At 41.7% G+C, this 283,008-nt stretch overlaps 1 protein-coding gene across 1 annotated transcript; it reads right to left on the bottom strand.

Annotated features, from left to right (window-relative positions):
• Positions 1–55,490: 55,490 nt before the first annotated feature.
• On the bottom strand, positions 55,491–255,158 carry LOC126278315 (uncharacterized). The gene is made up of 9 exons (XM_049978334.1): positions 254,784–255,158; positions 191,360–191,560; positions 152,668–152,879; positions 137,909–138,340; positions 137,355–137,784; positions 114,152–114,370; positions 85,352–85,496; positions 64,460–67,037; positions 55,491–56,746 (listed from the first exon to the last, which is right to left on the bottom strand). The coding sequence occupies exons 1-9, from the start codon at positions 254,937–254,939 to the stop codon at positions 55,741–55,743; spliced, it is 5,379 nt and encodes a 1,792-aa protein (XP_049834291.1). The 5' UTR covers positions 254,940–255,158; the 3' UTR covers positions 55,491–55,740.
• Between the last annotated feature and the right edge of the window lie 27,850 nt (positions 255,159–283,008).

Genomic DNA, 283,008 nt, shown 5'->3' with positions numbered 1-283,008 from the left:
AAACAAGTTACCGTTTTTGCGTTACTGTACCAAAAGTTAGTGGTGAAGGTATTTGCCAGATGCTACAGTAAAACAAGTTATTCTTTTTGCTTTACTTTACCAGAAATTGTTTCAAGGGTGTGGTGAAGATACGGCCCATACACAACAATATAAGTGCATACACTTTTTTAACATTTCAGATTGGATTATATTACTCTTATTGTTTCATTGAAAAGACATTTTTACTGAATAATTTTTGTAAGAGGATATGGAATATGGTAAATGAGGAATGAAAATGAACATTCACTTTAAAAAGATGTTTTTATTAATAAAATTCGTTATGTAAATAAGACACTACACAATGTTTTATTGTTTATCTTCTTCGCGCATCAGTTGCTGCTGCTTTCGTTTGAGTATGTCCAATTGATACAATAGCACCAGCCTTTGCAGCTCTGGAGTAGAGAAATACGTGTCTCATTAGTTTCCATGCTTAAACTCCGACGTTTAAGCACACTCTCATCCCCCGAAGCAGGCGATTGTGAAGGTATGACGACTTCGGGGCCCACGAGATCCATATGGTCAGGTGGAACAATTAGTGGTAGCTGCAAAACTGACTCTTGTTCTGTGTCAGCTACCTCCAAATTCCTTGGTGAAGTGATGACAGAGTTGGAACCACCACCACCCACTGCACAAGCTCGTAATGAAAATTTAAAAAAAGTAATAGTAGTGTGTCAGGATTCAGTTTATAGTTAGTAAATATACCAAACAGGTTTACGCAGAAATGTGGGAGAGGTTCGTCCAATTTCATGCATAGCACACTTTTACTGAAAAGTAGTGATATAGTAGACGAAATTTACCAAACATTGTTTCATTTTCACATGTCAAAAATACGTATTTGTCTGAATCACAATTTCAAAGCATAAAGCGCGTAATTAAAAAATCGAAAAGGATGGGACTTACCAGGAACTCTGTGGATAGTTGGGTTGCAGTCATCCCCGTCCAAAAACTTTAAAAATATCTGCTCCCAATTTTTCAAGGAAATCTTAATGTTTCCCGTCTTATTCACATCCGTTTTCGCCTTGATACGGGATTTCATGTTGTGTAGTTTCTTCATTATCTGCCCGTCCGTTATTTCTTTCCCGAAATTAACCATATAACGATGTTGGATTTCTTTAAGACAACCCGCTTTCTGTCTTCTTGTGGCCGGAGTTTGTGATTTACTAATAACTGCGGGGTAATCTTTAATAATGTTAGCAAAGCCTTATTCTGAGTGTTCCATTTCGGCACAGAAATAACTTCAGAAAACTTTCGCTAACTCAAAACACACGCAAACGAAACAAACTGAGAACCAAAGATGTTGGATTTTAATCTCTTTGCTGAGAACTTACTCAGTAAGGTGGGGAGGTAGAGAGAAAGTACTCCAGGGTCAGAGATTATGCTTCCTACTTTTTATTCATACGAAACTGAGAACTTTCTTTGAGGATGTTCTTTTGCTCTGAGTATCAACTCTGGAGAATGTTATCATTTTTATTCATACAACCCTATAGGCTATGATGTATTTTTCGAAATGTGAGTGTTTTTCAAAACTGCTACGTAACAACAATCTATACAATATTTTCAACTTAATAAAGTAAGCAATGTCATATCGAATAATTCGTTAATTATAACTGACATATACAATGATTAGAATTGCATATTGCTATTAAAATTCTGGGTCAATTCTAGTGTCCGATTCCAGTCATCGGCTTTGAGCAATGGCGTCATACTTACAGCAGAGACGATACATAGGGGTAATCTTTGAAACCTGAGTCTACAGAGCTTCGACACTAGTATTTATGGTCGAAGATACAGAGTGACAAGTAACTACAGAAGCGTCTCACGGGCCCCGAGGAATCATAACGTCATATCATGCTAGGCACTATCGCTGAGACTACTCGAATTGTAGATATTCTTTCAAATAGCGCATTCTTAGTTGATACGTTGTTTAAAATGGCGGATTTGAATACGCGTTTTGTTTGCAATAAAACATTTCAGTTACGAAAAACTTTATATGCATAAATTACATTGTTTGGTAATACATATACATATTTTGCAAAGCTATTCTTTGTAATGGGTGTTTCAGACAAAAGCAACTCGCGGGCCCCGAGGAGTCATGACGTCACATCATGATATGAGGTCGTCTCTCACGTTAGCCAATATAACTGGTAGTTCTCGAAACGCGGATATTCTTTAAACATGACATGCTAATGCCTTATGGGTGTGTGTGTTTAATGTGTATAATGGCGGGTTTTGTGATTTGTGTGTGTTAAAGCTTTTCAGTTACGGAAAAAATTGATAATACTTGCTGCAAAAGCAGATGTTTGCAGAAGAGAAAGGATAGTTTATATTCCAGGTAATGGACAGTAAGTAACTTCCGTTAATAACCTTATAATGCTCAAGAAAAGTAAAGTGTGTGCTAAATCTACAGAAATTTCATTCTTTGTGCCTTTAGTATTCTGACGCATTATGTTACCTAGTAAGGTTTCTTTCAATGCATCTATGTGGATTCATAAAAACATGGAACTCAACTTACTTCTTATTCAATGACCAGTATTTTGAACAAGTGGACGGTGTTGCCATGGGAAGTCCTCTATCTCCCATGGTGGCCAACTATTTTATGGAAGACTTTGAGGAAAAAGCACTGCAGTCGGCAAGTCTCAAACCTTCTTGTTTCTGGCGGTATGTAGACGATACCTTTGTGGTGTGGCCCCACGGAATGGAGACATTACCTGTGTTTCTCCGGCATCTGAATTCGCTCCATCCCAACATTCAGTTCACCATGGAAGTGGAAAGGGATGGCACCTTACCATTCCTCGATGTTTTAGTCAGGAGAAAAGCGGATGGTACACTGGGACACAGCGTCTACCGCAAATCAACTCATACGGAGCTATATTTGCAGGCGACAAGTTGCCATCACCCTGCGCAACGCGGTAGTGTCCTACGCTCTTTGGTGCATAGAGCACATGTAGTCTCAGATGCCGACAGTCTACCCGGTGAGCTACAACACCTGAGAACGGTATTCCAACAGAATGGCTATTCCAATAGGCAGGTGCGCCATGCATTCCGTTCCAAGCAAATTCGAAGCAGGGATGGAAACGAAGATGAGGAGGCACCCACTGCAACAGCGTTCTTGCCCTATTTTGGCGGCATGTCTTCGAGAATAGAAAGAATCCTCAAAAAGCACGATATCAAGTGTGTATTTCGGCCACCAGTAAAATTGAGGAATTTATTGTGCTCGGTCAAAGACGATCTTGGCCTTAGGAAACGTGGTGTGTATAAAATCCCATGCCAATGTGGAAAATCTTACATTGGACAGACATGCCGAACCGTGCAAGAACGTTGCGTCGAACACCATCGTCACACACGCCTGGGGCAACCTGATAAATCAGCGGTAGCAGAGCATTGCCTGGACACGGGACGTCGTATGCTGTACGAACAGACGGAAATTTTATCCCCAGCGTCATCTTTCTGGGACTGTGTTGTTAAGGAGGCCATACATATCCGTACAGCTGACAATCTTATCAACAGGGATGCAGGGTTCCAGCTAAGCGCCGCCTGGAATCCAGCACTGGCTGCCATTAAACCGAAAAAAAAGGGTAACAAGAACTTCCGATCCGTCAAGTGACGAAACGCGCAACTGAGGTTTAGTTCGGACTTTAACCACAGGAGCGTCCGGCAGCACAGTCATTGCCCACAGCGCACGCGCGGATGGCCTTTCTGCGGCGGCCAGCAGGGGGGAACCAGGAGCGCCGCTTTCCTCCAACTACGATCGTCTTCCCGCGCACGCGTATTGCCTGCCCCCGGCATGATAAATTCCGTCGCCGCCGTGCGATTATCATCAGTAGCACCTTGCAGCAGTGATAACAGCAGCTACCACCACCTGATGATGTCGAGCAGTTGCATCGACGAAATATTGTGCGAGTTACACAATACAATCCGGCGGCAAACCCGAGAAGAGTATTTGCAGCAGATCCGTCGGGAAAGTATGAAAAGTCACAACTATGAAACTGCATTACAAATGAAATAATTCAGTATTTCTATGAAAGTCATCTCATTGTCAGCACAAGATAGCAGCAGTAACGGATTTTCAACCCACAAGACAGATTTTGAAATTCAGTTGTGCACAGGAACTGATATTGTCATCAACAAAAACTACTGCTTGGTTACAGGTAAACTTTCTATATTTAACATGTTATAACATGGAAACTAATTACCGTACAAGAAAATAACTTGGTTGCATTAATGTCAAGGACATGGGGAAGAGAAATAATGCAGAAGCAATTCAATTGAAACACTTTTAATGTGCTGCTACAGAACACCATACCATTACATATGAGTACCATTACTGGTGATGGTTAAGGAGGCTGTTATGAAAAGCTTTCAATATTATTCAAATCTGATATGGCAAGTTAACAGAACTTTTGATCTATGTGAGTAAGATTATTGCGTAAAATCGATAGTGCAGCTTCTTACAGAAGTCTCTTCGGAGCCTTTCACTTACAAGTCAACATATTTACTCCCTAATAATATTTGTTGTTCATAATAGGGGTATTTTACTCTGTTTAGTGAAATGAACTTGCAAAATACTGGAAGGAATAACAATGTCCATGTAGACTATACAACCCTGCCTACGATTCAGAATGGAATTTCACATTCTGACCGAAAGTCTTTAACAGGTTGCTGCTAGACATCAGGCAGAAAACTGAAAATCCTAAGATATTAAAAAAATACAAAGTAAAAAAATTATTTTATTAGCCTCTCCTTCTATAATTATCATTAAACGTAATGTTTCGACTCAAGGATGCATATGATAGTTAACACTAAGGTTCAATTTGACAGGGTTTTAATGTTACCATTCTATGTAGGGCTGACAGTACTCATTGTAAAATTCTGAAATTGTTTGTACGAAGTATGAGAGAAAAACAGCACTTGAATAAAAAAACCATTTCTAGCTTTCAGGGTCATTACGTTTTGTGACTGGAAATGAGGGGAAGATCACTTAGACCACTCGTATAGAACACTTTTGTGACATTCTTGAGTACTGCTCCAAAGTTTGATATCCAGGTCAGTTTTAAGCAACACACTGAAGCAACTCAAAGGCTGGAGGCTAGATAGGTTACCAGTAATTTCAAACTATGTGTGTATATTATTTTGTATAACACTATTGAGAAAATTTAGAAGGTGTGAGAAATCAGGGCTCGGATGATAGACAGCCTTTCTTCCCTCTCTCTATTTGCAAGTGGAACGGGAAAGAAAATGATTTGTAGTGGTAGAAGGTACTCTCCACCAGGTACCATTTGGTTGCTTGTGTAGTACGTATATACATAAAAACACGAAAGAAAATTGTGACTGCCTACTACATTAGAAGTAATAGTTGAATTAACCTAAAGCTTCGTGATTTACTTCAAATGTTTAGTCCCACTGACACACTCTGACAATCACTGACTTGCATCTATAGCAGCCTTACAATTTGGAGGTGTCAGTATTGCTTCTATCTATTAATATTCCCTCATTGAGCTCTTTTTATCGTAAGATCACATAAACTTGGTTTATGAGAAACTACATACAGGAAGATGTGATTGGCATATAGCTGTTTGTTTACAGAAAAACAACGATCAAAATTTAAGTTTATCGGTAACACACACAGTGCAAGAGCACATATCTGGGCTAGAGCACTATACTGGATTTCGCCCCCCTCCCCCCCTTTTCCCTAGAAACCTTGACTGGAATAATAACTCTATTTGTAGCATAGTCTGAGGTCTACATTAGGTTGAAAAGCGATAATTTCGTTGACAGTTGTGGAACACAGCGAATGGGAAATAAAGGTTGTGGTATAGACAGACGTGTGTCTTTGCCTGATATTTGTTTGCGGCATATTTAAATGCATTTTCCCACATTTAGCGCATTTCTCAAAATAAAAAAAATAAAACTACTAGGTCATCTCCAAAGAACATATATTAGAAAATGAACAAGCATCCGATGTGTTTTGATGCATATTACGTACAGATATCGTACACAAACTGGAAAAATGATATGGGCGTTCCACTACGCATCCTTTACCATATTTGATTCGTTTTTCCGCATTTACTACTGCGTTAAAAACATTTTGACACATTGTCCGCAATGCATTATATGTGTTATGCTATAAATCACTCTGCCTTTCGACCAATAATTTGTAATCAGTTGGCTTCAATCAATCACGTACGACTCTAATATGTAACTCTGACCACGCTGCTGATTTATCATGTCACCATAATCCAGATTATGCGCATTTAAGCCTTCTTTCTAGATTTTATTCTGTTAACGGAAGCTTCATTCAAACAATCTGGACTGATTTGACATTCCAAAACAACGGTTGAAGGTACTCTGTAGCCAACGTGTGCCGTCACTTACGTCAACAGATTTGTTTACAGGTCTAGTCACCAGGCAGCGCTGTAACGCTTTCAGCCTTTTTGATGAGTCATGAAGCGATTCCTCGGGGCCCGCGTGACTCACGTGTTTCAGACTTCCTGAAGTGGAAGTCCAGAGAAGAGAAGGAAGCAAGAATTAGCTTTGTAACACGCGGTGGTGCTAAGCCTATGAGAGGTACCACTAAGACCATTTACATGTGTCATAGATCTGGGATATTCAAATCTCAATCAAAAGGCCAGAGGCAGCTGAAGTCGCAAGGCAGTAAGAAAATGGGAGGTCATTGCACTTCTGCCACAGAGGTTAGCCAAGATACAAATGGAATTTGTAGTGTTGTTTATTTCAAAACACATTTTGGGCATGAAAAGAATATTGGGTTTCTAAACCTCCCTAGTTCTGAAAGGAAGTCATTCCTTGTGAGTGTCACCTTAACCGTAGAATAGATGCGACAGTATTAAATAGTGCTTTTATACAGTTATATTTAATAATAGTTACAAAATTTTATATAATCTAAGGCTATTCAAGCAAGTTGACTTGCTGTATGGAATCTGCTTTAAGTCAGGACAATATGTTGTATTACTTACAGAAAGGGTATTTGTATCAGGTTGTGTGTGCGTAGTTGGACCAGAAATTGTGCATAACATATGCAGTGAATTTGCTGGTGGAAACTCGTAGCAGACTGATGTGTATCACATTGTTTGACATTCCTGGTTATGATCTTGCATTGGGGAATGTAGATAGTGACTCTTAAAGAATAAATTAACGAAAGTGTGTTCATAATGTCATGTTGTTGGGGCTGTGGGTAGTTATAGTTCGGTGTAATTATAATCATGTTTATTTTTATTGAGAGGTCCTCTCTGCACGCCATATGTAATGCTTTCCAAAGTACGTTCCTTGGAATAGTATCATAAGTGTTATCTAAATCTATGAAAACTTATCCAATTTTCTTTTAGCTGGTGCCCATTTTTGTACAATGTTACAGTGTGAAAATGTGGCAAAGTCCTAAAATTAGGTTCAGCCCTGTCTTTTCTTTTTTACCTTTAAATTCTTGTTAATGATATGTAACACAAATTTCTATATAATTCAAACAAATTCAGTGATCTCCATTTGGTAGTAATGTAACTGACATTCCTTCACATATTAAATTTCCACGTATCATTTTGTTGTATGACTGTTAAAGATTTTACTATCTTGGTACAATGTTTCAAAATCTCCAGATTGATATTCCCTGGTTCACTATGTGTCCTTTCTCATATTTCATTCTTTGCTATCCTTGTTATTCCTTTATCTGTTTCTTCTGACCACCATTTTGCAGTTTGCTTGTGGTTTACCTGTATGTCTAGCACATTGGTATCCTCATCATTCTATAGCAAGTAATGGTCCTACTCTTTCATCTGAAAAGTTGTTGATATTTTTCATCCTTCTCAGTATAGTTTATCATGACATTTTTCATTTGGCTACCATGTAGTAATTAAGGTGTTACTGCTACCTCAGTTTTGCTCTGCGTGTTGTGCCACTCTTCCGTGCTCTACTATAGCAAACTACATATACAAAGGCTTTTTTATCACAGTCTGAAAATGATTTGTTTTGATCTTTCATAAAAGTGTTAGTCACAGGAGAAACACTAACAAAGGTCAAAATTAAATATGCTGCTAAAGTCTGATACATTCTCAGTATATGTGTTGTTTTTCCAGTGTATGGCCTCAAATACATGTGGCAGGTAATACGTACTATACCCAAACATATTGGTGCTACCTGGATCCCTTACAAATGTAAAGTGAAGATACAAATACAGTTTACATCAATGGAAAGATGAAATTCCTGTATATTTGAATTGAAATGACTGTTTCTATGATCCTTTATGAATTATAGGAAGCTTTATAAATTATGGCAATTGTGCACTGTGTCAACTGTTGAGGGCATTTATTACCCCTCCCCACAGATTTGTCCTGGTAGAATTAAGTAAAAAGTGAAACATTAGGTATTGCTAGTAGTATGTGGTTAATGATGTGTTTCTAGCTTTATTAATTGTAGAAATGTTACAGGTAAATAAACAAAGACATGACCTTCCAAAGAATTTTGGATGATGTGAGAGAGCCTATCAATTCTGAAGTGGTAGAAATACTCCTCCTTTTAATTCGAAAGGATCTCCATAACATAAAGAAGGACTTTGGAATTAATACTCACCAGTTCCATGCCAATGATACAAGTGTGAGCATCTTTTTAGAATGAATAAAAGACTGTGTTCTAATGAACAAAAATGTCGTTGGTAATATGGACTATTCATTCAGACAAAGATGTGATGATTGTGCTAATGGCAGATCTACAGTGTCAATTGCTTCAAAAGTTTGGCTCAAAAATTGGGTGTGTAGATTCAACGCATTCTACAAATGTGTACAAGTTACTGGTAACAACACTATTAGTTATTGATGAATTTGGAAGCGATTCCAGTTGCGTTGTGTGTTTCGAATAAAGAGAACACTGCTGTAATGACACAATTTTTTACGTGTGTCAATGAGAAAGTAGGTCTAATAAACCAGCTGTTTTCATGTCAGATGATACACAAATTTTCCAATGTGCATGGGAGCATGTAATGGGCCTAGCAGATAATAATGTGCTATGTACGTGGCATGTTGACCATAGCTGGAGAAACAACTTAAGGAAAGTGTGTGGTAGCCCACAGAGACAAATCCAGGTTTACAATGCCTTATGCACGCTGCTGAAAGAACCCGATGTAGACAAGTGCGGTGAACTGTTAGAATTGTTTTAGAGGGAACTTCAAGAAGATGCAAGCACGAAAGACTTTGGAATGTATTTCTCAAATACTTATGGATTCAGGCCCAACATTGGGCTTACTGTCATTGCTGCAGGTTAAATATCAGCACTAATATGCACCTTGAAGCCATGCGTAGATTATTGAAGTATTGTTACCTGGACGGAAAGACTAATAACAGACAGGACACCTCACTCATCTCCTTTCTGAACAGCTTAATTCCCATCACTCTGCAGTCTTCCTCTCCCTGGACCTCGAACGTACTTATTACCGCGTATGGCATTCCGGTCTCCTCTTCAAGCTCCAAACCTTCGCCCTTCCCATTAATTACGTCCGTCTGATCGGCTCCTTTCTCTCACGCCGTCCTTCCTACGTCACCATCCATAACACAGATTCCTACACCTTTTTTCGCTCCGCCGGTGTGCCCCAAGGCTCCGTCCTCTCCCCCTTCTGTACCTTTTGTATACGGCGGACATGCCGCCGCCGTCACCCCCCGTCCACCTTCTCCAGTTTGCTGATGACACCGCCTTCCTTGCCCATGCCCCCACCCTGCAGCGCTCCCAACACCTTCTACAATCCCATCTTGACCGGTTCACCGCTTGATGCAACCAGTGCTTGCTCAAGGTCAATCCCTTCAAAACCCAGGCGATCACTGTAGGCAAAACCACCCCTTCCTTCCACCTCCTTGATTTCTATCTCACCATCTATGGCCGTCCTATCGCCCTCACTCCCACCCTCAAGTACCTTGGCGTCACCCTCGACCGTCGCCTCTCCTGGACCCCCCCATCTCCGGACAATCCAAGCCAAGGCACACTCCCGACTCCGCCTCCTCATTCTCCTTTCGGGCCATACATGGGGTCTGGACCCCTCCACCCTCCTCCACACCTATAAATCCCTCATCTGCCCTATCCTCTGCTACACCCATCCGGCCTGGATCTCCGCCCCCCCTTCCTTTTATAAATCCCTTCAAATCCTTGAACGCCATGCTCTCCGCCTCGCCTATCGCATCCATCTCCCCTCCCCCACATGGATCCTGTACAATCTCATTCCTTTCCCCCACCTCCTCCTTTTCCTTGAAAGGATACAGATCCTGTACACCTCCCGCAAACTCGACCCTCCTCAGCCGCTTGTCTCGACCATCCTCTCCCAACCCCGCCTGCTGCCGCGCCTGTGTTCCCACGTCCCACCCGGTCTCCATCTCTCCACCCTCCTTACCCTCTCTGAAGGTGGCTTCCGGCAGCTCCCCCTCCCTGATGATGTCCTCCACCCCTCCATCTACCCTTCCTATCAACTTTGATCCTCCCTCCCTCTTCCTCTGTCTGTTTCTTTGGGCACCCTCCCTCCCTCCTCCCTTTCTCCCCACCCCTCCCCCGGGCTTCCCCTCCCCTGTCCCTCTCCCCCTCCTCCCATCTCCTCAGCCATTGGCATCTTTGTTCTCCCCTCCCCACCCTCTCCCCCATCACCTTTCTTCCCCTCTTGGCAGGTCCCCGGACTCGCACACGCTACGTGGACTTTCGCGCGCCGGAGATCATCGCCATCAGTGTTTCGTGTGTGCCGTCGTGTTTAGTGCTCAGTGCTCACCGTCGCACTCCATCGTTCACCTGTGCCATCGCCGTCTTCCGTGTTTGTGCGTCGTGTCAACAGTTTCAAGTGTGGACTATCGTCAAGTGTGAACGGCTCCGTGTTTGCCTTTCTGTGTCGACTGTTTTCTTGCCCACCGTTCTGTAACCTTTGTGTAATCTTTCTGTTTTTTCTCATTTTGTATGCTATGGCTGAAGAGCAGCATAGAACGCTGCTGACAGTCTGCCTGTTGTACAGGTTTTAAAATTGCAATAAAGAAGAAAAAAACACATATACGTAGATTTAGTGTACCTGTACCATTCATATCACAGTTCGTATTCACTTGTGCTTAGTCACTTTGTAAAAAATCGTTGGGTATGAAGTCCATTGTTCTCTTTTGCTTCAAAATGTTATTACACATGTTCATTCAATAAATAAAATTAATGTTTTTGTGCATATTCAGAGATATATGAATCTATTCTCTTTTGAAAGTCACTTGTTATAAAAGGTTTATACTGTGCTAAAGTCTTTGCAATTCAAAATAAATATCGTCACATGTTTTGTTTACATTGAGACGAAAGTTCTTGATGAAATAAATTGGAGTTCGACAATCCTGCAATGAAGCGTGCTTTGGAAGACGTAGTTAAAATGTGGTTTCGTCTTAGTAGGAATACATGGTGTTAGTGGTTTCATACTGACCAGCCCGTGTTACATCTATTCAATAACATCCATATTTCGTCTTCCGAAAGGCGTATGTCGTTTCCTGGATATTGTGTCGTCGTTTCGTCGAAAAATGTGCCGTGGTTTTACGACTGACGTCACCTATAGTGTCCCATCATGAGCGCAGTGAACCGTTTTTTAAAAATTTACACACAGTTTGTTCATACGTTGTTCGTTGCAAAACAAAATGTTCGTTCACAACAGAGAGCACAAAACATAACAAATATCACTTCACATTGAGTACAAGTGTTCTACTACACATTTACATAGATATAAAAATTTTCTGTGAAATATGTTCCTATAGATTGACATTACATTGTTTGGTAATATATAGGGTGAAGTGGGGTAAGTGTAACCACGTTTCGCCATAGTAAGTGTAACCACGTTTCGCCATAGTTCAGCATTGACACCAAATTGCCAACCTGTTATAGAAAATATGATTTTGAAATTTCTCATGCTTAAAGTTTGACTTGTTGACTTTTAAACAATATACTTTTTGTTTTGGGGAAAAAAGAAATTATATGGTCAAATAATCGTATTCAAAATTTTGTGTTGTGAGGTTACACTTGCCCCGAACCACTTGCCCCATACAGAGCATTGTAAAAGAGACTTGGGGTTAGTGACCTGATTACCCAATTTTTACTGAATTTGAGGATTTTTAAATTATTAAAATATCTTAAATTTTACTCAAGATATGAACTTTTTTGCACACGGAAAATGTTAGCTAAACTAAAAAATAAGTGTTAGCTTAAACCATAAAACAGAATGCATCATAGATGATTTATTGTTGTTTTAGGCCAGTAATTTATTAGTTTAAATTCTACGAAAGTAATATTTTCTTCTTTAGTAGGCAATTTAACAAAAATAATAAAATATCTAGTCTCAAGAGAAAAGAAAAATACACTTTATAAATTAACTTTCTATTATTTTTCATGGTAATTGAACTAAAGTTGTTGGCAATTTGTGTTTAATGCTAAACTGCCCTAATTCAACTTATTATATTCACACTTAGGCCCTAACTATTATTTAGTCACTGAATGTTATATGAATCAAATGTAACACCAAATGTTAGGTCTCCCTTGTGACCCATAGTAGGCTCTGGCAGCTCTGAAATGACATCAGAGGATGGAACGTCCGTCTCATCTCTTGTGGTGCCATGCTTTGTCTTATTTTTGCATCTGAAGAAAATCATTTCTGGATCTCCTAAATCACTAATTTTGGCAACTTGGCCAATAAAATGAATTTTCTTACGTTTTGTTTGCAAAAGCTACCAGAACATAGTTTCCAACTGTAATTTTATCTTTGGCTTCAAAGGAGTTTGCCTCTTTTTCTTCTTCACAGTTTATCATTTCTTTCCTGATATTGTCCAGTGTTGTTATGGTCCCATTCTCTTCATCACTACTTACTATAGATAGGCCTCCTCAAGTTTCACTTTCTTCACTGGTTGATTCAACTTCCAGTCTTTTTTTCTTGTTAGCCACAAGAGCAATCAGGGATTTTTTTCCCACAACATTCTGGGATATCATTTTGGATAAAGTAACAGCACTTTGTTTGGAAGATTTACTTTCCATTACCAAGCCCTTTTTTATGCCGATAATACTTTTTGTTTTGATTTCTCCGTTATTATTCGTGTTTCCTTTAGAATCTTTTTCTTTATAGATGGCATCTTGAAAAGTGATAACTTCAGCTCCTGGTGCAATCCTTTCCTTTTTTGTTTTACCAGTGGGGCTACACTGTCAGACTGTTTCCAATAATAAGCTTTCAAATGGCAAATCAGAACATAATGAAACATTGGTTAGTTCGGGAATGGTTGAGAAAGAACTCTGATACTGGGAGAACTGCAGGGCTCAGTATATGTAGGCCTATAAAATTCCGGAGGTTGTTCAGCTGGAAGCTTCCCAAAAACCTAAGTACTTTCTGTTAGAGACGTAGCTTCTGCACAGCCTATGGCTGCATTATCATGAGCTGGCAATGGACTTCTTTCTGTCAAAGATTTGGTATGAGCTACATATCTTTTATATGCCTCTGGATCATATTTCATTTTATCAATTACTTCTCTACTGTAAGGGAATATTCCTTCTTTTTGAAAACCACTTTTCAACAGTTCAGGTGGTGGTTCATTCCATACAACAGTGAAGAGATTGGAAAAGTCACATTTGCTAATTTTTACCCCTTGATGATGTCTCAGGTGACAAGTTAACTTTTGGTCCCAAGTAGATTTCACACTCTTAAACACTGCTACATCCATTGGCAGCAAGATGAATTATCATGCTCAACACTGTTGTCAGTCAAACAATGCTTCACATACTGTCCTGTAATCGAAATGGTGGCATTCTTTACAGTTCTGTGTCATATTTTATAAAAGGAAACGTGGTTTAAAAATATAGTAGACTTAAATGGAAAAATAAAATATATCTCACACAAACTCAGTAGACCTACAAATCCAGCACATCAGGTATTCCAGTATCCATATGTACAGGAAGGCCAGTTTATTTGATCTAGTGTGATGGCAAAAACAAGGTTACGGCTTAAATAAATAAATATGTTTCGGTAAGTTTGTTTGGGGCAAGTGTTTTTGGTTACACTTGCCCCACATGGGAAAAAGTTGGGGTAAGTGTAACCATGCTTGGCATATCAGGAGCTTTATCAGTAGAGTAAAACGAATCTCATATTTGAAATTACCATGCAAAAGTTAGTTTGTAACCAAAAAATTGTGCAGTTATCTTTAAAACTGCAAAATTGTCAGACCACCAAATTCTGAGCATGTCACTTTCTTGCAGAGTGAAAATGTAGGCATCAATTCAAGTCCAAAAATTCATTACCAATTTATGTCAGATTTGACAATTTATGGTTAAATATAACAAAGAAAGGAGTAAATTAACATGTGTGATAAGTCAAAGGTAAAAATACAGCTTCTTTAAGGCACCATAAGCCGTGGTTACACTAACCCATGGTAACACTTACCCCAATCACCCGCCTATAAATATTTTGCATTTTCAATTGCATTAAACTAGATATTTACAAATACATTTGGGTCAGGCATAGAAAAAATTGTTATAGGTTCAGTGTTTTTCTTTCAGTAAAGTTTTCCCTTTAAGTATATTTTCCCTTACATCAGTACTACACAATAAGTGTTCTTCCTCATTAAATGTTTCCTGCAACATAAACTTTCATAGTAGATTAGAAAACATCTTGGAGATGATCTGTCCTGAAAATCATGATTACAATAAGACACAGCACGTCTCATCCACAATTAATTCCAAATTAGCACATGCACAAAGTATCATTTACAATTAAAATAAAGTAAATAGCCTTGCTGTTGCTGTAAAATGTAGATACTTAAGTTTATAGCTTATATCTTCTTCCAGGGTGTGGTATATCAATGATTGTGTAAGGACCTTCACATAATGGACGCCACTTAACATTACGTTTTAGAGGTGATGACGATTTGTAGTGGGTCTTAAGTAAAACTTGCATGCCAAGTGTACAGTTTTGCCTTCTTTTAAGATTAGCACCATAGTTCTTATTTCTGATGTCAGCTTGTTCAGTAATTGCAATGAGTACGTCCCTTACCTTTTCCTCGTGTGAAAGTTTGGTGTCAGAACATTTTGGAAGTGGGTTGCTCCATTTATTAGTTTCCTTTGTGTCAAACATGATGTCTCTGGGAGTGTAGGATGTGTTGTATATATTTAAATTGTTGTGTATTTCCTCAAAAAGTGCTAGGTAATGTATCCAGTTTGTGTGCTGTGTTGAGGTATAAGTTCTCATGAATCTATTTAATTCTCTAAAAATTCTCTCACAAGGGTTGGCTGATGCATGAAACTTTGAAATAAAGATGCTCTTAATGTTATTGTCCTTTAGAAATTTTCTCCATCTGAATCCTGCATAATACGTCGCATTATCTGATAGAATGGCTTTAGGTTTTCCACAGTATGGCATGTAATCATTTGTGAATCTTCTGATAATGGTGTTTGCTGTGGGTGACTTAATGGCAAAAAGTTTGATGTGCTTAGGAAAATGTCATAAAATGATAAAATGTATTTACAACCACCGATGCTAGTTGGATGAGGTCCACTAACATCTGTAAAAAGTATCTCTCTAGGTCCAGTGGGTAAGATAGAGTGCAAATCTGTTTTGGTGGATTGATTTTGTGGCTTGGATTTTTTGACATAAGAGACATTTGCTGATAACATCATGTATTTTTCTTCTCATATTTGGAAAATAGCAATATGTATGTAACTTGTTTAGACATTTCTTTATCCCTTAGTGTCCCAAACTGTGTGAGTGTGTGCAATGAGATTGTGCACAGAATCTTGTGGTATGCAAACACACCAGTTAGTAGCATTTGTGTGTCTTTTGTAGAAAAGTATGTTGTTGTGTAACATGTATCTGTCTTTTAAAGTGTTGTTGTGTTCTTGTACTATGATTTGTTTTATTTTGTACCAGTGTGGATCTGAATCTTGTAGTGTTGCCATGTTCATGCATAGGTCTTTGTAGTATTGTGTAAACTGTTTGTCTTGCCTGAGTAGTATTCTGTAATCATGTGTGTTCTCCAAGTCTGTATTATGGTGTAATCCTTGTGGTAGTCTTGAAAGTGTGTCAGCTATTATGTTGTCTTTTCCCTTGATGTGCTTGATTTCAAAAGAGTAATTCTGTAATGCAAGTGCCCATCGTGTAAGTCTAGGATGAATGAGTTTATATGACAAAAGGAAGGTAAGTGCTTGGTGGTCAGTGTATATAATGGTGTGTCTTCCATACAGATAATAATTAAACTTTTTAAATGCCCACGCAATAGATAATGTTTCCAATTCTGTGGTGGAGTAAAATCTTTCACATTCCGTTAAAGTCCTACTGGCAAAACCAATATTCTTAATATGTTCTGAGGTTTCTGTTTTAACAAGATGAAATAAAAAACATCCCAAACCAATGTTTGATGCATCACAAGCAATACAAAAGTTCAAATTGAAGTCTGGATGTTCCAGCATGTTAGAATTTACTAAGGCTATTTTGATTTTAGTAAAGTCATTTTCACAGTCTTTGTTCCAAAACCATATCTGGTTCTTCTTTAATAAGTTTAATAAGTATCTGCTATTGAGTAACTGTTTAGGTATGAATTGTCTGAAAAATGAGCATAGACTGAGAAATGATTTTAACTGTTTCTTTGTAGTGGGACTGGGGAAATGTCTGATAGCATCTAATTTTGAAGGATCAGGTTTAATGCCTTGTGTGTTGATGATGTGTCCTAGGTATTTGATCTCAGAGCAAGCAAATCTAGATTTACAAAGATTGGCAGTGATACGAGCTTGTGTGAATCTGCATAGTAAAGTGTTCCGGGTATCAGTGTGTTCCTTCCATGTTTTTGAGGCAATCAGTATGTCATCTACATAGTGTGTAACAGTTTCTAGTAAATCACCGAGTACAGAGTTTAGTGCAGTAATGAATACTCCTGAACTTACATTTAGGCCAAATGGTAATACACAAAATTGATAAGTTCTGCCTCCAAACATAAAGGCTGTATATTTTCTGGATTCTTTGCTTATTGGCACTTGCCAAAACGGATTTTTAAGGTCTATTGTAGAGAAATATTTTGCATCCAAGAATTTCTGAAGTTGTTTGTCAAGATTTTCTGGTTGTGTCCTCACAGGTAAAATAATTTGGTTGATAGCTCTTGCATCTCATACTAACCTGATACTTCCATTGTGTCTTTTCACTACATGCAAAGGGCTACAATACGGAGATGTTGATGGTTCTATAATAGTCCATGTAATCATTTTCTTTAGTTCTTCCCAAACTGCAGGTCGCAGAGCTAGTGATACATTGTATGACTTGTGGTAATAGATTTGGTGAGGCTTGACTTCAATCGTATACATATATGTGTTGATCCTACCTGGCTTACCAGTGAAAACATCCTTATTTGTAAGTAAAATATGTTTAAGCTGGGATCTCTCCTCTTGATTAATAGCATCACATTCTGATAACTTAGAATTAATTTGTGTAAGTACATCATTCACTACCTCACTGTGTGATACAGGTTGTTGTGTGGAATCTGTGTCAGTCTCGACTATAATCTGTATCTTGTAGCCAGAACAGTGCTTGTTATAGTCTACTAGGGTAGTGTCCAAGTTCAAAACTATGTCTCTGCCTTCATACTTAAAATAACAAGTGCCTTTGGAGAAGTCTATAGTGCAGTCCTTCTCGCAAAGAAAATCTGTGGCCAATATACAATTGGCAGCAAGGTTTTGGACAACTAGGAAAGGCCATTGTACGATTCCATTTCCCGTCTTAACAGTCACAAATACCTGCTTATTAACCCTACTTGACTTATTACCTAATGCAGTTAATATTAAACAGTTTTGAACTGGGGACTCTGCTATCTTTAGAAGTTTCCTTCATCATAGTATAAAAATTGTGAGAAATCACACTGACCGCAGCTCCTGTATCAATAATTATGTTATCCATATACCTCCTACCTACAATGCCTGAGGTGGAAGACAGTACACATCTTTTCTTTATATTGTGACATTGTGTGTTGTCATTTATCAGATCATCAGCTAAGTTTCCACTTTCATTATATCTTAAGAATAGTATAGGCAACTCTTGTTGTGTAAATGTTAATTTTTCTTGTTTCACTAGCAAGTGCGTATTCAAACATAGTGTCTAAGTTGAAGTTGCGCCCCCCCCCCCCCCCCCCCCCCAAATGTTCCTCATTCACAACCTGGGCTCAGTAATGACTGATTCTAGTTTACCTGGTTGGTCTGGTCATTGGCAAGTGTAGTTGTAGTTTCATTAGCTACCTCAATAATATTTACATTAGGATATTGTCTTTGCCAATCGCCTGTCTGTTTTCGGTTGGCTGAAGTCACTTGTTGGTTTGTGTTGCTTGTTTGCGCAAAATTCCCCTGTGGCATCTGAATATGATCTTGTACTGGCGGTTGCTGTGTTTGCCACTGTCTTGCATAATACTGGTTGTTGTTCCGGTTCAAGTGCGGTGTAGGTGTTCCATTTCTTGTGTAATCTGTGTTGTTGTTTCTTTGCCAGTGTTTCTGTTTGGCTTTTTGCCCATTATTCCTTCTTGAATTAAATTTGTCGTTTCTTCGTTTTTTGTACTGGTTATCTCCCTGTGTATAGTTGTCGTTTGTGTACAGATGTGAGTTTTGGTGATTGTTTTGCATGTTTACTGTGTGCTGTGAATTTTGCTGCGTGTTTGGTAATGTAGCAATGTAGACATGTTGATTCATACTGCGTGAGTTACGTGTTCGTCCTTGTTCTTCATACAGTAAATCAACAGCATCTAACTTTTCCAAAAAAAATATTCAGGATCGTCGTCCGGTAAGTACAGTAATTTATCTTTAATATTAAAAGGAAGTCTTGCTTTCAGTGATCGGATCACATCTTTTGGTTTCACTGGTTCATTAAGAAAGTGTATCATGTTTAGGTACTTCTCGAAATATCGGCGCAGATTGCCGTTTTTTGGATTGAAGTGTTCGGGTTCAGTGACTTGTTTGCGGATACGTTCCTGCACAGTGGGTGACCAAACAGCTCGTATGTTACACATCTGTCGCTTTCATGGTAAGCCCAGACAGCAGCGTCCCCTTGAATGTAATCCACAACGTGTGCAATGCGTTTGTGGTCACTCCACGAACGTGGGAATGCGTTCCTAAAAGCTTTTAAGAAGATGACAGGGTGTACAGTGTTTTTGCCTGGTATAAAAGGTTGGAATTTACGGTGCTTGAATAGACTTTCTTCTTCTTTGTTACGTGTTCGTCTCTCTCTTTCCGTGTAATCATAGAATTCTTCCCTGTGTGTACAAGGTTCTTCATCAAAATAATTGTATTGTATTTCAGATGATGGGTATCTGTTGCTATGCGTGTCAGCGTATTGTGTATTTGAGTGTTGAAATTCGTGTGTGTACCTGTGTTCATTTCCGAATCGAGATTTTCTTCTGTGTGTGTTAAAATGTGTAGTGGGTGTACTATTCTGTTGTGCTTGGTATTGAGTTGTCTTTGTTTGCATGTCTTCATCGATTACTTGCCTATTGTTCATGTATTCCACTACAGAATCGTGCACAATATGTGGCAATTTGTTTTGTAAATATTCTTCAAAAATTTGGTTTTTGTGTGCTGTCCATTCTTTAAATTGTGAATTAATACGAGAGAAATGGGGTTTAGCCTCTCTCTGTATTGTTGTGTGAATGTGTTTATGAATGTCAGCTACGTTTGTTTCTATTGTATTCACCTTTAAAATAATGTCGTCACATTCGTGCGTTTTTTATTCTAACTTGCAATTAATAGTTTCACAGGTTTTTGTCACTTCATGGATGTGATTGGCATTGTCGCTTTGTCGTAACTCTAAATTTTCAATTTTTTCCGTAAGATCGTCGACCTGTTTGGAAAGTCGTGTATTTATTTCATCTACCTTTTGAGTTAGTGTGGCGAAGTCTGATTTTATCTCATTTCTGAAAGCTACATTGTCTGTCATTAATTGTGTGAATTTTTCGTCATTATCTTGCGTAATATTGGAAACGCCTTCCAAAATTGAATTCAGTATAGTGGCAAAATTTTGATTGCACAATGAACTTAATGAACTTGCCCCGGCCGCGTCATTAGACGTGACGTGGTCTCTCAGGTTTGGCTCTGAATTGCTCCTTTCGGTGTGTGTGTGTGTGTGTGTGTGTGTGTGTGTGTGTATGTAGCGGGTTATTGGGTTATTTCGATGTGTTAGCGTGTCTGTGTTAATTTCTGTGTCTGAATGTGTTTCTGTATCCATGTTTGCATCACTTGATTGTTGTTCCATTGTGTACTGGTGTCTAGATTTTACCATATCGTGAATAAATTGTGTGCAAGAAAAAAAAAGTGTAAAGGCGTTGTGTGACAATGTACTGCCTATGTGTGTGTTTAAATGACTGAGAATGATTGAGAGATAACTTTAAAGATCGAAATTAGCATACGTGCTAATGGTGACTAGCCATGTTGCTTGAATCTCGTACAATATCGGCCATATTGTGCAATGTTAACTTGGGTATTGTTGGATCGGAATGTAATCGTCTGAATAATGAGATTTCGCGAAATTTGAAAAAAATTACTGAATGGAAACTGAATATTGAATTTAATCCTGAGAAAAATAATTTTGAATGAAAAATGTGCTTGGAATCAATTGTGGATGCGCGAGCGCTGCCTCTTACCGTACATGTCGTCTTGATGTGAAGATTGCATTTCCAGTCCAAATTGTCTCCAGATTTTATTCGTTTTCTTCAATATTCTCGTCACATAGGTTGTTGCTGGTCAGGATGTACATGAAAAAGAGCAATTAGTTGTAGTACAGATACAATAATGAGTCCTGGCACATAGTCGCCAGTTTAACAAATAAAAATAAAATAATAATATATATAATAATAAATTGTAATAATAATAATCATAATTGTTTGTTTGGTTGAGTAATTGAGAGATTAAAGTTTACGCCGTGAATTTATCGAGCTTTGCATGTCCGAAGATGTACTGAAGGTAGCCAGGGCTCATTATATATTTTTTTGTAGACAAAGTCTGACATCTGACCTCAGCTTCAATCATGAGAATGGAGTGACTAAAACTATGTGGAGCCACACAAAATATTATGTCCTAGGACAACGAATGACATAAGAGTGAAGATGCCTACTGGCTGTGACAAGAGAGCGGTGTTAATACCTCAATTTTGCTTTCTCTTGTCTTAAAAATTGAGATATGTGTGCACAGTTTTTCTTGCTGTTGCCCAGACAATTTAATCAATTTGAATATATGTATTTATATTTAAAAAATACTGTGACTTACCAAGCGAGAAACTGCTGGTAGATAGGCACAATAAAAAAAACACACACAAATTTAAAGCTTTTGCAGCCCACGGTTGCTTCCTCAGGGAAGGAGAGGGAAAACGAAAGGATGTGGGTTTTAAGGGAGAGGGTAAGGAGTCATTCCAATCCCGGGAGCGGAAAGACTTACCATAGTGGGGAAAAGGGATACGTACACACACAACAGGCAAGCAGATGGAAACTACTTCGATCAAAGAAGCTTCTGCCATTTTTTCCTTGATGAAAAAACAAAGTGATAATGAGGAAATTTCTTCTCGTGGAACACAGTTAAAAGCCAAATTGAAAGTTCTGTTAAGCCAAGTAGATCAACTGGATACAGAAATAGTAGGTACTGTGGAAAAAGAAATTGACAGTTTGCTACCACTCGTTTAACTCTCGCTGCAATAGGGAAGGTCGACATTGTGCCAACAATGAAAAGGTGAAAGTACAATGAATACCTAATAAGCATGACATCTGTCCAAAGATCACATTCGCCTAATCAACCACTGAGAAGAAGTTGAACATTGCTAGTACACTGAAACAACCTGAATCTGAAGTGTTGACTGTACATATTGGTTTCGATCACACGTACTGTAAGTTCTAACTCGATCTTCCCTTGATTTGTGAGTGTTCCATGGTTTTTAGGCCTACTGGGGAAACTCGCCATGTACAATATTGAGTATCGCATCAAGCTTGGTACCTCTATGGCGATGTGGAAACCCAAGCATTGTTAATAAAGAAATTAATACTGTGTTTGTCTGTTATTTTTTTTATGTTACGTATAGTTCCTAAATTTAATTGAAATACCCAGGTAATAATTTCAACATAAATTGGACTATGTGCATAGTTGTTTCTAATGGCTTTGCTTATTTATCACAGGTAAAGTATGAATATTCATCAGTCCTCGAGTATGCATGTTTACTAGTCAGCCGTGATTAAAAAAAAAAAAAAAAACCTGACAAAGCAAAATTTAGTTGGTTGACACAATTGTAAATTGCCTTTTCAGTTGTAATTTTACTTTTTTTAGATTATAGTAATTTCTGGACTTAATGTTCTATATCTAACATGTTGACTGACTTGGTTAGTGACAGATGTTACACTGACAGGCTGGACACACAAAGTTAGGTGGTGGTTCTGCCATTGCCGGTGGCAGGATGGCAGTTAGTGTGTTCTCCAGGCTCCTAGTAATCTGGAATAAGAAGTTTAAGCATCTATAATACTGTCTGAGGGATTACCCTTTACACAGTCAGGTATCCTGTGTTGAAATATGTATCTAAAACTGAATTTGTAGACACCTTTCTAATCGTTTAATCATTTGATTTTGTAAGATACTGAAATAAAAATACTGCAGACCCAAAAGTCTTGTTGAAATGATAAGGAATGTCAGATACAAATATTTTTGCTCAATACAATTAAAGCGCAAAAATGCTGATAACTGATACTACCAGTAACAGCAGAGCTATCCACTGTGACAACCAGCACCTTGTGCCAACCAACCAGGTATTACACAGAACTTGGTCCCTAGTTCTCTGTGGTTGAAGAAAATAAAATTACTGAGGTATGTTTGAACCATGTTATTGGTATATTCCCCAGCATGATCTAAAGTGTTAACACTGAAGTAACATTGACAAGTGTATAATATATTTTGCAACTGAGAATAGATACTTAAAAACTGATGTGGGAATACATTTTATGAAACCCTCCAGAATCAAACATGACAATCGTATTGATATCCAAGCAAATCTGAGTGGCGCACTAGGCTATGCACACATTGACTATACGTACAGAATATTCAGAGAACTCTTCGTATAAATTTTATTGCAAAGTATACCATAGTTAAGCAAAAGATGCAGTGCATAGATGAGAAACTTGGGCATGCCAGTACAGGTTTTGCTTAAATACTTGTGTTCCCAACACGTCTGTGGTGCGAATTTCTGGGAGAGGAGAGCTCACATTGAACCTGTCATGCGTATGGTGTACTTTTTGTCCCACTGCTGGCATGGTGAGGAGGTCCAGATTTCAAAATTAGGGGCCTAGGAATGAAACTAAAAAAGTTTTAATATTTGCCTTGAAGACACAAAACTAACAGCATTCTTAGATATTACTTAATATCTTCTAAAACAAATAAGTTTTACGTTCAGCTGTCAGGAACTGCTTTGAAATCTCATCATCATCCAAATCATCAATCAATCTTTTTACATGTGTGGCCTCTTACCAGTTTGACAAGTACAACTGCTTTGCTTAATGAGGATACTTATGGTGGTGACAATGCAGCCTGTAAACTTAGTTAATACATCGTTTGGAGTTAAATCTGCAGATATGATCCACAAATCCAAATACAGTTGGAAGATTATCAACCCAGCCATGGGATTAAGCACAATGATTAGGACATAATAACATATGTTAATAAATGAGATGTTTCAGTTATTACTGAGCACTGGTAAAGCAAAGAAGAATCATATTATGCATCCATTAACAAAGCATCTCTCCTCATCTTTCAGTAGGAAGCTCAGATGTTATGATGATGTTCCAAAGGTTGCAAAAAGCTGCAAGAATTACTGCCCCATATTGTAAGTTCTTTACCTGTTGAATATGTCATTGGACTTTCTGTGATGAACTGTAGATGGAAAAGGAAAAACATAATTGTGTGCATGGACAGCCCTCCATCTGCAAGTATAGGTATTTTTCTAGTTAATCTCCATTACATGCTTGTAGAGACAGATGGTAAATACTCTGAGAAAATGTCTGGGTAAATAGGCTGATAATTTTTCATGGTCTTACACAATCTTATCTAACAGGAATCAATTTTTACTGTTACCAATGGTGAGTGACACACACAGATCTAACATTACTGATACGTAATACAGGGCTCTGTAATAGGATGCCTTCTTTTCTTGTTTTAGGTAAATAACGTAAAATACTGCTCCCAAAATTCAAAGATAGCTCTGTATGCAAGTGCTACATCTATTGTGCACAAGCATAGAGATCATGAGCAGCTACAAATACTGTGAAACTGTATTACAAACGAAATAATTCATAACTTCAGCAAACGAAGATAACAGCATTGATGGATTTTAACCCCATAAGACAGATTTTGAGATTCAGTTGTGCACTGGAACTGATATTGTCATCAAAGAAAACTACCAGTTGGTTATAATTAAACTTTCTGCATTTAAAATGTTATAACACAGAAACTAATTACCATTCAGGAACATAACTTGTCAGCATTAATGCCAAGGACATGGAAGAAGAAATAATGCAGAACCAATTCAATTGAAACACTTTTAATGTGCTGGTACAGTAGATCATACTATTACATACTGGTACCATTACTGGTGATGGTGATGTTAGTACTGGAGAACTTGACGATCTTGTTACTGATGTTTGTAGCATGAATTACAGAAAGAATGGCACGCTTCTTAGCAGGAAGAATTTAAGTGTGCTTCCACCCATTACAGAACCGTCTTGTGACGACATTATGTTGTTAAAATCTGTGATCAAATGGACTGACAGGACAATTAGAGAAGAAGCGCTCTGTAATGTTACAGAAGGAGATGCGTGGATCATTGAACTTTTATCTGCGTAGTAAATTCTCCTAGTACGTCGCTGTGAGACATGGTGTCAAGGCGAAGCTCTCTCTCCTCGTACGCGGGAACGACAGTGTGACAGCGAGTGGAATACCGGAAAAATCACCAAGGAAGCACTGGAAACCATTTCGAGGAAATATAAACATCCTGTGGCATACCACATGAAGTGGAATTAGCCGACGTTAAACTGGATGTTCAAACGCAAGAGCGGCCTGGAATATTGCAGCAGTATTGTGTGGACAATTGTAACCTTTAGCATTTGGACATGGCGCAAGATTTTGCAAGCATTTTTAATAAAATAGAGATGTTTGACTATCAAATATCAAACCACGACTTCATGCGAGACTTCCACGGAAACAGCAATATGATTGTGGGAGTTGTAAAGATATATAATAAATTTACATGCCAAATACCAAGCCCAGGTGGGACAAAACTGGTCAGTAACCATGTTACAAATTTTATAATGTGTTGAAACAAGCGACTGCGAGAAACCTTTGCGTCCACCTTGGCTATAGTATTATCACGCAGTATTACCAGACTGGAGGCTACACTACGCAACTGCAGAATGTATGGTGTTTTTGACCCTGTGCGGAAGTGTTTGGTATAAACTTCAAAGTATTTACAATGTGGCTCACTATACTCTGTGCCAATCACATCTACGTTGCGTCACTTAACGAATGATTTGCAGAACAGCTGCTGTGTGGTGTTTAACAACGTTCTGCAGTATGTCAACTAGGGTAATAAGAAAACAAAAAACTGGCTGTGTGCAAATAACCGTTCCTGACACTCAGCACAGGGAAGCTTTTATAAATTATATTCTGTCTGTATAGTTTTAATTATCTACACATTAACTATGTAGAATATCAAATATCTGTATTTAGTGCTAATAGTAGCGGTAAGTGGTTGTTAGTCTTAATAATGTAACTTCAGACTGCACCAAACCAGAATCTAAAACTGTGATTACTAGACCAGTGAGGAGAGAGAGCATGGATAGGTTTAGACATGCCCTCACTTATTTCAGTTGGGACACATGTTTTATTAGGCTTCAACACTGTTCAGCTGATATTGTATTCACAAAGTTTTTCTCTGTCTTCTTAAATGTATTTGAAAATAGCATCCCTCTGAAGAAATGCACAGTGAATATTAGTATTATGGACAGGTGCTTTGAAAAGCTTCCCCCAAGCACCTTCACTTTCACAGAAGTGAGCCCAAATAATATCCTAAAAATAGTGAAAAATTTCAAACCTTCAGTTAGTGTTGATTACTATGATATGTCATGTAATTTGTTGAAAGATGTTGTTGATTGTGTGATTTATCCTTTAACCTTTTTGTGTTAACAAATGCCTAGTTGAAATTAAGTTCCCCGACATACTAAAAATTTCTAGAGTTGTACCCATATACAAAAAAGGGGAAAAGAACTGTCCCGCTAGTTACAGACCTACATCCATATCCCCAGTTATTTCTAAAAAAAAATAGAAACGATTATGTATGAGCCTACTTGGGTAAACTAAATATAATTAGTGATAAACAGTTTGGATTTAGGAAAGGTAAATCCACAACAGATGCAATGGACTCCCTCGTAAAATTAGTCCTAGTGTGGTCGAGGCAAGTGACTATGCCCAGGCTACATTTTGTGACCTGGGCAGAGCCTTTGACTGTGTAGAGCATGACACTGTGCTGAATAAGCTAGTTTACTATGCTTTTGATGTCAACAGTATAAATATGTTCAGGTCTTTTCTAGAGAACCGTCAACACGTTGTGTGCATTGGTAGGGAGAAATCAAATTTGGTTAATGTTGGGTACGGAGTGTCTCAAGGGTCGGTGCTTGGACCTTTACTATTTATACTAATGATTAATGACCTGCCCTTAGTCATAAATTCTCATACAATATTGTATGCTGATGACACAACTTTTCTACATAAAAGCTCTGGTCCAGGTACACTGAAAACACTGACCGAAAATACCCTTGCTCAGTCCTCATTATGCTTCAAAGCTAATGGCTTCTTGCTAAATGAAAACAAAACCCAGACACTTTACTTTAGCCTCAACGAGATTCCTACAGGGAGTTTCAAAAATGATCGGTATATTTGAAACAGCAATACAAACCAAACGAGCAGCGATAGAAATACACCGTTTGTTGCAATATGCTTGGGGCAACAGTACATTTTCAGGTAGACAAACTTTCGAAATTACAGTAGTTACAATTGTCAACAACAGATGGCGCTGCGGTCTTGGAAACTCTATAGTACGATATTTTCCACATATCCACCATGCGTAGCAATAATATGGCGTAGTCTCTGAATGAAATTACTCGAAACCTTTGACAACGTGTCTGGCAGAATGGCTTCACATGCAGATGAGATGTACTGCTTCAGTTGTTCAATTGTTTCTGGATTCTGGCGGTACATCTGGTCTTTCAACTGTCCCCACAGAAAGAAGTCACAGGGGTTCATGTCTGGCGAATAGGGAGGCCAATCCATGGCGCCTCCTATATGTTCGGATAGCCCAAAGCAATCACACGATCATCGAAACATTCATTCAAGAAATTAAAGACGTCGGCCGTGCGATGTGGCCGGGCACCATCTTGCATAAACCACGAGGTGTTCGCAGTGTCGTCTAAGGCAGTTTGTACCGTCACAAATTCACGAAGAATGTCCAGATAGCGTGATGCAGTAATCGTTTCAGATCTGAAAAATGGGCCAATGATTCCTTTGGAAGAAATGGCGGCCCAGACCAGTACTTTTTGAGGATGCAGGGACGATGGGACTGCAACATGGGGCTTTTCGGTTCCCCATATGCGCCAGTTCTGTTTATTGACGAAGCCGTCCAGATAAAAATAAGCTTCGTCAGTAAACCAAATGCTGCCCACATGCATATCGCCGTCATCAATCCTGTGCACTATATCGTTAGCGAATGTCTCTCGTGCAGCAATGGTAGTGGCGCTGAGGGGTTGCCGCATTTGAATTTTGTATGAATAGAGGTGTAAACTCTGGCGCATGAGACGATACGTGGACGTTGGCGTCATTTAGACCGCAGCTGCTACACAGCGAACGGAAACCCGAGGCCGCTGTTGGATCACCTGCTGCACTAGCTGCGCATTGCCCTCTGTGGTTGCCGTACGCGGTCGCCCTACCTTTCCAGCACGTTCATCCATCACGTTCCCAGTCCGTTGAAATTTTTCAAACAGATCCTTTATTGTATCGCTTTTCAGTCCTTTGGTTACATTAAACCTCCGTTGAAAACTTCGTCTTGTTGCAACAACACTGTGTTCTAGGCGGTGGAATTCCAACACCAGAAAAATCCTCTGTTCTAAGGAATAAACCATGTTGTCCACAGCACACTTGCACGTTGTGAACAGCACACGCTTACAGCAGAAAGACGACGTACAGAATGACGCACCCACAGACTGCGTTGTCTTCTATATCTTTCACATCACTTGCAGCGCCATCTGTTGTTGAAAATTGTAACTACTGTAATTTCGAAAGTTTGTCCCCCTGAAAATGTACTGTTGCCCCAAGCATATTGCAACAAAAGGTGTATTTCTATTGCTGCTCGTTTAGTTTTTATTGCCATTTAAAATATACCAGTCATTTTTGAAACACCCTGTAACTACCAGGAATTAGAAACTGTTAAATTTTTAGGTGTTACTATTGACAATAAATTGATGTGGGAACCACACATTAAAAATATATCGGTTAGGCTTTCAAGAGTTATTTATGTGAGATCAGCATATTTTGCCATCTTCCAAAGCATCATCTCTTATGGAATTTTACTGTGGGGTAGTAGCTTTCATGTAAATGACATTTTACTTTTACAGAAGAAAGTAATACGAATAATAACGGATTCTGATAAAATAGAACATTGTAAACCTCTGTTTATTAAATTGCAGTGTCTTACAGTAGTAAACTTATTCATCTACAATGTTTTAATGTACATTAGAAACAATGTGTCTAATTTTGTGTTGAGAAGTGATATTCATAGCCATAATACTAGGAACACAACATCTGTAGACGTAGCATATCGTAGATTATTAAAATCGCATAACTCTTACCTAGTTCTTGGACTAAGGATATTTAATAGACTAAGTGCTGACTTTAAAGAACTGCCTGTAAATATCTTTAAACCTAAATTATACAAGCTACTAGTGAACAATCCGTTTTACACATTTGATGAATTCTTTGAAGATGAAAATACTGTATTCTAATGTGTACCTATTTTATGTAAACCAATTTACATCGATGTAGTAGTTTATGTAGAAATATATGCTCTTTACTTTGTCTATTGCTGTAATCAGTTGAACGACAATAAAATTATTATTATTATTATTATTATTATTACTGGATATGCTTACAAACTATCGTTACATAGTAATGAAATGTGCTGGAATAAATGTTGTGCATCTAGGAACAGCTTAAAACCGAAGAAAAAACAACATTTAATCGTCAGTCGTTTGCAAAAGTTGTAAATATAAAATTGTGTAAAGGAATTCCACAAGAATGTGAAGCAGAAGAGCTGGTAGTTTACACCTGTAAAGATGTGGACTGTTACAACAATAGTATTATGCAAGAAATAAGACATTAAAATTAAAATTCCCGAATGTTCTCGCCTACGAGAACTGCAAGGGGACATAGAGATAGTTGTCAAAGGCATAAAAGGCACAATTTAAGGAAAACAATTTACATATATGTATTGGAACTCGAGAACATACCTTCTTTGTACCTTTACAATTAGTGGCTAGAGAAAGAATTAGGAGATTCCAATGTAGATTTAAATTATAAGTTAAATGTAGTTTCAATAGCATCCAGCTTAAATCTTAAGCTGGATGCTATTGAAACTACACCACATGAACGAAAAGAGAGAGTTTTCTTCGATATGTGAATGTACATGCAAGAGTTGATAAAGTTTGAGAATTTATTATGCTTTCTTATTTGACGCCCTGGCAAAAACGTAAAAATTCTACCAGTTATGAAGATCTACATGTGTGAGTACTTATATGACCTTCAAAAGTAGCTGAAACTAGACAGTTTAAAATGAACATCACATGTAGACTGACTTTTTTTCTCTATGCACAGAGTGTCACCAACAGAACATGACACCAGGCTGCTATGGAGCACTTCCAAATTAACATTGCAAGTATCAATCGAGGCATATGACTACAGGAAACTTTTTGCGTATTCCTTGGCTAAAGAACATGGTATTTTTAGAACGAAATTTTCACTCTGCAGCGGAGTGTGCACTGATCTGAAAGTTCCTGTAGATTAAAATTGTGTGCCAGACCGAGACTCGAACTCTGGACCGCCTGCGCTATCCAAACACGACTCACGACCCGTACTCACAACTTCACGTCCGTCAGTACCTCGCCTCCTGAGTTCCAAGCTTCACAGAACCTCTCCTGCGGTAGAGCACTTGTCCGCGGAAGGCAAGGTCCCAAGCTCGAGTTTCGGTTCAGCAGACAGTTCTAATCTGCCAGGACGTATCAACATGGTATTACTCGGCTGGCGGTCACAGCAGAATGGATCGTGTGTGATGCCTGTGCAAGACTATTTACGTATGTACGTGGTGATTTGTATCTTTCTTTTCAATACTCTCTTACGGAATATAAATACGTCACTTCAGCAATTACCGGTAACTTAGTATCTCTATTGTTGCTGTAATCACTTTATTTCATCTCTGTTTTTCGGGTATTACGACGTCGATATCTTCGCCTCAGCAAACTGACGCTGTCATGCTGTTAAGCTGCAATGTTGACGCACCATACCTCGTAATATTTACAGCCATTTTGTTTGGGCTTTGCTTACTGGTAGTCCCAATATCGACGATGTGCTAGTGGCTTGATATTAAAGCTAGCGCAGCATTGTGAGCTGTTAAGAGTCGCTAAAGTCACTTCCGGTTGTGATCAACGAAATTTTAGAACATAACGACTTCCACTTCCGTACGTCGATACCTTTCAGACAATAACATCACTTTAATTTGTGTCGCAGCATTTGTTTAGCATTTAAGGCAATGGAGGGTGATGATACAAAGTCTTGCATTCTCGTAGCACTTAGCTTCAATGAGTACATGCAAGATTGCACAACATAGTTAATGTTTAGTGCCTTGTAGGATTCGATAGTAGTTTCCTCGTCCTTTTCCTACCGCGTTTCCTAATCTGGAAATATTCCAGCTTGTTTGCTCAGGCGCCAGGTCTACGAGTTGGAGGAGCCTCTTCACAACTGGAGACTGTACCAGCTTCCATCCTGATTCGCTGGCAGGGCACTGCAGATGCAAAAAAGTTACTCTTAGTCCTAGTGTGGGGTTGGCTAAAATAGGCACCCCTATTCTGTGCTGGTAACTCACATTGGGCATCCCTTCTGTCAGGTTTTGGTTACATTTAGTCACAGCCTTAGTGTGTTTCTGCACAGTACTGGGGACAATCAGGCCACATATTTGAGAAATAGCTGTAGGACGTTGTAACTTCTCACAGTACTCGGCCCAACGTCAGGAAAATACTATTGGCTTTAGAAGTAAAACTGAGACGAAGTGTAGTAGGTATCATTAAGAGGAGAAAGAAAGAAAGAGAGGAGAAAGAAGAATGCGATTCTGACGGCCCAGGGAGGGCTGTTACAGCGCAGGTCAGACTATAAGAAGAGGTGGGTTGACGACGAGGCGTGCCAGAACGCCGATCCGGAGAGGTCTTCGGACGGGCCAGAGAGGTCCGCCAGCAGAAAGAAAGGAGGCATGTGGCAGCCGGGTGTGGGCCGACAGCGATAACAGAGTTGCTGGAAGGCGACGCGACAAGAGAGGCGGTGCAGGAGGCAGCACGGATTCCAGAAAAAAAGTCAAAGAAGGCAAGAAAAATTGTTGGAACAGCATGCAGCCACATGAGCAGGCAGAAGTAAGCGGTAGTAATGTTGCACAATTGCCACCAGTTAGGCAGTACATTAGTTTAAGTGATGCTCTTAAGACATTGCCATAATATTTTTACGGTACTAAAGCACAGTTAAACGAATTTCTATATAATTGTGAGAATGCACTTGAGTTAGTGGCCCCTGATCAGCATGATGTGTTGCTCTAGTTCGTTAAGGCACGAATAATTGGAGCTGCAAGGAATAAATAATCGGTCAGGGGTATGACAACCACTCGTCCAGCTGTACGTGCTATTTTGGTGGAAAACTATGGTTGCAAACGGACTTTACAGTACTATACTTGCTGGTAGACAAGAACTAGGTGAAAGAATTGCATAGTGGGGTTCGCACATTAATGTTTTGCAGCATCATTTTAGAGAGGCAACTAGAGTTGTGATGGCTGAAGCTGAGTTAGCTGGCGATATTGTTCTGGTTCTGAAATTGGGCAGCGCAGTATTCAATGCAGGGAGTTCATGACGACATAATTAAAACAATAGTAAGGGCTAGAGAAGAGACAGTAACACTCTCCGAGACCATCAATATTGCCTCTACAAAGGAGAGTGCTATCGCATAGGCAAAGGGAAAGCTGACAGGGAAAACTGTTGTTCGAATACCGAGGACAGAAAAACCCAAAAATCTGACTTCATTTAACTGTGGTAAGGTAGTTCACGTGGCGAAATATTGTCGTCGGCAAGAACGAGTGAGAGTAATTGAGACGGAAGCAGAAAGAAAACACAATGAGGAAACAGAAAAGGCTTGCCAAATTAGAGCGAGAATTAAAATGGCACTGTAGGGAAACGGACAGTCTAAAGTCAGTAAAGCATTCCCAGTACAAATTATCAGGACACAGCGCTCCATGTGCAGAATCAAGTAACGTATTATGCTTTGAGTGTAACAAGAGACGCCATTATGCCAAACTGTGCAATGAATGCGAGTGGTTGGTAAAAAGAAACAATAAGAGAGCGGAAAACTAAAAAGAGGCGTAATGAGGCAGCCGCACTGCGCCTTATGAGGCAAGAACTTTGCTGTGAAGTGGACAAATAAGAATTGTTTTGTAGAATTGTGGTGTATAAAACGATAACGGTATCTGACGATATTTTTAATATGAATTGCTGCACGAATCAGTTTCGTCAAAAAGGAACATGTAATCCCGAGACAGGTATTAGGATCAGTGGGATCGTTAATACAATTGATAAGACGGAAGGTACTATAGATATTGAATTAAAAGACGCAAGGGATCTGTTAGTAAGATACACAGTTTGTGTTGTAGGGTCAGAGGTAGAGTTTGCATTCTAGGGTCTATTAGGGAGGGCTTTCCTAATCAGACAGAATGTTGTGATAGATGATGGTACAAAAAGTATATGGAGATATGGTAAACGAATCGAGTTGCAATCTGCAAGGAAACGACATCCCCAAATAGAGAATTTTAGAGGAAAAACGTAAACTAGAGGGTGGTAGAAACAGTTACTCTAGCGAAGGCGCGTAGGATCCGTGAGACAGCAATATGTTTGTTCATTTGCGTTTGGAGCTGTGCAGAACGAGGAAAGGTGTGTCGAACATGTTAGGTGCCAGGTCGATGGCAGAAGGAGTGGCAGAGCAAGGAAAAGGTGTGTTGAACACAGTAGGTGTCGGTCCGATGGCAGTTGGAGCTGTAGAGCGAGGAAAAGGTATGGGGCCAGTCGATAGTGGTAAGTAGGAGCTGCAGAAAACTTTATGTAGAGGTGGTTGGAGCCACTAGAGTGCAATTTGTTGGTCAGACTGTGGTTGGAGCCACGAGACAGAAAATAGTGTTATCAAATACGGTTGGAGCCGGTTCGATGAAGACAGAAGCTGCGAAACAACGTGATGATTCAGTTGCGGTTGGAGGGAAATGTCAGTGCGAGAGAAAATCTGCAAGAGTAGAGATGAAAAAAGGCAAAGAATAATAATGCGTCCAAAAGAAGAGGTAAATCTTACGGTGAATGTAGACTTGAGGAATGTGTCAGAAGCGATAATTCCTAAGCAAGAAATTAGACCAGAAGTGTATGCACAACAAGCACTGGTATCAGTAAAAGATGGCACATGCAGAACTAGTGTGCTAAACATGACATAAGAGAGCCCATCAATGAAGTGTTGGTACTGTTGGCTGAGGAAATGCACTCTGAAGAGGCATTTAGAGTAATGCAGGTGGAAAGAGTAAGGCCATAGATAAGATCCAGGGCAAGTTAGTTAAAAGAGAATCTCAGAGTTGAGCACTTCATGGTGAAGAAAGAAATGCCACAATGGAAATATGTATAACTCATAATGACATATTTCACTTGCCAGGAGACCAGGTGATGCACGCACGTAAATGGGATGGATCTGATGCTAACAACTACCACCCAATCTCACTTGTGACAGCATTATCCAAAATTCTTGAAAAAGTAATGTATTAAAGAGTAACATGACATATTTGTAAAAATCAAGTATTAACAAAATGTAAATTTGGTTTTCAGAAAGGCTTTTCAACAAAAAATACTATATATGCTTTCACTGATCAAATATTAAATGCAATGAATAACCGAACATCACCCATTGGGATATTTTGTGATCTCTCAAAGGCTTTTGATTGTATGAATCATGAAATTCTTCTAGATAAGCTTAAGTATTGTGGTATGCGTGGGACAGTGCACAAATGGTTTCATTCATACTTAACTGTAAGAATGGAGATGGTTGAAATTAACAGTACAGATAGTCTACAAAAACTAGTAGAGTCCTCCAACTGGGGAGGTATCAATAATGGTGTCCCACAGGGTTCAGTCTTGGTTCCCTTATTGTTCTTAATATATATCAACGACTTGCCACTCTATATTCATGAAGACGCAAAGTACATTCTTTTTGCTGATGATCCAACTATAGTAATCACATCCAAGAAGCAAGAATCAGCTGAGGAAATTGCAAAGAATGTCTTTCAGAAAATTATTATGTGGTTCTGAGCGAATGGACTCTCACTAAATTTTGATAAAACACTGTTTATACTATTCTGTACAGTAAATGGCATAACACCATTGATAAATATAGACTATGAACAGAAGTCTGTTGCTAAGGTAGAATACTCAAATTTTCTGGGTGTGTGCATTGATGAGAAATTGAATTGGAAGAAACACATCGATGATCTGCTGAAATGGTTAGGTTCAGCTACTTATGCTATTAGGGTTATAGCATATTTTGGTGATAAACATATCAGTAAATTAGCCTATATGATTATTTTCATTCACTGCTTTCATATGGCATCATATTTTGGGGCAATTCGTCATTAAGAGAGAAAGTATTCATTGCACAAAAGCGTGTAATCAGAATAATAAGCCCACCCAAGATCACCTTGCAGGCATTTATTTAAGGAACTGGGGATATTTACAGTACCTCCACAATACATATATTCACTTATGAAATTTGTCATTAATAAAGCATCCCAATTCAAAAATAACAGCGAAGTGCATAGCTACAACACTAGAAGAAAGAATGATATTCACTATTCTGGATTAAATCTCACTTTGGCGCAGAAAGGGGTGAATTATGCTGCCACAAAAAGCTTTGGACATTTGCCAAACAGTATTAAAAGTCCGACAGATAGCCAACAAACATTTAAAAGCAAATTAAAAGAATTTCTGAATAACAACACCTTCTACTCTGTGGTATCGATAGCAACGATGCCACGGAATAGTTTCTCAAGTTGGCACTACGAGAGACACCAATGACGGCGCACTGTAGCCGGTGCTGTCGAGGTCTACGAGCTCCAGCTTGTGTTTTTCTTTGCCAACGCGTGTGTTGTGTTGTACCGTGTGCCCGTGAAATTGTTTCCCACCACCCGCCTAGAAACTAAAACGTACGACGAAGCGATTGATGCCTTGAACTCCCACTTCCGTGACAGGATAAACGTGGTAGCACAAATTCTTTTGTCTCCGGCGTGGCCCTGCTCAGTATAATAAATCTTGGTTAGCGGACCTTCAGGGACTAACTTCTGATTGTGATTTTAATTGCTCATGCAGACGCACATATGCTGATATAATGATTGGAGACGCTATTGCGCCAGGACACTTCGCTTCAGCATCGCACCTACATACAAAGTTATATAATCGTTTATCACCTAGTTTTAGCACCAGTAAACCATGTTCTTGCAATACGGACTTGTATTACCTTTTCCAATTCCTACCCACTCGCTGTCTCCCAGGCGGGTTACCAAATACCCAATAGATGAAATCTTAGATATGAAGTAGTAACTATTAAAAAACATAATAATTAAAAATTAATTAATTAATTATTTTGTCTAAAGAAAACTTATGTTAAAGTGACACGTTCCACATCATTAGGAAATGTCATATTCATGATCTATGGAACAAGGAGGTAAGCCAGTAACATGGATAAGTAGTGTTTCAGGTTTCTCGATTGTCAACATTTACATTAAAACTAGAAGAATATGGTTATCAATTTCTCTACAATAGTGGCAAGCGAAGTCAGATTGCAGATGCCCTCTAGAAACACAATCTAACAACGAAGGCAATAAAAGCAATGTGGGAAAGGCAATTAGGCAATTGAAACAGCTGCAGGGGATGTGAATACCAAGACCATCCCTGAGGTTGTAAGTGGCAACAGTAATAGGTCGCATGGAGAAAGGGAGATAAATGGGGTCAGCAACCCAGGCCACATGGATAATAAAGGTACACAGGCCGTGGCAGGGGTCACAGCTGTGAAGGAATCATTGCTCGACTGAATCCAGAGGTAAAGAAAGTGAGTCTAAAAGAGTTCCGCGGTTCACAAACTGGTGGCCATCAGGGAAGAGTTAGAACTTATGAAAGGATAAATAAATATTGTACTTGGGAAGGTCTGAAAGCAGATACAGAGTAGTACATTCACCAATGTGAAAGCAGCCAAAAGAATTAGATTATCATAAATAAAACCAAAATGCCTATAACGACAACTCCTGAGCGTGTTTTTGAAAGATGTGCCGTCGACCTTGTAGGTCCCCTCCCGTAAACAGCTAAAGGTAATAAGCACATCCTCACATTTCAGGATGCACTAGCAAAGTTCCTAGTTGTGGAACCTTTTGAAAAGCAAGATACCGAAATGATAGCAAGACCTCTAGTGGAAAGGCTTATTTAAAGTATGGCACACCATCCCTACTACTGAGTAATATGGGTAGCAACTTTATTAGTGAAGCAGTGCGAGGAGTACGTGAACTATGGCGTACAGAGAGGATTCAGGCGACTTGATACCATCCACAGATTAAATGGTGCGTTAGGAAGAACACGAGATGACTGACTTCGCTTGACATGGGTGCTGCACGACGTGCCAGCACCAAACAGTCGTTATTTTCACATAGGTAAAACAGAGAAAACATAAAGTGTAACTGGACAGTTAGAAGAATACAAAAACCTGGAGTGCTAAATTTTGTCAAGGAAATAAGCAAAAACAACTATTAATATTAACAAGAGAGCAGGTTACCACAGTAAAAGCAACGGTAACTTGTTTTAATCAAACAGGAAGCTCTATAGCAAAATATGAACAGGTTATCACACAGGGAATAAAAACACTTCAGTCAGCACGTAATACACGTAGAAAATCACATTGACTGAAGGTTGCACAGAGCTGTTATACTGATAACCATTAATGGGCAGCTAATCTGGCTAATTACTGCAGTTGTAAATACATAAGAAGGTACAAGAGTAGATATAAAGAAACAGTTGTTTACATATATAGCACCAGAGAAGGGAATACTGTTAATAGATGATGCAAAAAGACACCATGTGGAGTTAAATAATGATCAGCTGTTATATAAAAAGGCAGATCCGAGTCACAGAATTTGTAAGAAAACATTTCTTCTTTTGTCTACCTTTAACCGTGATGTGTGGAGCTAGGACGTTATAGCCCGTAACTGACATACCTGCATATTGTATCCAAAAGTACATAGTGTTAAATGAAAGTGGACACAAATAAGGGATAACAAATAGCTTCTTGTAGCACCAAAAGATGAAGACCCTACAGTGTTATGTAGTGATGATAAACCTATTGATGGAGTTATTCATGGTACGGGACACTCAAATATTAACAGGGACATAAGAATTTGCATTGTTAATCAGTTAAAGAAGAACATAACAGAACTTACATTGAACCTGCCTGATTAATATGTAGTGAGACAGTTTAATGATTTAAATGCAGCAGTGCATAAATTGGACGAATTGGAAAACAAAATGTTGTATCAACAAAGGAATGCTTTTAGTGGATTTTCATTATGCAGCATACCTGTTTGGAGTTATCTAGTGTCAAGCATTGCAATCATGATCATAGCATAGTGCATCTGTAATCATTGAAAATGCTGTAGAGAGCGTTTTCAGTTCACGTGCAGAGCATTGGGTGATGATTGTTGTAAGAAACTATGTGTAAGGAATAAGATTGTAAACCAGTATTAAGTAAAGAATTGGTAAGATATCAGCCTCTTAATTTTAACATCAAGAACAGATAAGAGAGAGACAGGAAAGTGAAAGAGGTAAATAAGAGAAATGTATAACTGTGTGGTAAGGGTTATGAGAGCATAGATAAAATGACATTTTGTGCGTCCTTGATAGGGAAGAATTCATGATGTCTTTGTACACTTGTTCGCCCACTGCTTGAATACTGCTCAGCAGTGTGGGATCCGTACCAGATGGAATTGATAGAAGGGATAGAGAAGATCCAACTGAGAGCAGCATGCTTCGTTACAGGATCATTTGGTAATCACAAAAGCATTACGGAGATGACAGATAAACTCCAGTGGAAGACTCTGCAGGAGAGACGCTCAGTAGCTCGGTACAGGCTTTTGTTGAAGTTTCGAGAACATACCTTCACCGAGGAGTCAATCATTACATTGCTCCCTCTTATGTATATCTTGCGAAGAGACCATGAGGATAAAATCAGAGAGATTAGAGCCCACACAGAGGCATATCGACAATCCTTCTTTTCAGGAACAATTCAAGACTGGAATAGAAGAGAGAACCAATACAGGTACTCAAGGTACCCTCCGCCACACACTGTCAGGTGACTTGCAGAGTATGGATATGGATGTAGATGTGTTCATAATAGAAAGATTTCGTGTCTACCCTTTTACAACAAAGAAAGTATGATGTATTTTAGATCATGATGTGCGGAGTGTATTGTGAACTATATATTCATAAAGCAGCTATAGAAAACTGTTATGTAGCTCTGGATAAATAGTAGTTTATGATCTGCTATTGGTAAAAATAATTGTTGTGTGTTAATGTAAGCCTTGTCAAGGAACTCAGGATAAGAGAATTTGTGGATCCAATAGAAAGGAAATGCTTTTTTCAACTGCACATATATTCAAAGAAATTATGGAAATTAAGGTGAAAACCTAATGGTGCAGTGTTTTGGTGTGAGTGCTAGTAACCAAGTGGATTTTGATGGAAGGAAGGATGGATGGATGAAAGATGAAAAATGAATAATTCTGTAGAGGAAAATGTAAATAAAGAATCAAATCCAAAATGCATAAACTAACACATCTGAGGGAGAGACTGCAAAAAGTTTCCTCTGGTAGGGAGTTATTGCATATGTGTATTGAATGAGTAGAATGAAGTACTGAGAGTATATAGCTAAGAGTATAATGTTGCACAAGGTGTGACAATAAAGGAGTAACATAACATCAGCAGGGATGCTAGGAAGCAGTCTTCTTTTTTTTTTTATCGTGCGGGATGCACGTTATGCAAGTGGTACCACAGGCGCTGCTGGGGGATTCAAATTCCGATCTCAGTCTGCCTCAGACCTGGACCACGTTAGTCTGCTCCCGGGAAGGTACTTAAGTTTCTTGTAGCACTTAGCTGCACAGAGTACATGCAAGATCACAAAAATAGTCAATGTGTTAGTGCCTTGAAGGATTCAACTGTATTCTCCAAACCCACTTTATTGCTCAGTCTCAGTTATTATTCAGAGTTCCTCATCCTTTTTCCCCATCAAGTTTCACACACACACACACACACACACACACACACACACACACACACACACACACAAACACACAGTCTCAGTTATTATTCAGAGTTCCTCATCCTTTTTCCCCATCAAGTTTCACACATTCACACATACACACAGACACACACACACACACACACACACACACACACACACACACACACACTCTGTTAAGAGTAACTGCAACTGTTTTTACTGCTGTAACTTTACATGATAAATTTTACTTCCCTTATAGAACTGTGTGAAAGGAATAAATGGAGACAACTCCACAGATCTTACCAATTTGTCTACGATAGCACATCATGAAAATAATCTGCTCTTGCCACGCAAATCTCAAAAACATTAAATGTATTCAGAGTTGCAAATGTGGACTGCCATCAGCTGTATAATGGAATGACGACAATAAAAATTTGTACCAGACTGGGACTTGTACCTGGATTTCTCGCATATCAAGAGCTGTCGCCTTACCATTAGACCTCCTAGCATGACCCCAGGCAAGTCACAAACTTCCACATGTCATCTAGCATGTGCCATATTCCCAACTGTGAATACATTTCATGTGCTTCACTAGGACTGTACTCCCTATAGTACTGTCCATTCACACATGCTCCCATATGTGAAGGAACATTGCATCATACTTTTGAACAACACAAGCACTGAAATATCATAAATGGAAAATATTACTAGATTCTGAATTGGACACAATATGCTGCTCTCCGTACATTTATTTTGTGTTAAGTAATCCGCACTAAGTAACAGATATGGGAATAGCACTTTGAGATCAACTTTTGGTTACAGGACTACAGGGTGGGTGAAAGTGGGAAATGAAAGGATGGATTGGTTCCAATAAACAAGTGGGGAGTGGGAGGACAGTACATTGTCATCTATCTTTCCGATTGTTGTCTATGATGAGATATGACTATGGTGCCAGAAAAAACTGGAGAGGACCAGTTTCAGAAACAGGTCAAAACTTGGGAAGATACTGTGAGAAGGTAAGGAAGAAATTTCATGCAAACAAACGCGAGAACAAGAGAGATAGATAGACCAACTACCAGAAAAAGGAATAGTGGTGCACAACTAAAGAAGGTAAAAAGTGTTAAGTACTTTGGGAAGTGTGATAGAAGAAAATGGAAGAAGTGAGAGAGAGATTAGTGAATGTAAATGACAGGCAGAAGCATTCTTACAAAACATTTGGAGCATCGTTTGGAACAAAGACATTTTCCACAAAATAGCAATGAAGTAAGTAGATTTTACAAAATCCCAATACAGACCTAATCATCTAAAACATGGGTAATGAAAATAAAAAATGTAAACATTACAGCCATGTGAAATGAAGTCCCTCAGAAGTCGAAGAGATACGATGAAGAATGAAAGGGTAAGGTAAATAGTAAAAGAGAAACATCAAGGCTAACATGGTATGGGCTCTGAAAGAGAATGGAAAACAGGATTTCCAAGATGATGCACGAAATGAAGAGTGGAGGAAATGACAAAGGGATAAATGGCTGCACGGTGTGGAGGAGTGTGTTGATAAAAAGAACCACACAGAAAGATGGTGAGGCTTATGTTCTAAAAGCACCCAGCCTGAGGCTAGAAACTGTTCAAAATGATGATGATTCTGTCTGAAGTATTTAAACAGTACTTGGAGATCACCTTTTTTCCTACTGAGGCATCTCATAATTGCCAAGTCTGACATACATGTAAACACACAGGCTCTACCTCCCCCACTCCTCTTTCTCATGCTCAGTCTCTCAGCAACTTCTACACTGTGCATATATTTGATCCTCAAAACACTATTTTTCTGATGATATATTTCTATTTTTCATATCAAACCATTTCACAATATTAGTTTTGAACCACAAAAATTAGTATTCACAATTATATGCAGGAACTACTTTACTGTAAAGATAATATTATGAGTCAGTTTTCATAGAAACAAAATTTCTGTTTTCATTTATAATTTTTCTAATTTTGTTATCTATAATAGTTAACTGTGTGCAATTAAAGGAAGTTGCTATTTTTCAGACTGTCAAAATTTGCAATCTTTGTTATTAACAACTAGGCACATTAATTTTCATGTAAATGATTATTTTCAGAAAACGTTATGTCACATCTGAACAGCAATTTCAATTAAGACACGCATGTTAAGACTTCCCTTAGGGGGAAAAAAAGGACACTACAAAAGAAACAGTTAGCTGAACACTCTGTTCACCTGTTAACATTTTGTACAAGGGATGACCTTTATATGTGGGGGCTCATCTGGGATTAAAACAGTATTAGCTGGAATATTAATAAGAGTGTGCCAAAAGACAATCCCAATTAACACATGAAGTACCAACATAAATTAAGAAACTGTAATGAAGCCTCAAGTAATTCATGGATTACGAGTAAATGAAAATGAAGAAACCTATGTAGAACATCACCATAGGCAATGGAAGAAAACACAAGATAAGTACAATCTATACACAAAACCCAAAGTGCTCTTCGGAAAGGTGTCTGCGTAAAATCAAAATATTACAATCAGCAAGCGGAATTACGGGACGGGACGGGTCAGGGGAGTGGGGGGGTTTGTAGATACCAGTCAGGATGTGTCTGACAATACAAGTGACATTGAAAATAGTCCTGAAAACTTAAAATGATCAATGCAAAGAGAAATAAAAAACAATACCCATCAATTAAATTTAGAGTTACAGAACATTTTCAAAGAAAGTTATGTACAGTTGATTTTTAATCTATAAATCAAATATCAGAACTTAGCGAAGGAATGGATGCACCTTTTAAAAATGTAAAAAATAGATTAGATACTTTCCAGAATGAGATTTTCACTCTGCAGTGGAGTGTGCACTGATATGAAACTTCCCGACAGATTAAAACTGTGTGCCAGACTGATACTCGAACTCGGGACCTTTGCCTTTCGCGGGCAAATGCTCTACCAACTAAGCTATCCAAATCACTACTCACAACCTGTCCTCACAGCTTCAGTTCTGCCAGTACCTCGTCTCCTACTTTCCAAACTTCACAGAAGCTCTTCTGCGAATGTTGCAGAACTAGCACTCCTGAAAGAAAGGAGGTTCGCAGAAGAGCTTCTGGTAAGTTTGGAAGGTAGGAGACGAGGTACTAGCAGAACTGAAGCTGTGAGGACAAGTTGTTAGTCGTGCTTGGGTAGCTCAGTTGGTAGAGCTCTTGCCCGCAAAAGGTCCCGAGTTCGAGTCTTGGTCCGGCACACATTTTTAATCTGTCAGGAAGTTTCAGATTAGATACTGTTGGAAATATAATTACGATTTTCACAAATAAAGGGTCTAGTTGTTAAACAACAACAATATGTTGCAGAAACTGATAACACTTTTGTGGTACCAGAAACTTGTGTAAACATAACTCCACAGAATTATGACTTATCTAGTGTTTGGTGCGAAACTAAAATTGCTTCTGTTGAAAAAGATGAACCAGTACAAGATCTGTTTAGGACTAAAGAAGAATCAACATTAACAGCCAGTAATCTTTCTAAACCAGCTACCTGCAAATCAGTGTGGATAAAAACATTTCCAATTTTCAAACACAAATATTTTCATCAAAAAGCTTTGCTATTCTCTAATCAATTTCAGTTTAACAGGTTGTCATTATATCAAGATATTTGTTATCAGTTTAAAAAACAGTAAGCTACATGTCTGGAATAATGTTACAACTAATGATTTGTTTACAACGGTAGCCAACTTACACATTTCATACAGACAGGTAGGTAACGCTGACAAAAAATTTGAAAACATTATTCTTTTCTCCAACACAAATGAAAGGGTGTCAGCCAGTAACAGTGAAAATATGTTTTGAGTCAAAAAGTGCACAGTTCTGGTTTGCTGGTAAGTTTGAAAGGATGTAAAATGTAGCAATGGTACTGCGCATAGCTATAGAAGTTGTTGAGGAAATTATTTTTCAATCTGAAATTGAGAAAGAAAAAGTTACAAAAATTACGCTGCACATGAGACCATGGAGACCTCCTGGCAGGTAGACTAATCATACACGTGTAAAACATTGCTGATGGGCTAAACATTTCTTTATGATTGAGGATCTAAAGACTTTTCTGTATTATTAGCTTATTGGACTTGAATTCTTTCTCTTTCTCTCTCTCTCTCTTTTTTCCCTGTTGTCTTCCATTACTAGAACTGATTAGTAAAGATGGTTAATTATTTGGAACCTCAAATATTTCATACGTGGAATTTTCACATGAATGCCTATAGGTAAGAGGCTGAAATTGTTCTGGAATAAAATACATAACTGTATTCAGCATTGGCAAGATACAGAATCAATAAATTTGTTTCTATTGATAAGCAATGGTAAGAATAATATACGAAGAGCATGTAAGTTATTAAATGTAATACGAGAAGCAGAGTTGTGTATAGAAATATTTATCATAAGTGTCAGCTATTTTGAGTCTTTCACATACATTTTGAAGTATTTATCACTCACAGTAGAACGAATGTGTGAGAAATGAATATGCTCTCATCCTGTTTTGTGTAAAGTAGGTAATGTTGAATGTCATAATGCTGAATTTGATATCCCCAACATAGCAATGAAGATATGAATGTTATACTACTGTTGTCATGTTTCTATAAGATGAGTTTATGCAGTTGACAATGTTTAATGTGAATTATAAGGTGAGTAGAATGTTTTGTGAAAGTGAGGATTAATGGAAATATGTTAGGTCTTTATGATTATTGTTATGATATAGCAATAATTTAATTGACCTATCGTGTAAAAATAAAAAATGGTAATTACTGACTATTCTAAGTAAAGAATGAGACTGAAGCAAGGTAGAAACCAAACAGTGTAAACAAATTGTGATGTAGAGTGAAAAGATAACTACAGATGAGGCCACTACTTGAGATGTAGACAATCTAATTAAAAAAAAAAATACAAATTGCTCTTATGAAAATAACTCTTTACTGAAAGTACATTTTATTTCTGACAAATGAAAACATTTTTTGCATGAAACAATTTTAGTGTACTATATACTTTCATTCTGTCTGTGTGATGTGAAAATTTTTTGATATTTGCCTATTCTACTTAACTTTGTCAATATGGACTATCTGATTTATAGTTTTTGCATATAAATATTTCTTCAGTTTAAATTTACATGCTGCACGGACTAGTAAGCAGAAGAATAAGGTTTATTTACTTTTTATAATGACAAGCCTCTGATATGTACAGCATTATTAATATTTTTGTATTTCTTTACTGTCCAGGTATCTCAAGTTGTTCATGTGAGCCACAGTTAGAAAGGGAATATTTTTTAAATGTATTACTTAAACCATGACATGTTATTTTGTATTATTGTCATTTGGATTTAATTGGAGATACACAGATCTGAAATTACTGTCATATCAGGTAACATATGTGCACTTTGAAAAAGAAATTTAAATTTTTATGTAAATGAAAGTCAGATTAAAGTAAAGTCATTACAATCAGCTAGCATTACCAGTACCAAAATATCTAGTGTCTTTGCGGTTGGAAAATATGTCTGAGAAAAATGAAAATGTAAGAATTTTGTAAGCTCTGTTATTTTAGCCATTATTGTAGTACCTTTATAAGAGGAATATATAATGGAGTGTGTCAATTTTCAGACCAACATGAAGTTAATGGTTACATGAAATATATAAAGGATGAAGCAAAGTATATTATTCTTAGTTTAAAACACATGTTGTACTATTATGAACGAATGTGATGTTTCTAATTCAGAGTAGTTTTCTATTTGAGGTATATAGGTGATGTTTTGAAGAAGTTTTGTAAGAGATTCTGTGATGTGGATGAGATTTATGTTGAGATGAAACATTATGTAATACTGAAGTTTTATGATACTGAGACAAGGTTTATTCTGCAACATATATAAGAATTCTGCAGTTATGATGAAGATGATCATGATGAGGATGTTACAGAAATGGAATATTAGCAACTTACTGGTGCTCTGGTTTATCATTCATTGTACTTCTTTTTAATGATCCGAAAACAAAGGAAGTAGGTTACAGTACACTTGTTCGGCCACTGCTTGAATACTGCTCAGCAGTGTGGGATCCGTACCAGATAGTTGATAGAAAAGATAGAGAAGATCCAACGGAGAGCAACGCGCTTCGTTACAGGATCATTTAGTAATCACGAAAGCGTTACGGAGATGATAGATAAACTCCAGTGGAAGACTCTGCAGGAGAGTCGCTCAGTATGGGCTTTTGTTACGGTTTCGAGAACATACCTTCACCAAAGAGTCAAGCAGTATATTGCTCCCTCCTACTTATATCTTGCGAAGAGACCATGAGGATAAAATCAGAGAGATTAGAGCCCACAAAGAAGCATACCAACAATCCTTTCCACAAACAATATGAGACTGGAATAAAAGGGAGAACCGATAGATGTAGACGTAAATATGATGGTACGCTATATGAAATACTGAAAAATGGTTAAAAGGAAGTTAGGTAAAATAATGGACATTGGTCTGTGATAAGTTACTGATGTTTATTGAGTTTGAGCTATCAGATGCGAAAATCTTCAAAGTTGTCTGACACTGGCAAGACATTGGTGATTTAAATAAAAATAGGGAGATTTTTCAGTGTAAAATTTAAAGGGGGATTATTTTTGTCAGAAAGAGTAATGATATGCCATACATGAGTGGTTTTTTTAAATATTAGATTATTTGGATCAGTTGCAACAGTTACAGAAAAAGAATATTCTTAGTGATTTTCTAAAATTATTGCTGTGTATAATTTTTTGTGAATTGTGTGCAGTAAAACTAGCAAATTTTAATTGAAATTTAAAAAGACTAATGACAGAAATGATTTAATGTTTACTACTGTATCCAATGTTATGTTTAACTCTGGATTACTGTTTTGAAGTTTTTATCCCTAAGGTTTCAGAGAACTGTTAGCTTTCAGTGCCTAGTATGTAGTACAAAACCTACCTAGGTTAAAGTAGTTTTCTGTTTACCCAAGAAATCTTTTCTTTTGCTGTTTCATCTGTAAATTATAAGAAAGCATATAACTGTCTACATTAAAATTATTGTAAATCCAGTTCAAAAATACTTTTATTGAATTTTAAATAGGATCCAGAACCTCTCCAGCATATTCCAACTTCATTTTGTTGTAATGTTATTGGAAATGTATTTACTTATTCCATGAAACTAGACTTGTGCCATTTGTCAGTAAGAGAAAATGCATTATTTCAGTTTCATTAATTGTCAGTTTGCTAGATATACATGTAATGAAAACACTTTTCAAAATCAAAGGCTTCCAGAACCTTCAACTTTTGATAAAATTGTTTATGAAACAATTAATTCCCATGTGTAAAGTCACAAAGTATTGCACTCATTCTCTGTCCAATGCCACGTGGAGAAATATTGTAATGGATCTTGCCTCCTTGGAACTTTCGTATGTCGATGGAAATTTTTAATTTCATATAAATTATAGCCTGAGCCGAGTTAATTTTCGTACTTAAATTGTATATACTCCACAGCTGAAGATATTTCTGCATATATTTGATCCTCAGAACAATATTTCTCCGATAAAGTATTTTTCATTTTTCACATCAAGCCATTTCCCAACATTGATTTTGAAGCGTGAAAATTAGTAATTGCAAATATCACCTTAAATGATTCAAGAACTACTTTTCAGTGAAGTTTATATCATTATGCTTCAGTTATCATATAAACAAAATTTCTGTTTTCATTTGTAATTTTTCTAATTTTATTTTTGATAACAGTCAACTGTCTATTTTTTAGATTGTCAAAATTTGCAACCTTTGTTATTCACTACTAGGTACATACATCTTAATGTAAATAATTATTTCCAGAAAGCATTTCATAGGTTATATCTGAAAAGCGGTTTCAATAAGACAGTCATGTTAATACTAGTCTGAATTACATCCTGTTCCAGAAGGTACTGGGTATAATAATACCTCATAAATAAATACAGATAATAAAAAGCAAGAATATTGCAGCAACTTATCACTGAAATGCCTTGGACGAATAATTTTGGCTTATACAGGAACAAAGAACACACCCTAGCCAATGAGACCACAACGACATTTGTCTACTAATACACACATCAAAAAAAGTTTTGCATCAACCCGGTTCCCAGAACAACCATACCAGAGCAGTGCTTACTAGACAGAGGGGGTCCGACAGCCGATCAGTATCAGTCGTTCCACCAGGAAAGAGGTACACGGCTTGTGTTGTCTGTAGTTCAACCATGCCTAGACAGTCAATACTGTGGTTCGATCGCATCTGCATTGTTACTCTATGCCAAGAAGGGCTCTCAACAAGGGAAGTGTACAGATGTCTCTGAGTGAACCAAAGAGATGTTGTTCAGACATGGGGGAGATACAGAGAGAGAGAGAGAGAGAGAGAGAGAGAGAGAGAGAGAGAGAGAGAGAGAGAGAGAGAGAGAGAGAGAGAAACTGACTATAACATACCTCACTCAGGCCACCCAAGGGCTACTACTGCAGTGGATGACTGCTACATATGGATTATGGCTCAGAGGAACCCTGACAGCAATGCCACCATGTTGAATAATGATTTTCGTAGGCATTCATCTTCATGGACAACAATTTGTGCCCCATCATGCACATCTCGTGAATGATTTCCTTCAGGATAACGACAACGCTCGACTAGAGTGGCCAGCATGTTCTCCAAACATTAACTATCGAACATACCTGGGATAGATTGAAAAGGGCTGTTTAAGGATGACGTGACCCACCAACCATTCTGAGGGATCTACACCCTATTGACATTGAGGAGAAGGACAACCTAGACCAACAGTGCCTTGATGAACTTGTGGATAGTAATGCCACAATGAGCACAGGCATGCATCAATGCAACAGGGCGTGATAATGGGTATCAGTGGTACTGGTGCGTACAGCAATCTGGACCACCACCTCCGAAAGTCTCTCTTTATGGTGGTACAACATGCAATGTGTGGTTTTCAGCAGCAATAAAAAGGGCGGAAATGATGTTTATGTTGATCTCTATTCCAATTTTCTGTACAGGTTCCGGAACTCTCGGAACAGAGGTGATGCAAAACTTTTTTTTTATGTGTGTATATTGTTCTAACATTCTGTCTTCCATAAACACTGACAACACTACAAAATATAGTCAGTTAAACACTCTGTAAGCCCATTAACATTTTATAGAAGGGAGGAACTTTACAACATGAAGCAATAGATATGGAAATAACACATCAAGATCGTCTGTTTGGATGCAGGGTCATCTCATAACTGCAGAGTCCGACACTCACAAAGACACGTACATGCAAACAGAAAGACCCTTCCTATCGCTTCACTGTCTTAACGGATATGTTTACTGTGCATCTCACACTGATTTCTGCAGTTACTTCATGCAGCGTACTTGTATGTTAGTGCTGACATCTATAAGCAAATGCTGCTGCTCTTGGTCATTAAGTGAGGGCTGCTGCCCAGTGTGTCGTCCATGGCAAGACGTAATGCCTGAAATTTGGTATTCTCAGCACACTAATGACAGTGTGGATCTCGGAATACTGAATTCTCTAACAATGGATGTCCCATAAGTCTAGCTCCAACTACCATCCCATGTTCAAATTCTGTTAATTCCTGACATGCAGCCATAATCATGTTGGACACCTTTTCACATCAATCACCTGAGTACATACAACAGCTGTATCAATGCACTGCCTTTTTTTTTTAAACACCTTGTGAACATGAAACTACTGCCATCTGTATATGTGCGTATCGCTAACCCACGAGTTTTCTCACTCCAGTGTACGTCTCTCCTTTTCTCACACTCTTACAACAACTTCACTTCAATTAACGTCTAACTGTTGCTACTGCTGTTACTTTCCAAGCTGAATTTAACTTCCCTATTGGAAGTGTGCAAAAGAAATAGATAGAGATGACTCCATAGAAACTACACTAAGTCATCTTGTCAATTTGACCATTAACACCACATGAATGGTTATTCACTCTTGCAAGACAAATGGAAAAGTTAATAAGACCCTTTATTTGAGACAACATGCTGCTCTCTGTTGACTTTTTTTACATTACGTATTACAAATGAAGTGACAGATACGGAAAAAGTACTTGGACATCACCTTTTTAAGTACTGGGTATCTCGTAACAGCAGCGAGTTACACTCACGAAGACACTGACATATAAACATACAGATTCTTCCCCCCCCGTCTCTCTCCCTTTTCCATACTGACTGCTTCACATTCTTACAGCAACTTCACTTCAATTAATAGCTCAGTTTCTACTGTTGTTACTTTACATGCTGAATTTAACTTCCCTACTAGAATTGTGTGAAAGAAGTAGATTCAGATGGAGACAGATGGCTCGATATGATGAGTACCACATGAAAAGTTGTTTGTTCTTATATGACAAATGGAAAAGATTACAAGACCCTTAATAGGAGATAACTAGCTGCTCTTTGCCCAGTATGTTAACACCCCACACAAAGTAACAGGTATGAAAATAGCACTTCGAAATCACTATTTTGGTTACTGCGTACTTTCTTAACTGCAGAGTCTGTTCACATGTATTTATCTTTGTGAATGACACACAAAATCTCCTCATTCTCACCACCCTCTCCCTTCTCACACATTTATTACAACTGTACTTCAGTTAATGTCTAACTGTTCATTCTGCTGATACTTTACCACAAACATGAGCTCACTTCCTTGAATTGTATGCAGAAATAGACAGAAAAGGTCCATAGAATCTACCTTAGTCACCTTGTCTACGGTGAGAAGCATGTGAGGAGCTATTTTTTCCTATGAAGGAACTAACGATTAGCCTTAACTGGAGATAACATGAAGCTCACTGGCCATTTATTTTACATTAAATACTACCCACTGCCACAATGTGCAGTTTGTCAGCAGTGGTATAAATTACAATACTAATGTAAAATCAAACAGTGGAGTAACCACGAGTTTTGCTGTCTAAAAATGTGCCTGTGGTATGGATTCGGAGGAAAAGCCTAAGGAAGTTCTGAAAAATGCCACAGAAGCCACTGTCTTAGTGCTTTCAGTATTTTGTATAGCTATTTTTAATTGGGCAAAAATTCACATTTAACATTGCTAATCTTTGAATTTAGCTGTTTTTCAGATACTCATATCAATAAAAAAAAATTTCTTTACACACACACACACACACACACACACACACACACCCTCAAAATGGACTTTTTAAGAAACTTGCAGAAGCTGGTGATTACAGTAAGTATAGTTTTACATTTCAGCGGTTCTAGCTCCTTTCGAAAGCCATCAGCACTCGTCAATGTACATCTAGTAATTTCTCAATGCTGCTAACATTTGTGATGTTGCAATAATAAGTGTCCTGCTGACTCAATTTAATTTCACATTCACTAGTAAAAGTATGTGCCCCATTTGAACACGAGTGTCCTTACAAATGCGCTTTTATGAAACCTCGTTTCTTCTGCGAGAGATTTCTACAATACCAGATCATCAATGTGAATCGTGTTACCTTCACTGCATGCAATGGGTGAAGCTTCTCCCCTGCACTGAGCCCCTCCCCCCCTTTTCCCACCCTCAACCCTAACTACATTTGTTTCTTCCACTGATTCCACAGGCCAATTGTTTGCAGATGGTACATTTGGATTTCATCCTTTGTTTAAGTCTACTTTTGTGAAGTGGCAGATTTTAGCCTACCACAATGAAGTGTGTTCTCTATACTGCAGAGCTGAAAAGAGAAATGATTTCTCTCATTGAGGAAACATCAAATCGTGTTGCAGGTCAGCGATTTGGGTTTGATGAGAATAATGTAAGACGGAGGAGATAGAAAACGAAAGAACTTTTAGCTTGTTCCAACAATCCTAAAGCATTTTCTGGGTGACAAACCAGTCACTAATATATGATGGAAGTTTTGCTGAATGATTTTGTTACGAGGCAATGATAGAAGCCTGTGAGTGCACAAATTATCCAAGATAAATAAAGCAAATTAAGTTGCTTGATAGCAGAAAATCACAATTTTCAAAGGAACCACAATTGGGTTGCCTATTTGATGAAACACTGGGTATTTTCTCCTCACAGGCACACTTCAGATGCACAGAGGCTGCTATAAAACCACGAGAAAAACTTGTTGAATTTCAGTTTCTCATAATCAGACAGTGCATCAAAAATGATGATCTTCATGGTCAGATATGTAATGTATCCCAAACGCTGGTGTATTTTGATATGTCAATAAATTATACAGTAGAAGTAAAACGGAAGAAAGATGTGAAGATACTGTCAAGGGGTGATGAAAAGCAGCTTGGAGAACTGCTGGCCATAAAGTGGCACCATTCACTATTTCTAAATGCAAGATGTTATCCAAGTTTGAGGTGCTTCCAAACAGCATTATTATATTTGCTATAAAAGTAGATGTTCCACAGAGGACATGGTATTAGACTGGATGAAACTTGTATAGGAATGTCATTCTGGCCCCTAGCTAGGTTTCCCACACATGCTTGTAGTTTTATATTCATGTACAAGTCATACCATCTAGGCTGTAAAGAGAAAAGTAGTAGAGAGAGAGAGAGTAGAATGGACTTGGCTGTTTGGATGACATCAATGCTATAGCCATTAGATGTTTGTTTAAATAAGCCATCATTTAAGGACAAACTTAAAAATATGTACACACAATAGCTAATGAAATAATCTAGTCAGTTAACACTTGGAGGATGTGTTAAGCATGCAAGTTTGTCTCAAGTGTAGGAGTTGATTGAGCAATCTTGGAAATGTATACCGAGTAAAACTGTTCATCATGCATTTAAAAAAGAAAGTTGTTTCTAATGCCCTTGATGGCACAGAGGACAATGCTATTTACAAATAAAGTAGCAACAAGAAATTGAGTGATGGTGACTTGTAATCACCTATGTAGTGATTAAAAACAGTATGTATGCATTTATGATAGTTGAGTAAAATTTCTGTTTTGTACTTTCACTTTTCATTTCTAAGTCATGTGACAGTATCCAGCCAGATGGAAAGCCCATGCCACTATGAATATGAACACATGTACATGTTTCTCACAATCAGGTTTATGTAATAGTTATTTACATCTTTTTGTTCTATTATCTGCTGTAAATTTGTATTCTTGTTTGACACATTACTGGGGATTACTCCATGGCAAAGATGTATTTGGTCTAACAAAAGCTTTGGTTTTTTTGCTGGGGGAAGCAGCTCACAAGTGATGCTGTCCCAGATTGTGAAAGAGGTTGATATCCTTATGAGACTTTATATTAGCATTTCACTGACCATACAAGAAAATATGAAAAATCCCGACTGTGTTCAGGTATGTGGTGCAGCAAGACTCGCCTGTGAAATCGCCACTCACAGCCTACCTGCATGTAAAAAATGGTTCAAATGGCTCTGAGCACTATGGGACTTAACATCTGAGGTCATCAGTCCCATAGACTTAGAACTATTTAAACCTAACTAACCTAAGGACATCACACACATCCATGCCCGAAGCAGGATTCGAACCTGCGATCGTAGTGGTCGCTCGGTTCCAGACTGAAGCGCCTAGAACTGCTCGGCCACACCGGCCGGCACCAGCATGTAATTTACTGTTGTGGCCCCCTGTATTATAGGCAGCTGAGCCCCAACTTGTTTGTCAGACAGTACTGACAGACACAGGAAACACTGCAGGAGAAATATTTTCTGCAGTGGTGACAAGACTTACGGTTCGCACTTGTGCTAGAAATGATTCTGTGTAGACTAATTTTATTGTTTAGAATGTTAAAAAAGTAATCTAATAAAGTACCCTGTCTAACCTCCCCCGGAGACAATACAAATCAATGTGTTGAATACACAGAATAATGTTCTTTGCTAACATTATAACCTTTAAATCAAGCGTGATACTCTGACAGGCCAAATTGTTACTTTCTTGGATGAAAACAATAGATTTCATTAAAAGAAAATATACAGTGGATGACATTCATGTGTTATAGAAAGACTGATGTACGACTCGAATGCAAAAGTCTTAGTGGTCCCTGATGCTGTAGTTCCGCTCGGAATATTTTAATAGGTATTATCGATTTTCACTGCTGTCAGTGTTTGCAAAGTAACAGTAATTTTACGTTTCTAACAGACAACATTTAATTCCAAGCAAATTACTATAAGTAAGTACTACTCCCCACAAATACCTGAAAGGTGGGGCCAGTTTATGCTTTATCCATCATACGCCGATGAGCAATATTTGTTTTGACTTTTTAAGTGCAACGTGAAATGAGGGTAAATTATGAAAAGTATAAGTCCTTTACAGATTACTTCATCTGCTTCCTTCATTTGTGACTGATGAGTGCTGTTTACAATGTGGCATTCTAGCAAAGACATTGTCATAGTACGTTCGTTGAACAACAAATTGTGAGAGTTTCTGGTTTTTTATCTCATATTCTGCAACTCCTGTTTTCGAAGTATTTTCTAAGATTTTGCTAAAATAATGGTGATTCATATAATGTCAATGTACACATCTACCATCATAGGAGGTGGTTTTTCAGGACAGAATTGTAATAATAAAAAATCAATCACATTGTGAACTGTCAAAAATAAAGTGCAGACAAGTGGAAAGGAGCATATTGATATGTAAAACAACTATTACCCAGGCAGTTTTTAATTGCATATATTTGTATAGGTTTCTTTACCAACCAAAAACACTATCATCTATTTAGTATGTAGCACTTCAAACAACTGTCTACCACTTGTACAGAAAGATATTACTATTATGATAGTGGATATTACCAAAATCAATCTCTCTCTCTCTCCCTCCAACCCCCCCCCCCCCCCCCCCCCCCCCTTGTTTGATGACAGTACATCTGCAAAAGCCTAGAATGCTCTTTATATTTAACAAGACTGCCAAAAATTAATTTTACCTCTACTGAGTATCTAATTTCTTCTTGTTTCTAACAATGTGCAAAACTGCTGCTAAAAGGGAACAGACAGTCATTTTTCCTTGCTTCGTTTTTTGAGTGGAACAGGAAAGGAAATGCTAGCAGTGATTTAAAGTACCCTGTGTCATGTTGAGGAATAGATATGCAGATGGAGTAGGAATGCTGGATTCCTGGGATACTTTGAAGACTTATTTTTATTTGTTAAAGCAAATTTAAAAAAACCAAGAGCTTCATTTAAAATATTAAATAGCCAAATCATTATTTGAGTGTACAACGCAGCACCAGTGGCAGATATTGCTTGTCTCTGTATCAATGACAAATACTTTATGATGTTCAACCCACCGTTAGTCTCACAGTACACAGATTGCCATGTATGTTGCTGCTGTTAAATGCTGTACACTCAAACGCTGGTATGGCTATAAACACCTTTTAAATGCAGCCCATACTGTTTTTCAAGGTGTCCTTTAAGACATATTTAAAAGCTATATAACACAAAGCACAAAAGATTTTTACTTTTATATTTTGTGGCACAATCACATGAGCATTTCACAATGCCATTATCAGTTTTGACTACTCATTGGTCATCTTTCATCAGTCAATAGATAAAAAGGACACAAAGACACATTATAAAACCTACCAAATTTTTATCTACATAATAAAAAAGAATCATTTTTATTATTACATATGTACTTGGTGGACTGTATACATCATATAGTTTATTGGTACCCTCTTCTTACATACTGAGAGTCTGGAAATGATCAACGGGTGGTCGAAATTGGTAATCACATTGTGAAATGTTTATGTAATTGTGTCAAAAATATAAGAATGAAAGACCTTAAGTCACTTACTTAGCTCTCTAAAACAGTATGTCATTTTTTCCAAAGCTTTACAGTGAAAGGTATAATTAATAGTTACCATAACAGTTTTTTATTTGTCAAATAAAAACGAAATTTTAATACAAGAACAGACACAACAATAAATTTAGTTTATACATATACAGACAAATACACAAGTATATCAATACACAGTAAAACTTTATCTATTAAACAAAACAAATTTTTAACCTTTAGGCTGACTAGTGGAACAGGCAGCAATAAATGTTACTGTCATGATGAGCTGTTAGAACCACTTACAGAAAGTTTTAATTTTGTAGTTAAAGAAATATTCGGAACTTTTATACTTAAACATTCATCAACACATAACTCATCCCTTGCAGTAGAAATGTCTGTTTCTCTGGTTTTAGGAATATTTGATTTTATAGAATTTTCAGGGTTAGTTGACTTCTGCTTTGGAACATCTTTTAAACTTAAGGTTGCAGATACAAAATGCTCTTTTTTGTACTGCAGTAAGTCTTGGATCACAGCTGACTTACTAGTTTCACATTTCAAAGCATGATGTTCCTCCATGGATGTTTTTACATCTTTTACAGAATTCTTTTTGCGTGATGCAGAAAAATCATGCGAGTTCTCTGAGCTGGAAGAACTGTAGGTCATTGCTTGTCGAGTTTTTTGTAGCATGCTGTTTGCCCATCCTATTCCCAGTTTCTCAAACACATTGTGCAAATCTGTTTGGTGAACACTAGTACTATGGGCAAATGGACATTCTTCTTCAATATTTAGGTTTCCAGACTTTGAAGATGTTTGGAACGACGTGTGTTCTGGAGTATCTGTGACGTTGTGTGAGCTACTTAAAATTTCTTTTGAAGTTTTTGCACCTAAATTTTCTCTCTCGCTATCCTCATTGGACAAGGCTGCTTCAGCCACTGAACTTTCATGTTCTGCAAGCTTCTTTTCATATTCATCTTTCAACCAGTGGTAAGGGCTTGTCAACAATTTTCGCTGTAAGAGTTCGGCCATTATATCTTTTACAACATCTCCACCACAATCTGATAAACTCTTATCTTCAGCAGATGAAGGCCCTTCCTCAACAGAACTATTGTTTTTCTCTTTAGTTGCAGATACTTCAGGGATAGAACTTTGCGTATTACTATCAATAATTTTATCTTCCATAATATTTGTGACTAATTCAGTAGCACTAGCTGCCTGTGCCTGAGGTACTTGTGGAGAATTCACTTCTATTATTGTTGACAGTTCATGGGGAGTACACATATCTCTGAAACAGAACAGTATAAGGTGTAACAGCAATGTAAAAGTTTTTGCAACAAAATACCATAGATTTCTTGTATATCAAACTGTTACATAACCTGATGTAGTAATCTGTTTAAAGAATAAGTAAAAAGTAAGTACTGATAATATTTTTGATGGAATCGGAGTACCTACTGACTCTTTTTTAGTTCCATAAACCAGAGACTGGACATTATTTTTAACACTGTCTCTGTCAGTCCTACTTGAACTATTCCTGCAACTTATGAAGTGGCACTCATCTTCTGTCTAATATCATCTTCATGGTGAATAATAACAGTCAAAAAGTTGCAAAATAAAGATTTATTGAAGTCCTTGACCACAATTTCGGTATATCTAAATTTACCTTCATCAGAAGCAAAATACACCTGAACAGGAAGGCACCGTCATAAGCAAAAAACTTTTCAACATAACTGACATAGAAGAAAAAAACACTTATAGCTTTAAGTAACCATGAAAATTACCAAAGTATTACATGCACAAAAACTTTTACTCACTCACTAAAATCACATCATGCAGTGAAGATGCATAAAACAATCGTGCCAAAGGCGTCATCAGTAGTTAAAATTAAAATATCACCTCCATCTGTACAGCGTAATTATAGAGAGAGAGTTGATGTGAACACGACATATTATCAATACTTAGCTTGTGAACTAGCCTAAAGAGGGTGTGGATGCACTAGGGCAGACAATTTCACTGACAGAGGGCACTTATAGTAACTGCAAGACACTTGCGAACATTAAACCACTGGGATACATACAATTTTGGAGGTTGTGCTAATTTAAACCCTCTGTCTTAATAAATAAAACATATGAGAACCATTCAAAACACCCTCATACAATAGAAAATATGAACACCAATTTGCCTGTGTCCTGGTGACAAACAGGTAAAGCTTGCGCTAAGGAACATATCCCACAAGAGAGGGCACTAGTCTTTTGCATGAGAACCTCGCGCAAATTAAGGGCTAGAATACATACTAGCAAAAATGAACAAAATATTGTAAATCAAAACAATCTATTGTCATGAACAAAAAACATAACAAAATCATTTAAACCACGCATTCACATCAAAAACCGCGAACAACAATCATCAAAAATAGTAAAATCCCAACGAGAGAGGAAAGGAGCATCTCACCATGATCAACAGACAAGAAAACTAGCTTCTAGTCAGTCATGGTGAGATACTCCTTTCCTGTCTCGTTGGGATTTTACTATTTTTGATGATTGTTATTCGCAGTTTTCGATGTGTATGCGTGGTTTAAATGATTTTCTTTGTTCATTTTTGATAGTATGTACTCTAGCCCTTAATTTGCACAAGATTCTCATGCATAACACTAGTGCCCTATCTTGTGGGATATGTTCCTTAGCGTAAGCTTCACCTGCTTGGCGCTAGAACACGGGCAAATTGGTGTTCATATTTTCTATTGTATGCAGATGTTTTAAATGGTTCTCATAAGTTTTATTTCTTTATTTATAATTATGATGTACAGATGGAGGTGATGTTTTAATTTTAACTACTGATGACACCTTTTGCACGATTGTTTTATGCATCTCCACTGCAGGATGTGATTTTAGTAAGTGACTGAAAGTTTTTGTGCTTGTAATACTTTGGTAATTTTCATGGTTACTTAAAGCTATAAGTGTTTTTTTCTTCTATGTCAGTTATGTTGCTAAGGTTTTTGCTAATGAAGGTGTCATCCTGTTCAGGTGTATTTTCTTCTGCTGAAGGTATAATGAGATGTATCAAAACCTTGGTCAACAAGGATTTCAATAAATCTTTATTCTGCAACTGTTTGGCTGTTATCATTTGCCGTGAAGATTATCAACAGTTGCTGCTTCAGCCATGTTTAAAATTTTTCTAATATTATCAATAGCTAAGTCCTTCCTTCATATGTATACTTTCAAACTGAATTTTTCACTCTGCAGCAGAGTGTGCAAGATGGCCTCAAAACAGGCACATTTGGCTTTCAGGGGCAAGTGCTCCATCTACTGAGCTATCGAAGAACTGCTCACGACTTCCCCAGAACCTCATCTCCTACCTTCCAAACTTCACAAAAGTTCTCCTGACTACATGCCCACTATCTCTGGCCAGCCTCACCAACTAGAGAATGCTGTCGTTATTTTTTCGTGGATTTTCTACTGTTCAAAATTATTATAAAAAGTAAACAATTAAAAATATAAAAAAGGTACAAGCTAAGAAGAACAATAAAATAACAATATACACAACATCTTGTTACAAAAATAACATGTCAAGTCATTATCCAACACTCACAGTGGTTACTTAAAGTCATTTACCACACCTGCTCATGCACCATATTTCAAAACTGGAAGAATTATGTTTACAGAGGGTACATGAGCATGCTTGGTTTCAAATGCAAGCAGTAAAGTGTAAAAAAAAAAGTTTAAAATGTTGTAACATCACAATTGTGAAATCAGAATTAAGAGTATAACAGGAAACTTAGACAAATGGGGAGTACACATCTAATAAAATGAAACAAATTATTATTTTATTACAGTAATTAGGAAGCATATAAAACTGGAAAAGCAAAGTAGCCAATTATAAGTAAAAGCTTCATTGAAACGAGAGAGTTTTGCCAGCAACGAACCACAGAATGAAGAAGTAGAATTAAATGGCAAATGTTTTACATTTCCAATAGGGATCTCAACCTGTTAGTGGGCTTTCCATTTCCTTCTTGTTCCTTTCAGTTAGAATTCTGAACCGCAGTGAGTAGATGGGATGGGGGGAATGGCTATGTCATGTCCTGTGTGACTGAGAAATGTACATGGGAGTGGGAACTGCTGCAACAAATATAGTGAACCATGGAAATCATATAACAACGAACAACTATCTTCTTATGGGGCACTACATCACACGAACTAGGGAAATCAACTGCCATAAAATATTTAAAATTTTAGTATTGGCTAAATGCAATTTGTTCATTTAAAATCCAGCCCAGACAAAGTTGTTTGTTTACTACCAGAAATTTCCATTTCCTTTAACAATTTAAGAAGTTTTCTGAAGATTGCAAACACTAATGGCTAAATTAAACATTTGTCATTTAACAGTACTTTTCCACATTATGCCCATCACAGGTAAACTTTGGCGACTGAAACAATGATATTTTTACTTTTACTTGGTTACTTTGCTTTTCTAATTTTATATGCTCTCTAATTTTTGTCATTGTCATCTCCAGATCAGAGACTCAATTGATGCAGCTCTCCATGATAATCTATCCTGTTCAAGCCTTAGTCTCCCTCTACAAAAATTACCACCAAAACTTCCCTTCATTACCAAAGTGACACCACCTTGATGCCTCATGGTATGTCCTATCAACCAATCCCTCCATCCACTCAAACTGAGCCATAAATTTCTCTTCCACCCCATTTTGATTCAATACCCCCTCTTTAGCTATTGAATTTCCCCGTCAAATCTTCAAGATAGTTCCATAGCACCACATTTCAAAAGCTTCTTTTCCCTTTTTGTGTGAGCTGTTTTACTGTCCACGTTAACCACCCACACAAATACCTTCAGAAATGATATCCTAATAATTAAATTTATATTTAATGCTAACAAATTGTTATTTTTCAGAAGTGCTTTGGCTTCTTAAGTTCGGCCATCATCAGTTACTTTGCTGCCAAAATAACAAAACTCACCTACTACTTTTAGTCTCTTATTTCCTAATCTAATTCCCTCAATAATACTTGATGTAATGTGACTACATCCCAGTACCATCATTTCACTTTTGTTGATGTTCACCTTAGAATCTCTTTTCAAGAGATCATTCACTCTACCCAACTGCTCTTCCAAGTCCTTTAACTTTTCTTTCAGAATTACAATGTCATCTACGAAGTCAAAGCTTTTATTTCTTCTCCCTGAACTTTAATATCCTTTCCAAATTTTTCTTTGGTTTCCTTTACTACTTGCACAATGTACAGATTGAACAACATTGGCTACAAAACTGTCTCACTCCAGTCTGTTTCCCTTTCTTGTCCTTCACTTCCCATAACTACAGTCTGGTTTACTAGGCCATGGGGAATTACCTGACCCATAATTGTCATTACAGATGTGCAAGTCTGTGAATGTCTATATATGTCCATTACTTTAATTTTGTTTTTCTTAAGTTATAATATCAAGACTTGTCCAATATCTAATCTACAAATCAAATGGTATGGTCTGTAATCTGATCAGTCGACATGTGGGGATGTAGGCGACTGCCAGTGAACAACAACACTTTCTTCACCATAAAAACATTGATATTCCTAAAGCAGTCGGTACACTTAGGCATACGAACATTGAGCGTTGAACATGCCAAGTTTCTGATGTCATAGCACGGAATAGTACTTTGTGGAGTCTTTCTGGATGTGTATAGTGATTTTTAGCATGTCAGATAGACCTGCCATTAATTGTATTATTCATTGTAATAAAATGATGAGAAATATCATATTTGGGGTAAAAGAATTATTCTAACTTGCATATTTTGAGAGTATGCCATTTGAAGGCAACAGCATGTTGATGATCCATTAAAAATACATTGTTCTTGGTAAAATTTGTTATAATTAAATTTCAGTTAGAAATATAGCTACAATCGAAGCTTTTGGGACATGGTAACAGACTAGATATGCTCGTTCAACATTTGTGGACACTTTAGCACAATGCATAGTGTCTCAGGTTCTTAAAGATGTGGTGAGGTGTTAGTAATTTGTGTCCTGCTACGTCCAATAATAATAATAATAATAATAATAATAATAATTTTAATGTTGTGTTGCAGCAGATGCCAGTCTCTCCATCTGTCATCCACAGGTTATGGATACACTACAAGGAGACAAGGTCAGTGCACAAGGTGAGTCAGACGAGGTTGCTGAAACATTAGAAGCTCACCTGGAGACCGATATCTCGCAATCCCTGCCTTCCAGTAGTTACAGCAGGAGCACAGCAAGATGATCCCAGAAGAGCCACTTGAGCCACTGTGTCTGATCATATTGTAAGGCACAGATTATGAGAAATAACCCTATGACCCACATGTCTTGTTTGGATACTCTCATTACTGGCGAAATATGTTTCTCACACACAAGTCCAGATTTATTTGGTGCAAGGCAATGGCTGTGATCGCATGTGGGGACAGCGTCATGAATGGTACATGCCGAATGTTGTCCAGGAAATCAAAAGATTCAGGTCAGGCTCTTAGATGGTGTGGAGAGGCATCAGCTTGACACATGTACAGATCTTGTCATAGTTCACAATCACCTTACCACTAGGCATTACATTGAACAGATGGTGCTGGACCACGAGGGAGCTGCTGCACACAGTGATGGACCTGAATTTGTTCTTATGCAGGATAATGCCTAGACCCAAATGGTATCTTGTGAAGCCTGGACACTGAAGTCATAGAATGGCCAGTGGTGAGTCCTGATCTAAACTCATTAGTGGAATGCACTTGACAGATGTGTTCATGGATGTCCTTTTCTACCACAGATTCTCCACCAACTCTCAAGAGCTCTCAAAGAGGAAGGAAATGGATACCAAAGGGTGACTTCCATAGACTCATACAGAATAATCCACATAGGTGCCAGGCAGCAGTAAACACTCATGGGGGACATACATGTTACTGAACCACTCAAAGTCCAGTGAAAAGCACCAAGGATGACAGCATGAATGATTGTTTGCACTTTGTTTTTGACACCTGTGAGGCATTTCAGATGATGTTACATAAATTACTGAAAATGCAATAATGTTTTACTCTGCACTTAATTTGCAAAAAATGAAAGTATGATTTGCCACACAGACAGTCTTCAATTATTTCTCAAAACAGTATCGCAGATGTCCAAGGTCGTACTCCTCTAATTCCTATCATCTCAATGACTCATTAATTCATAGTTTAATAAAACACATACAAAATATACATATTATCTTACACCATTTTAAAAATGAAAGTATTCAAAGAAATGTTTTTTTTTTCATTCTAAAGTTTAGTTTGGCACTAATTTGGGTGATGGTGGGAAGAGGGGAGGTACTTACCTAATATCTGATTGCATTTGGGGGTAATGGTCTCAGAAAGGTTGGGAGTGATTTGATTAGGCTATGTGAAGTTAACAATTTTTCTTTGGAATCTTGCTCTGATAGAAATACATAAGATGGAGATCTGCAGTGCAAGGGAATATCCCAAAAATAGTTATGCCAATACTGTCATAGAATGCATCTTTCAGGATAACAAAGAAGCCATGAAAAGTATGATGTGACAGCAGTTTTAATCAGTTTAGTTAACAAGTTAATCCTGTTTTTCAAAAAAGGAAAAAAGAAAATTGTCATTTAGAGTTTTTTTGGAATGCAAATGGGAGCTTCTTTTGAAGTGCATGCAAAATTCTTAACTTATTGGGCATTCATTGCAACAACGTTTTATGATATCATTAGCAGTGAGCTCTTGGTAAGAATATACAGTATTTAAATCCCAAAATGGAGTAGTCTTCCCCTTCTCTCAGGAAAGAAGTGAGATAGAAGCATTCCGTTCAGTGTCTCACTGAATTTGGCAAAACGGAACACAACTGAATGAAAATCTGTGTCCCTCCTGCACACACTCCTCTGCCTGCTGACCAAGTGTCTGTTGCTCCACCAGGTCTCTAATCACTACATAAAATAATGATCAAAAGCTGGAACTGCTAACACATTATAGTGATGAGTAGTCTGTTTACCCTCATCAAGTGTAGCAGCACATGTATTTTCACATGTAAAAAGATAAAAAGGAAAGTATTCAAACCATTACTAACAAAGAGATAGAGGGGCTGGCCAGTACTTACCTCAGCTCAGTACAGCCGATAGAAACACAAAAAACAACCGAAAATTTAAGCTCCTAGCTTTCGGAATAAATGTTCCTTCATCAGGGAGGAGAGAGGGGAAAGAAAGGGAAGAAGGGAAAGTGGATTTAGTTACTCACAACCCAGGTTATGAAGCAACAGGGAAAGGAAAACAGGGAAGGTAGCAAGGATGGAGGCATGGTTGTCAGAGGGAAGCCAAAGATATTCTACTGCAGGTACTGTGCCAGCTTCAAACCAAAGAGGATGCATACAGAAGTAAAGAGGTGTATAGTATAAAGATGTAGGATGGAAAGATGCATGAATGGCTAAAGAGGAAAGGGAAAGAGGAGAAGTACTGGCCAGCCCCTCTATCTCTTTGTTAGTAATTGTTTCACATCTTTATATGAGATTTTCCATTAATTAGTTAAAGTATTCAAACCATCTCTCTGTATCAGCTCTTAAATTTCTGGATGTTGGTTGAGTCACATCTTTCACTGTTAACCATTCATAGGAAATCCAGTGGAGGCAGTCAGTCACCATTAGTCAATATAAACCAGTTGAGAACCCCAGACGTCACTGGAGGATTATGATCTGGACAAGGCAGATGTCATTACCTGAAGCACAAGTGGGAATGGGCTAGTTCTGCAAACTGTGGCTGTGGTGCGCCTTACATTCAATCCACTGTGTTGTAACTGACTGTGTGTTCAAAGGAATGATAACAGACTTCCACCACATGATCAAATGGATCAGAGTACTTCACTAGGAGATGTAAGATTACACAAACTTGTGCATACTTGTCCACAAATGTTGTATATACATGTGAGATTTCATCATAGGATAAATAAATAAGTAGTATCATAACAGAGATAATGAATGGTAACAAGAATTTAACATACCTTATGAATTTCTGGTTGAGAGACACTGGTGGTTTCCCTCTAAAATTGTGAATTGCACCATTACATTCCTCATGTGATGTCGGAACAATAACACTGGCCAGTGGTGCTATTTGTGATTGCACATATTCAGGTTGGTAGAGGGAAATTACAGGGTGCTTAACATCTGGAACAATGCTCATTTTCAGGGGAGGACTTGAATACGCAGTTTCATCACACACTTCTCTATCACTACCACTACTGGACATCTCCATGATATGTTGCTTCTCAAGTCGAAGGCGTTCCAGTTTTTTGGACAAGTCAGAAACTCTTCGAGAGTATTTCTCTGCCAGGTCACTTAAATCCATTTTTGGTGATAGAATGTCAGTAGCTATTGTACTTTCAGCAACATTTTGCATACCCGTATTACTGACAGCCTTTTCCAGTCCCGTAACATTTGACTGCAAAGGAAGGGATGAGACTGTGCCATTCATTTCATTGATTGCACTAATAATCCTCTTGTTCATGGCTACTATTAAATCACTGTGGTTTACTTCATTGACAGCACCGGCACCACTTGGGGTCACTTTTTCACATTGTAATGCTCGTGCACCTACTTCAAAATTTTTATTTTCTTGTAATTCAACTGAGTTAGAATCTCTATTCTCCTGTCTATGAACATCAGGTAGCTGTGTGGCAGTAGGAGCAGTGAACTGCACATCATTGCAATTACTGGAGTTAGCACGATGTGACATTTTAACATCTGTATCACAAATGTCAATAGTTTGTTCGGTACCTTGTTTCATATCTAATGCCCTTTGCTGTAAAATTTCTAACTTATCTGCATGTCTACCAGACAATAGTGATACCCAAGCTCTACGGCAGTTTGAGTTCTCAAATTCGTTATTGTTTAATGGTTGATTTGTTGAACAGTTAACTATTTCTTCAGGTTGTATTGAGGTACTGCTAATGGAAACACTCAAATTTTCAATGCTCTCTCTACTCATTGTTAACAATCTACGGATGTAGCAACTCAGCTGTGGATTTACGCTTATCTGCGTATCTACAACAGTGATATCACTTTTCTGTGTATTCACTTCAAATGAGCTTATGGCATCCACTGCAGACTCAATTTCTTTTGCTCTAGCCATAGACATTTTTTCTGGTGGACTAAAATAAGATGTACTTGCAGATGTCGCATTCATTGTTTCATCTAATTCTTTGGAAACCATGTCTTGCTTCTCCTCATTATCATCTGAATCAGAAGTACCATCGCTTTCATCATGTAATTTATTTCCTTGCACTGTATCATCTCCATAGGTTTTTTCAACATTCAATTTGTTTCCCGTAAGCCTTGAGGTTTTACATGATTTAAGTCCTGTGGGATGAAGCTGCTCCTGTCCCGAGTCGAGCTGAGGGCATGTACCAATGCAGCTAAGATTTTCTCGTGTTTCACAAGACTTGTTTTTCCAAGGCTGTGTCTGCAGTTCTTTTGTGAAAACACCTCTGTAAGGCACCTTCTCCCAACAATGTTGTTTACAATGTTTCCTTTCCTCAGTTTCCCTATTCATTCGTTCACTGTCGACAGTATTGTACAGTTTATTTCCAATTAATTCTTGTGATGTGTCACAAACCTTAACAACAATTTTCACATCACCATAGGAACTGTGGGAATCAGTACTGGTAGCACTTATCTCTGGCTCTGCGTAACACCTCTCTCTGCTATCTAACACACTGTAGTCACTGACCAGACTTGATGAGGAGCCAGAAGCAGTTAACTTAACTTTATCAAAGTTATCTTTCATTTTTTTACCTTCAGTTCCTTTACTCCTTCGCAATTTAAGCCTTTTTGTCTCGCTATCCTTCCTCAAAACTTGTTCACTATGTGCAATGTTCTGTTGTTCTTTACAGTCTCCTTCGTCGTTTGACTCATAATGTTTGGATGGGCCACATTTTTGAGATTTCTTCTCCAAACTATTTTTTAGTGGCTCTCGCTTACGTTCAGCTTGGGAGACATCTGTGGTCACTGAAGTGTCTGAACATTCAGACAAAATTATTTTGTTCACGAGACAGTTATTGCCAGCAGTCTGCCTTGTACTCTTATTTCTCAATACATCTATTTCATGTTTAGAATTGAGAATTTTCGATTCAGTATTTGTTGGTGTTCCTCTATTAGATGACACATCACTCGACGAACTGCTACTTGTTGTTTGCAAGGAAAAAGCAGCACTTACAGGAATTGCCTCACTCATGGTAGCTACACTTTCTGGATGAGTACGTCCTATCCCAGATGGCTTTGAATCTAGTGGGCAAGTTTTTTCCAGATGAATGTTAGCTCCATCTGTAAGGTCCTCAGTGTGAGAAGCCTGGGAGTGACATGCTTTCTCTGATTCCTTAGAAGGTAAGGGTCCACCGAATGGTTGCTGTTCACTTGGCTCTGAAACAGCTGTACTGTGCGTAACCTGAGATGATGCGAATACCTTCCCAGATACAGGTACCCGCACTGCTGTTTGTGGCGGTACACAGTGTCCGACATTCAGCTTAACGTCAGATTCCACAGCTATGTTCTTCCCCTTGTTACACATGGTGTCTGATATTTTTTCTGAAAATAAAATTAATGAAACATATTGTAGTAGTAATAGTAATGGTGTTTCTGGAACTGATCATGATTAGCATGTGTAATACCACCACTAAAAGCAATGAAATGCAGCATATTTTGACACTAACTTTTACATCAATTATTATTATTATTATTATTATTATTATTATCATCATCATCATCACTAATACCTACATAGTGTGTAATTATAGTTCAGCTCAATAATATTATACCATATTTACCCAAATATAAGATGAGGTTTTTTCCCAAATTTGTCATTTGAAAAATTAATGCTGCTGAGCTCAACATTTTTACATTGTTTAATGGATGACTATAGGGGTCAGCTTACATTTACAGATCAAGCTTTGGCCACAGAGCCTTTGAAAAAAATTATTTTGTAGAATTCCGAGGGGGTAGAGTTTACCAAACAACATTTCATTCCAATAGCCTTGAGGTTGAAGCACTCGGTACAGTACTGACAACACCAGAACAATCACTTAACATTTGACTTGTGGCACTATTGTGACGGATAGTCGAGAAACTGAACTAGCGACTGTGATAATCTGATGCTTTGCTTCAAAATAGACAATTTTGCGAAACACAGGAGAAAATAAAATTAAAGTCTATCATCTCACAAACTTTTGTTGTATCTGAACAAATTTACACTAAAAGTTCTCCTATGTGTACTGAAATCATATACAACCATAGACAAAAAAGTATTAATCGTCTGCCGGATGCCACAGAGGCTAAGTCCGAGTCATTCACTTAAGGTGGCCATTAAAGTTGATTATCGAACAGAATTCTAAGTCTGGTGGTAAGCCATCTGGAAACATTGTAGAATGTGGAAGAGTCTGGAGGAAGTGTTGTCCTTTCTTCGAGAGGCTATAAGGCTCTAACTGTTGGGGTCTATTGTTAAACGTCACGCAAGTAAGCAATGAAGTCACGAGATCAAATCCACTCCATTCCATTTTCTTTTTACTCTCTTTTAATTGCCTTTCGGTTGTCTGCAAAAGTAGTCAGTCTGATGGAGCTAAAAAATAATTCCCTTCACTTTGGCTACCTGCCGCACACTACTTGCCAACTTCGTCAGGTGTCGTGCGGCCAGGTGAAGATGGTGCTGTGATCACATTTACCAATTATCATTTCGTGATTTGAGGTTCTTATCTTTAGTTACTTATTGGAGTTTGCATGCTTGAAACTTATTAATGCTGTTCAAGAGTTGTAAAATAGAGTCACAAATGGAAAAAAGTCTAAGATTTGGAACATGTTGTATACTCTGGGTTTAACAGAAGTGTGAAGGCAGCAAGGCAGATTGGAACTATGTACTGTGTGTGTGTGTGTGTGTGTGTGTGTGTGTGTGTGTGTGTGTGTCCATTCTGTCACGACTCACTTTCTACAATCAAGAAGTCTTGACAACTGACATATGTGATGAACTGCAACCATTTAACAATAGAACTCCACTTGCTTTTAATAGGCAAGGTTCAGAAATCGGGTGTAGCAGTAAAACAAGCTCTAAATGCTTGCAACAAAAACCAATGGGGTGACTATGACTGCATTTTAGCTTGAATGTCACAATTTCGCTCACTGAGAATGAGCTACTGTGAACAATGCAGTGAAGGGTTGTTCTGATCACAATTGACAGCAAACCCAACACCAACAAAGATAGTACAGGTATACATGCCGACATCACAAGCTGAATATGAAGAGACAGGGAAATAATGTGACCATATTGACAAGGCAATATTGTTGGTAAAAGAACATGAAAATCTAATAGTCATATCGGATTAGAACACAGTTGTAGGGGCAGGAACACAAGAAAAGGTTACAGGAGAATTTGGGCTTGGGACAAGGAATGAGAGAACCAAAAGATTAACTGAATTCTGTAATAAATTTCAGCTAGCAGTAGTGAATGCTCTGTTCAAGAAGCATTAGAGGAGGAGGTGTACACGGTAAAGGCTGGCTAATATGGGAAGGTTTCAGTTAGATTACCTAATGGTCAGGGAAAAATTTTGAAATCAGACTGGATTCTAAGGCTTAGCTTACTCATGAGCAGATATGGACACAGATCAAAATTTAGTCTTAATGAAGAGTAGGTTGAAGTTTAAGAGATTAGTCAGGAAGAATCAATATGTGAAGGAGTGAGATACAGAAGTACTAAGGAATGATAAGACGAGTTTGAAGTTCTCTAGGGCCTGTAGATACAATGAGGAATAGTACTGTACGCAGTCCAGTTGAAGAGGAATTGATGTCTCTAAAAAGGGCAATCACAGAAGTTGGAAAGAAAAACAAAGGTACAAAGAAGGTAATTGCGAATAAACCTCAAGTAACAGAAAAAATACATCAGTTGATCATTGAAAGAATGAAGTGCAAAAATGTTCAGAGAATGTCAGGAATACTGAAATACAAATCACTGGAAAATGAAGTAAATAGGAAGTGCAGGGAAGCTAAGATAAAATGGCTGCATGAAAAATGTGAAGAAATAAAAAAAGAAATTGTTGTCGGCTGGACTGACTCAGCATATAGGAAAGCCAAAATGACCTTTGGTGAAATAAAAGGCAAGGGTGGTAACATTAAGAACACAATGGGAATTCCACTATTAAATGCAGAGGAGAGAGAGGATAGGTGCAAAGATTACATTGAAGGCCTCTAAGAGGGAGAAGATTTATCTGATGTGACAGAAGAAGAAACAGGACTGGATTTAGAAGAGATAGGGGATCCAGTATTCCACTCAGAATTTAAGTGAACTTTGGAGGACCTAAGATCAAATAAGGCAGAAGGGATGGATAACATTCAATCAGAATTTCTAGAACCATTAGGAAAAGTGGAAACAAAGCGATTAGTCATCGTGGTGTGTAGAATATATGAGTCTGGCGACATACCATCTGACTTTCAGAAAAATATCATCCACACAATTCCAAAGACTGCAAAAGCTGACAAGTGAGAGAATTATTGCACAATCAGCTTAACAGTTCATGCATTCAGTTTGCTGACAAAAATAATATACAGAAGAATGGAAAAGAAAACTGATGTGTCAGATAATTATCAGTTTGGCCTCATGAAGGTAAACGCTTCAGAGAGGCAATTCTGACAGTGTGATTGACAAAAGACATGTTCACAAGCTTTGTCGACCTGGAAAAAGCATTCAACAATGTAATATGGTGCAAGATGCGCAAAGCCCTGAGAAAAATAAGGGAAAGCTACAAGGAGAGATGCATACTATACTATATGTACGAGAGCAAAGAGGGAATCATAAGAGTGGATGACCAAGAATGAAGTGCTTGGGTTTGATGGAAATAAAAGAGAGGTTTAGGAATGGAATTAAAATTGAAGGTGAGAAGATATCAATGATACAATTCGCTGATGACAGCTGTCCTGCACGAAACTGAAGAGGAATTAAATGATATGCTGAATGGAATGAACAGTCTAGTGAGTACAGAATATGGATTGAGAGTAAATCGAAGAAAGACTAAAGTAATGAAACAGCGAGAAACTTATCATCAGGATCGTTGGTCACGAAGTAGATGACTAGGCAGCAAAATAATCAATGACGGATGGAGCAAAGAGGATATCAAAAGCAGACTAGCACTACAAAAAGAGTGTTCCTGGACATGAGAAGACTACTAGTATCTAACATAGGCCTAAATTTGAGGAAGAAATTTCTGAGAATGTACGTTTGGAGCACAGTATTGTATGATAGTGAAATATGTACTGTGGGAAAACTGGATCAGAAGAGAATCAAAGCATTGGAGATGTGGAGCTACAGACAAATGTCGAAAATTAGGTGGATTGATAAGGTAAGGAATGAGGAGGTTCTGTGCAGAATCAGGGAGGAAAGGAATATGTGGAAAACATTGACAAGGAGAAGGGACAGGATCATAGGATGTGTGTTAAGGAATCAGGGAATGACTTCCATGCTGCTAGAGGGAGCTGTAGAGAGCAAACACAGAGAGCAAAGACAGAGACTGGAATACATCCAGCAAAAATTATGGATGTGGGTTGCAAATGCCGCTCTGAGATGAAGAGATTTGCACAAGAGAGGAATTCAGGGCAGGTTGCATCAAATCGGGAAGAAGACTGATGAGTCGAGAAAAGAGAATTCCTATGCAGTATTGTTACTGGTGTCTATTTATGACATTTATATCTTAACTTCTTCACAGGAAATTGGTGACTGAGCCATAAGAAAAGACATCTCTGAGAGCAAAGAGCAATGTGAACACACTATTTTGCAGCTGCTGGCTCAATAAGGATGTTATGCACTACAACTCCCCAGCCTCATGTCTATTGCAGTTGCTATTTGTTGCCAACAGCTAAGAACTGTAATTCAGCTCACCATAGTAACCTTACAGTGGAAGTCTATTTTAATAAAACAGAAAGTACTGTAACATTTGCATGCCTATAATAGCATGAATGAATAAGATATTATTCATTCTGGACTTTGAAACAATCTTTGTTTATTTGCTCTTCTATGTCAAACTGAAACAGTATGCAAATTTGACATTTCATAGTTATAACTTATTTAATAATTTTGGATCTGACTGTCTGCAGCTCTGTCATGAAATAGCTAAAAAATCTGGTCTTCAGTCAGACTGGAACTGTGACCCGTAGCAAGCCTCACTTCAGGACCAAACACACCACCTCTGTCCCACTTAAGTGCTGCTGTCACTTTGTCTTCCTCATTGTTCCAGTGGCGGGTGGAACTAATAAACTGCAATGTAAAAGGCGAGATTAGTTGCAGTTTCTACATGGAATGACCTCCCTGGACTCAAAAGCATGAAGTCCCACCTTTAAAGGAAGCATCTCGGGTTGTTCAATCAAACTGACAAGGAAATATCAAGTTAATTTGTCAGCAGATTCATACGCCACAGAGGAATTAACTCGGCAGTTACACTATTGCGAAACAGATTCTACATTGTTGTCAAGTTTCAGTTATACGGTAGGAAGAATTCGTTTCGACAGGCGATCCGAAGCCTGGAATGGAAGTGAGCACCTCTTGAATGAGGGCCTGAATACCAAAAGTATATGCCAGTGGATTTTATTTGCATTTACAAACTACAATGTAGTTACTAATAATACTCAGATGCTCCAACTACAGTTTAAGCATCGAACCTCAGTAACTGTAATTATCTCTGTTTTTCTGTTGTAAGCAAATTTAAAACTGAAAACCTTATTCACCAAAAGAGATCTACATGTCTGGACCATCTCAAGTGGTTATTATGCATATATTAGGAGAAAGTAACACGTCTTTTGATCTTCGAAAAAAACTTTTGAATAATTCTGTCACTGGCATCAACTCTGAAACAGAAGAACACAAAAGAAAGGACAATTCAGCTTCCATTGCAAAATGTGAACATCCAAGGAGAAGTTTCTTAAGCTATGAATAACGTTACATTCCAAATGAAGAATTAGCCACAAAGTGGGCTCAGAACACTGTAAAAATTGACACCAGCATACATGTAGAGTGTTAGTTCGCACCCACTAACTCTACCTCATCCAGTCCCATCTGCCATCCCTCTTCTTCACACTTATCCATCCTCAGACCCGCTACTCACAGTAATATATATAATATATAATCTTTATGTAAATAAAACAGAAAGAAACTTCCACATGGGAAAAATATATTAAAAACAAAGATTCCAAGACTCACCAAGCGGGAAAGTGCCGGCAGACAGGCACATGAACAAAACACACAAACACACACACAGAATTACGAGCTTTCGCAACTGGCAGTTGCTTCGTCAGGAAAGAGGGAAGGAGAGGGAAAAATGAAAGGATGTGGGTTTTAAGGGAGAGGGTAAGGAGTCATTCCACACATGTGTGTGTGTGTGTGTGTGTGTGTGTGTGTGTGTGTGTGCGCGCGAGTGTACACCTGTCCTTTTTTTCCCCTAAGGGAAGTCTTTCCGCTCCCGGGACTGGAATGACTCCTTACCCTCTCCCTTAAAACCCACATCCTTTCATTTTTCCCTCTCCTTCCCTCTTTCCTGACGAAGCAACTGCCAGTTGCGAAAGCTCGTAATTCTGTGTGTGTGTTTTGTTCATGTGCCTGTCTGCCGGCGCTTACCCGCTTGGTGAGTCTTGGAATCTTTGTTTTTAATATATATAATCTTTACTTTGATCCTTGTGATTTCAAGCCAATTTTAATGAGTTTTCACCTTTCGCTATCATTAACTCCCTCAGATTTCATCTCGTTTCCCTCCTTTGCATACATTTCATCCTTTTCATGACTTTTCACATGTATTTGGGTGTATTTTTGTGAAATTTTTAGAAAGTTAATCTTCATTATTTCAGTAATTTTTTGCATTTTTTCCACCACCATGGATCCTTGTCCTCTCATCTGTGTCAATACAGAAAAGTTTTCTTATCCCTAGCCAGAACCCAGTCCCACATAATATTAATACTTTGCTGCTTGGCTCATGGAATCCCCCCAAGCTGCCTTACCATCAAAATACCCATCTCCAGCTGCCAAACTTCCTTACACAATGACCTCTACCTGTTCACATTCCACCAATCCTTAGCCCTCACCAACATAGTCCTGCAAACCATCTCAACCAAGCCCGAACCTCCTTGCAGTACCTTCTCCCCATCCGCAAAATTCTTCTGCTATGCAATCCCAAATTCCTGGGACCCATAACGCACATTGAAACTCTTGCCCTGCAGGTACTTGAGCAACATGCACAATGCCACCTTACAAAGCTCTCCACCCTGCTCACTTCCTACTCCCACCTTTGAGTACCACTGTCCACCACATCTAAAACAACCACCAAACCTCCCAGAAGTCCCCTCATATCGACATACCCAGCCTCGCAGACCTACTACTTTTACCCCATCCTCCAGAACTCCCTCACATCACCACAAAGAATCCAGAAACCTAAACAGACCCATAACACAGTAATGAAACATTCATACGGAAGCCTTAGCCCCACAGAAACATCAGTCCTTTGCAAAGGCCTCATCTTTTGTCTCACTTCCAAATTCAATCATGCAGGACTTGTTATAGATCACCTCTCCTTCTCCCACTCCCTACAGTGGAAGCACTTTTTCACCACCAACCCTACCAGTCAGACTCATCCAAAGACCAATATTGAACCCCGCCTAACTCTGTTCACTCCTCCATCCAACCATGATCCATCCCTGCTGCCCTCAAATCACCCCGTTAACTTTCCAGAATTTCTTAACCTTGAACCTTGCCTCACCATCATTCTCCAAATCCCTCAATATGCTAACCAACCTTACATGTGCAGAAAAACAGCAGTCCACCATCTAGAAACTGATCCCAACCTTATAATCCTACCTACTCACAAAGGCTCCACCACTGTTATTTTGAATCACAAGGATTACCTGGCGGAAGGCCTCAGTCAGCTATCAGATACTTCCTCCCACAAACCTTGCCAAAGTGACCCGTTCCAGAAATCCAGAAGGATCTCCGGTCGCTCCTCAAATCCTTAGGCCCATCCCAGAACCTGTCCCGGAATCCATCTCTACTCACCCCTACCACTCCCCACAGTCCTAACTTCTACATGCTTCCTAAAGCCCATAAACCTAACCATCCAGTATGCCACATCGTGTTCGGTTACTGAGAGAATCTCTGGTCTTGCAGACCAACACCTTCAACCTATTACCCGGGATCTACCCTCCTATATAAAAGATACCAACCATTTCCTCCACTAACTTTCCGCAGTTCCTGTCCCTTTACCTAATGGTGCCCTGCTTGGCACTACTGATGCCACCTCCCCTTAAACTAACAATTCCAATGCCAAGGTCGTTACTACTATTGAACATTTCTTTTTCCAACATCCAATGGTAGGCATTATCTACACACAAATCCGGTGTACGACTATGGGCAACTGCATGGCACCATCCTATGCCAACCTTTTCATGGAACATCTAGAGAAATCCTTCCTAAACATCCAGAATCTTAAACTCCTAACCTGGTTCAGATTCATTAATGACATCTGTGCGATCTGGATCGAGGGTGAGGACACCCTATCCACATTCCTCCAGAATCTCAACAACTTCTCCCCCTTTTGCTTCACATGGTTCTCCTCAGCCCAACTAGCAACATTCCTAGATGTTGACGTCCACCTCAATAATGGCTACATCAGTACCTCTGCCCATAACAAACCTACTAGCCACCAGCAATACCTCCACTTCGACAGCTGCAACCCGTTCCATACCAAAAAGTCCCTTCCGTACAGCCTAGCCAGCTGTGGTCATTGCAACTGCAGTGATGAGCGGTCCCTCTCGAAATATACTCATGGTCTCACTGAAGCCTTCACAATCACCATAATTATCCTTGCAACCTTGTACAAAAACAAATCTCCCATGCTTTATCCTTCCAGTCTCCCAACACCTACCAAAACCCCTACTGTCTGGCCATAGAGGAGTGTTTGCCTTGTGACTAAGTATGACTCAAGACTGGAGAAACTGAATTACATTCTCCGCCAGGGTTTCGATTACCTCTCGTCATGCCCTGAAATGAGAAATGTCCTGCCCACTCTCCTTTCTACCCCTCCCACGGTGGTATTCCACCGTCCACCAAACCTACACAATATATTCATCCATCCTTATGCAACCCCTACTCCCAACCCTTTACCTGATGGCTCATACTACTGTAATAGACCTAGATTGAAGACTTGTCCCATACGTCCTCCCACCACCACCACCTACTCCAGTCGTGCCACAAACATCACCTATCCGATCAAAGCCAAGACTACCTATGAAACCAGTCATGTGATCTACAAGCTAAGCTGCAACTACTGTGCAGCATTCTATATGGGCACGACAACCGACAAGCTGTTTGCATCAATGGCCACTGACAAACTGTTGCCAGAAACAAGTGGACCATCCTGTTGCTGATTATGCTGCCAAACATGACGCCCTTCATTTTAATGACTGCTTCACAGCCTGTGCTTCATGGATCCTTCCCACCAACACCAGCTTCACTGACATGCACAAGTGGGAATTTCCTTTGAATACGTACTATGTTCTCGTAACCCTCCTGGCCTCAACCTTCGTTAGTCACTGTCCTCACCCATCCAGCCCCTTCGCTGTTCCCATTCTAGGACTACACAGCCATCATTCCACCATCACACCCATTCTTTTTACTTCTCTCATTTTCCACTACTTCCTCCCACCTCTCCCCTGCTCTCCATCTAACCTGCAATACTGCACTGTCCACCACCCCCACTAAACTATCCCTCTCCCTCCCCACCCCAGCCTCCTCCTTACCCCCACCCACTCTCCACTCCCATCATGCACTAGTGCTGCTGCTCGCATTGTGGTTTCAGTTGCCTGAGACTGCAGTTTGTGTGTGTGTGTGTGTGTGTGTGTGTGTGTGTGTGTGTGTGTGTGTGCGCGCGCGCGTGCGCTTTTGACAAAGGCCTTACTGGCTGAAAGCTTTATATGTGAAAGTCTTTCTTGTGTATCTGCGACTCAGCACTTCCCTATATGATGAGTGGCAACTTTCCTTCTATAATATTGTTATATTCCATCCTAGATTTTTCACTGTTTGAATATCAAATTCTGTCTAGTCAAGAGTCATATATAAGAAATGGTGAATTTCTCCCTACAGTACCATTGCTGCAAGTTATAGTGGAGGGACTTCTTCACATGGCAGCAACTGCAGTTCCAGTGAAAGGTGTAAACACAGGTATCTGATTATCGTGCAGAAGCATAAAAATACAGCACTGAGCAAGTAGAAATGTGGTCACAAATTGGTGTTTTATCTACATGTGTGGTATTCAACTGTACCTTAAAAGGTATGTACCGCCTTCATCAGGAAAACGTGGATACATACCTGCAACATATGTTAGATGCTTGGAATTAGAGACTACTACGCATGAACTGGGATGTGTATAAATCCAGCCGCCTTCTCTAATAAGGATTGAGGACACAATAACACCAGTAAAGAGCATGTCAATTTTAACCATCACTGACTGTGATTTGGGGGGGGGGGGGGGGGGGGTGGAGGGAGGGAGTTTCAACTTGGCAGGTCTGAGCATTTCTTTGTTAGTGCAGAGACATCAGACTCTTTCAGAATGAATCTCTTGTACAGACAGCCACAAGAGCCTCAATCATGTTCCGCATGTGTGATAGCACAGCTGTGTATTTGTAAAGATGTTTTTAAGTATTCCACCTCAAACGTTTTTTATCTGTATCCACTTTATTATATCTTGCATGACTGGCTAATTTCAGTTTTACAGGCCATTTTCAAGGTGTTGATATGTTGTACAATTATCCTATTAATAAACTGTGAATACAGCCAATCGGAAAGTGGGTATGTAACATGCGGGTTGCACAATAAAAACCAGAAAGTTTGCTATAAGCAGTAATAGTCTTCTTCATAACTAATGCCACATTATAGGACACAGTATATGAAGATGACTTAATAAATGCAATAAATAGGCTTTCTGGTTTTAATTCTAATGCTTATATATTATGTACTTGCTTTCTGATCGGTTACAGTCACAGTTTTGTAATAGGAAAATTGTACGGTCAAACTGTACTGTTTGAAATTGTGAAAGAAATGAGTTGGTATACCAAAAGAACAGCAATGCTCTAACAGACCTTGACTGACACCATCTCCAAAGTGAAATTCAGAGAAGAGATTTTAGATGCCTTCTAGATCTGGACTGGTATCTAGCAAGGAGACTGTCTCTTGGTTTCACATTTTGGTTTTATACTGAAGAAAATTATGCAAGAGTGCTACACAGTACTATGTAAATGCTGTTACAATGGGCTACAGGAGCCTAAATCTTGGCAGTTGACTGCTTAGCTTCCCTGCAATCTTTTCCGGTTCCCTACACAGAGCCACAAAATAAATCAATTGACCCAAAATCCAAGTGGCCATGTTAGACCTTCAGATGTTCTTAAAAAAAAAAAGTTTACAACTGATATCAATGAGCATCTACAGAGTTAGATGCAGATCAAAATTTGTATTATGTTGCTGTGTCTTGGACACTCATTCCACTGCACAAATTTATGTCTCTGACATTCTTCTGACAGTCACAAGTGCATCAAAGATGTAAATTTATGGAGTGAAACAAGTATCCAAGCCACAGCAACATAACACAATACAGAATTTACAAATGAACAGGACAAAATGCACAGCTCAACTACACAAAAACTTGTCTGATACACAAAACAAGCTTGTCACATCTAAGGAATAGGAAAATAGTACAGTGATGACAAGGTGTCCTAATTTAGACAGGTGGCTGATTTCGGTTGGTAGCCTTAGGACACATACAATGTAAAATAAAAGGAAAATAATAAAAATCCATCTGAAGATGCCACAACTGTGGTGAAACATGTATGGATGATAAAACAATAATTTGTGTACTTGCAAAACGGTAGATCTATCCTTAATTCATTATCATTTTTCTGCAAGCACAGGAACTGAGCTCAAAATTCCAACATTATACCCATGAGCAGTAGTTTGACTGCAATTTTTAAACATCAATGAATTATGTTTAGTAATATCCATATAATTAACACACTTTGAAATACTAAATATTTTAAAATTTGTGATTTATAAAACCCAATAAAATTAAAATTTCACTGTTGGTTTAAAAACACAGAATTCCCTGACATTTTATGGAATTCTCCGAGAATTACAGGTTTCCAGAAGACTCACTACCCTGTAATTTAACTAATTAATGGAAAATCTCATATAAAGACGTGAAACAATTACTAACAAAGAGATAGAGGGACTGGCCAGTACTTACCTCAGCTCAGTACAGCCGATAGAAACACAAAAAAACAACCGAAAATTTAAGTTCCTAGCTTTCGGAATAAATGTTCCTTCATCAGGGAGGAGAGATGGGAAAGAAAGGAATGAAGGGAAAGTGGATTTAGTCACTCACAACCCAGGTTATGAAGCAACAGGGAAAGGGAAACAGGGAAGGTAGCAAGGATGGAGGCATGGTTGTCAGAGGGAAGCCAAAGATATTCTACTGCAGGTACTGTGCCAGCTTCAAACCAAAGAGGATGCATACAGAAGTAAAGAGGTGTATAGTATAAAGATGTAGGATGAAAAGATGCACCTGGGTTGTGAGTAACTAAATCCACTTTCCCTTCATCCCTTTCTTTCCCCTCTCTCCTCCCTGATGAAGGAACATTTATTCCGAAAGCTAGGAACTTAAATTTTCGGTTGTTTTTTTTGTTTCTATCGGCTGTACTGAGCTGAGGTAAGTACTGGCCAGCCCCTCTATCTCTTTGTTAGTAATTTTTACCCTGTAATTTAATACTTCAGAAGTAATTGCACCTTGTCATGAATGTAAAACATTTCCAATGACAATGGTTTACCTGAATTCTCACAATGACTGATGTGTTTGCTTATGCTTGTTGCTGCTATGGTCTTCAACTGGAAAACTCGTCAATCTTGTACAAGCCTCTTTATCTCTGCAAAACTACAACTATCCACATCCATCTGATGTTTACTCACTCTCTACACATTTTAACTTCCCCATCCCCCTTAGCTCCATCACCAGATTATTGATTATTCCTTGATGGCTCTGGATGATTTATCAACCTACCCTTCTTTTACTCAAGTTTTACCATACATTTCTTTTTCTCCCCCGTTTGATACAGTATTTCCATCCTTTACATTCAACAGATCTTTGCAATCTCTAATAGAATCACAATGTCACAAATGAACCTGCAAGTGTTTGCTCGAACAGTCCATAGGTGTACTGCCATTCCATATAGTGTCCAACAGGCACAATATTACGGTGATCAGACATGTCGCCATCATCAGGTGTGCTGATGATTTGAGCTTCTGAGGGCAGGTGGCCATCTTAAATCCCCACCCCCTGTGAGGCATTCTCTCTGTGGTCTTCGGCTGCCTGTTGGCAGTCGCCGAGATGCTGGCATCGGCGTCTGTGGTAGTGTTGCGCACCTGAGGGTGGCAACACGTCTGATTGCTGAAATATTGTGCCTGTTGGACACTATGGACTGGTAGTACACCTGTGGACTGTTCGAGCAAGAAATATGCTGAGAGGAACTGAAGAGTCACCTCAAAGATTTTGTTTACTTTTCCCGAACTTTCCTTTCCTTTACATAGTTCTCTTTGATTCCCTTTGCTGCTTGCCTTATGCAGAGACTGAATAACATGAGAAAAAGGCAACAACTTTTTTCACATCCTTTTGAATACTGCCTCTTTCTCACATTCTTTGACTCTTAGAACTGCAGCCTGTTTTGCTGTACAATTTGTAGATAAACTTATGCTGTCGGTATTTTATCCCTACTACTTTCAAAATTCCAAAGAGCATTTTCTACTCTACGTTGTCAAAAGATTTCTGTAAATTTATGAGCCTGTAACACATTAGGAGTATGTTTATTTTAAGTAACTATGTATCTGAAATTTATGAAGTGTGCATTCTGTGTTGTTTGAACTCGTTGACGTATGGCAAGAAAATTAAAGTTTTTTAATGTGGATATAAAAAAAGCGAAAGAATATGTTGAAATTTTACATTATTGTAATATGAATATGTTTATGAAAGAAGTATGTTAAAAGCTGGTTCATGATTAGGGCACTTGTATTTGTAACAAACAAATGGTTTAGGGAAGCCCCTCCACAACGAAAGTGGCATGGTGCAATGCAAAAGGTGGGATTGGCGGTGGAACTGAGCAGATCCTTTGTGTGAACAGCATGCAGTGTGTGGCTAGCCTTAGCACAGTACACCTTGATGGTGCTATGAGATGCAATTGGAAGCAGGGATTTGCCTCGGATGTGGATCTGGCTATTATTTGGTATTCACGGAATAATGGAATGGCTCTAATGTGTTGAAAATCCGATGCCAGGAAGAGATTTGATAGAGTATTGACACATCAAGAATCGTGAGCACAGTTAGCCGCCATTTCGCCTGCCACTAATCTTCGCCACTGCCTCACAGACTTGGTTGGTTGGTTGCTTGAGGAAGGAGACCAGACAGCGTGGTCATCGGTCTCATCGGATTATGGAAGGCTGGGGAAGGAAGTTGGCCGTGCCCTTTCAGGGGAACCATCCGGGCATTTGCTTGGAGCGATTTAGGGAAATCACGGAAAACCTAAATCAGGATGGCCGGACGCGGGATTGAACCGCCGTCCTCCAAAATGCGAGTCCACTGTCTCACGGACTTCATGCATTCAATTATGTAATGTATATTGGCATGGACCAGTTAATTTGTGTATTGTTTCAGTAATAATCACAAAAACATCAATTTATGTTTGAAACCATAACTTCATCCTGATCAGGAACCTAAGCAGGGTCCTCACCTAAATGCTACTAAAACCGAGTATCCTGATTTAAATGAGCAATTCTGGCATTCATGCAATTAAAAGAGATTTTTTTGTCTAAGGTAAAAGAAGTAGCTAAAGTTGAAGTAAAATTTGGATGCTTTGTTTATGGACTACTCCAAGTGAAATTGTTAAGGTAGGAATTTTTAGTACAAAAATTTAAAGATCGATCAATAGGAAAGTTAAAACCTTAATTACTTAAAAACTAAAACCATAAAAAAGAAGTTGTATACTCTTTTGCTAAAGTATCATTAGTTTTTTATAAAATGTAGTTTTGTAAGATTACAGTGCAAGATTGTGTAAATATTACTGCCAAGAATACCTGCTTCACAGGTGATTAAATCTTTAATGAACTGATTTGTGGTAGTACTATTAGAAGTGAAGTTATGCACATTTTCAAAGATAGTGTAGTTTTGGTACACATCATGAATGTGTCCCTTTTGAAGTTAATTAAGCCCAGCGTTGCATTTTATTACCTTGAAAAGTAATTTAAGAGAATGATTAGATTTTAGAGATTTTACTTTTGCAACAATCAAAGAACCTCGGCTAGTGAAAATATACCAATTTATGGGTCTCCATCATATTGTTCTCCCATTAAGAAAAAAATCAACTATTACTGTTGCTAAGGAAAACTGCTATATGCAGAGGAGCTTAAACAGTGTATTTAAGATGTTATTCATCTTTATTTGTGTTATTCACGTCCATCAAGATAGGAGCCCCTCATGTCCAAAATTAGTTCTGCACTTCATGCAGTGATGTTTCAGTCTGAATGATTGTGGTAATCATTAGTAACTGCTGCTAAACACAGTACAGAGTGCACTGTGTCAGTTTGTATCCTCAAAGTAATTTCAATAGCTAATATCCAATTTTCTCAAATATATATTTCCAAATTAATGTGCTTAATTAGGCTGGTGACTGTTCATTTTTCCTTCATTCACTTATAATTTTACCACTTATGTTTACTCTCAAGGTTAAGGTCCATTTGGTTTTACTGTCAATTTCACAAAATTCGAAATTATAGTCTGATACCCTTTTCCATTAGACACATGCACAGTTGAACTTTGAAATCCTCTCAGAGAGTAACATCAGTTTATTTCACAGCACGTTAGTGTTATAAGTTCTATAAATGTGCAAATTCTTTCCTCAATACATCATCTACAGTAAAAGTATCAAGCCCATATTCTCCCATTACTCTGACTTCTTCTCATGCCATATTTCTCTAATCACACATGATTATAAGATCATCTGTCCCCTTTACACACTGAAATATCTGTTCAATAACCTCATATAGTTTCACCCTCTCTTCATCTTCTGCTTGTAATGTCAAGATATTTTCCTGAGCAATTGGAAAAGGGCACAGGTCATCCCCGTTTTCAAGAAGGGACGTCAAACAGATGTGCAGAACTATAGACCTATATCTCTAACGTCGATCAGTTGTAGAATTTTGGAACACGTATTATGTTCGAGTATAATGTCTTTTCTGGAGACTAGAAATCTACTCTGTAGGAATCAGCATGGGTTTCGAAAAAGACGGTCGTGTGAAACCCAGCTCCCGCTATTGGTCCACGAGACTCAGAGGGCCTTAGACACGGGTTCTCAGGTACATGCCGTGTTTCTTGACTTCCGCAAGGCGTTTGACACAGTTCCCCACATTCGTTTAATGAACAAAGTAAGAGCATACGGACTATCAGATCAATTGTGTGATTGGATTGAGGAGTTCCTAGATAACAGAACGCAGCATGTCATTCTCAATGGAGAGAAGTCTTCCGAAGTAAGAGTTATTTCAGGTGTGCAGCAGGGGAGTGTCATAGGACCGTTGCTATTCACAATATACATAAATGACCTGGTGGACAACATCGGAAGTTCACTGATGCTTTTTGCATATATAGGTGTTCATTCTTTCCACAAGATATATGACATTGGAATAATAGAAAATTTTGAAGGTGGTTCGATGAACCCTCTGCCAGGCATTTGAATGTGATTTGCAGAGTATCCACGTAGATGTAGATGCAGTTTCATCACCTTTCATTTCTCTTGCACAATTACACATGAAAGGTGACATGTAAGAGCTCAATTGTCAAAGAAACTGAAGAATTAATACACCACCCAATTTTTAAAGAATTATATTGATACAAATGACTATGTTTCCTTACAGATACCAAAATTAAGACTATGGAGCTGACACTCATAATAATGGCACGGCTGGCCTGCAAATACATTGCCAATAATTGTATGGGTGAGCTTTCTTGCTGTTTTCTTTCAATCGTGTGTGTTATGCTTCCCATGTAAATGGAATGCTCAGTGGAGGGCAATGTTCAAGTACTGGTTACTAGATGGTGCCGGTATATTTGAGCAAGATACAGCTTAACCAACAATGAAACTGTTCATTAGTTATCTGAAGACATTGAGAAAGTCAACTCTGAAGATGACAGACTATGTATAAGCAGGATTTCTGGCAGTTTAGGAAATAGCATTTGCAACCAAATTATTAGTACTTTTATTTATATTCCAGCTGAAAGTGTTTCAAGTATGAAATTCTACAGCAATTTTACTTACTAGGATGACTTTTTGTGACATACTCATGAGAGGAGTGGGGTCATCAAGAGACTTGAAGACAAGCAGTGGTATTATACGTTTGTATATCACATCTAAAGAGTGCATATGGCTAAGAGTGACGATGAGAATACTGTGCAGTGGAGATGACCTTGTGGAAGGCTAGGTGACTACAAGTGACAGGCACTGCAGTGTTTTTGGGGTAATCAGCTTCCAAAAATCACTGTCATAATCCAGAAACTCGTCAGGTAACTCAAGAGCAATTTTAAACAATGGAAAATCCAGGCTGGAATAATGACAGTATTATGAAAAGGATAGCTGTTAATTGCCATATAGCGGAGATGATGAGTCGCAGGTAGGCACAACAAAAAGACTGTCAAATGAAGCTTTCGGTCAAACAGGCCTTCATCAGCGCGTGCGCACACACACACACACACACACACACACACACACACACACACACACACACACACACACACACAAAACAGTTTCTGCAATTGCTATATATAAGACCAATGGTATGTTTCATCATTAAATATTTATTTGTAAAATAACCATGTTGGATTCTGAAAAATTCTTTGTATGTACCTTTGTCCATCTTTTCCAGCTTTCAAAAACAATGACACACAGAAACAGTGTTATGAAAGTACAAATTAATTCAAGATTAATGCTGTATGCTCCAATGTTATATAGTCTACACTTTTCATTAATGTAAATGTTATTACTATAAACTTTGTAGGTGTTACAATAGCTTATAATATGGCAAAAACAGACAGTTTGTTTTTGTGCATAAATTTGCAACTTACAGCTCAGTGCTTAAGTGTTTTCAAGCCTCAGATGTTATATGCTACCTGTCAGAACTTGATAAATGCAACATCAATCCAAACTGCAAGACAGTTACAGAAAATAAATAAAAATGTTACACAGAAATGACAGTATGTTTCCAAATAAAGGGAGACAGTCACACAAGGTAGTACAATAAAAACAACATTTAGTCTCTATGACACCTATTATAAAATTACAACTTACAAGTAAAGACCTACAGAATAAATATTGAGCAAGGTTTACCAAATATACTGTACATTTTTGAAAATTCTTTCCAGTTAAAGGTGGTACATTCAGCTTGACAGAACATTTAACATGGGTTATAAGGCAGTTCTCATTTGCTCAGATCATATCAAGTTAAACTTGTCCAAAAGCCTTCCTCCTCATCTGTGACTTCTTTTGCATTTAAGAAAACCAAACATTATTGGACAAGTTCTATATTATCAGAGACAAAAGGTACTTAATGTGGTTCGTACAGAACACCAGCAAATTTACCATTTCTAGCTTGACTACTTTATCATGTCATATATGTAAGTTTTTTCCTAAATGTATCTCAACATATAGAGGAAGGGTGGCAAATTACTTGTGGTTAAAAAGTTGGACTATCACAACAAAGCAAGAATAATTTGGAAAAGACTGACGATTGTCAAACACAAATATATTTTTACCTTGTAAACATGACACTGTGTTAGCCTCATCTTCAGTGTGTGGCTCCTTACTACAGTAGTATAGTCTTTCAAATACTGAATCCATGTTTCTTTGTCTGATATTTCCTCTCTCTTTCCATCTTGCTTCACTCATATGAACTGCTGGCTGAAAATCCACAAAACAAAAAGCTGATTATGAAAACTATGTGTAGTTTATGAATACAAAGTAATTAATGTAGAAGAAATTCTTGGAATCTACACTGGCAAGCTTTCGAAGCTGTGAAGGAAAAGGACAGGAGAGGTCTAGGAAAAAGGGGTAGATTTTGGGAAAGTCACCCAGAACCGCAGGCCAAGAGAGACTTACCATATGGGATGAGAAGGAAAGACTGATTGTTGGGGACTGCATAGGACTAGATGTGAAAACCTGAGCGCTTAAAAGTGGAAGACGAGGTAATATGCAGATGGAGATTACTGCTTAAACATCATGCACCAGTTAATAAGAGTGAAAAGCTAATTGCATTGTACATAACAAAGGTGGGAAGGGAATGGTGAAAAAACAGACATGTAAGACAATGAAAGATGTTGAACACTAAAATGAAGTGAATCAAAGAGTAGTTACAGTGAACAAAATACTGAGACGGAAGAAATTAACATAAATTAAGGCCAGGAGGGTGGCGAGAACCAAGGACATGTTGTAGTGCTAGTTCCCACCTGCGGACTTCTGAGAAACTGATGTCCGGGGGGAAGAGTCCAGATGGCGCCTGTGATGAAACAGGTGCTGAGATCATGAATGTCATCATGCAGAGAATTACTCTGCAACAGGATATTGCAAGTTGCCAGTATATACCCTCTGCGTATGCCCATTCATCCTAATTTATTATTTGGTGGTAGTCATGCCGGTGTAGAAGACCAAATAGTGTTTGCGTAACAGCTGGTATATGACATAGTTGTTTCACAGGTGGCTCTCCCCTTGATAGTATATGTTTTGCCAGTTATGTGGGTAGGAGCCATAGGATATGGCGACAGGTGCAGGAGCATAGGGTCTGACAAAAATATTGCGGAGATTGAGATGGTAACGGAAAGCTATTCTAAGTGTGGTGGGCAAAATTTCAGACAGAATGGATCTCATTTCAGGGCATGATTTTAGGAAGTCATGGCTCTGTCAAAATAGCAGATTAACACATTCCAGATCAGGATAATACTAAGTCCCCAATGGTGTGCTACAAAGTTCTTTTTTGGAGGGATCAGCAATACTGGGATTGGATATGATGGCCAGGGAAACATGCTTCTGAAGTAGGCAGGTGGGGTAATTACAAGCAGTGAAACCTAACGTGAGAATGGTGGTATATTGCTGTAAAGAGTTTGCATCCCAACAAATACGTCTGCTCACGTGCCAAGACTGTATGGGAGGGAACATGTGACATGGAAAGGATAGCAACTGCCAAATGTAGGTAGTGTTGTTTGTTGGTAGGTTTAATGTGGACGAAAGTGTGTAGCTGGCTTTCAGTGAGAACAAGATCAACATCAAGGAAAGTGGCAAGGGGTTATCATTATCAATAGGACCAGGTGAAATTTAATTGGGAGAAGGCATCCAGACATTTTAGGAATTTTAGCAGTTCAGCCTCACCATGAGTCCATTTGGTAAATATGTCATCAATGTATCTACACCAAATCAGCGGCTGAAGACTTACAGATCCCAGTAAAGCCCCCTCCAAGTGACCCATGAAAAGGTCGCATAGGAAGGAACCATGCTGGTTCCCATGGCTGTACCCCTTATCTGTTTGTATGTCTGCCCCTCAAAGGTGAGTAGTTGCTGGTAGGTATAAAGTTGATTAAGGTGAGTAGGAAGGATGTCATAGGTCTAGAATCAGGTGGGCGGTGACTGAGGAAATGTTCAGCAGCAGACAGACAATGTACGTGAGGGATGATGGTATAGCGGGAGGTGGCATCAATGGTGACAAGTAAGGTGTGTGGTGGGAGTGGGACGGGCATGGATTTCAGATGATCTAGGAAATGGTTGGTATCTTTGATGTAGGAGGGGCGTCTTTGTACTATGGGTTGCAGGTGTTAATCAACTAAGGCAGATACACACTTGGTGGGTGCTTTGAAGCCAGCAAACTATAGGACAGCCAGGAAGAATGTGTTTGTGGGTCTCAGGAAGAAGGTAAAAGGTGGAAGTGTGTGGTTTGGGTGGGGTGAGAAGTTCTGTGGATTGAGGTGACAGTCCTTGTGAGGGGCCTGAGGTTTTAAGGAGGGGCTGCAGGTCAGTTTGAATCACAGTGATGGGATCTTTATGGCAGATGCTGTATGTAGAGGCGTCAGACAGCTGGCATAAACCTTCACTAACATACTCCTTTCAGTCAAGTATTGCAGTGGTAGATCCTTCGTCTGCTGGGAGGATAATGATGGAGTCATCAGCTTTTTTTGGAACATACAGCCTGGAGTTCTGCAGTTAACATGTTAGGGTCATGTTGTAGAGACCCGAGGAAGATTGTGAAGCAATGCTAGATGTTAGGAGTTCTTGGAACACTAGTAAGGAATGACTTTGAGGTAGTCCTGGTACTGTTGAGCCCTCCAAAGAACAACTTCGGAGCACACCATTGACAGGGCCATGACTTATGCCCTGAAATGAGCTCCATTCCGTCTGAAATTTTGCCCACCACACCTAGAATAGCTTTCCGTTGCCCTCCCAATATCCGCAATATTCTTGTCAGACCCTATTCCCTTTCTGCACCCATCTCCCTACACTGTGGCTCCTGCCCCTGTGACCGTCCTCGCTGCAAGAATTACCGTATGCAACCTCCTACCACCACAACAGCCCTATAACTGGTGAAACATACACTATCAGAGGGAGAGCCACCTGCGAAACAACACCTCATATACCATCTGTTATGTAAACACTGTTTGGACTTCTACAATTGTGTGACTACCACCAAATCATCAATTAGGAAGAATGGGAACAGGAAGAGAATGTATATTGGCAACTCACAGTATCCTGTTACTATGACAGTAAGGTGAGAGGTGAGAAAACGTTGATTTCATGGTAGAGCGGCTGCTCATAAGCCACACCATGATGGTAAATGCCAAACGGTGCCTAGCTTGGTGTAAGAGGCGTAAACATTGGTTTGAGCAGTGGAAAAACATTGTGTGGAGTGACAAATCAAGGTACACAATATGGCGATCCGATGGCAGGGTGTGGGTATGGTGAATGCCCATTGAACGTCATCTACCAGCGTGTATAGTGCCAACATTAAAATTCAGAGGCGGTGGTGTTATGGTAGGGTCATGTTTTGCATAGAGGGGGTTTGTACCCCTTGTTGTTTAGCATGGCACTATCACAGCAGAGGCCTACATTGATATTTTAAGCACCTTCTTGCTTCTCACTGTTGAAGAGTGATTTGGGGATGGCGACTGCACTTTCAACATGATTGAGCACCTGTTCATAATGCACGGCCTATGGCGTAGCGATTCGATGACCATAACATCCCTGTACTGGACTGGCCAGCACAGAGTCCTGACCGATTCCTTTATAACACCTTTGGGATGTTTTGGAACACCAACTTTGTGCCAGGCCTCACCGACTGACATCAATACCTGTCCTCAATGAAGCACTCCTCGAAGAATGGGCTGCCATTCCCCAAGAAATCTTCCACCACCTTACTGAACGTATGCCTGTGAGAGTGGAAGCTATCATCACGGTTAGGGGTGGGCAAACACCATATTGAATTCCAGCATTACTGATGCAGGGCACCATGAACTTTTAAGACATTTTCAGCCAGGTGTCCAAGTACTTTTGATCACAGTGTATACTGCAGGACATTCAAAATTGCAGCAATGGGATGTCCTGCAATATATTTTAATGACAAACTCAGTATAAAAGGTTCAAACCTAGGTCACAATTAAACAAACAATCCAGTGAAATGGTGGTTTATCATTTAAATATTATACATACATATTCTGTACTGACATTTCACCACCTGAGAGTAAGTACCAGTCACTAGTTTCACAAGTTTCTGAAGCACCTTATTTGCAGGAATCCTCCATACTTCCTTTCTATGTCTGTGCAGAAAATTGCAGTTTGGAGGTTAAACAAAGGGGGCGGGGGTTGAGGAGGGGTGCACGTGTGGAACAAAATGCTGTGTAATGGTGGGGTGGGAACAGGGAAGGGGATATGTGGGTGAATGACAATGACTGACTAAGGTTGAGGCCAGAAGGGTTATAGAAACGTACGATGTGTTGGAGGGAGAATTCCCACCTGCACAATTCAGTAAATTGGCAGGAATGATCCAGATGGCACAGGCTGAGAAAGCAGTCATTAAAATGAAGAACATTGTGTTGGGCATTGTGCTCAGCAACTGTGTGGCCTAGCTGTTTCTTGGCCATAGTTTGTTGGTGGTCATTCATGGGAACAGACAGCTTGTTGATTGTCAGGGCCATGTAGAACAAAGCACAGTGTAGCTTATAGATCACAAGACAGGTTTCACAGGTAGCCCTGTCTTTGATGGGAAAGGTGATGCTTGCAACCAGACTGGAGAAGGTGGTGGTGGTGGTGGGAGGATGTATGGGACAGGTCTTGAATATAGGTCTGTTACAGAGATATGAGCCATGAGGCAAGGAGTTGGGAACAGCGGTTGAGTAGGGAAGGACGAGGATACTCAGTAGGTTCAGTGGGTGGCCGAATGCTGCTATGGGGTGGATGGGGAGGATAGTGTCAAGAGGGGAATGCTCCTCTGTGGCCAGAGAGTGGAACATTGGGAAGTGGATGGCAACTGGAGAGCTAAAGTGTACTGGCATAGACTGTCACCAGAACACCGGTCGGCAGAGGTGTTGTGCGAAGATCGGCAGTAGGCACTGGATCGAGCGGGTTTATCACGAGAGACGTCAGAGATGCACCAATGAGCAGCACACCACCAACACCCTCTTGATAGCAAGTATTTGAACAACCACTGCTTACCAGAGGTACTCACTGACTCACACTCATGTCATTTCAACTGCGAAGCGGGTATAGTTATCACAGGCTATGACTGTCCATAGTCACCAGAATTGTGACTATAGTGAGATTACTGATACTGTCTGCAAGAGGACTATTCCTGAAGAGCTTGTACCACAAAACATGGACACACTTTTAGTTCAGTATCCAGTGCAGGTAAATAAACAACCATATTAATTCATGTGTGTTATGGTACAAGCTGCCCATTACAGTTTCCTGGATTTGTTTGCAAGTGATGCCGTGAAAGGAGAAGCAATTGCGGGTGAGGATGTAGTAAGTCTTTGTGACCAGGAAGGAGGTTTTAGGATTGGAATCTGTTGGGCATTGGGAGAAGTAGAGTTCAACAGCAGGTACACCCTGGGCATTAGGCATTACAGTGCAAAGGGAGACGGCATGAATAGCTGTGAACAGACCATTGTTTGGTAAACGAACAGGAACTATGGAGATTCAGTGGTGGAAATGGTTGGTATCTTTTAAATAGGATGGTACATTGTGGGCGATAGGCGGAAGTTGCTGGTCTGTGATAGGAGAGGTTCCTTCAGTGGGGGCACAGTAACAGGCCACAATGGAGTGTTCTGTGTGGTTGGATGTATGGGCTTTAGGAAGCACGCAGAAGGTAGGTGTGCATGCAGATGGGGAGGGGGCTTGTGGTATGTGTGAGGAGAGACAGAGACACTGGAGAGAGGTTCTGGAATGGGCCTAACAATCTGGAGAGGGGCTGGAGATCCTGCTGGATTGCTGGAATGGGGTCAATGTGGCAGGATTTGTAGTGGATGGATCTGACAGCTGGCAGAATCCTTCTGCCAGGTAATGCTTGCAGTTCAAAACAACAGTGATGGAGTGGTGGAGCCTTTGTCAGCAGGTAGGATAATAAGGCTGCACTCAGTTTTTTTGTGGTGGATTTCCATTTGTTCTGTGGATGTAAGGTAGCTTGCATGTTGAGAAATTTGAGGAATGATGATGATGCAAGGTTCAGGGCTAAGAGACCTTGCCTCACCATCATCCCATAAATCCCTTGACATGCAAACTAACCTTACATCTGGTGAAAGAACCAAACACTACCTAAAATCTGATCCCAACCTTATTATCCTACCTGCTTACAACAGTTCCACCACTGTTGTTTTTAAGAGCAAGGACTCTGCCAGCTATCAGATTCATCCACCTATAAACCCTGCCACAGTGATCTCAGTCCAAAAATCCAGCAGGATCTCACACTTTACTCAAATGCTTAGGCCCACTCCAGAACCACTCTCTGGAGTCCATCTCTCGCTTCACCCCTACCATTACCTGCATGCCTACCTTCTAGATGCTTCTCACTTAAATCCATAGACCCAACCACCTCATTGTGGTCGGTTACTGTGCCCCCACTAAGAGAATCTCTGCTCTTGTAGATCAACACCTTCACCCTATAACCCACAACCTAACAGCCTATGTAGAAGACACCAGCCATTTTCTCCACCAACTTTCCAGTCCCTGTTCCTTTACCACATGGTGCCCTGGTTGTCACTAATGACGCCACCTACCTTTACACTAACATCCCTAATGCCCATAGCCTAACTGCTAATGAACACTACCTTTCCCAGAACCCGATGGATTCCAAACCTACAAACTCCTTCGTCACCAGGACCAACTACATCCTTAACAACAATTATTTTTCATTTGCAGGCATCAACTACAAACAAATCCAGGGTACTGCAATGGGCAGCTGGATGGCACCATCCTATGCCAACTTATTCATTGGCCATCATAACTCAGAATCCCAAATCCCTGATCTGGTTCAGATTCACTGATGACTTCTTCATGATCTGGACTCATGGTTAGGGCATCCGATCCACATTCCCCCAGAACCTCAACACCTTCTCTCCCGTTCCGTTTACCTGCTCAACCCAACAAGACACCCCCTCAGTGCTCAGTGTTGACGTTGATTTCAAAGATGGCTACAACAGTACCACTGCCTATATAAAAAGAACCCACCAAATACCAGCTATACCTCCACTTCGACAGCTGTCACACATTCCATACCAAGAAGTCCCTTCCATACAGCCTATCCCCCTGTGGGGAGAGCAGTCCCTCTTGAAATATACCAAGGGTCTCACTGAGGCCTTCACAGACTGTAATTACCCTTCCAACCAAGTAAAAAGACAGACCTCCCACGCCTCATCTCTTCAGTCACCACCCACCTCCCAAAGCATCACGTCCAGCCACAGAGGTGCATTCCCCTATTGACACAGTACCACCCCAGACTGGAGTAACTGCATGTTCTTTGTCAGGGTTTCAACTACCATTCATGGTGCCCTGAAATGAGGAATTTCCTATTCACTATCATCACCAACTGTCCCACAGTGGTATTCTGCTGCCTACCCAATATCCTAGTCCTTCCCTACGCAACCCCTGTTCCAACCACTTGCTTCATGACTCATGTCCCTGTAGCAGACCTAGATTCATGACCTGTCCCATACATCCTCCCACCAGCATCTTTTCCAGTCTGGTCACAAGCATCATCTACCCCATCAAAGACAGGGATACCTTGAAACCTGTCATATCATTGATAAGGTACGCTGCAATTACTGTGCTTCTTTCTACATGGTCACAATAACAGATAAGCTGTCTGTCAGCATGAATGGCCACTGACAAACTATGGTCACGAAACAGCTGGACTGCCCGGTTGCTGAGTACGCTGTCCAACACAATGTTCTAAATTTTAATGACTGCTTCACAGCCTTTGCCATCTAGTTCCTTCAGCCAACACCAGCTTTTCTGAACTCTCTCTCTGCAATATATCCTATGTTTCTATAACCCCCTGGCTTCAATCTTTGTTAGTCATTGTCCTTCACTTGCATATCCTCTTCCCAGTTGCCACCCCACTATTCCCCAAGCACACCCACAGGGTTTTTACTTATCTCATTCCCCACTCCACCCTCCATCTAACCTCCAAACTGCTCCTACTGGCCCCACCCTCTCTCCATCTCCCTCCTGTACACTCTCACAAGCAGTACTTTGCTATAAACCACTGTGACCCTGTTATTCCTGCCCACCCCAGCCTTGTCCTTACCTGCACCATCCAGACAGCTTCTCTCATCATGTGCGATTGCTTGCAGTCTGGCCTCGACAGCCCGAGACAGTGGTCATGTGTGAGCTGTTCTTGCATGAATGTGTGTGTGTGTGTGTGTGTGTGTGTGTGTGTGTGTGTGTGTGTGTGTTTTAACGTATCTGCTGTATAGTGAGTAGCAGTCTACCCTTTTCTAATATTATGTAAATAATACGTCGGAATGGACAGTGTCTTGAAAGGAGGGTATAAGATGAACATCAACAAAAGCAAAACGAGGATAATGGAATGTAGTTGAATTAAGTCGGGGGTTGCTGAGGGAATTAGATTAGGAAATGACACACTTGAAGTAGTAAAGGAGTTTTGCTATTTGGGGAGCAAAATAACTGATGATAGTCGAAGTAGAGAGGATATAAAATGTAGACTGGCAATGGCGAGGAAAGCGTTTTTGAAGAAGAGAAATTTGAAAACCTCGACTACAGATTTAAATGTCAGGAAGTCGTTTCTCAAAGTATTTGTATGGAGTGGACGATAAATAGTTTAGACAAGAAGAGAATAGAAGATTTTGAAATGTGGTGCTACAGAAGAATGCTGAAGATTAGATGGGTAGATCACATAACCAATGAGGAGTTGATGAATAGAATTGGGGAGAATAGGAGCTTGTGGCACAACTTGACTAGAAGAAGGGATCGGTTGGTAGGATGTGTTCTGAGACATCGAGTGATCACCAATTTAGTATTGGAGGGCAGCGTGGAAGGTAAAAATGGTAGAGGGAGACCAAGAGATGAATACAGTAAGCAGATTCCGATGGATGTAGGCTCCAATAGGTACTGGGAGATGAAGCAGCTTGCACAGGATAGAGTAGCATGGAGAGCTGCATCAAACCAGTCTCAGGACTGAAGACCACAACAACAACAACGTCTTGAATTTGTGGGAATAATTTCCAAAAAATTACAGAAATTTTAAAGTGTACAGAACGTGTTTCTATACAAATAACAAACATTTGTTGCAATTACTCTCCAAATCAAATCACTGTGATAATTCGGACAACCCTCAATGTCCAATAAACTCCTGAGAGAACTACATCTACTTTAACGTTGTTCAGACTATGAGGAAAAATTTTCACGAGATTCACAGACTAGGCACAGTGCCTGAGGGAAACCGAGAGAGTCTTGCAAACAAAATCATTTTATTGTATTTTTGAGACTCGGGTCACATAACCGGTACAGTAACTAGCTTCAACTCCTTGTTTAGTCATCACCAGACAATACAGATCCCATTAAAGTACTTTCAATTTCAATTTCAATGCAGTACTACTATGTCATCCTACAATGACACCTGTCTTAGTCAAAACTGGTTATGTTTTTAACTATATGACGTGAGACTCAAAAATAAATTAATGGGACAAGTATCTCTTAGCATCTATTGAAACCGCCAACAAAAACAAAATTGACTCGAAGTTGCCACCAACTGAAACTGAAGATTTCACACTAGACATTTTTAAACCACAAACTGTTCCAGTCTTGCAAATCCTACCATGTCAGAGGCACAATCAGATATGAAAACAGTTGAGTAATCTCTGATTTGGCTAGAGCTCCTGCACTCACTCTCTCATTCTCTCACACACTGCAGGGGTGTGGGTCATGTCATGGTATAAAATAATGCGAGACAAAGAGATTGCAGAAACTTAATCAATGTCTGCAGTAACAATAAACTATCACTGTAATGCTTAATGCTATTCACTCTTATGCCACCTAAATTGTTTCACATAGATTACTAAGGAAATTGCTACTTTGGATACAGGTACTGCTCCTAAGTTTTTCTATATAATGTACCTGTTTCTTCTACTAATAGCTAAATAATTACTTGATTACAGTAGTATATTTCAAAGGAAACACTTTTACCTCTATAAATACTAAGTTTCATCTACAATGCAAGGTGATCATAATTAATGGTTGGTTGGTTTAAAAGAGGGGGGAAGGCACCAAACAACGAGGACATTGATCTCTTATTCCTAATAAAACAATGCCACAAGTGTTACAATAAAACAGAAAAGACATATAACACAAAACAGAAAGAAAGAAAAAACCACTAGAATGAAGAAAAGACAAGGAGCACTAAAAGGAACAAAAGAGGACCAGAAAACATAGACACACTAGAAACAGAAGAGAGTAAACAAGAAAGCAGATTACAGTGGCTGGACAACCATGAGAATAAAAAGGAGAAGCCAGCCACTCTGCAACACATTAAAACCGCCATAAAAGAACTAGGGTGGAGGACACAGAGGGACAAAGGACATATGATAAAACCAACCCTTACAAATAAAACATAAGACTAAATCAGCCAATGAGGCATTGTCAGATAAAATGAGCGGCAACGAGTCCGATAACCCAAGATTTCATCGCTGGGCTGTCATAGTGTGACAATGCACCAAAATATGGGCTACTGTCAACTGGGCACCACACCGACACTGAGGCTGGTCTACACGGCCCAAGAGGTAACCATGGGTCACCCAAGCATGGCTAATGAGGAGCCGGCAGAGGACAACCGATTCCCTGCAAGAGGCCCGCATGGAAGACTCAAACACATTCATAGTATCCTTAATGACATGCAGTTTGTTGTGTGTACCGTTATGCCATTCAGTCTCCCAAAGCCAAAAAATCCTACAGCGTAAGTCAGGACGCAGGACAGGTTCAGAGATGCCCGTCTCCAGAAGTGGTTTGGCCAGCCAGTCGACAAGTTCGTTGCCTGGGATGCCAACGTATCCTGGGGTCCACACAAACACCAGTGAAAGACGGGACCGGTCCAGGGCATAGATGGACGCCACCAAAGGATGGCGAGGGTAGTACTGGTCGATGGCTTGTAGGCTGCTCAAGGAGTCAGTACACACAACAAACGATTCCTTGGGGCATGAACAGATGTGCTCAAGAGCATCAGATATAGCCACCAGCTCAGCAGTGAAAACACTGCAGCCATCGGGCAAGTAATGCTGTTCAATATGTCCTCCATGGACATATGTGAAACTTACTTGAGAATCGGCCATCGAGTCATAGGTGTAAACCACTTTGTGGCCTCGGTACTTGTCAAGAATCGAGAGGAAGTGGCAGCGGAGAGCCGCAGGGTCAACTGAGTCCTCAGGACCATGTGAAAAGTCCAGGTTGGTTGGTTGGTTGGTTGGTTGCAGAAGGGACCAAACTACATGGTCATCAGTACCTCTGACGTTAGATTAACTAAACCGATAAAATCCCACATTAAGAGGGGCAACTACAATGTCAATAAAATGAGAAACTAAGGGAAGGAAGGGAAAGGGTGGAAGAAGATGTGAGGGAAAGCAAGTGCCTAATGACAGGGGCGGGAAGGAAGCAGCACAGGAGACAAGAGAACTGCTTAAGATATAACAGACCCTGTAATGAAAGGAGTGGGAAGGCAGAGGCTGGGGTGAACCACCAAGCCCAGTTGAAGCCAATCCAGCGGGGCGAGGGGGGGGGGGGGGGCAAGAGGGCCTGCCATCCCCTACACTCACCAATAAGGTAGAAGGTCCCTCCCTTAAATAAAGTGATAAAAACCTCCATCACGAATAAAATGTAAAATGAGATCTGCCGCTAAGGCATTGTCAGCCAACAGCAGGAGTAGTGATTCTGGAAAGCTAATGTTCGTCGTAGGGTGGCTAAGTTGGGGCAGTCCAATAATATGTGAACCACAGTCAACATCAATCCACAATGACAGAGAGGGGGGGTTCTCAGGATGGAGAAGATAAACGTGAGTAAAAAAAGTAGGGTCAATGCGGAGCCGGCAGAGGACGTCTGAGACCTTATGAGAGGCCCGTACGGAGGACCGCCAAGGAGTTGCAGAATCCTTAATTGCCCTGAGCTTGTTCGGCGAAGAAAGAGTGCTTCATTCTGCATCCCAAAAGCCCAAAAACTGATGATGTAGTGCCGAGTGAAGCTCTGTTTTCGGAATAGCAATAGCTACTTTACCCAGTTGATCAGCAAGTTCATTGCCAGGAATCCCAACATGGCCTGGGGTCCAAATAAAAACTACCGAGTATCCACGTTGAGCGAGGAGAGAAATGGAGTCCTGGATAGCAATGACCAACAGGTGGCAAGGGAAGCAGTGGCCGATAGCATGCAAATCCCTCAATGAGTCACTACAGATAGTGAAGGATAGTCCTGAGCAGGAGAGGATATGGTCCAGTGTATGCGAGATGACTACCAATTCTGCAGTAAAAACACTACAGCCATCTGGCACAGAATGAAGTTCCGTGCATTGCGCATAGGTGTAAGCAAAACCAGTGCGGCCAGCAACCATGGAGCCATCAGTATAGATCACTTCTGAAACCTGACAAGAACTGAGGAGACAGGAGAACTGGTAGCGAAGAGCCATCGGAGGGACAGAATTCTTTGAATCGATTGAGAGATCAAGACAGAGCTGCGGCTGAGAGACACACCACAGAGGGGTATGTGTGTGAGTAGAGAAGAAAGGTGGTAAAGGCAATTGCTGGAGCTCAGAAAAGAGCACTGATTGCGGGCAGCCATGATAAGCCCACATCGTGGCCACTGCTGTGGAAGGGTGATCTCCATGTCTGGATAAAGGTGACCATAATTATGGTGCTTTGGGGTGCAGCGAATGGGGAGCATACAAGATATCAGCTGCTGCTGGCGCAAAATTCGCAGTGGTGGATCCCCGCCGCTGCAAGGAGGCTAAGTACGGGGCTAGTCCAGAAGGCACCAGTCGCAAGCCGGACCCCACAGTGGTGGAAGGGGTATAGTATCTGCAGTGTTGAAGGCGACGCAGAACCATAGACAGGACTTCCATAGTCTAAATGATACTGGACCAACACTTGATACAATCACAGGAGAACAGAGCAGTCTGCACCCAAGGTGGAATTGCACAGACACCTATCAACATTGAGATGGGACCAGCACATCCTCTTCAGCTCGCGAATGTGAGGACGCCATGTCAACTGGGCAGCTAAGTTCAAACCCAAGAAGCGATGGGTGTCCACCACCTCAAGGGGCTGGCCATCAAGGAACAGTTCTGGATGTGGATGTACAGTACATCAATGGCAGAAATGCATGACACGTCTTGGCCACTGAAAACTGAAAGCCACGGGAGAGCGCCCATGAGTGGGCATGACAGACTGCCCCCTGTAGATGGCGTTCTGCAGCACCCATTACGGAGGAGGGGAGGTAGATACAAAAATCGTCAGCATACAAAGAGGGGGACACTGTCGGCCCAACAGCTGTCACCAGACCATTAATGGCTATGAGAAAGAGGGGGTCGCTCAGCACAGAACCCCGTGGAACCCAATTTTCTTGCCAATGGGGAGAAGAGGAACCAACTTGGACCCGAAAACAGCAACAAGAAAGAAAGTTACGGATAAAAACGGGCAGAGCGCTACGAAGGTCCCATTTGTGAAGGGTGGTGACGATGTGGTGGTGCCAGGTGGTGTCATAGGCTAAGTATCCGATCCAGTCCAGGAGCAGTGTCAGGACAAAGGATGAAGGCGTTTTCCCACTTGCTGAATGGGGCATTGTATGGTTCTGAACAGCAAGAAACAAAACACAAAGGTAGTTGTTCTGAACGCTCTTTCAGGAGAAGGTATGTGGGCAGATACTGAGATGCTTGAGCAAAGTGTTGAGCGAAATTTTCTGCCACAAAGTCTGGATTGGTAAGGGCAACACCATGCACAGAAATTCCTGCAATCCCGGTGGGAGGACAGTGGCCAAAAATTCGCTGGAGTTTCACCCAGACTTGTGAAGAGGGGGTGTGGGGCCCTATGGCAACTACATATCGTTCCCAGCAAATCCGTTTCTGAAATTTGATTAGGTAGTGGGCCCGGGCATGGAGTCATTTGATGACCAGAAGAAGAGCAGTAGAATGGTACCGCTTGAAGTGTTTAAGGGCACGGAGGCGGTATTTCATGGCTGCAGCAATTTCCAGAGTCCACCAAGGGACCATCTTCCGGCGGGGGGAACCTGAAGAAGGGATTGCTGGAACAGCTGCTGAAAGGTTGGAGGCAGTCAACATCTGGGTAGATTCATCAACATTGTCGTGTGGCAACACAGGGGGAATGGGAGCAGAGGAGAAGGCACCCCAATCAGACTTAGATATGGCCCATCTGGGGGGGGGGGGGGGGGGGGGGGGGGGTGACTGAGCGAGAGACACTGAAGGAAGGTCAAACAATCTGGTAATGGTTGCTGTCACATAAGTCACCGTGGACACCCACATGAATGGAGGGAAGAGGGCCGGGACTGCAGACGAAGATGTCAATGGTTGAGAAAGCGCTGTGCACCACTCTAAAGTGTGTGGGAGCGCCTGTGTTTAGCAAACACAGGTTAAGCCCTGCCAGAATAGCTTCAAATGTCCTGCCGAGGGCAGTAGTCGTATGACAACCCTAAAGAGGGTTGTGGGCATTTAAGTCCTTTAATAGCAGGAAGGGAGAAGGGAGTTGTTGAAGAAGGGTGGTGAGTGCATGGGATGTGGGTGGCCTGTCAGGAGGGAGGTAGAAATTACAGGTTGTGATTGGAGTGGCCAGATGGACCCTGACAGCAATGGCTTCCAGAGTGGTATGGAGGGGAACCCATTTACTAACAATGTCCTTGCGGACCAAGGTGCAAACACCACCAGAAACCCGTAAGGGGCCAATTAGATTCTGACAGAAAGCGTGGAACCCACGAAGGGCGGGTGAGTAAGAATTGACAAAATGGGTCACCTGGGGTGCAATACAAGTGGCAAAGAAGAAGGAAAGAAGGGGCTGGAACTCTGGAGTGACACAAATATCAATTAAAATTCCACTGAAGGATTCTCCAGCTGGAGTCCAAAGTGGCAGCAAATGAACCAGAGTCGGATACACCACTGCGTTGCCACCCATCACTGATAAGGATTGGGTAATGTCCATATAGGTAGGGGTCAGACTGTTTGTTCACTGGCTGTAGGAGGGGAAGGCTGCACCTCAGAGGGTACCAGACGGGTCATGCCCTTGTTCCTGCGTTTCTGCTTCTTCTAATGGGAAGGAAGAGAAGGGCAGACTTCTAGGGCAGGCACGGAATTACACCGGGCAATCTTGGCGCCCACTGGCCACGGATCACACTGCCGATGTGGAGCAGTAGATCGCCTTTCAGGAGGTTGCCAGGAAGAGGAAGATGAATCCTAGGAGGGAGCTCCAGTAAGAGCGGCTGCCAAAGGAGGGGAGCACTTCTCCCCCGGGTGAGGGGAGCACTTTTCCCCCGGTTAGGGGAGCTCGAGGGCCAGGATAAAGCCGCCCGTAGCGATGCGATTGTTTGGAGGGCCTCGCTGTGCGGTGGCCCGGTGTAATGTTAAGCTCGCTCTACACAGCTTAAGCATTTTAGTGGACTTACTTGTGGAAGAATGCTGGTTCTACTTTCTTGCAGCACCGATGTCTTATGCTAGCACTGGATGCTTCTCACTGCTAGGAAGGAGAAATTTTCACTCTCTCTTCTTATTTAAAAAATATGCTACTGTTGGAATATCATTCAATGCACAAGAACATATTTAATTCCACTTTGTAAAAAACAACTAAACTTTATGATGTAAGCCCACACATTACTGGGCACCCAGATTCAGTTAATTACATATTTTTAACACAATTAATACATAAGCTTTTATTATGGGTGACTACCCATGTCCAGTCCACGTACTCTCAACAGCAGTTCGGCGTCTAATAAACAGTGACTATTTTGATCCTCTCCACTTGTTTTTTTAACAATACAATGCTACATAACTGTCTGCAGCTGGCCACTGAGCTTCTGGGACGTATTTGATTATTCTTGGCAGGTCGCACTGAACACTTGCCAGCACCGACGAATTATCTCCCTTCCAGTTTCACCTGCACAAACAATAAATGGGTGCAGTATCCCATGCTCATCCTTACGCCTTGCTTTAAAATAACGCATTTTCGAAATGGCTGAAACGCAAGTGTCTCCAGACTTTCGTAAAATTCTGGGGGCACTACAGCTGCACACGGCAGATATAACGAACCACTCGCCACTCGATGTTAGCACGGAGCTCCTTGTCAGTTTGCAGAAGAAGATCTTGCTGAAAATAATGCTATGTACCGAGTACAAAGATTGGTTGAGCAATACGGAGACTGGGACATCACCGAGACAGTCACAAGCACACTGGGCATCAGATTTTGAGCAGCAGAAGATGTCTTGATGAGTAAAGCACTGGACCGCATTTTAGTAATCGATTCAACTTTGCCATACTTATCTTCAATCGTCTCCAAGAAAAACAAAGGCTTGGTTGTGGCAAAACTACTGCCATCCATCCTGGTAAAAACCAGGTACCAAGGGAAAGGTTTCAACACAAGCCAGCTAGCTTGCCCCTCCTCCCAGGGCGTGGCCAACCAGGATGGTGAAGCTTTTTTCGCTTCATGCGCAAGGCGTCCAACCTAGTACCACCAACTCGGATCAGGGGCTTGCTGCGTGGGCGCCACCCAGCCACAGCAAGGGCCACCTGGCACGGGAGCCATTGTCAGGAGTTCTGGTGCCCCAAAACAATGAACATCGACTCCTGGGCATACATGAGGCGTTAACAGCTCAGTGACTAGTAGTGTGATCTCTGTGGTTTCAGGGGGCTCAGTCAAGTGGGTACTTAACAGCCCCACCACATGGACTGATGCCAACAGAAGTGCGTAACACATGACTTTGCGGCCGAAAACTGGAAACTGTGGGATAGAGACCATAACTGCACCTTTTGGATGGCTCCCCGTAGGCACCGCTCAGCAGCACCAGTACTGGTGGAGCAGGATGAAATGCAGAAGACGTCTGCATACAGAGAAGGTGAGACAGATGGCCCTAAAGCTTCTGCTACACCATTAATGGCCAGTAAAAATAGAGAAACACTCAATACAGAGCCCTGCGGGACCCCAATATGCTGGATATGGGGAGAACTATGGGAGTCACCAACTTGGACAAGGAAAGTACGAAGCGACAGGAAATTCTGGATAAAAATCAGGGGTGAGCCTCGGAGACCCAACTCTATTAATGTTGCAAGGATATGATGTCGCCAGGTCGTTCATACGGTTTCCATAAATCAAGAAAGATGGCAACCAGGTGTTGGCATCTGGGAAAGGCTGTTTGGTTGGCAGACTTTAGGGACACAAGATTATTAGTGGTAGAGTGATCCTGGCAGAATCCGCCTGACATGGAGCCATAGGCCACTTGACTCCAGGACCCAAACCAACTGCTGACACACCATACGTTCCAGCTGCTTACGTTGGTGAGGCTGACTGGCTGATAGCTATCCACATCAATTGGGTTTTTACTGGGTTTGAGCACTGGAATGATGATGCTGTCCCGCCATTGCTGTGGAAAAGCACCATCACACTATATCCAGTTGAAGATGATGAGAAGATGTCGCTTGTAGTCAGATGAGAGATGTTTAACCATCTGGCTGTGGATCTGATCTGGCCCAGGAGCTGTGTCGGGGCAATGTGCAAGGGCACCGAGGGGCATTATAGGATTCACTGTGGCATGTAGTAAGTGAAAGGACTTCTCCTTCCAGCCACCATTTGCGAGTGCGAAAGGCTGGAGGTAATTCTCCGACGCAGAGGCTCGAGCATAGAGATCAGCAATCGCATTTGAGTTGGAAGCTAACACGCCATTTAAATCAACACCGGGAACAACTGTTGGTGTCTGTACCCCAAAAACACGTTTGATCTTTGCCTAGACTTGGGAAGGTGACGTATGGCACCAAATGGACGAGACATATCTCTCTCAACACTCCTGCTTCTGTCGTTTGATAAGTTGGTGAACACGAGCTGGGAGCTGTTTGAAGGCTATGAGTTGCCGCTTATGACACCGCAGAGCTCGCTGACACTCCTTAATTGTTGCAGCGGCTTCCGGCAACCACCAAGGGACTGTCTTTCACTGAGGGCCACCCTAAAGAGTGAGGGATTACATTTTCTGCCACAGAAATGATAGTAGTAGTCACTAGATCAACCATCACATTGATGTTTCCGTGTGGGTTAGATACAATGGTGACAGCAGAGGTGAAAGTTTCCTGGCAGTGATAGGAAGATGGGGAAGTGGTTACTACCACACAGGTCATCATGTGCTCTCCAATGTATAGATGGGAGAAGTCCTGGGCTTCAAATTGATAAATCAATGGCTGAGTAACTACCTCAAGCCACACTGAAATGTGTGGCAGCCCCAATGTTTAAGAGTAGATGTCAAACTGAGACAGTAAAGTTTCGACATCTCTGCCTCTGCCAGTAAGCACGGTGCCACCCCACAAGGGGTTATGGGCATTAAAATCTCCCAGAAGTAGGAAAGGTTTAGGGAGTTGATCAATCAGTGCAGCTAATACATTCAGGGATGCTACACCATCTGGAGGGGTTTGAAGGGGCACATGTTCATTACAGACCAAGTTTAGGACATAAACGTGAACTCCACCTGAGAGACTCTTACAATTACTATGGTTCCTATAGTATCCCTTATAGCTACAAAGGGCAAGGTTATGCATTTCCAGGGACCAGGATTCCTGGAAGACAATGCAGAAACCAGGTGTAAAGCTTAACAGTTGCTGTAGCTCAGCCAGGCGGTGGAAAAACTGCCGCAATTCCACTGGAGGATGAAGTCATCGTGAGACTGGGAAGGCATGGAACATTCAATGAGGTAGTTTACATCTCAGGATCACTTACTGCCACCGACTTCTTGCCTGAGCAGTCTATACCCATTTTGTCAGAGTCTGGCAAGATCTAGGTCCTCAGTGGACACCAGAATCTCCACCTCATCCGCAGACGCAGAGCTTGGAGGTAGCAGTGGTGTAGGTGCCACCGCAATTCCCTTGGTCTTGGGGACCTTCTTTTTGGATTTCTCTCACTGTTTGTTGGGTTTCCCTGCCTGGGAGATCTTCACTGATTCAATCTCTGGGACTGAGGATGAGCGGAAGCCCTGCAACCGGCTGCTTTTGGGTTCTTCAGCCTCTGGCGGGTGTCATCTTTCCCACTAGCAGAAACCTGGGAAGAGAGTGACTCAAGGGACCCTTTCCTAGTGAGAACAGCAGATGTTTTATACTTCTCTGGCATAGATGGACATCCCTGATAGGGGGGGGGGGGGGTTTGCTCCTGAAATAGGTGGTGCAGAAGCTCTGATGCCACCCACTCCGACCAGTGGCCCTCCCCACAGGTGCCACCCAGCAGCAGCAAAGGCCACCTGGCAGGATGGCCACTGCCCGGACTCCCAATGCCCCAAGGGGACAGGCATCTACTCCTGGGCATACTTGGGGAGTTAATGGCACAGGCATCAGCAGAGCGATCCCCGTGTGGTCAAGGGGCTACAACCAACAGGGTACGTGGACTAGCTACCGTGCTGGATATCAGGTGCAACCAAGCAAACAAGTCCATTGTCATTGTCAGCATAGAAAGTGACGGTGCACAGTTGATGGAAAAATATGCACTTAGGAGAGTGACCTCGCCCAACAGTTGGAGAATGAGCAGAAGTGCAGATCCATGTCGACAAATGATGCAATAGGTGTCAGTGCATGATGGACACAATGCACCATGGAACGCTCCCTTCCCCAATTGGCTCGCTCTTTGGGAACATTTTGAAACATGGAAGTCAAACCCTACAGGGGACTATCAAAAAGGCCGAAACACATGAGACTCCTTTTAGTCGCCTCTTACTACAGGCAGGAATACCTCGGGCCTATTCTAACCACCGGACCCGCAGTGGGGTCACAATTAATGTTCCCATTTGAAACACTGTAAATAATGAACCACTGCTCAGAATAATATCAAATTTTGACGGGATATTATCAAAGAAGGGATAAATGCATTGCGGGGGGTTATAAAAATTTCACTACTAGATGGCACTGTAAGCAGCAGAATATGTAAAGGTAAATGACAAGGGTACACCGCTGTTGCTCAGATTGTGCCTGAGATGCTCATCCAGATGTCTTAATACAAGATCGTGAACTGATGGGAAAGCTCTTTCACATGAATAATGACTGTGTGCTAGTAGCTCCGCATACACTCCAGGTACTTGAGGGCATGAAAAAAAAAAAAAAAGGTGTTGGACTAATGTCCACCAAGGGACTGGATAAAAATTACTTAATTTGAAGAGAGAGAATGTGGCAGAGGGAGGAACACAGCTGATCCAATGTCGGTACAAAATGTGGCCACAGTATTTTAAGAGGAGTTGAGCAGTAGTGTGCAGACATACAGTGCACAGGGCACTGTTCTAACTTTAGACATGCCTGTGAGTGAGGTGTATACAGTTCTATAAAACATAATGCATTACTATCCATTGAAAATTATCCATGTTTGCTCTACAGTTTCTTGCTCACAGGGAGATGGACAATGAATGGCCATGGAACATTCTGTGAATGAAGTCCACTGTCATCTCCAAAGACTTGACAATATACAGAATTGCAGAAATGACTTAATTCTATAAACAGAACTATTTGGTGCAGGTTGACAAAATTTTTTATCATAGGGCCACGTTTTTTCATGGAGGTGGGTCATGCGGGTCCTGTAACATCACTGGTAAAAGCTATGAGTCTCTTGCATATCAAGGACATTGCAAACTTTCAATAGCATGAGTAGGATCTACATCTATATCAATACTCCGCAATCTTCCATATAGCATGTGGCGGAGGGTACACCATATCACAACTAGTCATTTCCTTTACTATTAGACTTGTAAACAAACTGAGGGAGAATGACTATCTACACTCCTGGAAATGGAAAAAAGAACACATTGACACCGGTGTGTCAGACCCACCATACTTGCTCCGGACACTGCGAGAGGGCTGTACAAGCAATGATCACACGCACAGCACAGCGGACACACCAGGAACCGCTGTGTTGGCTGTCGAATGGCGCAAGCTGTGCAGCATTTGTGCACTGCCGCCGTCAGTGTCAGCCAGTTTGCCGTGGCATACGGAGCTCCATCGCAGTCTTTAACACTGGTAGCATGCCGTGACAGCGTGGACGTGAACCGTATGTGCAGTTGATGGACTTTGAGCGAGGGAGTATAGTGGGCATGCGGGAGACCGGGTGGACGTACCGCCGAATTGCTCAACACGTGGGGCGTGAGGTCTCCACAGTACATCGATGTTGTCGCCAGTGGTCGGCGGAAGGTGCACGTGCCCGTCGACCTGGGACCGGACCGCAGCGACGCACGGATGCACGCCAAGACCGTAGGATCCTACGCAGTGCCGTAGAGGACCGCACCGCCACTTCCCAGCAAATTAGGGACACTGTTGCTCCTGGGGTATCGGCGAGGACCATTCGCAACCGTCTCCATGAAGCTGGGCTACGGTCCCGCACACCGTTAGGCCGTCTTCCGCTCACGCCCCAACATCGTGCAGCCCGCCTCCAGTGGTGTTGCCACAGGCGTGAATGGAGGGACGAATGGAGACGTGTCGTCTTCAGCGATGAGAGTCGCTTCTGCCTTGGTGCCAATGATGGTCATATGCGTGTTTGGCGCCGTGCAGGTGAGCGCCACAATCAGGACTGTATACGACCGAGGCACAGAGGGCCAAGACCCGGCATCATAGTGTGGGGAGCGATCTCTTACACCGGCCGTACACCCCTGGTGATCGTCGAGGGGACACTGAATAGTGCACGGTACATCCAAACCGTCATCGAACCCATCGTTCTACCATTCCTAGACCGGCAAGGGAACTTGCTGTTCCAACAGGACAATGCACGTCCGCATGTATCCCGTGCCACCCAACGTGCTCTAGAAGGTGTAAGTCAACTACCCTGGCCAGCAAGATCTCCGGATCTGTCCCCCATTGAGCATCGTCGTCTCACGCGGTCTGCACGTCCAGCACGAACGCTGGTCCAACTGAGGCGCCAGGTGGAAATGGCATGGCACGCCGTTCCACAGGACTATATCCAGCATCTCTACGATCGTCTCCATGGGTGAATAGCAGCCTGCATTGCTGCGAAAGGTGGATATACACTGTACTAGTGCCGACATTGTGCATGCTCTGTTGCCTGTGTCTATGTGCCTGTGGTTCTGTCAGTGTGATCATGTGATGTATCTGACCCCAGGAATGTGTCAATAAAGTTTCCCCTTCCTGGGACAATGAATTCACGGTGTTCTTATTTCAATTTCCAGGAGAGTATATGCTTCCATTTGAGCCCTAATTTGTTGTATCACATTTTCTTGGTCTTTACACGCAATTTATGTTGGAGGCAGTACAATCATTCTACATTCAGCTTCAAATATCAGTTCTCCTATTTTTCTCAATAGTGTTCCTCGAATAGAATGTTGCCTTTCCTCCAGGGATTCCCATTCGAGTTCCAAAAGCGTCACTGTAACACTTGCATGTTGTTTGAACCTACCATTAACAAATCTAGCAGCCTGCTTCAGAATTGCTTCAATGTCTTCCCAATCCAACCTGGTACATGTCCCAAATACTCTAGCAGTGTTCAAGAATAGGTTACACTACATCCTACTTGCAGTCTCTTTTACAGATGAACCACACTTTCCTAGAATTCTCCCAATAAACTGAAGTGAACCATTCATCTTCCCTACATCAATCCTCACATGCTCACTCGATTTAATATCGTTTTGCAGTGTTACACCCAGCTGTTTAAGTGACATGACTGTGGTAAGTGGGACTCTATGGATGCTGTATATGAACATGATGGGTTAGTTTTTCCTAGTCATCCAAATTAACTTATACTTTACTACATTTCAACCTAGCTGCTAATTTATTGCACCAACTACAAATTTTTTCCACGTCATGTTGTATCCTCCTACAGTCACCAAACTTCAGCACCTTACCACACACCACAGCATCATCAGCAAACAGCAAATTGCTGCCCATCTGGCCTTTATATAGAGAATAATGGCAGTCATATCACACTTCCCAGTAGCACTCCTGATGATAATACCCTTGCCTCTGATGAACACTTATTCTCACGCAAGATGGTGCTCCTCTGCACAATGCACAGCCAGTAAAGCAATTGCTACAGAGGTATCTTGGAAATGCCAGAATTATCAGCCGTCATTTGCCTGCAGCCTGGTGGTCCAGATCACCTGATCTTAATCCCTGTGACTTCTGGCTGCGGGGTTGTCTGAAATATGCCGTGTTCAGCATTCTGGTAATAAACATGGTTGCAACAAAGGCATAAACTGTGCAACACATTCTGAATGTGACCTCTGAAATCTATTGTGGAACCTTCTGTTTCTCGATTGCTGAGCATATCAGGCACCAGTCTAACAACAATTAAAAACCCATTTCATTGTTGCTGTTTATGTGGTTTTTGCCCTCAGGACAACTACAAACTAATGTCATCATTAATTATTGTGCAGTTTTGGCCATAGGACAATTAAAAACCAATGTCATTCTTGCTTTCTATTGAGTTTTTGGCTTCAGGGCAATTAAAATCCAATTTTTGCCATGTGCTGTGGTACAGCCTTGCTGTGATGGATGGCCTTACTTAACAGTACTGCAACTGTTGAATGCCAAACTGTACATTGCACAGTACTGTTAGTTTAATGTGCAATTCACACCATAACCATTGTATTCCGATTTGTAGCCCAACCCATTTATGATATGACACATCTAAAAGAAAATTCTTGTTAACTTTTTATTATTATTTGTTTCTGTAACATTTCCCTTTTCTTCAATTATATTTCTTTCAAATTTGGTGTCATTCCACGAGTGTTTTTTTTTTTTTTTTTACAGCTTTTTAAAACTGAGACTTTAATTATAATCACATCATACACTGTTACTTGTAATACAGCTTTATAACAAACATTGCTACTTGCCATGTGGCTAACACACGCTTTCAATGACTAAATCTATATATTCATTCAGATAACAATGAACAACTTCCCCATTTTTCTGTATAAAAATCATGGACCAATTTTATTTGATAATTAGAATAGTTAAATGGGCTTATGAAAGAAAATTCACAAAAACAACAAAAACTAAATTTATAATCAAAATTTTATCTTTGTGTGGCACATCTGAATGCAATGTTCTATACATAAGATCACGTTGCAATCTATACATCAGGTCCTTGTTTCTTTCCGCAGCATCAGAGACCACAGATACAGATATTCAGAAAGCATGTTCGTCAGGACTGGTTCCCGATCGCGATCCCAACACATTTTTTATCAATGTTTTGGGTCTCTTGAGACAGATGCAGCTGTCGCTAGACATCAGCATGGTGGTTTCCCAGATTAATGCTCAAGCATATTGAGATCTTATCTCTCTGCCACTGTTGCGTGTAAACAGTCACCTCCAAGGATACGGTAAACAGCAAATCCTCTTGTTTCACCAATTTATGGCCAACGTTACCTATAAATCCATGACGTGGCCTATTACATGTAATGTCATCCATGGTGGTAGTTTTGCAAATCTTTTCAGGTTCGATAGGCTTTGGCTTTTCAGTCACAGTTGGTATCTGCCGAGATCCCATATCGATCAATGGAATTTCTGTGCTTGTTCACAACTTCTGGATATCTTTGTGGAAATTCTAGGGTGTGCAACAATCTTTCAAACCCACATAACCTCCCAGTAGCTGGCTTGTCCAGTATTTTCTTCTAGTTAGGTAGATTCCCCTGGCCTTGCGCTCTCGAGCCAAGGCGGAGCTGGACTGGCCCACCTTGCTCTTGGTGGTGTTTCCCATTTCCTTGAGTGAAAGCGTGGAAGTGTGGTTATGAGTTGCTAAAAATATGCACCAAAATGTAAATTAAAAAATAGGATTCACAGCCATTCTGAGACTCTCTCACTGACACTGTAACAAAACAGTAAAAGATGGATGCTTCAGTGCAGTGTATGAGTAAAATTCATAGGTAAAAGGTTTTAATGTGTTTGTAGGATAGCTGTTGTGTGATTATAGTCTAAGACACTAGACATCACACAGATTCTTAAAACACAAACCACCTTCGATTTATCCACCAACTAAAACAGAGGGCAGGTCATCTAGTAAGTAGACCAGGCCCTCGTGGCTTTGTATAAAACACATTCAGTTATAATGTGGCGTAGAGAAACCTGTACACCACAAGCACTCTACACTGGTGGATCTTCCTGCTGAAGAAGGAATCCCATGTCAAACGACAGTGTCCCACCTGGAAGCACTTTAAAATTATTTGCTCCCATTGCAGCGGCCAGTAGGAGGTACACTGTGGTCATGTCGTCGGTTTTATGGGCCTCGACTTTTTCTCGAACCCTAACCATTCTTCCTGCTACAGACGCATGATGCTGTGTCTCAATAATGAGGTTACTGCATGGACAGGGGCAGCACATTCAGACATTGTAATTTCCAAATAGGCATCCTCAACTGCTGCATTTGCTGCTTCATTACCCAGAATGGCCATGTGCCGTGGTATCCAGCTGAATGACACATCCTTTCCCTGCCACTGTACTTGGAAGAGGGTGTCAAGAATCAGCTGAAGATATTTTATAGCCAGCTATAAAATATCTTCAGCTGATTCTTATATACTGGATACAAGTGATTGATAGCCTGAGCAGCACTTAGGGAGTCAGAGCACATGAAGGATTTGGTAGCAGGAAGGTACTGCATTTTCTCCAGTGCCCTCAAGATCACATATAATTCAGCATCATACATTGTAAATGGACCAGGTACGCAAATCTTGATGACATCCAAGTAGTGTCATGGGCCCTCTCAAGATCGAAGAAGACACTTATGAGGTGCTGAGTGTATAGGAAGGATTGCTGGATTTCCGCCTCAAGCAGGGTAAGGTTGTCAAGGGTTGAACGATACCTCTGAAACTCACACTGGGAGCGACTAAGTAGGTCCTGCGATTCTAGGACCCAATCAGATGGCAGTTGACCATGCGCTCTAGTGTCTTTTCTAAGCAGCTAGTGAGGACCATGCTACTGTAACTGATGGGCAAATATGGAGTCCTCGGTTTCAGAAAGGGTACTAAAACTACCTCCCCCCAAGAGTGTGTGAAGTCCACTGTCAACTAAATCACATTAAAAAGGGGAGAGTGTTTTTTCTTTGTGTCCTGGTGAAGACACTGCAACATGCCGTACTTGACCTGAGACAGAGCATACTCTAGCTCCCACATGGAAAAAGGGCAATTGTAGCCACCACTTTCCACCAATGCTTGATGGCAGTGGAAAGCTGGATCTTGGTTTGCAGCAGCAGTGATTGAACCAAAGTAATCCACCATTGCATTCACTATAGGTCATCTGGCATATTTGCCAGATATCCTCCCTCTAGCTTCCCATAGCTATGGTTGATCGAGTCCAGAAACACTTGCCACGACCTCTTCTTGTTCTCTGATGATCTGTCATGCCTTTGCCCTCACGATTCGGAAGGCTGTGAGGTTCATAGCAGAAGATTGACATTTAAACTGTTGGAAAGCTGTGTGTCTCTCCCTGATGGCATAGTGACACCCATCGTTCCACCAGGGGAGACATCACCTCCAAGACTGGTCTGGAGACTTGGGGACAGACTCATCAGCAGCATGCTGGATCACATTTGTGATGTGGTCCACTCAGTCCTGAACATTATACTGCCATTCAAAAACAGTTAATTGATTGTACAGTGTCTAGTTCACTCTGCTAAGCATCCATCATGGCAGTTTTCTTTCAGAGACTGCTATGTCTGAGAGGTGAATCTAAGTATGGAAGTGATCACTGGAATGCAAGTCACTGACCACTTACCAGTGAGCAACATTAACAAGGACAAGAGAACAGAAAGCAAGGTCTATGGCTGAAAACAACCCCATGGCAGTGCTAAACTGTCAGTGTGTTCTACCACCAGCTTTAAGAAGACATAATTCCTGTGACACAATAAGGCTTTCGACAACTCAACCCCTGGGAGCAAGATGATGGAGATACCCACAGCACATTATGTGCATTAAAATCTTCTCAAGTAGGAAGGGCGAAAGGCATTGTAAAATCAGGTCAGGAAGACCCACCCTATCTATACTTTTGTTGGGTGTACATACATACTACAAATGGTGAGAGCAAACAGAATATGCACTGTGGCAACAACACCCTGTCTGTCTCAGGGAGACAGAAATGGAGTAGTATGTGTCATTCACAAAGATAGCTACTCAACCTTTAGCTCTGTCTCCACTGAGGGCTGTATCCCCTGACCTTGGGGTATCACTATGTTTAAAGTGTGTTTCCTGTAGACACAGACAGAGGGGTATTTCCGGTACCAACAGTTTCAGCTCTTCCAAAAGTGATCTGTATCTTCCCATGTTCCATTGAAGCACAGTATATATTTAACTGAGAGGTTTGTGTGTTCTCCTTGCCACCCCCTTCCCCTTCCTGTGTGTAGAAGAACCCACTTCAGGAGGAGGAGAACTGAGTGAACTTAGGGATTCATCAAAGCAGAGTTCTAAGTCTCTAGCCGAGTCGTGAGTGTTCCCAGGTCTGACGAGACACCTACTTCATTTCTGCCTTCTTGACAGTACACTTAACCTTAGTCTTCTCTTATACATTCGACAACACCAAGGTAGGCTGTGCCAACCCATTGTGCAGCACTTAGCCTGCCAAACTAGCATCAGCAGCAGGAGTGGAAGCAGTGGTCACCATAGGAGTTTGTGTTGGGACAGTAACAATTCCGTGTGAACTGTCACTGCCAAAGGTGCACTTGCAAGAGCATTTCATGGTATCAAAGACCACAGGCAATGTCTGGGTGCAAACACTAACAGTCACAGGTTTCTTTGCAGGCACAGCATCAAATGAAGCACAAAACATTAGGGGTTGAAGGAATGTATACATCTTCTTCACTTCAGTATAAGATACGTGCTTAGTCACCTGGATCTTCTTTTATTCCTTGTGCACCATACACTCTCTGCTCCATGCTGGATGTGGACCTGAACAACTGACACAAAGGTCAGGGGAGGTAAACGTTGTTCCATCAGGGATAGCAGCCATACCACACTTAGCACATGTAGCTTGTCCAATACACCTGAGAGTGGTGTGCTCCAATTTATGGTACTTCAAACACCTCTTAGGTTGGGGGAAGCATGCTCTGACTTTCAGTCTAAAAAATCCAGCTTTAACATAATATAGCAAAGACAGAAAATCAAATGTCAGTGTAATTGAGACTGTTTTTTCCAGTTTTCCTTCTATAAGACACATTATTTTCTTCAGCTCAATGATCCCTTAGTTGGCTCATATCTTCTGTAGCTCTGAAGTGCACGATATCACTGCATGTGACCTCTCCTTGACTGTAATTAAGGGTACACTGCTGTTCTATTGCAACACGGTACTCACCCAAGAATTTTGACTTTAAAAGGTCGTTAACTTTCTGTGAAGTTGCTGTCTCGACCAGCAATGTGCCATTACAATTTAACAGATTAATGGTTCTAGCCAAACCATCAAGGCCTTTCTGGCTACAGAAGGGTGACACCTTCTCAAACATACCAGCTTCTCTCCTGATCACAAGAAACACATTTTGACATGCTGGGCGCATCCTGTTATGATACTATGACTGAACCTGAGGGGAAGATTGCTCAGCAGGGCCTGTGCCTAGTAGACATTTACCTTCCCAAACATTTATCTTTCAACCATTTATCTTAACTTTTACATAAGGGCAGCCCAATTCATCCTCTGTATCACTTTCTTCAGTATTTTAAATGATAGGTCCTTTTCAATTCCCGTAAAATCTAAGCCTTTTTCCTCCTCTTGATCACAAGATTCACTTCTTCTAGTTTTAATGAGACAGATATTTCAAATGCCTCATTCCCCCCCCCCTCCCCCCCCCCCCCAACATTTAACTTAAATATGTACCTGGGAAATTAAATCTAAGGCTAAAAATACACTGTACCTGATTACTTTCCAGAAACATTTTACTTACCGCTGTCACACTTAGAGCTCTAGCAAGTCGCTCCTTACGAGATAAAGTTTCCAACTCTGAGAGGAGGAGGTTGTACTGACGCTTCAGCCTTTCCCTAGCCAAGGCCTTGCTGCTCCGACACTGTTGCAGCTGTTCCTGATGTAGCTTTGTTTTAAGGCTTTCCTTCTGTGTTGCTTCTGATGCAGCTGTAACTTCTTCAGCAAGCTGCACTGCAGTTTTCTGCAAAGAAAACATGAATTTTTCAAGAGTCCCAACTGAATGTTCATTTGGAATTGCTCCCATCCTTAAATAATTTTACTTGTTTAGTACTAGGTATAGACAGCCTATATTAACAGTCAGGTCTACTATATAAATATGTATTCCTACGAGATATACCATTTGTGTGTGTGTGTGTGTGTGTGTGTGTGTGTGTGTGTGTGTGTGTTGTGGCACACCACAATTAATCTATTGCAAGGTGATACAGGAGAAGCTAAGTCAAGTGGAGTGTCTCAACCAGGGGCTCCACTAATTCTGTGAGGGTCTTTGATACAGACTTCTGGATCTACTTTACACGATGGAGAATTATGAGATTTCCCTTGAGAGATCAGAAGTGCACTACACAGAGGGGGCAGGCCTGAGCTCCTTTGAAAAACGCTCACCACTTGATCTACAGAGTACGAAATCAGCTTCCATACTAAGTAAATACACTTTGAATGTCAAGATTCTAACAATAAATTACCAATGCATTTGTAACAAAGCACTTGACTTCACTGCCCTCCAGGAAAGCTGTCATGCCAAAACTACAAAAGGAACTCAGAGCTGGAGGAAGCACAAAGCAGACAGCACCAAAATATTTAATGAGTCCTGGAAAAAACACTGAAAAGACAGGTTAGATATCATATGAGACAGATGCACTGCAGTTAACAAAAATATTATGTCTATTCAGGTTGAAACTGAGTCTTACCAAAGTTATCTGCATCTGAATAACCACCGAAGGTGATCTCAAGCTAATTATCAAATGTTTTTACTGGCCACCTGATTCTGCCGTAACGGTCGGTAGTGTAACAGATCACAACTCATGAATTGTAGTACATGTTACATTTGATTATTATACTATCAAACAGACAAAATGAGCAGCAATCTGTGACTGTTGAGGGTGCTGTAACTTATGCAACAGTTCCATAGTAGAGTGACTGCAGCAGAGTATAGGATGACCCGGACAGAATTTCTATTTCATATGATGAATGGCAGCTTGCTTTAAACATCGCAAAACTTAAGTTAATGCCGATTGGTAAGAAAAAACAATCTTGCAATATGCAAATACAGCATTAGCAGTATGCTGCTTAACACAGTCATGTCATTTTAAATCCGAGAATAATGTTTCAAAGTGACATGAAATGGGATAAGTAGGAAAGGACAGTTGTAGGAAGGCAAATGGTTGACTTCAGAATTCTAGGCAGATGGTAGCTCACCTGTAAAGATTACATATAGAACACTAGTGCATCCTTTCTAGTGTACTGCTCGAGTATTTGGGATTCCCACCAAATCAGATTAAAGGGCGATTAAGGCAATTCAGAGTCTTGCAGCTAGATTTGCTGCCATTAGGTTTAACTGACACAAAAGTGCTATGGAAATCCTCTGGGAACTGAAATAGTAGTCCCTTGAGCCAAGAAAACATACTTTTTGTGAAACACTATTGAGAAAGTATAGAGGACAGGTGTTTGTAACTGGCTGCAAAACAATTCTACTGCCACCAATGTAGGTCCTGTGTAAGGATCATCGAGACAAAGGACGAGGAATTAGGGCTAGTATGGAGGAGGCATTTAGACAGTAGATTGTCCCTCACTCCATTTGTGAGTGGAATAGGAAAGGGAATGACTAGCAGTGGCTTGTAGAGACTGTACGTAGATGTAGGCATGGATGTAAATGTAGAAATAAGCAAGATAATATTTTTGTTAATTCTTTATTACCAGAGGGGCATTCTGTTAGTAAAAGAGTGAATGGCCTTTCAGACGATGATGCCCAAATTTTAACACTAAAATGTTATTGTACACGAACAACTATTATATAATTATAAACTATGTAGGAAAGCTAATCCAATGTCAATAGAGAGTTTTTTAAACCTTGTTACGGAAGCAGTTTATCGTTTTATTCCACATAATTTGCTATCAAATGTACGGTTCAGTTTTATAAGTGGTTAAACAACTAAAAATGCTACATTCTCTTTTCTCTGCGAGGTACTGAATGGTAGGCTATTTTTTGATTTAACTAAGGCATTTGACTGCGTTGATCGCAAAATATTGCTCCAGAAGTTGAACATTATGGAATACAGGGAGTAGCTCACAACTGGTTCACCTCTTACTTTGATAAACAGCAAAAGTTCATTATCCACAGAGTTGAGAATGGCCCTGATGTAGGGTCTGAGTGAGGCATGTTCAAATGGGGGAGAGCAGTGGGGGGTGTGGAGGGGAGGGGGGGGGGGGGGTAGCAGCAGGGTCGCAGGGATCAGTGCTGGGATCATTCCTCTTTCTTATTTATATAAATGACATGCCCTCTAGTATTACAAGTGATGCTAAAATATTCCTGTCTGTTGATGGCACTAGCTTGGATGTAAAAGATATTATGTGCAACATTGGCACTTTTTCAAATAGTGCAGTTCATGATCCAAGTTCATAGCCCTGTAGAAAATTAAGTAGCGCTAAAACACAGTAAGACTCAGTTTTTACAGTTTCTAACATACAATTCAACAGAACCTGATGTTTTAATTTCACAGAATGGGCGTAAGATCAGCGAAACTGAACAGTTCAAACTTCTAGGTGTTCAGATAGACAGCAAACTGCTCACATTCAGGATATTGTTTAAAGAATTAATGCTTCCATTATTACTATTTGAACAATATCTGAAGTAAGTGACATTTCAACACAAAAAATGGTCTACTTTGCTTCTTTTCATTCACTTGTGACGTATGGTATTATATTTTGGGGTAACTCTTCCCATTCTCAAAGGATATTTTTAGCTCAGAGGCTCGCGGTCCGTGCAATAATTGGTGTAAATTCACAAACCTGTTGTCGACACCTGTTCACTAGCCTGGGTATTCCGACACTGACCCCTCAATACATGTATTCTTTACTGTAATTTCTTGTTAACAATATCAGCTTATTACCAATAATCAGCAGCTTTAACCAAGTTAATACTAAGCAGAAATCCAATCTGCATTTGGATTGCACATCCTTAACAATTATGCAGAAAGATGTGCAGTATACTACTGCATCCATTTTCAATAAGCTACCACAAGAACTCAAAAATATTAGCAGCAGTCCATGTGCTTTCAAATCGAAGCTGAATAGTTTTCTCATGGGCCACTCCTCCTATTCTCCCAAGGGCTTCCTTGAAAAATTAAGCTGATTCCTGTTTATATTGTTGATTGCATTTACATAAACCTATGGCTTGTCTTTTTGTCTTGTGTTGTAATTTCACGTACTGATCCGTTCTATGACCTTTGAGATTTGCTCCTCAATTTGATCTTATGGAATTAAACGTGTAAAATAAAAAGATAAAAATAAAAATAATACATATTGTGAATGACGAAACAGAAATGTACAGAATAGCATTGTAGATTTTAATATTCTGCTGAAGTCCTGCACCAAAACGTATAAAAGCAGTGAGATTAAGGCTGTCCACCTCTGGCTAACAGAATCACTTTTAGCTTTAGATTGGGACAGGAACAATGCAGCCACAGTAGCATAATAGATGTCGTCACTAATGAAAATCAAGGAAAAGCAGAACGAGGAATTCAGCTGCATTTCACAAAACATGGGGAAACACATAAAACAAAACAACATACCATTAACAACATGACGGCGAGAAACATTGGTATGGATGCAATGTAGGCACTTAAGAAGGCAGTGGATTATTTAAGTTCATTTTATTTTTATACAGTGGAGATCATTTTTACCAGGTGGGTGGTATCTTAAGGGGAGCTCATCAGCTCCTGTTATACCCAATCTCTTTTTGGTATCTACACACTACAGGTTAACACGCTCCAGTGCAGAAACATTCTGTTCCGAGGACCTTCATGCATCAGTCAGAAACCATTTCAGATGCTGAAAATATGCCGAAAGAATTGAGCCAGTTATGGAAGGTATTCAAGAAAAACGAGTACTGACAAATTATGCAAGGCTTTTCACCAACAACTTTTAAGTAGAAAATGCCAAGGAGGATGTGAAGCAGCTCATGTTTTTGTCGTTCTGTGGCTCAGTCATATGAAAGATTAGCCAGCTTCTAAAAAGGTATAAAATCAACGCAGTCTTCAAATCTCCAGCATAAGTTCACAAACTTGCGAGGCTCATGAAAGAAGAGGTGTGCCTCAAAGCACCAGCCACATTCAAAATACCATGTGGATGTGAACAATTTTGTGTCCAACGGACTGTTTACACAATTGAACTTGCCATATAGAATGTGATAAATCTGCAGTAGCAGAATATGGTCTAGGAAACAACAAACCGAATTGTATTCAATGAGGCATGTATTATTAAATGCATAAATGATTTCTGGGATAGTGTTATAAAAAAGTGACCAAGATAAAAAATTCAGATTATTATCTGAATAAAGATGATGGTCTGCAGCTAAGCACAGCTCAAACCCCAGCTATAAGAAGGCAGACATTAATCTTGTAACAAAAACCTTACCTTATATGAGGCTCGACTGTGCACCAATGTCATCACAAGTGGTTGTTGTTGTTGTTGTCTTCAGTCCTGAGACTGGTTTGATGCAGCTCTCCATGCCACTTTATCCTGTGCAAGCTTCTTCAACTCCCAGTACCTACTGCAACCTACATCCTTCTGAATCTGCTTAGTGTATTCATCTCTTGGTCTCCCTCTACCATTTTTATCCTCCACACTGCCCTCCAATACTAAATTGGTGATCCCTTGATGCCTCAAAACATGTCCTACCAACCGATCCCTTCTTCTGGTCAAGTTGTGCCACAAACTTCTCTTCTCCCCAATCCTATTCAATACTTCCTCATTAGTTGTGTGGTCTACCCATCTAATCTTCAGCATTCTTCTATAGCACCACATTTCGAAAGTTTCTATTCTCTTCTTGTCCAAACTATTTATCGTCCATGTTTCACTCCCATACATGGCTAGACTCCACACAAATACTTTCAGAAATGACTTCCTGACATTTAAATCTATACAAAATGTTAACAAATTTCTCTTCTTCAGAAACGCTTCCTTGCCATTGCCAGTCTACATTTTATATCATCTCTACTTCGATCAATATCAGTTATTTTGCTCCCCAAATAGCAAAACTATTTTACTACTTTAAGTGTCTCATTTCCTAATCTAATTCCTTCAGCATCACCCGACTTAATTCGACTACATACCATTATCTTCGTTTTGCTTTTGTTGATGTTCATCTTATATCCTCCTTTCAAGACACTGTCCATTCCATTCAGCTGCTCTTCCAAGTCGTTTGCTGTCTCTGACAGAATTCCAATGTCATCGGCGAACCTCAAAGTTGTTATTTCTTCTCCATGGATTTTAATAAGTACTTCGAATTTTTCTTTTGTTTTTTTTTACTGCTTGCTCAATATACAGATCAAATAACACCAGGAAGAGGCTACAACCCTGTCTTACTCCCTTCCTAACAACTGCTTCCCTTTCATGCCCCTCGACACTTATAACTGCCATCTGGTTTCTGTACAAATTGTAAATAGCCTTTCGCTCCCTGTATTTAACCCCTGCCACCTTTAGAATATGAAAGAGAGTATTCCAGTCAACATTGTCAAAAGCATTCTGTAAGTTCACAAATGCTAGAAACATAGGTTTGCCTTTCATTAATCTTTCTTCCACGATAAGTCGTAAGGTCAGTATTACCTCACGTGTTCCAGTATGTCTATGGAATCCAAACTGATCTTCCCCGAGGTCGGCTTCTACTAGTTTTTCCATTCGTCTGTAAAGAATTCGCATTAGTATTTTGCAGCTGTGACTTATTAAACTGATAGTTCGGTAATTTTCACATCTGTCAGCACCTGCTTTCTTTGGGATTGGAATTATTATATTCTTCTTGAAGTCTGAGGGTATTTCGCCTGTTTCATACATCTTGCTCACCAGCTGGTAGAGTTTTGTCAGGACTGGCTCTCCCAAGGCCGTCGGTAGTTCTAATGGAATGTTGTCTACTCCGGGGGCCTTGTTTCAACTCAGGTCTTTCAGTGCTTTGTCAAACTCTTCACGCAGTATCGTATCTCCCATTTCGTCTTCATCTACATCCTCTTCCATTTCCATAATATTGTCCTCAAGTACATCGCCCTTGTATAAACGTTCTATATACTACTTCCACCTTTCTGCCTTCCCTTCTTTGCTTAGAACTGAGTTGCCATCTGAGCTCTTGATATTCATACACGAGGTCCTCTTCTCTCCAAAGGTCTCTTTAATTTTCCTGTAGGCAGTATCTATCTTACCCCTAGTGAGATAAGCCTCTACATCCTTACATTTGTCCTCTAGCCATCCCTGCTTAGCCATTTTGCACTTCCTGTCGATCTCATTTTTTGAGACGTTTCTATTCTGTTTTGCCTGCTTCATTTACTGCATTTTTATATTTTCTCCTTTCATCAATTAAATTCAATATTGCCCTCGTCTTTTTGCCTACTTGATCCTCTGCTGCCTTCACTACTTCATCCCTCAAAGCTACCAGTTCTTCTTCTACTGTATTTCTTTCCCCCATTCCTGTCAATTGTTCCCCAATAAGAAAATCATCTCATGGTCAGCATTTGAGAATGCACTTTGGCTGCAACCGGCAGTTCGTCAACCTGCTGAAGACTGACTGACATCTCACTGCCATGCTTGTGCCCTGTCTGTCACTCACTGCCAGCTCCTGTCTTCCACATTTCTCGAATGGGTCCTTCTCAGCATGACCGTTTCAGCATTGGAGAATTTTTCAGTAATGATTCATATCATGTGCTAGACATGGGCTTTACTTCAGAAACGTGCCAGGGGTAGAGACTTCGCCCTGTTTTTTCTCAGGTGGTGATCGAATTTCCTGCTAGAAACTGATACTCTTTGGTCTTTGGATTTGGACATTTCAGGTACAATTTGACCATTTTTAGACTATTCAGAATAATTTTGTTTTATTTTTCAATTCGGGCATCAAATCAGTTTTGTGCAAAGTCCTTTCAAATTGTGTGAATAAATTTTTGGGAGATTTTTCATTGGTGATGAGGTAAAAGACTGTGATACACGCATCTCATTTCAGGAAGCATTTGTTTGGTGTTCTGTTTTCCATGCCAAATGGAGCAGAAAACCAGGACATCTCACACACAGTTCTCATCCTGCTCGAGCATATGTAGCAAATTACGAAATGCCTGTTGCATGGCTGGAAGCTATTACCCAGTCCGCTCCTCTCGTCTTAGGCCAGTTGAAGCAGATTGTCTTGCCATTGTGCAGTACATGCCAGTTGCCCCTGCCCTTCCCGCCCTATGACCAGAACGTGCAGGTCTGATACTGCTACATCACCCAGCTCAAACAACATTTCTGCATGTACGAGTTGACAAATGCCACACCTTTCTATAAGCTAATGTTTCAAATCATTGAGGAGCTTGCTCTTGAAGTCCCGGGCCCGCCCATACTTCACATCAAAGGCTACCCTTACTGAGTACTTATGCATCCAGATCCTCGTTGCTGCAGCCTGTCATAAGTTTTTTTGTTGCCAGAAGCTAGCCATAGAAACCTACTGTGAACAGATTGCTCGTCTTTGAGGCCTATTGTGGGAGTGTAGGTTTTCTCGTAAGGATCAGTGTTGCCAGTTATGTGCCTCCTTTCTGGTAATCGAAAAGGTGTTCGCACTCAGCAAGACCCTTCATTGTGACCTCCTCAAGCTCTAGACCTCTTTACTGGACTCCTGCCTCCCTGTCACCAGTGCCTACGAACACTCTCTCTGCTCATCATCAGCCTTGTGAGACCCAGTTTTGGTGTTTGCTTCACGGTCTTCATTGACCAGCTGCTCAGCCCATCACTTTTGAAAACAGGATAAGGAGCTCCCTATTGGCTGTCATCAACATCCCCTCCCTCCTGCTCACAGTGCTTTCGTCATTACCCCCTCCAGCACTGTCGCTTCTGTCGTGCAAAGTCTGCAGCATGTGCTAAAATGAGACATAAGTCTGAAGTGTGTTGCTCTTCCACGTTTATCTCAGTGGATTATACACAGACTGATGAGCATGAATAGGATGGGGCTGGATGTGCAGCTCGATGAGTTTCCGGTCAACTACCAGACTGACACAGATTCGGCAGTCATAATTATTCACTGGGGTAGACACTCCCTCTATCATTTCTTCTGGTCTCTAAAATTTTAGCAACGATGTGTTTTTCATCGTTGGTATCTTCCACGGATGTGTACAGTATGGGGCTACCTCAATCAGGGCTCAGAACCTCGCGGTTGCCACCCTGGGTGCACAGAACCTGCTTGTCTTGGACCTTTGTCACACTCTGGGATTTGCAATTTGTGATGCGACACCAGCGGATCATGTGGTGAGTCGGCCATCCCTTCCCAGTAGTTTCCTCGATAAATTCCCCGTCTTCTCGGCCACCGTTATGGGACGCAACATCTTTGAAGCTTATGTCACTGAACTGCCTCATGCAATTCTTAGGTTCTGCAAGACCTGGACTGTGCCTTTTGCCCTCTGGGACAGGCACTATGAGGAACTCCAACATCTCTAAGATGACATTACCCTTTAACCTGTTCTGAACATTATATTACACTATTATCTGATATTCTGTAACTGTGTGTGTGTGTGTGTGTGTGTGTGTGTGTGTGTGTGTGTGTGTGTGTGTGTGTGTGTGCGCGCGCGCGCGTCAAAGTTCAGTCTTCAAGCTTTACTCAGAGAACCATCACTGATGGTGCCTGTGTTGTTAACTGTAGTAATAATATCAACAACACACATCCTTATAAACAAAGTTAATGAAACTTAATAAATAATGGTGATGAAGAAGATAAAGTAATGCTCTTTGTGAAATCACCTGAGCTGAAGCACTGTAAATTTAATCATAGATACCAGTTCTAAATGTAGTGTTAAAAGATTTAGAAATTATTTAGGTTATTCTCATGCACATTTTCCATTTTGCAATCATAATAAAACAGAGAATATGAAACAAAAATAAATATAAGCAAAAACTGAGGGGAGAAAATAAGATTGAAAGGGTTGGATCCAGAGGACTGAGTGAGTGAGAAGGTTCTTCCTACTTGCTTTGTGCCCGTCATTATCAGTTACAGAACCTTCCCTTATTGCAAACTCCAGTGAGAGATAAGGAAGGCAGATTCAGCAGCCTTTAGCTGATACGTAGACAAAAATATATTACAGCACAAATGGTGATCAAATGAGATCATCGCGACATGTTCAAAGCAATAATAAAATATGCCTGTGAGAAACCAGTGGTACAACAGAAAGTGACATGTATACAAATCCGGCAACCTTGTGTGTGGTATGAAAAGAAGTCGGCGGAAGCTGTAAAACAAAAACTACACGGGAAAATTATCTAGATCTCCAACAAATCAAATATTGAAAACGAAGCTAGGGAGTAGTTGGGAGAAATTTCACTTGTAATGAAACGGTGTTGCTTTGTCATATGAAATGTGGCAAAAGCAGTGACATTTCTGCGGTAATTACTACTTAATAGCAATATATATAATCACAGATGCCTATGATCCCTACATCTAAATACATCATAATGTATATATACCCATAATAATAAGTAAATTACTTACGTGGGGAGTTCCTGATCAATTTATGTTTCAGTATGCGGGACCTCCTGTCCTACCAACACTTAATGATCAGGAGTGGTTTGAAACTGTTGGCCTGAAGGCTTTTAGTGATTTCCTGATTAATCGGCCCGTATTGTGACTCCTGTTGTTTAACATATATGCAACTCACTTACAGCGAGTTATGGCCAACAATTGTTGTCCTTAAAATTTATACATTTGTACTGAGAGGAGGAATCTAGACACGTGTTCATACCACAAAATTACCTAAATGGCTACACAGAAACAGCCAGCAGTATCATTGTCCAACAGGAAATCATCTACATACATTCGCCATAGAATTCCTCAAAACGAAAGTACCAGCTTGGGAACATACAAGATCCCAGTCATAAAGCTAGGAAAGTAGCTGGGGTTAACCATAGACCTTAAGTCAAAATGGGCAGCACATGTTAATACAGTAATAAAGGGATGTGAAATAGCCATCAGTGTACTGCAAGATACCACAGGCCTGACATGAGACAGTGACTCAGATTGTGATGAACCTGTATTGTGAATGAATCTTCCTGTGTCTCAACTGCAGGAGCTTATGCAAACAACTCCCTGGTGTAAAAGATATTCTAATGTGTGGAATACATATCGGAAGAACAATTAAGTTATTTTGTACAGGTAAAAGGTCATCGTGACCCTCACAGGAATGAAATGGCTCACAAGTTAGTGAACGAAGCAGTTGCTTAGGGTAATCAAGAAGCAATTACCTTGTACACTCATAAGTATGATAAGGTCCCTTGCTCAGATTTTGTAATCAAGTTCAAGGTAGCATTAAGAAAACAAGTGAAAATATGTTATGCTGCCAGAGGCCATCACTAAAGTAAAAACACACAGAGATCTGCATTTTACTGATACACAGTACAAACTGTACTATGAAAATTTTATATAACAATAACACATCTAAAATTGTCATGATTACATTACACATCATCTGTGCCATCTTGATGGGATGGATTCATCATATGCATAGAGCCAGAATTCATTAAGTGATCGTGCTCACTTACCTGTGATGGATACACGTTCCACATATCCTGCTTTGTCAGTTGCTAAACTTGGACTGTAGGATGCCTCAGTATCACAAAATTTCTGTCTACCAATGACAGTAGAGTCTTCAAACTATCACTCTCCCTTACTGCAGGGGGTGTGGGGATACAAAGTCATGGAAAAATATAACTCAGGTTTGTGTGTGTGTGTGTGTGTGTGTGTGTGTGTGTGTGTGAGAGAGAGAGAGAGAGAGAGAGAGAGAGAGAGAGAGAGAGAGAGAGAGAGAGTAGTAGCAACAATGCAGTATTTCACATACGACAATGAAAAATAAGTGACAGCCATTTCATTTTTGTAGTTAATGACATTATTACACTGCAATGAAAACAATATATTAGAATCCTTCATATGCTACCATTGGAAACCAACATAACACACAGTTCAGAGTATGTTTATTGTCTTGTACAAATTTCTTGTGTATTTTCTGTGATACGGTGATACTTGGTACTGTGTAGTCATGTTTCAATAACTTTTACAATAATCTTTTTGATATCCCAGGTCATTATTTACAGATACTCATTTTTCCTAAGTATTTATGTCATGTTGTTGTTACTGTCGTTGTTGTTGTCTTCAGTCCTGAGACTGGTTTGATGCAGCTCTCCATGCTACTCTATCCTGTGCAAGCTGCTTCATCTCCCAGTACCTACTGCAACCTACATCCTTCTGAATCTGCTTAGTGTACTCATCTCTCTGTCTCCCTCTAAGATTTTTACCCTCCACGCTGCCATCCAATGCTAAATTTGTGATCTCTTGATGCCTCAAAACATGTCCTACCAACCGATCCTTTCTTCTAGTCAAGTTGTGCCACAAACTCCTCTTCTCCCCAATCCTATTCAATACCTCCTCATTAGTTACATGATCTATCCACCTTATCTTCAGTATTCTTCTGTAGCACCACATTTCGAAAGCTTCTATTCTCTTCTTGTCCAAACTAGTTATTGTCCATGTTTCACTTCCATACATGGCTACACTCCATACAAATACTTTCAGAAACGACTTCCTGATACATAAATCTATATTCGATGATAACAAATTTCTCTTCTTCAGAAACGCTTTCCTTGCCATTGCCAGTCTACATTTTATATCCTCTCTACTTCGACCATCATCAGTTATTTTGCTCCCCAAATAGCAAAACTATTTTACTACTTTAAGTGTCTCATTTCCTAATCTAATTCCCTCAGCATCACGCGATTTAATTTGACTACATTCCATTATCCTCGTTTTGCTTTTGTTGATGTTCATCTTATATTCTCCTTTCAAGACACTGTCCATTCCGTTCAACTGCTCTTCCAAGTCCTTTGCCGTCTCTGACAGAATTACAATGTCATCGGCGAACCTCAAAGTTTTTACTTCGTCTCCATGAATTTTAATACCTACTCCAAATTTTTCTTTTGTTTCCTTTACTGCTTGCTCAATATACAGATTGAATAACATCGGGGAGAGGCTACAACCCTGTCTCACTCCTTTCCTAACCACTGCTTCCCTTTCATGCCCCTCGACTCTTCTAACTGCCATCTGGTTTCTGTACAAATTGTAAATAGCCTTTCGCACCCTGTATTTTACCCCTGCCACCTTTAGAATTTGAAAAGAGTATTCCAGTCAACATTGTCAAAAGCTTTCTCTAAGTCTACAAATGCTAGAAACGTAGGTTTGCCTTTTCTTAATCTTTCTTCTAAGATAAGTCGTAAGGTCAGTATTGCCTCACGTGTTCCAACATTTCGAGGGAATCCAAACTGATCCTCCCCGAGGTCCGCATCTACCAGTTTTTCCATTCGTCTGTAAAGAATTCGCATTAGTATTTTGCAGCTGTGACTTATTAAACTGATAGTTCGGTAATTTTCACATCTGTCAGCACCTGCTTTCTTTGGGATTGGAATTATTATATTCTTCTTGAAGTCTGAGGGTATTTCGCCTGTTTCATACATCTTGCTCACCAGCTGGTAGAGTTTTGTCATGACTGGCTCTCCCAAGGCCGTCGGTAGTTCTAATGGAATGTTGTCTACTCCGGGGGCCTTGTTTCGACTCAGGTCTTTCAGTGCTCTGTCAAACTCTTCACGCAGTATCGCATCTCCCATTTCGTCTTCATCTACATCCTCTTCCATTTCCATAATATTGTCCTCAAGTACATCACCCTGGTATAAACCTTCTATATACTCCTTCCACCTTTCTGCCTTCCCTTCTTTGCTTAGAACTGGGTTGCCATCTGAGCTCTTGATATTCATACACGTGGTTCTCTTCTCTCCAAAGGTCTCTTTAATTTTCCTGTAGGCAGTACCTATCTTACCCCTAGTGAGATAAGCTTCTACATCCTTACATTTGTCCTCTACCCATCCCTGTTTAGCCATTTTGCACTTCCTGTCGATCTCATTTTTGAGACGTTTGTATTCCTTTTTGCCTGCTTCATTTACTGCATTTTTATATTTTCTCCTTTCATCAATTAAATTCAATATTTCTTCTGTTACCCAAGGATTTCTAGCAGCCCTCGTCTTTTTACCTACTTGATCCTCTGCTGCCTTCACTACTTCATCCCTCAGAGCTACTCATTTTTCTTCTACTGTATTTCTTTCCCCTATTCCTGTCAATTGTCCCCTTATGCTCTCCCTGCAACTCTGTACAACCTCTGGTTCTTACAGTTTATCCAGGTCCCATCTCCTTAAATTCCCACCATTTTGCAGTTTCTTCAGTTTTAATCTACAGGTCATAACCAATAGATTGTGGTCAGAGTCCACATCTGTCCCTGGAAATGTCTTACAACTTAAAACCTGGTTCCTAAATCTCTGTCTTACCATTATATAATCTATCTGATACCTTCTAGTATCTCCAGGGTTCTTCCACGTATACAACCTTCTTTCATGATTCTTAAACCATGTGTTAGCTATGATTAAGTTGTGCTCTGTGCAAAATTCTACTAGCCGGCTTCCTCTGTCATTTCTTAGCCCCAATCCATATTCACCTACTATGTTTCCTTCTCTCCCTTTTCCTACACTTGAATTCCAGTCACCCACGACTATTAAATTTTCGTCACCCTTCACTATATGAATAATTTCTTTTATTTCATCATACATTTCTTCTTCATCTGCGGAGCTAGTTGGCACATAGACTCGAAGCCCACACCTACTACAGTAGTACGAGTTTATTTTGGCCACAATAATGCGTTCACTATGCTGTTTGTAGTAGCTTACCCGTACACCTATTTTTTTATTCATTATTAAACCTACTCCTGCATTACCCCTATTTGATTTTGTGTTTATAACCCTGTAGTCACCTGACCAGAAGTCTTGTACTGTGAATGGCTGAAAGCAAGGGGAAACTACAGCCGTAATTTTTCCCGAGGACATGCAGCTTTACTGATGGCATCCTCTTGGGTAAAATATTCCGGAGGTAAAATAGTCCCTCATTCGGATCTCCGGGCGGGGACTACTCTGGAGGATGTCGTTATCAGGAGAAAGAAAACTGGCGTTCTACGGAGCGGAGCGTGGAATGTCAGATCCCTTAATCGGGCAGGTAGGTTAGAAAATTTAAAAAGCGAAATGGATAGGTTAAAGTTAGATATAGTGGGAATTAGTGAAGTTCGGTGGCAGGAGGAACAAGACTTCTGGTCAGGTGACTACAGGGTTCTAAACACAAAATCAAATAGGGGTAATGCAGGAGTAGGCGTAATAATGAATAGGAAAATAGGAATGCGGGTAAGCTACTACAAACAGCATAGTGAACGCATTATTGTGGCCAAGATAGATACGAAGCCCACACCTACTACAGAAGTACAAGTTTATATGCCAACTAGCTCTGCAGATGACGAAGAAATTGAAGAAATGTACGATGAAACATAAGCATAATGTAGTCCTATCCGCGTGTGCCACTGGCAGGTGTGTACATCAGTTGCTGGCTAGGTGTGGCTACTAGTATCACCCTCTGACAGCTCACCAGCTGTCTTCTTGTTGTGTTCTGAAGGTTAGCTGCTCACAGTAAAGAGTCACAGGAGTTTAAATGCAGTGGCTTGTGGATGGCTGCTGCCGGAGTTTTATGGAGGATGCACCACAGCGATCCACATGCTCGAAATATAAAGGAAGTTGCTGACATGTGTACAATTCCTCTGTTTTGTGTCGAGAGTGGTCACTTGAGGCCCTCACCATGCACATAGTTTACTGTATGGCAGTTCTAAAATGATGGCCTGTAAATCCTCCTGTTCTATTCCACAGTTACATGAGAGACGTATCTGTGGTGTCCAACAATTTTCTCTAATGAATTGATTACAAGATTGCAACGAGTCTCGTCAGTTGCCATAGGAAGGCATCCACTCTGAACTCTGCCACAGACGATTATGAACAACCTGAAGTCAAACATTACTGATACGATCATCAGCATACACAGCTTTCATTCTTTTGTGGATTTCAATTTGAGGCATGTTTTCTGTGGTTAGAAACACTATTACAGCATACTATTTCTCATACACCAACATCGTTATATTACACAGTGGTTTGTTACATGCTACAATTCAGAGTCCTCTAACAGCACAGACTTGAAACTTGGGTCAGTGAAATGGGAAAATTGACCGAGTAATATGCATGACTTTTAATACTTCAACCAATATAGAGAACAGAACAAAAAAATCAGAGTCATTATTGTTCAGCTTGCCCTCATATGAGCAGTTTCTTTGAAGGTCGCAGACACACAACGCAAATGAAGTGAGCAACAGAGACTGAAATACTTTGGCACACTGCAATGAAGGTCAAGTCTTCTTCATGAACCACAGGTTTACTATGTACTGTCCCAACTGCAATGTCCCACTGTAGTGCTTCACAGGCTAGTTTATGTCACTCATCAACCCTACACTTTCTTACTGTGAGGCTAAAAGAGAAACTTATACAAAAACTGGTGCAATTTGGAAATGTTGACCCATTCAGAACCAACCTTTCTATTTCCAGCTTGAATTATGCGGGCTGAAGGGCAGTTGCTGAAATTTAAGTCCATATCAGGGCTTTGCAGATTTATTTAATAATGTGATGGCAGATGAGATTTTATCAATTTTCTGTGTGCTCCTGCAACACAGTTCAGTACCTCCTTTTGCCCAAGATCTGTGACCTACTCTCTCTGACATCCCCAACTTAATCTTTATCAACCTTTGTCCTCACTAGAGGAGGGAATTCCTCTCATTCTGGTGTCTGGCTTTCCTTTTTAACCTTCTTTCTTCTCTCTGATGAATGAACTATTAATCTCAACATCTTGTAATGCATGACTTTCAATTTTATATGAGCCTACTGCAGTACTACCATTTCATCTAGTAAAGGTAAATACTTGCCAGCAACTCAGTGTCACAAATTATGAGTTTTTTCAACTGAATTGTTCTTTGATATGTGAGATCACAGAATTTTTATGGAATTAAATTATGGACTACTGCTAAAAACATTGAAAGTGCGAAGTTTTTGTAGCCTTGACCTCATATACAAGTAATGAAACACATTGGTGAAAATTTTATAAGGGGCGATCAGAAAGTTTCCCCATACAGATCAGAATCAGTATACCAATCAGGAAAAATTGCTGTGATCCCTGACACACTTATCCCACAGAGGCACCAGGGTGAAGATATCCATTTGGTAAAACACAGTGTCCTGCTGTGTCAAGGAGTCCGCAACTACCAGCTGCACATCCCTGTCTGATACGAACTGTCAACCCTTTGCCAAAAGAAAATGATCGCACAGGGAGAGTTCAGGGCAGGGGCTCTAGTGTCTCCTACTTGAGTCAGCACAAATTCTGCATTACGACATTTGCAATATAGGGACATGCATTATCATCAAGCAGCAGCATTCCACAATGGAGGCTCTCGACAGATGTGCTGCCCCGTACAGAGTCTTCACTGTCCAAAGGATGTCAACTGCTGTTTCTCCTTCAGCAGCCAAGAAACAAACAACAGCACTCAGTCCTGTTTGGATGCTTCTGGTAACAGCATTGCCATAATTCACACTTCTGCATTTACCACACGCACCTCGGAAAGATACGAATGCCACACTAACAACTTGCCTACATGTCAGTGCTTATACACAGAGGTGATAAAAGTCATGGGATATTTCCCAACATTGTATCGGACCTCCTTTAACCCAACAATTTGTTGGAAGTCCCCTGCAGAAAAACTGAGCCGTGCTACCTGCTACCTCTATACCCATCCATAGTTGCAAAACTTGCCAGTGCATGATTTTGTGCATGAACTGACCTGTTGATTACATCCCATAAACGTTCGATGGAATTCATGTCAGGTGATGTGGGTGGCCAAATCATTTCCTTGAATTCTCCAGAATGTTCTTCAAGCAAATAATGAACAATCATGGCCCAGTGACGTGGTGCATTGTCATCCAGAACATGAAGTCCATGAATGGCTGCATATGGTCTCCAGTTAGAACAACATAGCCATTTCCAGTCAAAGATCAATTCAGCTGAATCAGAGGATCTAGTTCATTATGGAGCTACCACCAGCTTGCACAGTGCCTTGTTGACAACTTCGGTCTACGGCTTCGTGGGGTCTGTACCACAATTAGACCCTACCATCAGCTCTTACCAACAGAAATCGGGACATATCTGACCAGGCTATTGTTTTCCCGTCACCTAGAGTCCAACCAATATGGTCACTATCCCATCCCAGGAGATGTGCTGCAGGTGATGTCGTGCTATTAACAAAGGCACCCGAGTTGGTTGTCTGCTGCCATAGGCCATTAACGCCAAATTTTGTTGCCGACCTAATGGATATATTCGTCGTATGTCCCACATTGATTTCTGAAGTTATTTCACGCAGTGTTATTTGTCTGTTAGCACTGACAACTCTATGCAAATGGCACTGCTCTCGATTGTCAAGTGAAGGTCATCGAAACTGCATTGTCCGTGATGAGAGGTAGTACCTGAATTTGATATTCTTGGTACTCTCTTGACACTGCGAATCTTGGAATTCCTGTCATGCAACCATAATCACATTGGAAATCTTCTCAAATGAATCACCTGAGTACAAATGGCAGTGCTGTCCTTTTATACCCCATGTATGCAATACTACCCCCCCATGAACCATGGACCTTGCCGTTGGTGGGGAGGCTTGCGTGCCTCAGCGATACAGATGGCTGTACCGTAGGTGCAACCACAATGGAGGGGTATCTGTTGAGAGGCCAGACAAACGTGTGGTTCCTGAAGAGGGGCAGCAGCCTTTTCAGTAGTTGCAGGGGCAGCAGTCTGGATGATTGACTGATCTGGCCTTGCAACATTAACCAAAACGGCCTTGCTGTGCTGGTACTGCGAACGGCTGAAAGCAAGGGGAAACTACAGCCGTAATTTTTCCTGAGGACATGCAGCTTTACTGTATGATTAAATGATGATGGCATCCTCTTGGGTAAAATATTCCGGAGGTAAAATAGTCCCCCATTCGGATCTCCGGGCGGGGACTACTCAGGAGGATGTCGTTATCAGGAGAAAGAAAACTGGCGTTCTACGGATCGGAGCGTGGAATGTCAGATCCCTTAATCGGGCAGGTAGGTTAGAAAATTTAAAAAGCGAAATGGATAGGTTAAAGTTAGATATAGTGGGAATTAGTGAAGTTCGGTGGCAGGAGGAACAAGACTTCTGGTCAGGTGACTACAGGGTTATAAACACAAAATCAAATAGGGGTAATGGAGGAATAGGTTTAATAATGAATAGGAAAATAGGAATGCGGGTAAGCTACTACAAACAGCATAGTGAACGCATTATTGTGGCCAAGATAGACACGAAGCCCACACCTACTACAGTAGTACAAGTTAATATGCCAACTAGCTCTGCAGATGATGAAGAAATTGAAGAAATATACTATGAAATAAAAGAAATTGTTCAGATAGTGAAGGGAGACAAAAATTTAATAGTAATGGGTGACTGGAATTCGACAGTAGGAAAAGGGAGAGAAGGAAACATAGTAGGTGAATATGGATAGGGGCTAAGAAATGAAAGAGGAAGCCGCCTAGTAGAATTTTGCACAGAGCACAACTTAATCATAGCTAACACTTGGTTTAAAAATCATGAAAGAAGGTTGTATACGTGGAAGAACCCTGGAGATACTAGAAGGTATCAGATAGATTATATAATGGTAAGACAGAGATTTAGGAACCAGGTTTTAAGTTGTAAGACATTTCCAGGGACAGATGTGGACTCTGACCACAATCTATTGGTTATGACCTGTAGATTAAAACTGAAGAAACTGCAAAATGGTGGGAATTTAAGGAGATGGGACCTGGATAAACTGAAAGAACCAGAGGTTGTACAGAGTTGCAGGGAGAGCATAAGGGGACAATTGACAGGAATAGGGGAAAGAAATACAGTAGAAGAAAAATGGGTAGCTCCGAGGGATGAAGTAGTGAAGGCAGCATAGGATCAAGTAGGTAAAAAGACGAGGGCTGCTAGAAATCCTTGGGTAACAGAAGAAATATTGAATTTAATTGATGAAAGGAGAAACTATAAAAATGCAGTAAATGAAGCAGGCAAAAAGGAATACAGACGTCTCAAAAATGAGATCGACAGGAAGTGCAAAATGGCTAAACAGCGATGGCTAGAGGACAAATGTAAGGATGTAGAAGCTTATCTCACTAGGAGTAAGATAGATACTGCCTACAGGAAAATTAAAGAGACCTTTGGAGAGAAGAGAACCACTTGTATAAACATCGAGAGCTCAGATGGCAACCCAGTTCGAAGCAAAGAAGGGAAGGCAGAAAGGTGGAAGGAGTATATAGAAGGTTTATACCAGGGTGATGTACTTGAGGACAATATTATGGAAATGGAAGAGGGTGTAGATGAAGACGAAATGGGAGATGTGATACTGCGTGAAGAGTTTGACAGAGCACTGAAAGACCTGAGTCAAAACAAGGCCCCCGGAGTAGACAACATTCCATTAGAACTACTGACGGCCTTGGGAGAGCCAGTCATGACAAAACTCTACCAGCTGGTGAGCAAGATGTATGAAACAGGCGAAATACCCTCAGACTTCAAGAAGAATATAATTCCAATCACAAAGAAAGCAGGTGCTGACAGATGTGAAAATTACCGAACTATCAGTTTAATAAGTCACAGCTGCAAAATACTAATGCGAATTCTTTACAGACGAATGGAAAAACTGGTAGATGCGGACCTCGGGGAGGATCAGTTTGGATTCCCTCGAAATGTTGGAACACGTGAGGTAATACTGACCTTACGACTTATCTTAGAAGAAAGATTAAGAAAAGGCAAACCTACGTTTCTAGCATTTGTAGACTTAGAGAAAGCTTTCAAATTCTGAAGGTGGCAGGGGTAAAATACAGGGAGCGAAAGGCTATTTACAATTTGTACAGAAACCAGATGGCAGTCATAAAAGTCGAGGGGCATGAAAGGGAAGCAGTGGTTAGGAAAGGAGTGAGACAGGGTTGTAGTCTCTCCCCGATGTTATTCAATCTGTATATTGAGCAAGCAGTAAAGGAAACAAAAGAAAAATTTGGAGTAGGTATTAAAATTCATGGAGACGAAGTAAAAACTTTGAGGTTCGCCGATGACATTGTAATTCTGTCAGAGACGGCAAAGGACTTGGAAGAGCAGTTGAACGGAGCAGTTGAAAGGAGAATATAAGACGAACATCAACAAAAGCAAAACGAGGATAATGGAATGTAGTCAAATTAAATCGGGTGATGCTGAGGGAATTAGATTAGGAAATGAGACACTTCAAGTAGTAAAGGAGTTTTGCTATTTAGGAAGTAAAATAACTGATGATGGTCGAAGTAGAGAGGATATAAAATGTAGACTGGCAATGGCAAGGAAAGCGTTTCTGAAGAAGAGAAATTTGTTAACATCGAATATAGATTTATGTATCAGGAAGTCGTTTCTGAAAGTATTTGTTTGGAGTGTAGCCACGTATGGAAGTGAAACATGGACGATAACTAGTTTGGACAAGAAGAGAATAGAAGCTTTCGAAATGTGGTGTTACAGAAGAATACTGAAGATAAGGTGGATAGATCACGTAACTGAAGAGGACGTAGTGAATAGGATTGGGGAGAAGAGAAGTTTGTGGCACAACTTGACCAGAAGAAGGGATCGGTTGGTAGGACATGTTTTGAGGCATCAAGGGATCACAAATTTAGCGTTGGAGGGCAGCGTGGAGGGTAAAAATTGTAGAGGGAGACCGAGAGATGAGTACACCAAGCAGATTCAGAAGGATGTAGGTTGCAGTATGTACTGGGAGATGAAGCAGCTTGCACAGGATAGAGTAGCATGGAGAGCTGCATCAAACCAGTCTTAGGACTGAAGACAACAACAACAACATGCAATAGTACTGCCATCTGTATATGCACACATCCTATCCCACGACTTCTGTTACCTCAGTGTAGACCTGCATTGGAGTCGCATTATGCTGCATATACACTGCAGCAAATGGCAATTTTTTGATCAGCTCTTACATTACAATGTTTATGAGATTCAAAAAAATCAATGAATCACTATTGTAATATGTAGAACATTTTATATGAGGGCAATATCATCTCAGTTATGTGACTGCATTTGTGATTTCCTGTCAGAGGTCATGATACATAGTAATTGATGGAAAGGTTTTGAGTAAAACAAAAGTGATTTCTGGCATTCCTCAAGGTAGTGTTATAGGGCCTCTGCTGCTCCTTACCTTTATAAATGATTTAGGAGACAATAAATCTGAGTAGCCATCTTAGGTTGTTTGAAGATGATGCTGTCATTTATCATATAGTAATATCACAGGAGGAGGATCAAGACAAATTGCAAAACAATTTAGAAACAATATTTGTGTGGTCTGAAAATTGGCTATTGACCCTACATAACGAAAAGAACTCCTTCACATGAGTACTAAAAGGAATCAATTAAATTTGGATTACACAATAAATCAGCCAAATCTGAAGGCCGTTAATTCAACTAAATACCTAAGAGTTATAATAACAAACAACTTAACCTGTAAAGAACAAAAAGAAAATGCTCTCAGGAAGGCAAACCAAAGACTATATTTTATTGGCAGAACAGTCAGCGAATGTAACACATCTACTAAAGAGCTATACTATGCTTGTCTGTCCTCTTTTGGAGTACTGCTGTGCAGTCTGGGATCCTTACCAGATAGAGTTAACAGAGTACATTGAGAAAGTTCAGCATATTTTGTGTTATTGAGAAATACGGGAGAGTGTGCCACTGACATGACACAGGATTTTGAATGGACACCATTAAAACAAAGGCGTTTTTCACTGCAGTGGAATCTTCTCACGAAATCTGCAAGACCAACTTTCTCCTCTAAATGTGAAAATATTTTGTTGACAGCAACATAAATAAGGAGTAACAATCATCATCATAAAGGGAAATCAAGAGCCCACACGGAAAGATACAGGTGTTTGTTTTTTCCATGTGGTGTTCCAGACTGGAATAATATAGAATTATTGCGAAGGTGGATTGATAAAACCTCTGCTGCGCACTTAAGCATTATTTGCAGAGTATCCATACAAATGTAGATGAAACATTTGTTTCATGTTTTAGCACTTCTTTGAGGTATTCCCCTGGTGGCATGTGGTGGTCAGAGTTCACCTGCAGACACCTTTACATCACAGCAAGTATAGGACATAGCTTGCACCAATGTGTGGGCAGCTTCAGGAAAATCTCAGAGTAGATGACATAGAGAGTCATCAATGAAGAAGTTATGCAGTTATGGGTGTACAAACATTATTGTGAAATATATGCAGAATGATGAGGTGTGAAGGTGATCTCCACTTGGAATGTGTATCTGAAAATGACTGTGTAATACGAGTAAATGTTCATCGTCACATGGACTAGCTGAACATAATTTTGGGAGTATAAATGAAAGAATAATTAGCATAACACATGAAGATTCAAGACGATATCAATATTTTCATGCTTTTTCCAACAAGAACCTTCTTACACGTTATGTTAATTATGTCACATGCAAGGGTACGTGCATGACTAAATAAACTGGATGACAAATCAGGCTCTGGTCTTGTTCCAGGATTCAGATATTTTGTATAGGATCAGGTAAAATAAACTGTTACATTCCTGCAAACTCACACATATGGCCATTTTTCCCAAATACAATAATAATCACACTATTACCTTTATGTTACATATTTATTCAGTGAACAGAGTTCATGAAGCATTCTTCCATGTTGCGCTAAACACTCCCTAGGATAAATAAATCTGTAATGAGGATAATATTTTTGTTTCAAGATATAGTTGGTCACTGCCATCACATATCTCAGCCCCAGTTAAGTTAACATTTATTTAGTTTCAACAAGAGCTAATGACAAACTATGTACTAGTACATTACATAGGGTACATAATGCATGGCTATGAAACTTATGAGATAGCAAAAATCCCAAATTTAATTAATTATTCTAACCTGAAATGGTTCATCAATTTTCTGAACAACGTCCTTTGGATGGAAGCACTGCTGCTGATACCGAGAGCTGTGGTCATAAAAGTGAACCTGGCGGCTGGACGGATAAGATAGCATGCTCCTCCGCGATTCTTTTGATTGCCACACAGGAACTGTTCTGGGTCGAGAGTAGTGTGAAGCAGTCTCAGAACTTGTCAACTGTTCACTAATCATAGGTTGAAGCAACGATTTCTGTTCAGTGCTAGATATCTTCGACATATCTGATTTCGGGTCATTGGTCTTGCTATTCACAACTTCGGGTGGAGTCTGTTGATCTCGTACTGGTTCCTTGCTGTCAGTACCCAAAGATGATGTAGGATTTTGAGAAGATGACAACCGATCACTGGACATGAAGTACTGATCTGATCCTTTATCCTGGCTATCTGGTGTCTCCCTGGGAATGGATGTCACATTTTGAAGGAGGACAAAAACAGACAATTTTCATACCTTATATTCATTTTCAAAAATCAAAAACTCATGTACTGAAATGAAGTTTAATATTATTTTTAGCTACCAACCTGCTGCCACCGCCACAATCGTCATCATCATCATCATCGTCACCTATCACCTCAGGAAGTTCTAGAAACTGTGGTGATTTCTTTCTTCCTTGTATCTGTTCTGTGGCCCTGAAATCTGAGTAAGAATCCTTTGGCACCTTACCAAAATCTGCTGCACTGTCCACTATATATGACTTTCCACTATATCTGGAAGATGTAGTAGGCTCAAATTCATAACAGGCAACCAGTAATTCCTCATCAGAACCTGAAGCTGAGATGAAGCTATCACTTAGGTCACTATCAAGTTGTACTAAATCTTTTGGTGTGTGTTCTGTTACCCTTGCCTGTTGTACTTTCTTAGGCCCAGTACTCATGGACCGATGAGGTACTACATTATTTGGTGGAGCTCTCTGAACATTTACTGCAGTTGACATCAATGGTACTCTTTCTGCTCTGTAACATAAAGGTTAAGTGAAGTCAGTCTGCAGTTCATAGCTTATTTATAATTAAATATGATGGCACTCATCAAACTTAAGAACTTTAATAAAATTTCAACAAAAATTTTTTTAAGTCTCTTTGCTTTATGTAAAGGAACTACTAGCATCTATTCTGATGATTTTCACACACATGAAAAATAAACATTACTTCAGATGAAACGTTCACACAGTGTCACTAGTACGTAAACCAGGCAATACAACTTTGGAAGCTCCCATTTTAATAAGACCAATTGATAAAATTATCCTGTACAGTTGTATGTTGTCCAGTTTTTGTCAGAGTTTCCAGGTATCTTTGTTGCAGCTGCTTGTGTGTTTTTAGGAGATAACCACGATAGCAGACTATGTACTCGTACATTATATAGGGTACATAATGCATGGCTATGACTATAAATTTGGTGATGTTCATATGTGTGACACAGGAGAAGCAGAAACTCACACATGCGAACATATTTGTGTAAACAAATGCTACATACTGTAAAGAAGACATGTTAAGCTGCAGGGAGGCAGAATTAAAAGACACATACATAAAGCTTTCGGACACAGCCTTCATCAGCTAAAGGTGTGCTTGCTTGTGTGTTTTTCTCTTTTCCTGAAAGCATTATTTAAGTGTCTTAATTGTGTCTGTCTGCAACTTAATGTGTCTTCTTTATAGTAAGCAGCAATCTGTCTTTTCCTACATTGTTGATAAATCAGCATCTGTAACATCTTTGGTTGTACAGAATGATTATGATGCCACTTAAAACTTTGTTCACTGTGATTTCATAGTACAATAAACATCTGTCATGAGTTGGAAAAAAATACCATTTATATAACTACTGTGTAAAAGTCATACTATAACCTTCTAAAGATAATATTTAATAAAAATAACTACGAGTACACTGACTCTTTTGAAAATGAGAATAAATTCTCAAAACAATGATGTAAAATGAAACTGATAGATGATCTTAAGATGAAAGAATATAACAACTTGAATAAATTGTAAAAATGGTGTAATAAGATGAATGTGAATTCACATCACACTACATTAGAATGACATGATCATTATTAAGACTATTATTCTTCACTGTACCAGTCTGATTCATGGAGTGTGTCCCTTTGTTCTGAATGATAAATTTCTCTTGTTCAACATCTCCTCATCACTTCCTCTCCTCTCCTAAAAAAGGAAACTATAGTTCTGAAAGTTGGAAATGCTCTTATCTATTTTTGTGAGCTTCGGTATGGTCAACAGGAAGTGGAGCCCCTTGAAAGTACGCAGTAGCCAGCCCTTTATGATTATTACTGTTGTTGTTGTTGTTGTTATTTAACAATATAAGGAATTAGATTTTGTATTCTGATCAGAGGTGCCAGCTGTGTGTTAGCTGAGTGTGCATGAAGTGTGCTTGCTTGGGTAAATGTGTGTATACTTTCTTTGCTGAGGAAAGCTTTGGCCAATAGCTGCATGTGCAAGTCTTTTAGTTGTGCCTGTCTGCAACTCAGTGAGTCATCTTTACGGTGAGTAACAATCTGTCCTCTTCCATATAATATTGTTATTCCAACCTGCAGTTTCCAGTGTTTATTATTATTATTATTATTATTATTATTATTATTATTATTATTGTAATTATATAATGGGAGAGCTAATGAATCTGAATTGTATTTTGAAAACTTCACTGAAACAACAAAACAAAAATACAACCACTTCTTTGTTCTAGAGTATCTCGTCACTTTGCTTTGCAACTTTTTGATGCCATCCTTGAAGAAAGTAGAGGGATGTGTGCGCAGCCACAGGCACATGAACTCCTCTATCGCTTCTTTGCCATCAAGTCATCTGAGTTCCTTCTTTCAGCAGTCCAAGCATTTGGTAGTCACAGGGTGATAAACTTGGACTGTAAAGAGGGTGTTCTAGAGTTGCTCTATACATTTCCCCAGTTTTTTCCTTGGTACAGTCACAGACAGTGACCTTGCATTGTTATGCAGAAGAAACATATTTCGATTATGTTGTGAGTGTCATTTTTTTGCAGTATGTGACTTTTGCCAGAACCAAAAGCTACATTCATTGTTCTGCATTAATGCCGGAAGTCCAGTAGAAAAACTCTTCCGGAGACCCGAAAGAGGGTTGCAAGCACCATTCCAACAGACACACGCATTCTGACATCACTCAGCCCAGGTTCATCTCAGGCTTGTTTCCTTGTTACAATTTTGGGTTGTAATCGGGTACACAAGAAACTTGATTATATGCTCGAACTGGAGTAGGTACTGTTGGTAGTATGTATGGGACTGGTATTGCATCTAGGTCTGTTACAGGGATACGAGACCTGAGACAAGGGGTTGAGAGCACTTGTTGTGTAGGGATGGACGAGGATATTGTGGGAGGGGTGAGAAGGATAGTGTGTAAGACATTCCTTATTTCATGGCACACCAAGAGGTAGTCAGAGCCGTGATGGAGAGCATGTTTCAGTTGCTCCAGTCCTGAGTAGTACTGAGTCATGAGGGGACTGCTTCTCTGTGGCTGGACAGTAGTAATTTGGGTGGTGGTGGGTGACTGGAGAGGCAAGGCATGGGAGATCTGTTTTTGTACAGGGCTGGGAGGGTAATTACAGCCTGAGAAGGCCTCAGTGAGACCACCAGTATATTTCAAGGTTTGTCACTGTGTATGGGATGGCCACGGGTGGCTAGGCTGTATGAAAGGGATTTCTTGACATGTAATGGGTGGTATCTGTCAAAGAGGCGGTATTGCTGGTGATTGGTATGTTTGTTATGGACAGGGTTACTGATGAAGCCATCGTTAAGGTGCAGGTCAACATCGATGAAGGTGGCTTGTTGGGTTGAGTACGACCAGGTGCAGCAAATGTGGGAGAAGGTGTTGAGGTTGTGGAGGAATGTGGATAGGGAGTTCTTACCCTCGATCCACCCATGAATATTCCATTGATGAATCAAAACCAGGTGATAAGTTTGCGATTTTGGGTGTTTAGGAAGAATTCCACTAGATGACCCATTAATAGGTTGGCATAGGATAGTGACATGCCCTACCACAGAAGCATTCAAAGATGAACTAATTGTGGGTGCGGATATAGTTGTTCAAGGTGACTAGGAAGGAGGTTGTTGGTTTAGAATACATTGAGCATTGGGAAAGATAGTGTTCAACAGCAGTAAGGCCATGAACATTAGGGATGTTAGTATAAAGGGAGATGGCATCAATGGTAACAAGCAGTGAACCATGTGATAAAGGAACAGGGACTGAGGAGAGTTATTGGAGGAAATGGTTCCTATCTTTTATATTGGAGGATAGACTGTGGGCAATAGGTTGAAGATGTTGGTCAATGAGAGTGGAGATTCTCTCATTGGGGGCACAGTAACTAGCCCCAATGGGGTTCCTGGGTGGTTGGGTTGGTTGATTTAAAGGCGGGAGAATGGACCAAACTACGAGGTCATTGGTCCCTTGTTTCTATGGAAAGAAAGGAAAAGCCACAAGAACGAAGGGAAGGCAACAAATACTAAATCAAACAAAAGAGGACAAGAAAACAAAGAGATGGTAGAAACAGAAGAGAGTAAAACATGAAAGCAGATTACAGTGGCTGGCCAACCATGAGAATAAAAAAAGGGAAAGCCAGCCACTCTGCAACACATTAAAACCTCCACCCAAAAAGCACTAGGGTGGAGGACACAGAGGGACAAAGGGCATGCACTAAAGCCTACATAGAAGTATAAAACCCACTCAAAGTTAGAAGTCTGCGCAGGGTGGCTAAAAGTGGGCAGTCCAGCAAGAGGTGGACAACTGTCATTTGGGAGCCACAGCGACACTGAGGTGGGTCCTCGCGACGGAGTAGGTAACCATGCGTTAGCCACGTATGGCCAATGTGGAGCCGGCAGAGGACAACTGATTACCTGTGAGAGGCCTGCATGAAAGACTTCCACACATTCATAGTCTCCTTAATGACACGAAGTTTGTTATGCCATTCCATCTCCCAAAGCTGGAAAACCCTGCGGTGTAAGACAGAACACAGATCAGCTTCAGAGGTGCCTATCTCCAGAAGCTGTTTCTGCATCACCTGTTTGGTCAGCAAGTTCGTTGCTGGGGATTCCGATGTGTCCTAAGGTCCACACAAACACCACGGAACAGCGGGAATGTTCCAGGGCATATATGGACTCCTGAATTGATGCTACCAGAGGGTGGCAAGGGTAGCACTGGTTGATAGATTGTAGGCTGCTCAATGAGTAAGTACACAGGAGAAATGACTCACCAGAGAATGAGAGGATGTACTAAGGAGCACGAGATATGGCTGCCAGCTCTGCAGTGAAGCACTGCAGCCGACTGGCAAGAAGTACTGTTCAATATGCCCTCCATGAACATGTGCGAAGCCTATGTGACCATCAGCCATTGAGCTGTCGGTGTAAACTGCTTCAGAGCCCCAGAACATGTCAAGAATTGAGAGGATGTGACAGCGGAGAGCTGTGGGGTTAATGGAGTCCTTAGGGCCATACAAAAGGTCCAGACGAAGCTGCGGCTGAGTCGTACACCACGGAGGAATATGTGAACAGATCATAAGTAGAGGTGGTAAAGGGTAGGACTTTAGTTCGGAGAGAAGGGACCGCACGCGAACCTCAATCGATAGCCCCGATCTGGGCTGCCAATGCGGGAGATAGACGGTAATTCGGATGCTCAGGGAAACTATGAATGTGTGCTATGTAACTGATGAGCAGTTGCATACATCTGGTCTGCAGGGGAGGGACACCAACCTCCACCAGTATGCTGTTCACTGGACTTGTCCTAAAGGCTTCTGTCGCTAATCGAACCCCACAGTGGTGCACAGGGTTGAGTAAATCCAATGCTGAAGGTGCTGCCAAACCATAAACCACACTCTCATAGTCAATTCGGGATTGGACAAGAGCTCTATAGAGCTGCAGCAATGTAGAGCGATCTGTACCCCAACTGGTGCTGCTCAGGCAATGGAGGGCATTGAAGTGCTGCCAGCACTTCTGCTTAAGCTGACAAAGATGAGGGAAGCAAGTCAATCGAGCATCGAAAACCAGTCCTAGGAACTGATAGGTCACCACTACAGTGAGTGGATCGTCATTAAGGTAAAGTGCGGGGTCCAGATGAGTGGTTCAACACCGACAGAAGTGCACAACACACAACTTTGCGGATAAAACTGGAAGCCATGGGCTAGAGCCCATGACTGCGCCTTGTGGATAGCTCCCTGAAGGCGCCGCTTAGAAACAACAGTACTGGAGCAGCAGTACGAAGTGCAGAAGTTGTGGTGAAACAGAGGGCCTGACAGCTGCTGCTAGACCATTAATGGCCACTAAAAATACAGACACACACAATACAGAGCCCTGCGTTTTCCCGTTATCCTGGATATGGATGGAACTATGGGAGTCAACAACTTGGACAGGGAAAGTACGGAGCCACAGGAAGTTTCGGATAAAAATCAGGAGTGGTCCCCGGAGACCTTACTCATACAATGTGGCAAGGATATGATGCCACCAAGTCATTTAGTATGCTTTACATAAGTCAAAAAAGACAGCAATCAGTTGTTGCCGTCTGGAAAAGGCTGTTTGGATGGCAGACTCTAGTGACACAAGATTATCAGTGGTAGAGCGACCCGACCCGACCCGACCCGACCCGACCCGACCCGACCCGACCCGACCCGACCCGACCCGACCCGACCCGACCCGACCCGACCCGACCCGACCCGACCCGACCCGACCCGACCCGACCCGACCCGACCCGACCCGACCCGACCCGACCCGACCCGACCCGACCCGACCCGACCCGACCCGACCCGACCCGACCCGACCCGACCCGACCCGACCCGACCCGACCCGACCCGACCCGACCCGACCCGACCCGACCCGACCCGACCCGACCCGACCCGACCCGACCCGACCCGACCCGACCCGACCCGACCCGACCCGACCCGACCCGACCCGACCCGACCCGACCCGACCCGACCCGACCCGACCCGACCCGACCCGACCCGACCCGACCCGACCCGACCCGACCCGACCCGACCCGACCCGACCCGACCCGACCCGACCCGACCCGACCCGACCCGACCCGACCCGACCCGACCCGACCCGACCCGACCCGACCCGACCCGACCCGACCCGACCCGACCCGACCCGACCCGACCCGACCCGACCCGACCCGACCCGACCCGACCCGACCCGACCCGACCCGACCCGACCCGACCCGACCCGACCCGACCCGACCCGACCCGACCCGACCCGACCCGACCCGACCCGACCCGACCCGACCCGACCCGACCCGACCCGACCCGACCCGACCCGACCCGACCCGACCCGACCCGACCCGACCCGACCCGACCCGACCCGACCCGACCCGACCCGACCCGACCCGACCCGACCCGACCCGACCCGACCCGACCCGACCCGACCCGACCCGACCCGACCCGACCCGACCCGACCCGACCCGACCCGACCCGACCCGACCCGACCCGACCCGACCCGACCCGACCCGACCCGACCCGACCCGACCCGACCCGACCCGACCCGACCCGACCCGACCCGACCCGACCCGACCCGACCCGACCCGACCCGACCCGACCCGACCCGACCCGACCCGACCCGACCCGACCCGACCCGACCCGACCCGACCCGACCCGACCCGACCCGACCCGACCCGACCCGACCCGACCCGACCCGACCCGACCCGACCCGACCCGACCCGACCCGACCCGACCCGACCCGACCCGACCCGACCCGACCCGACCCGACCCGACCCGACCCGACCCGACCCGACCCGACCCGACCCGACCCGACCCGACCCGACCCGACCCGACCCGACCCGACCCGACCCGACCCGACCCGACCCGACCCGACCCGACCCGACCCGACCCGACCCGACCCGACCCGACCCGACCCGACCCGACCCGACCCGACCCGACCCGACCCGACCCGACCCGACCCGACCCGACCCGACCCGACCCGACCCGACCCGACCCGACCCGACCCGACCCGACCCGACCCGACCCGACCCGACCCGACCCGACCCGACCCGACCCGACCCGACCCGACCCGACCCGACCCGACCCGACCCGACCCGACCCGACCCGACCCGACCCGACCCGACCCGACCCGACCCGACCCGACCCGACCCGACCCGACCCGACCCGACCCGACCCGACCCGACCCGACCCGACCCGACCCGACCCGACCCGACCCGACCCGACCCGACCCGACCCGACCCGACCCGACCCGACCCGACCCGACCCGACCCGACCCGACCCGACCCGACCCGACCCGACCCGACCCGACCCGACCCGACCCGACCCGACCCGACCCGACCCGACCCGACCCGACCCGACCCGACCCGACCCGACCCGACCCGACCCGACCCGACCCGACCCGACCCGACCCGACCCGACCCGACCCGACCCGACCCGACCCGACCCGACCCGACCCGACCCGACCCGACCCGACCCGACCCGACCCGACCCGACCCGACCCGACCCGACCCGACCCGACCCGACCCGACCCGACCCGACCCGACCCGACCCGACCCGACCCGACCCGACCCGACCCGACCCGACCCGACCCGACCCGACACCGAAATGTGTGGCGGCCCTAGTATTTAAGAGGCAGAGGTCGAATTGCGACAGTAAAGTTTCGAAATCCATGTCTCGGCCAGTAAGCACGGTACCAACCCCACAAGGGGTTATGGGCATTAACATCTCGCAGAAGTAGGAAAGGTTTAGGGAATTGGTCAATCAGTGCAGCTAATACAGTCAGGGATGCTACACCATCTGGAGGAAGATATACATTACAGACAGTTATTTCCTGTGTCGTCATTCTGACAGCGACAGCTTCAAGAGGGGTTTGAAGGGGCACATGTTCATTGCAGACCAAGTTTAGGACATAAACACAAACTCCACCTGAGAGACTCCTACAGTTACTATGGTTCCTATAGTATCCCTTATAGCTGCAAAGGGCAAGGTTCTGCATTTCCAGGGACCAGGTTTCCTGGAAGGCAATGCAGAAACCAGGTGTAAAGCTTAACAGTTGCTGTAACTCAGCCAGGCGGTGGAAAAAAACCGCCGCAGTCCCACTGGAGGATGACATTGTGAGACTGGGACGGCATGGAACATTCAATGTGGCAGTTTACGCCTCAGAGTCACCTGCTGCCACCGATTTATTGCCTGAGCAGTCTATACCCATTGTGTCTGAGGGTATGGCAAGATCTAGGTCCTCAGCGGACGCCAAATTCTCCACCCCATCCTCAGCTGCAGAGCTTGAAGGTAGCAGTGGTGTGGGTGCCACCGCAATTTCCTTGGTCTTAGGGGTATTTTTTTTTTTTGATTTCTCTTGCTGCTCCTTGGGTTTCCCTGGCTGGCAGGACTTCACTGGCTCAGTCTCCGGGACTGAGGATGAGCAAGAGGCCTTACGACCAGCTGCTTTTGGGCTCTTCAACCATTGGTGGGTGTTGTTTCTCCCACTACAAGAAACCTGGGATGGGAGTGACCCAAGGGACCCCTTCGTAGCGAGAGAAGCAGAAGAAGGCTTACGCTTCTCTGGCTTATAAGTGAGAATGGACGTCTCCAATGATTTGAGGGGTGGGGGTTGGGGGAGATGTTGCTCCCGAAGTAGGTGGTGCAGGAGTAACAGGGAGGGAAATGCCCCCCAGAATCGAGCTGATGGTGCCAGAACTGTTATAGCGGCGGCGCAAGACAATGTCATACACTCAGGATGCAGGCGTTCAAATTTTCTCTTAGCCTCAGTGTAGCTCAGTCGGTCCAGGGTCTTGTACTCCATGATTTTCCTTTCTTTCTGGAGAACCCTGCAGGCAGGCAAGCAAGGCGAATGGTGTTCTCCACAGTTGACACAGACTGGAGGCGGGCCACATGGAGTATTGGGATGTGATGGGTGTCTGCAATCTCGGCATGTAACGCTGGAAGTACAACAGGAAGACATATGGCCGAACTTCCAGAACTCAACAGCACCGCATCGATGGAGGGATATAGGGCTTTATATCACACCAGTAGACCATCACTTTGGCCTTCTCGGGCAATGTATCACCCTCAAAGGCCAAGATGAAAGCACCAGTGGCAACCGAATTATCCTTTGAACCCCGGTGGACACATCGGACGAAACACCTCGCCGCTCTAAATTGGCGAGCAGCTCATCGTCGAACTGCAAAAGAAGGTTCCTGTGAAATATGATACCCTGGACCATATTTAAGCTCTTATGGGGCATGATGGTTACAGAAACATCCCCCAGCTCATCACAAGGGAGTAACTCCCATGTCTGGGCAGATGATGCTGTTTTGATCAAGACTGACCCAGATCTCATTTTGGACAAGCCCTCCACCTCCTTGAACTTGTCCTCTAAACGCACAACAAAAAAACTGAGGCTTCATCGTCATGAAAGATTACCCATCAGCTGTCGAACATGCAAGGTACCAGGGCGAATAAGATCCGCTCCAATCTTTAGCTTGACGTTCCTCCCATGGTGTGGCCGTGTGGCCAGGGAGGGGAACGGTGTGGGGTCATACTTCTGTGTGTTGAATTGTGTTTGTGATCACTTAGAGACTGCTGTTGTTTCACCACCAGCAAGAGATGATGGAACATGCTTCATCGCGTGTCATCTGCCCTGGTGCCACCCACTCCGACCAGGGACCCTCCCCACAGGCGCCACCCAGCAGCAGCAAAGGCCACCTGGCAGGATGGCCATTGCTAGAAGTCCCGATGCCCCCAGGGTGATAGGCATCTACCCCTTGGCAAATGTGGGGAGTTAATGGTGCAGGCATCAGCTGAGCAATCCCTGTGTGGTCAGGGGGCTACAACCAACAGGGTACATGGTGGCCCCACCACAATGGACTAGCTACAGTGCTGGATATCAGGAGCAAAGAAGTCCATGGTCATCATCAAAGCACAAATCGACACTGCATAGTGCATGGCGGAAAATGCACCCACAAAGGTGTCTGAGCTGTGGTGCGGCTCTAGGGCGCAAGACGCTATTGATTACTCCTCTGGTTGAGGTTGTCACTATGTTCGATTGCAAGCGCCTCCTGTCGGTCGGGTCCTAACAAGGGAATGAGTGCAAGTACGGGAGTCTGGGGGGACAGCAGGGGAGAACGGACATTGCGGCCGCACTCTGAGGCGACAAGAGAAGAGTAGTTGTGCACGGCCGAGAAGGGAGAGTTGAGCAAGGCGGCAGTCAGCATCGCTTTCCGGGGCATAGAGAGTTGGGGCAGTCCAGCGATCAGACACCAGCTCCGGGAGCAGTGCTCCGGTTTGTGGACATGACGTGGGTCTTATTTTGGTGCAGTATAGTTTGCTTGGTACGCATCTGCTGCTCCCTTTATGCTCACGTGTGTTGTTCTGTCCGTATGTGTATTGAAAGGTTACGCTCCGGCCGGGAAAGTGGCAGTGGGTGATTGTGGGCAGTGGAGGGGGGTGGGGAGTCACAGTTGGATGGAGGAATGAACAGAGTCAGGCAGGGTTCAACATTGGTCTCTGGTTGAGTCTGACTGGTAGGGTAGGTGGTGAAAAAGTGTTTCTACTGTATGGACTGGGAGAAGAAGAGAAGGTCTTTGATGAGATCTTTGTGATCTGGATCGAGGGTGAGGACACCCTATCCACATTCCTCCAGAACCTCAACAACTTTTCCCCCATTTGCTTCACCTGGTCCTACTCAACCCAACAAGCCACCTTCCTTGATGTTGACCTACAACTAAAAAATGGCTGCATCAGTACCCACTACGATGCCTCCATTCTGACAGCTGCCAGCTTTTCCATACCAAGAAGTCACTTCCACGCAGCCTAGCCACCCACAGCTGTTGGATCTCTAGTGACGAGCCACCCTCTTTAAATATACCAAAGGTCTCACCGAGGCCTTCACAGACTGTAATTACCCTCCCAACTTTGTACAAAAGCAGACCTCCCGTGTCTTACCTCTCAAGTCATCTACCACATCTCAGAGTCCCACCATTCAGCCGCAGAGGAGCAATCACCTCATCACTCAATACCATCCAGGATGGGAGCAACTGAATCACATTCCCCACCAAGATTTTCACTATTTCTCATCGTGCCATAAAATGAGGAATGTCCGATCCAATATCCTTCCCACTCCTACAGTATTCTGCAACCCACCAAACCTAAGCATTATTCTTGTACATCTCTATACAACCCCTGCTCTCAACCCCTTACCTCATGGTTCAAACCCTGTAATGGACCTAGAAGCAAGACCTGTCCCATAAATCCCTCCACCACCACCACCACCACCACCACCACCACCACCACCACCTACTCCAAACATCAGCTATCCCATCAAAGGCATGGCTATCTGTGAAACCAGTAATGTGATCTACATGCTAAGCTGCAACCAATGTGTTGCATTCTATGTGGGCATGCCAACCAAAAAACTGTCTGTCTGCAATAATGGCCACTGACAAACTGTTGCTAAGAAGCAAGTGGACCACCCTGTTTGCTGAGCATGCTGCCAAACATGACATGCTTCATTTCAATGACTGCTTCATATCCTGTGCCATGTAGACCCTTCCCACCAACACCAGCTTTTCTGAATTGCTCAAGTGGGAACACTCCCTGTAATATAAACTAAGTTCTCGTAACCCTCCTGGCCTCAATCTTCCTTAGTCATCATCCTTACCCACTGAGCCCATTCCAGCAATACACAGCCCTCTATTCCACCAACACACCCTCAGTCTTTCTTTCTCTCCTCCTCTGCTAACCCTCCACCCCTTTGTCTAACCTCCCTACTTCATCTAGTTACCCTAACCTCTCTCCACCTCTTCCCTGTACACTCCTTCAAGCAGCACTTTACCATATCCCACTTCTACCCTGTTATCCCTCCCCTCCCATCATGCACTGTTGCTCGCAGTCTGACCACAGTAGCCAAAGACACTGTGTGTGTGTGTGTGTGTGTGTGTGTGTGTGTGTGTGTGTGTGTGTGTGTGTGTCATTCCATCCTGGATTTTCCACTGTTATGCCTTTAGCCACAAGAATTGGGTACAACATTCAATAAAATTATGTATTTGGTGAGAAAGTGTCTACGTGATGCATAAAATCCCTTTACAGTAACATCCCTAATGCCCATGCCCTCACTGCTATTGAATGCTGATGGATTCGAAAGCAACAAACTCCTTCCCAGTCACCATGACCAACTATATCCTAAATCATGATTACTTTTCTTTTAAGGCATTATCTACAAACAAATATGGGGTACGCATGGCACCATCTAGAGGAATCCTTCCTCAACATCCAGAATCCTAAACCTCTCACCTGCTTCAGATTCGTTGGTGACATCTTTGCGATCTAGATGGGGGTGAGGACACCCTATCCACATTCCTCCAGAATTTAAACAACTTCTCCACCTTTTGCTTCATCTGGTCCTACTCAGCCCAAATAGCCACATTCTTAGATGTTGACCCCCATCCCAAGATGGCTACATCATTACCCCTGTCCATACTAAACCTACTACCTACCAGCAATACCTCCACTTTGACAACTGCCACCCGTTCCATAATAAGAAGTCCCCTCCATACAGCCCAAGACACCTGTGTTTGGTTTATCTGCAGTGACGAGCGGTCCGTGTCTAAATATACCGAGAGCCTCACCGAAACCTTCACAGACTGTAATTATCCTCCCAACTTTGTACAAAAACAGATCTCCTGTGCCTTATCTTTCCAGTATCCCACCACCTCCCAAAGTCTCACCGTCCAGTCACAGAGGAGCTGCCCTCTTAACTCACAACTACCCAGGACTGGAACAACTGAATTAAATTCTGGCCACAGTTTAGACTACCTCTCACTGTGCTCTCAAATGAGAAATGTTCTGCCCACTATCCTTCCCACCATTCCCCACAGTCGTATTCTTCCATCGACCAAAGCTACACAATATACTCATCCAGCCCTACACAACCCCTGCATCCAAACCCAGCTGCCCTACCCTCTCTCCATCTGATCCCTGCAGGCTTCCCAGCAGCACTTCACCGACCGCTATCCCTCCCCCTCCCCATCCCTGCCCAGCCTCCTCTTTACCGACACCCAGCTGCCTCTCCCATCATGCACTGGTCTGTCGATTTTCAACAAAGGGCTTGTTGGGTGAAAGCTTATATTGTGACAGACTTTTTGTTGTGTGTATCTATGACTAAGCATCCCCGCTGTATAGTGAATAGCAACTATCCTTATCATAATATCGATACAATTGATATGGTCATTTCTGAAAGGGCTTTACTCCTAATTTTGACAAAATGACATAAAAATGGTACCAGAGATACATCTTTTTGCAAGAAAAGGGCTTTATTCCACACAATGTCACTGTAATGAAGTCGCAGAAACACATTTACATCATTTTAGAAAGACCTTTGCACATGGAATAATCCCCTTTGAATAGTGATCATCTTTGTATACCCTCTATTGAATACGTAATGCACTATGTGTCATGCTTCACTTTTCTAAGTTCAGCTGTTGTTGTTTTTGGACAGTGCTGAGAAATGTAAAATGGCATCATTTATTCATTTGTAGCCTAGTGAACACATCAAGAATATTTTATTTTGTCTGTTGCTTGTAATTTCAAAAGAGCTTACACTGGACCAGTGGCTATTAACAGGAACAAAATGCAAGACATACGTTTACTTGATTATATTTTGCATGAATATAGGTATTTCTATGATGATTTGATGAAACGGCCTGTATGTAGCAGTGGTACTGATGATCAGTGAAACCATTTTGCATGTCCTTTGATGAGAGATACAATAGTACAAAAATGTATGAGTAAAAAATGAAACTATTTAAAATATTTTTAAAAATGTAACTTGACCATGTGAATCAATTACTTCCACAATAAAAGGGTCTTGCTCCAAGATTGTCAACCTACTTTTTTCAACAATATTGGAAAACTTACGAACAGTAGCAATGGCAAAATATCCATTTTATTAAGTTCTTTAATCCTTGGAAAGACCATTCTGCTACATTGCATATATTTACCTGGTGGATGTTTTCCTTAATTTCTGAATACTTAAGATTTCAGAGTAAGTTACTTTCAAAAATTACTGTGCGAGAAGAGGAGGACCAGTTCAGTTAGCAATAAGCAACCTAAGCACCAGTTACCACATGAAACAGGTTGCCAACAAATGAGGTCTTTCCATCAGTTAATCCTGAATTCTCTCAATTATATGAAACAATCTTACATTAGAATAAATTTGATGGGCAACAGTAAATAACAACAACCACCTTGCAGAGTAGTAGCAAAAAAAAGTGACAACAGTAAAAAACAACAAAAGCTGAAACACATCAATGTAAAGAATAGGAAGGCAGTTGTATACCTGTCATCAAATGTTTTCTTCCCAGCAACAATCTTTGCTGCCATAAGGTCTTCTGCAGCCCGAACAGTTTTTTTCCGTGTTTTAAGGAGGTCTTCAGTTTGAGAGGCTTTCCTGTTCTCTGCTTTTTGCTTTTCAAGTGCTTGTTTGCCTCTTATTTTTGCTTGGTCAGAAATTCTTTCTATTTGTGCAGCCAAAACTGACACTGGGTCCGGCTACAAAAATTGTCAATTTGAAGATGTACAATTATAACATTGGACAAATACTTACAAGTGTTGGTATATTACAGTGCATTAAAATCAATAACCACAGAAAGAGAAGTATTTATCACCCAGGCAGCAGAGATAGTTTTTTGTCCTTTTTTTCCAGACATTTGATAGACAATGACTAAGCATAATGACAAAATCAGTAGCATTAACAGTACTTAAGTTTTCATCATGAGCCACTTTTTCCTAAACATACAGAATGATTGACAGTAAATGGTGAATTCTGTCATTCTGCAACAACTGGTAAACTGAGGGTAGAGCACATTTCAACCTTGTTTAGTGTGTCATGTTTAACATTCACGGCTTATGCTCTAACTACTGTGTGCAAAATATAGACTGCACCATTTGGTTTACACACACACACACACACACACACACACACACACACACACACACACACACTTACTTTTTCCACCGAGCAGATATCTGTAATATCATTCAAGACCTGACAGACATGATATTTAGTAACCCTTGTTGATGGTAAGTTGGAGAATGTAACAATTTGTTATAGTTTTCAAACTTTTTTAAAAATTTATGAATTTGGCAGGATCACAAAAATGAATTACATGAAACATCTTGCAAACTTACTAGGTGCAGTCATTTGGATGTATTATGCACATAATCTAAGGAACATGTAAAAAATATCAAGATTAAATAAAGGATTAGGCTCATCAATGGGATACTCCTGTAAATATGGACGGTTTGCAAAAGAAAGATTAATGAAAAGGCATACAAGCTTCATTTTTATATAAAAGAGTTGCAAATTCTGCAAAGATGAATGTACTGTGGCTTTCACAACACAACACCATGCAACTACTGCGATACAAAACTTAAATGTAAGGGATTACAGACTAGCACCATTCTCTTATTGAGTAAATGTTAAAAAGAGGAATCTTTACATTACCGAAAACAACGTACAGTTGCTTGAGCATAGCAATATATGAGGGAGTTTGCTGTGAGTTGCAGCTGAAAATGTGTCACTATTATTTGTAACTGTATATAGTTTTCCATTGGGAAAGTGTGAGCTGCTTATCAACACCTTGCTTCTTTACTTGTCTACAGCTCATAGGAAGTCAAAAATGAGTAACGAGAATTGGTTTCAGAACTGGGCGGAATATTCGATTAAATTAAACAGTTACTTTATCACCTTAAAAAAGAGAAAGTTTTATACTTACAGCTGGACAGGGCAATTAACTGACAGGCATACTTATTCAAACTGAAAAAAGCTTTGCAGGTTTGAATAATGCAACAATCAATGAAAAGGTTTATTATTATTATTATTATTATTATTATTTTTTTTTTAATGGTAACACGAGTGTGATACCACCTGCTGAACTGAACAAATCTATTTGTAGATGTCTTTGAGACGATGAGATAATGGAAACTTGATAATAAACACAATTGAAAACAAAACAGAAATTTATGCTGGGTACACACTACTTTTCACTGTTTTAGGTGACAAGTGGCACAGTAGCCAACAGCAGATATAAACCTGCCTACACTCCAGGTTTTTCATAAGTGTCCGCATACTTAAAAAATGAATCAGAAACACAGATAATTAATAATGACAATAAAAACACTATACACTTAAACCAGATGAGGTGCACACAGCTATCCAAGGTATGAAGTATGGAAAGGCAGACAGAGGTGATGGTGTTTCAACAGAAGTGGTTAAATCTGGAGGCAAAATAACACAAGAGAAAGTTCCATAATTATTCACAGATTGTCTGTGGAGGCAGACTATCCCCAAAACTTCGAACACTGCACCTATTCTATCTCAGTATCAGCATCGTTTCTGACATACGGACAAGATTGTAGAGACCATCACCACCAACCCCACAAAAAAAAAAAACACTGCATTTTAACCAGGCAAAAGAAAAAGCTGGATACAGCACAATGGACCATCTGCAAGTCATGAATGAAATTACTGAGCTGACCAATGAGAAAGAATTGCTAGGTTTTATGGGATTCACTGATTTTTACAAAGTCTTTGCCTGTTTCAATAAAATCTGCAGAAACAGTCATTAAGAAACAAGACACATATTCAATCAGTGTTTCTGTACTGGATAAAGCATACAGCTGCCATTCGATCTCATCAGGGCAGTGAGAACTGCGAGCTGAAGAAGTAGTCAGGCAAGATAATTCCACACCTCCAAAACTATTACCAGTTTTTCTGCATGAAGTTTTCAGATTCCTAAACTGAGAAGATGAAGAGTACAATGTAGTGTAACATACAAAGGATGTTCAAAAAGTTTTGCACATTTGTCTCTATTTTTATTTTATTTTTTGCAGGAGGAGAATGAAATTATTTGTGAACATACTTGGAACATTTAGCTGTAAGTTGGTACAGAAAAGTATTTTCTTTTACTGATAGGTGAGCCATAATGGATTGTTAAGTTGATGTCAGGTTGTGACGACAGTCAGTGATGGAGTTCATCTTCAAGACCGGTGATTACTCTGCCACATCGATTCACAGGAAGTTGCTCCCTGTTTATGGGAGGACACAGTGTATCACACCAGTATCCAGCAGTGGTTGCAGTGGTTTGAAGAAGATGATTTCTCTCTACTGAACAATCCACAATGCGGTACACCATCAACGGCAGTAAGTGATGTGAATAAGGAGACCATTGATCAAATAATCTAAAATGGCATATGTGTGATGACACAACAACTTGCTGAAATGACTCGTTTGTCACTGGGTAATGTGGTATCACTGGTACAGTCACTAGGGTACCGAAAAATCTGTGCACATTGGGTACATCAGTGACAAGAGAAATGAAGCAGCATGAGGTAGACAACCGGACTTGAGGGCAGCAGGAAACTGTCACCTTCACTGTGATAATGCACCTGCTCATTGTTATCAATCAATTCAGAGGTAAAATTAAAACAACTGCAGCCCTCGAATGCGAAAATGAAGCCTTTCGACCTAGTTTTTGGCCACTTCCAAGAGTGCCTTCATCAGAAATAAAACATTTAAAACTGGCATGTCACTTATAAAATAAATATGAAGTGGTAACGCTTTGTGACAATGCAGCCGTGTTTAAAGCTGATTCAGAGGTTTTTGGCCAAATACAACACGGCTGTCGTTTGTCAACCTCCCTAATCCCCTGAGTTACTTGTAGCTTTTCCCTCAACAAAGACAGACTCTGAAAGGGACTAGATTTCACAACAGGGACAGTATGCAGAATTCGACGGAGCAGCTGCGCATTGTCCAAAAAGTAGCTTCCCAGCAATGCTTCCAGCAGTGGCAGCACCACTGGGAGAGATGTGTAAAAGCTGAAGGGGCCTACTTTGAAAGTGTCTATACTCCATTCATCATAAGAATAAACCTCATGTAAACACAATGTATTCTGCCATGTTTGCTGTAACCTCACTGGATTCCATTTCACGTAGAGCAGAAGCCGAGCTGTCACGAGCACAGTCAAGTAAGATAACGAGGATAGGTTTTATGCTGTGCTTTACACTTACATTGAATCAGCAGTAATACAGGAGAACAGCTTTACTGGTGCATTTAACTTGGAAAGCACTGGCCAGCCACCTGGTCAAACTAATCTGCAGTGATGTGAACAGTTGTAATAAAGACGCAAAAATAGGTAAGCAGAGAACAATATAGTCTAAAATGTCAGTTTTTGAACAGACGGAAATAATGGTAAAACTCAGGCGATATGCTTCTTAGGTGACCTGCATGAAAACACAACATGCTCTCGAACTTAGATAACATAGCATCATAATTAAAAATGAGAGTGATGAAAAGTCTTAACTTTAACAAGGGTAAATTTTTCTGCACGAGCTATGTGTGGCGTAAAAACGCTCTGCTGGGATTGCACCCACTGACGGTGTTACAGCAGTTGTCTGGTAACTTCTTAACTTCTTCCATATCAGGCTCTGAGGAATGCAATCCAAGGTGTTGGAGATACCATGAGTCAACAACAACACTGTTTTCTATGTTCAAATCAGGAACCAGGGAATGAACAGTGGTTCCCGAATCTGATGAAGATTACCCCAAACAACAGGAGAGGGAGTAAAACATAAAACAGCTCTGAGACGAATGCTCACTAGCTTTTTGCTATCCCTGAAAATGCGGCAACGCTTTAACATAGCTGTTTATAATGGACACAGTTCACCAACATGGGATGGCATTTAAAAATGCGGTACTAGCAGTGTGATTCCTATGTTGTCAGGGGGCTCAGCCAAGTGGGTACTTAACAGCCCCACCACAAGAACTGGCTACTGTGCTGGTGACCTAGCAGGAAGGGGGCCAGGGTGCAAGGGGAAAAGGAAGGGGAGGGGGGAAAGGAACTTGCACCATGGAAACTAGGTTGGGAGTTCATCCTCAAATGGCTCACACTGAATGGAAAACATTGGAAATGGAGGTCAAACACCAAGGAGACCAAAAAGGAGATGGAGGGAAAGGAGGGGGCAGGGAGGAAGGAGCAAGGACAGGGAAGGAGAGGAACAGTAATGCAGTCTGGAAACAGGAAGGAAACTGCAACAGCTCGGAGCCCCATGCCCATCACACACATACTCACAAAAGGGACTGTGGGCCCCATGGGCGGGGGGAGGTATGGAAGATTCCATGCCAGTAAGGATAGCATTTGTAAGGTATTCTACCAGGTCATCAATGCAGGAGAAATGGTATTCACCGAAAGTGGTCATTTAGGACCAGAGCTGCCAATCAGCTTTGCCAAACTACCATTTGGTTGGATGCACATATGGGATAGGCATTAGCAAACAAATGACAATGGAGAAATGGTCATTCGAGTGTGTATCAGAGAGAACAGACCACATGAGGCAACAAGCAAGCAGAGCAGTACAGATTGGAAAGTCCGAGGCGGAAAAGGAGTGCATGGAATCAGAAAGAAATGCAAGTGTACCTGTGTTCAAACAGATGAAATTGAGCTGGTTGAAGATATCTACTAGGAGAGAGCCTCTCAGACAGGGGCATGGTGAACCCCAAAGGGGATGGTGGGCAGGATGGTGGGCAGTAAAGTTGGTGAGGAGCAACAAGGGAGGAGGAAGTTGAGGAATAAATTGCAAAATGTCTACTCTGGTGACAGCAGGAGAGGAGGATGAATAGGTATTGCAAAGAGAGAAGGCAAAACCAGGAAGGGAAAGATAGATAGCAAAAACTTCAAGATGGGTATGCAAAGAAATAGAGAAACTATAGATGTTGTCTCAAATGAGCAACTTGACTCCTACATGAGCCTGAGACCCCACCTCAGGAGGAAGGTCAAAACAGACTGAAGTGAGGTGCTGGCGGTGAAAACAATTGTGAGGGTGTAATTTTGTTTCCTGGAGGCAGAAAACAACTGGACAGTATTATCACAAGAGGAGCTATAATTCAAACCTAGTGGATATGATGCCATGAATGTTCCATTGGAGAATATCTGATGATACACAGGAGATGGGTCAAATAAGATGGTAGTAACTGTGGGGGCTGCCAAGCGGCAGAATTCGAACATGCACAAGGACCAAGTTCAGAGGCTGGAGGAACTTGGTCCATTAGTTCGACAGAGGTGTCTGTATTCATCTTTGGCTGGAAAGTGGACTGGTTGTTGGTGGTGCATCCCGGTGAAGCAGGCGTCAGCTGGGTGAGGGTACGGCATGAAGACGTGGTTGAAGAAGAATGCCGAGGTGAAAAAAGGGAAGACCGTTTGCATTTGTTTGGCTCCTTAGAATACTGGCATTTGTCAGCTGAAAAGCCAGATGTTGGCTGGCTAGATACGCACAGAGTCATAGAAAGAATACTCCTTTTTGGATTGGTGTGTAGCGAGAACAGTACTAAAATTGTATAAAATGCATATTTGAACCACCAGGTGTTTTTATTTTAAATCCAAATAGCTACCAGTTTCTGTCTTGGACCATCTTCATGGTGTCAATGGTATGCTTAAACTTATTTGTGTTCTTTTAAATTTTTGGGAACAGGAGGGCTATGCTTGTTAAAACAATTGCTCTCTAATTTCATTGTATAACTGTGTGAGCAACAGGTTATTTTTCTGAATTTTTGGATGGTTACAAAACTATATTTTCATAAGTTACTGGATGAGTGTTTTGGATATGTAACTTATTTCATAGCAAATCAGTGTTTGAGGTTCACAGTTACTGCCAAAGAACTGATCACCCCTGGATTTCATTGTATATCAATGCAGATAAACGTGCATTTTCGTGAATTTTTGGATGCTACTATTGTCCTGTGCATAATCTAATTTGTAGTAAATCAATGTTTGTGATTTAGTTATTGTAGCAATATTCTAACGAATGTACTGTGTTACATATATGTCTCCTTGAAGAGGAGTAGCCTTATATATTAGCTGTATTTATTGTAAATTAATTCTGTTTTAGTTTGCTAACAAAAGTTTTAGGAAATTAGTAATTTTTAATACAGATTTTTCTGTTACCTTAACAGATCACATTTTGTGTTTTCGCTCCAGTGTTTATTTTTTGAAATTAATAATTATTTATCTCAAAAGATCATTGGGGGGTAGGTTTAATTTAAATGTTATTTGTTCACTGTTCTGTACTACATTGCACCATTACAATGCATCTCCACTGTGAATGCTGTTTATGAATACATAAATAGTTTGTTGACACTCTTAAACAGCTTGAAATGATCCTGACTACCACCAAACGACTGGCAGCGGCTGCAATCGTCATGTTGGAAGAGCTCCTGTGAGTCATGTGCCTGTGGTATCAGTACCAAAGGGTCCTGAAGTAGTGTCTTCTCCTGTGGATCATGTCTCCTCTGTAGAAAGTACAGGATCTGTCATCACTTGTCCACTTGACTGCAAATGGCGTTTCAACAGTAGAGCCAGGTGTCTTGTACAGGGTGGACAAGGATGAACATGGTTGAGGTGCAGTCCTCCTCTAAAACTGAAACTGAGCCAATGGGATTCATTTAACCTGTTTTGGGGAAACTGTTGTCAAGAGGAGCCAAATGTAAAAGGATAGGAGTCTATTAATTTTTTGTTCAAACATATGGCAAACAATAGTACCCCTTAGGGAGATATCTGCAAGGGACAGGAAAGAACACCAGCTGCGCTCACTGTATGTGCCTGGGGGCCACATCCAACATGTTGAGAAGGCTATTCCAGGAGCCACTGAGAAAACAGCGCACAACCAACTGCAGATTGTGGCTCACACTGGAACAAATGATGCCTGCCGTCTGGATAATGACAGCCACGGGAAATCCAGAAGAATCAGGGTAAGACTGAAAGAAATGACTCCCACAGGTGAGAGAATTAAAATCCTAATGGTTAACTGCCAAAGCATTTGCAACAAAGTGCCACAGTTTGAAGTGAAGCAGTCTGTACTGGGTACAGAAAGATGGTTGAAACTTTAAATTGATAGCAGTGAGATTTTGGGAGAAAATTTAAAACTCAAGTCCACTGAAATATAAATTGAAGCTGCTTGTGAGACTGTTGGCGCAAGACTTAGCATCAGGGTTGTGCGTAAAATGATTGAATTGAATTTTATTTGATCCTGTAAGATTACATTGTGTACAGTAAATGTACGTGTAACATAGGACATGTCAAAGTGTTAACATTTCTTATCACTTATTTTTCTACACCTTTAGCTTACATTTTTACATTACTGATAATGAGTAACAATATATACAAATTTAATGGCATAAGTATTCTGCAACACTGTAAAACTCTTTTTCAATGAGATAGTCTTTAAGTTTCTTTGGAAAGTCATTGTGAAGTGCACTATCTTTCAGGGTTTTGGGCAGACTTCTTAGTAGTCTGATACCAAAGTACTGGGGTCCTTTTTCTAGCATTGCCAGTCGGTGGGGTATGCTCCATACTTCATTCTTCTTTCTTGTATTGTGGGTGTGTACACTAGCATTTGTAATCCAGCCCTCACTACCTTTTGTGATGTACATTATTGTTTTGTATATATACAACAATGAAAAAGTTAAGATATTTAAATTCTTGAAACAGTTTCTGCATGTTTCAGAGGTCTTTCTTCTTAAAATGGTCCTAATTGCTTTTTTTTTTTTTTTTTTTTTTTTTTTTTTTGTAATGTGAACACTCGTTTTGTCTCTTGTTTGTTTGAGTTTCCCCACACAGTCACTCCATACACTGTACACAGAAGGTTCTTGTCTGAATATTGTGATAGCTGCATCATTAAGAATATGACAGAGCTCACAGTTTCTTACAGACATTATTAATATGTTTTTTTTTCCATTTCAGTTCATTATCCACAAGAATACCTAAGAATCTAGCAGATTCTACTTCTTCCAACCTTGTTCCATCAACCTCTAAATCCATGTCTACAGCCTTTTCCTTGTTTTTAAACACTGCATACATAGTCTTTTTTAGATTTATAACCAGTTCATTTTCCAACAGCCATTGAGCTGTGACATTTGCAGATATGTATGCTCTTCTCTCAAGCTGTTCCATATTTTGGTCACTATTTAGTATTGTCATGTCATCAGCATACAATATTTTCTTTTCTTCCTCCTCAACACCTATATCATTAACAAATACATTAAATAACAATGGCCCCATTACCGAACCCTGCGGCACTCCATATTTGATGGATTTGGTTTCTGATTGGTACGAGTTTCCTAATGATACATACTGCTTGCGGTTGCACAAGTATGATTTTATCCATTCACCTGGTTGCCCCCGAATGCCATAGTTGCTTAATTTTTGTATCAGCATTTCATGGTCAATGGTGTCAAATGCCCTTGAAAGATCCAGAAACATTGCAGAGACAACCTTTTTCTCATCCAAGGACTGTAAAATGTATTCTGTTAGACTGACAATTGCTGATTCTGTAGATTTACCCTTTCTGAAACCATGTTGTGTGGGCATGAGAATGTTATGTTTGTCCAAATAGTTAACTAATCTGGTATACATAAGCATTTCTAGGATTTTTGAGAAACCTGATATCAGTGAAACTGGTCTGTAGTTGTTGGGATCATCCCTACAACCTTTCTTGTACACTGGCACTACCTTCGTTATCTTCAGTTTTTCAGGAAAAAATTGCATATCTGAAAGAACAGTTTGGTATGTTCTTCAGTGGTGTTATTATCTCCTCACATACCAGCTTTATTACATGATTTGATATTTCATCATCACCAGCTGATTTCTTGGACTTCAGTTTCTGTATAGTTTTCCGTAATTCATCTTCTGTGACTGGTCTTAAGAACATAGTATTGCATGATCTTTTTGGTACCTTAATATCCTTCTGTTTTTGACTATTTCTTTCCCAATTTCAGGTTTCCTACTACACTGATATAGTCATTATTCAATATGTTTGCTATTTCCATACCATCTGTGACCACTGTGTTGTCTATTTTAATTGACCTAATACCTTCCTCTTTGTTTGACCCATATTTTTTCTTTCTTTCAGCATTGATTGCATTCCAAGTTGCCTTTGCCTTGTTTTTTTAGTTCGCTATAGTGGTGTCAATTGCTCTTGCTTTCGCTTCTCTTATTGTTTTTCTGTATTTCTTTTTTAACATTTTATAGTTTTCAGCTTCGCCCATCCGTCTCGCGTCCTGAAGCTTCCTTCGCTGTTCTAGTATTTCACTGGTAATCCTCCTATTGCCCATCAGACTCATCTCCTGATGTACATAAACTTTAGAGAAATCCTCAGTTTACTGGTATGCAAGTTCCCCAATCATACTATAATCATCAGTGGAGACTTCAATCATCAAACAATTAATTGGGAAAATTACAGTTTTGTTAGTGGTAGGCATGATAAGACATCTCTGAAAACAATGTGGAACAGGTAGCTTGGAACCCCACTGATGAAGGTAATATATTGGATCTATAGACAACAAATAGATCTGACCTCTCTGACAATGTCCACATCAAAACTGGTATCAGTGACAATGATGTGATTGTGGAAACAATGATTACCAAAGTACAAAGGACAACTTAAACAAGCAGAAAGATATATATGTTCAGAAAAGTCAAATAAAAAATCAGTAACGTCAGATGTCATGAGGAATTTGAAACTTTCAGCACAGGGCAGGAGCATATAGAGGAACTATGGCTCAAGTTTAAAAGAATAATTGACCATGCATTGGACAGATATGTATCCAGTAGAACAGTTCATGATGGGACAGACCCTCCATGTTATCCACTATCAGTTTCTTTAGAGAGACACACAGAGTACTACACGATAGTTGTAAAACAAAGCATAAGGCTACAGATACAGATATGCTGAATGAAAAGTATTTTGCTGTCAAGGGATCAATGTGTGAAGCTTCCAATGACTACTGTATCAGAAGACTGTCGAATGATCGTTCACAAGGCCAAAGAAATTCTGGTTGTACGTAAAGGCGTCAGTGGCACTAACGGTAGTGTCCAGTTCTTAGTGAAGGAATTTAAACTGAGTGTAGTAAAGCAAAAGGCAAAATGCTTAACCTCATATTTACATGTCCCTTTGCAAAGGAAAACTAAGGAGAACTAAGGAGAACTATCCTAGTTAAATCCTTGTACTGCTGGAAAGATGAGTGAAATAAGTATTAGCATCAGTGGTGTTGATGATCAGCTGAAATCATTAAAACTGAACAAAGCTCCAGAGTCCAATGGAATCCCTATCAGATTCTACACTGAATTTGCAGCTGAGTTAGCCCCTCTTCTAACTATAAGCTATCACAGATCCCTCAAAAATAAAACAGTGCCCAGTTCTTGGAAAAAAGCATGAGCCATGCCCATCTACAAGAAGGGTAGTGGAAGTGATCCAAAAAAGCTACTGTCCAATGTCCTCGAAATTGATTTGTTGTGGAATCTTATACATTTTCTGAGCTCAAATATAATGAGGTATTTTGAATGGAATGGCATTCTCTATGGCAACCAGCATGGGTTTCAAAGACATCTATCATGTGAAGCCCAACTCGCACTTTTCTTACGTAACATACTGAAAGCTTTGGATCAAGGTACTCAGATTTAGTATTTCTTGATTTCTGAAAAGCATTTGACTTAGTACCACACCTAAGCTTATTGTCAAAAGTATGATCATATGGGGTAGCAAGTAAAATTTGTGTTTGGATTGAGGAGAGCAGTCACAGCATGTTGTCTTGGATGGAGAGTCATTGTCAGATGTAGAAATAAGTTCAGGTGTGCCCCAGAGATGTGTGCTGTTTATGTTGTTTATTAATGACCTGGCAAACAATATTAACAGTAACCTCAGACTTTTCACACATTATGCAGTTATCAATAATGAATCACTGTCCAAAAGAAGCAGCATAAATATTCAGCCAGAGCTTAATATGATTTCAAAGTGGTGCAACGATTCACAACTTGCTTTTAATGTTCAGAACTGTAAAATTGTGCACCTCACAAAATGAAAAAACATAGTATCCTGTGACTACAATATCAATGAGTCATTGTTGGAATCAGCGAATTCATAAAAATATCTGGGTATAACGCTTTGCAGGAATATGAAATGGAATGATAAAAAAAAGGCTCAGTCATGGGTAAAGAAGGTGGTAGGCTTCCTTTTATTGGTGGGTCATTCCATCTCAATTCAGCGCACCTCTCAACCTGACCCTCTCGCATTTCTTTCAAATTTAGTGCATTCAATGACCCAGATAAGAGACAGAAATATACCAATTTGCAGATGTGTATTACAACTGTGAAGAAAGTTACAGGTCTGGAAAGTTTGGAATTTGTGCTAAATTCACATGTGTATGTCACAACATTAATGAATTACAGTAATTCTGGTTCCAATTCAGTTACAGCAATGAAAATGGTATGATTGGAAAGCTAACGAATAGACCTTTACATTGATACACCACATGGGAGGTTTCTGAGAATTTTCATACTAAAGGTCACTGTCCTTGACCTTGAATATCTCAAAACATCCTACCCTCAATTTTTTGAAAAAAAAAAAAAAGTATTTAATTGCTCCAGTATGTTACTATAAATATGGTAAATATCAAGATGGCACACCAAAGGCATCATGCACAAAAAATTATTTTGTCAACTTAAGTACACCATCAACATGCAGTAAGCAGCTATGTGTCCCGTATTTTCTATAACACCAGCCAATAGCAGTTACTTTTATTCAGACCAGTTCTAGCTGTGAACAGCCAATGGGAGACACTTATTTCAACCAATCAACATTAGTCTGTTTTAGTGAACAGCCATCAGAGAGACTCTTTTTACAACTACTCACCATTAGTCCACTGATCTCTATGTATTATGCAAACTTTATTTCATACGTTTTTTGGCTGTGGCTTGTTTAACGAAGTGCAAAGGTGTTGTAAAGTAATATTTAGTAAAAAATGGATTTCAAGTCAAAATTGTGTTGCTGCTATCTGTTTAGGGAACAAGGTCACGGGAGAGGGCAGAAGAATTAAAGGAATGTTCAGGAGTGGATGATAAATATTCTAATGTATTGTTAGGTGGAAAAATTTGCAGTAAATGTAGAAAAAAATATTGCAAAACCCAACAATCACTGCAGATGTTGCCTCAGTTGTGCCAGGTACTTCCAAAGAAGATTTAAGTGAAAATGAAGTAGCATCAGATCTGACAATCAATGCTTTAAATAGTAGCCGCCTTAAGTATTTATGTGAATCTCCTGTGAAGAAAAAGAGGCTTCAGTGTAAGAAAAAATACCCAAAGCAAAAACTGGAAAAATCTAGCATCTGTGTTGGAGAATACTTATGTGGCACAACTGGAAAAAGAAGAGAGTGAAAATAGAGAAAGTGAAATTATCATCCAGCTGAAAGATAAGTTTCACATTTCAGACCACATGTGCGGCAAATCACAAATTCTAACTGTGCTTCCAAACAGATGGAGTATGAGGAAAACTATGAAAGAATTTTCTGCTTTAGATTACATGGTAAGGAGAGCAAAACAGTTAGTAGCAGAACATGGTGTATTAGCGACACCAAATCTAAAGTCAGATAAGACAGTATGTGAGAATACTGTTCAGTGTGTGCATCATTTTTACTGTGACCATGATGTGAGCCGTATGATGCCAGGAAGAAAAGACTGTGCCTGTGAAAGAAAATGGAATTACAGTACATAAGCAAAAACAGCTAGTGTTGCACAACCTTAAGGAACTGTGTGCATATTTCAGAAGATAAATACCTAGATATAAATAATGGATTCTCCAAAATTTTTGAGTTGTGGCCAAAGCACTGTGTTGTTGCCAATGCCAGTGGAACCCATGCTGTTTACGTATGTGTCTTGCACCAGAATTTCAAATTAATGATTGAAGGTTGTAAACTTAAAGCACTAACAAAGAGTGAAGAATACACATTACCAGCACTGTATAGCATTTGTTACAAATAATCCTGCATTACGAGCATGTTTCTTAGGTTCATGTCCCTATTGTCCAAGCGTGACAAGACTAACTGGTTTCTGTATGGTCTGTTTGGTAAGAACTGCATTGATGAAACTGCATATTAGTGTTGGTTAACTACAGGTAGGGTAGTTCTAGAGGCTATAACAAAGTCAAAAGATTATTTCATTGAGGTGTTTGCATCGAGATTACAACAGCTCCTACCGCACTCATTTATCTCGCAGCAGCAGTCACATTTCCTGTAAAATCACTAAGGAAGGTCTCAAGGTAAATGAGTTTCTTGTTCTTTGTGACTTTGCAGAAAATTACACTTTCACCATTCAGGATAAGGTATACAGATTCCACTGGAATAATTTACAGGCTACAATTCACTCATTTGTAGCTTATTACAAAGACTCAAGCACTAATGAAATACAACATGTATCATAGACGGAAATATCTGACTGCCTTCAGCATGATACAGTGTGTGTATTTGTGTATTCCTTCCAGACAAATTTCATCAATTTCTTAAAATGTCAGTTTTCAAATCCAAAGCACATTTATTACTTTTTGTATGGATGTGCTGCCCAAGACAAAAACAGAAATAGCTTTATAAATCTGTCCTACCGTCAAGAAGATTTTGATGTTACAGCAATGCCATTTTTTTGCTACAGTGCATGGTAAAGAACCTTGTGATGGGGCAGCAGGGACTGTAAAGAGATTAGCAAGACTTGCTAGTCTCAAGCGACCTTACTAAAATCATATTTTCACATCATGACAGTTGTTTGATGGTGCAAGGAAAATATTTCTTCATGTGTCATACATTACACATCGGTTTCCCATCATGATGAAGATACATTGTTGTAGTGGTCTTCAGTCCTGAGACTGGTTTGATGCAGCTCTCCATGTCACTCTATCCGGTGCAAGCCTCTTCATCTCCCAGTACCTACTGCAACCTACATCCTTCTGAATCTGCTTAGTGTATTCATCTCTTGGTCTCCCTCTACCATTTTTACCCTCCACGCTGCCATCCAATACTAAATTGGTGATCCCTTGATGCCTCAGAACATGTCCTACCAACCGATCCCTTCTTCTGGTCAAGTTGTGCCACAAACTTCTCTTCTCCCCAATCCTATTCAATACTTCCTCATTAGTTGTGTGGTCTACCCATCTAATCTTTAGCATTCTTCTGTAGCACCACATTTCGAAAGCTTCTATTCTCTTCTTGTCCAAACTATTTATTGTCCATGTTTCACTTCCATACATGGCTACACTCCATACAAATACTTTCAGAAATGACTTCCTGACGCTTAAATCTATACTCGATGTTAACAAATTTCTCTTCTTCAAAAACGCTTTCCTTGCCATTGCCAGTCTACATTTTATATCCTCTCTACTTCGACCATTATCAGTTATTTTGCTCCCCAAATAGCAACACTCCTTTACTACTTTAAGTGTCTCACTTCCTAATCTAATTCCCTCAGCATCACCCGATTTAATTTGACTACATTCCATTATCCCCGTTTTGCTTTTGTTGATGTTCATCTTACACCCTCCTTTCAAGACACTGTCCATTCTGTTCAACTGCTCTTCCAAGTCCTTTGCTGTCTCTGACATAAGTACAATGTCATCGGCGAACCTCAAAGTTTTTATTTCTTCTCCATGAATTTTAATACCTACTCCAAATTTTTCTTTTGTTTCCTTTACTGCTTGCTCAATATACATATTGAATAACATCAGGGAGAGGCTACAACCCTGTCTCACTCCCTTCCCAACCACTGCTTCCCTTTCATGCCCCTCGACTCTTATAACTGCCATCTGGTTTCTGTACAAATTGTAAATAGCCTTTCGCTCCCTGTATTATACCCCTGCCACCTTTAGAATTTGAAAGAGAGTATTCCAGTCAACATTGTCAAAAGCTTTCTCTAAGTCTACAAGTGCTAGAAACGTAGGTTTGCCTTTCCTTAATCTTTCTTCCAAGATAAGTCATAAGGTCAGTATTGCCTCACGTGTTCCAGTATTTCTACGGAATTCAAACTGATCTTCCCCGAGGTCGGCTTCTACTAGTTTTTCCATTCATCTGTAAAGAATTCGTGTTAGTATTTTGCAGTTGTGGCTTATTAGACTGATTGTTCGGTGATTTTCACATCTGTCAACACCTGCTTTCTTTGGGCTTGGAATTATTATGTTCTTCTTGAAGTCTGAGGGTATTTCGCCTGTTTCATACACCTTGCTCACCAGATGGTAGAGTTTTCTCAGTACTGGCTCTCCCCGTCACTAGTTTCAATGGAATGTCGTCTGCTCCGGGAGCCTTGTTTCGACTCAGGTCTTTCAATGATCTGTCAAACTCTTCACACAGTATTGCATCTCCCATCTCATCCTCATACACATCCTCCTCCATTTTCATAATATTGTCCTAAAGTACATCGTCCTTGTATAGACCCTCTATATACTCCTTCCACCTTTTTGCTTTATCTTCTTTGCTTAAAACTGGGTTTCCATCTGAGCTCTTGATATTCATACACGTGGTTCTCTTCTCTCCAAAGGTCTCTTTAATTTTCCTGTAGGCAGTATCTATCTTACCCCTAGTGAGATAAGCCTCTTCATCCTTACATTTGCCCTCTAGCCATCCCTGCTTAGCCATTTTGCACTTCCTGTCGATCTCATTTTTGAGATGTCTGTATTCAAGATGAAGATACAGCCATACAAAAATACAAGGATGATTTCAGGTACCCACAAGCTTCATTGTTTAATACCTGTTAAAGGTTTAGTAACGACAAAGACATATTCTGCTTCTTTAGTGAGTAGAGAAGAGTCAGTGATTGCTGTGGTGAATGAAATGCTGTTAACAAATATACATGGCTTTGTTACCTGTATGTATGACAATCATTGATGGGTTGCATATGTCTTACAGACATGTGAAGGAGCATATGAAGTAAAGGTCAACTTCTTGCATCCACATGGACCATCTCTGTCATTTGTATTTCCTGCCAGACCAGACACTTGCATCATCAGAAGATGTGATATTATCACAAGAGTGGATCCAGTGACACCAACTGGAAGGACATACACTCTTCCTGGATCAGATCTGGCAAACATTAACAATTTAGTTGGGGGAATATGAGGAGAGATCTAATAACTTTTCATTGGCCTTTCATAACAAATGTAATGTAAATAATGTAATGTAATATAAATAATTCATAATACCACTATAATAATGTAAACCATATTTTGTACAATATTACTTATGGATTGTACTTTATCATAATTTGTGTTCCATATATGTGTGTTAACTTTTTCATTTCGGTAGTGTATTGATGTTGGCTAAATAATTTTTTGTGCATGATGCCTTTGGTGTGGAGTATTTAAGAAATTTTTTTTTTCAATATAATTGAAAATGGGATGTTTTGTGATATTCAAGACCAAAGGTCAAGGTTAATGTCCTTCAGTATGAAACTTCTCAGAAATTTGTGAAGGTCTATTCCTTAGCTTTCCAATGGTACCATTTTCATTGCTGTAACTGAATTAGAACCAGAATTACAGTCATTTATGTTGTGACAGACATGTAAATTTCGCACTAATTCCAAATACAGACCTATAACTTTCTTCACAGTAATAAACACACACACACACACACACACACACACACACACACACACACACACACACACACCTGCAAATTGGTACTTTTCCATCTTTTATATGGGTCATTGAATGCACCAAATTTGAAATAAATCTGAGATGGTCAGGTTGAAAATGTTACTTTACTGCACTGAATTGACATGGTATGACCCTGGTAGAATACGAGAGAAATGCAGTTAGTCTACAAAGGAGATTGCATGCTTACAAATCACTTATGTGACGGGTTCTAGAATGTTGCTCAAGTGTGTGGAACCCATACCTAACAGGAATAACACGGAAAGGTGCCCCACTGGATTCCCTTTGGAACTCTGAGCACACAAGCCTATTTAAAGAGGACTAAAATAGAACATTGAACATTTGTAGAGAAGGGTAGTGCAAATGGTCATAGATTTGTTTGATCTGTGGAAGAGTGCCACAGAGATACTGAAGAAAGTGAACTGGAAGACTCTTTAAGATGGATGTAAACTATCCCAAGAAAGTCTGTTAACACAGTTTCAAGAACTTGCTTTAAATGACTCTAGTAATGTACTACAGCCCCCTGCATATCACTTATTGAGATAAATAGTTTACAATAATTACAGCATGGACAGAGGCATTCAATCAATCATTATTCCTGGACTCCATACAAGAATGGAATGGGAAGAAATCCTTGTAACAGGTACAATGGGACATACCCACTGCCAAGCAATTCACAATGCTTTGCAGAGTATATATGTGGATGTACAAGATGAGTAGGACAAACATAAAATGCAGGCTTGCTAAAAAGTTACATAAAATCACATTCACTCTCTCGCACTCTTTCTCCCATTAGTACACACAGGCATTTTTAACAGCACAGAAGTGAAAATGGAATTGAGGTGGATTATTAAAATTCTGCTATCAGTCTAGGAAAACCATGGCACCCAGAAGAAAAATGGTCAGCTGATTAGTGAACCCTAACACATTAACTGGATGAACTAACTATGCTTTGCACACACTAAAATTCCTGCCTTAAAGTTTATGTAGTAGGTCAGATAAAACACCACATCATAGTACACATGGCATGTTCATCCTATCACCACTTAAAATTGAGGGGTGGTCTGCTAATAAACCAGCTTCTACCTTCTCATCATGATACTTGCATCACAAGTGGGCAGTTCTTCAAGTCTGAGAAGGAAGCTGTGGTTCTGGACGGCTGTGTCCTACTCAAGGATGTGTTAACCAGAGTTCGTCACTTTGTCCTGGCTGGAAGGAGGTGAGCCACGGCCTTATTTCCTTTTGTCGTATGTGCAGAATTGGCCCCTGCATATTCGGCCACCAAACTCAAGTTTACGCTCCATGCGCCAGGAATGGCCTCCGCCTCACCTCGGAGGTCATTTATAAATAGACACTGTACAGTCAAACTGCCCGTAGCCACCAACGTCTACTGGTGCCAGCCTCACCACTACGTGGTGTTCAAGTCTCAGTACACAGTGTTGCACTCTTATGCCCTACTTTCATCCACGTGGTCTCACGGCCATGGCACCATGAATACATACTTCAGCAGGCGCCTCCTCAGGTCAGCACTCCACATTTTGAAAGATTGGACATCAGCCTTCTACCAGCCTGCCCTTCTGCCATTGCCACACTTGTCAGTCCTGATATCGCCAGCCCTCGTGCTGTCACTAGTCCCATCAACCTACTGTCACCCTACCCGTCCCAGCCGGCCCTCCTGCCATTCCAAGTCTGTCAGCGGCGATGGCAATCCATTCGTCAGTCTTCTCTTGAGGGGCCTATTCCAGCCATCCCTCCTACCATTGCATGCCCCTTTCATATTGATGCCTGCTGCTGTTCCTGGAGCCAGCTTAGTCCCACCCCACTTCACCTCAGCTGTCATTTGTAAATAACAGACACGTTTCAGTGTACAGTCGAGCTGCCAGCAGCTACCACAGCATTTGGGGTCACCAGCCCCACTTCTTTGTGGCGATGGCAGGGCGTACTAAGGTCCGTGTGGTCACGTGTCCAAGTGACTCTGCACACATACCCTTCAATAGACACTTACTTTAGGCAGCACTCTGCACTTAAAAAGCCAGTTGTGTTCCAGACCAACAGCTGTTCAAAGACTCCACTACGAGTTCCGCAACTGTCCCTGCCACACGTGCCACTCCCGCTGCACCCAAGGTGTTACGCCATCCTCACCATGGCCTGCGTCCACTACTGCAGATCCGTCAGCACTTCCAGCAGTATCACATCACAGTGTTTGCAAGTGACTGCCTACAAGCTCAGTGTCTCTGGAGACTGTGTGTTTCTGGTACCTCGTTGCTCGTCTGTGGACTGCCTATGAGCTCTCAGCCTTGTAGGACTGTGCCATTATTAATCATCCCAGTTCCTTGAGACACAATTGTCCACAAGTTGTGTAGACATATATTCTCAGCTGTATTTAATTTGGTTCTCAAAATAAACAGTTGTTATTTCAGAGAGACCATTTCACTATGTCCATCCACACCACTCAGTTAAGGATATACACCTTTTATTTATCTAAACTTGTTATCGTTCATGCCTAGCCACTCTTTCACCAGGGAATGTGTAATGGACTTTCTCAGCAAAGACATCACGGTATGCACAGTGCTAGGTCAGCAGATTATGTTCTGAAGAATACTTGCCTCCTCAACTGTTTGGTTTGGTTGTGTTTTGCTTTAGGGCGCAAGAAAACAACATATTGCTTTGGCGGATAAAAAGTAAAACGTGGTCTACAGCCTGTGCGTCATTTGCTAAAATGGCCGATAACTTAGACGGCAAACTCGAGCAGGTCAAAAAATGGACAGTCCGTCAGGAAGTGGCGGACAGTTATTAAAACTTGGGTGCAATATGAACAAATAGGTGGAGTAGTGCCACTTGTCAAATGACAATGGCTAAAAAGACAGTGTCCAATACGCAGCCTAGTTAAAATGCCCTCCTCCCAGGTGGGAGGGCCAAGAGGAGGCCGACCAAGCCACTGGGAGGGGTTTGATAAGCCAGAGCTTATTCCCATCAAGTGAGGACCATTTGCGATGCCAAAGGAACACCACCTCCTAACAGATGGCAACACAGAGATTATCAGAGGAAATATAGGCACTTGCGGGTTGATGTACAAAGCAGCAGCATCAGCAGCCTTGTTTGTTGGCAGACCGACATGATCAGGAACCCACAGAAACATTACACTGGCTCCACCAGAAGTGAGCAAAAGACAGTTTTCCTGGACCCACTGCACTAATGGATGGGCGGTGTACAGCGCACATGGACTTTGATGGGCGCTGAGTGAGTATGAGCAGAGGACACAATTGAAAAGGCTGTGTCGGCGGATGTACTCCGTGGCCTGATACACGATGAAGAGCTTGGCTGTAAATACTGAGCAGTTTGCTGGAAGCTGATATTAAAAGACATGGGTGCCAATGATGAAGGCACACTTGGCCCCACGGTCAGACTGAGTGCTATCAATGTATACAAAGGTACTATCGCAAAGTCACATGTGAAAGTCATGAAACTGAAGGCGATAGACTGAGGCTGAAGTAGTGTCCTTAGGAAGTAAATGAAGGCTACTGTTAACATGGGCCGCTTCACGAAGCCAAGGTGGTGAAGGGTTCACACCCACTGGGAAAGTTGCAGGTAGGGTGAAGATTAGCCACCATAGCAAGTGCCGCAAGTAGACTCCTGGAGGTAACAGAAAAGAGGGAAGCACCCCATACTGGTGATCAAAGGAATCATCAAGAAAGATGCACAGGATGAGTGGCCACGCATGGCAGACGAACAGCATGTACACCTGCTGAGGAGGAAGTCACAGTGGTAGTTCAGCAACTTCAGCATACAGACACTCAACCAGGCTAGCATAAAAGGCACCCGTGGCTAAACGGATGCAATGATGGTGGATAGTGTTGAGATGGCATAACAGGGATGGACATACAGACGCATAAACAAAGCATCCTTAGTCTGGTTTTAAATGGACAAGGGACTAGTACAAATGAAGGAGGGTGGTTCGATCGGCACTCCAGGAATTACCATTGAGGCCACGTAGGGCATCGAAGAACCACTTACAGTGGGCTGCCAGGTAAGAGACAGGGGAGGACCAAGAGGGATTTCCATTGAGCATGAGCCCCAGGAATTTAGTGGTTTCAACTAACGGAGAGGCAACAGGCCCAAGATGTAAAGATGGCGGGAGAAACCATTTGCATGGCCAGAAATCCATGCAGATGGTTTGTCACTGAAATGCGAAAGCCATTTGTCAATGCTCCAGAAGTAAAAACGATCAAGACATCACTGAAGACGCCGCTCAGTGATACAGGTCCGTGGAGAACTGCAATAGATGGCAAAATCGTCAACGAAAAGGGATCCGGAGAAGCCCAGCAGGAGCCAGGCCATTACTGGGTTGATGGCGATAGCAAAGAGGATGATGCTCAGGACGGAACCCTGAGGCACACAGTTTTCCTGGATAAAGGTGTCTGACAAGGCAGAACCCACATGCACCTTGAAAACTAGGTCTTTTAAAAACGCCTGAAGGAAATAGGACAGGCAGGCAGGCAGGCAGGCAGCCAGCCAGCCAGCCACAGAAGTCACACGTGTAAAGAGTATGGAGTATACCAGTTCTCTAGCAGGTGTCCAAATAGAAAAACATGGTCACAGTCTGGCATTTTTGCAGAAAACCATTCATGGCATGGATGGACAAAGTAACGAGATGGTCAATTGCGGAACGACGCGCTATAAATCTACACTGTGCATTTGTCAGTAAATTGTGAGTCTCTAGCCACCATGCCAGCTGTGCAGGAATCATACTTTCCATCACCTTGCAAACACAGCTGGTAAGAGAGATGGGCAGTATCTAGAAGGAAGGTTTTTGTCCTTACTGGGATTAGGTATGGGTATGATGCCAGCATCTGGAAAATGTGACCCCCTGCCCAGATGCAGTTGTATGTGTTGAGCACAAAGTGCTTGCCCGAAAGAGAAAAGTGGTGCTGCAACATCTGAATGTGGATGGTGTCTGGTCCTGGAACATAGGATCGGGATGAACTGAAAGCATGATCTAGCTCCCTCACAGTAAAGACGGCATTGTAGCATTCATGATTCAGAGAAGAGGATATCACTGGAGCCTCCTCTTCTCGTTTCCAATGGAGGAAGGCAGGGTGATAGTGGGAAGAGCTCCAAGACTTCCGCAAAATGGCGGCCCAAGGTGTTGGAGATACCAACAGGATCCACGATGACATTGTCTGCTTCAGTCAAACTGGAAATTGGGGAATGGATCTTAGTCCCAGAGAGCCTTCGGAGGTTTGCCCACATGACAGGGGAAGGGATGGAACTGTTGAAAGAACTAGTGAATGGAAGCCAGCTAGCACTTTTGCTATCCCAAAGAAGGCGACAACATTTTGCATGCATCTGTTTATAGTGAATGCAGTTTGCCATTGTGAGATGATGATTAAAAATGAGGAGAGCATGTCTTCGTGCATGAATTGCATCGCGGCATGCCGCAATCCACCAACGGCCTGGGACACGATGTGGTAAAGAGGAAGTACGAGGAATGGAACATTCTGCAGCAGTAAGGATAATGTTAGTGAAATATTCCAACTGGTCATCACAACTGGGGAAATCTTGTTCTTCGAAGATAGCCAGGGAGGAGTAAAGCTGCCAGTCAGCCTTAGTAAGATGCCATCTGGGCATGCATACAGATGGGGTAGGACTCAGCAAATGGATAGCACATGGGAAATGGTCGCTGGAATAGATGTCAGAAAGAACGGACCACTCAAGATGATGGGCAAGCTGGGCAGTGCAGAAAAATAGGTCCAAATGCGAATAGATGTGTGGTATGCGAGGAGTCAGGAAGGAAAGTTTTAAGGCAGATGAGGTTAAGTTGGTTAAGAATGTCAGCCAAGAGAGTACCTCTCTGACAAGTCTTGGGAGAACTTCAAAGGAGATAATGTGCATTAAAGTCATCGTGTAGCAAAAATGGGAGAGGTAGCTACACAATAAGCTGAAGGAAATCTGCCCTAGTGACATCAGATGATGGAGGAACTTAAATGGTACAGAGGGAAAAAGTCAGGTGGAGAAGGAAAAGACAAACTGTAACAGCATGAAGATGGGTAGTCAGGGAGATGGGTTGACTATGAATGTCTACCTTATGAGCAACATGACGCCACCAAGAGATGGAATGCCAACCTCAGGAGGAAGAAATGTGAAAGCTCAAAGCAGTCGTCATGGTGCAACTTTGCTTCCTGAAGGCAAAGTACAAGGGGCAAGGGGACGCTGCAATGCTAAAAGCATTGTCCTCTTTGTGGGACCTCAGCTGCTGCTGAGTGACAGCTGCTGAAGAGTTGCTACTACAGGCAACAAAAGCAGGAGGATCCTGCTCCATGGGGTCCACAGAAGCATCGGCTTGCTTGTGCGGTCAGTCTGTGGAGTCTAATACTAAAAAATGGTTGGTGGTGCATGCTGCCAACACAGAGGCCAGTTGGGCTAAGGTATCAAGTGGCGACACTGCCAAAGAGGACCTTCGAGTTGGCAAAGGAGAAGACTGTTTCCCTGGTGTTGTTCAGCTGGAGGGATGGAGGAAGTCTTCACAGAAGTACCTTCTGTCCTTTCCAGTCTACTGGTTGTGTAGCTGGTGGCTTCGCACCTTGAGGCGAGAATTTTGACAGCTTGTTGCACAGCTGGACCAGGGTGGTGAGTTAGCGAAGCTACCTTGCCAATAGGCAGCATCACAACCTCAGAGCTGAACTGGAGGTCACGTGTCTGCATTACCACGTCATTCATGGAGCGAGGGGTAACAAGACCTGAACTACAGGTGCTAGACAGGGTTTGTGGCTAGTCAGTAACTTGCGAGCAACTGGGTAACGCACTTTTTACTTCACCCAGATCTCTTGGACAGCCGCTCATCAAGATACACGGGACAATCTTGAGAGGAGATGGCATGACCGCCATTGCAGTTGATACAGTGAGGAGAAGGCGGACAATTGCCCTCCTGTGCATTCCTACCATAGGTTACACATTTGGCTGGTTGTCGACAAGACATTCTAGAGTGATTGAAATGATGTCATTGGTAGCAATGCTTCGGCTTCAGAATGTACAGCCGGACTGTGATAATTTTGTAGCCTGGTTTGATCTTAGATGGAAGCACCACTCTATTGAAGATGAGAAAAAGAGTGCGGGTGGGCAATAGGTACGAATTTACTTTTTTCGTGACACAATGGACGGCAATGATACCCTGTTCAGAGAGGTAAGACTGGATTTCGGCCTTGGTTAGACTGTTGAGCAGCATGGCGTAATTTACACCACGGGAAGAATTCCAAGTTCTATTGGCCTTGACACGAACAGGGTAGCCGTGGAAAAGCGAGAAAGCAAGCAGTTGTTGTGCTCGAGAATCAGAAATGGTCTCCAAAAGCAAAGTGCCATTCTGTAAACAAGAGCAGGAGTTCACAGGGCTGGCAATCGCATAAACAACTTTCTGAATAATAAACGGATTTACCGTGGTGAAGGACTGACCGTAGTGCAGCAAGAAGGGTCTTTGAATCATTAGCCTCATTATGTTTATGTTTCGTAGACACTGATTGGGAAGATGATTGACTCATTGTGAGAAAATCCCCCGTGACTGCCGGTGTTTCCAATGGTGTGCTCCTTCCAACTGGGGGCCCCCTTCACAAAAGGGTGATTGTTCACACCTCCCGAACACCTGACAGAGGGACCAATCGGCAATTTGGGAAAGTTGCAGCTCAGGTAACCACCCCTCCCTGTGCCTGGTCTGTACCAGGGGCACATGCAAACCCTACCTGTCGACCCGGGGCTGGGAATTATGCGTTACCCAGTCACCGGTTACTCACGAGATGCATGGGCCAGCACTTAACTTCCAAGAAATAGCCCTCTGCATCTTCCTGGATATCTGGGGGCCTTCAGTAACACGACCTTCGATTCCATGATAAGGGCAGGAGAGGTGCCTGACCTGGGGACCACTATATGTAGGTGGACCAGGGCCATGCTTAGTGGAAGGAAGGTAGAGGCTACCATGATGAATGAAAAGATAGTTATTAAAACCACTAGACGGTGCCCACAAGGAGTAGTTTTGTCTCCTCTATTGTGGAATCTAGTGGTGAACGAACTCATTGAGGAACTGAATTCCAGACAATGCTTCTGCCAAGGATACGCAGATGACCTTGTCATAGTAATACTTGGTAAATTCACTGACACAGTCAGGAATATCGCACAAGGAGCGTTGGACATTGCGCAAAAATGGCGCACTAAACAGGATCTGAGTTAATCCTAACAAGACTGTTGTGGTGCCATTTACGAAGAGACATATTCAGTATGCAAGTTGGAATCTAAAGCTGTTTGATGAAATTCTACCTGTGAAGGGGACAGAGAAATATCTAGGGGTAATCTTGGATGAGAAGCTAACTTTGACCCATCATATTAAGAGTATCTACTCTAAGGCAAAAAGTACTTTAGTGAGTACTAGGAGGGCTTGTGGCAAAAAATGGGGCCTAAGCCCCAGGGTATGCACTGGATGTACACCACAGTGGTTAGACTCAGGATTTCGTATGGGGCCGTAGTGTGGTGGAAAAGGTAGAAGTGCAGGTTGCTGCTAAAGAGCTTGCTAAGGTGCAGAAATTGGCCTACTTAGCCATAACGGGTGGAATTAGCAGCACACCAACCGCTGGAATGGAAGCCATGCTGGATATGCCTCCACTTCACCATTGGGTTAAGATGGAGGCAGCAGCTGGGGCATACAGACTTAAAACTGGCCAAAACTGGGTCTCATTTGGATATCCAGAATCACACACGAACATAGTGAGTGAGGTAAATATAGGTATGGCTGGGGAAATACCTGCCGACTATATAATAACTCCAAACTGCTTTGACAAGCCTTACAACATAATAATTGGAAGTAGGGAGCAGTTGGAGAAAACAGTTCAACACTGTATAGGGGACATCGTTTGGTTCACCAATGGGTCGAAAACAGACCAAAGCGTTGGGGCAGGGTTGCACGGGGTTCAGCCAAGACTGGAGAGCATCATCTCTCTAAGGAAACTGGCCTCTGTGTTCCAAGCTGAAATTACTGCAATCAGGGCATGTGTGGAGGAGAATATGCGTAGGTGCTACCATGACAGTAGCATCTACATCTATTCAGACAGCCAGGCAGCCCTGAAATCATTGGCAGCTCCTGCAACAAGATCTAAGATTGTTGCAGATTGCCACAGGGCTCTGGTAGAGCTAGGGGGAAGCAATAATGTGAACCTAGTGTGGGTCCCCGGGCCACTCAGAAATCTGTGGCAATGAACAAGCCGATAGGTTGGCTAGGATGGGGGCAACAACTCCATTTATTGGACCGGAATCTGTCCTGACAACCACCAAGGCTATGATCAAATTAGAACTACAGAACTGGCTTAGGAAACAGCATGTAGGATATTGGACCAAGGTCCATAAACAAAAACATGGTAAGGTAATGATGCCCAAGCCATGTCTTAAAAGAAGCTCTGTAATCCTGGGATTGAACAGAAAAGAGATCAAACTCATGACTGCACTGATGGCCGGCCTTGGGAACTTCAAAAAACACCTACACACAATGGGTATAATGGAAGAGGACCCTAAATGTAGGATCTGTGATGAGGGTGAAGAAACTGAATCACATCTAATCTTCGAATGCATGGCATTGGAGAGCAAAAGATACAGAATCTTCGGGACAACTAGACCTGAAGATATTGTCTAACAAAAAACTGGTAGAGAGACTCCTTGCACTGGTTGGCTTTACTAGATATACAGGGAGCAATACTGCACAATAAACTAGTTTATTGCTTAGTACTGCCTTCCTCACCCAAGTTTTTAAAGTTCATACAGCTTCTTCTCTTTTCTCCATAGGTATTCCTAATTTTCCTATAAGTGGCATCTACCTTTTGACTATTCATGCATGCTTCTACAGCCTTGTACTTGTCCTTTTTATATTTTCTCCTTTTTTATTTAAATTCAATATCCCGTGTTGATCCAAACATTTATACTCTGCCTTTGCTCTTTGACTGTCCTCCATATGGTGCAAGAAAAATCAAGACAGCTCGCAGCACTGCTGCAAGATGCAGAAGGCTGCCATCTGTATTACCTAAAATCCACTGTCATCAACAACGGAGGCAATACTTATGCACTTTCATGAAATATAAAAACAGTGTTAAGCAACTGGGCATAGGATGCATCAAAAACCACTTTAACTGTCGGGGATTTTCTATGCTATAACGGCTACATTTCTGCTGTTGCCTTTATTACACCATGTCTCAAAGCTAGTGTATACCCCCCCCCCCCCCCCCATATTTCAGTTAATCATTTCATAATGATCCCATTGAAATGCTCAACTCCTCTAGTTATTTTCATTTATCCAGGTTCGGTGATCTTAATTTCCTACCTTTCTGCAGTTGCTTCAGCTTTAATCTCCAGTTTATAAATGATAAACTGTTGTCCGAGTCCATAACTGCCCCTGGCAATGTTTCGCAGTTTAAAATTGTTTCTGAAATCTGTCTTCCCACTGTGTACTCCATCTGAAACATTCTGCTGTCACCACATATTTTCCACTTTCACAAACTTGTTCACAATTCTTAAATCAAGCAACAGAATTGATTAAATTCTGCTCAATTTAAATTTTTACCAGTTGGCTTCCCCTAACATCTCTTTCTCCCACATGTTCTGCTATTTTTCCTTTACTTCCATATCAAATTTCTACCACAACTGCCTTAACTATTTGAATAATTTCTTTCATATCATCACATTTGCTTTCAATTTCTTCATTTTATGTTGGGCTAGTTAGCACTCAAAGTTTTACTGCTGTGGCAAGAGTTGAGACCCTCTAACCATACTGGCCATGAAAATGTGTTCACTGTGTTGTTTGTAGTAGCCTAGCTACATTCCTAGTTTCTTATTAAACTTACTCATGTATCATTCTTATTTGATTTTGTGCACCAGAGTAGAAATTGTGTTCATCTTGCCTTAGCATTTCACTAATTCCCACTATACCTTTGATCTTCGTATCGTCTGTTCAATTTATTAGTATGCTTACACAATTAAGAGAGACACTATTCCACACACTGTCTTGTGCAATGCCAACTTCTCATGCTTTGTGCTTATAGCACCTCAAGAAACTCTCGACAGTGTAGATCTCAGTGACAAATATCCTGTCCATTCTTTTTACTGTGACTTCTTCAACATCTATCCTTACCACAAATAACAGAGGGGCAAGTCTTCAGGCTTTCCTGGTAAGGCATTGTCAACCTAGGAAAATTTGGTTTTCTGCTGTTAATCCGTGTCTTACCTGCATGATACTTCAATTACGTAACTTGCAATCTTTGTCAAATGCTCCCTGAGGGTGAATCAACTACGGAACAGATAAAGTATTTATGCCTACATGGGGTTAAGCACTCCGTCATTGGTCCACACCAAGCCTGGCATTCCATTGAGGTCTAAGTAGGTCAGTAGTGGAAACTGTAGCATTTTTTAATTGTAGCTATTCGGACTGGTGTGTGTATTTTTTGGCTGTTGTCAGTTAATAATTTTGTCATCTGATGTTCTTTTCCACCTCCAAGTTCTTCTGGGTGTTCAATCCTTACATCGAAATAAAGCTCACGCAGAATCTTATCAACTGTGACACAGGTTATCAGCTTAGTTCCAGATGGAATCTCACACTTGGCCTAAATACGTAATGGAAGCAACATCCCAATTCCAGGTGAAATACCTTTGGAAATGGTAACAAAGCAAATAACCCAGCACAACCGCACAGGATGCATAGATGGTGGTGTTTCAGAAAGGAAATTGAGTAACTGAGGATGGTCATTTCGAGAACGAATGGCAATTTGAACAATGGCGATCAAAAAATACTCCAATAGCTGCCCCTAGTGGGTGTGGAGCTCAGGCAGAGCACCTGACACAGCCAGCTATGGTAACAGAACAGCCTAGTCCACAGAAAAGCTTAAATGACAGCAATCAGAGGAATGAATGACCAATCAACATGAGGTTGAACACAACATCAGCTGACAAGAGTACTAACAGCAGCCAAAACACATGCCCTTAGCGGTTTGAACAGCTACGGTACATAGTTATAAACCTCCATCATTCCACACTGGATTCTGCCTCAGGGAGCACCTGAGGAAGATTGTGAGTTATGCGATCAAAATATTGCCCAAGTACAATATGGATTACAGGTGAAAAATCCCATTTTCCAAGGTGGCAACAGAGAGATTGCTACCATCAAAGTACACTTGCAAACTACACACTGATGGAATGGTGTATCTTAGCATCATTTCAGGGTCATTCACTACTATACAGGGTGGTCCATTGATTGTGCCCGGGCCAAATATTTCACGAAATAAGTGTCAAATGAAAAAAACAACGAAGAACAAAACTTGTCTAGCTTGAAGGGGGAAACCAGATGGTGCTATGGTTGGCCCGCTAGATAGCACTACCATAGGTCAAATGGATATCAACTGCGTTTTTAAAAAATAGGAACCCCATTTTTATTACATATTTGTGTAGTACGTAAAGAAATATGAATGTTTTAGTTAGACCACTCTGTCGCTTTGTGACAGATGGCGCAGTAATAGTCACAAACGTATGGCTCACAATTTTAGATGAACAGTTGGAAACAGGTCGGTTTTTAAAATACAGAATATAGGCACGTTGGAACATTTTATTTCAGTTCTTCCAATGTGATACCTGTACCTTTGTGAACTTAGCATTTCTGAGAACGCATGCTGTTACAGTGTGATTACCTGTAAATACCACATTAATGCAATAAATGCTCAAAATGATGTCCGTCAACCTCAATGCATTTGGCAATTCGTGTAACGACATTCCTCTTAACAGTGAGTAGTTCGCCTTCCGTAATGTTCGCACATGTATTGACAATGCGCTGATGCATTTTATCAGGCATTGTCAGTGGATCACGATAGCAAATATCCTTCAACTTTACCCACAGAAAGAAATATGGGGACATCAGATCTGGTGACCGTGTGGGCCATGGTATGGTGCTTCAACGACCAATCCACCTGTCATGAAATATGCTATTCAATACCACTTCAACCGCACGTGAGCTATGTGCCGGACATCCATCATGTTTGAAGTACATTGCCATTCTGTCATGCAGTGAAACATCTTGCAGTACCATTGGTAGAACATTATGTAGGAAATCAGCATACATTGCATCATTTAGACTGCCATCAATAAAATTGGGGCCAATTATCCTTCCTCCCACAATGCCACACCACACATTAACCTGCCAAGGTCGCTGATGTTCCACTTGTCGCAGCCATCGTGGATATTCTGTTGTCCAATAGTGCATACTATGCCGGTTTATGTTACCGCTGTAGGTGAATGATGCTTCGTCTCTAAATAGAACATGTGCAAAATATCTGTCATCTTCCCGTAATTTCTCCTGTGGCCAGTGGCAGAACTGTACACAACGTTCAAAGTCGTCACCATGCAATTCCTGGTGCATAGAAATATGGTACGGTTGCAGTCAATGTTGATGTACCATTCTCAACAACATTTCTGAGATTGCCGATTCTCGCACAGTTTGTCTGCTACTGACGAGCGGATTAGACGCGACAGCAGTTGAAACACCTACTTGGGCATCATCATTTATTGCAGGTCGTGGTTGACATTTCACATATGGCTGAACACTTCCTGTTTCGTTAAGTAACGTACCTATCTGGCGAAGGGTCTGGACACTTGGATGATGTCATTCAGGATACTGAGCAGCATACATAGCACATGCCTGTTGGACATTTTTATCACAATATCCATACATCTACATGATATCAGCCTTTTCCACAATTGGTAAATGGTGCATTTTAAGATGGGCAATGTATCACAAAGCAAATACTGTCCACACTGGCGGAATGTTACGTGATACCACGTACTTATACGTTTGTGACTATTACAGTGCCATGTATCACAAAGCGAAAAAAGTGGTCCAACTAAAACATTCATATTTCTTTACGTACTACACGAATATGTAATAAAAAATGGGAGTTCCTATTTAAAAATAATGCAGTTGATATCCGTTTGACCTATGGCAACATCATCTAGCGGGCTAACCATAGCGCCATCTGGTTTCTCCTTTCAAGCTAGAGGAGTTTCATTCGTTGTAGTTTTTTCATTTGATGCTTATTTCGTGAGGTATTTGGCCTGGTCACTATCAATGGACCACCCTGTATATCCCGCTATATGTTCTGCTGTCCTTGCAGATTTGTACACTGAGCAGCCATTAACAAAGTGCATTCTAGTAATTATTTTTCAGCTTGGCTTCATCTAACAGAGATAAGTGTAAGTAACAATTAGCTTATAGACAATGACAATGCTAACTGGGAACTACACAACAAAGTTTTCTAATACTACGACAACAGCATCCAAGATGGTTCAGATCAAATCACAAATATATCGTGCATTAATACCAAAGTTATTTTATCATCCAAGACTTGCCCTGTCCCTTGGTGGAGTGAAGAATGTCACTCAACTATCATGAACAGACAGTCAATTATTTAGCAAGGGAAACCCTCAAACAGTTGTGCAATTTGTGATTTTTTAAAAATTTTTTAGAACCGGTTTTGGCAATTCAGTATGCTTTTTTCAGGTCACATGCACATCTCATTTATAGACACTAAGCATATCAATATTGATATATTGGAGCCATTAATTTCTGGAGGTCATGAATTTGTTTTTCCATGTGCTTCTTGAAAGATTTGACTACAAGTTGCAGATCAACTCGTCTTTGAATGAAGCACTTTAAATATGAATTAACGATACCCAGAAACTGATGGCTGCAGTACGTCAATATTGATACGTATCTAATGTCTACACATGAGATGCATATGAGGGTCTGAAGATGGTTTGGTGAACTGTCAAAACTGGTTGTGAAAATAAAATAACTTCTCAAACAACATGGTTGTTCGGCAATTTTTCTTGCTAAATAATCGACCAGCTGCTGTCCTACATGCACAATGGAACAACAGTGAGACAGACAACTGTTCAAATATCGCCTGTACAGAAAGAGCACCACAGTCTTCAGGATGGTAAAGACTAAACCCAGACATATGAAACATAATAACTATGGACAAAGGTGAGATTTCCTAATATCTGCAGAATCTACACCATTAGTAAGGGAAAATGTACATTATGTGGAACGCAGTATAGACAATGCCTTACTTAATAACCGAGTCACTTTTGCTGCCTGAACTTTTAACCATAGAGATCACAAATGTTACAACTATTAGAATCTTATGGATAAGAAACAAATGGAATCTTCTAACATCTCAGATGTGTATAACAACCCATCTGGCATGCGGGAACTGAAGTCTGATTTGTCTGCTGCCCAACACAAAGAGACAGAACTAGTCAAGGTTCAATACAGTATCGTCCAAGTTTTATTACATCTATTCAATATAAGCTGGACAGAAACCTGCTGTTACAACTCATGATGGAAAGTGGTTATGAGGTCCATTTTAAAACCAGAGAAAGGCTATCTCTAGGTAGTCACGTATGCCATTCCATGAAGTCAAGCCCCATAAATCAATATGTAAACACTTTTGTATTAGAGGAGACCACTCACGAAAAACCAAAAGGCCTGATATGTTTACAGAAAGAAAACTTGCTAGCTTTTGAAGTTACTCTTTGCCTACTCCTCTACATGGTGACAGCTAAACTAACAGAGCCAATGCTATTTTCTGGCAAGTGGATTGGTTGTGGTAGTGGCAGAGCCAGATGGGGTAGGCAGAGAGAGAGGGAGGCAGAAGGCAGGGAGATGGTCTAGGGGTGGGTGGGTGTGTGTGTGGGTGGTTAGCAGCTAGTAGGGAAGTGGATAGTTTGCTGGCTAGGAATGCAGGTGGGAGAGGTAGTAGGTATAGGGGCTTGCAGGATTGTATTGGCCCATGGGAAGTGGCACACACTGAAGGCGACATGTGGATGTGAAATGAGAGCGGGTGACAGAATGGAGGAAGGGGAAACTGTTGGCTGGAGGGTATGGAGACAATGAGTTACCCACAATTGAGGCAAGGACAATTATAGGAGCAGAGGGTGTGTTCTAAGGATAATTCCTACCTGCATAGTTCAGACAAGCTGGTGGCAGAGTGTAAGATATAGAAGGCTTGGTTTGTGAAGCAGCCACTGAAATTGTGCATGTTGCACTCAGCTGCAAGATGTGCTCAGCTGCATCTTGCACCATCGGGTGGTCAACTTTGTTCTTGACAGGAGTTTAGGAGAGACCATTCACCATGGTGGACAGCTGGTTCGTAGTCACACCAACATAAAGGGTTGTGCAGCATTCACATCTACACAGTAAGATCAGAACATAGCTTACTTCATTTAATGAGGGAGAATAGAGGAATATTTAATTTTGCTTGGGAGATTATTAACCTCTTGATTGTTTTTGTAGCCTTAAGCTGTACTTAAAATTACTTTACAAATGCATACTCAATGAAGCATTGCACACCTTGACACTCAATAAGAGAGACTTGAGGAAACGAATTTATGACATGAAGAAGGTAGAATAATGTAAACATCTGAATGTGAAAGTGTTAAACTGTGACATGTTTGTTACATGCTCTGTGTGTCAGACAACTAAATTTTGAACATAAATGATTGTATTTTGATACATAACCTAAATGGTATGCACACCAAATGAATTTCATCACACTTCAGACAAATGTTATGTACACGTAACTGTAATGTACAGTCTTGGACAAAACGAGCGAGACCCCTTGCCTTTTCATTATGCTCATCCGCACAGCTTTAAAGTCTGCTACACAGCATAACAGGCAAGGCGACCAAGTGCTACCAACATACTATGCACAGGCGTGAAATTAAAAACCTATCAGAAATTTGTCAGACTGTTTTCAATCATGTGTAAGACTATATTAATCCTGATTAGTGTGTTAACCACAACATTTAAATATATGATATAAATGAAGAAGAAACAATAATTAGTATGAGCTGTACTAATGAAAATGTATTTCGGCTTATCGAGATAACATAACTGTTTTAGTAAGACAGAGTACCCCAGATTGTCACGAATTAGCATAATATTATGCGCATTCGGCCGCGAAATGGTCTGTGTCAACGTTCAGACCAGTCATACTGGATTACCGTTGCTGACCTACCATGAAAGTGTGCAAATTTAGCAATGCGTGAAGATTCATAACGAAATTCAGTTAAAAATCGTTCAGTGCCACACTTAAGTCAATTCAATTAATGACAGAAGTGGAAAAAATAGGCAGTAACAAGTATGAAATTCTACAACAGTTTCATGTCGACATCCACAGGGTGCCGGTACAGAATAAAGGTAGCAATAAAACGTATTGGGGGCGCAAGAATTTCTTAAATTTGCTTTACTGATAGTCTATCTGCCTCCATCGAGATTAGAACTGAAAACAAACCAGACCACCCTTGCAGTAGCAAACACCTTTCACTACACTAGCAGACACTGATAAGGAAAAGGGACAGGATGATAGGACATCTGCTAAGACATGAGGGAATAACTTCCGTGGTACTAGAAAATGTTCATTAGCCGAACTGTTCCTTAAGGAAGCTAGCAATGGGAATGCTCGCACATCTAAAACACAGTGGCATTAATAGTGGCCTCTGAATTACCACGTCTATAGGCAAATGGATTTTATTTGCATTCCTATAAACGTGATTTGGATCGAAAGCGTAGCTACGATTAATATGCTGATGTATCGACTACATCTGGAACATTTCAAATAAAGAGTAGTGGAAATTATTATGTGGCCCTCATCTTCAGTAACTGTGGTAGCTCGTTTCGTTGTTAGGATTTCGTCACGTAAAACGGTAAAAATGGAGCCCTATCTGTCTACCCAACCCTTAAAACCCGTTTACCTCGAGTACAGGTGAACATAAAAAGCGGTAATATATGTGGTATACAGTCCCTTGGTGGTGTAAAAAAGTGAGCTATGTCAAAGCAATCTAAAGACACGGCCGTTTATGTAAAGAAAATTTATGCGAAAGGTCAAAAAATGGCTCTAAGAACTATGCCACCAAACTGCTTAGGTCATTAGTCCCCTGGGCCTAGAACTACTTCAACCTACCTAACCTAACACACATCTATGCCCGGGGAAGGATTCGAACTGACAGAGCAAGGATCCAAGCGGTCCGTGATATGACTCCGTTGAGCGCACACCTAACCTGCGCTGGCAAGCTGTTAATATCATCTGGTGTTACTAAAAAGTTATTCACTTCTGGCAAATGATTTTCTGTGCAGCACATTTAAGAAAGAATAACTAAAATATATTTGATGTTACGGAAGAGGAAGGACGCCTAATTCATTTCCCCTTGTCTTTATCCACGATGTTAGATTCGCAATCTGAGCGTACGTACTATCTATAACCACATTTTAGATTCAAGTCATAGTCACCGATTTGTGAATACAACACATTGGCTTATACTTGAGGTATTTCGTTTCCCACGAAGTGGTGGCTGACGATGCTGTGGTGTCTTCGAAGCGTGAGTTTCTCTCAGCACATCAGCTGAGAGAACTTGCATAGTATGTTGGTAGCACTTCGTCGCCTTGCATGTTATGCTGTGTAGCAGACTTTAAAGCTGTGTGGATCAGCATAACGAAAAGGCGAGGGGTCTCACTCGTTTTGTCCACGAATGTTCCTAATTGCAATTAATAGTACAGGCCAAGTCATAAACTGAAGTACGAGATTTCATCCAATACTAAATTCTTTTAATATAACACTGTGTCCACAAGACCACACATAAATAAATATCAAATATAGTGCTTTAACTGGTATATAATTATTCATTAGCCATAATAACTAAGTGCACAGCTGAACTATCATATTCTGATAAGTATACATATAGTGTCACAATGGAAAATCCAGGATGGAATAATGAAAATATCATGAAAAGAGAGCAGACTGTGAGCAATTGCATATAATGGGAGAAGCAATTGGGGAGGTTGGGATCAGGAGGCTGGGCAGGGAGGGGCAGTGATAGCAAGGTAGGAGTTGGGATGGTAAATTGCTGCTTGTGGGTGCAGACAGGAGCATGGTGGGAAGGCACTAAGGCAACTAGGTGAAGGTGAGAGGTTAGATGGAGGGTGGGAAGTGGGAGGGGGGGGGGAAAGGGGGATGCGGAGGAAGGGGGGTTGGGGGGGGGTAGAGAGAGAGAGAGAGAGAGAGAGAGAGAGAGAGAGAGAGAGAGAGAGAGAGAGAGAGAACCACCTGTGAGTGTGTTTGTGGAATAACAGGAAGGGGGACAGGTTGTGACAGTGCTGTGTCCTGCTACTAGTGCACGTGAGCCTGAGTGTCCCGAATGTGGTGTCGCCTCGCATGTGTGCTCTGACAGGTTACCAACTGTATCAGTGCGGGTTGCCTGTGTGAGTCTCCGCCTTGCCGAATGCTGGTGACTCGTGTATATATACATCTGCATGGTGCATTGCTGGCTGACCCTCTCTCTGCAGATCCAGCTGTGCTGCTCACATCAATTGTTCGGTCTTGTTACATGTGGATTCACAAAAGGGGTTAGTGCCATTATTGTTCAGAGACTTATAAATAAATCCATTTGTGTTTCTTGAATTTGTGTCATGTATTACTAGGTTGTTACAGACAGTGACTAACAAAGGTCAAAGCCAGGAGAGTTATGGGAACATGGGATATATTGCAGGGAGAGTTCCCACCTGCGCAAATCAGAAAAGCTGGTGTTTGTAGGAAGGACACAGGCTGTGAAGCAGTCACAGAAACGCTGTGTTGGGCAGCATGTTCAGAAACAGGGTGGTCCAGCTGCTGCTTGGCACACTTTGTCAGTGGCCATTCGTGCAGACAGCTTGTCAGTTGTCATGACCTTGTAGAACACAACATAGCACTCGGAGCTTAGCTTGTAAATTGCATGACTGTTTTCATAAGCCTTTATGGGATAGATGATGCTTGTGACAGGACTGGAGTAGGTGATGTGGAAGGGTGTGTAGCACAGGTCTTGCATCTAGGCCTGTTAAATGGGTACGAGCCGTGAGGCAAGACATTTTGAGCAGCAATTGTGTAGGGCACGATGAGGATATTGTTTAGGTTCAGTGAGTGGTGCATTACCACTGTGGGAGGGGTGGGAAGGATAGTGGATAGCACACATTCCTGAAACTCTGGCAGAGAATAATCAGTTGCTCCAGTCCTGGGTGGTACTTAGTCATAAGGGGAATGCTCCTTTCTTGTGAACGGTGGGACTTCGGGAGGTTGTGGGTGACTGGAGAGGAAAGACATGGGAGCTCTGTTGCTGTACAAGGTTGGGGGGAGGGGTAATTACAATCTTTGAAGGCTTCAGTGAGGCCATTGATAAATTCTGAGAAGGACTGTCCATCACTACAGATGTGACAGCCACGAGTGGCTATGCTGTATGGAAGGGTCTTCCTGGTATAGAATGGGTGGCAGCTGTCACAGTGGAGGTATTGCCGGTGGCAGGTTGGTTTCTGAGAATGCTGCCCAACATACTGTTCTTCATTTCAATGACTGCTTAAAAGCCTATGTCATCTGGATCCTTCCTACTAGTACCAGCTTTTATGAATTGCACAAGTGGGAATGCTCCCTGCCTCAGCCTCCGTTAGTCACTGTTCTTCATCCACCTGTTCCACTCCTGCACTACACATCCCTCTATTCCACCAAGACCCACAATTTTTTTACTTTTCTGCCCCCCCCCCCCCCCCCAACCCTCTGTCTAACTTCCAAACTGCTGCTATCTGTCCTGCTCTGTCCACCTTCACCCTGTATGCTCCCACAAACAGCACTTTAGCATCCCCACCCCCACCAAGCTATCCCTCCCCCACTCCCACCAAGCTATCCCTCCCCCACCCCTCTCCTGTCTCCTCCTTACCCCCACTACCCAGATTACTTCTCCAATCATGCACAGTTACTCGCAGTCTGGCGTTGGCAGCCTAAGACAGTGGTCATAGGTGTGTGAGCTGTGCTTGCGTGATTATATATGTGTGTGCACATGTGTTTTGTCTAATTCAGAAAAAGGCCTTTTGATCAAAAACTTACTTCTTTGGAAGTCTTTTTGTTGTGCCTGTCTATGACTCAACATTCTCTACTATATGGTGATTAGCAATCTATCTTTTTAGTAATATTATATACTGTCACGGTTACAGTTTACATATAAACCACAGCAACATGGATTTATTAATTTAATACAGAGTACTGGTGTTCTCAAACATTGGTGATATGGGTGTAAACTGACTAATGAGGATTGCAAGAAGCTTATGTTCTCCAATATTTTAACAGAAGTTGGACCTCATAATTTATGGAAACTGTGCCAGGCAACTATTGCAATCAGTAATCTTTAAAAGCATGCATTCTGAAAGCAATGGAAACCTTCAAGCCAGGTTAATTCGTGGTACAAATCTACTAAATAACAACAATGCATTAGTAGTAGCTTAAGCACTAATTTTTCTGTACTATTTATACCAAATTTATTTTCAGTTTTTAACAGAGCATTCAGCTTAAATATGGGAAAACATTAAGTATTAAAAGTAGCTTTGAGACATCACTTATTACTAACACACTAAATAAGATACAAAAACAAGGAACTCATACCTGAAGTGCTGCATGTGTATGAGCGAGTCCAACTTCATGTAAGCATTCATGGTACTTCTGTTGCAATGACTTCAGTTTTCTCTCCTGACAATTTTGTAACTCAGAATTCTCTTTCATCTCAGCTGCTTTTAATACATTATCTTTTTTCCGTTGAACTCTTTTTCGGATGTGATCAGCAATATCTTTTGACTGCTGACGAACCTTAAACAGAATTACTATATGAATATAGAATAAAGATCATATACATGAACTTTCCGTTATTAGCAATAATTGCTTTAAAGCCAAAACACTTTCTAGATTAATTTCCTTTCCTAAAACAAAAATTATATATACTATTGACAATTGCACACAAAACAGTACAGCATTTGAAGAACACAATACAATTATTTTTAAATAAATCTCTGTCCACCTGCCTCAAATCCTCACAAGGAAACAAAAGCACTTGCCTCTTTTCTGTGTTATTTATGTCTTATGCTTCCAGCACTGTAATATCTTTAAACATTCTATGCTATTTTTTCCACCAGATAATAATGAATCATACTTTTGAGACAAATTGAGAAAGCTTATATATTTAAATTATGTGGGACAGTATAGTGCACTTATTTCTGTATCTTTAGAGGATTAAAAAGAAAAGATCTGATCACAGTTTCCATTCACCACAACTACCAGTCATTTGACATCCAGTGCTATGTAAAGACCATCTCTAGAGCAATGGTTTTAAATCTTTCTGAGACCATTGCCTCTGAGTGTGATCATATATTAGCTAGTACCCCTCCTGCCAAAGCAACCTGGGGTTTTTACTTCCCTTCTTGTTTTGCCATCTGCTTCCTTGAAATTAGTTTGTCCATTTTTGACTAATAATATTAACATACATGAGTATAATCTGCATTTTCAAAAAAAGGTAAGGTTGGGCCTCAGTTTTAAAGAAAATAACACCAGACCTAATGTTGTACTTAGTTTTATGCATGTAATTTATTTTGACAATTCCTAGTTAGTATCTTCTGTTATAAGGTGAAGTCAGTAATTGTTTCTTAACTTAAATTCTGTTGCTGATTTATAAACAAATATAAATTATATAACTGTATACATTTGGAAGATGAAATGCTGGTAATCTTAAAGTACCTATTTGGCCCCATTCAAAAAAATGTTAGCAAATCCAACACTTAATTAATTCAAAAGTAAACAACAGTTTTGTCAAAAATGTTATTTGTGTAATAATATATGACAATTTAATGATTTAAACAAATAATTCGGCTTAACCCATGTAGCAGGAGAAACTGTTAAAAAGAACCAATTTCTCGATGTACTCAGTTAATTTAATGAGTTAAGTTTTAATTGTACTTTCTGTAATTTAAACTATGAACAATGTGTAGTTTCAGCGTCTATTATTGTTAGGATATATAAGGGCCCAATTTTTGGTCCTGAGACATGCGGTACACGGCCCAGTTTCAGACGAGAAACCTGTGTTGGTTAGAACAACAACAATGCATCAACTTAACAGTGAAATCAGTGTTAAATCAATATGCCATGTGTTAAAACAATGACAGTTTCTGCTCCATACGTAGCTTTCTAATCTTCAAGAACTGTGAACTTTGTAGTTAGGTTTTTACTGCTTACAAATGTTCAACAAAACAATGGCTCTGAGCACTATGGGACTTAACTTCTGAGGTCATATGTGAAATGCAAATGTGCACCTGTCAGCTACATCATTTAAAGTAGACAGTACTTCACTCCCAGACCCAGTACGTTGACACCGAGGACGAACAAACGAAGAAACAAAGAAGTTGAACACCCCCCCCCCCCCCCCCCCCAAATCATCATCATCATCATCATCATCATCAACAACAACAACAACATTAGCACCCAACTAAACTTTAGAATGAAAAAGAATACTCTTTGGACACTTGCATTTACAAAAATTATGAAAAATAAAATATTTTACTTTTTGCAGATGTTTTACAAAACCACGAACTACTGAGGCAGGGAGATAATCAGTATTATTATTTCTAACAAACTTTTTTGTAGAAGGAAGAATCAATTTTCAGTGCATTTCTACCAACAATCCCTTCTCAGTAAAGATAGCTAACCATTCCCACTGAGGGAAGACACTAGTCATATAACACACTTTTCTAGCACCATCCCTATCATTAGTGACATTTGCTTCACCTTCACCCCCCGTTCAAATCGACAAAGTTAAAATTTGTGCACTATACTTAGATTTGCAAATTACTTGATTGATGGGCTCTTTATTTCTGAAGTGTCAGATAGGGGGAAGACTTCAGGCTGCTAATGCTTTGCATCTTACCACTGCCACTATTAACAACGATATTGTATATGCCTTTCAACAATGTAATAGCCATTATATAGTTACTGTTGTGTTGTGCGGTCAATTTATTTACCTGTTGCAAACTACCTTTAGTTCTGAGATGGTATTTTCACAAGATCACATATATGTCTCACTTTTGCTGAGGTATGTGTGTGTGGAGTAGTGTACCAAGTATACATGTGCTGGGCAGATTATGTGAGGAACGAGGAAGATGATGTTCACACATTTGTTTCACAAGCTATGACCTCCATCACATTGGGCATCATGCATTAATGCTACTGCATCAAAAAAAAAAAAATGTAATTACTGGTAATTTTTGCAGCCAGCATTACAGTATTATGAAACAGTGATAATAGTAACTATCTTTCAAAAACAATTTAATTTCGTGACTGATATACAACTGAACCATATTTTTTTTTTTATTTTCGATACACAATTTAACTATTTCATTTCACTCTTCAGGGGGTAACTGCCACCAGGTTCAGAACCACTGCTCTAGAGTACACTATTCCATGCACTACCCTCTTCAGCTCCTAAACTCTCGCTACAAGGCTGTACTCCTGTGGAACACCCAGGTGAGACACACATACTACATACCAACCCGACATATCCTATTTACGTGCTGTTACAGTTGTATCCTATACTACCAGAGGCACGGCCATCTAGAAAAACAACCAAATCATACATTAACTATGCACCTGAACAAATGGCCTCTGCTAAACAGTGGAAAAGAGCTGTGTTGGCGATACAATGGCAAATACATCTTTCGACGAAAGATACTTAACTTCAAGGACTACATAACAACCCGTGCCACCTGGAAGTACCCTCACTTCCAGTATTAGGTTCTCCAGTTTATGCAGATGGAATCACAACCTCTGACCTTGCAAGCTTCCTGGCCTCAGTCTGCACTAGTCCTTCCAAATTCTTATCAAATACTTGATATGAACAATAAAGCATTGAGAAGCTGCTTTACCTTTGCCAAAAAAAATTGTACATTATAAAAGAATAAGGCCTTTTTAACAAAGATTGTGATAGCAGTTTTCCCAGCCTAAAAAGTGTCTGGCCAGCGAAGAGATACGTGTACACAGAAGACAGAATGTAACAACCTGGAGGAAATGATCACCAGTAACAAGGAAAAATGTAAAATGCAAGGACACAAGCCACAATAATTGAATTACAGTCTCTTTAACTGCTCAGTGAAATGCATTATGCAGCAATGGTGTAGAGGCACTGAAATACTGCACCTAATGGTAATGATATTGACACGTGACAGGGTGGGCTGCAAATGTAAAACTGTCGTAAGGGCAGGGGTAATGCACATATATAAGCAGTGGGCAAGATGTGATTACAAGCAATGTAAGTAAACTTTTTAAAATGTCAGCCACTGAACTTTCGAGTGCGTACTACTAATCTAGTTGCAATGCGCACAACCGTCTTACTAAATTAACTGAAGTTCTGGGCACAGTCTCAGTTCACAAACCTAGCAAAATTTTAATTTGAGATACCGATATAAATACAAGCATTAAGGCTTTAATTGTTAACAGCTTCGTGAACAATTTGAATAATTGAGGCATGGCACACATGGTACAACTATTATGGAAGTAACCAAAAATCGATTTTCAGCCTTAGACCAAGTACTTACAAAAATCGGTAATGAAAATAGCTGTGGGTATTAAATAAGATTTTGGCTTCTCAGATAATTACTGCGAGACAATAAATGTAAAACACAGAAGTTTTCTGACTCTGAAACTATATACTTTTTTACAAATATTAGCACAACATATTTGGGATGAATCATATAAAGAAAACTGCGCAGAAAAGTATGTAGATGCAAAAGTCTCTAAATCCTGCTCATTATTGAACTAATTTCTGAGGAGATAGTTCCAAAACTGGCAGCTGCAGCACCAGCACCAGATAATAAAAATAAATGGGTAACTGTAAGTACGGGAAAATCCTACCTCCGTTGCTTATAAAAACACTGTACAAATACAGAGTTCCTAAATTAATATAACAGTTACAAAAAGACATACAATGGTATTGTTTGCTACAAAAAAAAATCATCATTTAATGAAAAAATGGCAAGGAAGGCAAAAAATTAAAGTAAAATAACATCCTGCCCTATTAAAATTGTGCATTCGACTGGGTTTTGAACATGGGAACATTGCCTTTCACAGGCAAGTGTTTGATCGTCCCAGCCCTGATCGCAGTTTTGATCTGTCAGGAAGTTTCAAATCGTTGCACACTCCAAGGCAAGGTCAAAATTGATTCTGAAAAAGTAAAGCAATATCACGTCATAAAGCAAGAACCTGCAAAAAGATGCATACAAGTACTATAACGTATACATCAAAGACAGGAGTGCGTTAGAGAAATTTCACAAGTACTAGCAAATTTTCTAAGTGACTAGTTTTCAGGTATTGTTGAGAAGCTACTGCTAAATTTCCCAATAATTGCACATTATTAGTTTGTAACCACACTATATATTAAGTCCTGCCAATGGCAATAGAAAAGAGGCCAACACTCAGGACAGAAACCTGAGGCACATCGTTTTCCTGGATAAAGGTGTCCAACAAGATAGAACCCACACATACCATGAAAACTCAGTCTTTTAAAAATTCCCTGAAGGAAACGGGGCAAGCGGCCACGGAAGACCCACGTGTAGAGATTACGGAGGATACCAGACCTCCAGCAGGTGCTGTAGGCATTCTCCAAATTGAAAAACATGGCCACAGTCTGGGCTTTTCACATAAAACCATTCATGAAATGTGTGGACAAAGTAATGAAATGGTCAACTGCAGAACAGCATGCTCGAAATCCTCATTGTGTAGTGGTTAGTAAATTGCGAGATTCTTGCCACCATACCAGCCAGGCACGAATCATACATTCCATCATCTTCCAGACACAGCTGGTGAGAGAAGTGAGGTGGTAGCTGGAAGGAAGGTGTTTGTCCTTACGGGTCTTAAGTATGGGTATAACAGCAGCTTCATGCTAGTATCTGGGAAATAGTCTTCTGGCCATAAGTGGTTGTCTGTATGAAGCAGAAAGTCCTTGCCCACAACAAAAAAGTGCTGCAACACCTGAATGTGACCATTGTCTGGCTCTGGGGCAACGGATCATGATGAAGTGAGAGTATGATGTAACTCCCTCATAGTAAAGGTGGCATTGTAGTTCTCATAATTCTGAAAAGAGAAGTGTATCACCTGAACCTCCTATGCTCGTTTCTGGTGAAGGCAGGCAGGGTAATGTGGAAGGAGCTTTAAATCTCTGCAAAACGGCGGCTCAAGGTGTTGGAGATACACCATGTGATCAAAAGTATCCAGACAGACAGCCCCAAAACCATACATACGTTTTTCATATTAGGTGCATTGTGCTGACATCTACTGACAGGTATTCCATATCAGTGACCTCAGTACTCATAAGACATCGTGAGAGACCAGAATGGGGCAGTCCCTGGAACTCACGGACTTCAAATGTGGTCAGATGATTGGGTGTCACTCGTATCGTACATCAGTACATGAGATTTCCACACTTGGAAACATCTCTAGGTCCACTGTTTCTGATGTGACAGTGAAGTAGAAACGTGAGGGGGCACTTACAGCACAAAAGTGTACAGGTCGACATCATTTGTTGACTGACAGAGACTGCTGACAGTTTAAGAGGGTTGTAATGTGAAATAGTCAGACATCTATCCAGACCATAACACAGGAATTCCAAGTTGCATCAGGATCCACTGCAAGTACTGTGACAGTTGGGTGGGAGGTGAGAAAACTTGGATTTCATGGTCGATCAGCTGCTCACAAGCCACACGTCATGTTGGTAAATGCCAGACGACGCATCACTTGGTGTAAGGAGTGAACAGTGGAAAAACATTGTGTGGAGTGACAAATCACAGTACACAATGTGGCGATCCAATGGAAGAGAGTGAGTGTGGTGAATGCCCGGTGAACGCTTCTGCCAGTGTGTGTAGTGCCAACAATAAAATTCGTAGGTGGTGGTGTTATTGTGTGGTTGTGTTTTGCAAGGAGGGGGCTTGCACACCTTGTTGTTTTGCATGGCACTATCACAGCACAGGCCTACATTGACGTTTTAAGCACCTTCTTGCTTCTTTCAACATGGTTGAGCACCTGTTCATAATGCACTGCCTGTGGTGTAGTGGTTACACAACAATAACATTCCTGTAATGGACTGGCCTACACAGAGTCCTGGCCTGAATACAATAGAACACCTTTGGGGTGTTTTGGAATGCTAACTTCATGCCAAGCCTCACCGACCGACATCAATACCTCTCCTCAGTGCAGCACTCCATGAAGAATGGGTTGCCATTCCCCAATAATCCTTCCAGCACCTGATTGAATGTATGCCTGCAAGAGTGGAAGCTGTCTTCAAGGCTTCAAGTTGGGCCAATACCATACTGAATTCCAGCATTACCAATGGAGGGCACCACAAACTTTTAAGTCATTTTGAACCAGGTTTCTGGATACTTCTGATCACACAGTGTAGCAATAGGTGCACTGCATCATCGTCTGCTACTGTCACGCCAGAAATTGTGAAATGGCTCTTGGTCCCAGAGAGTTGTAGGAGGTTGGCCCACACTATGGTAGATAGTGTGGAACTGTTAAAAGAACTAGTGAAGGAAATCGAGCTAGCTTTTTTCCCATCCCGAAGAATGCGATAATTCTGTGCATGCAACTGTTCATAATGAACGCAGTTTGCCATTGTAGGATGACAGTTAAAATGCAGAGAGCATGTCTCCACACGCAATTGCATCATGGTAAGTCTCAGTCAACCAATGGAGTAGTAAAGAAGAAGTGCAAGGAATGGAACATTCTGCAGCGGTAAGGATAACATTTGTACCATATTGTACCTGGTCATCATAACTGGGGAAATATTATCTGTGGAAGGTTGTCAGAGAGGAGTTACGACAAGGGAAAAATGAAGGGGTGTCACCTCGATAGCTGCCGAGTATTGGCCTTCGAAGACTCACTGCTAAAGGGCACAGAGGCAGGAGGATCCTGCTCCACGAGGTCTACAGAATCATCGGCATCCTCCTGTTGGCCTGCAGAGTCCTGATTAGAAATGTAGTTGGTGGTGCACTCCACCAACACGGAGGTCAGCCAGGTGAGGGTATCAGGTGGTGACACTGTCGGAGAGGATCTCTGATTCGGTGAAGGAGAAGACCGTTTGTCTTTGTTTGACTTCTAGGAGCCTTAACGGAGGAGGACTCAGAAGTCAGTTAGCTGGAGGGATGTAGAAGGTCTTCACAGGAGTATTCCTTCTGTCCTTTCTGGCCTGCCGGTTGTGTAGCTGGTGAATTCGCTCCAGGAGGTGAAAGTTTGGTGGCGTGTTGCACTGCTGGATGAAGAGACAGGAATGCTACCATGATGCTGTGTGATTTCACAACCACGGTGCTAAATTTGAGGTCGCATGTCTTCCTGGCCGTGTCCTTTGTGGAGTGAGATGTAGCAACAGCAGTACTGTAGCAGACCATCGAGCAGCCTAGTGTAAATAACAGCATGGCGAGAATCCAACATTCGCTGGGCCTCAACACGAACAGAATGTCTATGGGGGAGTGAAGCTGCAAGTAATTGTAGTGCTCCAGAATCAAAAGTAGTCTTCAAAAGCAAAGTGCTATTGCATAAACGAGAGCTGGATTTCACAGGGCAAAGCAAAGGATTGATTGTCTTCAGTATGTGAAACACATCAGGAACCAAGGTGCAGCTGGAAGGGTCTTTGAATTATTAGCCTCATTCTGTTTACGTTTCGTAGGTGCAGACTGTGAAGATGATTGGCTCATTGCAAGAAAATCCCCCATGTTGGTCAGCGCTTCCGATGGCACACTCCGTCCAACTGGGCGCCCCTTTAGAAGTGGGCCACACCCACCTTAGGTGATCGTTCACACCTCAGGTCACACCTCCTGAACACCTGACAGAGGGACTGGTTGACAATTTGGGAAGGTAGCAGCCCTCCCTGGGCCTGGCCTTTAACAGGGGGTACGTGTGAACCCTACCTGTCGAGCAGGGGCTGGTAATTACACTTTACCCAGTCACCTGTTATGACATGTGGGCCGGCCTTCAGGAGCGCACATGGAGGAAGAAGAGGAACCTCAAATGCTGAAGTGGAGGAACAATAGGAGAAGGTGAACATAGAAAGGAAAAAGGAACGAAAAAAATCTACATCTACACGATTACTCTGCAATTCACATTTAAGTTCTCGGCAGAGGGTTCATCGAACCACAATCATACTATCTCTCTACCATTCCACTCCCGAACAGCGCGTGGGAAGAACAAAGACCTAAACATTTCTGTTTGAGCTCTTATTTTATTTTGATGATCATTCCTACCTATGTAGGTTGGGTTCAACAAAATATTTTCGCATTCGGAAGAGAAAGTTGGTGACTGAAATTTCATAAATAGATCTCATTGCGACGAAAAACGTCTTTGTTTAATGACTTCCATTCCAACTCACGTATCATATCTGCCACACTCTCTCCCCTATTACGTGATAATACAAAACAAGCTGTCCGTCAATCCCACCTGGTGAGGATCCCACACCGCGCAGCAATATTCTAACAGAGGACGAATGAGTGTAGTGTAAGCTGTCTCTTTAGTGGACTTGTTGCATCTTCTAAGTGTCCTGCCAGTGAAACGCAACCTTTGGCTCGCCTTCCCCACAATATTATCTATGCGGTCTTTACAACTGAAGTTGTGTGCAATTTTAACACCGAGATACTTAGTTGAATTGACAGCCTTGAGAATTGTACTATTTATCGAGTAATCGAATTCCAACGGATTTCTTTTGGAACTCATGTGGATTACCTCACACTTTTCGTTACTTAGCGTCAACTGCCACCTGCCACACCATACAGCAATCTTTTCTACATCGCTTTGCAAACTGATACTGGTATTCGGATGACCTTACTAGATGGTAAATTACAGCATCATCTGCGAACAACCTAAGAGAACTGCTCAGATTATCACCCAGGTCATTTATATAGATCAGGAACAGTAGAGGTCCCAGGACGCTTCCCTGGGGAACACCCGATATCACTTCAGTTTTACTCGATAATTTGCCGTCTATTACTACGAACTGCGACCTTCCTGACAGGAAATCACGAATCCAGTCGCACAACTGAGACGATACCCCATAGGCCCGCAGCTGGATTAGAAGTCGCTTGTGAGGAACGGTGTCAAAAGCTTTCCGTAAATCTAGAAATACGGAATCACCTTGAGATCCCCCGTCGATAGCGGCCATTACTTCGTGCAAATAAAGAGCTAGCTGCACAAGAACAATGTTTTCTGAAAGCATGCTGATTGCGTATCAATAGATCATTCCCTTCAAGATGATTCATTATGTTTGAATACAGTATATGCTCCAAAACCCTACTGCAAACCGACGTCAATGATATAGGTGTGTAGTTCGATGGATTACTCCTACTACCCTTCTTAAACAGTGGTGCGACCTGAGCAATTTTCCAATCTGTAGGTACAGATCTATCGGTGAGCGAGTGGTTGTATATGATTGCTAAGTAGGGAGCTATTGTATCAGTGTAATCTGAAAGGAACCTAATCGGTATACAATCTGGACCTGAAGACTTGCCCATATCAAGCAATTTGAGTTGCTTCGCAACCACTAAGGTACCTACTTCTAAGAAACTCGTGCTAGCAGCTGTTCGTCTTTCAAATTCTGGAATATTCCGTTCGTCTTCCCTGGAGAAGGAATTTCGGAAAACTGTGTTCGGTAACTCTGCTTTAGCGACAGTCGTCGATAACAGTACCATCGGCACTGCGCAGCGAAGGTATTGACTGCATCTTGCTGCTTGTATACTTTACATACGACCAGAATTTCTTCGGATTTTGTACCAAATTTTGAGAATGTTTCGTTGTGGAACTTATTAAAGGCATTTTGCATTGAAGTGCGTGCCAAATTTCGCGTGTCTGGAAATTTTAGCCAATCTTTGGTATTTGGCATTCTTCTGAATTTCACATGGTTTTTCCGTTGCCTCTGCAACAGCGTTCGGACCTGTTTTGTGTACCATGGGGGATCAGTTCCATCTCTTACCAATTTATGAGGTATGAATCTCTCAATTGCTGTTGCTACTATACCTTGAATTTGAACCACATGTCTACATTTGCACAGTCAGTTCATGGTGGATTTGGAAGAAACGGTATTGAGCCTAGCTACAACGACCTTGTGATCACTAACCGCTGTATCAGTCATGATGCTCTCTATTAGCTCTGGATTGTTTGTGGCTAATAGGTCAAGTGTGTTTTCGTAAAAATTTCTGCAGAACTTATTTCAGGCTTTAGCCAGTTTTCTGTACCTATAACGATTTCAGCTTCTGTGCTTTCTATTAGCGCTTGAAGCTCAGGGACTTTCCCAGCACAACTATAACAATTTACAACTACAATTCCGGCTGTTCTTTGATCCAAGCACATCCTGTATTTGGCATGCACCCTTTGAGATTGCAGCCCACCCCGTACTTTCCCGAGGCCTTCTAACCTAAAAAACCGCCCAGTCCACGCCACACAGCCTCCGCTACCTGTGTAGCCGCCAGCTGACTGTAGTGAGCTCCTGACCTATTCAGGGGAACCCGAAACCCCACCACTCTATGGTGCAAGTCAAGAAATCTGCAGCCAACACGGTCGCAAAACCATCTGAGCCTCTGATTCAGACCCTCCACCTGGCTCTGCACCAAAGGCCCGCAGTAGGTTCTGTCGACGATGCTGCAGATGGTGAGCTCTGCCTTCATCTCGTAAGCAAGACTGGCAGCCTTCACCAAATCAGATAGCCCCTGGAATCCAGAGAGAATTTCCTCAGATCCAAAGCGAGACACGTCATTAGTGCCGACATGTGCCACGACCTGCAGCTGGCTGCACCCTGTGGTCCTCATGGCATCCGGAAGGACCCTCTCCACATCAGGAATGACTCCACCAGGAATGCACACACAGTGCACACTGGATTTCTTCCCCCCCTTAGCTGCCATATCTCTAAGGGGCCCCATTACGCAAGTAACATTGGAGTTCCCAACTACCAATAAGCCCACCCTCTGCGATTGCCTTGACCTCGAAGGCTGAGAATCATCCTCTGAAACAGGGCGGGCAGCTGCATCTGGCTCAGGCAGAGACAGTACCTGAAACCTGTTTGTCAGACGCAACGGGGGAGGCTTTCTGATCAGCCTCCGGGGATGTCTTTCGCTGCTTGCCACACCTTGAAACGACCTCCCAATCAACCACAGGCGAGGGTTCAGCCCCACTGTGGGCAGCAACCGGGGCAACCACAGTGGCAGACCGATCTGGGGACAGATGGGACGAGGTTGACATCCCCGTGATACCCAAGTCTGGCTCCCCACAGTGGTGCCCATTAGCAACAGCCTCAAGCTGCGCGACCAAAGTCAGGGCCGCCTGCAGCTGTGAGCGAAGGGATGCCAACTCAGCCCTCATCCGAACACAGCAATCACAGTCCCTGTCCATTCTAATCAATGTTGAACAACAGTTACTGAAACACGAGTCCGTGCCTAGATAACGCAAGGGAAACACGCAAAGAATGTATGAACTAACCTGTACAAATGCTTAACGACCGCACTACAATTTGCCTGAATTTACGATTACAGTAACTAAAACTCTAAATTACACCTCCTATATGAAACACACACACACAATTTAATTAAGAATCTGGTGAATATTCTGATACTGACTATTGAAAATGCAGAATACATTTCCAAAAACATCTCAGACATGTTCCTCAAAGGAGGGGATAAAGAACATCAAGAGGATAGATGTGCAGCATGAAAGGGGAAAGGCTGGGGGCCTTTGGTGGCCAAACACAAACACGCCAAATAGCAGCTCCTAAAAGCACCATTGATAATGCATGCATCATCCCGCGCTGCAGAGAAATGTCATCCACACACTAAACTCAAAGTGAATGTCGAAAACAGGTGACAAGTGGTTACCTACATTTTACAATCTTATTCATCAACTTTGCCAACTTGCAACCAAAGTGCCACCTTCCACCCTCACGCTGCACTACAGATCAGACTGTCACCACACCCTAGATTTAGTATTCACATTCCTTTGCTTTACCAGCTCACAATCAAACTGCAAAACTTCTAACTTGGATTTTGGGTTATGATACAGATCATTCTGTCACCTGAACCTAAATTCTTCCACTGAGACAAAAGTCGTGATAATATTTCAACACAGACATTGCAGATCTGCTGAATATCTGATTAACAATTGCTTATTGGCTATTACATAATGTAGTATCAACCAGAGACCGTGGCGCCACATCAAAGTTGGTAACACATATTAATACAATTAAGACATCAGTAAGGCCTCGCTGCAATCTGCAACAACCAGAGGCACTCTAGAAGACTACACCTCCTTCACAGCATTGTAGCGTTCTCAACCTGAGGTTAGTATAGTGTGTGCATGTGAGTTAAGCACTATGTGACCTTTACTAAAGGATGAACATTGTTACTCAATAGAATAGTTTGATGAGAGTATCAACTGATCCTTTGCTGATCAAGGACAGTTGTAAATTGTACAACAATCTTGTGCAAAGAAGTGGGTCAAAGTTGAGAAACTCTTGTTTATTTATGTAATAAGGTGCACTAATATTTTGTGTGTTCTAGTTTGATGAGCCTTCTCGCAGTGCAATCAAAGAACACGCAGTTGTGTAACATTATTATGAAAAGGAAAGTTGCTACTCAATATATAGCAGAGATGCTGAGTTGCAGATAGACACAACAGCAAGATTTTCACAAATATAGCTTTTGGCTAGTAGCACCTTCATCAAAATCGGACAACACACACATACACACCACATGCAAACACGACACACGCACACGTGACTGCAGTCTGAGGTAGTGTGGCATCAGTTGCCTGAGACTGCAGTCGTGTGCGTGTGCGTGTGTGTGTGTGTGTGTGTGTGTGTGTGTGTGTGTGTGTGTGTGTGTAGCATAATTTTGATGAAGGCCTTACTGACCAAAAGCTATATTAGTGACAGTCTTTTTGTTGTGGCTATTTGCAACTCAGCATCTTCGCTATATGGTGAGTAGCAACTTTCCCTTTAGTATATTGTTAGATTGCATCCAAGGTTTTCTACTGCTTGATTTTAATCCGCAGTTATGGCTGGATGTTATCCTGCAATTGCCTGCCTCCAACATGACACAGAGATGCACTGCACATACCTTCTCTACATTGTGAACAACTGGAGCACATATACAGCCCCTGGTAAAATTTAGTTAGGGCAGCTATTGATAGCTGTGAGGTGTATACAAGTTTCCTTATTATTATTATTATTATTATTATTATTAGGTATAGGTAACGCTCCACCCAGAGACTGAAAAATTCCCAAAAAGCTGTTCAGCTTGACAGACAAAACAGGCTATTTATAGGAGAGATTTTTTTGGCGACAAGTCATGTATATCATATATGGGGTGATTAATGGATGATGTAAGAAGGGTAAGAGAATGGACCGTAAAAGTTACAGACTGATTTTCTTAAGAACAATTTTCAGCAGTATTCTACAACATATTCTGAGACCTAATATATTAAATATCCCTGAGGCCGAAAAGTTTATGCGCAGAAATCAGCAAGATTTCACTCATGTGAAATTCAGCATGGCTTTTCCTCAAATTGTTTTCGTTGCGATCTTCAGTCATGAGACTGGTTTGATGCACCTCTCCATGCTACTCTATCCAGTGCAAGCTTCTTCATCTCCCAGTACCTACTACAGCCTACATGCTTCTGAATCTGCTTAGTGTATTCATCTAATCATACAGTAAAGCTGCATGCCCCCGGGAAAAATTACGGCTGTAGTTTCCCCTTGATTTCAGCCGTTTGCAGGACCAGAACAGCAAGCCCATTTTGGTTAGTGTTACAAGGCTAGATCAGTCAATCATCTAGACTGTTGCCCCTACAACTACTGAAAAGGCTGCTGCCCTCTTAAGGAACCACACGTTTGTTCCTCAAATTATATACTGGGAATTGTGGATGAAGGACAACAGGCAGATTCCATATGACTAGATTTCTGAAAAAGCATCTGACATGGTGCCTCAATGCAAACTGTTAAAGATATGAGCATATGAAACAGATTCCCAGATACATGTGTGACTCTAAGGCTTCTTAAGTAAGAGAACCCAGCATGTTGTCCTCAATGGTGACCATTCATCAGAGAAAAGGATATCATCAGGAGTCCCCAGGGAATTTTGATAGTACTGCTATTGTTTTCTATAAACATAAATCATCTGATAGACAGGCTGGGCAGCAACCTGTGGTTGTTTGCTGATGATGCTGTGGTGTACAACGTGTCGTTGAGAGACTGCAGGAGGATTCAAGATGACTTGGACAAAATTTCTATTTGGTTAATGATTGGCAGCTGGCTTTAAATGTAGAAAAATGTAAGTTAATGTAGATGAGTAGGAAAAAGAAACCCACAATTTTCTGATTGTATTGTATTAGTAGTGTTCTGCTTGACACAGTCACTTTGTTGAAGTATCTGGGAATAATGTTCAAAGGAATATGAAATGGAATAAGCATGTGAGGATTGTGGTAGTGAAGGCAAATTGTCAACTTCTGTTTACTGGGAGAATTCTAGAAAGTGTTACTCACCTGTAAAGGAAACAGTGTATAGGAGGCTAGTGTGACCTATTCTCGAGTACTGCTGGAGTGTTTGAGATCCATGACAAGATGGATAAAATCAAGACATCAATCCAGTTTAGAGGTGGGTTGCCAGATTTGTCACCAGTAGATTCAAATAGTGCTTAAGTATCATTGTTTGCATTGTTTGCAAATAGTTAGTTTGGATTTTGGAGAGTGGACCAAACAGCGAGGTCAGTGGTCCCATCAGATTAGAGAAGGGTGGGTAAAGATGACAGTCATGCCGTTTCAAAGGAACCATCCTGGCATTTGCCTAAAGCGAATTAGCGAAAATCACAGAAAACGCAAATGAGGATGACGGACACGGGTTTGAACAGTTGTCGTCCTGAATGCGAGTCCAGTGTGCTAAACACTGTGCCACCTTGCTCAATTTTGCAAATGGAGCAGCAAAGAAAATTGCTAGTAGTGGTACAGGGTACCCTCCATTATGGACTGTACGGTGGCTTGCGGAGTACATACATAGGTGTAGATTTGTTGCAATGAACAAGAAATTCCGATCCATATGTTAAAAATACAAGTTCCACGGGTTATTGATTCGGTAAAGGCATAAACTTGTAATTGGATCTTTCAGTCCCTTCTGAGACTCGCCACCAGTTGTAACTGAAAACTGTACAGAAAACCTCAGCTAAACAGTATCTATGTTCCCCAGTTGACTACATTATGCTTCCAGCACAACAGCTTTGCCCTGTGGGTTTGCCTACCCTTAGCCCAAAGGCATTTTTTTCTGGGACTCTTTACAAATATCACAAGGGCATCATGTTTTGTAGTAATGGTACTATTTATAAATAATCTGTTAACACAGCGATCATTGCACGAACCATGCAGCACACACGTACATCTACATACCCTGTACCACTGCTAGAAAATGTACCACTGGTAGAAAATCCGAAGAAATTCTGGTCGTATGTAAAGTACACAAGCAGCAAGACGCAGTCAATACCTTCGCTGCGCAGTGCCGATGGTACTGTTATCAACGACTGTGCCGCTGAAGCGGAGTTATTGAACGCAGTTTTCCGAAATTCCTTCACCAGGGAAGATGAGTGGAATATTCCAGAATTTGAAACACGAACATCTGCTGGCATGATGTTTCTTAGAAGTAGATACCTTAGGGGTTGCGAAGCAACTCAAATCGCTTGATACGGGCAAGTCTTCCGGTCCAGATTGTATACCGATTAGGTTCCTTTCAGATTACGCTGATACTATAGCTCCCTACTTAGCACTCATATACAACCACTCGCTCACCGATAGATCTGTACCTACAGATTGGAAAATTGCGCAGGTCGCACCAGTCTTCAAGAAGGGTAGTAGGAGTAATCCATTTAACTACAGACCTATATCATTGACGTCGGTTTGCAGTAGGGTTTTGGAGCATATACTGTATTCAAACATTATGAATCACCTCGAAGGGAACAATCTATTGACACGTAATCAGCATGGCTTCAGAAAACATCGCTCTTGTGCAACGCAGCTAGCTCTTTATTCGCACGAAGTAATGGCCGCTATCGACAGGGGATCTCAAGTTGATTCCGTATTTCTAGATTTCCGGAAAGCTTTTGACATTGTTTCTCACAAGCGACTTCTAATCAAGCTGCGGAACTATGGGGTATCGTCTCAGTTGTGCGACTGGATTCGTGATTTCCTGTCAGGAAGGTCGCAGTTCGTAGTAATAGACGGCAAATTATCGAGTAAAACTGAAGTGATATCGGGTGTTCCCCAGGGAAGCGTCCTGGGACCTCTACTGTTCCTGATCTATATAAATGACCTGGGTGACAATCTGAGCAGTTCTCTTAGACTGTTCGCAGATGATGCTGTAATTTACCGTCTAGTAAGGTCATCCGAAGACCAGTATCAGTTGCAAAGCAATTTAGAAAAGATTGCTGTATGGTGTGGCAGGTGGCAGTTGACGCTAAGTAACGAAAAGTGTGAGGTAATCCACATGAGTTCCAAAAGAAATCCGTTGGAATTCGATTACTCGATAAATAGTACAATTCTCAAGGCTGTCAATTCAACTAAGTACCTGGGTGTTAAAATTACAAACAACTTCAGTTGGAAGGACCACATAGATAATATTGTCGGGAAGGCAAGCCAAAGGTTGCGTTTCATTGGCAGGACACTTAGAAGATGCAACAAGTCCACTAAAGAGACAGCTTACACTACACTCGTTCGTCCTCTGTTAGAATATTGCTGCGCGGTGTGGGATCCTTACCAGGTGGGATTGACGGAGGACATCGAAAGGGTGCAAAAAAGGGCAGCTCGTTTTGTATTATCACGTTATAGGGGAGAGAGTGTGGCAGATATGATACACGAGTTGGGATGGAAGTCATTACAGCATAGACGTTTTTCGTCGCGGCGAGACCTTTTTACGAAATATTTTGTTGAGCCCAACCTACATAGGAAGGAATGATCATCAAAATAAAATAAGAGAAATCAGAGCTCGAACAGGAAGGTTTAGGTGTTCGTTTTTCCCGCTCGCTGTTCGGGAGTGGAATAGTAGAGAGATAGTATGATTGTGGTTCGATGAACCCTCTGCCAAGCACTTAAATGTGAATTGCAGAGTAGTCATGTAGATGTAGATATTTCCTTTCCTGTTCCACTTGCAAATACAGCGAGGGGAAAATGACTATCTGTATGCCTCTGTATGAACCCTAATTTATATTATCTTTATCGCCCTTAAGAAAAATGTACATGAATGGCAGTAGAATTGTTCTGCTGTCAGTTCAAATTCTCTAAATTTTCTCAGTAGTGTCCCTTAAAAGGAATGTCACCTCCCTCCAGGGGCTCCCATTTGAGTTCCTGAAGCATCTCCATGATACATGTGTTAAAACCTACTGGTAATGAAGTTACCAGTCTGACTTAATTGCTTCACTGTATTCTCTTATTTGGTGCAATCGCAAATACTTAAGCAGTACTCAAGAAAAGATCCTAAAATTCCCCAATAAACTTAAGTTCACCATTCGACTTCCCTACTACAATCCCTGCAAACTCACTCCATTTCATATAACTTTGCAACATTATGCCCAGATATTTCAATGATGTGACAGTGTCAGGCAGTACACTACTCATGCTGCATTTGAACATTATGGAGTTGTTTTGCCTACTTATCTGCCTTAACTTATACATTTCTACGTTTAGCGCTAGCTAGCCATCATTACACCAACTACAAATTTTGTCTACGTGATCTTGTATCCTCCTACAGTCACTCATCGACGACATCTTCCAGTACACTACAGCATCATCAGCAAAAAGCTGTAAACTGATATATATATACAGCAATCATATCAGATTTCCCTTGGGCACCGCTGATGATACCCTTGTCTCTGATGAACGGTGAGGACAACGAGCTGGGCTCTATTACTTAAGACGTCTTTGAGCTTTCTGCATATTGAGGAACGTATTCCATATGCTCGTGCCTTCATCGCAGTGGGACACTGTGCCAAATGCTTTTGTATATCTAGAAATATGGAACGTGCCGGTTGTACTTCACCCATAGTTTGCAGTATTTACATGAGAAAAGGGCATTCTGAGTTTTGCATGAACAGTACTTTCTAAAACCTTTCTTATTTGTGAACAAAAGTTTTCTGTCGCAAGGAAATTTACTGCATCTGGAATTTAGAATACTTTCAAGAATTCTGCAGCAAACCCATGTTAAGAATGCTGGGCTGTAATTTTGCGGGTCCATTCTTCTACCCTTTCCATAGACAGAAGTCTCCTGTGCCTTTTTCTAGCTGCTTGGGACTTTCATGCTCGGTGAGAGATTTGTGATAAATGCAAGGTAAGTAAGGGGTCAATGCTGTAGAGCACCCTTTGTAAAACTGAAATGAGATTGCATCCAGACCCGGGGACTTATTTGTTTTGAATCCTTCCAGCTGTTTCACTATACCAAGGATGGCTATTACTATGTTGTCCACACAGGAGTATGTGTAATGGACAAACAACAATTTGCTTGTAAGATTCTCCTGCATGAATTATTTCTTAAACTTAAATTTAAAACTTTGGCTATACTTCTGCTATCTTGTACAGTCACATCAGATTGGTCAATGAGTGAGTGGATAGAAGCCTTAAATCTGCTTAGCAATTTTATGCAGGACCAGAATTTTCTCAGGTTCATGGACAGATATTTTGGTATGGTATGATAGTAATAGTATTATGCTTCAAGCACAGATATTTTTATAGATGCACGAATCTCTAATAATCTTTGCCTGTTGTTATTTGTGTGTTCCCTTCTGAACTGAGATTGCAACAGCCTTTGCTTCCTCAGTATTTACCATATTTTGTTTTTAAGCCATGGTGGGTATTTTCCTTCCTTAATCCGCTTACCAGACACATACTTAACCATAGCACAATTTACAGTCTACAACTACTCAAGGTCAATCATACTGGAACTAAATTATGTCTATTCATTGCATTAGTGAGATGCAAACAATTACTTAAATGCTCTTTTTAGGAGAAATACTCTCCTAGCCTTCTTGACTGGTTTATTAACTTTAATAAACATAGTCACTCTGATAACATCGTGATCATTAAACCTCATCTAAATACTGATGCTGTTGATAAGGTCACGCCCATTTGTAGCTACAGGGTCTATAATATTTCCACTGTGTGTGGGCTGTCAAACTAGCTGCTCAAGACAGTTTTCAGCAGAAGTATTTCAGAAGACTCTCTGTCTGATGCCACTGCAATGAAGCCATAAACTTCTCAGTCTATACTCTGTAGGTTACAGTCACCAACTAGTTATTGCACGATCTGCGTATTTAAGCACTACCTACCATAGAATTTGTTTGAATTATTGTAAAGCTGTCACAGCGGAATCAGCTGGCCAGTAAAAACATCCAACAACTAACTTGATTTAACACAGACTCGTTATATTCGAGTAGATTACTTCACTGTCACAAAATGGCAGTGCTGCTATTCAGGAACCAATTTCTATCTGCAGGTCACATGGTCTTCAAACTTCCACAGATTTCCATCCACCTGCTGGATATTTAAGGTGGTGCACAACCTCCAGCAGAGAGAATTCCACTCCTTGCTCAGTTCTGGGCCAGGAGCTGGTTGCACCACTCATTTCATCAGCCTGAACTTCACAGACTGGTCTGGATGCTTCCATGTAAACCACCACAAGATCCTGCAAACATTTCCACACTAACTACATGCCAGATGTCGCATCGCAAGTATAAGAAGCCTCACTGCACTGCACTAGACACTTTGTGTCCACAGTCTTCCAGGATGAGACTCCAAAATGGGAATGGTACTCCAGCAGAAGACTGTTTTTGAACTTCTTCCGTGATCACAGACAATCTTTCAGTTGTTAGCCAGAACCCAACTTTATTGTGAACTTGTGCTGTGAATTACAAGTATTTTTACTGCAACATAGGTACATAATTCACTATTGAGTATCACCCACAATGGGTCTTAACGAAGTCATCCTTCATACACAGCAAAAAAAAAGGGATCTGACACACACACACACACACACACACACACACACACACACACACACACACATTTGCATGGCTACTGATGTCTTCAGTTGATAGCGGTTGACTGCCATCGGACCCAATATCGGCTAGGGTAGGGTAGGGTAGCTAGGGTACGGCAGAGATGTCGGGTAGCAAGGAAAAGATGGGTAGGAGTGGGAGGGGGGGGGGGGGAAGATGGTGCAGTTCTGCCTGTGGATGTGTGGAGGGACATGTTGGAGACAGGATGGTAGAATGATTGTTGGAGTATAAGGATACTGTGCGAAAGGCCTGCCAGTGTGAGGTGCGCTGAGGGGGGGAATAGAAGGCTTGTGTGGAGCTAGAGTAGGGACAGGGAAGGAGATAAAGACAGGTGACAACAGCAACTAGCAAAGATTGAGGCCATGGGGTGATGAGAATAGAGGCTAAGCTGCAGGGAGCGTTCCCGCCCCACAAACTGTGGAATAAATCCAGATGGTCTATGTCTACATGATTACTCTCATATTAACAATAAAGTGCCTGGCAGAGGGTTCAATGAACCACCTGGTTGTGAAGCTGTCTAAGTTAAACACACTGTGTTGGGTGGCATGCTCAGCAAATGGGTGGTCCAGCTGTCTCTCAGTCACAGATTGTCGATAGCCATTTGTATGAACAGGCATTTGGTTAGTGGTCATGCTCCAGTGGAATGCAGCACAGTGGTTGCAGTTAAATTGGAAGGGTAATGGATGCTTTCACAGGTGAGCTTTCCTTTGATGGAGTGGATAGCTGATTGGTTGATTCGGGGAGGGGACCAAACAGCAAGGTCATCAGTCCCATAACAATCTAATGCGGCAGAAACCAAGGAAGCAACAACACAAACAGCATGAAAAAAAAAAGGAAGGAAGGTTGTGCAGCAGGAGGGGGGTGGGGATAAATAGTGACAAAGGGGACAACACCCAGGGATGAAGACACAGGACAAAGGAAAACAAAATAGCACAAAAGACCAGACGCAATGAAGGGGAAAAAGGTGTGGCACAATGTGATCAGTGTGGAGGGAAGGCTAAGGTCTCCATAACCAACACCAGCACTAACCGAGGGACTCCAATTTCAGGACGTAAACCTGGAGGACAAACCATTTTTGTGAAGAAAACCAAGGATAGATGTAACCAAACATCCACTAACATCAGGGATAAGGAGGGTGGGTGGACATACTTAAGAGAGAGAGAGAGAGAGAGAGAGAGAGAGAGAGAGAGAGAGAGAGAGAGAGAGAGACCGACCCATGGGTCAACCTAGTATGGCCAATATGAAGACGGCATATTTTTGACAGGAGAAACATCACATGTATCCTTGACTGCATGATTGAGCTAAAATGGATTTGACATAAAGTTGCAGTCCCACCCTGGAGAATGGGGGGTAGGTGGCTAACCCCTCCCCCCCCCCCCCCCCCCCCAAATCAATCTGTTCATTACCTGGATACCCATTTGGCTTGGAACCCAAAGGCATCAACTGGACAAACAGCACCATCAGAATCGGTGTGAAGGTCATGGATGGCAGACACCAAGGGGTGGTAGGATAAACAGTCAGCGATAACCTGAAGGCTACTCATTGAGTCAGTATACAAAAGATTCCGGTGATGGAGGACTGTTTAAGAAAACAGATGGCCCAATAGATGGTTGTCAGTTCTGCAGTATATATCAGTCACCAGTGGGTGCCAAAGAATTGGGACATTTCTCCTGCCAGGGACGGGGAGCATCAACGAGAGGGAAGGGCATGGTAACAACAGGGGAGGGGGAGGGGACAGAAGGGTGGGTCTGAGGTAAAGATGTGGGAGGAAGAGAAATGGCATAACAGGGGTAAAGTTAGATGCCATCAAGACAGGGTGAAATCTGTAATATTTCTGATGACAGTTAAAAAAACTTCACCATTCTTGTAACATTGGAATCAGTATCCATGAGGATGGTGAGCAAATCTCCATTGAAACTGAGGGCTGCCCTCATATCAATATATAAGACACGCGCCAAAATATGCTGAACTCAAAGTGGTACACCACAAACGTCATAGAGAAGCTGATCCACCTGCTGGAGGAGGCCATATTTTAAAGGGCTATGTCCGATGTGCAGCTTGGTAAGCAAAACCTCCTCCCAGCAGTGAGGTTGACATGAAGGCCTATGTGGTCGATCTGACTGACCACAGTTTGTTTTCTGTCAGTTTCAACCATTCAGTCTTTCACTGACACATGATGCATCTGTCAGAAAATGAGATGATTACATGCAACAGAATGGGATATTGATGGACTACATCATCTTGGCATGCTTCCTTAGCTGCTTTGTCAGTCATGTTGTTTCCCTGTATCCCAATGTGGTCAGGTACCCAGCAAAATGTCACTTCTTTGCCACGGTGTTGGAGCTGCTGAAATGAGTCATGGGTGAGTTGTATCAACTGCTCTACTGGATACATTTGGTGAAATGCCTGTACTGAACTAAGCGAGTTAGAACGGACAAACCTTGCATGGTGATGTCTGTGAATCCTCTCCAGTGCCATCAGAATTCCATATAACTCTGCATCATAATTGGTCAATTGTTCCAGAAGATATACTTTGAAAGCTCTCTGCAGACACAGAAACAACAAGAGGTCATTTTGTTCCTGGGATCTACCTGTAGAAACAATGATAAACTGTGGTATGTACTTAAAATGTAAGAAAACAAAGTTGCAAAAATGTAATCTGGAGTACAAGTTTTCTTGTACCAAGTGAAGCTAAAAAAAAACTTTGGGCCTCTACAGACACCATGGCAGCAACGCATTCCATCCACCATGGTGTATTCAGAGATCTGATAGATCCAGATCCTTGAGACAGTCAGTAGTACATATACTGAATGGCTTGGTTGCATGGGACCGATTCCTGAACATCTTTTCCAGGTCGGGTTGGACCACTGCACTTAATGCCAATGGCTGAGGTGACACTGGGATTTTCAGTGCCTGTCAAGCCAACTAGTGTGAAAGGCACCAGTGAATGAACTAATACCACAATGGTGAACCAGATACAATAGGAGTAGTGTGGAAGGGGCAGCTGATCCATAAATTTGAAAACGATAGTCCATATGAGACAGAATTAGTGCCCGATAAAGGTGGAGAAGGGCTGAACAATCCACATCCCGAGAGGAGTGGGCAAGGATGGGAAGGACATTGACTTTATGAAAACAGCCAGACTTCAGAAGGCAGATATGGGGCAACCAAGTAAGCTCATTGCCAAAAGGAAGACCCAAGAAGTGCAACTGGGGGACCATGGTCAGGTGTTGGGCGTCAATATAGAACTTCGGATCAGGATGAACCGTAGTACAGTGACATAAATGAACCACCCCAGACTTAAGGGGAGATAACTGAAAACTGTGCACGAGTGTTCATGTGCTCCACATACAGATCACGGGTGAGCAATGGTCCGGCAGAGGTCACAAGGCCATTAATAGTGAGGAGAAATTGAAGGACATTTAATATGGAGCCCTGTGGAATGCCATTCTCTTGGATGAGCCGAGAGCTCTCTGCACAACCTGTGGGACAGGAACTAGCAAATAAAAATTGGGAGGGGACCCTAAAGATCCCACTTGTGGAGCATAAGTAGGATGTGATGGCACAAAATTCTGTCATAGGTGTTACAAAGTCTGAAGAAAACTGATGGCGGCACGGAGAAAAGGATTGCCAACTCTGGTTTCCAATCAAAGCAGATGATCAATCCAAGATCGTCCTTGCTGAAAGCCACATTGGTAAGGAGAAAGATCCTGAGACTCGAGGACCCAACTGAGGGAACAAGCCACCATCCGTTCACGTAACTTGGTCAGACTGATGGGCTGGTAACTATCTGGGGACAATGGACCCTTGTTAGGCAGAAGGATAGGAACCACAATACTGTCTCTTCTTTGAAAGGGAAAAATGCCTTGGAGCCAAATACAATTACACACCTGGAGGAGATTGTTACTAAAGCAACTGGTTACAGATGGAATCATGGCCTGGGGCTGAATCATGGGAAGAAGAGGCTCCCATTAAGTAAAAGGTTCATTGTAGGATTCCTTTCGACAAGGGCTAAACGCTAGGAAGCTACAGCCTGCTGTTTCCAGATGAGAAAAGCAGATCGATAGAAGGCTCATGCCGAAGTGGGTTGTAAGGTGTTTTGCAAGTGCTGATAGATCTGTACAAATGCCACCTGGAAGGGCAAAACAGGACTGACGGAAGATGGGTGCCACTTAAGATGTTGCAAGGTACAACGGAGATCACGAATGGCGGTGGCAATGGCCTTGCTCCACCATGGTACTGACCAACAGGAAACTGGGCCTGCCGTGTGGTGAATGGTAATGCCGGCAGCGCTAATTATCTTACTGGACAAATCACGAATGACTTCATCAATACAAGCTGACAAGGAAGGAGTGAACATAATATGGGACATATAAAGAGGCCAGTCAGCACAATGGAAAGCCCTTTGCAGTACCGTGGACGTCAGAATGTGAGAGGGGAAAGAGAGAATCAACAGGAAGTGGTCACTATTGCAGAAGTCATTGTGTGGTGACCAGTGTAAAGGAAGAAAAAGTGGAGGGGAAGTGACAAAGATCAATGCCAGAGACAGTGCTATTTAACACTAAAATGAGTAGGGGAACATTATTAAAAAGACACAGGTCACGGTCTGCAAGAAATTGGTCAATAAGGAGCCCCCAACTAAAGAAAAAAGCACTGCTTCACAGAGGGTGTTTGGCATTAAAATCCCAAGGAGAAGGGGAGGGGAGGAGTTGCTGAAGAAGGACAGTTAGGACAGCATCTGTAGGTGGCCTGTCAGGAGGGAGATAAGGATTGCAAACCAAGACCACAGAGTCCACATGGGCCCAGACAACAACTGCTTCCAACGTGGTAAGAAGGGGGATCCACGTACTAACAACATCCAACATACCAACATGCAATAGGCATTGGTGCCCTCAAAGGACTGAGCTGGTTCTGACAGAAAGCTTGGAACCCATGAAGGGTCGGTGAGTGAGCATCAGTAAAACAAATTCATAGAGAACGACACTAGCTGCTGAGTGAAACGAAAAAAAGGATTGTTGCATCTCCAGGAAGTGATTGTAGTATCCATTTCAGTTACACTGAATAAGCATGGAATGATGATCCAATGGCTGAATGGGCTGCAGCCAATCGTGCCACTGGGTCACCATCCATCATTAACGAGGCTGGGGTGACATCCATAAATAAGAGGTCAGACTAAGGTTGCCGAAGAGGTGCCGGGTGGGAGGGGCCTTGTCCTGATAATTATGTTTTTTATTCTTCTCTCATAGGTCAAGGAGGGCAGGGCATGGAATAGGCTTCTGCAAGGTCGGGAACTGAAAGAGAGCAGACAAATCTGGCCACTTGGACTGTGGGTCCAGTGGTTGAGTTGTGGTAGCAGGAATCCAGCCTGGAAGTCACCAGTGGGTGCCAAAGAATTGGGACATTTCTCTGGCCAGCAACGGGGAGCATCAACAAGAGAGAAGGGCGTGGTAGCAACAGGGGAGGGGGAGGGGACAGATGGGCAGGTCTGAGGTAAAGATGTGGGAGGAAGGGAAATGACATAACAGGGGCAAAGTCAGATGCCACTGAGACAGGGTGAAATATAATATTTCTGATGCGCTTCAGTGTATGATAAATGATCAAGAGACATACTCGTGTGTGTGTGTGTGTGTGTGTGTGTGTGTGTGTGTGTGTGTGTGTGTTTGGAGAGTGATGAGATGATAGTGACAATCAACACACGTGTGGTGGAACATAGGGGCTCCCCTCACAGAGTGGGCCTCCCATACACTGTGTAGAGGGTTTGCTGCACAGCAGGAAAATATGTGGCCAAAATGTAAGCACCAAAAGCACCTCATGGGTGGTGGGACATATGGATTCATGTCACACCAATAACACACAAGCCTGGCCTTCTCCAGAAGGGTATCTCCCTCAAATGCCAGAATAAAGGCACCGGTGTAAGTGTGATGGTCCTTACGACCTGAATAAAATGAATGCACAGTAATTCCAGATTGGCCCAGAGTGCCCCATCAGTTTGCAGGATTAGGTCCTAAGAAAAGTGACTCCCTGAACCCTATTCAAAGACTGGTGAAAATTAATGGACACTGGGATTTAATAAAGATGGTCAGAGGCACAAAGGGTTGCAGATTGGGTTGCAGAGGAAGTTTTGATTAAAAGCAAACCCAACTGCATCCTACTGAGACTCCACTGCACTAAATTTCTCTCTGATATTTTCCATAAAAAATATTGGCTTGGTGGTGGTGAATGTGTCTCCATCAGTCCTGGTGCAGATTAAATAGTGGGGGGAAGTCTCACACCCAAAGTGAACCTGGCCCTTCTCCCAATGTGTAGTCATAAAGGGATGGCCGCAGGGGCATAAGAAGCAGCATTAAATGATCAATTACTAACTGAAAAGAGGGCTGTAGAAGAAAGGCCCATTTTTTTTGGAAGTTAACATGTTTCATACGCACAGCATCCGACCTGATACCAGCCACCCCTATCATGGTCTCTCACCACAGCGACCACCCAGCCACAGCAAGGACTGTCTGGCACAGTGGCTGCTACTGAGAATTCTTACACTCCAGAATGACAAGCAACCACTACTAGGCACACATGGGGATACAACAGCCCAGGTATCAGATGTGTGATCCCTGTGTTGTTGCGGGCATAGCCAGATGGATACATAACAACCCAACCACACTGACTAGCTACAAATGCTGGTGACCTAATGTGGCAGGGGGAGGGCTATGGCGAGGAAGGAAGAGGGGTAGGAGGAGGTAGAGGAAATGCTACACATGTTAGGGAGGGAGCTCTTCCCCAAATAGCTCACACTACAGAGAGAAAATTTAGAGTGGGAGTCAAATTCCATAGTAGGATCAAAAATGGTAAAAAGGGAGTATGAAAAGGAAAAGGCTAGGGGAACAAAAACTGGAGGTATAGTCGTTTTGGCACAAGTAAGAACAGCGAGTGAAGCGAAGGAGGGAGCAGAGAGGAAGGAATGAGGACAGAGAGGGATGGGCACAGGGAAGGAAATGCACCCTAGGTAGGAAGAACAGGCCCAAATACCTTGGGGCCCTGTGTGCACCACACACAAACTCACGAGAGAAATGTGAGCCCGAGCCCCCTGGAGGGGGGGGGGGGGGGTGTTGGGGGGGGGGGGGGTTGATGGAGTGGAGACATCTATGAAAAGGCTGGAGTATGTGGTAGCGGTAGCATGTATGCATCACATCTTGAAACTAGGTCTACTACAGGGATATAGGCAGTGGGGCAAGGAGTTGGAACTAGGGGTGGAGTAAGGATGGGCAATGATACTACGTAGGTAGTGTGAGATGTGGAATGCCAATTGGAGGCAGGATGTTTTCCATTTCAATGTACAAGACATGAGGTAGTTAAAGGCCTGGTGGACGATGTGATTCAGTTGCTAATTTGTGTGTGTGTGTGAGTGTGAGTGTGAGTGTGAGTGTGAGTGTGTGTGTGTGTGTGTGTGTGTGTGTGTTTTACATCTCAAGGAGAACTTCACCAATTGGTTAAATAATATAATATCTAACAGCCTTCTTTCATTCTGCCATTCAACACTTCCTGTGTGTGGTGAGTAGCTATCTGTTATGGCACAAAAATTAGAAAATTTTATTAAAAGTCATGAACAGTGCTACAGGCAAACTCCCAAGTCACGCCAGGGACAGAGGTTGAAGCAGGAAGCAAGCCAATATGTTGCAAGCAGGTCAGGTCGCTGATATTATGACACCATCCATCAAATGAGGATATGCATTCAGCAGAAAGAAGACTGTGACAAACTGAAGGAAGTGAGACAAGCATATTTGTTAGCTCATAAGACATACTGCAAGAAACTCTCTCTTTCATGAGAGTACATAGCAAGTAACAAACAGAGCAGTTAACAGACTTAAGTGATATGGCAGAATAGAGATGGAACATGCAGTTATCATAGCCTTCACATCAGCTCCTTTTACATACAGGAGCTCTCATCATAAGCTGATCACTGGGATCAATGGCATTCATAGTTATAGCACTCAATTCCACGGTTACGATACTGTAGTGAATCTATGTCCTAGATGCTCCCACACAGTCTACAAACTAGTCGACAATGCTCGAAATGATGGTCTCCTCCTGATGAGCTTCCTGCTGCTTGCCACTTACCTTCTTCCAACGGAGAAACTGACTGTGTTCTGACAATACCACATTGCAGGGCACTGCCAGCAGTGAACTGAATGCAGAAGCCAGCAACAGGTCCTGTTGGACCTACATTTTAGTTCAACAGTCAGGTGCTTCAGAGTGCTGAGACCTACCAGGGGTAGGCAAAAGATCAATCGACCACATGACTACTGACATCAGGTACATTGTGAATGAGCCGTCATACAATTTGAACTAGGACCAAGGACATTCCATCAGCCAGCCTGAAACCACCTCACGGGGGCGAGGGCCACACCTGGCCCATGAGGGGGCACCGGCACCGAGGATGCTAAATCTCGTCTGGTTGTGCAGCTGCTGAGCTGACTGAACAGACATCAATTAGAATACAACATGTAGCTCAAAGAGCAGCAACTGAAGCCGGTGCAGAAGGATGACAACTTGTGAACATTGAGAATACATGATTGAACTCTAATGAAGTTTTACTTGCATCATTGATGCTTAACACGTTCCCAACAGCAATCCTGATTCACCCACAGATGTCACCACTCGAGCCCTCTGTAAACTGGCGCCAGAAGCATGCATTCTAACAGTAGGATCTGAGTGCGGAAGTGATTGATACCAACGACTGGAATTTGGAGGCATTAGTTTGCTTCTATGATGTTCCCACATTGCAACTGTAACTGCAATGTGGCAAGTACAAAATGACATTTCTCTTCTTTGGTCTGATACGGCAGAATTTAGGCATATTGATGGGCCTCCTAAATTCAAAGTATCTTTTGTGAAACCTACAGAACCTGTTGATTTATCAGAATTTAGAGGAAACTGTAAATTTGGCACCAATGAGTTGTACTATACGTAATTTAGCAGGTCACAGTGAATAATGCACTACGTTCATACCAATAACTTGTTCTTCTTATAGATGGCATGGTCATGTAATACATGAATGTAGTCAGTGTCAGTGGGTGATCAGATAAAAGAAGTAGTGGAGTCTGGTTTTGTACATTGTAACTTGTATTATTCTTGTTTGGTACAAGTTTCTCAGTTTAAAACACACCATAATTAAACCAACTTCACCACACAACAGACAGATTCCATATCTCTGTAAAATAATTTCTCTACCATTTTCATATTTAAGTTCAGAGGAAAAGAAAAGTGAGTTGTAACATTATGTCAGTGTTTATTAGTGCATGTACTCTAACAGCATTTTTGCACAACGGCATTTACATTTCTAGATCACATCTATTGCAGATCGATTCAAAGATCAATTAATGACCAAATTTCACAAGCTTAATTAAAAACGAAAAATGCCAATTATTCTTATGTTTTCAGTTATCTGCCTTATTATAAAAACTAAATACAACCAATCAAACAATCTTGTGATTCCAAGACTCGAAGTTACTAAAACAAAATTGTTGGATTGACTACTAAATGTGGCATTACACACACATCAGAAAGTGTGTGTTTTTGTGTTCAAAGAAATAATCCTTTGTCAATTCAGTCAGAGAGAGATGTCAGTGGTGGAAGCTAGTAGTTAACACTTAGTAATGATGCACAGAAACCGTGTTTTTATAAACTGTGATTGATATACAGCAGCACTTAGAAGATGACATGGCTTTTGCAAATAAACAAATAGAAAACATCTTGTTTCCAGTTTAATAATTAAGTGACTCACCTCCCAACTTTTGAAAATGGCTGGAGAATGCAGAAGCAGACAACACATCAACCAGATAAGTACCGGAATTCCAATTCTTCAACTGAATGTTTGAATGTATTCATCCTGTCATTTAACTACAAGCACTGACACAAACTGACGTACTGCCATCATTGTCAGAAGAGCAATACTTTTCACATATGAGAGGGGTTTACACGTAGCTTTGGAACATGTGGCTGGATGTTTTATAAACCAATTATGAAACTATCTCATGTTAGTATGCTGGATGCTAATGATGTTCTATTCACAGAGAAGCAACAAATTGTTGTTAAGGCCAATTCTGGTGTATCATCACAAAAAAGGGAGTGAAAAAGCAGACTGGCAACAGAAAGCAGGCAAGAGACTCAATAAGATATTACATGGAAGCCGTTTGAATTAAACTGAATAACACAAGCCTACATGACCAGCGTCACAGGAATGAAGTCATCACAGCAGCTAAGGGCCGTAGAATAATAACAGTAATTCAATTTTGGGGGGAAACAATAATAATGATAAAATTGGATACCAGTAAGGGGAGTCATTATGGTAGAGGAGCTGTAGGGGGGAGAGACATCCAAGGAACAAATACAGCATGAAAGTGGCTCTGCATGAGCAGACAAGAAGCCAGATTTGCAACAACTTTCGACTTCTATGTTTGCTGACCTCTGAGAACTAAAAACAGATTTCTTGAGTGCCAAAACAGACTTGGAATCTAAAATTTCCAGTGTCCAAACCAAAAATTAACTGACATAACTGAGGTATTATTTGGGATCCATTTTAGAGATGGAGGGAGAATCAAAAGAAGAAATTAATAAAAGAATTGGCAGTAGAATTGGGATGATCAACTTAATCTTATGGAGCATAAATGTAATAAACCAAGCCAAAAGAATCATATATAAATTGATACTACAGAGTATGGAGTGGTGACATCGACAACTAATCTGAAACTTTTAAAAAACCTTGCAAGCAGTAGAAATGGACTTCTGGAGAAGATCAGAAAGAATTTCTAGAAAAGAGAAAATAACAAACAGTAAAATAATAAAGAGAATGGAAGTAAGAGTAAGAATATATGACGGGGTGGACAGAAGGAAGCTACAATGGTACGGGCATGTAAGAAGACAAGAAGAAGTCGGAATACCAATAATGATCCTGGAATGGGAACCGGAGGAAAAGATGAGGGTGGCCTATGACCACCTGGCTCCAAAATCTACAGTTAACAATGTGAAGAATTGGCACAGAGGAAGATAATATACATGATCGAAACACCTGGAGGGACATCCTGAGGAGATAAATTAAGATCTTATGTAACAGGCGTAATAATAATTTCTGGGTATTTGTTAGGTAGGAAAAAACCTCCTTTTAGAGGAAAATCTTAATAAATAAATTTAAAAAAAACAGGAAAAGAAAGTTTGAATATTTACAAAGAAATTAGGAGAAATTAAAATCATAATGATAACTGGAGAGTAGTTAAAAAGCCTTCTAGAAAAAAAAAAAAAAAAAAAAAAAAAAATGAGGGAGAAATAAGAAACAACTGACCAGTATTATGTTGTCCACATGGGAATAATATTTATAAGGTACAAACCTGACTTAGATAATTGGAAACTATACTGGCCAGTACAATATAGGCACACTCACTATTTACATGCATGAAAGCTTTGGACACTATGGAATCACTAAATGTACACAAAAAATACAAGAAAACCCATAATTTCACATCCTGCTAAGAGAGTAAAAAAGAAACTTTATACTTGTGACATATGTCAAAGTGTTAAAGTTAGTAACCAAAAGGAGGGGGTTGATGCAGAACTTTTTTTTTTTTTTTTTTTTTTTTTTTGTCATCAGTCTACTGACTGGTTTGATGCGGCCCGCCACGAATTCCTTTCCTGTGCTAACCTCTTCATCTCAGAGTAGCACTTGCAACCTACGTCCTCAATTATTTGCTTGACGTATTCCAATCTCTGTCTTCCTCTACAGTTTTTTCCCTCTACAGCTCCCTTTAGTACCATGGAAGTCATTCCCTCATGTCTTAGCAGACGTCCTATCATCCTGTCCCTTCTCCTTATCAGTGTTTTCAACATATTCCTTTCCTCTCCGATTCTGCGTAGAACCTCCTCATTCCTTACCTTATCAGTCCACCTAATTTCCAACATTCGTCTATAGCACCACATCTCAAATGCTTAGATTCTCTTCTGTTCCGGTTTTCCCACAGTCCATATTTCACTACCATACAATGCTGTACTCCAGACGTACATCCTCAGAAATTTCTTCCTCAAATTAAGGCCGGTATTTGATATTAGTAGACTTCTCTTGGCCAGAAATGCCTTTATTGCCATAGCGAGTCTGCTTTTGATGTCTTACTTGTTCCATCCGTCATTGGGGAGGGGGGGGGGGGGGGGGGGGACACGTTTTGATGTACAGAAACATGTATGCTGCATATTTTCATATTACGAAATTATAAATTTGAATTCCATCAAACACTGCATGTTACTTTTCGAAACTTTGAAATTGAGATTTCGATGCGCTTTTGTAAGACAGTCATAGCTCATGTCACGTGATTTCACCAGCTTATGGCAGCATACAGCACATGATGTAGTAAGCCAATAGGAAGATCACTCTTCAGTAGTGCGAACACACAAATAAGAAAAGTTAATGGCTTAAATTAACATACATAGCATTCACATATAATATTAGTCTCCAAGATTAATAAGCTGGAAGAGAAGCTAAGCTTCCACATATAATGCTGGTCTTTTTTGCTCGTGTTACACTTAAAGAACATCACACAAATGTGCCAGTTGTTGTTGTTGTTGTTGTTGTTGTCTTCAGTCCTGAGACTGGTTTGATGCAGCTCTCCATGCTACCCTATCCGGTGCAAGCTTCTTCATCTCCCAGTACCTACTGCAACCTACACCCTTCTGAATCTGCTTAGTGTATTCATCTCTTGGTCTCCCTCTACGATTTTTACCCTCCACGCTGCCCTCCAATGCTAAATTGGTGATCCCTTGATGCCTCAGAGCATTTCCTACCAACCGATCCCTTCTCTAGTCAAGTCGTGCCACAAACTTCTCTTCTCCCCAATACCTCCTCATTAGTTACGTGATCTATCCACATAGTCTTCAGCATTCTTCTCCAGAACCACATTTCGAAAGCTTCTACTCTCTTCTTGTCCAAACTATTTACTGTCCTCGTTTCACTTCCATACATGGCTACACTCCATACAAATGCTTTCAGAAACGACTTCCTTACACTTAAATCTATACTCGATGTTAACAAATTTCTCTTCTTCATTTTATATTCTCTCTACTTCGACCATCATCAGTTATTTTGCTCCCCAAATAGCAAAACTCCTTTACTGCTTTAAGTATCTCATTTCCTAATCTAATTCCCTCAGCATCACCCGACTTAATTCGACTACATTCCATTGTCCTCATTTTGCTTTTGTTGATGTTCATCTTATATCCTCCTTTCAAGACACTGTCCATTCCGTTCAACTGCTCTTCCAAGTACTTTGCTGTTTCTGACAGAATTACAATGTCATCGGCGAACCTCAAAGTTTTTATTTCTTCTCCATGGATTTTAATACCTACTCCAAATTTTTTCTTTTGTTTCCTTTACTGCTTGCTCAATATACAGATTGCATAACATCGTGAAGAGGCTACAACCCTGTCTGACTCCCTTCCCAACCACTGCTTCCCTTTCATGCCCCTTTACTCTTATAACTGCCATTTGGTTCCTGTTAAAATTGTAAATAGCTCCCTGTATTTTACACCTGCAACCTTTAGAATTTGAAAGAGAGTATTCCAGTCAAAATTGTCAAAATCTTTCTCTAAGTCTACAAATGCTAGAAACATATGTTTGCCTTTCCGTAATCTCTCTGAGATAAGTCGTAAGGTCAAAATTGCCTCACGTGTTGCAATATTTCTATGGAATCCAAACTGATCTTCCCCAAGGTTGGCTTCTACCAGTTTTTCCATTCGTCTGTAAAGAATTTGTGTTAGTATTTTGCAGCTGTGAGTTATTAAACTAATAGTTCGGTAATTTTCACATCTATAAACACCTGCGTTCTTTGGTATTGGAATTATTATATTCTTCTTGAAGTCTGATGGCATTTCGCCTGTCTCATACATCTTGCTCACCAGATGGTAGAGTTTTGTCAGGACTGGCTCTCCCAAGGCCATCAGTAGTTCCAATGGAATGTTGTCTACTCCGGGGGCCTTGTTTCGACTAAGGTCTTTCAGTACTCTGTCAAACTCTTCACACAGTGTTTTATCTCCCATTTCATCTTCGTCACAAATGTGCCAGTAGAATGTTTAATAACGACGTAAATGTCTGATCTTCTGGGCTCTTCTAAATGATCGTCCTCAAAGAGTTGATTTTTAAATAAGAGTCAAACGTTTTGTGGTTTAAGAAATTCATTGTACATTCTCGCACATAGTTCATCTGGCGTAAATGGAAATCTGCTTTGAATGTAACGCTTTTCAAACTATAATTCGCAGTATTTTCCCTTGGCTTGATAGAAACAGGTTGATTTGAGCAGTTGCAAGAAAGCACCAGATATCAGGCGCAGGTTTGTACGCGTAAAACATTAAAAGATCTTACATATGTCATAAAAGAAACAAGACATCAGACGATACTTCAAGAGCGCAGGAATTTCGTGAACCATACTAAAACGCAGTATTCGGCTGAAAATGCACATTCGTATGTCAATTTTTTTGGAGTACCAGTACTGTATAATCTCATGTATGGTTCTTTATTATGGCATAATGCCATACATGCACTTGAAATGCAGTGAATACTTGAAACTAGCTAATAGTGTGAAATTAAACACTTCATTTGAAATAAATTGACTGCCTCAGCAGAAGAGATCAATTTTAAGCCAAATTGCTCTGTAAGGCGATTAATTCTTGGCTATCAGAAAGATGGAAATAAAATCTGGAACTAACAACATATTTTAGCCTTCTGTAATTATGCGAACATATTTTAATTCGTTTGATAGCTCCCGGCCACAAAAATCCGTTTGTTTATCATTTAGTGTGAGAGCAATAAACGAAGAGGAAACAGCAAAATCACAGGTCACGTGGAGACTCCCCACCTCAACTCAGACTAATCTGTGCATCAGCCCTGATTTACTATATTTCCGAACCGGGGCAATATTAAGTAGTGGCGCCCAGCCACATCTCTGTAACCAGAAGCGGGAGAAGGTATACGCGACTCAACTGCGCATGCTCAAGAGCCCACCTGCAACAGCTCAAACTAATCTAATTTAAACTGTTGCCACGTCACGCTCATCGGAGGCAATTTGTTGTTATAAAACATTGCAGTCTTCCTAAAGTCTTTGCACACTCTGCCGTTGGCAGACACTTGTATGACCATTGTTTTATTGTATACGGCACATTTCCTTTGCAACTTAAGTTTTATTTCCCCCCCCCCCCCCTTGTGTTTTGTTGGTACAGTGTTATTCAGCAGTAGCGGGGTACAGTAATATCTTTTGTTAGAGTATTGGTTCTTACCAGTCAAAATCACAAAAATTTAACTGAAAACTAAAACAATGAATTCTAGACAATTCCCGGGTTTTTCCCAGTTTTCTTCCGGATGAAAAATTTCCCGGTTTTTTTCCGGATCTCCCGGTCGTCCCGGGTCGTATACACTCTGGGAAAGGACTCTAGTGACGAAAGAAGGGAACATACGCGGACCGCGATCAGGAGACCCAACCTAGGCCACCGAGGTGGGGAGGGGAGTGCACAAGATGGGAAAAGGAGCCTGCGGTTTGGGTGGTCGGTCGAGGCATGGACGCGGGCAATGTACAATGCAAGCAACTGTTGTCAGCGGAATCGTAGGGGAGGGATTCCAACTTCTACAAGAAGGCTAGTCATCGGACTAGCGCAGAAGGCACCTGTCGCGAGTCTGACACCACAATGGAGAATCGGGTCGAGGATCTCCAATGTTGAAGGTGCTGTTGAGTCGTACACCATGCTCCCGTAGTCGAGACGGGACGGGACGGGACTGGACTAGGGCCTTATAGAGCTGTAGGTGGGCTGTTCGTGCAGCCCCCCAAATGGTGTGGCTGAGGCAGCGAAGGATGTTGAGGTGACGCCAGCACCATTGTTTAAGCTCACGAAGATGAGGTGTCCAAGTGAGCTGAGCATCAAACAGCATGCCAAGGAAGCGATGCGCCTCCTCAATACGAATGAGTTCATTGGCAAGGTAGAGCCCTGGAAGGAGGTGGACCGTTTGACAATAACAGAAACGCATCACTCGGGTCTTAAAGGCTTAGAACTGAAAACCATGGTTGGAGGTTGAAAAATGTGCCTTACAGATAGCTCCCTGCAGCCGCCGTTCAGCAACACTGATGCTTGGGGAACTGTAATAAAGACAGAAGTCATCGGCATATAGAGAGGAACAGACCGATGAGCCCACCGCAGCCACAAGACCATTAATTGCCACCAAAAGGAGGGGAACACTGAGAACCGAGCCCTGCAGGAAACCATTCTCCTGAAGATAAGCAGAGCTAAAATATGTGCCAACTCTATCCGGAAAGGAGCGATTGCATAGAAAATTCCGCAGAAAAATTGGAGTGGACCCTGTAAGCCCCATTCGTGCAGTTGTAGCAAGGATATGATGGTGCCAGGTGGTATCGTATGCCTTCTGAAGATCAAAGAAAACAGCAACTAGATGTTCTCGCTGAGTAAAAGCTGTACGAATAGCCGACTCTAGCAAGACTAAATTATCGATCGCTAAGCGGCCCTGTTGCTAGGCTAGGAAGTCCTGAGCTTCAAGGATTCACATGAGCCGCTGACTCACCATCCGTTCCAGGAGTTTGCACATAACGTTGGTAAGGCTGATAGGGCGATAGCTATCAACCACCAGCAGTTCTGCACCAGGTATCAGCACTGGGATGGTAATGCCATCCTGCCAACGAGTTGGGAAAATGCCCTCTGTCCAGATGCGGTTAAACAAGACGAGTAATTCACTCTGACAGTGCGCCGAGAGATCAAGAAGAAACTGGTTGTGAATTCGGTCTGGACATGGAGAGGTATCGGTGCAAGCCTGTAAGGGCACTTCGGAACTCCCATTCACTAAATGGGGCGTTCTATCGTTCCCAACTGTGCGTGCAAAATGACAACTGCGTATGCTCAGCCTGCTCTTTAATGGCGTGGAATTCTGCGCTGTAGCCTGCTGTCGCAGAAATACGAGTGAAGTACTCTGCCAGATGTTCAGTGATGGCGATTGGGTCAGCACAAAGTGTACCCTGAAGAGAAAGGCAAGGGACAGTCGCATGAGGGCGAAAGCCAAAAATGCGCCGAACCCGTGACCACACCTGAGACGGGGAGGTGCGAGAACCTATGGTGGCAACACATCGTTCCCAGCAGACCTGTTTGCTCTGCTGGATTAACGGCCGAGCCCGGGCCTGCAGCCGTTTAATGGCAACCAGATTCTCTAGTGAAGGAGTGTCGCTGCAGTGCTCGCCGGCGGTCCCGGATAGCTTCTGCGATCTCTGTTGTCCACCAAGGGACTAAATTACACCTTAGGGTACTGGAAGAGCAGGGGACAGTTGCCTCGGCAGCAGAAACAATGGCCATAGGGACCTCGTCCACCGCCAAATAAATGGCACCAGGAATCAGACCGAAGGCCATAGTAGATGAGGTGTAGGCTGCCAAATCAGCTCCACGAAGAGACCATCGCGGCAGCTGGTCAGGGGGTTGGGACTGAAGAAGAGAAACCAGGATAGGAAAGTGGTCACTACCACAGAGGTCATCGTGGACCCTCCGACTGAGGTATGGAAGAAGACCTGGTCTGCTAATAGAGAGGTCAATGGCCGAGTAAGTGCCATGAGTCAAGCTAAAAAAATATGGGAGCACCAGTGTTAAGGAGGCAAATGTCCAGCTGTGCCAAGAGAGCCTCAACGTTCCTAGCCTGGCCAGAGATCTGGGCCCCACCCCATAAAAGGTGGTGGGCATTGAAGTCCCCCAAAAGGAGGAATGGCGGGGAGGGGGGGGGGGGGTGCTGGGTGAACAAGGCAGCTAGGTTGGCAAGAGGGACAACCTTATTCGGGGGAAAATAGAGGGAACAGATTGTAAGCTCCATTCCTGCCCGGACTCTAACAGCCACAGCCTCGAGAGCTGGGTGATGTGGCACTGGGGCACTAGGAACAGTAGCAAGAACATAAACACAGACACCGCCAGACACACTGTTGTATTCTACGTGGTTCTTACAGTAACCCTGGTAGCCACAGAGGGAGGGGGTTTCCTGTAGGACCAGACAAGTGGCAGGGAAGCGACACAAAAGCTGTTTCAACTCAGCAAGGTGGTGGAAAAAACCACGGCAATTCCATTGAACGATAATGATATACAACTGTGAAGACATGCAGGAACCTGGGGGGTGGGGTTATAGGTTATGCCTTAGAAGCGCTCGCCACCACCAATTGCGAAGTAGCCTGATCAACTTCCATAAGAGCTGCAGGTCAAGCAACATCTAGCTCCTGAGTGGACACTAGATGCTCCACATCATCTTCAGGTGCAGTGGTGGACTTTCCTGTCTCAATGTCCTTCTTTTGCTTTTTCTTCTTTTTGGTAGGGTCCTGTTTGTCCTTCGGTTTATCAGGCTGCGTGGGTTTTTCCGACCAAGTCTCGTGGCCCGAGGAAGACCTGGAAGCTCTACAGCCCTCAGGTGGTGGATTTTTCAGCCAATGGCTGACATCTGGAGGGGCAGTAACTGTGGAGGGCACGGAGCGATCCCTTCCATGTGAGGGGAGCCGGAGGAGGCGGGCACTTCTCCAGCTCAGAGTTCTTTTTTGTGGTTTTAGGGCGCACAACTACAGAGTTCACTAGTGCCCAGGCTAAGTTATGAATGCACTGCAAGGCACAAGGTTAAAACAGCAACTAAGAAGGGCAACGATATAAAAGGCACATTAACAGGCAAGGGATTAAAAGAAAACAGCATAATCAAATGTCCTTAGACAGGTTTGTCAAGTGGATAAAACTAAGAATGCGAGCAGCTGCTCCCGAGTCATCCACTAAAATGTCATCCATATATGGCAGGCCAAGATCAATCCACAATGTATTAAAATTCGGACAGGACATTAAAATGTGGCATACCGTCAGCAACTGCTAATGTGGGCAGAACAGTGCCGCCGCAGCCATCAGCAGATGGCGATGGCTGAACCGGCAGTGTCCAATCCATAACCAGGCCGAAACGACCTCCTCCCACCGAGAAAGGTGTGAAGAGGTCGTCCGAGCCGTGGGGAGAGGTTTCAAGGCCCGAAGCTTGTTTTCGGTAGGTGTAGACCAATCGACATGCCACAGCGATAAAATGCGTTGACAAATGACCCTACTAAAATCAGATGAAGGCACACAACAAGAAGATGTCCAAGGCTGGAGGACCGCAACCTTGGCTGCGCCACCTGCAGCTTTGTTCCCAGGTATACCGACATGGCCAGGAACCCACATAAAGGTAACCGGAGAACCGTCGTCTGCCAGATGCTGAAGAGAGCGTTGGATCCGGTACACAAAAGGGTGAACCGGATATGGATCACTGAGGCTATCGATGGCGCTCAGGGAATCAGAGCAGATGACATAAGCAGAATGTCGGTGGCGGCGGATGTGAAGAACAGCCTGATAGAGGGCAAATAGCTCAGCTGTGAAGACCGGACAATGGCCATGGAGCCAGTATTTGAAACTGTGTGCCCCAAAAATAAAAGAACACTCGACACGATCATTGGTCGTAGAGCCATCTGTATAAATGAAGATCGTATTAATGAACTTCGAACGAAGTTCGACAAACCGTGAGCGGTGTACCGAAGCTGGGGTAACCTCCTTTGGGAGCGAGCTGAGGTCAAGGTGAACGGGAACCTGAGCCTGGAGCCAAGGTGGCGTTTGGCTCTTGCCCACTCTAAAGGTTGCAGGGAGTGAAAAATCAAGGTGCTGAAGGAGGCGATGAAAGCGAACTCCAGGGGGTAGCAGGACATATACATACAACCCGTATTGATGGTCGAGACAGTCGTCAGAAAAGGAACGATAAGATGGAGGGTCTGGCATTGACAACAGCCGACAGGTATACCGACAAAGCAGTATATATCGCCGGTAGATTAGTGGAAATTCACCGGCTTCAGCATGAAGACTCTCGACGGGACTAGTATAAAACGCTCCGATCGCAAGACGTAACCCCCAATGTTGTATAGAGTTGAGGTGGCGTAAGATGGATGGCGGTGCAGAGGAGTACACAAAGCTCCCATAATCCAGCTTTGAGCAGACAATTGACCAATAAAGGCGAAGTAGGACGATTCAATCCGCTCCCCACGACGGACCGCTGAGAACGCGGAGGACATTTAGAGGACGGGTACAACGGGCGGCCAAATATGACACATGTGGAGCAAGATAAGTTTCCTGTCAAATGTAAGACCTAAAATTTTTTTTTGTCTAAACGAATGGGAGAGCAATGGGAGGAAGGTGTAAGGACAGTGGGAGAAACTGTTTGTAGCGCCAGAAGTTAATACAGACCGTCTTCTCGGCAGAAAAACGGAAGCCATTGGCAACACTCCAGGAGTAAAGACGGTCAAGACAACGCTGAAGACAGTGCTCCAGGAAACATGTATGCTCCGCGCTGCAATAGATGGGCAGCACTGCAATAGATGGTAAAATCGTCCACAAAAAGGGAGCCTGATACATCATCTGGGAAGCAATCCATTATTGGACTGATCGCTATGGCGAAGAGAGCGACGCTCAAAACTGAGCCTTTCGCACCCCACTCTCCTGGCGAAAGGCATCGGACAGGACAGGACCCACACATACCCTGAACTGTCGATCTATTACAAATGTACGAATAAAAAGAGGGAGGCGACCATGAAGGCCCCATGTATGCATGGTGTGGAGAATGCCCGCCCTCCAACAGGTGTTGTAAGCTTTCTCCAAATCAAAGAACACAGCCACGGTCTGGCGCTTCTGCAAGAAGTTATTCATAAAGAAGGTTGACAAGGTAACCAGATGGTCAACAGCAGAGCTGCACCTACGAAATCCACATTGTAAATTGGTAAGTAGGCATCGAGATTCGAGCAGCCAAACCAAACGAGAGTTAACCATTGGTTCCATCACCTTACAGACACAGCTGGTAAGGGAAATGGGTCAATAACTGGAAGGCAAGTGCTTGTCCTTCCCTGGCTTAGGAATTGGGACAACAACAGATTCGCGCCATGGAACATGAACCTCAATTCAGATGCGATTATAAGTACGAAGAAGAAAGCCTTTACCCACAGGAGAAAGGTTCTTCAGCATCTGAATATGAATAGAATCAGGCCCTGGAGTGGAGGACCGTGACAGGGCAAGTGCATTTTTGAGTTTCCGCATGGTGAATGGGGCATTACAACTTTCATGATTCGAGGAGCGGAAGTTAGGCGGTCTTGCTTCCTCCGACTCTTTTCGGGGGAGGAAGGCACTGGAGACATCCTGAGGGGCCACAAGGACGTCAGTTGCGACCATCAAGCCAGAAACTAGTGAGTGGACCTTAGTGCCAGAGAGCTGGCGCAGACTTCCCAGACAACAGAAGGACAAGTGAAACTGTTGAAGGAGCTTGTGAAAGCAGCCCAGTTGGCTTTCTTTAATAACACGATGACACTGCCCACGTAATCGTTTATAATTAATACAATTCGTCACTGTAGGGTGGTCTTTAAAGGTGCATAAAGCACATTGACGAGCACGTAAAGCGGCTCTACATGCTGCGGTCCACCAGGGGACTGGTACGCGATGTGGAGAAGAAGTAGTATGAGGGATGGAATATTCGGCAGCAGTGAGAATGACTTCCATGAAATGTGCGACCTGACTATCGCAGCTTGCAAAGGTTTGATCCTGAAAAGTTGCCCTGGAAGAGAAGAGCCCCCAGTCTGCTTTAGAGATGTTCCAACTAGTTGAGCATGGAGATGGGGTATGATGGAGGAGATGGATAACACAAGGGAAGTGGTCGCTCGAATACGTATCAGAAAGTGTGTACCACTCAAACTGGCGTGCAAGTTGGGTAGTAGATATAGAGAGGTCTAAATGGGAATAGGTGTGAGTTGTGTCCGAAAGAAAAGTAGGGGCACCAGTATTGAGGCACACAAGACTGAGGTGGTTGGAAAGGTCTGCTAACACGGAGCCTCGGGCAGGATGCTGGAGAGCCCCAAAGGGGATGGTGGGCATTGAAGTCTCCAGTAAACAAAAAAGGTGCAAATAGCTGGCAATAATTTGCATCATGTCTGCCCTAGAAACGGCAGATGACGATGGAGTGTAAAAGGTACAAATGGAAAATGTAAAAGTGGGGAGAGTAATTCGGACGCAACTGTCTGCAGACTGGTGTGCAATGAGATGGGATTGTAGTAGATATCATCCCAGGCCAACAACATAACCCCTCCATGAGCTGGAATACCTGCCACAGGGGGGAGGTCAAAACGCACAGAGGAATAGTGTGCCAGTCAATTCGATCACATGGGCATAGCTTTGTTTCCTGGAGAGCTACAATGAGCGAACAGTGGAAGCGTAGCAGCAACTGTAAGTCCTCTCGGTTGGAGCGAATGCCGCGAATATTCCAATGAAGAAGTGCCATCGGGAGAAGAAAAAGAAAAAGCAAGAGGGGGTGATCTCAAATGCTGCTGAGAGCCCGGTTTTGAGCGAGCACTGCTGCCGCTATCAATAGGCGGGGAGTCATCCTCCATTTTTGCAATAGGTACGTTGGCCACCATGTTAAGATGGCCGGGAGGGGGAACTTCCTCCACCAGTGAACGGCAAGGCGAATCAGCCTGGGGCGGCAACTGCTGGGTGGCGCAGGAGAAGAAATGCGCCGTGGCGGAGAAGGAGAACTTTGGTTCCTATGAGCCTTCTTGGAAGGGCGTTTAGTCGAAGTAATGGTCGATGGCTGGGAGTTCGAGGTACGTAGGAAGTCTTCACAGGACGGTTCCTTCTAGAAGGCCTGTGCATCTGACTTCTGGGTCTTAGTCTTGGCAGAAACTGATGAAGGTGCCTGTGTCTTATGGGCGACGGGAGGAAGAGGAGACATTGACTGAGCGATCTTAGCACTGGCCGAACGGACGACCGTAGCGCTAAAGGTCAGATCGCATGTCTGCGTTGACACCTCCCTGTTAGTCCGAGGAGAAGCGAGGACAGTACTGTATTTCCCCGCTGGGAGCAGCGTGGGCTTCCTACTAGCAAATAGCTTGCGAGCAGCCGAGGTGGACACTTTCTCTTACACCCGAATTTCCTGTATACTGCGTTCATCCTTGTAGATGGGACAGTCGCGGGAGGACATTACACGGCCACCCTGACAGTTCACGCAATGAGGAGACGGAGGTGGACAGTCACCCTCATGGGCGTCCCTGCCACAAGTGACGCATTTAGCTGCATTAGAACAAGACTGGCGGGTGTGATTAAAATGCAGACACTGGTAGCAGCGCATAGGGGCAAACAGAAATAACCACATAGCCCGCTTTGATGCGTGACGGCAGCTGAACGCTATTGAAGGTCAAGAAAAGTGTCCGGGTCGGTACAAGGTCATTGTCGACCTTTTTCATGACCCTACGGACAGCCATCACGCCCTGCTCAGCAAGGAAAGACTGAATATCCTCGTCAGTCAATCCGTCAAGTGATCTAGTATATACCACACCACATGACGAATTTAAAGTGCGGTGAGCCTCCACTTGCACAGGGAACATGTACAGGAGTGTGGCCTGAAGGAGTTTTTATGCCTGAAAGGCGCTCTCAGTTTCCAACAACAAGGTACCTGAGTAACTTTGGGGCAGGCGGTAGTACTTTTGTCACTGATGGCTGGGCAGAAGTCGAGAGAGGAGAAGAGAAATCCAATGTGGAGGAATCCTCCCATGATTGCCAGCATCTCCAATGGCGCACTCCATCCTTGTGGGGACCCTCTTAGAGGGCACTTCCGCCTTAGGTGAATGTTTACATCTCAGGTCATACCTCCTGAGAAACGGATGGAGGGACCAATCGGCATGGTCAGAAGGTGTCAGCTCAGGCAATCACCCCTCCCTGCGCCTGGCCTTTACCAGGGGGTACGTGTGTGCCTCACTTGTCTACCCAGGGCGGGGCATTACACGTTACCCCGTGACCGGCTATGGGTGCGAACGCGTGAGTCGGCCTTCAGGCACACACAGGGAGGAAAGAAGAATAGGGAAAGAAGAATAGGGAAAAAAGGGAGAGAGGGAGAGAAAGGACAGACTGTCTCAAATGCCGAGGCAGAGACCATAGAGTGGAGAAGAAGTCAAGGTAAAATGTAAGGAAGACAGTGAGAAAGGGAGAAGGACAAAGAAAGGAAGGAAGAAACCAGAACAAGCGAAAAACCTAAATGACCACAAATGTAAGTCGGTGAACCATCCGTCTCCGGACGCAGGTGCAAACTACCCCCTTGAGGGGGAGGGACTCCTTTTAGTCGCCTCTCACGACAGGCAGGAATACCATGGGTCTATTCTTACCCTGGACCCGCAGGGGGTCTGGCTCAGAGGTGGGAACTGAAGTCTCCAAAGAAGGATGGGTTGTTACTCCTGATGTTGGTAACAGGGAGCAATGGTAGAGGGTGTTCCCCCAACTACCTGGGGGGCAGGAATAGGCGGCCGGGCAGGAGGGCCCACAAAAAGCAGCTGAGATTGGGGGCTCATCGCCAGGGATGGCGACATTGAAGCTTCTGCAGCAAATGTAGATGAAATGTGCACAGGGTAAAGTCGGTCGTACTTGTGTTTTGCTTCTGTGTAAGGGAGCCTGTCCAATGTCTTGTACTCCATAAGCTTCCGTTCTTTTTGATAAACCGCACAGTCTGACAAACAAGGTGAATGTTTCTGTCCGCAGTTGACACAAACAGGGGGCGGTGAACATAGGACGTTGAGGTGGGAGGCATGTTCACAATCCCAACAGGTAGAGTTGGAGCCACATCTCTATGATATATGCCCAAACCTCCAGCACTTAAAGCAGCGCATGGAGGAGGGACGTAAGGCTTAACATCACATCGATATATAATCACCTTGATCTTCTCGGGCAGGATGTCTCCCTTGAAAGCCAAGATGAAGGTGCCGGTGGCAACCCTACTATCTTTAGCTCCCCTGAAGACACGTTGTACTAAGTGGACACTGCGGCGTTCCAGATTTGCACGGAGCTCATCGTCAGACTGCAACAACAGGTCACGATGAAAAATAAGTCCCTGAACCATATCGAGGCTCTTATGAGGTGTAATTGGGACTGCAACATCACCGAGCTTGTCACAAGCAAGTAATGCCTGTCACTATGCTGGGGATGCTCTCTGTACGAGGACAGCTTCAGTCCTCATTTTAGACATGCCCTCAGCTTCTCCAAACTTGTCCTCTAAATTTTCCCCAAAAAACTGAGACTTTGTGGTCAGAAATGAGTCCCCATCTGTACAGCTGCAAACCAGAAATCAAGGAGAATAAGCCTCACCAGGTAATTTAGACTGTTGTTCCTCGCCTGGACAGGGAAGGGAACGATTGGCGTTCATACTGTAAAGCACTGAACTTTCCTTTCTTAGAGACTCGTGCTTGCGCACTATTCGTATTTCATTTCATGGTGATCCCACAAGCAGTTAGGGGAAGGAATGTCTACCCAGACAAAGCCCCGCTTGCCTGGGTAAGCCTAATAAAACCGGGGGGGGGGGGGGGGGGGGGGGGCGCGGCAGGTTCCCCAGATGTCGTCCTCTAGCAACTGTTCTACTTTAACAGCCATGCGTCTCCTTGGCGCACATCGCACCTCGAGATTGAGGTTTTTTTTATAGAGGTTTATACCATCCTCGCGACCCAGGTACTTAAGCCAAGATCCCCGGGCTCTGTACCATACAGCATTCCACTGTCATGCCTTACAGTGGTCGTTAAAGCATGCTCAGAGCTTACGGTATTGAGGACAGTCCCCAGCTCAGGGACCCCAGGGTCACCAAGCCCGTACCCAGCAACTAAATGATGAGCCCCCTGAGGGGAGGGAAACTGGAAGGCTTTCTAGAGCCTATTGTAACAAAAACCAAGTACACTGGATAAAATATGTCACAGACTCTGAAGATATTGAGAAGTCTGTAACATCCACCAGCTGGACTCCCACCCTTCAGATTCATGTATGACAGAAGGACGACAACTTTCTTTACAGAAAATACAGAAATCCAGCTCATAGAACCATGTCTTAAGAGGAAAGAAAGTCAAGATCAGGGATACTATGAAAAAACAAGAAGAAATAAGAAGAGGGCATGATGTGAAAGGCAAGTTTTCAAAATTTAAACTGGAGGACTTTGTGGTAGTGAAATCTCAGGGAAAAAAACCTGTTTGACATTCACATAGGTCCCTTTGAGGTAGTAGAAAAGCCTTATTGATTGTGTATCCAAAATATTGAAGGTTATTAGAATTCACAATCTCACTTAACTAAAGTTGTACAAATTTGATAGCTAATAGCAAAGCCCTGTCTAATACACATGAGAAGTATAAGAACACAGATCTATCAACTATGAAAAGAAATTAATCTTCTTGCCTGTGTGTTTATGGCTCAAATAGTCATTCACCAAACTATTTAATATCAGTTTATACATGTGTCTTTGTCATGAAAAGTCATCTAATATCTATTAGCCTATTTGCATAAATGTGTACTTATGAAAAATTAGAATAACTTTAAAACAGTAAACACAAATTGAAACAGAAAAAGCTGAGGTGGGGGAAGGTCAGATAAACATTGGCTATGACAACCATTGGAATTTTAGATGTATTATGCAAGCTGCGACAATGTATGAAAGACATGTGAGAGGTGCTGCAGTCACCACAGATGTGGCAACTCTGCAGACAGACCAGTGATGCGCGTTGCTGACTCCGCTGTGAAGTCTGGACGACGCAAGAGTGATTACAAGCAAGTACCGTAGCTGACAACAAACACGTAGGTATGGCCAATGTCTATCAGAGGGTATCAACCAGCAGCAGAGGAAGGGGGCACGATGATCAATGAACTATTTCTTGGCGATCACATGTGTGCAAATAGTCCCAGAAATATCCTTCTGCCCAGGGCTAGATAATACGGCGTGCGACCGTTCAGCAGGCAGTTCCCGACTTGTTGAGTGCAGAGAAGATTGGCCGGTACAGTGGTGTGCCACCTCGTCCACCCTCTCTTTCGCAACGATTGTGAGATGTTGCTTCTGTTGTTTTAGGCTATTTACCAGTTGCTAACCGCTGACTTTTAGGTGAAACAGTTGTATGGGTGTAGAGTCAAAGGGAACTCCGATTATAGCTGATTAGTTGTTATTAGCTTGCTCCACAGACGGGATCATTATTGGTTTTTTGTTTCTGAAGAGTATATTACTGTTTTTGGTTTACTGTGGATTCTTAATAAAAAAGTTGGCAAAACGAGTTAGTTCTTGCTCTGTAGATTTAGCGGGTATGTCCCAAACCAGCAAAAAATATGTATACACGTTTGTTCATGGACACAACATTTATTTTATTATGTTAAAGAGTAGAAGAGTTAAGGTATTTGTCGATAAATGAAGTCATATAAGGAAAAGTTAAATGAAGTCATATAAGGAAAAGTTCCATGCAGTTGCAAAAGATGAGGAGATTTTTGGAAATGTTTGAAGAGAGAGATGTTTTTGGTCTGGAAAGGCACCAGGTTAGGGATTATTTTTATGCCATGTGTTGTGTAACAGTAAACATGTTTTGATACAAAGACAAGTGAAATATTAAAAGTTGGAGTTGAAACATAACTTGCATAGCGTAAGTAACACTACTGTAAAACATCTTATTACTGACACCAACACAAGTGTGTGCCCCAGCATGAAAGTTGTCTGACCAAGAAAATAACAAATAATATGAAAAACAGAGATGGAATGAAGGAGTAGCAAATTGTGCAGAATATTAATGTTGGTTGTCTTTTCTACAGAACACAAACAAAATTATTTTTGTGCATATGAATTTAAAACAAATGGCTATCCCTACTTAGTAAATCCAATATGAATCCTGCACTGCTGATACACGTTGTATCAAAAATATCTTTCCTCATTTAAGAGAATGCTTTGTTTGATTACTCACTTAAGAACAAAGAGCGCTCATACAAAATTTCTGTCAGAATTTTGAGAAAACAATCACGAAAAATATCACTCCTGCATAGTAACCAGGTACAAGCGCAGTAGATGTAACGATACAAAAAATATTATTTCACAAACTTTTCTATACATATACCTCTCACTGAAACCCCTATTGTACATTTTTGCGGAGTCCAGACTTATAAAACGAAAAACTGAAAATATGCAAAATCAAGCAAAATGTTAAAATCCCCAAAATATGAGCAGAAACACAAGTACTTGGGATATACGATTAAAAATTTCAATCCTCTCCAATACTTTGTATAAAACTAAGTGAAGGAAATTAAATGTAGAGTACAATGTTTACACAATAATTTGTAGTAATGGATTTCATTAGTTACAAAACACAGATGTGTAACAGCACGTAAAAACTTGTCAAAAAATTGAAATTGGCATCTGGGTACAAGGTAATCGAGCTATTTTCCGACAAGCTACAACCACAAATTATACTTTTGAAACACGGATTTTTGAGAGAGACTCCTTTGTACTCACTCAGAAAAATGCAAAAATTAATGAACATGTTGAATTAAACCAAAGACATGACAGCAGCCAGGTGGTTAAACAATAAGCAGAAATATGGATTTCTGCTTAATGACGAAATTTGTCACCATTGCTGTTATTATTTAACACTTTTCTTACGAACTGCACTTCATATGCTCACCACTGAAAAAATGTTATTTTAGGCTTGAAGCCCTCTATCATTGCTGTCAATCTTTACGATCTACAGGGTGTAGCGTGTGTGGTGCAAAGTATATTGTGAGTAGTGTAAGGCCTATGTAGTTTTTGCAACTGTACCATGTCAGATTTGAATTCTATAGTCTCTAAACCCTTGTTCTGTTTCTGTGTAACGTCTCTGTCACAGAACATCATCTGCACAAAAAGTATATTTTCAGCACTACCCAAAATGCTTTCACCCCTATTTGCACTCTGGTTGTTAAAGGTCCACTCCCCCACACATCCAGTAGGTGAGCTCATTTTACGTGTATCGGTGTGGCACGGTGGCTGCACTGGCTATTAGGTGACTTAATAAGTCACCAGCCAATAACAGTTCACTAGCAGGAAACGGGTGACATTTCCTCAATTATGACCAAGCATATTCCTCCAAACTCAGTGTTTGAATGGAAGAGGTTGATGATTGATGTTTTTGCTGAACACCGTGCATTGGAAATGCATTTAAAAAGATGAGACCGAGTTACAAATGGCACAAGAAAAGTTAGTGGCTGGGCCCCTTCATCACGTATTGGCTCAGTGCAGAACACTTTGTGTTGGCTGTCTTATTTTTAAATTATCGCTGCAATCTAGCAGAAGTCGTATCATAACTGCGCGGTGAAGCTAAATGTTTCAAGTTGTGTTGGCAACACTGACTACATCAGCATTTCCTCTCTCATGCTACCCCTCTCCACAACAACTTAAAATATTAACTCAACTCTGACACCACCCATGTAGTGAACCGTTAGTCTTTTGTGCGACTTATAAAGTGTTCAAATAAAATAGAAAGAAACTTCCACATGGGAAAAATATATTAAAAACAAAGATTCCAAGACTTATCAAGCGGGAAAGCGCCGGTAGATAGGCACAATAAATGAAACACACAAACACACACACAGAATTTCTAGCTTTCACAACCGACGGTTGCTTCTTCAGGAAAGAGGGGAGGAGAGCGAAAGACGAAAGGATGTGGGTTTTAAGGGAGAGGGTAAGGAGTCATTCCAATCCCGGGAGCGGAAAGACTTCCCTTAGGGGGAAAAAAGGATAGGTGTACGCACGCGCGCGCGCGCCCACAAACACGCACACACACACACACACACACACACACACACACACACACACACACACACACACACACACACACACACACACAAGCAGACATTTGTAAAGGCAAAGATTTCGGGCAGAAATGTCAGTCGAGGCGGAAGTACAGAGGCAAAGAAGTTGTTGAAAGACAGGTGAGGGATGAGCGGCGGCAACTTTAAATTAGCGGATGTCCAATGGCCAGCTTCACACATCCGTCCACATCAAACTCACCAACAAGCAACAGTACCTCCATTATGACAGCTGCCACCCATTCCATATCAAACGGTCCTTCCCTACAGCCTAGGCCTTCGTGGCAACGAATCTGCTCCAGTCGTGAATCCCTGAACCACTACACCAACAACCTGAAAACAGCTTTCGCATCCCGCAACGACCGTCCCGACCTGGTACAGAAGCAAATAACCAGAGCCACTTCCTCATCCCCTCAAACCCAGAACCTCTCACAGAAGAACCCCAAAAGTGCCCCACTTGTGACAGGATACTTCCCGGGACTGGATCAGACTCTGAATGTGGCTCTCCAGCAGGGATACGACTTCCTAAAATCCTGCCCCGAAATGAGATCCATCCTTCATGAAATCCTCCCCACTCCACCAAGAGTGTCTTTCCGCCGTCCACCTAACCTTCGTAACCTCTTGGTTCATCCCTATGAAATCCCCAAACCACCTTCCCTACCCTCTGGCTCCTACCCTTGTAACCGTCCCCGGTGTAAAACCTGTCCCATGCACCCTCCCACCACCACCTACTCCAGTCCTGTAACCCGGAAGGTGTACACGATCAAAGGAAGAGCCACGTGTGAAAGCACCCACGTGATTTACCAACTGACCTGCCTACACTGTGACGCTTTCTATGTGGGAATGACCAGCAACAAATTGTCCATTCGCATGAATGGACACAGGCAGACAGTGTTTGTTGGTAATGAGGATCACCCTGTGGCTAAACATGCCTTGGTGCACAGCCAGCACATCTTGGCACAGTGTTACACCGTCCGGGTTATCTGGATACTTCCCACCAACACCAACCTATCCGAACTCCGGAGATGGGAACTCGCCCTTCAGTATATCCTCTCTTCTCGACATCCGCCAGGCCTCAACCTCCGCTAATTTGAAGTTGCCGCCTCTCATCCCTCACCTGTCTTTCAACAACTTCTTTGCCTCTGTACTTCCGCCTCGACTGACATTTCTGCCCGAACTCTTTGCCTTTACAAATGTCTGCTTGTGTCTGTGTACGTGCGGATGGATATGTGTGTGTGTGCAAGTGTACACCTATCCTTTTTTCCCCCTAAGGGAAGTCTTTCTGCTCCCGGGATTGGAATGACTCTTTACCCTCTCCCTTAAAACCCACATCCTTTCGTCTTTCCCTCTCCTTCCCTCTTTCCTGAAGAAGCAACCGTCGGTTGCGAAAGCTAGAAATTCTGTGTGTGTGTGTTTTATTTATTGTGCCTATCTACCGGCGCTTTCCCGCTTGGTAAGTCTTGGAATCTTTGTTTTTATTATAAACTGTTCAGTCACATCAAATGTCAATAGGAAAAAAACAGGAAGAAGTTAAGTGAGACATTGAATAAGAACTTCATATCGATGTAAACCTCCTAGGAAGAAATGTAAAATTGGGGGATTTTGAGCATTGATCTTAAGGGTTATTCACAGAGGCTATGAATTCATGGTGTACAATCACTAAAAATGTAAAATCAAATTTCAACTGTATATGCATATTATTCTCTCTTTAATAGCTGAGCTTGTTTTTAATTTAAAAGAAATTATATTAACCAAGTAAAGGTCTTGTGGCCAAAAGCGTTACTAACCTGTGTGTGCAACTACATGACAGAAAATTTGTATTAAGTCATGTCATATGACTTGCTCTTTTGGTCAGTGAATAATCACAGGCAAGATGCATATGGTTTCTTGAATTGTAGCAATACGCCCTGTATCTTATGCACGAAATTTTTGTGTGTGTCTGTACTTATTGTTTCTTTAAAACTTATTGACGTTATATTTTACTTAGAAAAGTTATTTCTCAGAGATGACATCTTCTGTTATGTCACACATCTCTAACATCTATGGCCGACATAGAACACCTCCTTTTATCATTAACGAAGATATCAATCTAACAGCATTTTCTTCATATTACAGCTATATTTCCAAATTTAGTCCTAATCAGGTACAGAAACAAACACTAATGACTGTCAGTGCAAGGAATACAATCGACACCATAATTAAAACAATTTTATCACATAATAGCAAAATGCCTTCTCTGTAAAACAATTTCTCTACAATTTTCGTATTTTATGTCCACAGGGAAAGTAGAAGGGTTACAAGTTTATTTAAATGTTTATTACTTCAAGCAAACTGAAGGCACTTTTGTGCAACTGCACTTATATTTCTAAATCACATCTATTACAGACTGATTCAATGACTGATTAATGACCAAATGTGACTAGCTTAAAGAAAGACTTAAAAATGGCAATTCTCCTATGTTTTCACTTATCTGCTTTATTATAATAACTAAATACAATCACCCAAACACTCACATAACTCCAAGAATTGAAGTTATTAAACGAAAATTATTTAATTGACTAGTAAACGTGGCATTACCTACAAATTGAAAAGCATCTGTTTTTGTGTACAGAGGAAGGGAAAGTACTTTGTCAGTCTATCAGAGACAGACATCAGTGGTAGAAGCTAGTAGCTTGTTACACAATTTTATAAATTGTAATTGATATACAGCAGTAATTAGGAAATTATGTGGCTTTTGGTAATAAACAAATGGAAAACATCTTGTGTCCAGTTTAATAATTAAATGACCCAGCACCAAACTTCTGGAAACAGTTGGAGAAAGCAGAAGCAGCAGCAGCAGCAGCAGCAGCAGCAGCAGCAGCGGCAGCAGCGGCAGCAACAGCAGAGTCAGTGCACCAACCAAATAAGTACCAGAATCCAAATTCTTAAATTGAATATATTCCTCGCATACCTGCAAGTACTGACATGTAAACAGATGTACTGTCACCATTGTCAAAAGAGCTACCCAGCAATATAATACTTTTTATGTGTGAGAGGGGCTTACAGCATGTATTTTCAGTATAAATATAAGATAGTGGTAAACTGTACAAAAATGCTAGGTACAGGCGAGCTACTGCCAGTGATATCATAACAAATTTGATGGAGTGTCACAATTATTAGAGGAAAATGCTCAACAGAAATTATGCCATGGTGAGTTGATGGTTTAATTAGAATCTTTGCAGGCTGCACAAGATCCACAGTCAAGTTCAAGTGAATTTAAGTCACCAGTAGCAATGCCCCACTTTTCAGTAGATCCTTCAGACAGTAAAACAGAATGTGTACATAATTTAAAGGAAATTCAAACAATTTAAAATCACAGATGATAAAATAGTCTATATCAAAATTGAATGAAAGTGCAAATCTGCAATAACTGTGTTATTGTGTTTTCACTGGATGATGACCAGTTTCATACCCTGGAGGTATATCTTCAGGTCATATAAAACTAATACTTCATGTGCCACAAATTCTGGTACAAGTGTGCGGATGAAGCGGCATATGGGCATTCGACCCAAATCCTATACGATCACTAATGCACATTCAAAACACAGTCATAAGACTGTTTTGCAGATGGATTATCACTCTTGTTGGATGCACAACCAGTCACGTGAAATGTGGTTGTTCTTAGGGAAACGGAAGTGGTAGAGTGTGAATACAAAGGTTTAACTCCTCAGCTAAAATTCCATAAAATTGGAGATTGCTTCATTTACTTCATATTTACACCTGAAACAGTAACTATCACTTGCTATAAAAATGGCAAGTCAACCAGCATAATGAAACTAGAATTACAGGACAATGGATTTTTAATTAACAGAACTATATGTGAAACCGCAGGAAGACAATTTCACTTTCCATCTAGCATCATGGACATAATAATGATTAACATGTTGAGACCAATGTTGTATTGGCTGCAGTAACGAGCACATATATTACCTAAACAAAACTTAATCTTTATTAGTGATACCTTACATTCCACTTTGCTACAATCCCTAAATGAATTAATAACTCCAGAAAAAGTACAAATTTCAGTCAATCAAATAATGCAACATGTGAAACTATCTCAAGAAATCTAGACAAAATACATTTATTTTCAGTGCATCAACAACAAGCATAATCTTGGTTCTAATGTTCATTTGTGAGACTTAGTGTTGTGTAAAGCGTAAGACATCTCATTCAAATGAGGCAACCATCCACCAGGTACTGGTGGAATGGATGCAAACTACTTATAAGTAATGTAAGTGGGAAGTGTGACTAATGTACACAACCAGGACAGAATGGCAAAGTATATTAATTAAGACAACTAAGATTCAAGGCTTAGATTGAGAAGCAACCAAGAAAACAAATGGCATTTTTAAAATAATAAAAGGTAGCTACAGACTAAAGTCAAACAATGGAAAATCCAGGATGGAATTTAACAATACGAGAGAAGGAAAGTTGCTACTCACCGTATAGCGGAGATGCTGAGCCGCGATAGGCACAATAAAAAGATTCACATAAACATAGCTTTCGGCCATTAAGGCGTTTGTCAGCAGCAGCCCCCCCCCCCCCCCCCCCCACACACACACACAAATGCGAGCACACAAGCACAACTTGCACACACATCTGCAGTCTCAGAGAGGTGAGACTACACTAGTTTCAGCTCTCTGAGACTGCTGATGTGTGTGCAAGTTGCGCTTGCGTGTGTGTGCGTGTGTGTGTGCGCGCATGCGCATATGTGTGTCTACTGCTGACAAACACCTTAATGGCCGAAAGCTATGTTTGTGTCAATCTTTTTATTGTGCCTATTGTGCCTCAGCATCTCTGCAGCTACAGACTAATTAGTAATAAGTAAAAATGGAAAAATACGGAACAGGTTTGTTTTTTTTAAGAGGAGAGTTGTGTTATGCAAGACAATAGTATGGGGGTAGATATTAATTAAAAGCCATTCACGTGGCCACAGGCAAACTCAAGTCACAGCAGAGATAAAGATGGAAGCAGGAAATGAGTTAGGTCATGGACACATTACAACACCATTTTAAATGAAATAAGATGTGGATATTATGTTAAAAAAGCTGCACATATATTCAGTCACATTTTGATGAAAATTCAAAGTGGTACGAAGTCTGGCAACATGCATTACATATTCAGAAATATAAAACGCAAAAAAGCAGTATCGTACTACTATACTACCAATGAGTCATGACTGCTATCAGTCAACTCTTACAAATACCTAGATTTAACAATTGTGAATGATATCATATGTATCACATAGAGTCAGTAATGTGGCTGGTAGACTTCGGTTCTTTGTAGGCTACTCAGAAAATGTAAACAGCCTACAAAGGAAATCAAATACATGACATGCTAGAATATTGCTGAAGTGTGTGGTAGCCATATAAGAATAAGGGATACTTAATATAAGATCACAAGTAAGTTTGATTCATGTAGAATGTCACGGAAATGATGTAAAACATGAACTAGCAGATGCCTAAAGACTGACACCAACAACAGTGTAACAGGGTTAATGGAAGTGTCCGATTCCACCTGTCTGCTTTGACCCATAACTTATGTGTTGTGGTGTGTGACGTCATTAAGGTGTGGAGTTTATGGGTTGGTTGTGGATGTCGTCTTCTATGTTTGATGGCACCCCGTGTGTGTGTGTGTGTGTTTGTGCACGTGCGCGCCACCTATTATGCAGTGTTGAAATTTTTTTTTGGGTCTGTTTTTCTCGAGTTGTAATGTTTTGTGTATTTATTGTGCAGTGAATGTGTTTTCATTTACATACAGATATTTCACTTTTAAGTTCTGAGCTGTTGTGGTTTTGGTTTTCATAGTTGTAGGTGTTGGTTTTTTCGTATCCATAGTTATGGTTGACGTATATAGGTCAATGGAAATGACCAACTAATTTTCTTAGTTTTATGTTGGTGTTGGTATCGTCAGCTGTGGCTACAGAAATGTCCGATTCCAATTTCCACAGTTTTTGCTGTAGGCGTTGGTGTTTTGGTATCGTCAGCTGTGGTTGACCTATATAGGTCACGGGAAGTGTCCGATTCCTGTACATTTTTTAATTTTTTTTTTGTCATTTTGTGTGCTTTTGGATCATGGTGCTGTTATATTTATCTTGTCTCCTCCCTAATACCCCCAATTTCCCACAGTTGTCATGTTTGTTTGATTTTTTTTTTTAGGAGGGAGATGATATTGCCTTATTTATATGTAATTTTGTGTTTGTTACCACGTGTATGTAGTGAGATTATAGGCGTCATATTGGAGACGCTTAGAATAGCCATTTCCGCCATGTTGATCATGTCATGGGTCAAAGCGGACAGGTGGAATCTGACACTTATGTAACCCCATATAACATGAAAGACTATGTACAAAGTTTTCACAGGCACTCTTAAGTGAAGAACCCAGGAATCTTCTACAGTCCCCTACGTATCACTTGCACAGGGCCAGCAATGACAGGATTAGACTAATTACAATGCATGCAGATGTTGTATGCATTCATACTTCCCATGCTCCATACTCATATGGAGCAGGAAGAAATCCCAATTTAACATGGAATAATTGGAAGTACTTTCTGCCACTCACTTCACAGTAGTTCCTCAAGGATGGGTGTAGATATATCTGTTCAATACAGCTATTACCTTTTGTATTATCAGATTCATGTCAGTGATGTTCATTTTACATCCAACGTAAATGTCAAGTGCTAAATCTCAGATTTTGTTCAAATCTGATGAGCACATCTGCTAAACAACCTAAGAAAGATCACAAATTTATTGCTCTCAAATTTTATTCTTTGTAAGAGCTTTGTAAATGTAGGTGTGCAATTGACACAGTGACATTTCCAAAATTTGAGCATGAAGGTAGAGCTGCAATTCTGTGGATAACTGTGATAAAGCTACAAAACTTGGCAAGGTAGTTCAACAACTTGCATTGTGCACATTCTGTAAGTTTTATGTCATTTCTCTCACTGTCTTTACTCCAAGGGCACTCAAAGTTGTCAATAAATTTATTCGCTCCAAAATTTCTTCCAAGGTGACATACCTTGACCTCTTTATATAGGTTTATTAGAAACTTATCTTTTTGTGACCTTTAGCAACTTGTTTATAAAATCTGTAAGTTTTATCACTTTGGGTTTATAGTATTTAAGATAGACAGTGATGAAACTGCATGAAAATTTTGCTGCTACGGTAATAAGTGATTTTTGAGCTTTTGTGTCTCAGGAAGGATGACTGATAGATGCTAGCATTAAGTATCACTTGAAAGAGCATCTTTTTCTCAGAAAAACACAAAATTTCTGTGAATGTTTTCATCCTTAAAGATCTACAATTATCTAGTAAAGTTTCTCATGCAAATGACTATTAGCTCATTTAAGTAAAATATGTATATAAATCTGAAAAACAACTTTTACTAGGCTTATTCTTGTCACACATCAAACTGACTCTCAAGATCTACACTTAACTGATTTGCTGGTAATTATCCCCAAGGAATGTAGCTTGGTGAACATGAGCTACAGCAATCAGCAAAAAATCATAGCAATGTTTGTATAGGCCTATTGGTAGCGAAATTTGTTTTTGTGAAGGAAGGTGGTGCAACAGTCATCAACTACAAGCTAATGTAAAAATAGATGAACTATTATTTGTTTTCTCAGGTGCATAATTACATTTATTTTTGGTTAGTCTATTTTACAGTGTTTGATGTCATATATTAACATAAAAATTACAAATATTTGTAAACCATATCATACAAGGAAAAAGTAATTAATTTTTAAAATTAAATCTAACTTTAGTTTTGAAACTGAGATTATACTATTGATTAGAATATATATGAATTCTGCAAATGAAGATCTGTGAAACTGTTCTTTTGATAATTTGAATGCTTTCTGCTGTCATTTGCTGGCATACAATTCCTGTAAAAGGCTGCTATGTGTTGCAGACTTTTCTCCTGGACAAAAGGAACTGTAGTCGAATTGTCCTGGACTGAGCTCAGTGATGAAAGTATAATTTGTCTTCATCATAAAACCATTTTGCTGAGTCCAATTCTTTCTCAAAGAAAAATCGTCACAAATGGAAAAATCTGACTGATGACGCTCTGGCAATTCAACTGATAAATTTCAGCAGGTAAGATCCAACTGGACAAAAGTTGTATTTATGCTGTCATATGGAGTAACAAATTAACTGCTGTTACAGTTTAGGCTTAATCTGATGAAGGTGTGCAGCCAGAAGCATGAAACTAGTTTAATGGCATTTGAGTTCTCTTGGTATAACCCCACTTAAAATTCATAGAGTCAGTAAAAGTGATTTAAAAGGCTTCCATGCTGATTAACTGTTGAGAAACAAAAATGACTGGGATGGGGACAGGTGATGCAGAGGAATGTCAAAAATGTATTTAAATCACATCTTACTGATCTGTCCAAGGGCAACGATCCTAAACAAACTGGAGTAGAAACAGTGGATTCAAACAGATTGTGCATCACTTTAAGTTAAGCAAATGTCAGCAGATGTTTTTGTTGCATAAATTTCTCTGACCCCATCACTGACACCCCTGTTTCAAAAAATCAAACACAAAATTGTGAAGCCCCACTGTAAGCTTGGGGAAGGAAATATACCGCTTCACTTTGCAGACAATTACTCCTTTATTGTCCTGAATGCTGTCCAAGATTTTCAACAGGAAAACAGCCATATTACTGTGCATCCCATTGCTGTCTATTTTACCGGAAATGAGGGGTAAGCTGAAGTTTGCAGTACCATTCATCTACTTCACCATGCGACTTAACTTTGTTCTATTGTGTGACAGCATGGTGATGCAATGAATATGAAATGGAAAGAGTTTATAGAGGGCATGTTGAAGTTTACAGTGATGGTCTCTAGTGTGGGATATTTACATCTCTCAATTGTTTGCGAATGACGTTAGTGATTCATTGGACACACAGAATGCTGTTTCCGAGATTAAAATTGGAAGAGTCGGAGGCAATCTGTTAACAAGTTATTTTGATGTTGTCGATTATGAGTAATAGATTCATTTGTACTTTGAAATTATTAGAGCAGCATGTTGTTTATGTTTGTGGATTCAGTTGTGTGTTATGGATATGAAAATGATGTCCGCAAGTAGATTTCTGCATGTTGCAATTGGGGGCAACATGTAGATCACAATTAAATTCCTACAGTTATTTGACTTACTTGCTGAGCTTTTGAAGTGTTTTCTTTGTGGCAATGGTATGAGACTGACCAAGTTTCTGCAACTTGGAACACTGTCCTGTATATGTGGTGCTGCCAAGAGAATATGTATGTTCTATGTAGAGAGATTCCTGGTTTGAGAAGCCTAAGCTGGCCATTTGAGAGATTGTGTTGATGACACATTAGTTTTGGCAATGCAAAATTTGTGTCTCGGCTGATTTTATTTGGTAAGTAGTTTATAGTTTTAGTATGAATGGTATGTGTGTTTGTGTGCCTATATATCAAAGAAGGTGTTGATGCTAATTTTTTAAATGAATTTTTGGATTGTTTTATTAACTGTAACTATGTTGGATTATACAACTGAGTTTTGGCTTTGTGGTACCATAGACTTCGTTTTAGCTATATAAGTCAAGTAAAATTTCTGGCACAGTGTGTGTGTGTGTGTGTGTGTGTGTGTGTGTGTGTGTGTGTGTAGAATTTGTTAGAGCTGTATAAGCCAAGTCAAATTTCCAGCACCACTTTTTAAAAATTTATTCTAGTTCTATTGATTGCCGAGGATTTCATTCAGTATGCTTCCTTTCTGGCTTTGTATTGGTTTCTGTATGTCTGCATTATTAGGGTTGTAATATATTTAATTTTTCCCTCCACCAAACCCCCTAATTCGCCAGTTGTTCTGTTAGTTTCACATGTTTCTGAAACTATTTTTCTTATTATCTGTTTTTGTTCACGCGTGTAAAGATAAACATAACAGTTGCTGCATTGTATAAGCTTGAAATAGGGTGTCTGCCAGCCTAGAGGCATCAGGGGTCAAACCTGACAGGTGGTACCACCATCTTCATGTCTGGCAAAATGAGCAAGTATGATGGTCAGAACTTTAATAGTGACAACTATTTATTTACAGCTCGTACAAAACAGATGTGTGTTTCAGAGTTTTATTAGCCTTCAAAGTAGTCACCAGCATTATGTATAACCCATTGCCAGCAATGTGAAAGTAGTGTGTGTTTAGTCAAAAAGAAAGAAGACACGAGATGCAAATTGTATCTTAGCCTGTCACTCTTCGGTGCCAGTTGTGTTGACAGTTTGAATGGCGCAGTATATTGCTTGACGAATTTGTAGCAATTCTGAAGAGAATACCATGAAGTGTTTCCTTCAGTTTAGAAATCCAGTTGAACTTACGAGGACTTAAGTCAGGAGAGTGCATTAGGTGGTATAGCACTTAGCAGCCTCATCAGTCAAACAAATCAGTAAGAGCTTGCATTTTGTGTGTTTGAGCATTGTCCTGCAAAATGATGGTCAGGTCCTGCAGAAAATGTCATCACTTCTGTCTCTATGCTGTTCATTTTTGGAACACAACCTACGACCTGCTAAGGACAGAAGTCATGACATGTTCAAGCACGTACAGTGCAAGCTGTTACTGTTTTGTTTGACTAATGGGGCTGCTAAGTGCAACACCTACTACTGCACTCCCCTGAATTAAGCCCTCATATGTTCAACTGGATTTCTAAACTGAAGGAAACACTTCACGGCATTCACTTCAGATCTTCTATAAATTTGTCGGGCAACAGACTGCACTGCTCAAACTGTCAACACAACTGGCACTGCTAAGAGTATCCTACGACTTCCACATTGCTGGCAACGGGTTCTACAGAATGCTGGCGACTACTTTGAAGGCCAGTAAAACTTTGTAACATGTATCAATTTTGTATGAGCTGCAAATTAATAGCTGCCACTGTTAAAGTTCCAACCCTCATACAATTCAAAAGTTTTAGCACGATTGGTGACAGACATATTTGCAGTTTGAAACTATTAGTACAACGTGTTGTTTATGAAATTATTGGTACAGCGTGTTGTTTATGTTTGCAGATTCAATTAAGTGTTTCATTCATTGTTAAGTTATAGATATGAAAATGAAGTTCACAAACAGGTTTCTGCATGTTGCAGTGTGGGGACAATACGTGAACCACGATATTCACGACACACACTGTGCTCATACAGCATAATGTGCAGCATGCTAGATGAAGGAACAGGGAGATGGACAAGACCCTGACTGGATCCATGCACCAGATTAACGGTTGTGTGTTGGTACACCGGCCAGCCTGATTGTGGTGGTCTAATTAGGCAGCTTCTCATGAATGTTTAGGGAAATGCTCGATTGGTCCCCAAATTCTGCATTAAAGAATACAATATACAAACAGTTATGTGACATATTGGCAGATGGCACACACGATTTGCCCCTTAGTGTGGATGACTGCTGTCAGAACGAGTATCTGGCCACAAAGTTAAATAATAAAACAAAACTGGTCTAATCCTGCAATGTGTACACCATACTAAGGGAATAAATGCCAAGGAAGAAAGGAGGAGGAGGAGGAGGAGGAGGAGGAAGAAGAAAAAGAAGAAGAGTGACAGGCTAAGATACAATTTGCATCTCGTGTCTTCTGTCTTTTTGACAAAACTTGGGTGATTATTGAAACTAAAAGTGACAAATCTACAGAAAAGCATATATTTCAGCAACCTAGTACAAAAATTTCAAGTACCTCATCAACAAGTACTAACACCTCACAGAGTTTGGTATAAATGCTGATCACAAGACTTCAGGTGATTAGGAGCAATGTAAAGCAACTGTCTACATGAATTAGTTTACGACTCCACTGCAATATAAAATCCTCACGTCTTTGCAACTACAAACATTCAGTAAGCAAAACTTGAACACAATTGAATCAAATTTGTTCCGATGGTCCAAACTGGATCACGTAGAGCTTCTCAGGAGAAAGGATTCCTTTGGTTTCAAGAGTTGCTGAAACAATACAAAATTGCTAACCTATTCAACCTGATTTGAAAACAATTCAAATGAAAATGTTGTCGAGTGAATTCTTATCATCAGCTGGCAAAATATCAGAACCATCTGATGATGTCCGAGAATTTGTGGTTTCAATACTGTAACCATGATAGTGTAACACACACACACACACACACACACACACACACACACACACACACACACACACACATATATTTGCCAATAGCTGATGCTTTGCCAATGTTTGGGCAACACAATTTCTCAGAAGCAGTCATTACTACCGTTGATAAATTTAAATTATTACAACACCAATACTGTTTTCTGTTCCCCATTGAATGCCAGTATGTTGGCTCATGAGCCAGAAAGCTACTCAAACATAAGGTTTTGAAAATTCTTCTAAAATCTCCAGAGGCTTGGAGCACTGGAAATATTTATTAAACAATTCACTAGTAGGCTTTGGAGCCTGGAGAAAGTCCTCGACTACCCTGGCAATCGTGTGTGGCCTTTTGGCAGAGGACACAACTTTCTTTCTTACTAATTTACAATGGCACAAGCCGCAATAGGCAAACACTTTTCGTAATTCTGTAACTGACAACTCTGCGCCAAGAGTCCCTTCTGCGATAACAGGGTTGACAAACCATTTACTTCGGCAGCAAATTTGTTTTCAGGTAACTTCACCCACCTATCTCAATAACGTTGAACTCAAAATGTCAAAAGTTACTGGTTCTATAGACAAGTTATTACACAGTAAAGTAAAAAAAAAAGGGAGCTTTCTACAACTTGGAAGAAATTTTGTTTCTACAAAAACTGAAAACTTTGAGGGCCACTTTGAGCTAAAGTAGCGAGCCAAATGCAAGAAAACCTACAAAATATACGTTATTCAGACAACGTTTGGGAACAAAATATTTGTACATTTTTCTTTGCAATGTGCACACTAAAATTTAACACAATCTGGGATGATCCCTTAAAGTACACCACTTGTCATGGAGTCACACAAATACATAACAAAGTAACGTCTTTTCACTCTACCGACGGATTGCCAATAATAAACAGTTCATTCATTTGAGTAAACGGGATAACACTGTCTAATACAGACATAGCTTACAAGATGAGTAGCTATGAGGCCTGCAGCTGGACATGTAATCTGAATAAACCCCACAATTGTGTAGTTACCAAATTCCCAAGAGCTTCACTGACACAGTCATATTCACAACACCACAATAACATAGTGTCAAAGCCTTTTGAACAACACACACAGAGGTATTTCAAACCTGTTCTATTCGAATCCTTCGACGTCTGTTTAATTCTTGCTTCTTCAGTTCGTTGACATCTGTCAACAACATCTTTCCTCTTTTGACACTTACCGGATTTGCATTAACTGTCACGTTTATTGACATTATGCAATTAACATACACTACAAGTAACATGGCAATTCTAACATAAGTAAGCCTTTCGCACTATTTTAGTTGCCTATTAGGCATTTCGACACCACAACACAAATGCTAAACATTTCACAATTCATAGTTTCGCCGGTGCCAATCTGGGGACAAGGCACCCAAGCTTCGAAGATGAAAACTGTCTACAGATGTACATGTAAATGTAAAACTCGCTTTGCGATGTCTCGACACCAGAGTTGTAATACAATTGTTTGTTGTATTGTTTTTCTGACTTCGGCCGGACACCATTACTGCGTAATAATAATAACTTTCCTCACTCAATATCCGTGTCGTTTAGTGTAGCTTGCCTTTTCCTGTTCCTAATAGTTTATTACTATATTTTATATTTTTATATGTCGGTTACACATAAATTCGATTATCTTCTTGTAGGTTTTAAAGGTTGGTGAGATAGGAAGAACTTGACTGGCCGGATTGAATTCTTGATAACAAATACTAAAAACTTGCACCTCACCTCATTATATTTTCTGCACCGAAGTAATATATAGTTCGTGACTTTATAAGTAGTATCGTCACAATCACTGTCTGCTATTTTATTTATATGCAGTCGCCCAGTTGGTATAAACGCTTTGGAAATGCTCCACTCACCTTAGTGTGGATGTTCCTTGTCGGGGGGTCTACAAACGTACTAAAACCAAGGTCGTTTCCAAATTCGTGGTTGTATTTGCGCATAGTTGTCTCCTTTGTTTCGGATCCTTTTTCCAAATAAGTTCTCCATATTTTGTGTGCGGAATCTTTATATCTAGTTTATCCCATTGCTCATAGTCTGCTTTGCAATCGATCTGCTTTTTCATTGTCTGGGATTTCACAATGGGCTTTCGCCCACATAAAGGCGATTCATTTCTGCCATCTGAGTCATTCACAATGCCAATAAAGAACTTGAAGTAGGTACTAATAGGTGGATTTTGAGGTTTTTGTGTCTGACACTGCTTGAAGTACACTTTTCGAGTCTGACAATATATAGGATGTGAGAAATATAGTTGTTACAGCAATAGACAAAGTCAAAAGCATACATTTCTACATTAACTACTATATCAAAGCAATTAAATTTACCTGAAATAGGTGAATATAGAAACTACACTTTAGAAGGAAGTATTTTTGTCTTCAAAAAACTCGCCAACTGTGTAAAAAGGATTGTTTATGAGTAGCTTATACAATTTAGTTTTAAAAATATTTACAGGTGATTCTTAAATCTGCTCTGTCTATTAAACACCCTTAGTTCAAGGGCTAGGTAGGAGTTATGTGATTTAGATAATCTGTGATATGGCATATTTACACATGTTTATTACCAGTGTCATAAATATGTACATCAATTCTCAATACAAAATTAGAAACATTGTTTTTGACATACAATGAAATATTATAGGTTAATAAGTTTACTACTGTCGGACATTCCAGTTTAGTGAACAGAGATTTATAATGTTCTGTTTCATCAGAATCTGTTATTATTTTTATTACTTTCTTCATTTAATAACTGCTACCCACAATAAAATTCCATATCATGTGATACTTTCGAAGAAAGCAATATATACTGAACTAACATTGTTATTAGGCAATGGCCTTGTTGCAGTGGATACACCAGTTCCCGTCAGATCACCAAAGCTAGGCGCTGTCGGGCATGGCCGGGATTTGGATGGGTGACCATCTGGGCCGCCATGCTCTGTGGCCATTTTTCGGGGTGCACACAGCCTCGTGATGCCAATTGAGGAGCTACTCAACCGAAAAGTAATGGCTCCGGTCAAGGAAACCCATCATAACGACCGGGCGAGCGGTGTACTGACCACACGCCCCTCCTATCTGCATCCTCAGTTGAGGATGACACGGCGGTCGGGTGGTCCCAGTGGGCCACATGTGGCTATGTGCTTTTACATAGTTATTTGGAGCACATCTTTTTAAATTTCTGGCCCAAATTTTTCCCGAGGGCATACAGCTTTAGTGTATGATTAAATGATGATGGCGTCCTCTTGGGTAAAATATTCCAGAGGTAAAATAGATTCGGATCTCTGGGCGGGGACTACTCAAGAGGATGTCGTTATCAGAAGAAAGAAAAATGGCGTTCTACGGATCGGAGTGTGGAATGTCAGATCACTCAATCTGGCAGGTAGGTTAGAAAATTTAAAAAGGGAAATGGATAGGTTAAAGTTAGATATAGTCTGAATTAGTGAAGTTCAGTGGAAGGAGGAACAAGACTTCTGGTCAGGTGACTACAGGGTTATAAATACAAAATCAAGTAGGGGTAATGCAGGAGTAGGTTTCATAATGAATAGGAAAATAGGAATGCGGGTAAGCTACTACAAACAGCATAATGAATGCATTATTGTGGCCAAGATAGATACGAAGCCCACACCTGCTACAGTAATACAAGCTTATATGCCAACTAGCTCTGCAGATGACGAAGAAATTGAAGAAATGTATGATGAAATAAAGGAAATTATCCAGATAGTGAAGGGTGACGAAAATTTAATGGTCATGGGTGACTGGAATTCGGTTGTAGGAAAAGGGAGAGAAGGAAACGTAGTAGGTGAATATGGATTGGGGGAGAGAAATGAAAGAGGAAGCCGCCTGATAGAATTTTGCACAGAGCACAACTTAATCATAGCTAACACTTGGTTTAAGAAACATGAAAGAACGTTGTATACATGGAAGAATCCTGGAGATACTAAAAGGTATCAAATAGATTATATAATGGTAAGACAGAGATTTAGGTACCAGGTTTTAAATTGTAAGACATTTCCAGGGGCAGATGTGGACTCTGACCACAATCTATTGGTTATGACCTGTAGATTAAAACTGAAGCAACTGCAAAAAGGTGGAAATTTAAGGAGATGGGACCTGGATAAACTGAAAGAAGCAGAGGTTGTACAGAGTTTCAGGGAGGGCATAAGGGAACAATTGACAGGAATGGGGGAAAGAAATACAGTAGAAGAAGAATGGGTAGCTTTGAGGGATGAAGTAGTGAAGGCAGCGAAGGATCAAGTAGGTAAAAAGACGAGGGCTAGTAGAAATCCTTGGATAACAGAAGAAATATTAAATTTAATTGATGAAAGGAGAAAATATAAAAATGCAGTAAATGAAGCCGGCAAAAAGGAATACAAACATCTCAAAAACGAGATTGACGGGAAGTGCAAAATGGCTAAGCAGGGACGGCTAGAGGACAAATCTAAGGATGTAGAGGCTTATCTCACTAGGGGTAAGATAGATACTGCCTACAGGAAAATTAAAGCGACCTTTGGAGATACGAGAACCACTTGTATGAACATCAAGAGCTCAGATGGAAACCCAGTTCTAAGCAAAGAAGGGAAAGCAGAAAGGTGGAATGAGTATATAAAGGGTCTATACAAGGGCGATGTACTTGAGGACAATATTATGGAAATGGAGGAGGATGTGTATGAGGATGAGATGGGAGATGCGATACTGCGTGAAGAGTTTGACAGAGCATTGAAAGACCTGAGTCGAAACAAGGCCCCAGGAGTAGACAACATCCCATTAGAACTACTGACGGCCTTGGGAGAGCCAGTCTTGACAAAACTCTACCATCTGGTGTGCAAGGTGTATGAAACAGGCGAAATACCATCAGACTTCAAGAAAAATATAATAATTCCAATCCCAAAGAAAGCAGGTGCTGACAGATGTGAAAATTACCGAACTATCAGTTTAATAAGTCACAGCTGCAAAATACTAACGCGAATTCTTTATAGACGAATGGAAAAACTGGTAGATGCGGACCTCGGGGAGGATCAGTTTGGATTCTGTAGAAATACTGCAACACGTGAGTCAATACTGACCTTATGACTTATCTTAGAAGAAAGATTAAGGAAAGGCAAACCTACGTTTCTAGCATTTGTAGACTTAGAGAAAGCTTTTGACAATGTTGACTGGAATACTCTCTTTCAAATTCTAAAGGTGGCAGGGGTAAAATACAGGGACCGAAAGGCTATTTACAATTTGTACAGAAACCAGATGGCAGTTATAAGACATGAAAGGGAAGCCGTTGTTGGGAAGGGAGTAAGACAGGGTTGTAGCCTCTCCTGATGTTATTCAATCTGTATATTGAGCAAGCAGTAAAGGAAACAAAAGAAAAATTCGGAGTAGGTATTAAAATCCAGGGAGAATAAATACAAACCTGTCAGAGACAGCAAAGGACTTGGAAGAGCAGTTGAACGTAATGAACAGTGTCTTGAAAGGAGGGTATAAGATGAACATCAACAAAAGCAAAACGAGGATAATGGAATGTAGTCAAATTAAGTCGGGTGATGCTGAGGGAATTGGATTAGGAAATGAGACACTTAAAGTAGTAATTGAGTTTTGCTATTTGGGGAGCAAAATAACTGATGATGGTCGAAGTAGAGAGGATATAAAATGTAGACTGGCAATGCAAGGAAAGTGTTTCTGAAGAAGAGAAATTTGTTAACATCGAGTATAGATTTAAGTGTCAGGAAGTCATTTCTGAAAGTATTTGTATGGAGTGTAGCCATATATGGAAGTGAAACATGAACAATAAATAGTTTGCACAAGAAGAGAATAGAAGCTTTCGTAATGTGGTGCTACAGAAGAATGCTGAAGATTAGATGGGTAGATCACATAACTAACGAGGAGGTATTGAATGAGATTGGGGAGAAGAGAAGTTTGTGGCACAACTTGAATAGAAGAAGGGGTCGGTTGGTAGGACATGTTCTGAGGCATCAAGTGATCACCAATTTAGTATTGGAGGGCAGTGTGGAGGGTAAATATCGTAGAGAGAGACCAAGAGATGAATACACTAAGCAGATTCAGAAGGATGTAGGTTGCAGTAGGTACTGGGAGATGAAGATGCTTGCACAAGATAGAGTGGTATGGAGAGCTGCATCAAACCAGTCTCAGGACTGAAGACCACAATAACAACAACTATTAAATAAATAACTGAGGAAAATCTCGCAGATATATTTCTAATGTGTGGTTCCCAGATAGATATATTGTCAACAAGAAAACCTAAAAATTTGACAGTTTCTAATTCACGATGGTTATGAATCTCTTTGAGACTAAAGATAAGTACCTGTGCTTTACTTTAATTAAGTAGGAAACCCTTTGCTCGAAACCATAAGTAAGAATGGGCAAGGGTAGTTTCGTTTAACGTTTAAAGCGTATGTGATATTTCAATTATTATTTGAATTCTCTTACCTCTTCTATGAAGTGTGGACTCTTGAATCCAGTATACTTTCTAACACACATTTTGTTCACTGATTAATGATGACATACCTTTACAAACTGAGGCGGAGCTCCTAAAAGTAGTAACTTTTCTAATAATGTACTTGTCTGAATATTATCATATGCTTTTGCAGTATCCAAAAATAGTACTTCTGTATATTTGCTCTCACCAAAGTCAGCTAACATGGAGGGAACTAGTATCAAAATGTTCTCCATGTAGCTTCTTCTACCTTTACAGAACCCAAATTGCGATCCATCTAGTAAGGATGAAGATTCTACTGACCATTCCAATTGCTTTTCTATTAGTTTTTCCAGGATTTTAGAAATAAATCACGACAAAACAATAGATCTGTAATAAGTGGCTAATAATGGATCCTTCCCTTTATATATATATATATATATATATATATATATATATATATATATATATGTGTGTGTGTGTGTGTGTGTGTGTGTGTGTGTGTGTGTGTGTGTGTGTGTGTGCGTGTGTGTGCGTGTGTGTGTGTGTGTGTGTGGGCTATGATCTGTGTCTTTCATTCTGAGTCCAGTTCTTGATGCATCCAAATTCCATTATAGATTTGAAGTCTACGGCATTGTCAGGCATGTTTTGTATCATGGTCTATGTGATGTGATCCATTCAAATGGCAGTGTTAGTGCTCTCTTTGATGATTGATGGTCAACTTGTCAATGCTGAACTGTGTCGTTAGCACACATAGAGTTACTCCTAATTGGCTTGCTGCGAACATTTGGTGGGGCAATAAGATCACAAAATTCTTCTATCCACTCATATGGCTGTATGTTATTGACTTCAGATGTAATATTCCTAAATATGTTGACCTTCTTCGATATCGTCTGATGTTTTGATATTCTTGGTCAAAATATTGCAATATTTTACCCAATTATTCTTCTTAATAGATTTCGGTATTTTCTTGGTTCTGGCTGTTTATAGAGCAAAAAAAAAGTTCAAGTAAGGTTTTTAATGTGTTCACGTAACACTTCCCTTCTGCCCTGTAAAGCTTTATTGCAGTCTCCATTCCACCATGGATTAGCCATTCATCTTACTGTCATTGGTAAAGGTCGTTTTGGGATGGATTCAGTTGCTGCATGAATAATGCTGTTCTGTGATTGTGTGTAGGCCCTGTGTGAAGGTTGTTTTTTTTCTATTGATTTTATCCTCAATTCAAGAAATTAGCAATATTTATATCAGTCTGCTTCGTATATTTCTTGGAAAGATGTGCTTGGTTACTTTTCTCTCACTGTATTTTCGTAGTCAAAGTGAAAGAATCTGATCTCATGATATCCTGCAGAATGGGCCATGCTGTGATTTGGTTCATAGAGGGAGAAGCTAGCATTATATCTACTGCAGTTGGTTTCATCCATGGTCCTTGGTTTAATGTTTGAGATCCATCATTGTATATGATCATGTTATAATCATCAATGCAAGACATTATGTACTCCCCTACCTTATCATTCATATGACACCCCTATGCTGTGAGGTGGGCACTGAAGTTCCCACATATTAGGAAGGGGTTTGTTATTATTTGCAACACTGTGTGTGTGTTGCTCAGAATTCGTACATGTTGGGGGATGACATACACCATACACTTGCAATGGAGAATCGACATTTATTAGTGCTTACTTCTAGTGCCATTGGTTGAAAATCAAGATTAGGTAGTGGCATGGTAACTGGATCCTAATTGAGTTTTGTACTAATCAGTAATGCCACTCCACCTTTTCCAGTCTCTCAATCCAGCCTTGTTACTTGATATCCTAGACATCTAATAGACATGTTTGGTTTAATCTAGATTTCAGTTATTACTGTGACAGAGTAGTCATTAGTATAAAGTTCATGAATGAACTACTCTTTATTAGCATTTAAGAATTTGGCATTCCACTGGAGAACTTTAATATCTGTTCTTCTGTTTATAATCACAACTATGGCTTATTTCTGTCCTGATCCTTTTTTTTGATACTATCAGTGCAGCAATATTGTATACACTAGCTTGATCCAAACTATCTCTGTTTAATTAGGTAAACTGTCTTATTATATTTGTTATTCCAGCCACCAGCTGCTCGATTGTCATCATATTCTTATCCTCCTTCCTGATGTAATTACCTCTTGTGGTTCAGGAGTATGTGGTCATTGTGCATATGATTCTCCTTAACAGGACATATTGCTAAATTTATATTTGCTAAAAGAACTTGGAGTTGGTGTTGCCTTGGTTTGTTTTGGTTTACTGTGATGAACAGTCGTAAATCTGTGCTGAATACTTTTTCTCATTCTGATTTACTCCCACCAATATTCCCTGCCAGAGTGGCATAAGTTCTTTGGTTTAAATATTCTTCAGATTCATTAAAGGACACATTGTATGTGGCTGACACTTTCTTAATCTCTTGTTGTTTGAGATATACTGGGAAAGACTTATCTCTCGATGCATGGTTCCCTTTACAGTCGACACAGTACATTATTTCACTTGTGCACTGAGCTGTCTCATGGTCCCCTCCACACTGATTGCATTGAGTCTGTGACTAAGATGGCCATACTTGAAGGCATTCAAAACTAAGGGTATGTACGGTATTACATTAGGCTTCATGCCATATATTGTCACATATTCTGGTAGGAACTGCAATGTGAATGTGACCACACATGTTTGCTGGGGTATGTAGTTCATCATTTTTAAATTACTTATTCTGTTGATAATTCTGTGTACAAGTGTGACTGCAATTGTGGACTGAATAGCGTCTTAAACTCTAACTCTCCTAATTTGGGATCAACGTTCCTAATAACTTCTTTCTGATGTGTTCTGTTGTTTGGTATGTATGCTACCCCCTATTTGTGATTAGTGGGTTCTTACACAAACTCGTTTGCAGTCTCTCTTGTTGATAAATCAATACAAATTCTGTTTTCCCCACAAACTTGAGATTTGCAATTTGCTGGTTTTATTTAGAATCTTAGATAAAGAATATCTTCCCCAATGCCATGAGTCGGTATCTGCCTACATTACCATTAAGTCTCTCAACAAATACATAAAATGGACATGCAGCAATACTATTATATCAGTTACCTTTCTTCTGATCGTATATTACCTGTACATTTTTTGTGAAGGATTTTCCTTGGTTCATTACTCTTTCCTTGGTTAAGTTGGGTACTAAATGAGTCACCACTCAGTGCCATCCTCACAATATCCCTGTGGAGAAGGGAATTTGATCCTACATTAAAATTAAACTGTCAGACGTACCTTTGTTGAGCATTGTCGAATTCCTTACCTCCTTTTTTATTTGTTACTGGTGTTGTTGGATGGTGATTGCTTGTCACTTCTCTTTTAGTTCTACCTTCTGCTCCAATGTGCGTTTTGCTGCAGAAACGTCGTTTGCTCGATATTAATACTCATGTTCAGGAGAGATTCTGCTCCCTGTAATTCTCGATTCTATAACTCCACATTGAGTTGGAGTGAATGGGGCACTGTCCATATTTATTTAACACACTGGACTTGTATATGTCCTAACAACTTTCTCCTGCTTTTTTTTCATAAAAAATTGGGAAATAAACTATTGCAATCCTATTTGCTCGTAAACTGAAAGGGAATAATATTATAACCTATTTACTTGGTTGCTAACGAAAGATCATTAATGTAACTGTGGAATGTAATTGTAAGTCTTTGCTTGTCATATTAGTGTTGTAATTTTTTATTGCTGTATCTTTGTAATATAAGTACAAAAGTCTCGACCTGAAGACATAAATATGAATGAAGATTAACAAATGGTAATATGCTATGTGTATGTGTGCCAATGCATCCAAACTGGATAGTTGAAAATTTTGTGTGCCACAAGCCAATAAAATTTAATAAATATTGTCTTTGTGTGTTGTACAATCACATCCTATTAGCCATTATGTAAAACTGCGCTGCAAACATGGATACTGTAAAATACTGAATAAATATAAACTATAGCTGGGGCAATAAACGTTTTGGGTTTGTTCTGAGCATCTGCCTCATGCATTCTTTGACAGCCAATGGACGTTCAGTAGTTTTCTCAGTGCTCTGCTATGAGTATCATTAATACCCTACTGGCCATTAAAATTGCTACACCAAGAAGAAATGCAGATGATAAACAGGTATTCATTGGACAAATATATTATACTAGAACTGACATGTGATTACATTTTCACGCAATTTGGGTGCATAGATCCTGAGAAATCAGTACCCAGAACAACCACCTCTGGCCGTAATAACGGCCTTGATACGCCTGGACATTGAGTCAAACAGAGCTTGGATGGAGTGTACAGCTTCAACACAATACCACAGTTCATCAAGAGTAGTGACTGGCGTATTGTGACGAGCCAGTTGCTCAGCCACCATTGACCAGACGTTTTCAATTGGTGAGAGATCTGGGGAATGTGCTGGCCAGGGCAGCAGTCGAACATTTTCTGTATCCAGAAAGGCCCGTACAGGGCCTGCAACATGCGGTCATGCATTATTATGCTGAATTTCGCAGGGATCGAATGAAGGGTAGAGCCACGGGTCGTAACACATCTGAAATGTAACGTCCACTGTTCAAAGCGCCGTTAATGCGAACAAGAGGTGACCGAGACGTGTAACCAATAGCACCCCATATCATCACGCCGGGTGATACCCCAGTATGGCGATGACGAATACACGCTTCCAATGCGCGTTCATCGCGATGTCGCCAAACACGGATGCGACCATCATGATGCTGTAAACAGAGCCTGGATTCACCCGAAAAAATGACGTTTTGCCACCCAGGTTCGTCGTTGAGTACACCACCGCAGGCGCTCCTGTTTGTGACGCAGCGTCGAAGGTAACTGCTGCCATGGTCTCCGAGCTGATAGTACATGCTGCTGCAAACGTCGCCGAACTGTTCGTGCAGATGGTTGTTGTCTTGCAAACGTCCCCAGCTGTTGACTCGGTGATCGAGACGTGGCTGCACGATCCGTTACAGCCAAGCAGATCAGATGCCTGTCATCTAGACTGCTAGTGATACGAGGCAGTTGGGATCCAGCAAGGTGTTCCGTATTCCCCTCATCAACCCACCGATTCCATATTCTGCTAACAGTCACTGGATCTCGACCAACGCGAGCAGCAGTGTCACAATACGATAAACCGCCATCGCCATAGGCTACAATCCGATCGTTATCAAAGTCGGAAACGTGATGGTACGCGTCACTTTCCGCACCATACAGAAATTCCCTCTAGCTCATTTGGTAATTGGAATTGATCGTCTGATGATTTTAATATGCGGTAAATTACAGCATCATCTGCAAAAACAGTCTAAGGAGGCTGCTCAGATTATCACCTAGATCATTTACGTAAATCAGGAACCGCAGAAGGGCTATGACACTACCTTGCGGAACTCCAGATATCACTTCTGTTCTACTCGATGTTTTACCGAGCGAGGTGGCGCAGTGGTTAGCACACTGGACTCGCATTCGGAAGGACGACGGTTCAATCCCGCGTCCGGCCATCCTGATTTAGGTTTACCGTGATTTCCCTAAATCGCTCCAAGAAAACGCCGGGATGGTTCCTTTGAAAGGGCACGGCCAACTTCCTTCCCCATCCTTCCCTAACCCTATGAGACCGATAACCTCGCTGTTTGGTCTCTTCCCCCAAACAACCAACCAACCAACCTACTCGATGTTTTACCGTCTATCACAACGAACTGTGACCTCTCTGAGAGTAAATCACGAATCCCGTCACGCAACTGAGACGATACTCCATATGCACGGAATTTGATTAATAGTCGCTTGTAAGGAACGGTATCAAAAGGCTTCTGGAAATCTAGGAATATGGAATAGATCTGGGATCCCTTGTCGACAGCACTCGTTATTTCATGGGAACGAAGAGCTAGCTGTGTCGCACAAGAACTACACTACTCTGCATTAAAATTGCTACACCAAGAAGAAATGCAGATGATAAACGGGTTTTCATTGGACAAATATATTATATTAGAACTGACATGTGATTACATTTTCACGCAATCTGGGTGCTTAGATCCTGAGAAATCAGTACCCAGAACAACCACCTCTGGCCGTAATAACGGCCTTGATACGCCTGGGCATTGAGTCAAACAGAGCTTGGATGGCGTGTACAGGTACAGCTGTCCATGCTGCTTCAAGACAATACCACAATTCATCAGGAGTAGTGACTGGCGTATTGTGACGAGCCAGTTGCTCGGCCACCATTCACCAGACGTTTTCAGTTGGTGAGAGATCTGGAGAATGTGCTAGCCAGGGCAGCAGTCGAACACTTTATGTATCCAGAAAGGCCCGTACAGGACCTGCAACATGCGGTCGTTCATTATTCTGCTGATAGTCCATGCTGCTGCAAACGTCTTCGAACTGTTTGTGCAGATGGTTGCTGTCTTGCAAACGTCCCTATCTGTTGACTCGGGGATCGAGACGTGGCTGCACGATCCGTTACAGCCAAGCAGATAAGATGCCTCTCATCTCGAGTGCTAGTGATACGAGGCCGTTGAGATCCAGCACGGCGTTCCGTATTACCCTCCTGAACCCACCGATTCCATATTCTGCTAACAGTCAATGGATCTCGACCATCGCGAGCAGCAATGTCGCCATACGATAAACCGTTATCGCGATAAGCTACAATCCGACATTTATCAAAGTCGGAAACGTGATGGTACGCCTTTCTCCTCCTTACACGAGGCATCACAACAACGTTTCACCAAGGAAAGCCGGTCAACTGCTGTTTGTGGATGAGAAATCGGTTGGAAACTTATTGATTGGCGACTCCATGGAGTGCACCATCGGAGGCGCTCCTGTCTGTGATGCAGCGTCAAGGGTAACCGCAGCCATGGTCTCATCCCCATGTCAGCACGTTGTAGGTGTCGCCACCGGCGCCAGCCTTGCGTGAATGCTCTGTAAAGTTAATCATTTGTATATCACAGCATCTTCTTCATGTCGGTTAAATTTCGCGTCTGTAGCACGTTATCTTCGTGGTGTAGCAATTTTAATGGCCAGTAGTGTATATTTTCTGAATCCCTGTTGGTTATGCATCAATAAGTAATTTTCTTCAAGGTGATTCATAATGTTCGAGTACAGTATATGCACCAAAATCCTGCTGCAAATTGAGGTCAGTGATATGGGTCTGTAATTCAATGGGTTACTCCTATTTCCTTTTTTGACTATTGGTGTGACCTGTGCTACTTTCCAGTCTTTAGGAACAGACCTTTCGTCAAGTGAGCGCTTGTATATGATTACTAAGAAAGGCGCTATTGTCTGCATACTCTGAAGGGAACCTGATTTGTGTATCATCTGAACCGGAAGACTTGCCTTTCTTAAGTGATTTGAGTTGGTTCGCAACAACTAAGATATCTACGTTTATGTCACTCATGTTAACAGCTGTTCTGGTTTCGAATTCTGAAATATTTACTTCATCTTCTGTCGTGAAGGAATTACGGAAAACTGTATTTAATAACTCCGCTTCAGTGGCACCATCATCGGTAACATTCCCATCGCCATTGCGCAGTGACGGTATTGACTGTTTTCTGCAACTGGTGTACTTTACATACGACCATAATATCTTTGGGTTTGTACCACGTTTTGAGACAATGTTTTATTGTGGAAAGTGTTAAAATCGTCTCGCATTGACGTCCGCACTAAATTTCGAGCTTCCGTGAAACTTAGCTAGTCTTGGGGATTTTGTGTTCTTCTGAATTTGGCATGCTCAAAAATGTATGTGTAACGCACATAGGAAGGTGCCACCCAGAGGCGGGGTAAGGGTGTGCATTCGCATTGCATCGAGAGCCCTCTCTATCGAAGACTGCTTGCAGTGTATGTACTGTGGTGTCAGCGGTGCTGCACTGCAACCACCGCATATGGTACAGTAGACCAGTATTCGATCGAGAGGACACATGTTGTACACTGTGCTGCAGTCTGAAATCGGTCTGTCGCCTCATGACGATAAAAGGGTCATTTGTGATGATGGAATTGAAACTCGCCCTTACTCACACTACTCACTTTTAGCGAGAGAAGCGGTGGGGGACTCTGATCGAGTGGTAGTGAGAGAGAGAGAGAGAGAGAGAGAGAGAGAGAGAGAGAGAGAGAGAGTCTGTAGAGTAGTAGTATGACCCATTTATCATGGTGTAGGTAGTTTTGTGTGTGTGTGTGTGTGTGTGTGTGTGTGTGTGTGTGTGTGTGTGTGTGTGTGTGTGTGTGTGTATTGGTCGGGTAAATATTTTTGTGTACTATGTACATGGAGAGAGAGAATTGTTTTTCTTTTTTAAAAAAACATTTATTATTGTGGACTGTCGAAATTAGGTTCTAAGCTTGCACAGTCCATCAGAATTAAGGTAAAAGCTGTGCTACTGCGGGTGTCGAATTTAGTTACAGTAGTAAAGAAAGTGTCTCCGCATTAGTTTTTAGCATGGGTTTATATAAAAAAAATCCTACCAGTATTACTGTTATAGCGTGTAAGTTTAAATTATTTCTGCATTGGAACAGCAGAGTCAATTTGTACCTCAAGAATACTATATTGTACCTCAAAAACTGCATTGTACCTGAAGAATTATATAGTATTTGTGTGAACTGAATAAACCGAGAATAAAATTACTCATCATAAATCTTTGTTGTTGTTTACAAAAGCCCTATCTCCTATTGCATTATGTACGAATTTTTATATAAAGTCTGTGCATGTGTCAAATAACATTAGTTTTGCTGAGGATGAGTGCTCTTAAGAATGTGAAGTTTAACAATAGTAATATTTAATTGTAGTTACATTGGTAAATAAGTTCCTGGCTCCCGATATTCTTGTGAGTCTTGTATGTGTTTGATGATCTGTAGACAACTTTTGCAGTGTTTAACCGTCGGTGCAATTTAGCAATTTGCATTTTGCCGCTGGAAGTCTCGTCTGCAGAAAACAATGGTGGACGGTGCTCTCACACTGTCAGCAGCAGCAGTTTGACAGGTGAATTCAGTGATGAACAGGCTGTCCCGTTAGGATCGCTAGGAACAATGCACCCTGTGCTATTCTGTGACGTCAGTATCAACAGGTGAGCACCAGAAGCTGGCCGGTGTGGCCGAGCGGTTCTAGGCACTTCAGTCTGGAATAGCGCAACCGCTACGGTCGCAGGTTCGAATCCTGCCTCGGGAATGGACGTGTGTGATGTCCTTAGGCTGGTTAGGTTTAAGTAGTTCCAAGTTCTAGCGGACTGGTGACCTCAGATGTTAAGTGCCATAGTGCTCAGAGCCATTTGTCACATGAGCAACGGCAAACGCACGTGCTGGCCAGAGGCGCCTCGCACTTGGGAGTGCGAGCGCTGGCTCGCGCTGGCGCCCGCCCGGCGTTTGCTCGTGGTGGCGTGGATGCGCACGCGCTTGCAGGGCGTGCCGACAGCAAATGGGCCGTCGCTCCCGTCCGGCCGCGACAGCAATCGCACCTAGGTGATCGTGTATTTCGAGAGGAACTTCTCAGGTCTCAAGTATTTAAGGGACGCCGGCGCCTCGTGCTCGAGGTGCCGAAATGGACTCCTGTGCGTGGCTTGGCCGTGGCCTCACTTTGCGGGGGCCGACGTCGGGCGTCAGCGTCGGGCGTCGAGTGGTGGCATGTGTTTTTTACCAGCGATCTTCCGTTTAAACTATATTCCATCGAGTTTACTGACCAATAGGATACTGCAAATTAAAAAAAAACTACCCCATACATCTGAAGAATATCGATTTATTGGATTTGCATACATTTTTTATACGAATGTGGTGTTAGCGGTACAATAGTTAAGGAGAGGGTGTGCATGAATGGTTGACATGGAGCAGAACTGCTGGTTATGTGCTTGAAACTACTGTAATTTGCATATTTTTCATGTGAAACGCAGTACAATAGTTTAAGGGGGTTGGTGACAACAAAGAATGCGCCAGACATGTCGTTCAAAAGTATGTGAAATTCGAAAAGTGTTCCAGAAAATAGTATCAAATGCAGTACAAAAGTTTTAGGAATTGGGGGAGACATCGATTAACAGGAGAATAGGTTAAGTGCCGACAAAGGCTCAAACATTAGGTTAAGACACCGAGAGTACAGTGCCAAACATTAGGCTATGCAACATGTTTGCCCCATGTAAGTGCTTCTTGCAGGACCTACATGTTTCCAAACAGCAGAGAATGATAAGCCAGAGAAATCCAACCCCAGAAACTGAATCTTTTATAAATAAACAATATATCCTTGAATTTCCTGTTATAAAATCCTTCCTCTTCAACAATTTCTATATATTCCATAACTGCCTTGAATCCTCTGAAACAACGTTTCACACACAGTAATCGATTTCCCTCCAAATGACCGATCAACTGAGTCTTTTTCTCGCCATTTTCTGGTAGGGAGGGAGGAAGGGGAGGGGTTTTTACCAGTGGGGGATAGGTTAATTAACTGATGAATTTAATTAGGTAGTCAATCAAACTGATGAGTGTGAGAGGGATGTATTCCAATAACTCAGACCTGAAAGTGTATCTGTAGCAGCAAGGGGTGAGGGTGTGGGGGTGGGGAGCAATAGGTCAAGTGCCTGTCAATCAAAAGGAAGGACCCTTTTAGCAGAACAATAGGTTAAGTACCTGTCAATAAAAAGAGAACAATAGGTTAAGTACCTGTCAATCACAGGAGAACAATAGGTTTGCCCCTGAGTGCATACATGCCACCAATGTAGACAGGCCCGCAGTAACAAGACGTGGTGGCGTCCCTACTACTTGCGTCTAGCTCCAACTACTCTTTCACGATCAAAGTTTGTTAATGCTCGTTATGCTGCCGTAATCACATCGGAAACGTTTCCACGTGAATAACCTGAGTACATATGACAGCTGCGCCAATGCACTGCCCTCTGCCCCTTTTATGAGTTGCGCACGCGATACTGCCGCAGTCTGTATATGTGCATATCACTATTCCCTCACTTTCGTCACCTCAGTGTATGTTACACAGTTCGTTCTTGGTGGTGCGATTTTTTTCCGTTAGTGTATTTTGATCCTGTGTGACGAAAAACAATTCCTTGCACATCCATCTTTCCTCACTTTTTGGGATGTTCCTAGACTCAGCCGTTTAATGTTGGTGGAAGAAACGTTCGCAGCCAATAATTGGCAAACAAAAGGAGGACAGGGGGAGATGCTGTGGCATGGAGTTCCTGACTGTCAGATGTAGATTCAGTCTCCTGGCTCGTTTTCAGACTTGTCTGCTATATCTTATAGGATGAGGACCTATGACACTGTTAACGGTGATTCATCCGAGTAGGGTCGTCAAAATCGGTTTTGTTATTCGACATGAGCAAGTTGTGTGCCTGCGCAGGGATGCACGCTCTTCCTTGTCTCTTTCAAGGTCACCAACAGCATAACCATGACACTAAAGCTACACACGCAAGGCGCGATGAAGCAAACTGAACACACACGACGTGATCTGGACACACGCAAAAACAGACGTTTTTCATATTAGGTGCACTGTGCTGCCTCCTAATGCCAGGTACTCCAGCGACCTCAGCAGTCATTACACATTGTGAGAGAGCACTCCGCGGAACTCGAGGTCTTCCAACGTGGTCAGGTGTTTGGGTGTCACTTGCGTCATAAGTCTGTACGCGAGATGTCTACACTCCTACACATCCGTAGGTCTTCGGTTTACGATGTGATAATGGAGTGGAAACGTGAAGGGACACGTACAGCGCGAAAGCGACCTCGTCTGTTGACTGACAGAGACCTCCGACAATTGAAGGGGGTTGTAATGTGTAATAGGCAGACATCTATCCGTACCATCACATAGGAACTCCAAACTGCATCAGGATCCATTGCAAGTACTATGACAGTTAGGTGGGAGGAGAGAAAACTTCGATTTCATGGTCGAATGACTGCTCACAAAGCATACATCACACCGGCAAGTGCCAAATGGTGCCTCGCTTAGCGTAAGGAGCATAAACATTGGTCGATTGAACAGTGGGAAAACATTGTGTGGAGTGACGAATAACGGTACACAATGTAGCGATCCAATGGAAGAGTGTGGGTATGGCAAATGCCCAGTGAACATCATCTGCCATCCCGTGTAGTGCCAACAGTAAAATTCGGAGGCAATGGTGTTATGGTGTGGTCGTGTTTTTCGTGGAGGGTGCCTGCAATCCTTTTTGCTTTGCGTGGTACTATCACAGCACAGGGCTACATTAATGTTTTAAGCACATTATTGCTTCCCACTGTTGAAGAGCAATTTGGGGATGCGACTGTCGAAGTGGTTACACGACAATAACATCCCTGTTATGGACTAGCTTGCACAGAGTACTGAGTTGAATCCTGTAGAACACCTTTAGGATGTTTTGGAACGACGACTTCGTGCCAGGAACACCCTTCTGAGTTTAAACACTACCGCTGGCCACCAAACTCCCCAGACATGAACATTATTGAGCTTATCTGGAATGCCTTGTAACGTGCTGTTAAAAAAAAGCGTTGTCCAGTAAACATGGGCTCTAAAATTCATACCTGAGAAGCGTGAGCACTTGTTCATATTCGCTACCGCGAAATACATCTCCTGTTTCGATAAGTGCTCACAGCTCTTAAGGCATGTGTTTCAAGGCCCATGTTAGCAATCCAGTTTTTCTCTTTTTCGATCCCTTTCAGAGGCCCACCTCTGGAAGTTGGCTGCCCCACAATCCTAGTAACAGTAGTACCAGTACTTGTATTCAGTTGTCAGAACTGCTTTCGACTCGTTCGTTTCCGGTACAGAGGCCCTTCACTCAAATTCTCCATCAGCCTAGAAAGTATGTAGCATCATCACGGAATCACCCTGTATATGCATACATTTATAGGCGCCGACCCCTGTAACTCTGACACCCTTTAGCATTGTTGGATGACGTTTCTGGACATGTGTTCCTACGTAAAACTTGATCTACTAAGTCCCGTCTATAGCCTTTAGAAGTGCGTAACTTGAATTGTGAAACACAATGTATAATTTCCAAGTTAACTAGCTGAGACAGGGCCATACAGAATACTCTGTGGTAAGTTTAACAGCATTATGCTGCTCCACTTGGCAGTTATGGTGTGGTTTTTAGACTGCCTTCCACGTCATATATAGCCAATTGCTATGGAGTTTCTATGCCCTCACCCGATTTAAGCAGTATACAAGCAATTTAAAAAAAAGTTCAAATGTGTGCGAATTCCTAAGGGAGTAAACTGCTCAGGTCATCGATCCTTAGACTTACATACTTGAACTAACTTATGCTAAGAAGAACACTCACACCCATGTACGAGGGAAGACTCGAACCTCTGACGTGACATGACGCCTCAAACCTCTCGGCCAATCCACTCGGCTTGAAGCAATTAAACTATTATATTGCTTGTTCCTACTTGTAGGCCTATCTTGCGAAAAGATCACAAAGGTGAAATTAGAGCGTAGTCGACTTTGTGCAAAGACTTACTTACAGTTGTTTACGCAACTGGAAAAGGGACTCAGAGGAATGGCCACAGTGCACCAACTACCCTCCAGCCCATGCGGACCAGAGGTGCTGGTATAGAAGTAGATGTAAAACATGAAAAGGCTAATGTAAACAATTTGTTGACCCTTTTGTCCCCTCTTTATCCTCATACACAAGTGGCTTAGGTTAAAACTAAGTCCTGCGAAAAGAAGATTGCCCTGCTACAGAAAGAAATGACGAATCTACAGTGAATGAGTAACCATCGTGATGACGTGGAAAACGATAAAATTAAGTAGCAATGACTGATATTGGCTCTACAATGAAATTAGTAAAAATGTGTGTTAATACACTGAAGAGCCAAAGAAACTGCTACACCTGCCTAATATTGCGTAGGCCTCCCTCGAGCAAGCAGAAAAGCTGCAACACTGCAACACGATGTGGCATGGACTTGACTGAAGTATTGGAACAAATCTTGTATGGCCTAAAAGTACCGTCATCCAAGATGGCGGCGATGATGTCATCCAAGGTGGTAGCTGTAACGTCATTCAAGATGGCGGATTTTGGCGGAAAAATGGGGCAATTGGGCTACCTCCACTAACGTAACCCTCCTCCCCCAGAAAAATGGCGATAAGTTCAAATTACAACAGCATAATGCACCACAACCCAGTTATCTCTACTAAGCAAAGAAAATCGTGGGAAGATAGCTCACTTGGGCTAACCTAAGTCACCCGACTGCCACTTCCTCCTATGAACTGGCGCCAAGTTTCAATTTTGGCGGTAAACAAACGTCAGTTCGCATATGTCTATTAAGCTAAGAAAATGGAATGAAAGGAAGAACACTTGTACTAATCTCAGTCACCCGACTGCCACCTCCTACTAAGAATTCGTGGCAAAAATGACTTGGAGATATGTCTTTACTATTTAAACAATTTCATGCAGGTGTGTTCACCACGTGGCCCAGAGCTCAACTGACTTAGTACACCACCAGAGGGCACTCTCATGTCGTCAGGCGATGACGCAAGTACCATAATCCAAGATGCTGACGCCCAGTGTGTTCACCATGAGATGCGGACTCCAGCTGACTTAGTACATATCGGCGCTGCTGGAAGACGCTACCGTGATGTCTGGTGATGACGCAAGTACCGTTATTCAAGATGGCTGCATACATTTTGTTCACCATGTGGCCTAGTACTCAGTACCACCAGCAGAGAGTGCTGTCTTCCGTTTCGTGATATAATCCAAGATGTTGGTTGGGGGGGGGGGGGGGGGAGGCGGGAAAATGACTCTAGAGGCAAGTCTTTATTTTGCAGGCAGTTTCTCCAAGATGACATCTAGACTACAACTAAACTGGTGCACAGCACTGCCACCAGATGGTGCTGTCTTCCCTCGTGTGATGTAACTCAAGATGGTAGTCTGGAGGGGAAAATGGCGCGAAAATGACTAGCCTACTCTCGGTTGCTGTATAGAGTAAAGAAGGACTGCACGCTATTTATTTTGAAAGAATTTATTTAGGGATCGAGTATATTTAGCACACCAACACAAAACACAAGCTCTGAAATGCTTGGAGCCATCTCACACAGGCCCCAGACCTGTAAACTACTACTAAACAACGCTCTCCAGACACGCAAACAACTCCTAATTTTGCAAAATAATTTCAGTACAGGACTGCTCCTAGATGCTACTCCAGGAATGTGTAAAAGAATGTGGGCAACGGAAAATAATAAATGCTAAAATGAAGATTTGGCCCTGTCTGACTACCCCCTGAAGCAGATCTTAGGATCTCTTAATGGACTTTACTATATAAATTACAATCTAAACATAAATAAATAATGAAGGCAACCAATCCTACTAAATGATAAACGTTGTTCCTCGATATATATTTATTGTGGATTAAAATATACCTTTATATTACAAAGTTTACATTTCCTAAGTAAAATTACTGTTCAATTGCCCAACTCTGCCCCTTATTATGACTGCGCAGACTAATATCAATAACACCAAATGACTGAAATCATCTACGTACCAAACACTAGAAGACACTACTTTCAAAGATGATCTACGGGGGTGTGAAACTTCAGTGGAAATAAACTAACGTGATCACAGCTGTTTAGCTGTTATAGCCCTAATAAGCCGAAGCAATTTGCTATATCACTGTATGTACTGCATCCAGTGCATCGAAGTGATGGTTCTCGTACTCGTCTGCGACGATGGAAGAACTTCAGCCTCAAATAAACTCTTTCAAACACTGGGATGTCAGAAGGTGGTCCTCTGACTAATATACTCTAATACTGTCTTCTCCCCTCTGTGTTCTAAAGAAGAGAAACACGAACCCCCAACCACAAGGACGGAGTTCAGATAACGTCTCAACATTAAGTATAAGCAGAGGAAGTGTGTACTCAACGACGACTTCCAACCCGGAGGTGAAATCTAGAATCGTATAGGTTCGCAACAGTACAGTTTCTAACTGTTCTAACTATAAACTGTACTGAGAGCAAAGACAGCAAATCCGTCTGTACCAACAAAAGACCGTCAAACACAGTGGCTCACAACAGAAGACCACGTCTCTCCAGTGCTGGCTTCGCAGCAAGGCTTGGCTCCCCACCCTCATAATTCCGAAAACGAATCATATTCCCGAAACCATGGAATATTCTCCCTCTCTATACACTACTCCGAACCACAACCAACCATATTTTAGTCTTTCGTCGTCCAGTGCGAAAATTTTGCGAGGAAAAACCTATATTCATACAATGGGACGCTTATGAGTAAAAATCCTTGAAAATAACCCAGCCTGCGTAGTTTCCAAGGTGCCACTTCTTCGATCCTCTTACCTGCATCCAAGACTTTAAGCATTTCTGAAGTATAATCCTTCTGGTTCGGCTACAACACCGGCCGGTCGTGACACTATTGTGCTCCAGCGCTTAGGTGCTATGACGTCCATCTTGCTATTTCCTGTATTTAAGGAGGACCAACACACCTGTGTGGGCCTTCCCCCCAGGGCTACAGTTCCGCCAGCCGTTTCATTTCCACTGGCATTCCAATCTCTACTAGTACAGGCAATCATTCATTACACCGTTGTTATAATAAAGACACTCTATTACCTTTCATGCAATAAGCGGTAACAGTTTTTTACAAGACGTACGCGACAATGTCAGTCTCCTTTGTATATTCATATATATTGTGTACAACCTATCACTTGATACCTAATTGTGTTTGTAGATCATGGTAAAGAATGTGGATGAGTGCTTGCAAGGTGTGAAATTATAGCCACCTTACGCTGCAAACTATTCCTAAACAATGCAGCACAGTGATGTGTAGTACTCGTAAACTGTCCAAATACAGCATGGCGCAGCCTACAGCCCCACTTGCAAAATAATGCAGTCAATGTTCACAAACACCAGTCATCCTGTCAACTAGAGCGTGTAGATATGTGGCTGTCAGCTGTCAAACCGCGCACATGACACCGCCCAGGTCCCACAAGCATGAGACGGCGCCGTCTGATTCATACTTGGCACCTGGGAAATTCCTAACTAAGTGCTTATTCACCTAGGCACCAACATAAACACATGGGTGCACAGGTGCTCCAAGGGGCGCGCACAGCCGCTAGCCGCCGCCGAATGCAGGTGAAAGTCGCCTGCTTCTATTTTCGTGAATACAGTCACGCTCATATCTCTGAGCAGCAGATGTCTTTATCGCCGATGGCATAATAGCACAAGGCGTATTGCTCCTAGCGTGAAGTGACACACCCGTTTCACTAAACTACCCAGCGTGGCTCTCGCCTCACCGCAAAACATCTGCGTGGTGACTCACCTTCTAAAACATTCTCAATGTTATTCTTACCTCACGTGGCTTTGTAAGAAAAAAGAAATAAGAAGCAGTTGACCTCTCGGGAACTGTGTACTGTCCCAGAAATAGTTAACGCTCGGTTTCTTGATGTCTCTGTTGTATGCACGGAAATTCTTGCCCTAACAGATCCTGTTTACGAAAATAACATCCAATTCACTCGTCCCAGTGAACCTAACGTTATACCTTCCTGATTTCAAGATACGCAAACGTCCTCAAAGCTATGTATTGGCTCCTATGTCCCAGCACCAAGGATGTGAATGAATCGAGCATTATCATCGGCTCTTATCGAATTTACCCGCCGAATTATTGATACCGCCGATATCGAAGCACTGTCAGCCTTTTTTTTCTCCTTCTGCAGACGAGACTTCCAGAAATTATTTTACACAGATCGCCATGTTGCACTGACAGTTACATCATGCAAACTACCATACATATCGTCAAATACGGAAAGACTCTTACAATATGACACACAGTCATGCTCTCTACTCATGCCATAACATAAACCATACTAACTTTACAATGCAATATACAGGGTGGTCCATTGATCGTGACTGGGACAAATAACTCAAGAATAAGCGTCAAACGAAAAAAACTAAAAAAAAACTTATCTGCCTTGAAGGGGGAAACCAGATGGCGCTATGGTTGGCCCGCTAGAAGGCGCTGCCGTAGGTCAAACGGATATGAACTGCGTTTTTTTTTTAATAGGAACCCCCATTTTTTATTACATATTCTTGTAGTAGGTAAAGAAATATAAATGTTTTAGTTGGACACTTTTTTAGCTTTGTGACAGATGGCGCTGTAATAGTCACAAACATATGGCTCACAATTTTAGACGAACAGTTGGTAACAGGTAGGTTTTTTAAATTAAAATGCAGAATGTAGATATGTTTGAACATGTTATTTCGGTTGTTCCGATGTGACACATGTACCTCTGTGAACTTATCATTTCTGAGAACGCATGCTGTTACAGCGTGATACCTGTAAATACCACATTAATGCAATAAATGCTCAAAATGATGTCTGTCAACCTCAATGCATTTGGCAATACGTGTAACGACATTCCTCTCAACAGTGAGTAATTCGCCTTCTGCAATGTTCGCACATGCATTGACAATGCGCTGACGCATGTAGTCAGGCGTTGTCGGTGGATCATGATAGCAAATATCCTTCAACTTTACTCACAGAAAGAAATCCGGGGACGTCAGATCCAGTGAACGTGCGGGCCTTGGTATGGTGCTTCGACGACCAATCCACCTGTCACGAAATATGCTATTCAATACCGCTTCAACCGCACGCGAGCTATGTGCCGGACATCCATCATGTTGAAAGTACATCGCCATTCTGTCATGCAGTAAAACATCTTGTAGTAGAACATTATGTAGGACATCAGCATGCATTGCACCATTTAGATTGCCATCGATAAAATGGGGGCCAATTGTCCTTCCTCTCATAATGCCACACCATACATTAACCCACCAAGGTCGCTGATGTTCCACTTGTCGCAGCCATCGTGGATATTCCGTTGCCCAATAGTGCATATTATGCCGATTACGCTATTGGTGAATGACGCATCGTCGCTAAATAGAACGCGTGCAAAATATATGTCATCGTACCGTAATTTCTCTTGTGCCTAGTGGCAGAACTGTACACGACGTTCAAAGTCGTCGCTATGCAATTCCTGGTGCATAGAAATATGGTACGGGTGACATCGATGTTGATGTAGCATTCTCAACACTGACGTTTTTGAGATTCTCGATTGTCGCGCAGTTTGTGTGCTACTGATGTGCGGATTAGCCGTGACAGCAGCTAAAACACCTACTTGGGCATCATAATTTGTTGCAGGTCATGGTTGACGTTTCACCTGTGGCTGAATACTTCCTGGTTCCTTAAATAACGTAACTATCCGGCGAACAGTCAGGCCACTTGGATGATGTCGCCCAGGATACTGAGCAGCATACATAGCATACGCCTGTTGGGCATTTTGATCACAATAGCCATACATCAACACGTTATCGACCTTTTCCGCAATTAGTAAATGGTCCATTTTAACACGGGTAATGTAACACGAAGCAAATACCGTCCGCACTGGCGGAATGTTACGTGATACCACGTACTTATACGTTTGTGACTATTACAGTGCCATCTATCACGAAACAAAAAAAGTGGTCCAACTAAAACATTTACATTTCTTTAGGTACTACAAGGATATGTAATAAAAAATGGGGGTTCCTATTTTTTAAAAAACGCAGTTGATATCCGTTTGACCTATGACAGGGCCATCTAGCGAGCCAACCATAGCGCCATCTGGTTTCCCCCTTCAAGCTAGACAAGTTTCGTTCTTTGTAGTTTTTTCGTTTGATACTTATTTCGTGAGATATTTGACCTGGTCACTATCAATGGACCACCCTACACACAGATTTTACATAACGTAAACTACAGTAATTTTAAAATACAATAAATACACATTTTACACAAACAGTGCAGTTATGTTTTATATTCGTACAGCACCTGGAAACATTATGCTATGCCTACACTCACGCCGGCTATATGTCACCGTTCTCCCCATCCTAGGGAAGCACTGTCAGCCTTTTCTTTCTTTCTACAGACGTCACATTCATCACTATACAAAATCATCCCTTTTACATCAGAGCACCCTCAGTGGATCGAAGTCGATGTCAGAACTCTTCTGCCAATTCGAGATCGTTTCCCCTGGGCACAATCGTGTATCTGTTTCTGCCCTGAACCGGCTGGGTTTTTTATAGAATTCTCTATACTCGTGGATTACCACAAAAGTATTATCAGTTTCTGCAACATATTGTTGTTGTTTAACAACTGGACCCTTTATTTGTGAAAATCGTAATTATATTTCCAACAGTATCTAATCTGAAACTTCCTAACAGATTAAAACTGTGTCCCGGACCGCTTCTCGACCTCGGGACCTTTGCCTTTTGCGGGCAAGAGCTCTACCAACTGAGCTACACAAGCACGGCTCACAACCCGTCCTCACAGCTTCAATTCTGCTAGTACCTTGTCTCCTACCTTCCAAACTTACCAGAAGCTCTTCTGCGAATCTTCTTTCTTTCTGCAAGGTTCGCAGAAGAGCTTCTGTGAAGTTTGGAAGATAGGAGACGAGGTACTGGCAGAAGTAAAGCTGACAGGACGGGGAGTGAGTCGTGCTCGGGTAGCTCAGCTGGTAAGCAGTCTGCGTTCGGCAGGGCAGCAGTGCGCACCGCGCTCGGCCGTCCACGCCGCTGCGCCCGCGGAGTGTTTTGTTTACATCATCGTCACCGCGCTTCTCAGTCGACCACGCTCTAATGGCCAACTCTTACAGGAAGAACACTCTTCACCTTCTCAAATAAATACGCACGACCCAAAGCACTGGCCGTCGAACGCTTCCTACGCGAAGACGTGAAGATCCCCCGTGACGAACTCATCGGCATACACCTATAGATCATTAACAGCGTCGTTTATGTTAAGATGACTTCTGACGCTGCCTGCAATGAGATTATTCAAAGGACGCGACATGGACTAAAATTTCGGCACTCCGACGGAAACGTCGGGCCTGTGGATGTCGACCATGCAGGACTAGGCCTTCGGACGATCCGTGTATTCGAACTGCCTTTCGAGGTAAAAGAAGATGAAGTCATCGCGGCGCTAAGCCCGTTCGGAAAAGTCCAGAGCCACTTAGCCGAGACATGGGCACAGTTTACGACGTATCCGGTGCTTAATGGTGTGAGACAAGTCCGAATCGATCTCAAACGGCACGTTCCATCGTACATTTCTATCGGCGGCTGCCGCGCGGTGGTCATTTACGACGGACAACCTCGAACATGTTCCGGCTGTGGCAAAGAAGGCCACGTCCGTAATGAATGCCTGCAACGCCGCATCACACAACTAAGGCCCGACGATACGAACACCGACAGAACCACGACCACCCTTCCAGTCACCTATGCGGCGACACTGCACGTCCAGCCCACACATGACGCCGTTCATGAGCATCTCTCTGGTCCGATACACTCGGAGGCGTCCCAGCACCTTGACACCGACGATGCCGCCCGTGAACAAGTCCAGCAGCCGGACACACCCACGCTAGAAGATCACAAGGATGCCAGTGAGAGTGTTCTGGGGAATGACGACCGCATCATAGCACCCGCGGCTTTTGTACCCGAACGACGTGAATCTCTTCCTTCCTCAGACACCGAAACTCATTGCCGAAAGCAGAAGTCGCCCAAACGACGAAAAAAACGCCGCAAGACATCAGAATCAACCATTGAGCCCCCTCCGCAGAACGAAGAGATGGCACATCACTCTGACGGAGAACACGATAACACTTTCTCCTCTGCCACGGAGACGCGTCATCCAAAAGACGGTGAACCGTCCAACAGAGAGCGTGCGCAAGCCCCGCGCCCTGAAGCCATGGAACACAGCACGCCTGTTGTCACCGACGCAACTGAGCCGACTCGGCCGGCGCTGCCACCTCTCGCCGATGTCAAACCTGTCGGACATTTTTCATGGGCGGATGACACGGATTTCCCACCTCCATCTGATGCAGAAATGAGATCTGTTCCTCCGTTAGACCAACACTAAAATGGGGGAAGTTTCTACGGCGACTACTGTGACTTCTATGGACTTACAGCATCCACCACAACAATCTTCACCAGCTACGGCCCTATCGGCAGCACGAATCTCTCATCAGGCGTACCGAATAGCTACTATCAATACTAATAATATCGGCTCCCACGCTAAACTTCAACTGCTCCGTGACACGCTAAGAGCAGCGGACATCGACATCGCCCTGTTACAAGAACTGAGGACAGCAACTTGGGCTGGGTGTTATGGATATGAGACGTACGCCACCCCTGCAGCTATGGAACACACAGGCGCAGCCATCCTCCTCCGAGAAGGGATTGCAGTTTCCGATGTCGCATACCTCCCAACAGCGCGAGGGGTGGCTATCACAGTTGACGGACTTAAAATCATTAATCTGTACGCCCCATCGGGCACTGATAAACGGAGGGATCGCTCCCAGTTCTACGCAGAAGATATCACACCTTTAATCCTCGGCCGATACGATCATCTCATCGTAGGTGGAGATTTCAACTGCGTTCAGACCAATACCCCCATTTCACCACATGTCCGGAACTTCGCTTCCTCGTCCGCCGCCTTCGTCTCCTCGACACTTGGCGAGTGGTACACGGCGACCGCCCGGGGTATACACACATTACGAGCCACTCCGCCAGCCGACTTGACAGAATATACATCTCTAACGCTCTAAAATCAGTTCTCCTCGACGCGGAACGTTGGCCGTCTGCCTTCTCGGATCATGACATCTACATCTGTACCATGAACCTACGTCGACAATCTATATGGCGCAGTGCAGGACTTTGGAAACTCAATGTAGCACTACTGCGGGACCCTGAATGTCGACAACAGGTCACCGACACGTGGCACACCTGTGTTCAACGAATTACGCGTTACGAGACCACACTGCAGTGGTGGTTGCTGTGCGCCAAACCGGCCATCCGACGCACATTGACACACTATGGCAGAGCCAAAGCCAGGTGGAATCACCATACAACTGATTTCTACTATAGCGCTCTACGTGAACTCATGGATCAACCTCCAT

The sequence above is a fragment of the Schistocerca gregaria genome, chromosome 6 (assembly GCF_023897955.1).
Source record: "Schistocerca gregaria isolate iqSchGreg1 chromosome 6, iqSchGreg1.2, whole genome shotgun sequence".
In the NCBI taxonomy this organism is placed as follows: Eukaryota; Metazoa; Arthropoda; class Insecta; order Orthoptera; family Acrididae; genus Schistocerca; species Schistocerca gregaria.
The sequence above is the reverse complement of the archived record's forward strand: the minus strand, read 5'-3'. Positions and strand labels throughout refer to the sequence as shown.

What these genes read in the sequence shown, in the direction of transcription:
- LOC126278315 (XM_049978334.1), bottom strand. Translation starts at nt 254,939, where the DNA reads ATGTTACTTGTAGTGTATGTTAATTGCATAATGTCAATAAACGTGACA. An exon ending in GATTGTGGCGGTGGCAGCAG is followed by an intron (nt 137,785 to 137,908) that starts GTTGGTAGCTAA and finishes ATCCATTCCCAG; the next exon opens with GGAGACACCAGATAGCCAGG. An exon ending in CTCAACCAGAAATTCATAAG is followed by an intron (nt 56,747 to 64,459) that starts GTATGTTAAATT and finishes GTTCTGTTTCAG; the next exon opens with AGATATGTGTACTCCCCATG.